We start from the raw sequence: 287562 nt of genomic DNA, 5'->3' as shown, positions 1-287562 counted from the left end.
TGTTGAGTTTTCATCCAACTTTTTCACTCTCCTCTTTCATTTTCATCAAGAGGCTCTTTAGTTCTTCTTTGCTTTCTGCCATAAGAGTGGCGTCATCTGCGTATCTGCTGCTGCTGCTGCTGCTAAGTCACTTCAGTCGTGTCCGACTCTGTGTGACCCCATAGATGGAAGTCCACCAGGCTCCCCTGTCCCTGGGATTCTCCAGGCAAGAACACTGGAGTGGGTTGCCATTTCCTTCTCCAATGTGTGAAAGTGAAGTGTCCGACCCCTAGCGACCCCATGGACTGCAGCCCACCAGGCTCCTCCATCCATGGAATTTTCCAGTCAAGAGTACTGGAGTGGCTTGCCATTGCCTTCTCCGTCTGTGTATCTGAGGTTATTGATATTTCTCCTGGCAATCTGATTCTAGATTGTGCTTCATCCAGCCTGGCATTTTGCATGATGTATTCTGCATATAAGTTAAATAAGCAGGGTGACAATACACAACCTTGACGTACTCCTTTCCTGATTTGGAATCAGTCTGTTTTTCCATGTCCAGTTCTAACTCTTGCTTCTTGACTTGCATACAGATCTCAGTAGGCAGGTCAGGTGGTCTGGTGTTCCCATCTCTTGAAGAATTTTCCACAGTTTGTTGTGATCCACAGAGTCAAAGGCTTTGGCGTAGTCAATAGAGCAGAAGTAGATGTTTTTCTGGAACTCTCTTGCTTTTTTGATGATCCAACGGATGTTGACAATTTGATCTCTGGTTCCTATGCCTTTTCTAAATCCAGCTTGAACATCTGGAAGCCCTTTTTATTTATTTAAAATAAACTCTCAAAAATACAATAAAAGCCAGCTTTTTATTATGGAAAATTTCAAACATATACTAAAGCAGAGAGAAAAGTATAATGAATTCCCTTCACCAGCTCAGCAGTTGTCGAAGACTCATGGCTTATCTTCTTTCATCTTTATTCCTCCCCACGCCTTCCTGGGCCTGCATGATTTTGAAGCAAGTCCCAGAGATCTTATCATTTCATCCAAAAGCTTTCAGAGTGTATCTCTAAAAGAAAAGGACTTTAAAAATAGCCCTCATACCTTTAACATGCCTTAAAAAATTTGTAATTTCTTAGCATCATCAAGGGGCTTTCCCAATGGCTCAGCAGGTAAAGAATCTGCCTATAATTCAGGAGACACAGGAGACTTGGGTTAAGTCCCTGCGTGGGGAAGATCCCCTGGAAGAGGAAATGGCAACCCACTCCAGTATTCTTGCCTGGAGAATCCCAGGGACAAAGGAGCCTGGAGGGCTACAATCCACGGGGTGGCAAAGAGTCAGACCTGCCTGAGTGACAGCGCACACAGCATCAAACATCCGATCTGAGTTCAAATTTCCCTGATTGTCTTTGAAACTTACCCTCAAGAAAAGGGAAAAAGTGTTTGTTTGAAACAGAATTCAAGTAAGGTTTACGCATTGCAATTGGTTGATGTTGCCTGAAAACCTTTAGATCGCTACCTCACTTTTGTTTTCTGCTTGTACTTGGTTGAGAAATTGGGTCATCCGTCCTGCCTGGATTCTGTTGATTGTGACTGCAGTGTGTTTCACTGGCTTCTCTGTCTCCTGCGTTTCGTATAAATTGGTAGCTCTGGAGGCTGATTAGAGTCAGGCTGCATTTCTTCAGATCTGTATTGTCACAAATGATTGACTAATGGCAAACCCTAAAACGGCTTCTTTGAATCAAAGAGGCAGCCCCCCAACCTGCAATGACTCGGCATTTGTTTCTCGTGTTTACAGATTGTAAAGACTGTGAGACTCTGCTAGTGACAACCTGAACTAGCATTTATGAACAGCTGCTCATTCCAGGGCTACAGTACATGGAACTTCTGTATTTCCATGGAAATGTGTACAGTTCCCTATGGAAACTGGTCCTTGTCTCATATCAGCATTCAAAGACTCATGAGTCTTTGCTTTTTCTTTCCCTACTGGTAAGAAATCTTATTTATTTTTTTAATTTATTTTTTAACTGGAGGGAAATTGCTTTACAATGTTGCTTTGGCTTCTGCCGTACAGTACAAATCAACCATAAATATGAATACAGCACCTCCCTCTTGAGCTCTCCTCCTCTTCCCCTAACCCGCCCCTCTAGGTCATCACAGAGCACCCGTCTGGGCTCCTCGTGTTACATAGTAACTTCCTGCCAGCTAGCTATTTTACACATGATGGTATATACATATCAAGGCTACTTTCTCCGTCTGTCCCACTCTCTCCTTCCCTCGTCCATTCTCTGCATCTGCGTCTCCATTCCTTCCCTGCAAATAGGTTCATCTGTACCATTTTTCTAGATTCCATATACATGTGTTAGTATACGATATTTGTATTTCTCTTTATGATTTACTTCACTCTGTATAGCAGGCTCTAGGTTCATTCACCTCACTACAACTGACCCAAATTCGTTCTTTTAGTGGCTGAATAATATTCCATTGTGTATATGTACCACACCTTCTTTATCGATTCATCTGTTGATGGACACCTGGGTTGCTTCCATGTCCTGGCTACTGTGAATAGTGCTGCAGTGAACGCTGGGGTACATGCGTCTTTTCATGCATGAGTCGTTAATGGCAGTGAGGGATTTCATGCAATGATCGTTCTGGAGCTGGATCCAGGGAAACTTGTCACAATATTAAATAATTAGGAAGGTTTGACTGGACCAACTAGAGCAGAGCTGTTAACACTTAGTGAGGATATACTTGGCTGCCCCCTGAGTGTAAGCCCTGGGGTGAATCTAATGCTTAAAGCAGGCTGAACATTCTTGGAACAATTAGAAACTTCTGCAGTTCCCTCAGGTCTTTGCCAGGAATAGACAAACATGTCTTCACTGGGAAAGTCAGTGGACAAATATTTTAGGAAGCATCAGCCTGCCGAGTTCATGCAGAAAAATTACCCTATGTGAAATTTTATAATGTAGTTTAGTTTCATATAGAAATGTCAATTCATAAAAAGCACATTTTTGCATTCTATCCTTTTCTCATTTGTGTGGATCTATATTTATCACCTTGGTGATTTTGTGATATGAAGTGATTTCTGGGACATTGCATCTATAGTAAAGACCCAACTTATAACATCTTGCCTTGAGAGGACTTCCAAGAGACCAATCTGGTGATGAACTGGGGATACCTTAGGGCTTTGCCCACTGTGGACATTTCAACAGTAACACCCTCCTTTGCACAGCCAAGTTCATCCTGCAATACCTCTATCGGGGCAGCCTGGGGTGGGTGGGAGAATGTAGGGTGTGGAGTCTAAGCCTTTGATTGATGGTCTGGCTGTCTTACTAGCTGTGCAACCTCAGGCTCGTTACTAACTTTGAGTCTTAGTTTTCTAATCTGTGAAATGGGAATAACTCAAGAGACTTTAAAGTGATAGTACACCCTCAACAGAGATTAGTTCCTTTCCGGTATTCCTGTTTCTAGCACGTCTGTCTATAGTAATTGTGTTCCCCTCCTGCTGCACTGCCCCCCAATACCCCTGCTTGTGGCCGTATGGAAGAGGACTGGCAGCACACCACTGGGTGAGCTGTGGACTATTCTAGAACCTCTGGGGACAGGCACTGACCACTAAGAAGAACATACTTCTAGCACATGGAGAACTGGTTCCTTGGCCATCTGAGTCTCAGAAGACATTAGTCCTCTCATCTAGCTGTCAGCCCCTACCACTCTAATTTCCATTCTTCTATTTCTCACCTTGGAGAAGGGACTCACCTTTAAGTCCCCTTTGGCATTCCCTTGTATGGGAGACCCAGACGATAACTACACGAGACATGTTTTGGGTGCCTGGCTCTCCTTCACGCACTTCTTAAAGATTCTTTCCAACATACATAGGTCCCTGTGAAGTGGAAATGACCTCATTAATCCTGCCTCTTCTTTTTCTTTGTTTAGGTGATTGGCCCAGAGCTAAACACCTGACCCAAGGATGGCTATTCAGATCCTTCTTTGAAATTCTTTCTTAGCGATCCGAAAGTCCTCATTGGCTGTGGAGAGCCTAGTTGAAGGGTCATGTCAGCTCTGGCTGCCATTTTGGGTCATATGCAAGGCGACAAGCAAGAGAAGATGGTCTGAGGAGAGAGCAGGAGAATACAGCAGTCCACGGAGCAGAGGGCAGCAGGACCCTGGACCCTGAGGAAAGGAGGAAGCGGTCTCCTGACGGCACCTCCCTTCATCACACTTGGATTTCACCTCTCTCACTTGGATTCTTTGACATTCCCGCATCCTGACCATGTGACCCTTTCACTTGAACAAATTTGTGTGGCTCTAATCTTTGTAGTCGAAGCAACTGTGACCAAAGAATGAGACAAAGATTCCTACTCTCACCACTTCTTTCAGTATCACAATGGAATTCCTCACAAGTGTAATAAGATGTGAAAAAACAAATAGAAAGCAAAATGATTGGAAAGAAATAATGAAAACTATCTTTACTCACAGAAGACAGGATTGAGTGCACAGAGAATCCAAAGGAATATACAACAGGAATATACAAAGGAATACACAACATGTGACCTTAATCAAGGTCACAGGATATTGAGTGAACATGCATAATTAATTGCATATATGTATTCAAGCAGGTTTTAGAAAAGGCAGAGGAACCAGAGATCAAATTGCCAACATCATGGAGAAAGCAAGAGAGTTCCAGAAAAACATCTATTTCTGCTTCATTGACTATGCCAAAGCCTAGACTGTGTGGATCACAATAAACTGTGGAAAATTCTGAAAGAGATGGGAATACCAGACCACCTGACCTGCCTCTTGAGAAACTTGTATGCAGGTCAGGAAGCAACAGTCAGAACTGTACATGGAACAACACACTGGTTCCAAATAGGAAAAGGAGTATGTCAAGGCTGTATATTGTCATCCTGTTTATTTAACTTATATGCAGAGTACATCATGAGGAACACTGGGCTGGAAGAAGCACAAGCTGGAATCAAGATTGCCGGGAGAAATATCAATAACCTCAGATATGCAGATGACACCATCACTTCATGGGAAATAGATGGGGAAACAGTGGAAACAAAGTCAGACTTTATTTTTTGGGGCTCCAAAATCACTGTGGATGCTGATTGCAGCCATGAAATTAAAAGACGCTTACTCCTTGGAAGGAAAGTTATGACCAACCTAGATAGCATATTAAAAAGCAGAGACATTACTTTGCCAACCAAGGTCCGTCTAGTCAAGGCTATGGTTTTTCCCGTGGTCATGTATGGATGTGAGAGTTGGACTGTGAAGAAAGCTGATCGCTGAAGAATTGATGCTTTTGAACTGTGGTGTTGGAGAAGACTCTTGAGAGTCCCTTGGTCTGCAGGGAAATCCAACCAGTCCATTCTAAAGGAGTTCAATCCTGGGTGTTCATTGGAAGGACTGATGCTAAAGCTGAAACTCCAATACTTTGGCCACCTCATGCGACGTGTTGACTCACTGGAAAAGAGTCTGATGCTCGAAGGGATTGGGGGTAGGAGGAGACTGGGACGACAGAGAATGAGATGGCTGGATGGCATCACCGACTCGATGGACATGAGTGTGAGTGAACTCCGGGAGTTGGTGATGGACGGGGAGGCCTGGCGTGCTGTGGTTCATGGGGTCGCAGAGAGTTGGACACGACTGAGCGACTGAACTGAACTGACTGAACTGAATACCACTAAAAGTGGAAGTGAAAGTCACTCAGTCATGTCTGACTCTTTGTGATCCCATGGACTGTCCATGGAATTCTCCAGGCCAGAATACTGGAGTGGGTAGCCTTTCCCTTCTCCAGGGGATCTTCCCAACTCAGGGATCAAACCCAGGTCCCCTGCATTATAGGTGGATTCTCTACCAGCTGAGCCACAAGGGAAGCCCCATACTACTAAAACAATTGAAAAATTAAATAGCAAAACACAAGCATTTAAAATAGGATCAAAATGAATAAATACATAGGAACAAATATAAATAAAATATGTACAAATCTTCTATAGTATAAAGTCATTGGTGGATTAACTTAAAGAGTACCTAAATAAATGGAAAATTAGGACATGATCATTGATTGGTACCTTAATTTGGTACCAATATTGTTGCCTTAAGGTAACAAATAAGGTACCAATATTGTTACCTTAAATTGTTTAATCTTCAGGTATCAATAATCTCCAAATTTATCTATAGAGATAATGTAATCTTAACCAAACTCCTAGCAGACTTTTTTCAGAAGATAAATTGACGAACTAATTCTAAAATTTATATGGAAATGTGAACAACTTAAAATAGCCAAGACAATCTTAAAAAAGAATAAAGTAGGAGGGTTTACTCTACCAGATTTTAAAACTTATCATAAAGCTACAGTATCTAAGACAGTGTAATATTGGCATAAGGAAAGACAATTAGATCAATGAAACAGAATAAAAGTCCAGAGAAGACCCATGTGTCTACAGTCAGTGGATTTTTGGAAAAGCAAAATCAAAACCAGAGAAAACACGAAAGCAATTCATTGGGAGAGCCAGGAGTTCTTTTTAATAAATGGTGCCAGAGCAACTGGATATCCATATGGACCATAGACCAGTGAAAGTCAAAAGTATAAAACATCCACAAGAAAAGCATAGGAGAATATCTTTTAAGTACTCAAATCTTTCTTAGAATTGAAAAGGACAGACAATAAAAGAAAAAAAATGATAAGTTAGTTGTCAAAATGTCCGCTCTTTAAAAAACAGGACAAATTAAGAGACAAGCCACAGACTAGTAGAATGTATTTGCAATTCATTTATCTGATCAAGGGCATATGGTCAAGATTTATAAAGTATCCAAAAAATTAAGAAGTAATAATAATAAATGGGCAAAAGACTTGAACAAGAACTTCACATAAGAAGATACATGAATGGCCGACAAACGTACAACATGCGTCATCAGGGGAAATGAAACTTAAAACCACAGTGAGAAACCACGCTGTATTAGAGTGGATGCAGTTACAAAGACCGAAAATTCCAAGCACTGGTGAGACTCTAGAGCAACCAGAACCTTGAAATCTTGCTGATAAGAGTATAGAATAGTCAATCAATCATTTTGAAAAATTGCTCGGCTGTTTCTAATAACATTTACTGTTAATGTTGTGTGCTTGCTTAGTTGCTCAGTCATGTCTGATTCTTTTTGACCCCATGGACTGTAGCCTGCCCAGCTCCTCTGTCCATGGGATTCTCCAGGCAATAATACTGGAGTGGATAGCCATTCTTGTTTCTAGGGGATCTTCCTGACACAAAATCAAACCAGGGTCTTCTGCAGACATTCCTGCAGGCAGTTTCTTTACTGAGTCACCAACATTAATGTTAACATATATTAACACCTATCCAAAGATCCAACACTTCCACTTCTGGGGACACACTCTGGAGAAATGAGTACATACACCCATAAAAAGACATTTCTAGGAACATTCATAGCAACTTTGTAATAGTCAAAAATTAGAAACACTCCAAATATTCATTAACAGAAGGATGGATAAACAAATTGTGGTAATAATTCTCAGCAATAAAAGAACAGTCTTATACACACACATGAATATGAATCCCAAATATATTGAGCCAAGTGAGAGAGACATCATGATGACACACTGTATGATCCTATTTTTATGAAGTTCAGGAGCCAGCAAAATTAATCTAACGGTGCTGGAAACTAGAAGATGTTTCTAAGAGGGATGGTCATCAACAGGAGAAGGGTCTTAGCTTCATGCCTAATGTTCTAGATCTTGGACTGGTTCATGGTCAAGTGGGTGTATATGGATGTAAACATTCATGGCTATGGACTGAATTGTAATCCACCACCTCTGCCCCACATTTTTATGTTGAAGCCCTCACTCCCTGTGTGATGGTATTTGGAGAGAGCATCTTTGGGAAGGTGGGCCCCCATGAAGAGGAAAAGACCAGAACTCACTTTCTCCCTCCTACCATGTGAGGACACAGCAAGAAGGTGGCTGTCTGCAAGCCAGGAAGAGAGTCCTCCATGAACCTAACCATACTGGTGCCCTGACCTAGGACTTCTGCCTCCAGAACTGTGAGAAACCAATGTCTGTGGTCTAAGTACCCAATACATGGTATTTTGTTATGGCAGCCCAATCTGATGCATTCATCAAGCTATATACCCAAGCTTTGTATATTTTGTTGTAATGTAAAATTTATTTTAATAAGTACTATTAAAAAAGCCTTTATGAAAACATTTACTATAATGGGAATTATAAAAAAGAGAGCTAAAATATTTGGGGCCCAGCATGAGAGAACATTCTAGTCCTTCTTCAATTGTTTCCAGCCTTTGTACATTGTAGAGTTCTCTTTTTAAAAAAAAATTTTTGAAGGGGTTCAAATTTAGATCAGAAGCTTGCATTTACATGCACAAATTACCAAAGAGTCAGAGGTTATTTTTCTTTCTTAGAGCAAAAGGGACTTTGGAATTTAACAGGAATGGATAGTTAACAGCATTAGGAAAGTGACCATGGAAACTGAACAAGAGATGCTCAGCGTCAACCATGGCACTTTATATGAAGGACACCATATACAAAGATAGGGACACAGAGATATGGGGGAGGGCAGAGATCAAATTTCTTTACAAAAATAAGGATCTGAGCCTCTGAATGCCAAGGTGCTAGTGAAATGAAGAGCGAGCAGAAGAGGGTGAGCAGCACACAGAACGGTACCCCAGACATCGCATGTCAGGCAAATATTGAGGTGGTGGCTCATTGGCTGTTTAATGGTAGCGTTTGCCGGGAGAAATTCGTATCTAGAACTTTACATAAAAGTGGCAACTCAGAGCTGTGGAAGCCTGACGGCCCATCAGGAAGTTTTTGTCTAGAAAACTTTTCCATTCCAGGTCCATGATGACCTACCTGGCCATAGAAATCCAACTCAGAAAACATAATAGGAACGAGGGTCACAGTGGGGCTTCTGAGACTGACCTAGATACGCTCTCCAAAACCTCTATCTTCATGAAGCCCAAGACAGAAGGAACACAGGTGACCTCTGTGGGCCAAGCTGGACTCACTGGGAAGCAGACAGGAAGGGTTCTCATCTCCCCCTTGACTCCCCACTTCAGCCTGCTCTGTGGTTTGGAATCTGCCCAGCCTTGGGTGAAATTTCAGGCAGACCACATGCAAAGCTTTTCTGGTCCCTCTTGGCTTATAAACAAATGGCTTCTTTTGCTGGGTATAAAAAGTGCATCTGAAAGCTCTTTCAGAACTCCAACTCCTTCAGCCCATCCAGGCCTCCTGTGAAACCTCTGATTCATGCTGTCTTCTCTCCATCCCCCTAATGGCATTTTGGGTCTCCAAAGCTTTTGGGGGCTCCCCAGACATGCCATGTTGGGGGGAAGTGGTGGTCTCTGATTGCAGTTCTTGGGCACGTACAAAGCTCTCAAGCTGGTCTCTCATGACTCTCCAAGTTTCTATAACCACTTCCTGCCGAGATCCACCTGGACCCGAGCAGGCCGCCTTTTGGGTGAAGTCCTTTTCAAAGTGGTTCAGAGATGGTTCCTTTCTTTGCGGTCCACACTTGATTCTAAGAAAACATACACCTCTGCCTTGCCTTTGGTGTAGATAACCCTCACCCCCTACCCAGCCCGCTCCCCTCACTGCCCATGCAGGCTGCCAGCCAACTCACCTCTAGATGTTTCACGCCTTGTATATCCCACATTTGAGATTTCTAAGACCCCTCCCCCAACCTCTTTTTTTTTTAAATTTGTGGAAACTTTATTTATTTATTTATTTTAATTTACTTTATTGGAGGCAAATTACCTTACATTAATATATTGGTTGGTTTTGCCCTACATTGACATGAAGCCACCCCGGGTGTACATGTGTTCCCTTTCTTGAACCCCCCTCCCACCTCCCTCCTCCCCATATCCTCCCTCCATGTCATCCCCGTGCACCAGCCCCAAGCATCCTGTATCATGCGTCGAATCTGGACTGGTCGCTTATGATAATATACATGCTACAATGCCGTTCTCCTCAATCATCCCACCTTCACTCTCTCCCACAGAGTCCCAAAGACTGTTCTGTATGCCTATGTCTCTTTTGCAGTCTCGTATACAGGGTTCAGGTTACCATCTTTCAAATTCCATATATATGCGTTAGTATACTGTATTGATGCTTTTCTTTCTGGCTTACTTCACTCTGTATAATTGGCTCCAATTTCATCAACCTCATTAAAACTGATTCAAATGCATTCTTTCTGATGGCTGAAAAATACTCCATTGTGTATATGTTCCACAGTTTATTGTGATCGACACAGTCAAAGGCTTTGGCATAGTCAATGAAGCAGAAATAGATGTTTTTCTGAAACTCTCTTGCTTTCTCCATGATCCAGCGGATGTTGGCAATTTGATCTCTGGTGCCTCTGCCTTTTCTAAAACCTGCTTGAACATCTGGGAGTTCTCGGTTTACATACTGCTGAAGCCTGGCTTGGAGAATTTTGAGCATGACTTTACTAGCATGTGAGATGAGTGCAATTGTTCGGTAGTTAGAGCATTCTTTGGCATTGCCTTTCTTTGGGATTGGAATGAAGACTGACCTCTTCCAGTCCTGTGGCCACTGCTGAGTTTTCCAAATCTGCTGGCATATTGAGTGCAGCACTTTCACAGCATCATCTTTCAAGACTTGAAATAGCTCCACTGGAATTCCATCACCTCCACTAGCTTTGTTCGTAGTGATGCTTTCTAAGGCCCACTTGACTTCACATTCCAAGATGTCTGGCTCTAGGTCAGTGATCACGTTATCGTGACTATCTTGGTCGTTAAGATCTTTTTTGTACAGTTCTTCTGTGTATTCCTGCCACCTCTTCTTAATATCTTCTGCTTCTGTTCGGTCCATACCATTTCTGTCCTTTATCGAGCCCATCTTTGCATGAAATGTTCCCTTGGAATCTCTAATTTTCTTGAAGAGGTCTCTTGTCTTTCCCATTTTGTTGTTTTTCTCTATTTCTTTGCATTGATCACTGAGGAAGTCTTTCTTATCTCTCCTTGCTATTCTTTGGAACTCTGCATTCAGATGCTTATATCTTTCCTTTTCTGCTTTGCTTTTCGCCTCTCTTCTTTTCACAGGTATTTGTAAGGCCTCCTCAGACAGCCATTTCGCTCTTTTGCATTTCTTTTCCATGGGGATGGTCTTGGTCCCTGTCTCCTGTACAATGTCACGAACCTCCGTCCAGAGTTCATCAGGCACTCTATCTATCAGATCTAGTCCCTTAAATCTATTTCTCACTTCCACTATATAATCATAAGGGATTTGACTGAGGTCATATCTGAATGGTCTAGTGGTTTTCCCTACTTTCTTCAATTTAAGTCTGAATTTCGCAATAAGGAGTTCATGATCTGAGCCTCAGTGCCTCTTGAGGAACCTGTATGCAGGTCAGGAAGCAACAGTTGGAACTGGACATGGAACAACAGACTGGTTCCAAATAGGAAAAGGTGTACGTCAAGATTGTATATTGTCACCTTGCTTATTTAACTTATATGCAGAGTACATCATGAGGAACGCTGGGCTGGAAGAAGCACAAGCTGGAATCAAGATTGCTGGGAGAAATATCAATAACCTCAGATATGCAGATGACACTACCCTTATGGCAGAAAGTGAAGAGGAACTCAAAAGCCTCTTGATGAAAGTGAAAGAGGAGAGTGAAAAGGTTGGCTTGAAGCCCAACATTCAGAAAACAAAGATCATGCATCTGGTCCCATCACTTCATGGGAAATAGATGGAAAAACAGTGGAAACAGTGTCAGACTTTATTTTCTGGGGCTCCAAAATCACTGCAGATGCTGATTGCAGCCATGAAATTAAAAGATGCTTGCTCCTTGGAAGGAAAGTTATGACCAACCTTGATAGTATATTAAGAAGCAGAGACATTACTTTGCCAACCAAGGTCCGTCTAGTCAAGGCAATGGTTTTTCCCGTGGTCATGTATGGATGTGAGAGTTGGACTGTGAAGAAAGCTGATCGCCGAAGAATCGATGCTTTTGAACTGTGGTGTTGGAGAAGACTCTTGAGAGTCCCTTATACTGCAAGGAGATCCAACCAGTCCATTTTAGAGGAGATCAATCCTGGATGTTCATTGGAGGGACTGATGCTAAAGCTGAAGCTGCAATACTTTGGCCACCTCATGAGACGAGTTGACTCACTGGAAAAGACTCTGATGCTGGGAAAGGTTGGGGGTGGGAGGAGAAGGGGATGACCGAGAATGAGATGGCTGGATGGCATCACCGACTCTGTGGACATGAGTTTGAGTGAACTCCGGGAGTTGGTGGTGGATAGGGAGGCCTGGCGTGCTGTGATTCATAGGGTCGTGGAGAGTCGGACACGACTGAGCGACTGATCTGATCTGTGTATATGTACCAAAGGTTTCTTATCCATTCATCTGCTGATGGACATCTAGGTTGCTTCCTTGTCCTGGCTATTATAAACAGTGCTGCAATGAACATTGGAGTACATGTGTCTCTTTCAATTCTGGTTTCCTCGGTGTGTATGCCCAGGAGTGCGATTGCTGGATCATATGGCAGTTCTATTTCCAGTTTTTTGAGGAATCTCCACACTGTTCTCCATAGTGGTTGTACTAGTTTGCATTCCCACCAACAGTGTAAGAGGGTTCCCTTTTCTCCACACCCTCTCCAGCATTTATTGCATGTAGACTTTTGGATAGCAGCCATTCTGACTGGTGTGAAATGGTATCTCATTGTGGTTTTGATTTGCATTTCTCTGATTATTTGAGGGATGTTGAGCATTTTTTCATGTGTTTGTTAGCCATCTTTATGTCTTCTTTGGAGAAATGTCTCTTTAGTTCTTTGGCCCATTTTTTGATTGGGTCATTTAGTTTTCTGGAATTGAGCTGCAGGAGCTGCTTGTATATTTTGGAGATTAATCCTTTATCAGTTGCTTCGTTTGCTATTATTTTCTCCCATTCTGCAGGCTATCTTTTCACCTTGCTTAGAGTTTCCTTTGCCGTGCAGAAGCTTTTGATTTTAATTAGGTCCCATTTGTTTCTTTTTGCTTTTATTTCCAATATTCTGGGAGGTGGGTCTTGGAGGATCCTGCTGTGATTTATGTCAGAGAGTGTTTTGCCTACGTTCTCCTCTAGGAGTTTTATAGTATCTGGTCTTACATTTAGCTCTCTAATCCATTTTGAGTTTGTTTTGGTGTATGGTGTTAGGAAGTGTTCTAGTTTCATTCCTTTACAAGTGGCTGACCAGTTTTCCCAGCTCCTCTTGTTAAAGAGACTGTCTTTTGCCCATTTTATATTCTTGACTCCTTTGTCAAAGATAAGGTGTCCATAGGTGCGTGGGTTTATCTCTGGGCTTTCAATTTTGTTCCATTGATCTATATTTCTGTCTTTATGCCAGTACCATACTGTCTTGATGACTGTGGCTTTGTAGTACAGTCTGAAGTCTGGCAGGTTAATTCCTCCAGTTCCATTTTTCTTCTTCAAGATTGCTTTGGCTATTCGAGGTTTTTTGTATTTCCATACAAATTGTGAGATTATTTGTTCTAATTCTGTGAAAAATATTGTTGGTAGCTTAATAGGGATTGCATTGAATGTATAAATTACTTTGGGTAGTATACTCATTTTCACAATATTTATTCTTCCAATCCACGAACACGGTATATTTCTCCATCTATTAGTGTCCTCTTTGATTACTTTCACTAGTGTTTTATAGTTTTCTATGTACAAGTCTTTTGTTTCCTTAGGTAGATATATTCCTAAGTATTTAATTCTTTTCGTTGCAACAGTGAATGGAATAGTTTCCTTAATTTCTCTCTTTTCTCGTTATTAGGGTATAGGAATGCAAGGGATTTCTGTGTGTTGATTTTATATCCTGCAACTTTACTGTATTCATTGATTAGCTCTAGTAGTTTTCTGGTAGAGTCTTTAGGGTTTTCTGTGTAGAGGATCATGTCATCAGCGAACAGTGAAAGTTTTACTTCTTCTTTTCCAGTTTGTATTCCTTTTATGTCTTTTTCTGCCCTGATTGCTGTAGCCAAAACTTCCAGAACTATGTTGAATAGTAGTGGTGAGAGTGGACACCCTTGTCTTGTTCCTGACTTTAGGGGAAATGCTTTCAGTTTTTCACCATTGAAGATAATGTTTGCTGTGGGTTTGTCGTATATAGCTTTTATTATGTTGAGATATGTCCCTTCTATTCCCACTTTCTGGAGAGTTATTATCATAAATGGATGTTGTATTTTGTCAAAGGCTTTCTCTGCATCTATTGAGATAATCATATGATTTTTATTTTTCAGTTTGTTAATGTGGTGTATTACGTTGATTGATTTGCGGATATTGAAGAATCCTTGCATTCCTGGGATAAAGCCCACTTGGTCATGATATATGATCTTCTGAATGTGTTGTTGGATTCTGATTGCTAGAATTTTGTGAAGGATTTTTGCATCTATGTTCATCAGCGATATTGGCCTGTAGTTTTCTTTTTTTGTGGGATCTTTACCAGGTTTTGGGATTAGGGTGATAGTGGCCTCATAGAATGAGTTTGGAAGTTTCCCTTCCTCAGCAATTTTCTGGAAGAGTTTGAGTAGAATAGGTGTTAGCTCTTCACTAAATTTTTGGTAGAATTCAGCTGTGAAGCCGTCTGGACCTGGGCTTTTGTTTGCTGGAAGCTTTCCGATTACTTCCTCTATTTCCGTGCTTGTGATGGGTCTGTTCAGGTTTTCTATTTGTTCCTGGTTCAGTTTTGGCAAGGTGTACTTTTCTAGGAATTTGTCCATTTCTTCCAAGTTCTTCATTTGATTGCCATATAATTGCTGATAGTATTCTCTAATAATCCTTTGTATTTCTGTGTTGTCAGTTGTGATCTCTCCATTTTCATTTCTAATTTTATTGATTTGGTTCTTCTCCCTTTGTTTCTTGATGAGTCTGGATAGTGGTTTGTCAATTTTATTTACCTTCTCAAAGAACCAGCTTTTGGCTTTGTTGATTTTTGCTATGGTCTCTTTTGTTTCTTTTGCATTTATCTCTGCCCTAATTTTTACGATTTCTTTCCTTCTACTAACCCTGGGGTTCTTCATTTCTTCCTTTTCTAGTTTCTTTAGATGTAGAGTTAGGTTATTTAGTTGACTTTTTTCTTGTTTCTTGAGGTGTGCCTGTATTGCTATGAACTTCCCCCTTAGCACTGCTTTTACAGTGTCCCAGAGGTTTTGGGTTGTTGTGTTTTCATTTTCATTCATTTCTATGCATATTTTAATTTCTCTTTTGATTTCTTCTATGATTGGTTCATTATTCAGCAGTGTGTTGTTCAGCCTCCATATCTTGGCATTTTTAATAGTTTTTCTCCTGTAATTGAGATCTCATCTTACTGCATTGTGGTCAGAAAAGATGCTTGGAATGATTTCAATTTTTTTGAATTTACCAAGGCTAGATTTATGGCCCAGGATGTGATCTATCCTGGAAAAGGTTCCATGTGCGCTTGAGAAAAAGGTGAAATTCATTGTTTTGGGGTGAAATGTCCTAAAGATATCTATTAGGTCTAACTGGTCTATTGTATCATTTAAAGTTTGTGTTTCCTTTTTAATTTTCTGTTTAGTTGATCTATCCATAGATGTAAGTGGGGTATTAAAGTCTCCCACTATTATTGTGTTATTGTTAATTTCCCCTTCCATACTTGTTAGTAATTGTCTTACATATTGCGGTGATCCTATGTTGGGTGCATAAATATTTATAATTGTTATATCTTCTTCTTGGATTGATCCTTTGATCATTATGTAGTTTCCTTCTTTGTCTCTTTTCACAGCCTTTGTTTTAAAATCTTTTTTATCTGATATGAGTAATGCTACTCCTGCTTTCTTTTGGTCTCTATTTGCGTGGAATATCTTTTTCCAGCCCTTCACTTTCAGTCTGTATGTGTCCCTCGATTTGAGGTGGGTCTCTTGCAGACAACATATATGGGGGTCTTGTTTTTGTATCCATTCAGCCAGCCTTTGTCTTTTGGTTGGGGCATTCAACCCATTTACATTTAAGGTGATTATTGATAAGTGTGATCCCGTTGCCATTTTCTTTATTGTTTTGGGTTCGAGTTTATATACCCTTTCTGTGTTTCCAGTCTAGAGAAGATCCTTTAGTATTTGTTGGAGAGCTGGTTTGGTGATGCTGAATTCTCTCAGCTTTTGCTTGTCTGTAAAGCTTTTGATTTCTCCTTCATATTTGAATGAGATCCTTGCTGGGTACAGTAATCTGGGCTGTAGGTTATTTTCTTTCATCACTTTAAGTATGTCTTGCCATTCCCTCCTGGCCTGTAGAGTTTCTGCTGAAAGATCAGCTGTTATCCTTATGGGGATCCCCTTGTGTGTTATTTGTTGTTTTTCCCTTGCTGCTTTTCATATTTTTTTCTTCGTGTTTGAGCTTTGTTAATTTGATTAATATGTGCCTTGGGGTATTTCGCCTTGGATTTATCCTGTTAGGGACTCTCTGTGTTTCTTGGTCTTGGGTGATTATTTCCTTCCCCATTTTAGGGAAATTTTCAACTATTATCTCCTCAAGTATTCTCTCATGGTCTTTCTTTTTGTCTTCTTCTTCTGGGACTCCTATGATTCGAATGTTGGGGCGTTTAATATTGTCCCATATGTCTCTAATATTGCCCTCATTTTTTTAATCCTTTTTTCTTTTTCCGACTCTGTTTCATTTATTTCTACAATTCTATCTTCTAGCTCGCTTATCCTGTCTTCTGCCTCCGTTATTCTACTGTTTGAGCCCTCGAGAGTGTTTCTGATCTCATCTATTGTATTATTCATTGTATATTGACCTTTTTTATTTCCTCTAAGTCCTTATTAAACCTTTCTTCCATCTTCTCAATCCTTTTCTCCAGGTTATTTATCTGTAACTCCATTTTGCTTTCCAGATTTTGAATCATTTTCACAATTAAAATTCGAAATTCTTTATCAGGTAGGTTCCTTATATCTTCCTCTTTTGTTTGTGTTGGTGGGCATTTATCCTGTTCCTTTACTTGTTGGGTATTTCTCTGCCTCTTCATCTTGCTTATATTGCTGTGTTCGGGGTGGCCTTTCCATCTTCTGACAGTTTGTGGAGTTCTCTTTATTATGTAGTTACCTTGTTGTGTATGGGGTTGGATGGGTGACTTGTCAAGGTTCCCTGGTTAGGGAAGCTTGAGTCGATGTTCTGGTGGGTGGAGCTGGGTTTCTTCTCTCTGGAGTGCAATGAAGTGTCCAGTAATGAGTTTGAGATGTCAGTGGGTTTGGGGTGGCTTTGGGCAGCCTGTATATTGAAGCTCAGTGCTATTCTCCTGTGTTGCTGGATAGCTTGCATAGTATGTCTTTCACTGAAACTTGTTGACCCTTGGGTGGTGCCTGGTTTCAGTGTATGTATGGAGGCCTTTGATGAGTACCTATCAATTAATGTTCTCTGGAACAGGAGATCTGTGGTGTTCTCAGGATTTGGCCTTAAGCCTCTGCCTCTGGTTTTCAGACTTATTCTTGCGGGAGGCTCAAGGCTTCTCCCTCTGTTACTTCCAAGGCAGTTCCTTCTGTTGAAAAAGCTCTTCTGTTTTCTCGTCTCCTCAGTGTCTAATTCCCGTCCTGACACCAGGATGCGGTGGTGGACACTTTTTCTTTTCCCCCCGGCTCTCCTATTCAGTCCTGCTATGGGGAGGGAGGAACAGCTAACAAATATCCCTGGCGTCTGTGGGGAGTGCTCGCGGTGTCTCAGCTACACTGGGAATGGTCCCGCTCGAGGCGTGTGTGCTTTCCCTGTTTATGCTGCTTAGGCTTTAGTTTGCTCTGCCGCGAGCTGTCCGCGGCTGGCACTGGGTTGCCTGCACTTCCCAGGTCTGAGCGGCTCAAGTTCAGGTCCTCGGGTACTCGACCAAGGCGCAGACTTGGCTGGGCCTGCGTTTTGTGCCTTCCCCGGTCCTAGCAGCTCAGGTGACCAGGCGTTTGGTGAGCGCGGTCACTGCGACTTATCGCCTTCCTGGTCCCTGCCGCTCGGTTTTCTGAGAGGACAACCAATGCACTTTCTCAGGCGGATATCGACTGGCCCGAACCCAAGAGGTCCTGGCCAGCAAGGAAGCCTGCCTGCAGCTTGGCACGGGAAGCCTCTCTGGGGCCACAGCTGCCCCCTCTCCGGCGCTGGCCGCCCTCCCCGCGGTCGTCGGTGGGGGCTGGGGCTGGGCCGCCCACTGCCGCTCGCTCCCTCACCGCCCGGTTCTGTGGGCGGGGCTGGCCTGGGGCTTTTCGCAGGCTTTTTCCAGCCCTCTCGCCCTTCAGCTGCAACCTCTGCTCTGGGATCTTAAATTTGAGCCCTCAGTTTGCCCTGGGGCGTTCAATTCGGTTCTCCCTCTAAGCGCACAGCGGTTCTCCCTCTAAGCGCACAGCCATTCTCCCTCTAACGCCGCCGCCGGTTCTCCCTCTGAGCTCCGCTGCCGGCGCCTCCCTGCCCAGCCCCCGCCTGCTAGTGAGGGGCGCGGGTGTCTGCGCCGCTTCTCTGCTGAGAGTTTCCTCTGGGCACTTAGTCTGTGAGTTTTAAATATTTCTGTCTTTCGTCTCCTAGTTATGCGGCCCTCTGAGGTTCCACTCGCCAGTGTTTCCAGGTGTTTGGAAACTTCTCTCTCTCTCTTTTTTTTAAGCCTCTCTTCCCAGGACGGAGCTCCGTCCCTCCCTCTTTTGTCTCTCTTTTTATCTTTTTGTCTATTTCCTACCTCCTTTCCTCGACTATGGGCTGCTTTTCTGAGTGCCTGATGTCCTCTGCCGGTATTCAGAAGTTTTTTTGTGGGATTTACTCAGCGTTCAAATGTTCTTTTGTTGATTTTGTGGGGGAGAAAGTGGCCGCCCCGTCCTATTCCTCCGCCATCTTCCCGTGCTCCTCCCCCCCAACCTCTTGAAGCCCCCCTCACCAGGGTTAAAGTGAGAAATGTGTTGGTTAATTTGATGTATCAACTTTTCTGGGACACAATGCCCAGATATTTGGTCGAACATTATTCTGGATGTTTCTGTGAAGGTGTTCAGTTCAGTTCAGTCACTCAGTCATGTCCAACTCTGCAACACTATAGACTGCAGCATGCCAGGTTTCCCTGTCCATCACCAACTCCTGGAGCTTGCTGATTCTCATTTCCATTGAGTCACTGATGCCATCCAACCATCTCATCCTCTGTCGTCCCCTTCCCCTCCTGCCTTCAGTCTTTCCCAGCATCAGGGTCTTTTCCAATATGTTAGTTCTTCGCGTAAGGTGGCCAAAATATTGGAGCTTCAGCTACAGCATTAGTCCTTCCAGTGAATATTCAGGACTGATTTCCTTCAGGATTGACTGGTTGGATCTCCTTGCAGTCCAAGGGACTCTCAAGAGTCTTCTCCAACACCCCAGTTCAAAAGCATCAATTCTTTGGCACTCAGCTTTTCTTTATGCTTAAACTCTCACATCCATACATGACTACTGAATAAACCATAGCTTTGACCAGATGGACCTTTGTTGACAAAGTAATGTCTCTTCTTTTTAACATGCTGTCTATGTTGGTCATGGCTTTTCTTCCAAGGAGCAAGTGTCTTTTAATTTCATGGCTGCACTCACCATCTGCAGTGATTTTGGAGCCCAAGAAAATAAAGTCTGTCGCTGTTTCCATTGTTTCCCCATCTATTTGCCATGAAGTGATGGGACCAGATGCTATGATCTTTATTTTTTGAATGCTGAGTTTTAAACCAGATTTTTCACTCTCCTTTTTCACTTTCATCAAGAGGCTCTTTAATTCTTCTTCTCTTTCTGCCATAGGTGTGGTGTCATCTGCATATCTGAGGTTAATGATATTTCTCTTGGCAATCTTGATTCCAGCTTGTGCTTCATCCAGCCTGGCATTTTGCATGACATATTCTGCATATAAGTTAAATAAGCAGGGTGACAATATACAGCCTTGACATACTCCTTTCTCGACTTGGAACCAGTCTGTTGTTCCATGTCCAGTTCTAACTGTTGCTTCCTGACCTGTATACAGAATTCTCAGGAAGCAGGTCAGGTGGTCTGGTATTCTTATATCTTTAAGAATTTCCCACAGTTTGTTGTGATCCATAGAGTCAAAGGCTTTGGCATAGTCAGTAAAGCAGAAGTAGATGTTTTTCTGGAACTCTCTTGCTTTTTCTGTGATCTAGTGGATGTTGACAATTTGATCTCTGGTTCCCCTGTCTTTTCTAAATCCAGCTTGAACATCTGCAAGTTTTCGGTTCATGTACTGTTGAAGTCTGGCTTGGAGAATTTTGAGGATGACGTTGCTAGTGTGTGGGGTTGCAAAGAGTCAAACACAACTGAGAGACTGAACTGAACGGAACTGAGATGAGTGCAGTTGTGCGGTAGTTTGAGCATTCTTTGGCATTGCCTTTCTTTGGGATTGGAATGAAGACTGACCTTTTCCAGTCCTGTGGCCACTGCTGAGTTTTCCAAATTTGCTGGCATACTGAGTGCAGCACTTTCACTGCATCATCTTTTAGGATTTGAAATAGCTCAACTGGAATTCCATCACCTCCATTAGCTTTGTTCATAGTGATGCTTCCTAAGGCCCGCTTGACTTTGCACTCCAGGATGTCTGGCTCTAGGTGAGTGATTATACCATCGTGGTTATCTGGGTCATGCATATCATTTTTATATAGTTCTGTGTATTCTTGCCACCTCTTCTTAAAATCTTCTGGTCCTGTTAGGTCCATACCATTTCTGTCCTTTATTGTGGCCATCTTTGCATGAAATGTTCCCTTGGTATCTCTAATTTTCTTGAAGAGATCTCTAGACTTTCCATTCTAATGTTTTCCTCTATTTCTTTGCACTGATCACTGAGGAAGGCTTTTTTACCTCTCTTTGCTGTTCTTTGGAACTCTGCATTCAGATGGGTATATCTTGCCTTTTCTCCTTTGCCTTTCGCTTCTCTTCTCAGCTATTTGTAAGGCCTCCTCAGAGAACCATTTTACTTTTTTGCATTTCTTTCTGTTAGGGATTATATGTAATATATACTTACATGTAAGTAAATTAGGTCCTTATTGCTATATCTCTATATAAATCGAGGCCCTGTGGGGAAAGCAACATCAGGAAGTGAAGGGAGCCTCACCACCTCCTGGTGGGACAGGTAGCCCGGTCCATGCTTCCCAAGGGCAGATATGGAAACACGATTTCTCATAACCATCCAGGAATTTGTAGAGTGTGAAGTTTCCTGGAATTAACTTAATGAAATAATGAGGAATTGGCTTCAGGATTTTGTCACAATCATATTTATTATAGGGTAGCTTGCAAAATAGCAAAAATGAAGTCAACCAGGACCTCCCTGGTGGTCCAGTGGCTAGGACCTGTGCTCCCAATGCAAGGGGCCAGATTTGATCCCGGATCAGGGAACTAGATCCCACTTACTACAACTAAGAGTTCTCATGCCACAGCTAAAAGATCCACATGCCTCTGTGAAGATCACAGATCCTGTGTGCCTCAGCTGAGACCTGGCACAGTCAAATAAAGAAATAAGTAAATACACACACACACACACACACATATATTTACATAGCAAAAATATAAACCTCCAGGTCAGAAATTGCTATTGCTTCCCTTGTATCCATTCTCCTTTCTTCTTTCCTGTGGAACCAGTTTACTGGGGATAGAAATAGATCTAATTTAAAAACAACATACAGTTTTCAGCTTCCTTGCAGGTGGAGGTGGCCATGTGACTGACTTTTTGACCCAATTTGGCCACCAGTTGTTAAGCAAGCTTCAGGGAATCTCCTTAAAGGAGGGCAGACTCGGCTGGCATGTCCCCGCCTATCCTCTGCTTTTCTCCTTCCCTCCATCTAAACTGTGGCTGTGATGGCTGGAGCTCTGGTAGTCATTTTGACAGATGGTGGAGGAAAAGCTAGAAGGAACCCAGGTCCTTAATGGCATGAGACGCTGCAGTCACAACTCTCCAGACTTCTTTCACACAAGAGTGAAATAAACCTCTGCCTTGTTCAGTTCAGTTCAGTTCAGTCGCTCAGTCATGTCCGACTCTCTGCGACCCCATGAATCACAGCACACCAGGCCTCCCTGTCCATCACCAACTCCCGGAGTACACTCAAACTCATGTCCACAGAGTCAGTGATGCCATCCAGCCATCTCATTCTCCGTTGTCCCCGTCTCCTCCCGCCCCCAACCTTTCCCAGCATCAGAGTCTTTTCCAGTGAGTCAACTCGTTGCATGAGGTGGCCAAAGTATTGCAGTTTCAGCTTTAGCATCAGTCCCTCCAATGAACATCCAGGATTGATCTCCTTTAGAATGGACTGGTTGGATCTCCTTGCAGTATAAGGGACTCTCAAGAGTCTTCTCCAACACCACAGTTCAAAAGCATCGATTCTTCGGCGATCAGCCTTCTTCACAGTCCAACTCTCACATCCATACATGACCACGGGAAAAACCATTGCCTTGACTAGACGGACCTTGGTTGGCAAAGTAATGTCTCTGCTTTTTAATATACTATCAAGGTTGGTCATAACTTTCCTTCCAAGGAGCAAGCATCTTTTAATTTCACGGCTGCAATCAGCATCCGCAGTGATTTTGGAGCTCCCCAAAATAAAGTCTGATACTGTTTCCACTGTTTTTCCATCTATTTCCCATGAAGTGATGGGACCAGATGCCATGATCTTTGTTTTCTGAATGTTGGGCTTCAAGCCAACCTTTTCACTCTCCTCTTTCACTTTCATCAAGAGGCTTTTGAGTTCCTCTTCACTTTCTGCCATAAGGGTAGTGTCATCTGCATATCTGAGGTTATTGATATTTCTCCCAGCAATCTTGATTCCAGCTTGTGCTTCTTCCAGCCCAGCGTTCCTCATGATGTACTCTGCATATAAGTTAAATAAGCAAGGTGATAATATACAGCCTTGACGTACACCTTTTCCTATTTGGAACCAGTCTGTTGTTCCATGTCCAGTTCTAACTGTTGCTTCCTGACAAGCATACAGGTTTCTCAAGAGGCAGGTCAGGTGGTCTGGTATTCCCATCTCTTTCAGAATGTTCCACAGTTTATTGTGATTGACACCGTCAAAGGCTTTGGCATAGTCAATGAAGCAGAAATAGATGTTTTTCTGAAACACTCTTGCTTTCTCCATGATCCAGCGGATGTTGGCATTTTGATCTCTGGTGCCTCTACCTTTTCTAAAACCTGCTTGAACATCTGCCTTGTTAGGCTGTGTTATTTCGGTTTTTTGGTTACAAGAAGCTAAATTCAGTCCCAACTGATATAATATCCAAACATCCAAACAATATGACCATGATTAATTAATCACAATCCAATCATCCTATAGATTATTTTATAGCCTTTAAATCATGGTGTAGAAAAATATTTAGTAATATGATATATATGCATACTTTGTTTTATTTCACTCCACTTTATTGTGCTTCATAGATATTGGATAGTTTTTTTTTTTTAATTACAAATTGAAGGTTTGTGGCAACCTTGTAACTAAGATCATGGCATCCGGTCCCATCACTTCATGGCAAATAGATGGGGAAACAGTGGCTGACTTTATTTTTCTGGACTCCAAAATCACTACAGATGGTGATTGTGGCCATGATATTAAAAGACGCTTACTCCTTGGAAGGAAAGTTATGACCAACTTAAGACAGCATATTGAAAAGCAGAGACATAACTTTGTCAACCAAGGTCCATCTAGTCAAGGCTATGGTTTTTCCAGTGGTCATGTATGGATGCGAGAGTTGGACTATAAAGAAAGTGAGTGCAGAAGAATTGATGCTTTTGAACTGTGGTGTTGGAGAAGACTCTTGAGAGTCCCTTGCACTGCAAGGAGATCCAACCAATCCATCCTAATGAGATCAGTCCTGGGTGTTCATTGGAAGGACTGATGTTGAAGCTGAAACTCCAATACTTTGGCCACCTGATGCGAAGAGCTGACTCATTGGAAAAGACCCTGATGCTGGGAAAGACTAAGAGCAGGAGGAGAAGGGGACGACAGAGGATGAGATGGTTGGATGGCATCACTGACTCAATGGACATGGGTTTTGGTGGACTCCGGGAGTTGGTGATTTACAGGGAGGCCTGCCGTTCTGCGGTACATGGGGTCGCAAAGAGTTGGACATGACTGAGCGACTGAACTGAACTGTGTTGTGAGATGATGCTTAGGATTTTTTAGCAATAAAGTATTTTTAAATTGAAGTATGTACAGTTTTCTAGACACACTACTATTGCACACCCAATAGACCACAGTATAGTGTAAACATAACTTTTTAAAGTTACGTAAACATAACTTTTTAAAGTTACGTAAACATAACTTTTACATGCATTGGGAAACCAAAAATTTCATGCAGCAGCTTGCTCTTCTACAACATTCACTTCGTTATGATGATCAAGAACCAAACCCTCAATATCACCAAGGTGTGCCTATATTGTTAAGTAGGTTTCAAGATGCCATGTATGTAAGATCCCACTTTATGAATAGAAAACATGCACAAGACATAAAAAAAGACTTGAAACAGTTGCAACACACAGAAACCTTGGGTGGTGGTGATGCAGGGCGTTTTCTTGTATTTAGTATTGAGTTTCCTAATTTTGATAGGAGAGTAACAGTGGAGCTTTTTTTTTTTTAAGGAAATTGTAGAGTTTTAAAAATCTGAACAACTAAAACATGTGTGTTATTTCTTAGACACGAGGTGCTCTTGTAGCTCTGCCAAGACTTTGCAGACTGATCCTTGTTACACTGCTTCATGGACCACCCCTCGGGATTTGCTGTCCCTCACCTCGTTCTCTTGGCTCCTGGGTCTGTCTGGCTTGGTATCCTCCAGAGGTGCTTTCTGCTCTGCGGCAAATTCAAGGTCAGGGGTTGATTTTCCAGTGGATCTGTAATGTGTGAGAAACGTAGGGAGTTAGAAACATGTATCTCCCATTTTCAGGCAATTCTATGAGACAGTAGCCGCTGTCACCCTGAGAGGGGAAGGAGGTGGAGTGAAGAGGATGCTCTTCCCCTCAAGCCCCCGAAGGGGAAATTGCCACTCTTTGTGCTCTATTAAATGACCTGGAATGCCATCGCTATGGAAATCATACTTACAGTACAAGAAATTTCATAGCCACGCATATATCCATCCATCCATCCATGCATGCACAGCCGAAAAAAGAAAATCATGAATGAACCTGAAAACTTGGATACAAACCTGGTTAATGTCTCAGAGGACAATAGAACCATAACCACTGGTGTTATTGTTTCTACTGGACAAAATCCTTTGCAATTTACCGGTTGTTTAACATCTAACTTTACAATCTGAGTCCTAATAGACGTTAAGTAATAAATCACCTCCCCTGGAGTGTCAGATCGGCTTAGGTGGGGTTGTTAGTTACTGTTCTACTGTGACTTTGAATGGATACCCTTCAGCATTTGAGATGGAGACTATCCTCACCTTCCAGACCCAGATCACAAACCCCTGACTCAGAGCACCGGCTCCTTTCCTTGTCAGGGGGTTGAATGGAGAAACCTGGTGCTGGGTGGCCTGTTCTGTCTGCTTCTTAGCAGAAGAGTGTTTTCTCCTTGGACCCTGGATCAGGGGATGCTGGGCTGTCTTGAGAGTTAGCTTCAAGGAGGCGAAATGAGGGAGTCACTTTACAAATAAAACTGTGAGTATAATAAGAGTATTACAGTCTGAACATAAATGGTGTCTTTGGTTGTGGGAGGGCTGTGGTCCTGGGTCTACACTGGTGTCAGCAGCCTCCGTTCGGCTTGAAGGCCACAAACTTGAGGCTCAGGAGTGCTAAGTCTCTTCATTCGTGTCCGAGTCTTTGTGACCCTATGGACTGGAGCCCGTCAGCCTCCTCTGTCTATGGGATTCTCCAGGCAAGAGTACTGGAGTGGGTTGCCATGCCCTCCTCCAGGGGATCTTTCCAACCCAGGGATTGAACCCACATCTCTCATGTTTCCTGCATTGGCAGGTGGATTCCCCCATTGTCAATCCCATTTCCCTCTCCAGCCTCATCTCAGACACAGTCCCACACCCACCTTTTCTCCTCGGAAAGACCCCCATCCTGACCAGCTGTATGTGTATCTGCTGTATCTGTTTTCTCCTGCTTGCCGCGCTCTAACCCTGTAAGTCCCCAGTGGGGTAGCTGATAACTCCATGGGGCCATTACACACTTGAAATGTGGCTTGTGTGACTAAAGAAGTAAATTCTTCATTAAAAAAAAATTTAAGCTAATTTAAATTTAAATGTAAAAACAGAGTCAATTTCATTATTGGAAAACTTTTCAGGATATTTGGAGTAATTTGAGGATTGTCTCTACTTTAACTTCTGGCTGTACATTTAATAACTTTTCTGGCTGTAAATGGCTCTTTAACTGTGCATTTGATGAAATCTAAATCCAGATCGAGAATTTCTAGTGAAAATTTAGTATGCAAATTGAGAGAGACTGTAAGTATAAAATACTCAACAGATTTTCTAAACAGTGAAAAAAAAGGAATATAAAATATCTCATTATTAATTTTTATATTGATTATTGACTACATGATAAAGTGATAGTATTTTGGATGTATTGGGTTAAATAAAATGCATTGTTAAAATCAGTTTTACTCATTTCTTTACTTTTTAGTATTGAGTGAGTGAAGTCGCTCAGTCGTGTCCGACTCTTTGCGACCCCATGGACTGTAGCTTACCAGGCTTCTCCGTCCATGGGATTCTCCAGGCAAGAATACTGGAGTGGGTTACCATTTTCCTTCTCCAGGGGATCTTCCCGACCCAGGGATCGAACCCGGGTCTCCTGCATTGGAGGCAGACGCTTTAACCACTAAGCCACCAGGGAAGCCCACTTTTTAGTATTACAAAAATTTAAATGACTTATGTGACTTTCACTGTGTTTCTGTTGGACAGATCTTCTCTAACCCTCTTCTGTGCCCAGGCTCTGGAACGAGAAGAATGTGAACTCTGATTCAAGCCATATCGTCCACTAGCTGCATGATCTGGGATAAGTGACTCAATCTCTCTGGGTCTCAGTCATTTTTTTCCTTCTGTAAAATGGGTATTGTAGGAACTACGTTGAAACGCCTGTCTACCTCAGCCACTGAGTACCACAAGTGCTCATCCAAGTTAGCTGCTCTTCTTTCTGGCCATGTCCTAATGCAACCCTCAAGGCTCACCTAAAATATCATCTTTGTGGGAATCATTCCTAACCCTGCGGGAAGGGTCTACTTCTTTGCCTTTACCTCTCTTGTAAAGTTTGACGCATTGCTTGCAATAAAATGACATCATTACAGTACTGTGATTTTTCTCAAAAGGCAGAGACTCCCATTTCTTTGTGTGTGAGTATGTGCTTTTGATTCTTTTTAAATTTTTTAAAAATTTATTTATGTGGCTGCATTGGATCTTAGTTGCAGCACATAGGGTCCTTGTTACAGAGCGTGGATTCTCTGGGTGTGGCACGTGGGCTCAGTAGGTCCGTGGCATGTGCGATCTTTGTTCCCAACTATGTTCCCACACCCCCTTCACTGCAAAGCAAATTCTTTACCACGGGACCACCAGGGAAGCCCCTGCTTTAACTCTTACAGAAATTTTCAAACATATACAAAAGTTGAGAGAACAATGTAGTGTATCAACCACCCTGCTCCCTCCCATGACTACAGTCTTCCCATCACTGTATTTCTCTTGCTTCGCGGGGAACTCAACACACGATTCTGTTTGTGGTCAATGGCAGACCACCACACTTCCTTTGCTGCTCCTTCCATCAAGCAGTGGAGTCAGTTTCTCGATCTGCTTTCTTCTGGACCGGCCTTGTGAACTGCATGGGCCGATAACTGTGGTAGAAGTGAAGGTGTGGGCTCTGGGCCTGGGTCTCAAGACCTGGTGGCTTCTGCTCATGCTCTCTGGGAACCCTGCTGCTTTGTGGACAAGCCCGAGCTAGCCTGCTGGAGGGCGAGTGACCATGGGGAGCAGAGACAGACAGTCCCAACTGAGGCCCTCCGGGACCAACCAGCTCACTAGTGGCCCAAGAGGCTGTGCTTGACCTCCCAACCCCACCTGAGCCACCAGTCCACTGCAGAGGTCAGACAAAGTGGCCCAGAGCCAGGAGTCATCCAATCAACCCCCAGAATCAAGAGAAATAATAAACATCGTTAATTCTGTCTCTATGTTTTAAGGGTGACTTGACATGTGGCAAAAGGCTACTCGACAGATTTTAGTGAAAGTTTTGGAACCAGTTAAGGTCTCCCCAGCACACGCAGGGCAGCTGCTGTCTGTCTCCCAGAGGCTAAGAAAATGTCACCCTCTCTACAAACCCCAGCACGCTGTCCACTCAGCCCCTAGGCCAGCCACCAGCAGAGGAGGGCTCAGCTGTAACAAAGCCCATTTGTAAGCGTTTCTGGACTTATTCTGCTCAACAAATATGCTTTGGAGAAATATGCTTTCAAATATGCTTTGAATATGCTAGATAAAATGTGCCAAGAACTGGTTTAAAAGATTAAGGGAAAGGGACTTCCCTGGGGGTCCAGTGGTTAAGACCCCATGCTTCCAAAGTGGGGGTCTCAGGTTGGATCCGTGCTCTGGGAACTCATGGAACTAGGATCCCATTTGCCATGCAGCGAGGCCAAAAAATGAAAAAAAAAAAACTAAGTGATCCTGCTGTAAAGCTGTTCCCAAGGTATTGTTGTTGTTCAGCCACTGTCATGTCCAACTCTTTGTGGCCCCAGGGATGGCAGCACACCAGGCTTCCCTGTCCTTCACTATCTCCTGGAGTTTGCTCAAACTCTTATCCATTGAGTCGGTGCTGCCATCCAACCATCTCGCCCTCTGTTGCCACCTTCTTCTCCTGCCCTCAATCTTTCCCAGCATTAACTGCAAGGTTTAGAAACTATGGCTATCATGGTGACGGAGAGAGAACAGGACAGACTCTCACCATCCAGGAAACTCACGCTCCCGGACATCCTTACACACAGGCAGCACCCAGCCTCCCTCCTAGAAGGCATGGGATCGGGCGTGTACTGAGCCCTGGAACAAGACATCTCTTTTAAATAGAAGCCAGTCCTATTGAATCATTTGGGTCAACACTTCCTCCTGTAGCATCTGCATCATCTTATGGGGGAATTTGAACTCTTTGGATAATGGCTTCAGAAAGTTCCACCTTATTGGACCTGTCCTTGATCATTCTCGATGCCTTTTATTCTTTCATTTAATAGGGGCCTTTCAGCCCCTTTGACTCCAGCAGCTGTGACCGCCGTGCCTGGTACTGACCTGTTGGGTGGCAGGCGTTCCCCTCAGAAGTGCCTCTGGCTTTGCCTCTGCTTCGGAGTCTCATGGCGCGATTGAAGATGGAGTTTCTCTGGATCGGCTTGGTATGGGATGCTTTGTCTTGCGCCTCCTGGTCAGCATGGGGCATTCTCGCTTCTGAGAGGACCTCAGGTCTCACACTGGCTGGCTCATCAACCGCCCATGAACCACTCACTGATTTCTTCTGCGGCTTCTCCAAGTCTTCAGAGTCTCTGGTCTCCATTGAAATAAGTCTGATTGTTTCTCGGCAGGATGACTAGAGATCAGTAACCTCTCTCCAACATCCCCAGTTTTGAGTGCTCTAGAAGATAAAGAGACCAGTTTTCTGTCAGGGTCATCAGGCTAAAGTTGCCATGCAGAACATGGAATTCCGCTTCCATTCAGATTTGATGAAATTTGCAATAATCTGTGCATCCTGGTGAACCACATCTTTGTCGACGAAAATTAACAGTTTAACAACCGCAATTTAGATGCATTCATGTCTCATTTTATAATTGAGGTTTGTTAATTCTACTCAGAAGCTGCACTTATGGGGAAAATGCTGAAAGTCGCTTGTGGAGCTAACTTGCAAGTAAACATTTGCTGAATAATTCAAGACAGGGTAGCAAAACCGGTGTGGGGAGGAAAGGAAGATGTATGGACCCAAAAAAGAAAGAGCTGTGGGAAGAATAGGAAGGGCTGTCGGCGAGTGACAGGTCCCAAGACACTAAATTCAGAGATGGGAAGTCTGAGCCCTGAGAGCAAACCTCTTACCGTCCACTGGGAGCCAAGTCTGGTTGGTGGCTTAGTGGCCTCTCGGATAAGAGGAGGTTGTCCGGCAGCTGCGGGAAGCACAAGCCCTCCCCAATCCCACGGTTACCCCCTCGGAGGAAATGGTAACCCACTCTAGTATTCTTGCCTGGAGAATCCCACGGACAGAGAAGCCTGGTGGGCTACAGTCCATGGGGTCACAAAGAATCGGACACGACTGAGCGTGAGCACACGCACACACACACACACACACGAATCAGCCCAGAGACCCCAGCACTGTGGTATTAGAGACTGACAAGCATTAAGATGGGATCCTGCCCTAAGAAAGCTCAGTTTGGGGCAGCAGGAGCTCCTTCACTGTCAAGGTCAGCGGTGAAGCCCCAGCAAGACCCCCGTGGTCCCAGCATCCAGGTCTCTGATCCATAAATGCCGGGTGTGTGCCATGGGAGTGATTGGACAGGCACCGTCCTGCTGGCTAAGCCTGGCATCCCTTGGAGAATCCAGCTGCATTTAAAAAAAAAATTGTTTCTTTATTCTTGGCAGTGCTGGGTCTTGGTTGGTTGCCACGTGTGGGCTTTCTCTAGTTGTGGTGAGTGGGGGGTACTCTTCATGACGGTGCCAGGATTCTCACTGCAGCGGCTTCTCTTGCTGTTGAGCATAGGCTCTAGAGCCAGGCTCAGCAGCTGCGGCTTCCAGGCTTAGTTGCTCTGTGGCGTGTGGGATCTTCCCAGACCAGGGATTGAAGCTGTGTCCCCTGCATTGGCCAGCAGGTTATTTATCACTGAGCCACCAGGGAAGTCCCTGGCTGCAATTTCAGGTAGGCAGAGAGGAGAGAGCAGTGGCTAAGAGGTCACATTTAGGTGCTGGCACCTGGGAGGGCATTGTTTATTACAGATGCAGCAAGGAACCCACAGCTGGTGGGCAGGTTGGGCAATTTTCACTGAAAGCAGGTTTAACCTGAGTCAGCAAGGGTGGTTTAGTTGCTAAGTCGTGTCTGACTCTCACGACCCCATGGACCGTATAGCCTACCAGGCTCCTCTGTCTATAGGATTCTCCAGGCAAGAATACTAGAGTAGGTTGCCATTTCCTTCTCCAGGGGATCTTCCCAACCCAGGAATCAAACCCAAGTCTCCTGTATTGCAGGCAGGGCTACGTGAGAGGCCCTGGAGTCAGCAAGATGTAACTACAAAGAAAGTTCAACTGTTCTCGGACGACGACATGGAAGGGGAGAGGATGGCATGGTTCTGTCCCGGCCAGGTGAGCAGGGACCCCTGCTCTACGCTCTGGTGAGGACCTGCCTGTCCACAAAGGGGCTGAGTGGGCGAGCGGAGGAGCCCCAGAGGGACAGGTCATTACAGCTATGCCCTCTGGGGCCTGGGACAGGAGTTGGGATGAGGGCCACAGGCAAGGACAGACTCCAGCGGTGGATTTCAGAGCTGTCTGAAGGCGGCTGTGAGCTCCTGGGTCACTGGAGGAGTCTAGACAGAGACTGTTGGGACTTTAGGACTCTGTTACTCTGACCTTTGCCCCTGACCTGGGCCTCCCAGCCCCAGGGCCTAGACACTGCTATCCTGAGGCTGTTCTCAGCTTAGAATTGCTCAGGGGGCAGTCAGTGGGCAGGCATCCTGTGGGCAGGTAATGCAGGAGTGAAGAATGTGCTGGGGCCAGTCTGAGGAGGTCTCTGAACTGGGTTGCGGAGTTTCTACCGCATTCTTGAGGACTGTGAGGGAGGAAGTAGTGGGATCCCAGAAGCTCCAGGCAGGCTGGGCTGGGAGGCACCACACAGGTATATCACCCAGGTATGGCAAGGGTGGGGCAGGTGTGTGAGAGGAATGACAGGATCCGTGACTCAAGATGGTCCTGGGAGGAGCAGGGAGGGGACCGTCCCAATGGCCGTGGTGGGTTGGGGTGACTGGGCGGGCTGGTGTGGAGTGGGAGAGAAGCCAGCTTGGGCTTGCAGCATGCTGGTTTCAGAGCATCTCCTGACCGTGGGGCACCTTGAAGGCCCCTACAGCGTGGCAGCCCTTTGGCCTTCAAGGTTATTATTATTATTGTTATCACCACCATTATTATTTTGAAAGTGAAAAAGTCATTTAATCGTGTCTTACTCTGTATGATCCCATGATTCCCACCAGACTCCTCTGTCCATAGAATTCTCCAAGTAAGAATACCGGAGTGGATTGCCATTCCCTTCTCCAGGGGATCCTTCCAACCCAGGGATCGAAGTCAGTTCTCCTGCACTGCAAGCAGATTCTTTACCACCTGAGCCACCAGTGAAGCCCCATTATTTTAGGCTGTTCAAAAAAAATTAAGGTATACTTTCTATGCAGTAGAATGTGTCTTTGTTAACCGTATGGCTCTGAGTTTTGACAAACACAGTTTATGTAACCACAGTGGAGACACAGGACACTCAATCACCCTGAAATTCCCTCAGGTGCCACTGTAGTCAGCCCCTCCCCTGCCCCTGGCCCCCCAGGAACCACTGACTTGTATCTCTTCCCCTAGTTGGCCTTTTCATGACTATTGCGTTGATGGAACCGCATTCTTTGGTGTCTGGCTTCCTTTGGCTGGTGCGGTGCAATCGCCACGCTGCCCAGTTCTATCAGTAACGATCGCCAGTGTTATGAATTCGTGGAAGCCAACACAATATATCGTGAAGGGCTCTCTGCTGGGAGTCAGGAAACTTAGGTTTGAATCTCCATTTCCTGCTGCTTATAATCACCTACTGACACAGGGCAAGTCAGGGACTCAGTTTCCTGTCCGGGAAGCACGGGATTGGGTGGGTGTTCTTGGGGGCTCTTTAGCCAAGCCTCAGGGTTTCCTTGGTGGCTCAGATAGTGAAGAATCTGCCTGCAACGCAGGAGAACCAGGTTTGATCCCTGGATCCGGAAGATCCCCTGGAGACAGGAATGGCAACCCGCTCTAGTATTCTGGCCTGAAGAATCCCATAGACAGAGGAGCCTGGTGGACTACAGTTCCCGGGGAGTTCCCAGGGAGTCAGCACAACTGAGTGACCAACACTTTCACTTTCGCCGGATTTCAGATCCTGTGATCTGGGGAGACTCAGAAAGTCCTCAGAGAGAACCTCACGGTGACTGGAGCCCGGGAGAAGGTTCCCAAATGTCCCTATCATTATCTATAAATGAGGGCGCTCTGAAGGCCTGAGAAAACGTATTGCATCCTTAAGACACCACACATACACATGTACGCCTGCAAAGACGTAATTTGTGAAACCTAGAAAAAACAACTCTGATTCCACCTCAATTGTTGCCTGTCTCAGGCAGAAGTGTTCTAGCTTGACAATGTTTTTATAATTGCTACACTTCTTCCATATCCACTAAATGCTGGAAAGTCTGCCAGCCCTCCCCTGTCTTTGATTATTTCTCTTAAACTCCCATAGCTGTAAGCCCCGTATCTTCCTGTTACCGGTGGCTTCGGGGTGGAAGTGGGGCGGGGGTGGCTTTGCGACTGCAAGGGGCCCTTATGACAGAACTGCATGGCACCCATTCATTCGCTCACTCGCTCACTCGTAAGCATTGGTGCCGTGCTGCCTACGTCTGGCACCTGCTGGCACAGCACACACGTATCTGTTCCGTGGCAGCCCACGCTCCCTCCTTAAGAAGCTGCAGATGGGCAGGACTCAGTCTGTTTTGTTCACTGCGGTTCCTGGTGCCCGGCACACAATAGCACGCTGTAAACACGTGCTGCTTACGACGAACGCAGGGTTGAGTTCCTTCTGTGCGGTGGAGGTGAGCATTAGCATCATGTTGTAGATAAGGAAGCTGCAGCTTTGGCCACTTGCCCAGGATTGCACAGCTGGTAAATGGTACGGCAAGGATCACGCCCCATCTGTCTGACTTTGTTGGGGGGAACCTGTGATGGGGTCAGAAGATGCTGTTGGAAGGACTGGCTGAAGGCTGGCCTGGGTAAGTGAAGGCAGGTCCTCTCTTCTTGCTAGCTGTGTGGCTGCTGGTACATGAGCCAAGAGCGACCAATAGACCTCCAGGCACTGGGCTGAGGGCCAGGGGGCCTCCTTGCATGAGTCAGTTGCCTGGGAGGTCAGGGCTCATGGGAGTAGGTGATGAAGAGGGGAGTGGGTGAGCTGCCCACAAGCCCAGCTGTGATAATGCAAGACAGCTGCTGGAGGGGGACCGGATGATGCCATGGTGGGCTCTAGGATATGTGTCCCCTAGACCAGGGCTTCTCAGGCATTCATGTGCAGTGGCTCTAAAGATGCAGATTCTGACTCAGTAGGTCCAGGGCGGGGCTCAGGATGCCGATGCTGTGAGTCTGAGGACCAGCCTTGGGCAAAACCACAGCACCCTCGACAGATGTGGGAGTGAGCGGGCCCCAAGCTGCCCTTCACTTTGGGCAGGTCTGGGAAGCATTGCCTCTGGTAAGAAGTCCTGCTGGACAGCAGGGCTGGGGAGGGCAGAGGGGGAGAGGTCAGGAGGGGGAGAGGACTGAAGCAGATGCTGTCCCTTCGATGTCCCCTTCTGCCTCTTACAAAGGGAAGAGGTGTTGGGGTGGAGGGGTGGTAGAAAACAAGAGGATATGGAGGAAGAAGGGGCCAGGAGATGAAGCTCGTGTGGGCTCTAGACGAGAGCCCTGGGCACCTGCTCTGAACAGGCCTTCTAGGTGCTGGGGTGGCCCAGGAAGACCTGGCCATGCCTTCCTGTAGCTAATGGGGGCTACAGGAGGGAGTAAAGACTACAGGGCAGGAAGGCAGTGATGAACAGGAACAGTGCGAGGTGATTTGCCAGGAAGGGTTGCGGCGAACAGGTCACAGGCAGGCCTGAGTCAGGGAGCTTCATTTTCATGCCAATCAGAACATCCTGGAGGGCAGCTCAATGTCAGTGTCTGGGGCCGGGGCCTTGGGCTCAGGCTCAGCCAAGCAGGGGTTAAGCAGGGGGAGACCCTGGTAGCTTCAGGCAGGAACACTTGAGGAAAGGGCTCAAAGGACTACACTGAAGACTGCATTCATCTCCAGGGAGGCTCCAGGGCACTGTGGCCCTAGGATGTGTTAGTTATCCAGGTAGGGGCCGCGGGGCGGGGGGACTGTGAACTGAAAAGGGGTGGGAGAATGAAGTCACCTTAGTTGTGACTTGACGTGACAGCAGACAGGGCCTGAATGCACGGACTCATGGGCAGGCAAGTTGGGGCCCTAAGAGGGAGGCAGGCTGGTTCAATCCAGGTCACCTGCATCATTTCATTCCTGTCCTAGAATTGAATTGGTACCTAAGACTCCCCCAGGTAAGCATCAGTGTTTGCCTTGAGCTATAAACGACAAAGACTTTTTCTTTTCTTTCTTTCTTTCTTTCATCCTCCCTTGTTTCTTTCTTCCTCTCTTTTCCCTTTCTTTCCTCTTCTCTCTCTCTTTATTTACCTCCCCTGGGGCAAAGGAGGAAAGATTCTGGGCACACCAGAAGAAAACGCATGAAGTCTCTGGTTTGGGGGGAAAGACTCAGCGTGGAGGAAAGCCGCTCTGGGAGCTGCTCTGCCGTCAGGATGGCCTTCACTGAGAGAATCACGCGAGTAACACATGCCGGCTGCAGAAATGGTGGGAAAGCAGCTGACCGCAAGGAAGACTGCTGCTGCCCCTGCGCCTGGAGGAGATGCCGCTGGGAATGTCTTGGTGTTCTCAGTGGGAACAGAGGAGAGGAAGGGAATGGGAGACCCAAAGAGAACAGGAACCTCGGAGAATCTGAAGTGGAAATCCAGAAAGTGGGGAACAGGTAGTGGGGGAGGGGCCAGATCAGAAAGGTAGCGGGAGAAGGGGAGCTGGGGGCAAAATCCAGGCACCCATGGGCTCTGCAAATGGGGTGAAGCTCCGGCTGTGCTGTGGCCCTGTTGGGGGGCTGGCTTGGCTTCAGGAGGTGGCGGGGTCCTTGTAAGACCCAGACCAGGGTGAATCGGAAGTTGGGTGCATAGAACATAAGGGAGTGGAGAGGGAGGGGGAAGGGAACAGGCACAGTGGGGCAGGAGGGCTCAGGTTCAGTTCGGGGGCCTCTCTAGAGCAAGTTTGTGCAGAGGCCTGGAGGAAGCTAGGGAGGAGCCTGGGGATGATGGGAGGCAGAGCTTTCAAACTGGATTTGTTGACTTGCTTTTGGCTCAAGAGGGAGAAAAGCAGAGATGAACCTTTGTTCTCCTTTTAGGTTGTTGAAGTGATATACTGGGAAAGAAGGGAGAAGCTTGAAGGAGACATTAGGCCTGACATCAAAGAGAAGGCACGTTTGGCACGAAGCTGGACTTGAAAATGGTCCTTTGTGACCGGCTTCGCTGAGCCTACCAGAGTACCCTGGAAGGCTGAATATGAATTATAGTGACAATTCCTTGAACAACGACTTAACAATAACAGTTTCTAATCCCAACAACTATCTCTTTAGAGGTGAGAACAATAGAACACAGGGAGATAAGGAATGTTCTCAAGGACTTGAGCCTGCTGCATTCCTCTGGGACACACGCTTCCCACTGAGCCTCCTTCAGCACTGCATCCTAGCAACCCAGGACACACACACAAGACAGAAGTGGGTTAGACACAGGGACAAAATTCATGTGCAGGATAAAATGGACGGTGATAGATCAAGTGTGAGCAGCACTCCTTTCCGCAATAATGCAACAAAAATCAGTGGAATGAATTTTAAACCAGGGACCTAGACAGTGGTATAGAGAGGGTAAAGGCATTTCTTTTTCATAGGACAGTACTTAAATGTCAAAGAATGGTGGGGCATCTATATGAATGCAACTCTCTATGCATCCATCCATTACCTATCTATCTGTCATCTTTCCATCCATCCGTCTCTCTGTCTATCCATCTATCCATCTGTCCTTCCACCCAACTATCTGTCCATCATCCTTCCATCCATCCACCTAGCTATCCATCCATTTATCCATCTGCCTATCTATCCATCCATCCATCTGTCTACCTATATAGATGGGTTGGCTAAAAAATTCATTTCGGTTTTTCCATAAGATCTATCTATCCATCCACCCACATTACACATAACCTGCAACACGAAGGAAGAGAAAGTCAGAGGCTAAAAAACCAAACCAAATATTCTTGCTGGAAAAAAATGGTTCAGTTCAGTTCAGTCGCTCAGTCGTGTCCGACTCTTTGCGACCCCATGAATCACAGCACGCCATGCCTCCCTGTCCATCACCAACTCCCGGAGTTCACTCAAACTCATGTCCATCGAGTCGGTGATGCCATCCAGCCATCTCATTCTCGGTCCTCCCCGTCTCCTCCCACCCCCAGTCCCTCCCAGCATCAGAGTCTTTTCCAGTGAGTCAACTCGTCACATGAGGTGGCCAAAGTATTGGAGTTTCAGCTTTAGCATCAGTCCTTCCAATGAACACCCAGGATTGAACTCCTTTAGAATGGACTGGTTGGATCTCCTTGCAGTCCAAGGGACTCTCAAGAGTCTTCTCCAGCACCATAGTACAAAAGCATCAATTCTTCAGTGATCAGCTTTCTTCACAATCCAACTCTCACATCCATACATGACCGCAGGAAAAACCATAGCCTTGACTAGACAGACCTTGGTTGGCAAGGTAATGTCTCTGCTTTTTAATATGCTATCTAGGTTGGTCATAACTTTCCTTCCAAGGAGTTCAGTTCAGTTCAGTCGCTCAGTCATGTCCGACTCTCCACGACCCCATGAATCACAGCACGCCAGGCCTCCCTGTCCATCACCAACTCCTGGAGTTCACTCAAACTCAAGTCCACAGAGTCAGTGATGCCATCCAGCCATCTCATTCTCGGTCATCCCCTTCTCCTCCCGCCCCCAACCTTTCCCAGCATCAGAGTCTTTTCCAGTGAGTCAACTCGTCGCATGAGGTGGCCAAAGTATTGCAGTTTCAGCTTTAGCATCAGTCCTTCCAATGAACACGCAGGATTGATCTCCTTTAGAATGGACTGGTTGTATCTCCTTGCAGTCTAAGGGACTCTCAAGAGTCTTCTCCAGCACCACAGTTCAAAAGCATCAATTCTTCGGTGATCAGCTGGAGTAAGCGTCTTTTAATTTCCTGGCTGCAATCAGCATCTGCAGTGATTCTGGAGCCCAAAAAAATAAAGTCAGACACTGTTTCCACTGTTTCCCCATCTATTTCCCATGAAGTTTAGTGACAGCATAATGGAGAAGAGGTCAAAGCACCATGGAGATGTGTCACTGTGGGCGAAGGAGGAAGGAAAAGGTCAGATGAAAGGACTCCAGGTGTCTCCTGCAGGTTTTGGTAGCACATCAGTTCAGTTCAGTTCAGTCGCTCAGTCATGTCCGACTCTCCGCGACCCCATGAATCACAGCACGCCAGGCCTCCCTGTCCATCACCAACTCCCGGAGCTCACTCAAACTCATGTCCACAGAGTTGGTGATGCCATCCAGCCATCTCATTCTCTGTCGTCCCCTTCTCCTCCCGCCCCCAACCTTTCCCAGCATCAGAGTCTTTTCCAGTGAGTCAACTCGTCGCATGAGGTGGCCAAAGTATTGCAGCTTCAGCTTTAGCATCAGTCCCTCCAATGAACATCCAGGATTGATCTCCTCTAGAATGGACTGGTTGGATCTCCTTGCAGTATAAGGGACTCTCAAGAGTCTTCTCCAACACCACAGTTCAAAAGCATCGATTCTTCGGCGATCAGCTTTCTTCACAGTCCAACTCTCACATCCATAGCACATAGGAGGGCATAAAAACTTCAGGTAATGGAAGTTAAAAAAATTAAACCTTTTCCATTAGATTTACAGAAAAGTTGCAGACATTGGAATTTCTAAAGCAGCTCCTCAAGGAACTAAAGAGCTTCAAGTACTATAGTTAGGAGTTCAATATTTGGAGGTCCTCACACCTCAGTGGGGCTTTCCAGGTGGCGGTAGTGGTAAAGAACCCACCTCCCAATGGAGGAGACATAAGAGATGCAGGTTTGATCCTTGGGTTGGGAAGATCCCCTGGAGGAGGGTATGGCAACCTGCTCCAGTATTCTTGCCTGGAGAATCCCATGGACAGAGGAGTCTGGTGGGCTATGGTCCATAGGGTTGCAAAGAGCTGGACACGACTGAAGCAACTGAGCATGCACGGGTGCATGCATATAGAGGAGGCGCATAAAACAAGGTGGAGGAAGCACTGCAGGGTGTAGAGCAGGATTTTCCCTCTCATCCTGGGATTGCTGCTAAGGCCAAACAGGGTTTAGTCCTACTGAAATTTCTGCTGCAGCTTGCATCAGCCAGCCAGCCACCATGAGGATTACTGAAGGAAGTATGCCTCCCCCCGGCATCCTACATTTATAGAACAAGAGGAAGGACTTCCCTGGTGGTACAGAGAGTTAGAATCTACCTGCCAACGCAGGGAACATTGGTTTGATCCCTGGTCCAGGAAGATCACTCATGCTGAGGGGCAACTAAACCCATGTGCCACAACTAATGAGTCAGAGCTCTAGAGCATGTGAGCTGCGACTATTGAACCAGCATGCTACAACTACTGAAGCCCATGCTCTAGAGCCCTTGCTCTGCAACAAGAGAAGCTACCACAGTGAGAGGGAGTGCCCCTGCGCCCTCCTCCACCCCTATGAAGGGAGGAGGGTGTTGAGGTGGCTCCAGGCCAGGTCTCCCATCCCCCATCTCCCGTCTCCCATCCCAACAGTCTAGCCTGTGCAGGAAGAAAGGAAAAGAAGCTTTGAACGGTATGAGTTTAAACTTTGAAAAACATGAACATGGTTGAAATGGGCAAAGGATATGAAGAGATAGCTCACAGAAAATAGAAATCCTTAACAATCCATGAGAAATTTTCAACCCCACGTCTCATAAGAGGAGAGGAAATCCAAACCACACTGAGAAATTTTTTTTGCACTTATTACCTTAGCAAAGAAATCAAAACTTTGAAAAGTGATTGGTGAAGCTGAAGAACCAGAGGCATCTCCCTCCCGAATCATCACTGGTGGGATTTTACCTTGATTCCATCCTAATGAAGGCAGTTTGGAAATCTCTATCAAGGTAAAAAGCGTACATGCTTTAACCCAGCAATTCCATCTGCAGGAATTTGCTCTATGGATCTGCTTGCAGATTTGGGAAGTGGCCTGTGTACTTGTGACTCAGTGTAGCTTTGTCTGGGAGAAACAGATTGAATTTGCTATAATTTTAATCAGGAACTGATCACACTGTTAGAAAAGCCTAAACATTTTCATCAATGGAATCAGATGCAGTTGTATTTATCAAGAAAGAATCCTAGGGTATCTCAAGAAAACAAAAGGGCAGAAGAGTATCATGTTTTCCCCAGTGTAAAAGGGGAAAATAAATTTAAGTGTATTTGGATGTGCCTGAAAACATCGGGAAGGAGTTACAAAAACTTAGTATCAATGGCTACATATACACATGTATTTTTATTAGAGGAGGGAGCCTGGGCAGATGGAAAATAGGATTGGGAGGGAGGCAGACTTTACATACCATTTAATATTTTTTTGATTTTTAAAGTTTATCTCAATGTATTAACCTATTCAAAACTTAAGTAGATAAATCTTTTGAGAAAAAAAGAGAAGGACAGAATCTTAGATGCAGAAATGAATCGATTCTAAAAACCAAAGATGGAGAAGTTATGGCATCTGACAGGAATCTGCTGAGAGCCCTGCTTGGCAGCAGGCTAGTGGGTGTGGACAGAAGACAACTGGTGGCCGTAACAGGGAAAAATAAAGCTGTCTTCTGTTTATACCTTCAAGAAATCAGTACAGAATAAGAATGAACTGTTAAATGGGCTGTTTTAACCCCCTAATTAAAAGAGTCTCAGAGTAATTTAATAGAACAGAGGCAGTTTCATAATCATTAGGCGGTCGTAATACAATATAGCTTACCAGTGGGTTAGCAACACAATTAAACACAAGTCTCCAGGAAAAACCTTCAGAAATAAGACTAGAAGGAAGAGCCATCATGAAAAAGGGCACCGAGCATGTCTTGAATGCAGCGATGCTGAAAAGTCACGTCAGGATGCCGCTCTCATCTTTATTAACTTGTTTCTTGGGGGCTTAGCCAAAATAATGAGACATAAAACAGATGTTGTCAGAAAGGAAGATGAAATAAACTGTAATTTGCAGATGATTTGAATGCTTTGAAAGCCCCAAGAACCAATGGAAACTATTGGAATTATAAAGAATTCAGCCCAGGGCCGGAATAGGATAGATTGATTTCATGTCAATAGTAAGAAAATAGCAAACTCCCAGTCACAGTAGAAACAAAATCAGAAAATGTAGGATAATTGCATAAATAAAGATAACCTATGTAAAGGAAAAACGTGGGAAATGGGAGAAACTGACATCTTTAGATAAGTATGAGTTTTTTTTTTTTTAAAGAAAAGCATTCATTTTTCTTAGATGGGAAAATGGAAAATTAAAAACATGTCAATTCTCACCATGTTAATATAGAGTTTTAGTGCCATTCCACTTAAAAAATTCCAATTTAAAAACTTTCGTTGGAGTATTTTCATAAAATGAATATGAAGTTCATAGGCAAGATTGGCAGATAGGCAAGATTAGCTCAAATTTTGAGAAATGTAGGTAATAGAATCGCTTTTCCTAAATATCATAAAATGCTGCAATAATAAAAGGTGTGTGGTAATGGAAAAGGGAGTCGTCAATGAAACAGAATGCCAGCTCAGGAATGAGTACTTATCTACTAAAGTGTTGTTTTATAGAAGAGGTATCACAGATACAAAAAATGAAGGGATTATAAAACCAGACAAAAATGTCACAAGAAAGGAAAAATATTCACCAATGTCTCTTATTAATATAAATGAAAGAGACCTCAATGCAAGACTAGCAAGCTGATACATAAAAAAGATTATACACCATAACCAAGTAGAATTTATCTCAGAAATGCACAGTTGTTTTAACACACAAAAATTGATTAATATAACTCACTATACCAATGAAACAAAGGACAAAATTGCATGATATCTCCATTATTTGGTATCAGGTAGCACTTGACAAAATCCAGTAATCCTTCATGATAAAAATAGCCAACAAAACAGACAAAAGAAAAAAATTTCCTCTACTTGATAAAGGGCATCTATGAAAACTCCACATCTAATATCACACTTGTTAAAGACTGGAGAGACGCCGGCCCCGGCGGCGCCGACGCGAGAGACGCCGCCCCGGCGCAACCGACCAGGCAAAGAGGCGCAGCCGAGAGGAGCTTCTCCATGCCTGAGGCCAGGGCCGGCGGCCGAGAGGAGCTACCCCACGTCCAACAGGCGGTGGCTGCGCGGGCGCAAGAGGGCCGAGAGGAGCTACTCCGCGTTCAAGGTCAGGAGGGGCGGCCTTGAGGAGATACCCCTCATCCAAGGTAAGGTGCAGCGGCTGCGCTTTGCTGGAGCGGCTGTGAAGAGATTTTCCACGACCAAGGTAAGAGAAACCCAAATAAGACGGTAGGTATTGCGAGGGGGCATCAGAGGGCAGACACACTGAAATCATAATCACAGGAAACTAGGCGATCTGATCACGTGGACCACAGCCGAATGTGGTCCACTAGAGAAGGGAATGGCAAACCACTTCAGTATACTTGCCTTGAGAACCCCATGAACAGTAACAAAGGGCAAAATGATAGGATACTGAATGAGGAATTCCCCAGGTCGGTAGGTGCCCAGTATGCTACTGGAGCTCAGTGGAGAAATAACTATAGAAGGAATAAAGGGATGGAGCAAAAGCAAAACCAATACCCAGTTGTGGATGTGACTGGTGATAGAAGCAAGGTCTGGTGCTGTAAAGAGCAATATTGCATAGGAACCTGGAATGTTAGGTCCATGAATCAAGGCAAATTGGAAGTGGTCAAACAGGAGATGGCAAGAGTGAACATAGACATTCTAGGAATCAGTGAATTAAAATGGACTGGAATGGGTGAATTTAACTCAGATGACCATTGTATTTACTACTGTGGGCAGGAATCCCTTAGAACAAATGGAGTAGCCATCATGGTCAACAAAAGAGTCCGAAATGCAGTACTTGGATGCAATCTTAAAAACGACAGAATGATTTCTGTTCGTTTCCAAGGCAAACCATTCAATATTACAGTAATCCAAGCCTATGCCCCAACCAGTAATGCTGAAAAAGCCGAATTGAACGGTTCTATGAAGACCTCCAAGACCTTTTAGAACTAACAGCCAAAAAATATGTCCTTTTCATTATAGGGGACTGGAATGCAAAAGTAGGAAGTCAAGAAATACCTGGAATAACAGGCAAATTTGGCCTTGGAGCACAGAATGAAGCAGGGCAAAGGCTAATAGAGTTTTTCAAGAGAACGCACTGGTCATAGCAAACACCCTCTTCCAACAACACAAGAGAAGACTCTACACATGGACATCACCAGATGGTAAACACCGAAATCAGATTGATTATATTCTTTGCAGCCAAAGATGGAGAAGCTGTATACAGTTAGCAAAAACAAGACCAGGAGCTGACTGTGGCTCAGATCAGGAACTCCTTATTGCCAAAGTCAGACTTAAATTGAAGAAAGTAGGGAAAACCACTAGACCATTCAGATATGACCTAAATCAAATCCCTTATGATTATACAGTGGAAGTGAGGAATAGATTTAAGGGACTAGATCTGGTAGATTGAGTGCCTGATGAACTCTGGACGGAGGTTCGTGACATTGTACAGGAGACAGGGACCAAGACCATCCCCATGAAAAAGAAATGCAAAAAAGCAAAATGGCTGTCTGAGGAGGCCTTACAAATAGCTGTGAAAAGAAGAGAAGTGAAAAGCAAAGAAGAAAAGGTAAGATATAAGCATCTGAATGCAGAGTTCCAAAGAATAGCAAGGAGAGATAAGAAAGCCTTCCTCAGTGATCAATGCAAAGAAATAGAGGAAAACAACAGAAGAGGAAAAACAAGAGATCGCTTCAAGAAAATCAGAGATTCCAAGGGAACATTTCATGCAAAGATGGGCCCGATAAAGGACAGAAATGGTATGGACCGAACAGAAGCAGAAGATATTAAGAAGAGGTGGCAAGAATACACAGAAGAGCTGTACAAAAAAGATCTTCACGACCAAGATAGTCACGATAACGTGATCACTGACCTAGAGCCAGACATCTTGGAATGTGAAGTCAAGTGGGCCTTAGAAAGCATCACTACGAACAAAGCTAGTGGAGGTGATGGAATTCCAGTTGAGCTATTTCAAATCTTGAAAGATGATGCTGTGAAAGTGCTGCACTCAATATGCCAGCAAATTTGGAAAAATCAGCAGTGGCCACAGGACTGGAAAAGGTCAGTCTTCATTCCAATCCCAAAGAAAGAGAATGCCAAATAATGCTCAAACTACCGCACAATTGCACTCATCTCACACGCTAGTAAAGTCATGCTCAAAATTCTCCAAGCCAGACTTCAGCAATATGTGAACCGTGAACTCCCAGATGTTCAAGCACGTTTTAGAAAAGGCAGAGGCACCAGAGATCAAATTGCCAACATCCGCTGGATCATGGAGAAAGCAAGAGAGTTCCAGAAAAACATCTACTTCTGCTTCATTGACTATGCCAAAGCCTTTGACTGTGTGGATCACAATAAACTGTGGAAAATTCTGAAAGAGATAGGAATACCAGACCACCTGACCTGCCTCTTGAGAAACCTGTATGCAGGTCAGGAAGCAACAGTCAGAACCGTACATGGAACAACAGACTGGTTCCAAATAGGAAAAGGAGTGCGTCAAGGCTGTATATTGTCACCTTGCTTATTTAACTTATATGCAGAGTACATCATGAGGAACGCTGGGCTGGAAGAAGCACAAGCTGGAATCAAAATTGCTGGGAGAAATATCAATAACCTCAGATATGCTGATAACACCACCCTTATGGCAGAAAGTGAAGAGGAACTCAAAAGCCTCTTGATGAAAGTGAAAGAGGAGAGTGAAAAGGTTGGCTTGCAGCTCAACATTCAAAAAACAAAGATCATGGCATCTGGTCCCATCACTTCATGGGAAATAGATGGGAAAAACAGTGGAGACAGTCTCAGAGTTTATTCTTTTGGGCTCCAAAATCACTGCAGATGCTGATTGCAGCCATGAAATTAAAAGATGCTTACTCCTTGGAAGGAAAGTTATGACCAACCTTGATAATATACTAAAAAGCAGAGACATTACTTTGCCAACCAAGGTCCGTCTAGTCAAGGCTATGGTTTTTCCCGTGGTCATGTATGGATGTGAGAGTTGGACTGTGAAGAAAGCTGATCGCCAAAGAATTGATGCTTTTGAACTGTGGTGTTGGAGAAGACTCTTGAGAGTCCCTTGTACCTCAAGGAGATCCAACCAGTCCATTCTAAGGGAGATCGATCCTGGTTGTTCATTGGAAGGACTTATGCTAAAGCTGAAATTGCAGTACGTTGGCCACCTCATGCGACGAGTTGACTCACTGGAAAAGACTCTGATGCTGGGAAAGGTTGAGGGCGGGAGGAGAAGGGGACGACAGAGAATGAGATGCCTGGATGGCATCACCGACTCTGTGGACATGAGTGTGAGTGAGCTCCGGGAGTTGGTGATGGACAGGGAGACCTGGCGTGCTGTGATTCATGCGGTCGTGGAGAGTCGGACACGAGTGAGTGACTGAACTGAACTGAACTGAACTAAAGACTGGATGTTTTCTTATAAATCAGAAGGAAGATAAGAATGCCCACTCCCACCACTACAGTTCAACATTGCACTGGAAGTTTGAACCAGAGAAATTGGCCAATAAAAATAAATGAAAAACACTCAAACTGGAAAGGAAGGCGCAAAACTCTATTTGCAGGTGACATGATCATGTGTTTAGAAAATCCTAAGAAATTCCCTAAGAAAACTTTTGGGAATAAATTCAGCAAGATCTCACGATATAAATCAACATACAAAAATCCACTATATTTTTACACAGTAGGAATGAACATACCAGAAAGGAAATTTTAAAAAAAGAATGTCACTTATAATATCAAAAATATTAAAAAATACAAATTTAACAAAGCAGTGAAAAATTTACATTCTGAAAACTATAAAATATTGTTGAAAGAAATTAAGGAAGACCTAAATAAATGGACGACAGAGAATGAGATGGCTGGATGGCCTCACCGACTTGATGGACATGAGTTTGAGTGAACTCCGGGAGTTGGTGATGGACAGGGAGGCCTGGCGTGCTGTGATTCATGGGGTCGCAAAGAGTTGGACACGACTGAGCGACTGAACTGACCTGAGCTGAAATAAATGGAAAGACATTCTATTTTCATGGACGAGAAGATTTAATATTAAGGTGGTGTGTGTGAGTGTGCTAAATCGCTTCTGTCGTGACTGACACTTTATGATGCTAGGGGCTGTTGTCCGCCAGGCTCTTCTGTCCATGGGATTTTCTAGGCAAGAATTCTGGAGTGAGTTGCCATTTTCTCCTCCAGGGCTTCCCTGGTGGCTCAGACAGTGAAGAATCTGTCTGCAATGTAGGAGATCCGGGTTCAGTTCCTGGGTTGTGAAGATCCCCTAGAGAGGCAACCCACTCCAGTATTCTTGCCTGGAGAATTCCAAGGACAGAGGAGCCTGGTGGGTCACACTCAACTGGGTTGCAAAGAGATGGACACAAATAAGCATCTAACACACACACACACACAAACACACACACACACAGACGTACACCCCTCCCTCCAGAAGATCTTCCCAACCCAGGGATTGAACTTGTGTCTGTCATGTCTCCTGCCTTGGCAGGTGGGTTCTTTACCACAGGCTCCACCTGGGAAACCCCTATTAAGGTAGTTCAGTTCAGTCGCTCAGTCATGTCCGACTCTCTGAGACCCCATGAATCACAGCACGCCAGGCCTCCCTGTCCATCACCAACTGCCAGAGTTCACTCAAACTCATGTCCACAGAGTCGGTGATGCCATCCAGGCATCTCATTCTCTGTCGTCCCCTTCTCCTCCCGCCCCCAACCTTTCCCAGCATCAGAGTCTTTTCCAGTGAGTCAACTCGTTGCATGAGGTGGCCAAAGTATTGCAGTTTCAGCTTTAGCATAAGTCCTTCCAATGAACAACCAGGATCGATCTCCCTTAGAATGGACTGGTTGGATCTCCTTGAGGTACAAGGGACTCTCAAGAGTCTTCTCCAACACCACAGTTCAAAAGCATCAATTCTTTGGCGATCAGCTTTCTTCACAGTCCAACTCTCACATCCATACATGACCACGGGAAAAACCATAGCCTTGACTAGACGGACCTTGGTTGGCAAAGTAATGTCTCTGCTTTTTAGTATATTATCAAGGTTGGTCATAACTTTCCTTCCAAGGAGTAAGCATCTTTTAATTTCATGGCTGCAATCAGCATCTGCAGTGATTTTGGAGCCCAAAAGAATAAACTCTGAGACTGTCTCCACTGTTTTTCCCATCTATTTCCCATGAAGTGATGGGACCAGATGCCATGATCTTTGTTTTTTGAATGTTGAGCTGCAAGCCAACCTTTTCACTCTCCTCTTTCACTTTCATCAAGAGGCTTTTGAGTTCCTCTTCACTTTCTGCCATAAGGGTGGTGTTATCAGCATATCTGAGGTTATTGATATTTCTCCCAGCAATCTTGATTCCAGCTTGTGCTTCTTCCAGCCCAGCGTTCCTCATGATGTACTCTGCATATAAGTTAAATAAGCAAGGTGACAATATACAGCCTTGACACACTCCTTTTCCTATTTGGAACCAGTCTGTTGTTCCATGTACGGTTCTGACTGTTGCTTCCTGACCTGCATACAGGTTTCTCAAGAGGCAGGTCAGGTGGTCTGGTATTCCCATCTCTTTCAGAATTTTCCACAGTTTATTGTGATCCACACAGTCAAAGGCTTTGGCATAGTCAATGAAGCAGAAGTAGATGTTTTTCTGGAACTCTCTTGCTTTCTCCATGATCCAGCGGATGTTGGCAATTTGATCTCTGGTGCCTCTGACTTTTCTAAAACGTGCTTGAACATCTGGGAGTTCACGGTTCACATATTGCTGAAGTCTGGCTTGGAGAATTTTGAGCATGACTTTACTAGCGTGTGAGATGAGTGCAATTGTGCAGTAGTTTGAGCATTATTTGGCATTCTCTTTCTTTGGGATTGGAATGAAGACTGACCTTTTCCAGTCCTGTGGCCACTGCTGATTTTTCCAAATTGGCTGGCATATTGAGTGCAGCACTTTCACAGCATCATCTTTCAAGATTTGAAATAGCTCAACTGGAATTCCATCAGCTCCACTAGCTTTGTTCGTAGTGATGCTTTCTAAGGCCCACTTGACTTCACATTCCAAGATGTCTGGCTCTAGGTCAGTGATCACGTTATCGTGACTATCTTGGTCGTGAAGATCTTTTTTGTACAGCTCTTCTGTGTATTCTTGCCACCTCTTCTTAATATCTTCTGCTTCTGTTCGGTCCATACCATTTCTGTCCTTTATCGGGCCCATCTTTGCATGAAATGTTCCCTTGGAATCTCTGATTTTCTTGAAGCGATCTCTTGTTTTTCCTCTTCTGTTGTTTTCCTCTATTTCTTTGCATTGTTCACTGAGGAAGGCTTTCTTATCTCTCCTTGTTATTCTTTGGATTGAGGTCATATCTGAATGGTCTAGTGTTTTTCCCTGCTTTCTTCAATTTAAGTCTGAATTTGTCAATAAGGAGTTCATGATCTGAGCCACAGTCAGCTCCTGGTCTTGTTTTTGCTAACTGTATACAGCTTCTCCATCTTTGGCTGCAAGGAATATAATCAATCTGATTTCGGTGTTGACCATCTGGTGATGTCCATGTGTAGAGTCTTCTCTTGTGTTGTTAGAAGAGGGTGTTTTCTATGACCAGTGCGTTCTCTTGACAAAACTCTATTAGCCTTTGCTCTGCTTCATTCTGTGCTCCAAGGCCAAATTTGCCTGTTTCTCCAGGTGTTTTTTGACTTCCTACTTTTACATTCCAGTCCCCTATAATGAAAAGGACATCTTTTTTGGGTGTTAGTTCTAAAAGGTCTTGTAGTTCTTCATAGAACCGTTCAACTTCGGCTTCTTCAGCGTTACTCGTTGGGGCATAGGCTTGGATTACTGTAATATTGAATAGCTTGCCTTGGAAACAAACAGAAATCATTCTGTCCTTTTTAAGATTGCATCCAAGTACTGCATTTCGGACTCTTTTGTTGACCATGATGGCTACTCCATTTCTTCTAAGGGATTCCTGCCCACAGTAGTAGATATAATGGTCATCCGAGTTAAATTCACCCATTGTTCCCCAAATTGATCTAGATATTCAACACAATCCAAATCGACATCCCAGCTGGCTTCTTCGCAGAAATTAATAAACTGATTTTAAAGTTTATGTGGAAATTCAAGGACCCATGCTGAAACAGTCCTGAAGAAGAGTACAGTTGGACTTACGCGTTCTGACATCCAAACTGACTACAAAGCGACAGTGCTCGAGCTAGTGTGCGGCGCTGAAACGGGAAAGGGCCAGTGCCTCATTCGCCGTCACTCAGGGGTGGGAATCGACCAGCTGCCCAGGAGAGATCATGAATACCGAGGGGTTTCCCTCGAGGGATTTTACGGCGCCCTTTTTTACTTTTCAGATTTGCTTCTGTGTGTTTTTGGCTGCACTGGGTCTTCGTTGCTGCACTCAGGCTTTCTCTAGCTGCAGCGAGTGGGGGCTGCTCTCCAGCTGCGGTGCAGGGGCTTCTCTTGTTGGGGAGCAGGGGCTGTAGGGGCTTGGGCTTCTGTAGTTGGCTCTTGGGCTTAGTTGCTCTGCGGCATGTGGAATCTTCCTGGGCCAGGGATCGAACCTGTGTCCTCTGCATTGGCAGGTAGATTCTTAACCTTGGACCAGCAGGGAAGCCCTGGGGGAGACTTTAGAGGCCTTTCGGAAGGAGACATGGACTGGCCCTCCTCCCTATGGTGGAATGTTCGGTAAACATTTGGAGGCCTTATCTCGAGCTGGAGTAGTACCCAGAGGTGGTGCGGCCAGTTGTCTGTCAGCTTCCCACGCAGAACAGGGGAGGGGGCTGCGGAAAGCTGACACCCTTAAGGAAACGGCGGGGGATAGCGTCCCTCCAGAAGGACCCAGTTTATCCTCATGAAGAACACTGTTCTGAGTCTCCTCCAGCCCACAGGCAGACAGGCCACGGAGCCACACAGCTGCATTCTCTGGTTGTCCCACTGTCCTGAAGCGTCTCGCCTGGAAACTTCCTTGGCAGGTAAGGCCAGATTCTTCAGCTGGCTTCCAAGCCGCCCCCCACCCCAACCCAGAGTCAAACCTCCACAGAATGCCTCTCCTTGGAACCTGCTTTCCTGGTGTCTCCTCCAAGATCAGCTGTCTGTGAGGGAACTGAATGAGGGAGCTTGTTCTCGGGAAATATCACCTGTAAACCAGGGCCGAGATGGGAGCAGCGGCGTTGGCCAAAGTGTCAGTTTCAGACGTGTGGGCCTACGGCTCCTCTCTGGTTTTAATTAGTCAGCATATCCTGTCTTCGTTGAGGCCACTTTTAGGTTGAAGTCACGAAACCTTATTGGCCGAGGATCAAAGAATGCTCAACGTTTTACTCTCTGTAACCCGGAGCGGACCCCTAGGTCATCCCAAAGTGAGTTCAACCAATTACTAGACTGTACAGCGGAATGGGAGGCAATGCTTCTATTTTACCTTGTCATCTATTTAAATTCTTTTTTTAATCTAGGTATAGTAGAATACAGAAAGTGCCCATATTCTAAGTATAGAGGCTGAATGTTTACCTGTGTAACCACACCCAGGCCCAGAATCAGAACATCCGTCACCCAGGCCTCTGAAACTCTCTGCCGTTTCCTCCCTAGCCCCCGAGGGGAGTCTCTGACTTCTAACAGCAAAGACTAGCTTTGACTGATTCGGTCTTTTGTGTGAATGGACTCGTACACAACGTTCTCTTTTGTCTGACTTCTTCCTGTGACATTGGGCCCTGGAGACCCATCCACACTGTTCCACATCACGGGGACACGTTGCTCTCAGGGCTCTGTGGTTCTCACGATGCAGGGGCCTGAGTCACCTAGGCGGTTAAATACAGATTCTGGGGGCTCCACCCCGGAGCTTCCGGGTGCAGGAGGTTGGGGGTGGGGCCGGAGAATGTGTTTCCAACAAGTTCTCAGCGTTTGCTGCAGCTGGTGTGGGGACCACACCTGGAGAACCACCCCTCCACTCTGGCAAGGCCCCTTTTGCCCTGGAAAAGGACATCACTGTTGCATCTGGAAGCCTAACCAGAGAGCCTGGGGAGGGACGGGAGAGCATGGAGGCCAGAGCTGGCGTCCTCAGGGGTCGCTGGTTGTTAGCCAGGGTGACAGAGAGGATTAAGACGCTCTCCTGTCTGCTCCTGATGGGGACTGTTACGGTTCATGACTCTCGATTTATGAGCTGGGCACACCCGAGCCAGGGCTTTCTGGCTCCTCAAGGCGTGGGTGGATACAGTGGAGATTTCCAGACCTTAAGCTGGCCAGACACTGGCCAGAGGCCCAGGCCTCCGGCCTCACACAGCACTGGTCAGCTCAATCCCTCGCCCACCCCTGCCACTGCCAACTGGATCTTGGCCGCCTCAGTCTCAGAGGGGCCTTAGGTGAGGGCTGTCTTCTCCTTCTTCCCTCTAATGTCTGTCATTCTCCTCATTTGAGACATGAATGGATAAGGGCCCAAGAGCCCAGCCTCCCTCCCTGCTTACAGGTCGAGTCCACTCCCGTTTCAATGTCCTCCTTGTCCGTCTCTTCTCCTGCTGCCCGTCTCTCAGGATCTCATCTGCTTCCAGGGCCTTCACTGCTGCTCCACCCAGAGGCACTGGATCTGATAGCCCGAGGCTCCTCCTGTGCTGCCCCCCACAAGTGGACCCCCGGCCACAAGTCCTGCCCAGGGCTGGGAAGGGCCACGCCTGCAGGATAGGAGGAGACTCCTGGTCACCCAGACTGCCCCATCCTGGTCTCTGAGGAGCTCAGGACTCAGGCTTGAAGTCTGAGGAGGACAGCGGTGACCTGGGTCAGGAAATACTGACCGCACTGAGACGTCGACTCAATGGACATGAGTTTGCGCGACCGGGAGGTGGTGATGAACAGGAAGGCCTGGCGTGCTGCAGTTCATGGGGTCGCAAAGAGCTGGACACGGCTGAGCGACTGAACAACTGAGACGCTTCCGGAGGGAAATGCCCAGAAACGCAGACACCATGTCCTTGCTCTCAGAGGAGCTCAGCCATCGCTTTGTTTCCAGCACTTTCGCTTTGACTCATTTGCTCCTCCTACACAACCCTGGGGAGGGAGGGTACCATTGTTAGTCACACCCTGGAGCTCGGAGAAACTCAGTGACTTCTCCAAGGTCACACAGCTGGGAAGTGACTGAGATGGGATTTGAATGCTGGTCTTGCTGGTCCCAGAACCCTGCTGCCACTGGGAGGAGCAGGGGTGAGCCCAGGAGAGGGTGGAGAAGTGCCCTGGGAGGTGGAGCACGTCGGAAGTCAGAGAGGACCAGGGAGAGAGCACAGAGCCGGGCATGAGGCATGGGGATGTCTGGGGGCGCCGGGCCAGCAGGTTCCTTTAGGCACGCACGTCTTTTCAGCACCCCTCTCCTTCCATGTGGGGAGGCTTTGGGGGGAGCCCTGGGCAGTTTGGGTGCAAAGATTCAAGCCAGGTATGGGGGTGTCTGTGGCCCACAGTCGCTTATTTGCTGACTTCTCATGGTGGCCCCTACCAGCTCACTTCTTGCACACCCCAGCTAGTGTTGGGTGGTCTCCTTCCTTCTTCTAGTGTCTAAGGCTGAAGCTTCAGGGCCTCCAGAGTCCTGGCATGGCTCCGGGGATGGACCCCTGACACACCCTTGACCCTCAGCTCGCCATCTGGAGGGCAGTAGTGCTCTCCAGGCTCCCATGGAGTGAAGCTGGCCAGCGGCGTCCTGGGTGGGCTCCGTCTGCTCACACCTGTGTCCTCCCCATGCTGGGCTCCGGGCTATGAGATAGCAGAGGCCCCTCATGCAGGGCCCCAGAGAGCTGGCAGGAGGGAGCTGCCTAACATCCTCTGTCATCCCAAACACGAGCTCGCCTTTCCTCTGGCTTTGCTTTCCTTCTGGAAGCGTCTCTCATTTGTGCACTGAAAGTGCAAGAATTAAATGGGATTATGGCTCCTGGCATGGCATCAACACCCAGAACGATACTCCCAGGCTGTGCTTTTTACTTTGCAAGCTAAATGAATGAGCCACTTGTTTAACTCGATTTTACATTTGGGTGTTAAAAAGACTCCAAGATTATAAATGTATATAATGGTCGACATAAAAACAACAGGTATGGACTTTGAAAACAGAACAGCTCTAGGGCCCGTGAGAGTCCTGTCTCTGTTCCAGTGAGGGGAATCTATGCCTCCTCTCTGGGGACTGGCTGGTGGCAGCTCCCGAGAGTTCCGTCCCCTCTGGGCACCACGGGGACAGCAGCCCTTCTCAGCTGGTGGGGGAAGGACAGGGCACAACCTACTTTCTCAAAGTGAACGGAGAGCCAGCTGCTGCAGAGTTCCCCCATTGCTAAGAGAATTTTACCTACTCCGTGGACACTTACCCTCTGTCCCGCGCCCCCACCCCCAGACAGGCTGGAGCAATAGGAGAGAGGGAGCTGGGGACAAGGCCACTCCTTCTAGGGTGAGTGGCCTCCGTCGGCCACCGCCCTTGGCAAGCTCCCGCCGGCCTGCGGTCCAAGGTCTGGGGACCAGCCAGAGGGAGGCAGGCCAGGGTGGCAGAGCTCCCAGGCACAGTGCAAAACAGACTGTGTGAAAGTGGGCGATGTTGTCTCAGTAGCCAGACAGGGATCTTCATGTTCAGGAAGCTGCCCTCTCTACACTGGGACTCTGTTGGATTCTAGCAGTGGGGCCATTAGCACGGTGGAGCTGCCGTGAACTCATGTATCCACCCAAATCCTAGAGGAGTTATAAAAAGGCCTGCCTGCTAAAAATGACAAGACCTGGTGATGTCTTAGTCAGCCAGGGCTGCCTTAACAAAATACCACAGACTTGAGGCTTAAACAACAGAAATTTGTTTGCTACCAGTTCTGGAGTCTGAAGTCCTATATCAAGATGGTGGGTTTCTGGGGTTTTGGTGAGGGCCCTCTACCTGGCCAGCAGACGGCCACCTTCCTAATGTGCCCTCACATGGCCTTTCCTGGGCTGTGCATGAAGAAGGAGAGAGACAGAGGAAGAGGTGTGGGAGAAACGGTGGTGAGGGGGGAGGAGGAGAGAGAAAACTATATTCTTCCTCTTCTTATAAAGCTACTAACCTCATCAGACTGAGGCTGAAGCTGAAGCGCCAATGCTTTGGCCACCTGATGCAAAGAGCAGACTCATTAGAAAAGACCCTGATGTTGGGAAAGATTGAAGGCGGGAGGAGAAGGGGACGACAGAGGATGGGATGGTTGGATGGCATCACCGACTTGATGGACATGGGTTTGAGCAAGCTCTGGGAGATAGTGGAGGACAGAGGAGCCTGGCGTGCTGCAGTCCATGGGGTCGCAAAGAGCCAGACATGACTTAGCCACTGAACAACAACAACCCCATCAGAAGGGCCCCACCCTCATGACCTATTAACCCTAACACTTACCTAATACTAGAATTAATTATTAACCATAAATATTAACCCTAATATTTCCCAAAAGCCTCGTCTCCAAATGCCATTACATTGTAGGTTTGGGCTTTGACATATGAACCTTGGAAGAACATGAACACTCAGTTTATAGTACGTGGCAAGGGAACGAAGATGGTACTTGCATCTCTGGTTGGGAAACTCTCGATCTCAACCTGATTTCTCAGAATGGTTCTGGGGAGCAGGGATTTGTACAGAAGGCAGCCATCCTTCCTTCTTCCTGTTCTGGAGTTCTTTCTACAGTGTTTGCTCCATCCTCAGCCCTGGACGGGGAGGACCCTGAGTACCACCACCCTTAGCCCCCTGGCCATAGCTGACCAGAACAGGGTGGGCCTTTGACCCCAGAGAGTGGACCTCTGACCCAGAGGAATCAAACCAGAGGCTGGGCTGAGCCAATCAGACTCCCTTTCCCAGAGATAAGGACTGAGATGGAGACCAGGCCAGTAGGCAGGGGCTCTGGGCTAGATGGCCATGGGGGTGGCAGAGGTATTTTGAATTAGCCATGGTTGGCCATGTATGTGTGTAGCAGGGGCAGCTGGTGTGGAGGGACAGACAGACACACACACACACACTGAGGGAGGGAGAAATACCTTTCCCATTTCTCATTTCTGGTTAACCATCAGCAAGCTGGGGTGTTTGTTTTATTCATGTGTTTTCCCCATAAAATCTCTTAAAATCTTTTCTTATCCCACCCTGAAGGGGTTCTTGTGCATTACTTCCCTGAAGGGGTTCTTGTGCGTTACTTCCCAGTTGTCCAAATCTGGCCTTTCCTATTTGTGTAGATCTAGGTTTTTTGTGTAGACCACGACTGTGGTCCCCCTGTGTTCAGCCCTGGCTCTTGAGACAGACGGGGTCTCCTCCCAGATGTGGGCCCCAGGGGGCAGGCAGGAGGGAATTTCCTGACATCCCTCATCAGCCCAAACTCTGCTCCTCCTCTGGCTTCTCTTTCTCTCTGGTACCTTCTGTCATCTCTGCAGTGCTGGTAGCATCCCAGGGTCTTCGTCCACCTCCCAGCATGGTCCCGGGATCTCCCCACAGCCCTGTGGGTAGCAGGGAGGTGAGGCAGGCCCTGAGGAAGGTTTACCCGGGAGGTTAGGTCGACTGAGGCACATGGAGGCATGGGCTGCTGGAATCAGGACCGGCAGAGCGTGCCTGAGCCTGGAAGGCGGGCTGAGAGGGATGTGGGGACAGCCAGAGAGAGCAGGGCGCTGGAGGAGCTGGGAGGTCACGAGCCGTGGGGGAAGCTGGGCAGAGGGGCTGGGGCTTCTGTTTCCGCTGGGGTGATTAATTCAAGAAGGAGGTATTTTTAAAAGCAAACAACCTAGCAGAGTCATTGAGGGACTATGATTTCTTTGAATTGTCTCTCATTCAAAGTATTCATGAGATTTGGATGAATCTAGACAGTCTCTCCCTGCTGTTTACAGCTGCAGAAGATTTCAACCAGTGGCTGATTTTAAGAGGTACAGCAGTCAAACATGCAAAAAAAGCAATAGTTTTGTGTTCTATGTATCTTTAGGAGAAATCCAATTAGTACATCAAAGCTGCGATTTCATTGCTTTAATGCTGAGGATGAAAATAGAGAATTCAATGTAAAGCCAGTCTGCAGACAGTATTAATGGCACAGATGGTACATGGATATGTGAAGAATTTTACATGTGGAAAGCAAGTGATTGACATTCCAGAAACACTGAAGTGACTTGGATGAACCGGACATCACCTGGTTCATTGCTCTTTGAACTGAGGCTTTCTTCCCTCGCTCTAAGCCAGCAGTTCCAAAAACGTGGTCCACTCTGAGCAGCAGCTGCAGCATCTGGGAGTTTTTAAGACATGCAGATTCCTGGCCCCACCCCAGACCTTCCAGAAGCCTGGGCAGGGAAGAAGGTGTCTTGGGGGAGGGGACAGCTGGGCTGTCACAAGCTCTGCCAGGGGGTCAGGTGAAGCCCTGCTCCACCTCAGCAAGTCTGGAAGTCGAGAATCATGTGCAGCAGTGCATGTCTGTGGAGTCCACCCAAGTGGATGGTCTCCTCCAGGCAGACCAGGGCCCATAGGGCTGAGGACACAGGCTCAGACCCGCACCAGGTGGAAGAATTCCCAGGCCCTCTCGCTATGACTGGAGTCACAGGCCCAGGCCACTCAGAACTCTGACCCCAAATGAAGGCCTGGGCAGTTGGTTACGGGTAACGTTCTTCCCATTCACAGTCCATCACCCTCTCAGGGAGCTGGAAAGCGCTTCACCAGTCTTTCTCATTCTAAAGATGAAGAAGCCAAGACTCTGCCAGCAGAGCTGCTCAGGAGCACACAGATAAGGCCCAGCGTCTCCCCTGGCTTCCCAAGCATCAACCTGCATGCAAAGCCTCCTTTCCTACAGCGAATGGTAGGTCAGGTGCACACGGACCACATTTTCCTGTCCCTTTGACATGACAGACATTACTAATCAATCACAGCACTTTCCCCCTCTAAGCCAAGATTGGCCTTGCCTTCAGTAGATTCACTGCAGATGGTGTCTGCAGCCATGAATTCAAAGATGCTTGCTCCTTGGAAGAAAAGTCATGACCAACATAGCATATTAACAAGCAGAGACATTACTTTGCCAACAAAGGTCTGTCTAGTCAAGGCTATGTTTTTTCCAGTAGTCACACATGGATATGAGAGTTGGACTATAAAGAAAGCTGAGCGCCAAAGAACTGATGCTTTTGAACTGTGGTGTTGGAGAAGACTCTTGAGAGTCCCTTGGACAGCAAGGAGATCCAACCAGTCCATCCTAAAGGAGATCAGTCCTGAGTGTTCATTGGAAGGACTGGTGTTAAAGCTGAAACTCCAATACTTTGGCCACCTGATGCAAACAGCAGACTCGTTTGAAAAGACCCTGATGCAGGGAAAGCTTGAAGGCAGAAGGAGAAGGGGACGACAGAGGATGAGATGGTTGGATGGCATCACCGACTTGATGGACATGAGTTTAAGCAAGCTCTGGGAGTTGATAATGGACAGGAAAGCCTGGAGTGCTGCAGTCCATGGGGGAAGCAGAGTCAGACATGACTGAGAGACTGAACTGAACTCAGTAGCTTCTCTGGGCAGCTATCAGCACGGATCAGAGCCAACACGTGATGGATCCTACCTGCCATTTCTGGAATACTGCCTGGAATGCTGGTCAGCCCCTGGACTTCCAGAGCCTCATGCTCAACTTCCTCATCCTCTCCTGAGGTTGATGGGCACACTGAAGTTCAGTCTGAATCTTCAGGCTCCCACTCCCTCATCTGCATGCTGCTCCCTGAAGCACTCAGACCTGGGGCTCAGAGTGTCCTGTGGTTACAAAAGGGATAACTGAGCTTGCAGGACAGCTTCTCAGATGTGTCCCCACGTGGAGGATGGAGCAAGGGAGAGTGCCGTGAGGCTGTCTCTACACACAGTGGGTATACTCCCAAGCACCAGCAGGAAGCAGACAGACTGCCACGCACTTCCGTCCAAGTTCTCAGTGAGAAGGAAGTCTTTGCTGACCCCTGGGATGGCTCCTCTGCGGTTAGAATAACCATGTGCTTGCACCACACCTCCTTCTCTGCGAGAACTAAACCCCAGAGGTGTCACAGAAAAACCTCTTTGGGCCTTGGACTGCTTAGGATTGGGCCAAAACCTTCTCTGGGCATGTTCATACGGACCGGGGACAACAGTGTCTCAGACACAAACACTGGAATTGCCAGAGGGTTTCACCAAGACAGCAGACACCACTGACCCAGTATTTGTCAGCCGAAGTTAAGAAATGCAGAGCTGTGTAGGGACTTCAGGTGAGCTAGAGGTTAAGACTCCACCTTCCAATGCAGGAGACAGAAGAGACACAGGTTTGATTCCTGGGTGGGGAAGATCCCCTGGAGAAGGGAATGGCAACCCACTCCAGTATTCTTGCCTGGAGAATCCCACGGACAAAGGAGTCTGGCAGGCTACCATTAATGAGGTCACACAGAGTCAGACTTGACTGAGTGACTTGGCACACATAGGGACTTCCCTGGCAGTTCTGTGGTTAAGACTCTGTGCTCTTAATGCAGGCAGTGTGGGTTCAATCCCTGGTCAGGAAGCTAAGATCCCACATGCCATGTGGTACAGCCAAAGGAAAAAAATAGATCTGTGTAAAAATAAACATTATGTGGCCTTCATTACAAATAGTCTATATTACATGTTATATTTTACTTTTGATTACATGGCTTTAGAAATCTTAAAAAATGTCAAAGTTCATTGTTTCCAAACATGTCAAAGATATTTAAGAAAACTCTATATCTCTCAGTGGTTCAATGAATAATGCCCCCTCGCCCACCCCACATCTAAATGTTCATGTCCAATAGCTAGGACCTGTGAATCTGTTACCTTATATACCAAAAGGGTCTTTACAGATGTGATTAAGAATCTTGAGATAGGGAGATTATCCTGTATTATCTAAGTGTGTTAATTGCTCCGTTGTGTCAGACTCTTTGCAACCCCATGGACTATAGCCCACCAGGCTCCTCTGTCCATGGGATTCTCCAGGCATGAATACTGGAGTGGGTTGCTATACCCTTTTCCAACCCAGGGATCCAACCGCATCTCTTATGTCTCCTGCGTTGGCAGGCAGCTTCTTTACCATTAGTGCCAGTGGGGCAAAGAGCCCTCGCTTGATAGCAGTGTTGGAGGTCCTAGCCACAGGACTTAGATGACAAAAAGAAAGAAAAGGAATCTAAATCTAAATAAAAGGAATCCAAAGAAGTGAAACTATGACATGCAGATGACATGATGCTATACATAGAAAATCCTAAATACACCAGAAAAAACTACTAGAGGTCAGTGAACTTAGTTGAGTTGCAGGTTTCAAAATTAATACTCAGAAATCTGTTTCATTTCTATAAATAGCAAACTATCAGAGAAATTAGGAAAATAATCCCATTTATAATTGCCTCAAAAAGAATAAAGTATCTAGGGATAAACTCAGATGGCAAAGAAGCCACTTGCAATGCAGGAGACCTGGGTTTAATCCCTGGGTCAGGAAGATCTCCTGGAGAAAGCAATGGTTACCCACTCCAGTATTCTTGCCTGGAGAATTTCATGGACAGAGGAACCTGGCAAGCTACAGTCCAGGGGTCACAAAGAGCTGGACATGACCGAGCAACTATCACCTTCGCTTTTAAGGAGATAAAAGACCTGTCCTTGGAAAACTATAGGATGCTGGTAAAATAAATTGAAGATGACACAAACAGATGGAAAAATATACTGGGTTCATGGGTTAGAAGCATGAATATTGTTAAAATGACTATACTAACCAAGGTAAGCTACAGAGTCAATACAAAATGCCAATGACATTTTTTTCGTAGAACTAGAACAAATAATTCTAAAATTTGTATGGAAACATGAAGACCCCAAGTAGCCAAAACAATCTTGAGAGGGAAGAAAGAAGCAGGAGGTATCATGCTCCCTGATTTCAAACTCGACTACAAAGCTGTGGTAATTAAAACAGTATAGTACTGGCACAAAACCAGACACAGATGAGTGGAAGAGAATAGCGAGCTCAGAAATGAACCCACGTTCGTACGCGCAGTTAATCTACAATAAAAGAGACAAGAGTATACAATGGGGAAAGAGAGCCTCTTCAGTAACTGGTTTTGGGAAACCAGACAGCTCCACGCAAAAGAATCAGACTGGTCTACTCTCTCATACCACACACACAAGTAAATTCCAAATGGATTAAAGACTTAACCGTAAGACCTGAAACTAGAAAACTTCCAGAAGAAATCATGGGCAGCCAGCCCTTTGGCTCAGGCTTAGTAATATTTCTTTGGATATGTCTCCTCAGGCAAGGGAAACAAAAGCAAAAATAAATAAATGGGACTACATCTTTTACACACAGAAGGAAACTACTGACAAAATGAAAATGACATATACTGAATGGGAAAAGATATTTCCAAATGATATATCCTACAAGGGGTTAATATACAAACTGTGCGAAGAATTCACACAACTCAACACCAAAAAAAACCCTGAATCAAAAATGGGCAGATTATCTGAATAGACATCTGTCCAAAAAAGATAGATGACCAACAGACTTTTGCCAAGATGCTCAATATCACTAACCACCTGGGGAAAGGCAAATAAAAACCACAATGTGATCCCACCTGTCAAAACGTCTGCTATCAAAAAGACAACAAATAACAGTGAAGGTGAGGATATGGAGAAGGAGAATCCGTGTGCGCTGTTGGTGGAACTGTAAATTGGTGTGGCCACTGTGGAACACATTAGGATAGCGCCTCAAAAAACAAAAAATGGAACTACTATACGATCCAACAGTCCACTCCTGGGCGTTCATATGAAGGAAATAGAAACACTAATTCTAATATGCACCCCTATGTTCATTGCAGCCAAGATATGGAAGCAACCTAAGAACCTATCAATAGATAAATGGATACAGAATATTTGGTACACACACACACACACACACACACACACACACACTGGAATATTACTCAGCCACAAAAAAGAATGAAATCTTGCCATTTGCAACAACATAGATTGACTGAGGGTATTATTATGCTAAGAGAAATAAGTCAAAAGAGAAAATACAATAATGAATGATTTCATTACTTGTGGAAGCTCTGAAACAAAACTAATGAACAAATGCAACAAAACAGAAACAGGGTAAATACAAAGGACAAAGGGGTGGTTGTCAGAGAGGAGGAGAATAGGGAAGGAAAGAAATAGCTGAAGGGGATTAAGAGATACAAGTCTCCAGTTGCAAGATAAAAGAGTCACAGATATGAAATGTACAGTGTGGGGATTATAGTGATAACTGTATAATACCTTTGTATGATGACATATTTTAACTAGACTTCACGTGATGATCATGTTGATATGTATAGAAATATCCAACTATGTTGTGTAACAGGAATTAGCACAGCATTGTAGGTCACTTACAGTTCAAAAGCAAATGAACAAGCAAACTCATAGAAAAGGAGATCAGGTGTGTGGTTGCCAGAGGAGAGAGGAGGAATTGGATGAAGGCATTGGAAAGGGACAGATGTCCAGTTATAAGATGCAAGGTACAATATGATAAATAAAACACTGCTGTGTGTTATGTCTGAAAGATGTTGAAGCGCACATCCTGAGTTCTCATCACAAGGGAAACTATTTTTTATTCTATTTCTTTAATGCTGTATCTATGTGAGATGAGAGATGATTTCCAGACCTACTGTGGTCATCATTTCATGATGTATCACTATGCTGTACCCCTTGAACTTACATGGTGCTGCCTGTAAATTATATCTCAATAAAATTGGAAGGAAAAAATTTTTTGGAGCATTAGGTTTTTACCAGAAACAAGGCCTTCACTCACCAAGAAATGTTTACTGGAGGAAAACAATTGTTGGATCCAACATGCTGACACGTTGGGGGAGACTTTGCTGGTGTGTGGTCTTCCCAGCTGACCACTGGCAGGCGGAATGGTGATGTCAAGGAAAGGAGGTCCTTAAAGCTGGACAAGCTCAGAGCTTGTGAGGAAGATTGGGTCAAGTCTTCTGAGCAAGCCTGTTCTCTTTATGTTTGAGCATTCTTGTGTACAGCCTCCTGTTTTGTTCTCAGTTCTGTAACTATTGTGAGCTGACAAATTCTCTTCCTGCTAATTTTTTTTTTTTCTGGCTGCGCCGCATGGTTTGCAGGAACTTGGCTCCCCAACCAGGGATTGAACCCAGGCCCTCAGCAGTGAAAGCACTAAGTCCTAACAACCGGACTGCCAGGGAACTCCCCGTCCCTGCTACTTAACATCAACTTATATTTTGGAAAAAAGCATTCATTTTCTTGCTCAAGGCTTACAGGGATAATAGCAGTGAGAACCACACTTAATACTCATTGAGTAGCTCATCATCTCATCGAACACTCAGAGTGACCCTGTATGATCATTACTGTCCTTGTCCCACATCCTCCATTTTCACAGTTGAGAACTTGGAGGTTCAGAGAGGTTAACTTCCTCAGCCAAGGTCACACAGCCCGTGAGTGGTGGAGGTAGCCTGACTCTGGCAAGGTGGTTGGGAGTACCGTTTCTAAACTATTTCTCACTGCTTTTAATTTAGGACGTTCTTATTTAAAGCAAACAGCCTTTCCCGAGAAAACAGACATATGAGATTACAGAAAATTCAGAAAGAGATAAAAAAGTAGACATTGATCCAGCCTGGGCCCCAGTGGTTACACAAGTGTCACCTTGGCTTCCACAGCCTGTTAAAAGATGCTGCATATCTACCCATACTTCTTTTTTTTTTTTCAATTTTATTTATTTATTTTTTTCAAGTTGAACAGACTAAATTTCTTTAAACAAACTTACTTATACTCCAGAGTCCTTTAAAAACTTAATAGCATTTATACATTGAAGGTATTTGATGTTCTTGTATCTAGCACTTCAAATGCAACAAGCATTTGAAGCAACAAGCATTTGACCCAACAAGTAAAACTTTCTACAGTTCATAACTTTTATAAATAAAATAAATTAAATGTACAGTGAATAAGTTCTCTGAAATATTTCAATATTTCTGCAGGTTTAGTAACATCGTAAAATACATTTCAACTAAAATTCACAAATCTAAAAACCTGTTAGGCATTTTTAGGCGTTTTAAGTTGGAAATGAAGACCAATGTTACATCGTAATATGCCAACTACAAATAGTACTTCAAATAGCAAATACTACAGTTTGTCCCAAACTTTAAAAACTATTCATGAACTCAACACTGAACTATTGATGGCTATGAGAATTGTTTCCTAGCCTTTTTGAAAATTTCAACCCATTTACGTTTAAGGTAATTATTGATAAGTACGATCCCGTAGCCATTTTCTTTATTGCTTTGGGTTCAAGTTTATACACTCTTTCTGTGTTTCCTGTCTATGGAAGATCCTTTAGCATTTGTTGGAGAGCTGGTTTGGTCATGCTGAATTCCCTCAACTTCTGCTTGTCTGTAAAGCTTTTGATTTCTCCTTCATAATTGAATGAGATCCTTGCTGGGTATAGTAATCTGGGCTGTAGGGTATTTTCTTTCATCACTTTAAGTATGTCTTGCCACTCCCTTCTGGCCTGAAGAGTTTCTGTTGAAAGATCAGCTGTTATCCTTATGGGAATCCCCTTATGTGTTATTTGCTGCTTTTCCCTTGCTGCTTTTAATATTTGTTCTTTGTGTTTGATCTTTGTTAATTTGATTAATATGTGTCTTGGAGTATTTCGCCTTGGGTTTATCCTGTTGGGGACTCTCTGGGTTTCTTGGACTTGGGTGATTATTTCTTTCCCCATTTTAGGGAAGTTTTCAACTATTATCTCCTCAAGTATTCTCTCATGGTCTTTCTTTTTGTCTTCTTCTTCTGGGACTCCTATGATTCGAATGTTGGAGCGTTTAACATTGTCCCAGAGGTCTCTAATATTGTCCTCATTTCTTTTAATTCGTTTTTCTTTTTTCCTCTCTGTTTCACTTATTTCTACAATTCTATCTTCTAGTTCGCTTATCCTGTCTTCTGCCTCTGTTATTCTACTGTTTGTTCCCTCCAGAGTGTTTCTGATCTCATCTATTGCATTATTCATTGTATATTAACTCTTTTTTATTTCTTCTAAGTCCTTATTAAATCTTTCTTCCATCTTCTCAATTCTTTTCTCCAGGTTATTTATCTGTAACTCCATTTTGCTTTCAAGATTTTGAATCATTTTGACCATCAAAATTTGAAATTCTTTATCAGGTAAATTCCCTATATCTTCTTCTTTTGTTTGTGTTGGTGGGCAATTATCTTGTTCCTTTACTTGCTGGGTATTTCTCTGCCTCTTCATCTTGCTTATATTGCTTTGCTTGGGGTGGCCTTTCCCTCTTCTTGCAGTTTGTGGAGTTCTCTTTATTACGTAGTTTCTTCGCTGTGTGTGGGGTTGGACGGGTGACTTGTCCGGGTTCCCTGGTTAGGGAAGCATGTGTCGGTCTTCTGGTGGGTGGAGCTGGATTTCTTTTCTCTCCTTTAGAAGACAATGGGCTGCTTTTCTGGGAGCCTGATGTCCTCTGCCAGTATTCAGAAGTTGTTTTGTGGACTTTCCTCCGCGTTCAAATGTTCTTTTGATGAATTTATGGGGGAGAAAGTGGTCTTGCCATCTTATCCCTCCACCATCTTGTTCCTTCCTCCCCAGAACACTGGATTCTTATATTCCACTTGGTCGTGGAGTATCTCTTCCCAGCTGCTCCAGCAAGGTGCAGCGGCTGTACCTTACCTTGGACGAGGGGTATCTCCTCAAGGCTGCGCCTCCTGCTTTGAATGTGGAGCAGCTCCTCTCGGCCCTCCGGTGCCCAAGCAGCCACCGCCTCCTGAACATGGTACAGCTCCTCTCGGCCACCGCCCTAACCCTGGGCACGGGGTAGCTCTTCTCAGCCACCATTCTGCACGTGGTCGGTTGCGCCGGAGCCGGGCGTCTCCCGCGCCTGCGCCGCCGGAGCTGGGCGTCTCCCGCGTCTGCGCCTGCGCCGCCATACTTCTTTATTTTGGCAGTTTCTGTGATATTTCGCCAGTGGATACACAGATCAGCTTTGATAATGTTTTGCAAGCATAGCTTAGGTGGGTCTGTTTATCTTTGATTGAGCATCAAGATGCCTTCATTCTGACCCCGAGCTGACATCCGTCCCTGTTTTACCCTTGACTTGTAACCTGTATTAGCCAACTCCAAGTGACTTTGATCTCGGCTCTGAACCAATTCCAGAGAAACCAGAAAACTGTAGCAAGTTAGTGCCAGAGGACGGCTCTGATATTTCAGGCACCAGGAAAAATTGTCAACGTGCCAGATGCCTTTTAAATCCACAAATAAAGAACCTCAAAATCATTTTAAAGTTCAAAGCTAACTTCCTAAAAAGGACCTCAGCAGAAAAGAGGGCTTTTCTCCAGCATTCAAGAATCCACACAGGAATGTTGTTGTCACTCAGACGAGAGCAAAAATATCTTTATAGATGTCCTCACTTTTATAAGCAGGTTTACATCTAGAGAGCATCATGAAAAACAAAGCCCATTATGCCAAGGCGTTATAAGTTTAAAATACTTGGAAGCTTTTGGTCCCATTAGTGGAATTTAATGGGAATCTGCTTTGGCTCAAGAATGACAAATGAATCAGCTGTGAACAGGAAATTGGGTTTTCTTCATCTACTTATTTGGACAGCAGTAAAAAGGTGCAGGCAGCTGACAGGCCTGGAATGAAGGTAGGGAGCTTGGGAGAGGGGCAGGGGCTCTGATCATCTTATCACATCTTATCACTGCTGGCCCAGGGCAAGCGTGCAGCGAACGCTGACCAGCTGAATGAGGGGTTCTCTGAGGAGTCAGTCTGCAAGGAGCACACTGCTGCGGTGGTTTGAAACATGGAGATAAGCAAGTCATACCGAGGGCTTCCCCAGCAGCTCACATGGTAAAGAATCTACCTTCAAGGCAGGAGACCCAGGTTTGATCGCTGGGTCGGGAAGATTCCCTGGAGAAGGGAATGGCAACCCACTCCCGTGTTCTTGCCTGGAGAATTCCAAGGACAGAGGAGCCTGGCAGGCTACGGTCCATAGGGTCACAAAGAGTTGGATATGACTGAGAGACTAACACAAGCAGGTGACACAGGCTAGCACGTGGGATTGAACAATGCTCCCCAAGTCAGCCACCCAGGATCGACCCTTGTCACTTCTGGACAGAGATGAGGGGTCAAGGTCCTCAGGTCCAACTTCCCAGCTGGTCCCTAACCCAGTGGCTCCCAAGTGTCTCTGATCTTTTTAAGGCATAGTCCAAACTGCTTGTCCACTGGAGGGCCTGGGTTTTGAAGGGTTTATTTCTGACAGGAAGTGAGTGAGTGAGTGAAGTCGCTCAGTCGTGTCCGACTCTTTGCGACCCCGTGGACCATAACCCACCAGGCTCCTCCATCCATGGGATTCTTCAGGCAAGAATACTGGAGTGGGTTGCCACTTCTTTCTTCAGAGGATCTTCCTGACCCAGGGATTGAACCCGGGTCTCCCCCATTGCAGGCAGACGCCTTACCCTCTGAGCCCCCAGGGAATTTCTGATAGGAAACATAGTCATTAAATAATAATGAATCAATGTCCCATTGTAAATTCCTCAAAACCCTGGATAACTAATGGTCAGAACTCCTGGCTGTGGGAGACACCAGTGCTGATGCACAAACCTCCAGCCAAAAGTGAAGGCGACGGGGGCAGAAGCCAGCTAGTGTTGGAGTCCAGGAGTGAGGGGTGGTGCCCCTGAGGCGTGCTGGCCACGCAGACCCCTTCTGTGGTCTCTGGGAGACCGTCTGGGTCTGGGCCGCATGGGCTGGGGCCACCCCCTTCCACTTTCCTTTTGCGCTAGCAAACTTGTTCCATGAGCATCCTTTAAGCAAAACTCCTGCTTCCCCAGGTCAATGCCTCTGCCTCCGCCATTCCCAGCCCCTGCAGGGTTCCCATTTCACCTTCAAAACCCTGCTGTTCCTTCCTTGGAAATGTGTTCTAGGTAACAGAATGCTATTTAAAGAACTTGCAACATTCAATAAGGGTTAAGTGTGAAAAAATGACTGTTTTCCAAGAGAGATTTACTTCATCATATACGAAACTATTCTCATCAGCTCTTCTTCTCTTGTGGAATAACTCAGAAGGGATGTAAGGTTGTTTAGTGATGCTCAGATCAAAGGCCACCTCCTCCATGCAGGCCTCCCTGATAGCCCTCTGACGATCCCCATTATTTTCCCTTCTGAAGGTAAGGCCTATTAATGTAGAAAGATTGAGAGATGGCCTGACCCAGGTTCCCAGACCGCCAGGTCATTAATCAGCCACCTGAGACATTCTCCCAAAGGAAACCCACTAAGGGATGCTCTAGACACATGCCCCCTCTTCAGTGCTCAAGGCTTTTGCCCAGACCCAGTCTGGTCTCCTCGGGAGCTGGGCTTCAAGAACCTCTGTTGGCCAAAGAAAGGAGTCAGGCTGACAGCCTTCCCTGGGCACGCCCTGTAGATCCAGAGGCAGAGCCCCACCCACTGAGCTGGACAGCTCCAAAGTTGTGGAAAGGGAGCCCAAGGTGAAAATTCCTCCTGCAGCCTGGCTGCTCTGCCCCAGCAGTGCCCCGAAGATGCCAAGTGGGGGGTCTGGAAAGAAACCGCCCACAGGCTCAGAAATGTAACTTCCTGCTTGGTTGGCCAAAACACCTCTCAGCCCCACGACCCCCTAACCATCCGTGTATTTGGGGGTAGGGCGCTGTGTGTCCCCTTCATGTAGGAGGAGCTTCTGTTCTGGCTCTCCTCTGCCAGCCTGAGGGCAGCCCTGGTACCGTGTGTGCCCCCAGGCCCTCTCCAAAACCTCACCTGCTCCAGGTGCTTGGTGATGATTTGATGAAAGAACAAAGGAAGGACTTCCACCTTCCTAGGATGATGCTGGGGGGTAACTTTAGAGGGTCAGTGCTGACCCCTGCTTAGGGAGGCGATGGGCTCTCAGACGTGGGGAGGACTCATCCTGGGAGTTGTGCTGTCTGATAGGGGCTGGTGGGTCGCCAGCCGCTGATGCAAACAGTGGCTACAGTGTAAATGGTGGAGCCAGCAGGCACAGCGACTAGACCTGGCTTCCTTCCCCCGAGCCTCTGGGCTGGTTTGTCCTCCGGTGTAAGTTTCCTGGGCTGCCTTTACAGGGGCCAGAGAAGACTCCCATGGGCAAGTTCTTAAAGCAATGATCTTCCTCCTTCAGTGATCTCTGATCACATGACCTCCTGCTTTTCCTGTGGGGAGCCCCTTCCAGGGAGGGTTTTCAAGACAATGTGGACCCAAGGAAGGGGTAGAGTTGAGGATGGGGTCAAGGAAGATGGTCTATTTTTTGTTTTCACAGACCAGAAAGCCTAAGACACCTCCCGGACACCCTGGTTTACATTGCTGCAAGGCTAAGCAGAGCCAAGGCAGCCAGGACAGGAGCGGAAAGGGAAGAGAAAATCTGAGGGCAAGAGCCAAGAGGGAGAAGGTGTGGGAGGACAGAGGTGCAACGGGGGGCAGGCACATTGGGACATTCCCACCATGGGCATTTTCCAGTTACCATGGGCAGAATGTGGCAGAACTGTCACACGTCCCAGTCTGGTTTAGCCAGGGACTGTGAACACCCCAAATTTTATTTAATTGGCCTGTGTGCTAAGTCACTTCAGTCATGTTTGATTCTGTGCAACCCTACGGACTGTAGCCCACCAGGCTCCTCTGTCCATGGAATTCTCCAGACAAGAACACTGGAGTGGGTTGCCATTCTTTTCTCCAGGGGATCTTCCTGACCCAGGAATCGAACCCAGGTCAAGGGGCTCCCTTAATCATTTCTCATGGGGCCCCGCAACTTCTGTGGCCAGTCATGTTCATGATCTCACTTGTTCCTGAAGCCTTCACAGGAGAGGAGCCTGGAAGGAATTATTACCCCAATCCCCAGGTGGTGAAACTGAGTCCCAGAGGGGAGAATGGTGAAGCCAAGGCGAGTGGCAGACCCAGGGCTGTTTTCTCCCTTGAAGCTCCTTCTCGATGGAGGGTAAGTGGGCTTGCCTCTCCCTTCACTCACCTGCCTGGGGTCTTGCCTATGCTGCCCTGGCTGTAGCCCACTTTCCATCCCATTTCATCTCATTTCATTACCAAAAACAAAACAAAACACTCAAACCATTTGCTCACCTGCCAGAAAGAAGCTCCTGGGGGTTAGAGCCCCCTGGACGGTTCTAGTTCTCCCGTCCTGTGTCCTGTCGGGGTCTCAGAGCAGGGGGGTGTTCTTGGACCCCTCCGCTCCCCGAGAACTGCAGCCGGAGACTCTGACCTCTGCTGGAAAGGGCTCCCTGGGAAGCATTCCTGACCTTCAGACTCGCCTGGCCGCGCGCTGGCCCCGTGCCCGTGACAGTCACTTCCTGCCTGGGTGTTTACCTTCCTGCGCCCGTGGGCCCAGCCAGGGTGGCAGCCCCTCACCTGAACCAGAGGCTATGGAGGAGGGAAGGTGCTGCCCACGGTGAAGGCCAGGAGCAGCTGGTGCTGCAACCTGGTGCAAGGTAAGCCTGGTGGTCCCGTGACACCTGGTCCCCCAGTCCACAGTCTTGGCCAGGCAGCCCCACAGGCAACTCCACCTAAGACTTGGAAAAGGTTGCCTGTGACGTCATGATTCAGCTCAATCCCTTCCAGGCAGGGACACTCGCTGTCTTGTGCTGGACCTTCCTTTGTTACTGTTACTATTGCTGTTGTTGTCGATAATAGCTACTTTCGATTCGTTGAGAGTCCCTTGGACTGCGAGGCGATCAAACCAGTCAATCCTAAAGGAAATCAATCCTGAATATTCCTTGGAAGGACTGATGCTGAAGCTTAAGCTCCAATACTTTGGCCACCTGATGGGAAGAGCCAACTTGGGAAAGACCCTGATGTTGGGAAAGATTGAAGGCAAAAGGAGAAGGGGCTGACAGAGGATAAGATGGTTGGATGTCATCACCGACTTGATGGACACGAGTTGGAGCAAGCTTTGGGAGTTGGTGACGAACAGGGAAGCCTGGCGTGCTGAAAGTCCATGGGGTAGCAAAGAGTCAGACACGACTGAGTGACTGAACAACAACCTTCTATTCAGTGACAGGTCCTGGGCTAAGTACTTTTCTTTTTTGCTGCCCTGGGTCTTAACTTCGGCCCATGGGATCTTCATTGCCACGTGTGGGATTTTAACTGTGGCGTGTGGGATCTAGTTCCCAGACCAGGGGTTGAACCTGGGCTCCCTGCTTTGGGAGTGCAGAGCCTTAACCACCTGGGAAGTCCCTGGACTAAGTACGTTACACAACTGTTTTATGTAATCCTTGTGCTAGCTCTGTGAGCAGAGGATTATGCCCGTTTTAAAGACACAAGAAACAAAGGCCCAGAGAAGCTGATCATCTGGCCCACAGCCACACAGCTAGTAAGGTGGGAATCCAGGATTCAAACCCCATCTAATCAGTATACCTGGGCTCTGAACCACTGCCACCATCTGTCAAGTTTAATTGCCATCATGTCCATTTTTAAGTTAAACTCAAATCAGCCATTGTATTAGCTCTCTGTTTGCTGGCAACAATCTAACCTAAGATGCAGTGGCTTGAAGCAACACGCATTTGCTGTCTCACGGTTTCTGTGAACCAGGAATCAGAGCATAGCTTGGATGGGTTCTCTGCTCAGAGTCCCTCACAGGCTGCAGTCCAGGATGCCAGTGGGGTGGGGACCGCATCTCAAAGCTCCCCTGGGTGGGCTCTCCCTTCACGTTCACGAGCTTGCTGGCAGCATTCAGTTCCTGCCGGCTCTTGCACTTGACGGTTCAGCTCCTCACTGACTGTGGACCCGAGGCCCCCACAAAGGCCCCTCCTCTGCGGCAGCTTGTCTCCGGGGTGGGTGACAGAGTACAAGAAGACAGAAGTCATAGGCTTTGTAGGCTACTCACACACAAGCAACATCCCTGCACTCTCACAGTGTTCTGCTCACTGGGAGGAAGTCATCAGCTACAGCCCACGTTCAGAGGTAGGGGGTCACAGAGGCATGAATCCCAAGATAAAGGAATCGCTGAGGGCCGGCTTTGAAAGCTGTCTATGACAGCCCTCTGATTACTGTGAAATAATGGTTTCAGTTTTTCCTCTGAAAACTAAATAAACTTGGCCTTTTATCCATCCATCCATCCATCCATCCACCCACCCACCCATCCATCCAATCACTCATCCATCCATCCATCCATCAACCCACCTATAGACCCACCTATCAGTCCACCCACCCACCTACCCACCCATCCATCCATCCACACACCCTTTCATTCATTCAACAAACTTTTGAGCAGGACACTGTAAACCAAATCTCATATTAGGCTCAGCAGAAACCAGAATGAATGAAATTATTCCTTCTGCCCCTCACTGTCCTCAATGACCCAAGGTTCCCAGTGGCGCTTTCACATGTGTGGGGTCTGGGGGAATGTCTGTTGTTCAGGAGGATCTGTTTTCTTTCCTTCATCCGCCACCCTCCTGAGAGTCCTCACCCTCCTGCTCTCTCTCCATCACTGTCCCATGCATTCAGAAAACCTATTTTCAGCTCCTCCTAAGCACACAGTGTTATGACGGCAAGTGCACACATGTGCATGGGTGAGCGTGTGCCTGAGTGTAGGGTTAGATCTGATTTTCTTGGCTGTCTTCTTCCCCTCTTTCTCATTGTTCTGTTTTCCTGTCTCCCCTCAGGTCCGAAGGGAGGCCAGGCCCTCAGTGTTTTGGAGACACTTCTTCCTTGCCATGCAAACACATAGCCCAGCTCAGAGGTGCCTGCAGTCCTGCTGGTGGGGGCCTGGTAGAGCAAGGGCGGTGGGGCAGGAATTGGCGCCACACTCCCAGAAGGGCAGGGCAAGAGGCCACAAGAGAAATGTGGGCCCTAGCTTCACCGGCCTGTGGACCCTGTCTCCTGCCCCTGCCTCCCAGGGTCCAGAGTTGGGTGAGCAAACTCCGAGAAGAGGGCCTATGGGATGCTGTCTGGAGTTGCCAAGCAGATGCCTAGAGAGGCTGGAGTTCTGTGTTCTATACAGGAGACCATTCGTTTCATACATTGATGAGCGCCTAGGGGGTGAAAGTACTTGTCCTAGGCACTGGGGCTACTGCTGGAAGCCCCTCAAAAATGGATCCAGTTTCTTTTTTCCTCCTCCACCGCATCTCCCTGCTTCAGAATAGACCCCGTCAGCTCTCACCTGTACCACTGCCATGTCCTTTAAACAGATCTCCTGGCTTCAGGCGCTCCCAGTTCTTCCCCGTCCTCTCCGCTGCATCTATTCCGCGTGCCATGCGAGTCTGCGGATACAGTCCTGAAACTGTCACTTCCCTGCTCCAAACATTTTATGTACCGTAGCTCACAGTTTCCTGCAAAATCCTTCTAGGAATGTTCTCTTTATAAACCATTTCCCTCTCTCTCTCTCACACACACACACACCCCTATATCCTTCGCTTTCTTAGGCAGGACCACAGTATGTACATATTGCTCTGTGTCTGTTTCTTGGTAGTTTTCCAATTCAACACACTTTAAATCCTTCATTCTTTTTTTTTTTTAACAATTGTCCACTGCTCTACTGTGGAAGTATTTGGGATAAAACTGAGTGTCACAGATTGAATGTGTCCCCACCCCAGCTCCAATTCATATGTTGAATATAATTCCTCGATGTGATGACATAGAAGATGGGGTCTGTGTGAGGTGATGAGGTTGTCAGGGTTCTACCTATGAGGAACCCAAGTGTCCTTAAAAAGGGATCCCAGATAGCGCACTTGCCACTTCCACTCTGAGATACAGAGAGAAGATGTTCATCTATGAACCAGGAGGAGGGCTCTTGTGCATGTAAGTCACTTTGATAGTGTCTGACTCTGTGCAACCTTATGGACTGTAGCCCACCAGGCTCCTCTGTCCATGGGGATTCTCCAGGCAAGAATACTGGAGTGGGCTGCCATGACCTCCTCCAGGGGATCTTCCTGACCAAGGGAAAAAACCTGTATCTCTTTATGTCTCCTGCAATAGCAGGGGGCCCTTTACCACTAGCACCACCTGGGAAGCCCGAGAGGGTTCTCACCAGACATCAAAACTACCAGTACCTTGATCTTGAACTTCCCAGCCTCCAGAACAGCGAGAAATACATTTCTGTTCCTTATAAGCACCTCAGTCTATGGTGTACAGAAAGCCTGAATGGACTAAGACACTGAGAAATCCCTTTCAAAAACTGGAATGCCCTTGACCAGAGCTTTTGTGGTATTTTCTGGACAATCAGTTGAGTTCAGTCATTCAGTCGTGACCGACTCTTTTCGACCCCATGGACGGCAGTACACCAGGCCTCCCTGTCCATCACAACTCCTGGAGATTGTTCAAACTCATGTCCATCGCGTCAGTGATGCCATCCAACCATCTCATCCTGCCTTCAGTCTTTCCCAGCATCAGGATCTTTTTCCAATGAGTCAGTTCTTCGAATCAGGTGACCAAAGTTTTAGAGTTTCAGCTTCAGCATCAGTCCTTCCAATGAATATTCAGGACTGATTTCCTTTAGAATGGACTGGCTGGATCGCCTCGCAGTCCAAGGGACTCTCAAGAGTCTCCTCCAACACCACAGTTGAAAAGCATCAATTCTTCGGCGATCAACTTTCTTTATAGTCCAACTCTCACATCCATACATGACTACTGGAAACACCGTAGCTTTGACTAGATGGACCTTTGTTGGTAAAGGAATGTCTCTGCTTTTTAATATGCTATCTAGGTTGGTCAGAGCTTTTCTTCCAAGGAGTAAGCATCTTTTAATTTCATGGCTGCAGTCATCATCTGCACTGATTTTGAAACCCCCCAAAATAAAGTCCCCATTGTTTCCCCATCTATTTGCCATGAAGTGATGGGACCAGATGTCATGATTTTGGTTTTCTGAATGCTGAGTTTTAAGTCAACATTTCCACTCTCCTCTTTCATTTTCATCAAGTGGCTATTTATTTCTTCTTCACTTTCTGCCATAAGGGTGGTATCTTCTGCAAATTTGAGGTTATTGATATTTCTCCTGGCAATCTTGATTCCAGCTTGTGCTTCAGCCAGCCTGGCATTTCACATGATGTACTCGGTATATAAGTTAAATTAGCAGGGTAACAATATACAGCCTTGAAGTACTCCTTTTCCCGATTTGGAACCAGTCTGTTGTTCCATGTCCAGTTCTAACTGTTGCTTCTTGACCTGCATACAGATTTCTCAGGAGTCAGGTCAGGTGGTCTGGTATTCCCATCTCTTGAAGAATTTCCCACAGATTGTTGTGATCCACACAGTCAAAGGCTTTGGCATAGTCAATAAAGCAGAAGTAGATGTTTTTCTGGGACTCTCTTGCTTTTTTGATGATCCAGTGGATGTTGGTAATTTGATTTCTGGTTCCTCTGCCTTTTCTAAATCCAGCTTCAACATCTGGAAGTTCTTGGTTCATGTACCTTTGAAGCCTGGCTTGGACAAGTTTGAGCATTACTTTGCTAGCATGTGAGATGAGTGCAGTTGTTCAGTAGCATGGACATTCTTTGACATTGCCTTTCTTTGGCCAGTCCTGTGGCCACTGCTGAGTTTTCCAAATTTGCTGGCATATTGAGTGCAGCACTTTCATAGCATCATCTTTTAGGATTTGAAACAGCTCACCTGGAATTCCATCAGCTCCATGAGCTTAGTTCACAGTGATGCTTCCTAAGGCCCATTTGACTTCACACTCCAGGATGTCTGGCTCCAGGTGGGCGATCACACCATCGTGGTTATCTGGGTCATGAAGATCTTTTCTGTATAGTTCTTCTGTGTATTCTTGCCACCTCTTCTTAATATCTTCTGCTTCTGTTAGGTCCACACAATTTCTGTCCTTTATTATGCCCATCTTTGCATGATTTCTGGGCAATAATTTTTGGTAAATCATTCATGGATTTAATAATCATAAACAAATTATTTTAAAGTAATTATTATAATTGTGCATCAGCAGAAGTTGAATATTCAAGTTTAGTTAGTTTAATTCATTGTAAGAGGATTTCTTTTAAGGTTAATAACTTCCCGTATTGAGTTTGCTGTTGGGGGCGGGGAAGGGAGAGGAATTTAAAAGCTTGAGGTTAAAAAAAATGTTGTGGTTATTTAAAAAAATATTTGAAGTATATAGAGGTGAGCGGCCAGGTCTGGTCAAGAAAAAGAAATGAGCTGAAGCAGGAATTATTATTATAATATTTATTGATCGCCCTCACACCAGGTTTTGTTCTAAGCACTTTACATGAATTATCCTGTTTAGTCATCATTACAGTCCTATGATGAGAAGGCCAGACATGTGGACGTTAAATATTAACAGCTTGTCCAAGATCACATGAAATTTCCTAGACATGCAGAAATGCTGGAAAAAATATAAAATCATATATATGTGACATAAATATATATTTGGTCCCAAGAGCAAGAAAGATAAATAATCTTTCATCTCCAGTGCCTTAAATAAATGTTATTCTTAAGTCATTCTATATCTACCTCAGAGATATCATTTTTTAGGGACTGTTACTTCCATGGCCAGGAGATATGTTTGTCTTTTCATTTAACAGCTATGAGGGGATGAGAATCAAAGCCTTTGGACCTGAATACAGCAAGAAGTTTAGAGAGAAATTATGGTTAGAAATTTTTAAAAAATGCACAGGCCATGAATAGAAATAAAACCCTCTAGAAACCGAGGATAATTTTGTTTTGCACATATAGCCCAAATTTTCACCACTCAGAGAACAGAACGTCTAAGATAGAAACTGAGGAAGAAAGTTGAGAAACAGTGAACCCTTGAGGCATTCACACCCTGGGGCATTGTGGGAACAACGCCGCCTCCACACCCAGAAGACCATTCCCGTTGAGGGCGAGCTCACACACAAAAATGATGAAATACTTAGGGACGTCCAATACGAAGGAAAGTATCCCGCAACAACAAGAGAGTTGACCCGTGAGGAAATGGAAGTACTAGAATATGAAAGAGTTGAAAAATAAGTATGTTTAGGAGCTTAAAGAGATAAAGGAATAAAATCTATAAAATAAGAATAAGAAATCACGTTTTTAAAGTTAAGAGCAGTTTTACTTTTTAGAGCAGTTTTAGGTTCACAGCAAGATCCAGGGGAGGTACAGAAAGTTCCCATATGCCTTTTGGCCCCAGTACATGTATAGCCTCCTCCATTATCAACACCCCCCTCCAGAGCAGGACCTTTGTTATAATTGATGAACATGCATTGGTGTGTCATAATCACCCCCAAGTGCGTAGTTTGCATTACAGTTCATCCTTGGTTTTGTGTAGGCTTGGACAAATTAATAATGGTGTATGTCCTTCATATGCTATCACACAGAGTATTTTCAGCGCCCTAAAATCATCCATGCCTCTCCCATTCATTACCTACTGCCATTTCTGTAAGATCTGGAAACCACTGGACTTTTTACTGTCTCCTTAATGTGCCTTTTCCCGAATGTCACAGAATTGGAATTACACAGTATGTAACCTTTTCAGACTGGATGCTTTCTCTTAGTAATATATATCGAAGGTCCCTCCATGTCTTTTCAAAGACCTGTTAGTTCATTTCTTTTTAGTGCTGAGGAAGTTAATTTTTTAAAACAGTGAATTCAAAGAACTAAGTAGAAATCACAGAAATAACATTGCATTTAAAAAAAATCTTAGCTAGACACGATTTTAGATTTAGTAATTTGGAAGGTATATCTGAGAAAATCACAGAGAATACAGCACCAGGAGGCAAAGAGATGAAAAATGTGAAAAATAAGTCAAAGACATTTGGTGACTAAATCAAGAAAGCTCAATTTGCATTTAATAGGCTGTTCTGAAGGAGAGAAGAGAGGGTGGGAAAAAGGCAGCGTTCAAAGCATGAATGACAGAGTTTCAGAACTGAAGAAAGACACACGTGCTGAGTTTGAAAAAGTGTGCTGAGTCCTAGACGAGGTAAATAAATTCACACCTGGACAAGCCATACCGGGACCGCAGAATGTTAAAGATAGAGGAGAATCATGAAAGCCAGCAGAGAGAAAACAGACTACATTCCAAGCCCTGATGGCCCTGCCAAGCCAGGTGCCCCCCAACCCACCCACCGTCTCCATACAAGCTCGTCTCTGGGCGTCCTCTCCCACCTTCTCCCGTGGAGGAGCCCCCTGGGTGCTCGGCGCTGTCCTGCTGAGATGTTGCAGCTCTACCTTGTCCATTTTGCTCCTCCTCCTGGCTCAGCCCAGGCCTGGGAAGTCTCCAAGCCTCCTGCTGGCCTCGCCTCTCCCCTCGCTCTTCATCACTGCCACCATCACAGTTTGCCTGACACCACCATGCCCCTGTCTTCACTGGCCTCTGTTCCCCGTGGGCTCGGCTTGCTTCCCCACATAAAGAATAAGCCCTCGGAGCTCTGGGAACATCTCTGTGATCTTCCCCTCCATCTCCTGCCCAAGTGAGCGTGGTGTTGGCTACACAAGGTGTGTGGAACAAATACTTTTGAACCCTTCATCAGTCGGTCCTTGGGAGCCAAATGTAAGCTGAATTTGCACGCTGAGTCAAGTCCATTTTTACAGGTTCTTTAGTCCCTTTTGAAAGCCTATTTCCCTACTTGATGATCTGGCCAGAATGAAGTTAATAGGCATTATCCAGCCACAATTAAAGCCTTTCACTTTATTATTTACCATTATTTTTAACCTAATAATAAAATTCCACCATCATTTCAGGTGCCTGAAAGAGTACAAAGAAGTAAATAAACATCATTTGTCATCCTGCTGGTCAACATTAATTACTGAAAATATTTATTTATTCATTCTACATTCAACAGACATTTACTAAATATCTATTTTATTCCAAGTACCATGCTAAGTTTTGGCAGTGTAGCAATACAAATTTTTCATAGGATTTTTCTTTATTTTTAATACTAATTTTGAGTAGAAAATATACACATTTACAAAAGTGGGATCTTACCTTATATACTGTCGTGTATCCTATTTTTTATACTTTACACCATCCCAGCATTTTCTCACACATTGTCTAGTCTTCAAAGCATGATTTTAATTAATTTGTGCCTTGGGCTTCCCTGGTGGCTCAGTGGTAAAGAATCTACCTGCCTGTGCAAGAGACAAAGGTTTAATCCCTGGGTCAGCATGATTTCCTGGAGAAGGAAATGGCAACCCACTCCAGAATTCTTGCCTGGAGAATCCCATGGACAGAAGAGCCTGGCAGGCTACAGTCCATGAGGTAGCAAGAGTCAGACATGACTGAGTGACTAAGCAACAATATCCCATTTTATTGATATGTCACAGTTTCTGCAATGAGTCATTACTCCTGCACTTAATCCACTTTAAAAGTACCCCTTCTGCAGCCCAGTGAATTAGCAGGATGAAAAACAGGAACGTAAAGGCATCCACTTCAAAGGGATTCATGGAGTCTGGTGGAGAGTGAGTCAGAGCTGGAGGTGGGAGTTCACTGGGCCTTCATGCGGGCTGGATTTGGGGTGGGCTTTCAATGATAAACTTTGAAGCCAGGTGACTGTGTCTTTGAGAACTAATGAGAGGCTAGACCAGAGCAGGAATAAGAGGGCCCAGAACCATCATCCGGGGGAGAGGTGACAAAGGATGTCTGCACTTGTCTCTGAGCTAAAGATGCTGAGAAAGGACTGTGTCCAGAGGAGGGAGAGGGAACACGTTACGGAGACTGCCCTCACCCCGAGTCGAGACTGAGGCAAGAAATGCACTTTGAACTGAAGGGGGCTGCCTTTCAACATTCCTAATTCCTGCAGCCTCCCCCACATGGTTGTGAACTCTGGTGGTAAGGGCTATATCTTCTGGCTGTGGGCTAGCAAATGACTCATCTTCACCGCCCATGGAGTCCTAGGCTTGGTTGCGGTGGGTACAGAAGGAAAGGGCTCCTGGCCTGTCACTAGCATCTAGCGGGTCCCTGCCATATGCCAGATGCTGGGCTAAGAGATGTGGATAACTTTTCACATGTAATCCTCACATTGTCGGCTCTGCCTGGGAAGGTGGCACCAGCCATTCACTCAACTGATGAAAAGCACTGATGGCTCATCAGTGATGCATCAGAAATGCTCTTTGTCTAAAAATTTTTTTTCACTGGAGTCTGGTTTATTTACAGTGTTGTGTCAGTTTCAGGTGTGAAGCAAAGTGACTCAGTTACATACTTACACATATCAATCAGTTTTAGGTTCTTTTCCCATATAGGTCATTACAGAGTATTCGGTAGAGTTCCCTGTGCTATAAAGTAGGTCCTTGTCACTTATCTCTTTTATATATTATATGCAGAGGTGATGCTGTGAAAGTGCTGCACTCAATATGCCAGCAAATTTGGAAGACTCAGCAGAGGCCACAGGACTGGAAAAGGTCAGTTTTCATTCCATCCCAAGGAAAGACAATGCCAAAGAATGTTCAGACTACCGCACAATTGCACTCATCACACACACTAGCAAAGTAATTCTCAAAATTCTCCAAGCCAGGCTTCAAAGGTATATGAACCAAGAACTTCCAGATGTTGAAGCTGGATTTAAAGAAGGCAGAGGAACCAGAGATCAAATTGCCAACATCCGTTGGATCATCAAAAAAGCAATAGAGTTCCAGAAAAATATCTATTTCTGCTTTATTGACTATGCCAAAGCCTTTCACTGTGTGGATCACAACAATCTGTGGGAAATTCTTCAAGAGATGGTAAAACCAGACCGCCTGACCTGCCTCCTGAGAAATCTGTATGCAGGTCAAGAAGAAACAGTTAGAACCGGACATGGACCAGCAGAGTGGTTCCAAATTTTGAAAGGAGTACTTCAAGGCTGAATATTGTTACCCTGCTTATTTAACTTATATGCAGAGTACATCATGAGAAATGCCAGGCTGGCTAAAGCACAAGCTGGAATCAAGATTGCTGGGAGAAATATCAATAACCTCAGATATGCAGATGACACCACCCTTATGGCAGAAAATGAAGAAGAACTAAAAAGCTTCTTGATGAAAGTGAAAGAGGAGAGTGAAAAAGTTGGCTTAAAACTCAACATTCAGAAAACTAAGATCATGGCATCCCATCCCATCACTTCATGGTAAACTCATGGGGAAACAATGGAAAAAGTGACAGACCCTATTTTCTGGGGCTCCAAAAATCACTGCAGATGGTGACTATAGCCATGAAATTAAAGGACACTTGCTCCTTGGAAGAAAAGTTATGACCAACCTAGATAGCATATTAAAAAGCAGAGACATTACTTTGTCAACAAAGGTGCGTCTAGTCAAAGCTATGGCTTTTCCAGTAGTCGTGTACAGATGTGAGAGTTGGACTATAAAGAAGGCTGAGCCCCGGAGAATTGACGCTTTTGAACTGTGGTGTTGGAGAAGACTCTTGAGAGTTCCTTGGACTGCGAGGAGATCCAACCAGTCCAATCTAAAGGAAATCAGTCCTGAATATTTATTGGAAGGACTGATGCTGAAGCTGAAATTCTAATACTTTGGTCACCTGATGCGAAGAACTGACTCATTTGAAAAGACCCTGATGCTGGGAAAGATTGAAGGTAGGAGGAGAAGGGGACGACAATGGATGAGATAGTTGGATGGCTTCACCGACTCGATGGACATGAGTTTGAGTAAGTTCTGGGAGTTGGTGATGGACAAGGGAAGCCTGCTGGGCTGCAGTCTATGGGGTCAAAAAGAGTTGGACATGACTGAACGACTGAACTAAACTGATTAATATATATTTGTATTTTTACGTATTTTTTGTGAAGTTTATATATTATATCTATATATACATATGTTTTTAAATGGCTTCCTAGGTGGCGCTAATGGTAAAGAACCCACCTGCCAATTCAGGAGACATGAGCTGTGAAAGTTGCTCAGTTGTGTCCGACTTTGCAACCCCATGGGCTATTCAGTCCATGGAATTCTCCAGGCTGGAATACTGGAGTGGGTATTCCTTCTCCAGGGAATCTTCCCAATCCAGGGATCGAACCCAGGTCTCCCACATTGTAGGTGGATTCTTTACTGTCTGAGCCAGCCGGGAAGCCCAAGAATACGAGGGTGGGTAGCCTATCCCTTCTCCAGCAGACCTTCCTGACCCAGGAATCCAACTGGCATCTCCTGCATTCTTTACCAGCTGAGCTACCAAGGGACAACAGACGAGGGTTTGATTGCTGGGCCTGAAGGATCCCCAGGGACAGAGGAGCCTGGCGGGCTACAGTCCATGGGGTCGGACACAAGTGAAGCGGCCTAATACTTACATACTTTATATTTTATATATAGCAGCGTGTGTATGTCAGTCCCAATCTCCCAATGTATCCCTCTCCACTCGCTTACACCCTGGAAACCGTAAATTTGTGCACTACGTTTGTAACTCTATTTTGTATTTGTTTTGTGGATGAGTTCATCTGTACCCTCTTTAAAAATACTTCGCTTAGAAGCGATACCACAGGATACTTGTCTTTCTCTGTCTGACCTCACGTGGTCTGACGATCTCTAGGTCCATCCGGAAACACTCTGGACTCTGGGTGGCAGTAGCCCATGAGGTGTCTGGTCTGTACTCATGCGGCTCGGAGCCCACTGTGCTATTTTTGCTTTACTTTTTCAGAGGAGGAAACGGAGGTCCCAAGAGGTCAGGAAGTCCCACTCACCCAGAGCCTGAAGGGGAGCTGTGTCCTCTCAAGCTCCAGCCCCTCCGCTTCCCTGTTGCTGCCCTTCCAGACCCTCCCGGGCCCTGGTTTCATTCAAGGGGTGAGCTTGGCTCAGGCTTCCTGTGGCTCATTCTGATTCAGCAAGACTGCGCGAACCTGACAGGTTGCTTCCTGACTAATGAGAGGCAGCGTCCTAACTAGGTCAAGGCTGGGCCTGCACACCGGGAGCAGGTGAGTAGGAGGAGAGGTCCCGGCCTCCCATAGGTGTTTATAGGCACGAGCTCGACGGAGGAGGCCTTGAGGCTCCAGGTGAGGCTGGAGGATACGAGAGCTGCCCTGTTCTAGAAGCTGGGTCCCCACGGCCCCTGCTCACACCCCCGACTTCCCACTTGGGGCCTTGGGATCCAAACTGGAACACACTCCTCGAGGCACAACTTTCTCAACGAGTCGACCCACCTGTTTCTTCAGAGCTCTTCTGTACCAGGTAATCGTGGAGTGAGGGTGGGATTCTTGGGGATGCTGAAGGCCGTGGCAATTTAAAAGATTCGGCCAGCTCACGGCCCCTCAACCCCTAGAAAGCGGCATCCACTCTGTCTTCTGGGTGTCCTGAGGACATGTCAGATGGGGACCATGGGGAGAAGGCTCATCTCAGGAGAGTCCCTAATTCTGCCCATGATTTATCGATGGTCTGAACTTGCAGATCGATGCTCAGTGGCGGGGGTGTGGAGAGATGTCCTCTCATTTTGGGATGGGGGATAAATTGAATCACTGCTATGCCTCTATTTTTGACCTCTGAAACGGCAGCTTCTTGCAGTTCAACCGCCGAGCACTGTCCTCTCTCTGATTGCCTGATGCCACGGGTCAGACTGGGTTGTGCTGAGGACCTTCCCCTCCCCCAGGGGTCAGGTCCTTGTCCGGCCCCCTCCCTGGAGATGGCAGGACCATGAGACACCCCTACAGGTCCCTTCTTGCCAGGTGGGGAGACAACCCAGGGAGGTGGATTTTTACCCAAAGATGCACATAGCTCAGTTGGTCAAGAATCTGCCTGCAATACAAGAGGCACTGGTTCGATTCCTGGGTTGGGAAGATCCGCTGGAGAAGGGATAGGCTGCCCACCCCAGTATTCTTGGACTTCCCTTGTGGCTCAGCTGGTAAAGAATCCGCCTGCAGCGTGGGAGACCTGGGTTCAAACCCTGGTTTGGGAAGATCCCCTGGAGAAGGGAAAGGCTACCCACTTCAGTACTCTGGCCTGGAACATTCCATGGACAGTATAGTCCATGGGGTCTCAAAGAGTCGGACACGATGGAGCGACTTTCACTTTCACTTGTTTCCACACACCTCTTAGGAGTGGGCCTACTGCCAGATTCTGAGTTTTTGACTGCTGATTCAGTTCTCTTCCCACTAGGCCAGTTGGAGGTCGCTGCTAGTATGGAGCCAGAAGGGGGTCCAGTGGGCCAGTTAACATGAGGCATCACTGGAAATGTCATCAGATGCGGGGAGATGGCATTTTCCAGAACTCCTCTTGGAGGCAGTACTGCATGCGGTCAGAAGTGTTTTTAGTTCCAGCTCAGACACCGGAGAGTTGAGTGAACTCGGTTTCCCCATCTGTACAACGGGATGATAATAGTGTCTATGTCATGGGGATGTCGTGGGGATTAAAGGAATGAATAGTTGTAATTTGTACTGTAAGCAATAGAGTCTGTAGATACAATTTACAAAACATTTAAAAATCATTGTAGGGTACTTAAAGAGTGTCTAGCACTTTGGAAGAGCCACTGAAGTATTTGCTGTTATTCTTATGAAGACATTTGGGAACTGGTGTTGCTGGTGTGTGTGTGTGTGTTTGGGCCCGCACTGAGTGGCTGAGGATAGAGAAAAATTCTTAAGCAGACACTGGGGTCCCCCTTTCCCTCCCCACTCCCCTGTCCTGTGCCAGGGCGCATACATGCTCAGTCTGACTCTTTGCAACCCCACAGACTGTAGCCCTCCAGGTTCCTCTGTCCGTGGAATTTTCCAGACAAGAATACTGGAGTGAGTTTCCACTGCCTACTCCAGGGTATCTTCCTAGCCCAGGGATCAAACCCATCTCTTGCACTGACAGGTGGATTCTTTACCACTAGTGCCACCTGGGAAGCCCCGTCCTGTGCCAGCTTCGGTTCTAAATACACACACGACAAACACTTAGACCAGCAGCCCATAGGGGCTGGAGTTAGCGTGAATCCACAGCCTTCCCACTCCACGTCAACATCTCTCACACAGGGGCGTCATCGTCAGCCTCAGAGGTTTTACAGTACAAGGCATGTGTGGGCATTTGTGAGGTCACATAAGGCCATCCTTGTCAGGTCCTTCGACAGGTCTCAGCCTTAGTGATGACTATTTGGTTTGGGGCAATAATAATAACCCACTCATCTCTGCTAGAACACAAACTTTACAAGGCCGGGATCTCTGTTTCATCCATGAAGCATCCCAAGTTTTTGGAGCAATGCAGGCACAAGGTAGGAACACAATACAGTTTTGCAATATGAATGAATCAATTTGTCCCCGCCCTACAGGAGATTAGGGTCTGAAAGAGGAATCCAGAAAACAGTCACAGAGGCTATGGAAATCAATTCAGACTACTTTAAACTGGGACACACTCAACTCCTCCCCAGTTTGCTATCCCAATCCTATTTATTCTACTGCTTGCCCTCTCTCACCTGGAAAATAATAGACTCACTTTCTGTCCCTTTTCCCCTGAAGCCAAAAGAGGGATTTCCTAAAATGTAAATCAGGTAAGATCACTCCCTTGTCTAAAGCAGTTTGAAATCTTACCATTGCCTCCAGGCTAAAGTTCAGTTCCAATGGCCAATAAGCACATGCAGAGGTGCCCAACATCATTAGCCATCATTGTATCAATGCCAATCCAAACCATAGTCAGGTACCACTTCACACCCTCTGGCATGGCTGTTATTAAAAAAGACACAATAGCCAGTGTTGATAAGGATGTGGAGGCATTAGAATCTTAACCCATTGCTCATAGGAATGTAAAATGGTGCAGCTGATGTGGGAACAGTCTGGCAGCTCCTCAAAAAGTTAAACACGGAATTACCATCTGACCCAGCCATTCCTCTCCTAGGTAAATACCTAAGAGCTTAAACAAACCCTTGATCAATTTTCTAGAGGACACTGTTGAACTGCATCTTCCTACCCTATTTTCATTTCTATCCCATTTCTCTCCCATCTAGGTTTCTTAATAAAGTTTCAATTTAGCAACACCATTATGTATTACAAGCCCCATTCTCTTGGACTGCCCTTTGCAGGTCTAGATTTTAAGATGAAGACGGTTCTTCCACCCGTGTTTAGGCTATCACATATTCTTAGGCAATCACGTATCCAAGCAATAATATTCATAATGGATTGAGTAAAATAATGATAGTTTATATTTCTTTCCCAACAACGTTGAATTAAGTTTTAAACGATACATGTACATGGTAGAGAAAACGTAAACAGTTGTAAAGGGCAGACAGAATGAAAACTGCAATCACAGAAAACTAAACAAACTGATCACATGGGCCACAGCCTTGTGTAACTCAATGGAACTAGGAGCCACGTGTTGTAGGTCCACCGAAGACAGACAGGTCATGGTGGGGAGTTCTGACAAAACATGGCCCACCGGAGAAGGGAATGGCAAACCACTTCAGTCTTTTTGCCTTGAGAACCCCAGGAACATTATGAAAAGGCAAAAGGATATGACACTGAAAGATGATCTCCCCAGGGTGGTAGGTGCCCAATATGCTACTGGAGAAGAGTGGAGAAAAAACTCCAGAAAGAATGAAGGGATGCAGCCAAAGCAAAAATAACACCCAGTTGTGGATGTGACTGGTGATGGAAGTGAAGTCCAATGCTGTAATGAACGATATTGCATAAAAACCTGGAATGTTAGCTCCATGAATCAAGGTAAAGTGGAAGTGGTCAAACAGGAGATGGCAAGAGTGATGTTGACATTCTAGGAATCAGTGAACTAAAATGGACTGGAATGGGTGAATTTAACTCCGATGACCATCATATCTACTACTGTGGGCAGGAATCCCTTAGAAGAAAGGGAGTAGCCATCATAGTCGGCAAAAGAGTCCGAAATGCAATACGTGGGTGCAATCTCAAAAACAACAGAATGATCTCTGTTCATTTTCAAGGCAAACCATTTAATATCACGGTAATCCAAGTCTATCCCCCCCAACCACTAACGTCAAAGAAGCTGAATGGTTCTATGATGACCGACAAGACCTTCTAGAACTAACACCAAAAAAACAGATGTCCTTTTCATCATAGGGGACTGGAATGCAAAAGTAGGAAGTCAGGAAATACCTGGAGTAACAGGCAAATTTGGCCTTGGAGAACAAAATGAAGCAGGGTTTTCCCTGCTAACAGAGTCTTGCCAAGAGAACACACTGGTCATAGCAAACACACTCTTCCAACAACACAAAAGATGACTCTACACATGGACATCACCAGGTGGTCAACACCAAAATCAGATTCATTATATTCTTTGCAACAGAAGCTCTATACAGTCAGCAAAAACAAGACTGGGAGCTGACTGTGGCTCAGATCATGAACTCCTTATTGCAAAATTCAGACTAAAATTGAAGAAAGTAGGGAAAACCACTAAACCATTCAGATATGACCTAAACCAACTCCCTCACAATTTGTACAGTGGACGTGACAGATTCAAGGGATTAGATCTGATAGAGTGCCTGAAGAACTATGGATGGAGCTTTGTAACATTGTACAGGAGGCTGTGATCAAAACCATTCCCAAGAAAAAAAATGCAAAAAGGCAAAATGGTTGTCTGAGGAGGCCTTACAAAGAGCTGAGAAAAAAAGTGAAGCAAAAGGCAAAGGAGAAAAGGAAAGATATATTCATCTGAATGCAGAGTTCCAAAGAATAGCAAGGATAGATAAGAAAGCCTTCCTCAGTGATCAGTGCGAAGAAACAGAGGAAAACAGTAGAATGGGAAAGTCTAGAGATCTATTCAAGAAAATTAGAGATACCAAGGGAACATTTCATGCAAAGATGTGTTCAATAAAGGAGAGGAATGATAGGGACCTAACAGAAGCAGAAGATGTTAAGAAATGGTGACAAGAATACACAGAAGAGCTGTACAAAAAAGATCTGAATGACCCAGATAACCACGATGGTGTGTTCACCCACCTAGAGCCAGACCTCCTGGAATGCAAAGTCAAGCAGGCCTTAGGAAGCATCACTATGAACAAAGCTAGGGAGGTGATGGAATTCCAGTTGAGCTATTTCAAATCCTGAAAGATGATGCTGTGAAAGTGCTGCACACAATATGCCAGCACATTTGGAAAACTCAGCAGTGGTCACAAGGCTGGAAAAGGTCAGCTTTCCTTCCAATCCCAAAGAAAGGCAATGCCAAAGAATGCTCAAATTACCGCACAATTGCACTCATCTCACATGCCAGTAAAATAATGCTCAAAATTTTCCAAGCCAGGCTTCAACAGTACATGCACTGAGAACTTCCAGATGTTCAAGCTGGACTTAGAGAAGGCAGCGTAACCAAAGATCAAATTGCCAACATCCATAGGATCTTAGAAAAAGCAAGCAAGAGAATTCCATAAAAACAAGATTGCTGGGAGATATCAATAACCTCAGATATACAGATGATATTACCCTTATGGCAGAAAGCAAAGAGGAACTAAAGAGCTTCTTGATGAAAGTGAAAGAAGAGATTGAAAATTTTTGGCTTAAAACTCAGCATTCAAAAAACAAAGACGATGGCATCTGGTTCCATCACTTCATGGCAAATAGATGGGGAAACAATGGAAATAGTGATGGACTTTATTTTGTGGGGATGAAAAATCACTGCAGATGGTGACAGCAGCCATGATATCAAAAGATGCTTGCTCCTTGGAAGAAAAGCTATGGCCAACCTAGACAGCATATTCACAAGCAGAGACATTACTTTGCCAACAAAGGTCCATCTAGTCAAAGCTATGGTTTTTCCAGTAGTTGTACATGGATATGAGAGTTGGACCATAAAAAAAGCTGAGTGCTGAAAAATTGATGCTTTTGAACTGTGGTGTTGGAGAAGACTCTTGAGAGTCCCTTGGGCAGCAAGGAGATGAAAACAATCAATCCTAAAGGAAATCAATCCTGAATATTCACTGGAAGGACTGACGCTGAAGCTAAAGCTCCAATACTTTGGCCACCTGGTGTGAAGAACTAAAAACCTGACTCAATCGTAAAGACTCTGATGCTGGGAAAGATTGAAGGCAGGAGGAGAAGGGGACGACAGAGGATGAGATGGTTGGATGGCATCACCAACTCAATGGACATGCATTTGAGCAAGCTCCAGGAGTTGGTGGTAGACAGAGAAGCCTGGCATGCTGCAGTCCATGGGGTTGCAAAGAGTCAGACACAACTGAGCAACTGAATTGAACTGTAAAGGGTGTACAGAGGAGGCCATGTGACTCTTAGACCTCACCTTGCTTCCTACTTCCCTCCCCAGACTCACATCACAGGTGGGACTCCCCAGAAAGTAGGCTCCAATGCAGAATGTTTATAGGGGAGGGGCCCTGGAACATCCTTCCTTGAAGGGAGGATGGTGGGGGTTGTGCAGAGGTAGAAGCTGGGCTGAGAATCTGAAGGAGGTTCTGGCTCAGCCCATGGGGAGGCCTGGAGCTGGGATGCTTTAGAGTATCAGTCAGGACAAGGGGATCAGGACTGTATATTCTGGGCAGAACAGTCATCAAATACAGTCCTTTCTGGAGTGTGACCAAGAGGAAGTTCTTTTCAGCTCCCTGAAGGGCACCCAGGTGGCCCAGCACCAATGGAGTTCATGTCATTCATGGTCACCAAGTTTCCTTTGGCCCTTGCCACCCTTTTTGTGTGTGTTAGTCACTCAGGCATGTCTGTAGCATATGGACTGTAGCCATGGACTGTAGCCTATGGCCCATCCATGGACTTCTCCAGGCAAGAACACTGGAGTGCGTTGCCATTTCCTCCTCTGGGGATCTTCCTGAGTCAGGGATTGAACGTAGGTCTTCTGCATTGCAGGCAGATTCTTTACCATCTGAGCCACCAGGGAAGCCACCTTTTTTAGCCAAATGCTTATTTTTTTAAGATTTTTTTAATGCAGTCTATTTTTAAAATCTTTATTGAATTTGTGACAATATTGGAAGTGGTTGTTTAGTCCCTAAGTTGTGTCTGACTTTTGTGAGCCCATGAACTGTAGCACACCAGGCTCCTCTGTCCAGGGGGATTCTCCAGGCAAGAATACTGGAGTGGGTTGCCAGTATTCCTTTTTTTTTTAAATTTATTTTATTGGAGGCAAATTACCTTACATTAATATATTGGTTGGTTTTGCCATACATTGACATGAATCCGCCCTGGGTGTACATGTGTTCTCTTTCTTGAACCCCCCTCCCACCTCCCTCTTCCCCATATCCTCCCTCCATGTCATCCCCGTGCACCAGCCCCAAGCATCCTGTATCATGCGTCGAATCTGGACTGGTCACTTATGATAATATACATGCTACAATGCAGTTCTCCCCAATCATCCCACCTTCACCCTCTCCCACAGAGTCCCAAAGACTGTTCTATATGCCTATGTCTCTTTTGCAGTCTCGTATACAGGGTTCAGGTTACCATCTTTCTAAATTCCATATATATGCGTTAGTATACTGTATTGATGTTTTTCTTTCTGGCTTACTTCACTCTGTATAATTGTCTCCAATTTCATCCACCTCATTAAAACGGATTCAAATGCATTCTTTTTGATGGCTGAAAAATACTCCATTGTGTATATGTACCAAAGCTTTCTTATCCATTCATCTGCAGATGGACATCTAGGTTGCTTCCATGTCCTGGCTATTATAAACAGTGCTGCAATGAACATTGGAGTACATGTGTCTCTTTCAGTTCTGGTTTCCTCGGTGTGTCTGCCCAGGAGTGCGATTGCTGGATCACATGGCAGTTCTATTTCCAGTTTTTTGAGGAATCTCCACACTGTTCTCCATAGTGACTGTACTAGTTTGCATTCCCACCAACAGTGTAAGAGGGTTCCCTTTTCTCCACACCCTCTCCAGCATTTATTGCATGTAGACTTTTGGATAGCAGCCATTCTGACTGGTGTGAAATGGTATCTCATTGTGGTTTTGATTTGCATTTCTCTGATTATGAGGGATGTTGAGCACTTTTTCATGTGTTTGTTAGCCATTTTTATGTCTTCTTTGGAGAAATGTCTGTTTAGTTCTTTGGCCCATTTTTTGATTGGGTCACTTAGTTTTCTGGAATTGAGCTGCAGGAGCTGCTTGTATATTTTGGAGATTAATCCTTTATCAGTTGCTTCATTTGCTATTATTTTCTCCCATTCTGCAGGCTGTCTTTTCACCTTGCTTAGAGTTTCCTTTAGGTGCAGAAGCTTTTGATTTTAATTAGGTCCCATTTGTTTCTTTTTGCTTTTATTTCCAATATTCTGGGAGGTGGGTCTTGGAGGATCCTGCTGTGATTTATGACAGAGAGTGTTTTGCCTACGTTCTCCTCTAGGAGTTTTATAGTATCTGGTCTTACATTTAGCTCTCTAATCCATTTTGAGTTTATTTTGGTGTACGGTGTCAGGAAGTGTTCTAGTTTCATTCCATTACAAGTGGCTGACCAGTTTTCCCAGCACCACTTGTTAAAGAGACTGTCTTTTGTCCATTTTATATTCTTGCCTCCTTTGTCGAAGATAAGGTGTCCATAGGTGCGTGGGTTTATCTCTGGGCTTTCAATTTTGTTCCATTGATCTATATTTCTGTCTTTATGCCAGTACCATACTGTCTTGACGACTGTGGCTTTGTAGTAGAGCCTGAGGTCTGGCAGGTTAATTCCTCCAGTTCCATTTTTCTTCTTCAAGATTGCTTTGGCTATTCGAGGTTTTTTGTATTTCCATACAAATTGTGAGATTATTTGTTCTAATTCTGTGAAAAATATTGTTGGTAGCTTGATTGGGATTGCATTGAATGTATAAATTACTTTGGGTAGTATACTCATTTTCACAATATTTATTCTTCCAATCCACGAACACAGTATATTTCTGCATCTATTAGTGTCCTCTTGATTACTTTCACTAGTGTTTTATAGTTTTCTATGTAGAAGTCTTTTGTTTCCTTAGGTAGATATATTCCTAAGTATTTAATTCTTTTCGTTGCAACAGTGAATGGAATAGTTTCCTTAATTTCTCTTTCTATTTTCTCGTTATTAGGGTATAGGAATGCAAGGGATTTCTGTGTGTTGATTTTACATCCTGCAACTTTACTGTATTCATTGATTAGCTCTAGTAGTTTTCTGGTAGAGTGTTTAGGGTTTTCTGTGTAGAGGATCATGTCATCAGCGAACAGTGAAAATTTTACTTCTTCTTTTCCAATTTGTATTCCTTTTATGTCTTTTCCTGCCCTGATTGCTGTAGTCAAAACTTCCAGAACTATGTTGAATAGTAGTGGTGAGAGTGGACACCCTTGTCTTGTTCCTGACTTTAGGGGAAATGCTTTCAGTTTTTCACCATTGAAGATAATGTTTGCTGTGTGTTTGTCGTATATAGCTTTTATTATGTTGAGATATATCCCTTCTATTCCCACTTTCTGGAGAGTTTTTATCATAAATGGATGTTGTATTTTGTCAAAGGCTTTCTCTGCATCTATTGAGATAATCATATGATTTTTATTTTTCAGTTTGTTAATGTGGTGTATTACATTGATTGATTTACGGATATTGAAGAATCCTTGCATTCCTGGGATAAAGCCCACTTGGTCATGATGTATGATCTTCTGAATGTGTTGTTGGATTCTGATTGCTAGAATTTTGTTAAGGATTTTTGCATCTATATTCATCAGTGATATTGGCCTGTAGTTTTCTTTTTTTGTGGGATCTTTACCAGGTTTTGGGATTAGGGTGATAGTGGCCTCATAGAATGAGTTTGGAAGTTTCCCTTCCTCAGCAATTTTCTGGAAGAGTTTGAGTAGAAGAGGTGTAAGCTCTTCACTAAATTTTTGGTAGAATTCAGCTGTGAAGCCGTCTGGACCTGGGCTTTTGTTTGCTGGAAGCTTTCCGATTACTTCCTCTATTTCCGTGCTTGTGATGGGTCTGTTCAGGTTTTCTATTTCTTCCTGGTTCAGTTTTGGCAATGTGTACTTTTCTAGGAATTTGTCCATTTCTTCCAAGTTCTTCATTTGATTGCTATATAATTGCTGATAGTATTCTCTAATAATCCTTTGTATTTCTGTGTTTTCTGTTGTGATCTCTCCATTTTCATTTCTAATTTTATTGATTTGGTTCTTCTCCCTTTGTTTCTTGATGAGTCTGGATAGTGGTTTGTCAATTTTATTTACCTTCTCAAAAAACCAGCTTTTGGCTTTGTTGATTTTTGCTATGGTCTCTTTTGTTTCTTTTGCATTTATCTCTGCCCTAATTTTTACGATTTCTTTCCTTCTGCTAACCCTGGGGTTCTTCATTTCTTCCTTTTCTAGTTTCTTTAGATGTAGAGTTAGGTTATTTAGTTGACTTTTTTCTTGTTTCTTGAGGTGTGCCTGTATTGCTATGAACTTCCCCCTTAGCACTGCTTTTACAGTGTCCCAGAGGTTTTGGGTTGTTGTGTTTTCATTTTCGTTCATTACTATGCATATTTTAATTTCTCTTTTGATTTCTTCTATGATTTGTTCATTATTCAGCAGTGTGTTGTTCAGCCTCCATTGGCATTTTTAATAGTTTTTCTCCTATTATTGAGATCTAATCTTATTGCATTGTGGTCAGAAAAGATGCTTGGAATGATTTCAACTTTTTTGAATTTATCAAGGCTAGATTTATGGCCAGGATGTGATCTATCCTGGAAAAGGTTCTGTGTGCGCTTGAGAAAAAGGTGAAATTCATTGTTTTGGGGTGAAATGTCCTATAGATATCTATTAGGTCTAACTGGTCTATTGTATCATTTAAAGTTTGTGTTTCCTTGTTAATTTTCTGTTTAGTTGATCTATCCATAGATGTAAGTGGGGTATTAAAGTCTCCCACTATTATTGTGTTATTGTTAATTTCCCCTTCCATACTTGTTAGTAATTGTCTTACATATTGCGGTGCTCCTATGTTGGGTGCATAAATATTTATAATTGTTATATCTTCTTCTTGGATTGATCCTTTGATCATTATGTAGTTTCCTTCTTTGTCTCTTTTCACAGCCTTTGTTTTAAAATCTTTTTTATCTGATATGAGTAATGCTACTCCTGCTTTCTTTTGGTCTCTATTTGCGTGGAATATCTTTTTCCAGCCCTTCACTTTCAGTCTGTATGTGTCCCTCGATTTGAGGTGGGTCTCTTGTAGCCAACATATATGGGGGTCTTGTTTTTGTATCCATTCAGCCAGCCTTTGTCTTTTGGTTGGGGCATTCAACCCATTTACGTTTAAGGTGATTATTGATAAGTATGATCCCGTTGCCATTTTCTTTATTGTTTTGGGTTCGAGTTTATATACCCTTTCTGTGTTTCCAGTCTAGAGAAGATCCTTTAGTATTTGTTGGAGAGCTGGTTTGGTGATGCTGAATTCTCTCAGCTTTTGCTTGTCTGTAAAGCTTTTGATTTCTCCTTCATATTTGAATGAGATCCTTGCTGGGTACAGTAATCTGGGCTGTAGGTTATTTTCTTTCATCACTTTAAGTATGTCTTGCCATTCCCTACTGGCCTGTAGAGTTTCTGCTGAAAGATCAGCTGTTATCCTTATGGGGATCCCCTTGTGTGTTATTTGTTGTTTTTCCCTTGCTGCTTTTCATATTTTTTCTTTGTGTTTGATCTTTGTTAATTTGATTAATATGTGCCTTGGGGTATTTCGCCTTGGGTTTATCCTGTTATGGACTCTCTGTGTTTCTTGGACTTGGGTGATTATTTCCTTCCCCATTTTAGGGAAATTTTCAACTATTATCTCCTCAAGTATTCTCTCATGGTCTTTCTTTTTGTCTTCTTCTTCTGGGACTCCTATGATTCGAATGTTGGGACGTTTAATATTGTCCCATATGTCTCTAATATTGTCCTCATTTTTTAAATTCTTTTTTCTTTTTCCGACTCTGTTTCATTTATTTCTACAATTCTATCTTCTAGCTCGCTTATCCTGTCTTCTGCCTCCGTTATTCTACTGTTTGTGCCCTCGAGAGTGTTTCTGATCTCATCTATTGTATTATTCATTGTATATTGACTCTTTTTTATTTCCTCTAATTCCTTATTGAACATTTCTTCCATCTTCTCAATCATTTTCTCCAGTTTATTTATCTGTAACTCCATTTTGCTTTCCAGATTTTGAATCATTTTCACAATTAAAATTCGAAATTCTTTATCGGGTAGGTTCCCTATATCTTCCTCTTTTGTTTGTGTTGGTGGGCATTTATCCTGTTCCTTTACTTGTTGGGTATTTCTCTGCCTCTTCATCTTGCTTATATTGCTGTGTTCGGGGTGGCCTTTCCGTCTTCTGACAGTTTGTGGAGTTCTCTTTATTATGTAGTTACCTCGTTGTGTGTGGGGTTGGATGGGTGACTTGTCAAGGTTCCCTGGTTAGGGAAGCTTGAGTCGATGTTCTGGTGGGTGGAGCTGGGTTTCTTCTCTCTGGAGTGCAATGAAGTGTCCAGTAATGAGTTTGAGATGTCAGTGGGTTTGGGGTGGCTTTGGGCAGCCTGTATATTGAAGCTCAGTGCTATTCTCCTGTGTTGCTGGATAGCTTGCGTAGTATGACTTTCACTGAAACTTGTTGACCTTTGTGTGGTGCCTGGTTTCAGTGTATGCATGGAGGCCTTTGATGAGTACCTATCAGTTAATGTTCTCTGGAACCGGAGATTTCTGGTGTTCTCAGGATTTGGCCTTAAGCCTCTGCCTCTGGTTGTCAGTCTTAATCTTGCAGGAGGCTCAAGGCTTCTCCCTCTTCTGTTTTCTGGTCTCCCTAGTGTCTAATTCCCGTCCTGACACCAGGATGCGGTGGTGGATACTTTTTTTTTCCCCCCGGCTCTCCTATTCAGTCCTGCTATGGGGAGGGAGGAACAGCTAACAAATATCCCTGGCGTCTGTGGGGAGTGCTCGCAGTGTCTCGGCTACACTGGGAATGGTCCCGCTCGAGGCGTGTGTGCTTTCCCTGTTTATGCTGCTTAGGCTTTAGTTTGCTCTGCTGCGAGCTGTCCGCAGCTGGCACTGGGTTGCCTGCACTTCCCAGGTCTGAGCGGCTCAAGTTCAGGTCCTCGGGTACTCGACCAAGGTGCAGACTTGGCTGGGCCTGCGTTTTGTGCCTTCCCCGGTCCTAGCAGCTCAGGTGACCAGGCGTTTGGCGAGCACGGTCGCTGCGACTTATCGCCTTCCCGGTCCCTGCCGCTCGGTTTTCTGGGAGTACAACCGGTGCAGTTTCTCAGGCAGATATCGACCAGCCCGAACCCAAGAAGTCCTGTCCAGCAAGAAAGCCTGCCTGCAGCTTGGTGCGGGAAGCCTCTCTGGGGCCGCGGCTGCCCCCGCCCCGGCGCTGGCCGCCCTCCCCGCCCGCATCGGTGGGGGCTGGGGGCTGGGCCGCCCGCTGCCGCTCGCTCCCTCAGCGCCCGGTTCTGCAGGCGGGCCCGGCTTGGGGCTTTTCGCAGGCTTTTTCCAGCCCTCTCACCCTTCAGCTGCAACCTCTGCTCTGGTATCTTAGGTTCGAGTCCTCAGTTTGCCCTGGGGCGTTCATGCCCGGTTCTCCCTCAGCCCGGTTCTCCCTCTGAGTGCCGCCGCTGGTTCTCCCTCTAAGAGCACAGCCGTTCTCCCTCTAAGCGCCGCCGCTGGTTCTCCCTTTAAGTGCCGCCGCCAGTTCTCCCTCTAACGCCGCCGGCAGTTCTCCCTCTGAGCGCCGCCGCCGCCGGTTCTCCCTATAAGCGCACAGCCGTTCTCCCTCTGAGCGCCGCCGCCGGTTCTCCCTCTGAGTGCCGCCGCTGGTTCTCCCTCTAACGCCACCAGCGGTTCTCCCTCTAACGCTGCCGCCGGTTCTCCCTCTGTGCGCCGCCGCCGGTCTCCCTATAAGCGCTGCTGCCGGCGCCTCCCTCCCAGTCCACGTCTGCTGGTGAGGGGCGTGGGTGTCTGCGCCGCTTCTCTGCTGAGAGTTTCCTCTGGGCACTTAGTCTGTGAGTTTTAATTATTTCTGTCTTTTGTCTCCCAGTTATGCGGCCCTCTGAGGTTCCACTCGCCAGTGTTTCCAGGTGTTTGGAAACTTCTGTCTCTCTCTTTTTTTTAAGCCTCCCTTCCCGGGACCGAGCTCCGTCCCTCCCTCTTTTGTCTCTCTTTTTATCTTTTTGTCTATTTCCTACCTCCTTTCATGACTATGGGCTGCTTTTCTGAGTGCCTGATGTCCTCTGCCAGTATTCAGAAGTTTTTTTGTGGGATTTACTCAGTGTTCAAAAGTTCTTTTGTTGATTTTGTGGGGGAGAAAGTGGCTGCCCCGTCCTATTCCTCCGCCATCTTCCCGTCACCCCTCTGCCATTTCCTTCTCCAGGGATCTTCCCGAACCCAGGGATCAAACCCATGACTCCTGCACTGCAGGCGGATTCTTTACCAACTGAGCCACAGGGAAGCCCATATTACAATATTGCTTCTGTATTTTTTTTTTATGTTTTTGGTTTTTGGACATGAAGCATGTGACCTGACCAGCAATTGAAACTGCACTGTCTGTATTGGAAGGTAAAGTTGCGACCACGGGACCACCAGGAAACTTCCTAATATGTTTATTTATTGACTTTATTTGTGCCTTCATGGCATGTGGGATCTTAGTTCCCTGACCAGGGATCGAACATGTGCTCTGCACAGTGGAATCATGGAATCAGCCACTAGACCACCAGGGAAGACCCCTGAAATGCTTGTTTTTAAGTTTCATTTTCTTGTCTGTCTGGAGGATCCCTTGAGCCTGAATGAGTCGTCAGAGTCCTCTCTGTCCCATTCCCAACGCCCTGCCCCTTCCCCAGGGTCGGAGTCCACGTGGAGGGGCAACTGGGCCTCAGCCTTAGAAACCTGGAGAGGAGAACCTCAAGAATCAAGGCTTCCCCCCACCCCTCGGGCTTCCCTGGTGGCTTGGATGGTCAAGAATCTGCCTGCAATGCAGGAGAACTGGGTTCGATCCCTAGGTCGGGGAGATCCCCTGGAGAAGGGAATGGCAACCCACTCCAGCATTCTTGCCTGGAGAATCCCATGGACAGAGGAGCCTGCTGGGCTACTGTCCACAGTGTTGCAAAGAGTCGGACACGACTAAGCCACTAACACTTTCACTTTCCCCACCCTCCCACCCCTCCTTTTTTTCAAAGACAACTTTCTGGGGCTCTAGATTTATATAAAGCTCACACGTGTCAGTTTCTGGCGGTTGGACAGTTGCGGAATGCCACTCAGCCCTCCTCCCGTCCCACCAGGGGCTCAGCGTTTGATTAAGAATATGCTGGGTCTGGCTAAAGTAGTTGCAGGTTATCACAAATCTGTCGTAAGGAGGTTTGTCAACCGGTAATAAAAATACAACACAAAATACACTTTTCCAAATCTCCGTTCCTAACATCTCATGGACAGAGGTGCTGTCAGACTGCATGGCAGGGAGAGGAGAGTGAGGGAACAGGGGCTTGGCAAGTAATAACGGGGTGTGAGCTCTGTGTGGGAGGGGGACAGGCCCCCAGCGTGGTCGGCTGGCCCGAGGGGTGAGCTGCACCTGCCTGGGAGGGCGGCTCTGGTGCATCGCAGGACGGGACTGCCAGGGACTCAGCTTCGCTTCCTGTGCCCCTTCCAGCACCATGACGTCCTGCCCCGTCCTGCAGAGGGAGAGGGTGTTCCAGTCAGGAGCCCACATCTACAGGATCCCGGCTCTGCTCTACTTGCCTCAGCAGAAGACCCTGCTGGCCTTTGCGGAAGAGCGGACGAGCAAGAAGGACGAGCAGGCCAAGCTCATTGTCCTGCGCAGGGGAAGCTACGATGCATCCACCCGCCAGGTCCAGGTAAGGCCGGACAGGGGTACCGCCACTCTGCTGGGCATACGGGAACCAGCCCACCCTTAGATGGCTGAGGTCTGGGGGCCAGAGGGCTCGAGGGCCCATCAGGGGTGGACAGAGAAGGTATCCCCCAGTGATCGCCCAGATCTCACACAGGTTCACCCAGAACAAGTTCGGCTGGCCTGGCGGCATCTGCTTTGGTACAAGTCAGTCGGGGAAACTGGTTTTGGAAAGATCCCCCTACATCCTTGAGATGCTGAGGGAGGACCAGCTCAGCATCACCTACCTGGGGGGCAGGGTGTTTGGGGCGATTGCCTGGGTCCTGAGTTCCAGCATATAGATAAGTAATTCTGATGAAGATCCCCAGGCTGGCTTATCACATGTGAAGGATTTAATATTGTCATTCTTTTTACTGTGTGCTCATTGTTTCCGTGTAGTTGCTTAGAGCGTGGGTTTGAAGCAGAGGGACCTGGGTTCATGTCCCAGTTCCACGGCTAAGCAGAAGGACAGCCTTGGGAGGCTCATCTGCCCTGTCTAAGCCTCTCAGTCTGCAGATGTAGGATGGAGGTAGTACTACCTGTGCCCAGGAGTTAGAGGTTAGTGTTAGATAAGACCATGGGTGTTAGATCCTTGGCACGTGTCTGCCCTTAGACTCACTCACTGGGGGATGGTTTTTTAATGAATAGGAGCTTCCCTGCTAGTGGTAAAGGACCCAGCTGCCAATGCAGGAGACGTCAGCGATGCAGGTTCGATCCCTGGGTTGGGAAGATCCCCGGGAGGAGGGCATGGCAACCCACTCCAGTACTCTCACATCAATGAACAGGGATAGAGAGCAGAGCGGCAGCATCTACGACGTGGACTCAGGGACTCCGGAAGCTCACTGAGTCCTAGGGTCACGGTGCCGCCCCCTGGCAGACCGCATTAATAGAGTATGATGTGTGAAAGACGGGAGGTGATGTCACGCTCAGTCCCACCCTGGCAGACCATTGGTTAGTCCTAAGGCTTTGCCTTTCAAGAAGGGGAAGCTGGATGGAGCTGTTAAGTTGAAGGATCCAGGCTGGAGCTGGGCAGAGCTGGTGCCCGAAGCATCTTTGTACTTGAGGTCTAGCACGTCATGGGTGCCCTGGATGGGTGCTGGAGGGTTTGGGTGGGGTTGGGCCATCTTGGAGGGAGTGAGGCAGAGCCCTGGCTCCCGCTCTGGGAAGTGTTGTAAGGATGAAAGAACGCTAGTCCAAGAGTGCTCCTCCACGGCCCTTCCTGCTAACTTGCCTGCCCCCAGAGCGCCCCCTCGTCACGGTCACTGGCCCTCTCGGGCTCTGCTTCTCCTCTCCTCTCCCGCAGTGGCACTCGCAGGAGGCGGTTTCCCAAGCCCAGCTGGAGGGCTACCGGTCCATGAACCCAAGCCCCCTGTATGACGAGGCCACGGGCACCGTTTTCCTCTTCTTCATCGCCATCCCCGGGCAGGTGTCGGAGTATCACCAGCTTCAGACCAGGGTCAACGTGACGCGGCTGTGCCAGGTCACCAGCCTGGACCATGGCAGGTCCTGGAGCCCCCCCACCGACCTCACGGACTCTGTCATTGGTTCGGCCCACAAGGACTGGGCCACGTTCGCGGTGGGCCCTGGGCACTGCCTGCAGCTGCAAAACCCGACACGGAGCCTGGTGGTGCCAGCCTACGCTTACCGCAACCACTGCTCCCTGCAGGCGCCTTCCCCCTCCGCCTTCTGCTTAGTCAGCCATGACCACGGGCAGACGTGGGCGAGAGGGAGCTTCGTGGCCCAGGACACCGTGGAGTGCCAGGTGGCCGAAGTTGGGGATGGGCAACAGAGGGTGCTGTATCTGAACGCGAGGACCCCTCTCCGAGCCAGGGTCCAGGCCCAGAGCACCAACAACGGCCTGGATTTCGAGGAGTCTCAGCGGGTGCAGAAGCTGGTGGAGCCCCCCTACGGCTGCCAAGGGAGCATCGTCGGCTTCCCCAGCCCCCACGCAGGCTCCGAACCCCCGGACTGGTGGCTGCTCTACACCCACCCGACTGACCCACAGCAGAGATGCAACCTGGGCGTGTACCTCAACCGGTGGCCCCCCATGCCCTCAACCTGGTCGGAGCCCACCCTGCTGGCCCCCGGCAGCTGCGCTTACTCAGACCTGCAGAGCATGGGCACCGGCCCTGACGGGTCACCTCAGTTTGGGTGTCTGTACGAATCGGATGATTATGAGGAGATAGTCTTTGTAATGTTCACCCTGCAACAAGCCTTCCCAGCTGAGTTTTTGCCGCAGTGAGCGACGAGCCCACTGGGTGCTGCCCACGAGGGCTTTGCCCACCAAGAGGCTGGTGGTTCTCTTCCGCCCAGGTCCCTCTGGACTGGGGAGGCCGCCTCTTGCTTCCCTCTGTTGAACATGTGATCGAAAGTGTGCCTCGTGTGTGTCTCCAGCTGGGCACCTTCCCTCCTCTGTTGTCTCAGCCTCCCCAGAGGATTCTATTTTCAGCCCAGAAACTGAAGGAACCTGGCTTCTTGGAGCCCCTGGGCTCAGCTTGCCTGCTCCCGCACAGCCCGGGTTTTCTGCAGGTCTTCATGAATTATCTGCTGCTGCTGCTGCTGCTGCTAAGTCGCTTCAGTCATGTCTGACTCTATGCGACCCCATAGATGGCAGCCCACCAGGCTCCCCCGTCCCTGGGATTCTCCAGGCAAGAACACTGGAGTGGGTTGCCATTTCCTTCTCCAATGTGTGAAAGTGAAAAGTGAAGTCACTCAGTCGTGCCTGACTCTTAGTGACCCCATGGACTGCAGCCTACCAGGCTCCTCCGTCCATGGGATTTTCTAGGCAAGAGTACTGGAGTGGCTGGCCATTGCCTTCTCCGCATGAATTATCTAGTCCAGCCCATTTCTCCTTAGCTCATCACGTTCCTGGGCACAGGCTGGGACCGGGATGCAGATTAGCAGAGACGTGCATGTACGTTTGTGTGTCTCTCTGTATGTCCTCAATGCTTTAGAGCAGGGCCCATGAGCACAGCTTTGCAGGGAGATAAGGCAGAGTCTAGGAAAAGTCAGCTGGCTTCTATTGTTGTGTAAGTTTCCCAGGGCTGCTGTAAAACAGTACCACCAAATTAGTGGCTTAAAACAACAGAAATTCACTCTCTCACAGTTCTGGAGGCTAAAAGCCACAAATCAAGGTGTCCAAAGGGCTGTGCTCCCCACAAGGGAGCACGGGCACGTCCTCCCCTGCCTCGTCCAGAAGCCCAGGCCTCCCTTGGCTCTTGGCTGAATGACTTTCAGGTCTGCCTCCGTCTTCCCATGGCCGTCTCCTCCTTCCTCTCTGCTCTCTCTTCTGTATCTTTTAAGGACACTTAGGGCCCACCTGGACAATCCAGGATGACCCTTCACTTAACTACCTCTGCAAAGACTCTTTTCCAAATAATGTCACATTCACAGCTATGGTTTTTCCGGTAGTCATGTACGGATGTGAGAGCTGGACCATAAAGAAGGCTGAGCCCTGAAGAACTGATGCTTTCAAGTTGTGGTGCTGGAGAAGACTCTTGAGAGTCCCTTGCACTGCAAGGAGATCAAACCAGTCAGTCCTAAAGGAAATCAACTCTGAATATTCATTGGAAGGACTGATGCTGAAGCTTTAATACTTTGTCCACCTGATGTGAAGAGCCGACTCATTGGAAAAGACCCTGATGCTGGGAAAGATTTAGGGCAAGAGGAGAAGGGGGTGGCAGAGGATGAGATGGTTGGATGGCATCATCGACTCAATGGACTTGAGTTTGAGCAATGGGGAGATAGTGGAGGACAGAGAAGCCTGGCGTGCTGCAGTCCCTGGGGTCACAAAGAGTTGGATACAACTCAGCGACTGAACAACCACAAAAATCCCAATACAAAACGTTTAAGAAAAAATCACTCTCTTGAACGCTTGCCTTTCACAGAGGTTGTGCGGTTGCATGCTAAGTGCTTTACTCATGTCTGACATGAATTTGAGCAAACTCCAGGAGATGGTGAAGGACAGGGAGGCCTGGCGTGCTGCAGTTTGTGGGGTTGCAAAGAGTCAGACGTGACTTTGCAGCTGATCAACAACACAGCGGTAAAGAATGAACTGCTACACACGATAGCATGGGTGATTTGCAGACACTGTGTTGAGTGAAAGAAGACTTGACTCAAAAGAGTACACACTTAATGATTTTATTCATCTGAAGTTCAAAATCAGACTAAACCAATCTTCCAAATAAATGAGGAGTGGCCAGCTCTGTGGAGGAGAGCTGTTCACCAAAAACGGGCTGGCAGGAGACTTCTGGGTGGTGGAGATCTTTTCTTGCTTGATCTAGTGCTGGGGAGGTGAGTGATTCCGGGTGTTAGGAAGAATGATCTGTGAGCACAGGGTTTGTGCACCTCACTCTATACACGTTATACCTCAATAATAAAAATAAACATCGAACTGAATCGTAGATTTTCTAGTTAAAGCTCCTCATCAATATATTGTGTTGGGTTGTAAAACTTTGGAACTGAGTATTTTTAATTAAAAAATTTGGCGGGACTGAATATTATTAATGAACTTTTTTGGGGGAATAATTTTAGATTTATAGAAAAGTTACAAACATAGTACAGAGTGTTCCCGAACACCCCACACCCAGTCTCCCCAAATATTATCATCTTACATAACTGTGGTACATTTGTCAAAATGAAGAGGCTTCGCTGGTACATTACTATTAACTCAACTCTGGACTTCATTCAGATTTCTCTAGTTTTTCCACCAATGTCCTTTTTCTGTTCTGGGATCCAATCCAGGATACATTCAGTGAAACTGAATTTTTACTGTGATTTGTGTCCTTAGACACACACACACACACACACACACACACGTGAATGTGTGCCTGCTAAGTCACTTCAGTCATGTCCAACTCTTTGCGACGCTCTGGACCGTAGCCAGCCAGGCTCATTTGTCCATGGGATTCTCCAGGCAAGAATACTGGAGTGGCTTGCCATGCCCTCCTCCAGGGGATCTTACTGACCCAGGGATCAAACCCACATCTCTTATGTCTCCTGCATTGGCAGGCAAGTTCTTTTCCACTAGCACTACTGCCAGGGAAGCCCCCCCGCTCCCCCCACACACAGATACTCCTTCCAGCAGGCCCCTCCCCTCCCCCTAACTTCCCCCAAAAATGAAAGTCGCTCATTCATGTCCGACTCTTTGCGACCCCATGGACGGCATAGTCCATGGAGTTCTCCAGGCCAGAATACTGGAGTGGGTAGCCTTTCCCTTCTCCAGTAGATCTTCAGGAATTGAACTCGGGTCTCCTGCATCACAGGCAGATTCTTTACCAAGTGAGCTATCAGGGAAGCCCACTTGACAAACAAATGAACAAACAAACCAACGCAAAGAAGTGAGATTCAGAGCTGGACGACTGGGGTGGAAATGTTAGAAGCAGTTCAGACTCTGAAGCCTGGGGAAGGGGGCCCTTAATTCAATTACACAGCACCCTACCCCAGGCTGTGCCACATGAGGGGTGGGGACCTTGGCCAGTTGTGAGCCGACTGACACTGCCTGGGACACCTGGAGGCTGGTGCAGCGTGTGTGTGTGCTTGTACTCTTGTGCATGTCCATTGTACACCCGCTGCCTGGCCTGAAATGGTGGGGCAGCCCTGTTCAGTGTTCTGCTGGGTGACCCCACAAGCAGGGCCCAGACACAGCAGGGAACAAGGGAGCCTGGCCTCTCCCATACCCCACTCAGCACAGGCAGGGAGACTTGGGACTCCAGGCTTGGGAGGCCCCTTGGCCCTGGGATCAACTCAGAGCTGCTACGTTGCACCTCAGCTCCATCTGTCAGCATGCCCCTTTTAACTGTCTGGTCTGGCAAACTTCCTTGGTGGCTCAGCTGGTAAAGAATCCGCCTGCAATGAGGGAGACCTGGGTTTGATCCCTGGTTTGGGAAGATCCCCTGGAGAAGGAAAAGGCTACCCACTCCAGTATTGTGGCCTAGAGAATTGCATGGACTGTAGAGTCCATGGGGTCGTAAAGAGTCGGACACGACTGAGCAACTTACACGTTCACTGTCACCTTCTGGTGTGGCCTTTCCCCCTGTGATGGTCACGGGAGCCTTTCCACACCTATGTCCTGGCTCCAGCAACAGCGACAGAGGCCTGGACTCCTGGGGCCTGGGGACCAGCTCTGTGAAGCCACCGAGAAAGGGATTCTGGGGCTGAGGAGTGGACGTGGCTGCTGGCATTCCTGCCCCTGGGGAGGGGGCACCAAGGCCCTGTGACAAGGCTGGTATGGTAGGCTGAATAATGACCCCTAAAAGTGTCTGCCTCCTGGTCACTAGAACCTGTGACTGTGGCTTTATGTGGCTACAGGGACTTTGCAGATATGGTTAAGTTGGGGATCTTGAGACAGGAAGGTCATCCTGGGTGAGCCGGGGGTTGGAGAGCATAGATGTGATGACACAGGTCTGTAGCACAGGGAGGCAGGGGAGGGCTGACTACAGACAGAGAGGATGTGATGCTGAAAGTCAACGCTGCACTGCTAGCTTCGAAGATGGGAGAAGCCACAAGCCGCGGAGGGCAAGCAGTGTAGCTTTGGGGGCTGGAGAAGCAAGAAAGGACCCTGGAGGGGGCGTGGCCATGCCCCTACCTTGACGTTAGCCTGAAAAACTGGTTCCAGGCTTGTGCCCTTCAGAATTAGAGAACAGTTTGCGTTAACTCAGTCGTATCTGACTCTTGGCGAGTCGGACACGCAGTCCCCATGGATTATAGCCCATCAGGCTCCTCTGTCCATGGGATTCTCCAGACAAGAATACTGGAGTGGGTTGCCATTTCCTCCTCTGGGGAATCTTCCTGACCCAGGGATCAAACCCACATCTCCTGAGTCTCTTGCACTGGCAGGCAGATTATTTACCACTGAACCACCTGGGAATCCCAGAGGGGAAGAAGCGTGTATAGTTTTAAGCCAACAAGTGGGTGGGGGTTTCTTACGGTGACAATAAGAAACCAACATGACCCTGCTCTTCTTGCTCAGCAGCTGAGAAGGGGGACTGGTGGTGGTGAGAGGAGCGGTTGCTTCTGCACTCAGCTCTGAGCGTGACAAGCGTATCCTGGGACACCTCAAAGTCACAGTGCCCCCCAAACATACAGAAAGTGAGACGCTAGGAAAGGGATCATTTCTGTCGTGTTTGCTGTTGCTGTTCAGTCCCTAAATCACGTCCTACACCTTGCGACCCCATGAACCGCAGCACGCCAGGCTTCCCTGGCCTTCACTGTCTTCCGCAGTTTGCTCAAACTCCTGTCCATTAAGTCGGTGATGCCTTCCAACCATCTCGTCCTCTGCCACATTTCTGTCATGTCCTCATGTAATTCCTCTCTTTGGCCCATCCTGACATCTGATGACTCAAGGGAGGAGAAAGGGGAGTGTTGGCGTCTAACTTCCTTGTTGTCACAACCTTTCCTGTGACGGCACAATCCCCCCATCCATCCCGGGGAACCCAGGCCTTCCTGATCTGAAAGGACTCCATCTTCCAAACCCTCAGGAGAGGGTAGATAGGCTCTGCTACCATGGCAACCTTCTACTTCCACCAGTCAGCCCTCAGGGACCTGGGCCATGTCCTAAGAGTTACTGTCTGTGGGCAAGGGGTTAGTGCCCAGGAACCTTCCTGACCTATTAAATGTGGAATTGGCTGTAGCCTTCCAGGCTCCTTTGTCCCTGGGATTCTCCAAGGAAGAACACTGGAGTGGGTTGCCATTTCTTTCTCCAGGGGAATCTTCCCGACCCGAGGATCGAACCCACATCTCTTATGTCTCCTGCATTGGCAGGTAGGTTCTTTACCACTGGCACCATGTGGGAAGCCTATATTGAATATACCGGTATCCTGAGAATCCTTAGCCCCACCCAGGTCCTTCTCAGTTCAGTTCAGTCACTCAGTCGTGTCCGACTCTGCGACCCCATGAATCACAGCACTCCAGGCCTCCCTGCCCATCACCAACTCCCGGAGTTCACTCAAACTCACGTCCATCGAGTCAGTGATGCCATCCAGCCATCTCATTCTCTGTCGTCCCCGTCTCCTCCTGCCCCCAATCCCTCCCAGCATCAGAGTCTTTTCCAGTGAGTCAACTCTTCTCATGAGATGGCTAAAGTATTGGAGTTTCAGCTTCAACATCAGTCCTTCCAATGAACACCCAGGACTGATTTCCTTTAGAATAGACTGGTTGGATCTCCTTGCAATCCAAGGAACTCTCAAGAGTCTTCTCCAATACCACAGTTAAAAAGCATCAATTCTCTGGTGCTCAGCTTTCTTCACAGTCCAACTCTCACATCCATACATGACCACTGGAAAAACCATAGCCTTGACTAGATGGACCTTTGTTGGCAAAGTAATGTCTCTGCTTTTTAATATGCTATCTAGGTTGGTCACAACTTTCCTTCCAAAGAGTAAGCGTCTTTTCATTTCATGGCTGCAATCAGCATCTGCAGTGATTTTGGAGCCCCCCAAAATAAAGTCTGATGCTGTTTCCACTGTTTTTCCATCTATTTCCCATGAAGTGATGGGACCAGATGCCATGATCTTAGTTTTCTGAATGTTGAACTTTAAGCCAACTTTTTCACTCTCCTCTTTCACTTTCTTCTATTCTTGGTCAAATAGGATTGATGGAGCCCCACTACACCCTGCACCATCTCTACAGCCCCTGCCTCTTTGATGGGGGCAGGCTTCCTGAGGACCGGGGACCTCCCTGAGGGGGTGGAGCCCACCAGATACCTATTGTCCAGAGACCAGAGCTCAGAAACACAACAGAGCCTAGGAGTCAGCGCTCTTGTCACTATTAGAACCCCTGGGACAGGGTCATCATTTCCAAAATGTCCCTGTTTATTTCCCCTCTTTGTTCTGGAAGTTCTGGAGTTTCTTTGGTGGCTTAGTCAGTAAAGAATCTGCCTGCAACACAGGAGACCTGGGTTTGATTCCTGGGTTGGGAAAATCTCCTGGAGAAGAGAATGGCTACCCACTCCAGTATTCTTACCTGGAGAATTCCATGGACAGAGGAACCTGGTGGGCTACAGTCCATGAGGTCTGCAAGAGTCGGACACGACTGAGTGATTGAACTGTCTTTGTTCTGCCCAAACAGCTGATAGCTCTCAGGAACTGATTGAAGAGCTGAGAACTACAGGCCGTGGTCTCTCCTGTGACCACACGCACTGCTGACACTTTGCAGAATGGGTCCCCTAAGGACCCAGGAATGGATCATGGTCAGAGACATGGCCAAGCCCCCCTTCCCACACCACCCACTCCAGGTGCCAAGAGTTTGGTTTGCTTCCCTGGGATGGTTAAGGCCGCTGTTACACAGCGGAGTGTTTTTTAGTGTCAACCATGGAGTAGATGATGTTCTGGGAGCTGGGGATTCAACAGTGACAAGACAGAGCCCTTGTCCTCAAGAAACTTGAACCTCGTGGGAGGAAGTGGATGATAAACACGTAAGCAACTTCGAGTGAATTGCAACTCTGTCCAGGTTAGCGATAAAGAGAATGTAAATGTGGTCAGAGCTTCCCTGATGGCTCAGTGGCAAAGAGCTTGCAAGCCAATGCAGGAGACAGGGGTTCAATCCCTGGGTCAGGAGTAGCACCTGGAGATGGAATGCAACCCACTCCAGTATTCTTGCCTGAGACATCCCGTGAACAGAGAAGCTTGGTGGGCTACTCTCCATGGGGTCATAAAATGTCAGACACAACTTAGAGACTAAGTAACAAGAATATAAGAGGAGGTGACACTTGAGCGGAGGCCCCGGAGAAACAACAACACACCTTGTTCCCCTCGAGGAGGTGTAGCCGTAGACCCAGCACCTCACCAGCGTCCAGCTACCAGCTGGCCCCCAGCACCTCAGTCTCTGGCCTTCCCCTGGTGTTGCCTTTGGGGTCCACATCACGGGTTTCCATCACTGTGTGTATAGAGCAGAGGTTCCCATGATGTGGTCCCCAGAGAAAGAGCATCACCTATAGAACCGTGAGAAATGCAAACCCTTAGGTCCTGCTGAATCCGATAGACTTTCTGGATCTGAAACTCTGGGGGCATCTGGGAGTACCCAGCAAACTGGCTTTTAACAAGCCCTCCAGATGATTCAGAAGTGTGTGGAAGTTTGACTTGAAGAAACCCTGGAATAGAACCCAACCTGCTCAGTACTTTGTTCAAGATGCCGGAAGATCCTCTCAGTTCTGCAACCTCCCTTGCCACCCTGGTGGTCTTCCTGATACAAACAGCCCTGGTGGGATTTAAGGCCTGGCCCCCAGATGAGGGTGGTTGATGATGGGGAAGAAAGGTTGGCAAAGCTCCTCCTTACCCTGGCTTCCGCTCTGCCTTCAGAGGAGAAAGTATGGCCGGGCATACCTGTCTAACTTGGTCAGAATGATCAGAAAAGGATGTTCTTTGGGCCTGGAATAAACGTCCATGGGTTCTCAATGAACCTTCCTTAGGGCCCAGCAGGTTTGCAGCCCACTCATGTTCTGCTGATCTCTTAAACTGTGCCCTCCTCTATCAGCTGTGGTCTACCCCTACCCTGGCTCAACTAACGCCCTTCCTCTGTCGCAAATCCTGAACTACACCTCTGGGCACTTGACAGGTAAGTCTGGTCCCTCCTTGGCTGTTCTATAGCTTAAGTATACATTTCTAGTTAGCATAACCTAACAGAAAGTTTGACAGTGAATTTTTGCTAGATTCTAAAGCCATGAAGCTACTTAGAGAGCTTCTGCAGCCTTTGTGTGCATAGGCTCTCCGTCTGGGTGGTCCTCCTGCTCTTGACAGGTCTACCACCAGCCTTTGTTCCTTTAACAAACGCACGTGCCAGGTGCACAAGATCATGGGACACAAGTTTAACGAAATCGGTCACTGGACAGCCTGTCTCATGACAGTGGACACTGTCTGAAATTTGTCAAGACCAAAAATGAAAAACCTGTGAGAGTCATCTTTTAGTGCGGTCCACCATGGGGAAGGCAGAATCTGCCTCCTCCCTAAGAGTTTTAATCATGCCAAAGCCACACTCATGCACACACACCTGTGCACACACACATATACCCGTGCACGCACAATGCACCCATACACACATACCCACGTACGCACATGTACCCATGCATGCACACCCATGCGTGAATGCACCCATGCACACATACCCATGCACACACACGTACCCATGCATGCACACCCATGCGTGCACACCCATGTGTGCACACACAATGTACCCATCCACACATACCCATGCACACACATGCACCCGTGCACACACACAAGTACCTGTGCACAGACACACCCATGTGTGCACACATGCACGCACACCTGTGTGCACACACATGCACCCATGCATGGTCACACACATGCACCCATGCACACACACCTGTACACACACATGTACACACACACACACATACTTATGCACCCATATGCAGACACTCACGCCGTTTCCTCTCCTCTCCTCTCCTCCCCCATTGACCATGGTGACTTCCTCAAGACTGCACAGCCAGCCACTTGGAGATGGCCAGCGGAGCAATTGGGTTTTCTGAGCTCAAACCAACGTTCGCACATCTGTTCCGAGTTGTCTCCTTCATCTCTTCCTGAACATCCAAGAAGTTCAAAGAGATTCATGCATGTGGGTTCTGGGACGTGGAGTTCTGCTTGGCCCATCTCCAGAGCCTGTGTCCTTAACTCCGGGCACCGGGCTGCCTTCCCGGGCATTCCCTCCTAACCTCACCAGAGTGGGTGGAGAGGGAGCCAGGATGTCAGCCCCAGTGTTCGGACTTGCCAGCCTGGTGTGCCCAAGAAAGTGGCGATTCATGCAGAGCTAGGAGGAGCCAGGGAGCTCAGGGCTCAAGGCTCCTGGGCTGCGTCGTGAGAGTTCAGGCCACACTGCCACCTGCATCTCATCCCCACCACGTGCAGACGAAAGGAAAGAATCCAACACTGAAATGTGATGCTTAAATCATGCTGCTCCAAGCAGAAGTGAGAAAGCTGACTGTACTTTTGGCAAGGTGTTGCTTTTTCAATTTCCATTTCTGTACTCTTTTTAGGGGAGAGTTAAGCAAAAAAAAAAAAGCCACCCATAATCCCACTAACCAGAGGCACATTTTCATCTGTGAACTTTTCTTTCCCCAAAATTGAGAATATACTGCACAATGAATCATGCTTTTTACCCCCACTTGAGGTTATATCACAAGCATTTCCTCCACACCATTTTCTTGCAAAAGATAATACATCAAGAGATGCACCTCAAATTATTTAACTGTCCCTTGAATATAAGAAACTGAAGTTACTTACATTTTTTTTTCTGTTATAAATACACTGAGATGAAAACCTTTGTGAGTACCTTTTAGTCCTTATCTGTGATTATTTCTGTAAATTGAATCCCCTGAAAAGAATTACTGAGTCAAAGATGAGCAGTTGAATTTTCTTGAAATGTGTTGTTTGTAAATGGAAGGCCCAGTTCCCCACTATGAGTTTAAAATGCCCTGAAATAGCTTTCTCCTTTTATAGTTTAACACAGCTGAGCTCCAAGAAAAGATGATTGTCATACATTTGTCCTTTAATTCATAAATATGGTACCTGCTTTCTCTCTGATGTGGTTTATAACCTGGTTAAAGACCAGAGGTAGACACCGGTGGCACAGTGTTTAAAAAAAAGGGCTGCGTGCAATACAGAAAACACAGGAGACTGGATTTGATCCCTGGGTGGGGAAGATCCCCTGGAGCAGGGAAAGGCTACCCACTCCAGTATTCTGGCCTGGAAAATTCCATGGACTATATGGGGTCACAAAGACTTGTACACGACTGAGTGACTTTCACTTTTCTAGAATCAAAAAGGTCAAACGGGCCCTGAATATTACCCGTTTGAACTTGGCTCACAATCTGACAATATTAGAACAGAGATATGGAGAGATGAGTGACTGCTCAGAGTCACGCAGTCCAGGCCTGGACTGTATCAGGCCCCTGCAGGCACCCGCACCCTCACTCCTGCCCTGGACCAGAAGTTCAAGGGTCCCAGCAAAAAAAGTGGCCTCCTGACCACGGTCATCTCCTGTCCTTTTCCTTCATTCCATTAGACCCTCTCTTCCACCCAAGGAGGCTTTGGGCCAGAGGGTGCTCAGCTAACCCTTGTCATCTGACTCACATCCCACCCACGTGTGGAGCATTCTCCTTCTTTCTAGACCTTTCAGGGTGACATTCTGAGTGTGGTTTTAAAGCCTCAGGGCCACCAATTTTCAGAGAGAACCTAACTTTAAGTGTGCTAAATGCTTTGCTTTTTTCTTTAGTCCACCGAGATACTCATCGTGCATATTCATTGTGTGTTGGGCACGAGTTGAGGGTATAAAGCAAAAGTGAACGCCTCTTGGGGATTTCCCTGGTGGCCCGGTCATTAAGACTTTGCCTTCCAGTGCAGGGGTTGCGGCTCCAAATCCTGGTCAGGGAGCTGAGAGCCCACATGACTTGAGGCCAAAAAACCAAAACATAAAACAGAAGTGATACTGTAACAAATTCAATAAAGGCTTTAAAATGGGACACATCAAAAAAATTAAAAAGCGAATGCCTATTGAGGCCTGACTGTGCAGCAGGCATCACCCCAGGCCCTTTGCAGGCATTCACTCATTCAGTCCTTCCAGCCACACTGTGGGGCAGGTCACTATCATCACTCCCATTTTACAGAGGAAGAAACTGAGGAAGAGCAGATCTAAGCCTCTTAACCTGATTTTATTACAAGCTGGGAGGCAGCCAAGCCAGGAGGTCAGATCTCTTAGTCTGTCCTTTTCCTGCCTGACAGGAGGAGTGAGGTGGTGGGCGTATCACAGCACAGCATAGGGTGGGAACTTCAGGGTGGCAGAGGCCTTGTGCCCTAGGGTCTGGGGCAGCGTCTGGGGACAGGGCAGGCTCTCAGTCGATATCTGTTAAGTGAAGGATGAGGGGATGAATGGACACATGTGAGGATCTGATGTGGTTACAGCAGAGCTGAAATGAGTGTGGGAGAGGAATAAAAAGACCAGGAAAGGTGGGTGAGGTGTGGACCTTGAAGGGCTTGGTATAAGCTGCCAGGGAGCTTGAGTTCCATCCAGCGTTAGAGGGTCAGTGTAGGTCATGCTAGTAGTAAAGAACCCGCCTGCCAATGCAGGAGACATACGAGATGCGGGTTTGACCCCCGGGTCTGGAAGATCCTCTGGAGGAGGGCATGGCAGCCCACTCCAGTACTCTTGCCTGGAGAATCCCATGGACAGAGGAGCCTGGTGGACTGCAGTCCCTACGGTCGCACAGAGTCGGACACGACTGAAGTGACGTGGCCCACACGATCAGGGAATTTCCCCTGGAGGAAGGGCAGGCTCAGATTTGCGTTTTAGAGAGCCCCGGCAGAAATGTGAGGACAGAGTGAGAGGTGTGGGTGGGCTGGCAAGGAGCCTGAAGGAAGATGGGCTGGAGAAGGTCCTCCTGAAAATGCAGGGGACAAACCACACGTGAGTGGAGCGAAACCAGCTGCATTGAGGGAGTGGATCCCAGAGGGCTCCACCAGAGATCTAGCAGATGTGGGTGGGGGTGAAGATGCCCTTCAGACTCTGGCTTGGGAGACTGGGCGATCTAGACAGGCGACGCGTGTGGAGGAGCGGGTTTATGACGTACAGATGGAAAACTCAGACGAGGTGGGGCTCACGTGTCCGTTGGATATGCAGGAAGGCAGCCGGAAGTGGGGGTGGGAGCCCAGGAAGGAGGTCAGGGTGGGAAGTGCAGTTTGGGAAGCTGTTAAGTGGGATAACACCCTGAGAGCATGGGACAGCCAGAGAGAAGTTCAAGAACCCAAGCTGGAGAAACGCTGGGGTATTAGAGGGTGGAGATGAGATGGAATGGTCAGAGAGGAAGACGGGAAGCTGGAGAAGAAACCCAAAGCACTGCAAGGATGCAGGAGAGGCCTCCAGGGCCACGTGCTGTGACGAGGACTCGGGAGCAGGAAGTCCCTGGAGATCCGGATGAGAAGCTTTCAACGGGAGGTGATGAAATGTGACAGTGAGTGAGGACAAATCATTCCCCAAGGTCATCAGTCAGTCAGTCAGTTCAGTCGTTGCGACCCCATGGACTGCAGCACGCCAGGCTTCCCTCTCCATCACCCACTCCTGGAGCCTACTCAAACATGTCCATCACATCGGTGATGCCATCCAACCATCTCATCCTCTGTTGTCCCCTTCTTCTCCTGCCCTCAATCTTTGCCAGCATCAGGGTCTTTTCAAATGAGTCGGTTCTTTGCATCAGGCAGGTGACGAAAGTCATAAGGTAACGGGAAAAAGAGAGCAGGCAAGTGGGTGCCTGGTTCTCGGTTGTGGCTGCCCATGGGCCAAGTCAGAGGATGTGTGCACCCCAGCAGAGACATGTCTGTTTAATTGGCCTGGGGTGGAGCCTTTCAAATACACAGTCAAGGCTGAGAACCATTAGCAAGGAAGATTGCTGTGGTTTTTCAAAGATGGAAAAACACTGAACTAGCTTATGGGGGTGGAGAAGGCAATGGCACCCCACTCCAGTGTTCTTGCCTGGAAAATCCCATGGACGGAGGAGCCTGGTGGGCTGCTGTCAGTGGGGTCACACAGAGTCGGACACGACTGAAGCTACTTAGCAGCAGCAGCTTATGGGGGAGGGGGAGGAGTAAGATTGGGGGAGAGGAGAATATCCAGGAGGGTCAGGGTGATTTGGGAGCTGTCCCAGCAGGTGACAAGGGAACTCTGGAGAGACACGAGAGGGCCATGGGGCTAGAGGCTGACGTGGATGCATTCGTGAGTGGTCTGGGAGATCCAGACAGAAAAATGAGGGGTTTTGTTTTTTTAATGAGCTGCTCTGAAGAGTGTGGCGAGGTGAAATAGGAAAGCAAGATGAACCAGAAAAATACAGGTTTTCGTAGGTCAGCCAATAAGGAAGGCAAAACTGATGTCTGGAAAACCCTGGCCACCATGCTGGTTGGAGCTGTGGGTTTGTTTGGTGCCTTTAGGGGGTCTTCCGGAGAAGGAAATGTCAACCCACTCCAGTATTTTTGCCTAGAGAATTCCATGGATAGAGGAGCCTGGTGGGCTGCTGTCCATGGGGTCTCACAGAGTCAGAGATGACTGAAGCGACTTAGCATGCATGCATGCATTGGAGAAGGAAATGGCACCCCACTCCAGTACTCTTGCCTGGAAAATCCCATAGATGGAGGAGCCTGGTAAGCTGCGGTCCATGAGGTCGCTGAGGGTCGGACACAATTAAGCGACTTCACTTTCACTTTTCACTTTCATGCATTGGAGAAGGAAATGGCAGCCCACTCCAGTGTTCTTGCCTGGAGAATCCCAGGGACGGGGGAGCCTGGTGGGCTGCCGTCTGTGGGGTTGCACAGAGTCGGACACGACTGAAGTGACTTAGCAGCAGCGGGGGGACTTCTCTGATGAGGGTCAGTAACCCTGACAGGAGGCAGCCTGGCTGGAGGTCTTCAGGGAGGTATGGCAGGAGCAGGGGGGTGATGAGGTGCCTGAGAGCCCCAAGGAGCGGAGTCTGGGGTGAGGACGCTGCATGTGACAGCGGCTGAGTGTGCGGATGTGGGGAGGGGAGAGGCAGGCTCGGGGCACAGACCGGGGCGTGTGTGAGACGGAAGGGAGGGGAGCTGGGGCTGAGGGGCGGAGGGAGGCCTTGAGGCCAAGGTGTGGGTTACAAACATTGCAAGGGTGGCAGCTACAATGGGCAGTTCACTCAGTTCAGTCTCTCAGTCGTGTCCGACTCTTTGAGACCCCATGAACCGCAGCATGCCAGGCCCTGTCCATCACCAACTCCCGGAGTTCACCCAAACCCATGTCCATTGAGTCAGTGATGCCATCCAACCAACTCATCCTCTGTCTTTCCCTTCTCCTCCTACCCTCAATCTTTCCCAGCAACAGGGTCTTTTCCAATGAGTCAGCTCTTTGCATCAGGTGGCCCAAGGATTGGAGTTTCAGCTTCAACATCAGTCCCTCCAATGAACACCCAGGACTGATCTCCTTTAGGATGGACTGATTAGATCTCCTTGCAGTCCAAGGGACTCTCAAGAGTCTTCTCCAGCACCACAGTTCAAAAGCATCAATTTTTCGGTTCTCAGCTTTCTTTATAGTCCAACTCTCACATCTATACGTGACTACTGGAAAAACCACAGCCTTGACTAGACGGACCTTTGTGGACAAAGCAGTGTCTCTGATGTTTAATATGCTATCTAGGTTGGTCATAACTTTCCTTCCAAGGAGCAAGCGTCTTTTAATTTCATGGCTGCAATCACCATCTGCAGTGATCTTGGAGCCAAAAAATATAACGTCAGCCACTGTTTCCACTGTTTCCCCATCTATTTGCCATGAAGTGATGGGACCAGATGCCATGATCTTAGTTTTCTGAATGTTGAGCTTTAAGCCAACTTTTTACTCTCCTCTTTCACTTTCATCAAGAGGTTCTTTAGTTCTTCTTCACTTTCTGCCATAAAGGTGGTGTCATCTGCATATCTGAGGTTATTGATATTTCTCCCAGCAATCTTGATTCCAGCTTGTGCTTCATCCAGCCCAGCGTTTCTCATTATGTACTCTGCATAGAAGTTAAATAAGCAGGGTGACAAGAAACAGCTTTGAAGTACTCTTTTCCCTATTTGGAACCAGTCTGTTGTACATCCAGTTCTAACTGTCGCTTCCTGACCTGCATACAGGTCAGGTGGTCCTGCCTCTCAAGAGGCAGGTCAGGTGGTCTGGTATTCCCATCTCTTTCAGAATTTTCCAGAGTTTATTGTGACCCACATAGTCAAAGGCCTTGGCATTGTCAATAAAGCAGAAATAGATGTTTTTCTGGAACTCTCTTGCTTTTTCGATGATTCAGTGGATGTTGGCAATTTGATCTCTGGTGCCTCTGCCTTTTCTAAAACCAGATTGAACATCTGGAAGTTCACGGTTCACATATTGCTGAAGCCTGGCTTGGAGAATTTTGAGCATGACTTTACTAGCGTGTGAGATGAATGCAATTGTGCAGTAGTTTGAGCATTCTTTGGCATTGCCTTTCTAAAGGATTGGAATGAAAACTGACCTTTTCCAGTCCTGTGGCCACTGCTGAGTTTTCCAAATTTGCTGACATGTTGAGTGCAGCACTTTCACAGCATCATCTTTCAGGATTTGAAAGAGCTCAACTGGAATTCCATCACCTCCACTAGCTTTGTTTGTAGTGATGCTTCCTAAGGCCCACTTGACTTCACATTCCAGGATGTCTGGTTATACATTAGCTATACCTCAATTTAAAATTTTTTTAAAAATTAAAAAAAAAAAAGACTAAATGAGTCCATAAGGATGGGATCCTAATCCTATTGGGTTGGTGACCTTATAAGAGGAAGAAAGATACCTCTATGTGTGTTTCTGTCTGTCTGTCTGTCTCTCTATATATATATACAGGTACTGAAGGAAAGCCAAGTGAAGACACAGTGAGAAGCAGCCATCTGTATCATGACCTCAGGCTTCCAGCCTCCAGAATTGTGAGAAAAGATTGCCAAATGTCCAGTGTGGAAGACCTCTGGTCTGTGATGTTTTGTTATGGCAGCTTGTGCTTCGATATCTGCTACCTGGCCCTCTGGGCCAGATGCTACAGCCCTGAGGGATGAATAAAACAAACGTGGATTCTTGAGGAGGTGATAATTAAGGAGGGGATTCCCTGGGTTGGGGAGATTCCCCTGGAGAAGGAAATGGAAGCCCACTCTAGTATCCTCGCCTGTAGAACTCCATGGACAGAGGGGCCTGGCGGGCTCTGTCCGTAGGATCGCAGCGTTGGACACGGCTGAAGCGACTCAGCAAGCATGCAGGAGAGGTGCACACGGAACTGCAAGAGCGAGTCGCGATAGGAAACGCTCTGGGGCGGAGCAAGCCAAGTCATGAAGGCTCAGGTCTCGGGCTTCAAGAGAAGCAACGCTATTTAGCACAAGTGTCAGAAAAAAGCCCTGCTTTCAGCAGCCTGGGAGTCTGGAGCATCAGGGAAAAAAAGGTGCCGTGGGGGGATGGTGGCAATCCAGAGAGGACTTCCAGGCAGTTCTGGGAGCCGACTGATCGGCAAGGATGTAGTCAGGACACTAAGGGTTTCCTGAGACCCTGGGCAACCACACAGGAGGAAGAAGTGCATCTGAGGACACTGGGCAGAAGATTCTGATGGGAATAACGCCGGAACCCACCGGGTGTTTGGGTTTTGGCGCATCAGCTGGCTGCCAGGGCCGAGAGGCAGAAGAACAGAACAGGAAGCTAGAAAGGGGCTGGCACGTAATCCCCACAGCCGTGGGCAGAACACGCATTTAGGGGACACGGCAACAGGCTCTGCCAAGGGAGGGTGATCACGACTCAGGCTTGGGAAGTGCCCAGTGCCAGGACAGAGGGTATGATGGCAAAGGGGCCCGGGATGGCACGGCTGCCCCAGGACAGGTCAGTGGCAGTCGGGTGGCCAGGTGGGCCAGGCAGGTGTGCCCAAGTCTGAGGGTCAGAGTTACTGTCTCCAGAGATTGGCAAATCTGACCCCAGAGGTCAGGGAGCCTGCAGAGTGTGGCAGTTGTTCTGGCAGTTCAGTTACCTTGGGCACTGACTGCCTGGCTTTGCACACTCAGTGTGGGCTTCATACAAGGAAGGTGTAGAGCTGCCTGTAAAGGAAGGTAAAGATGGAGTCAGTATTGCTAAGGGAGCTGTCTAAAACAGAGCCAGGACAATCCCCTGGTGGCCTAGTGGTGAGGCTTCCAGACTTTGACTTCTGTGGCCGGGGAACTCTGTAACCATCTTGAGCTTGTTCCTCTCTTACCTTTTTCTTCACTTGACTCATGTAATTCTGGGCTACTGAAACAGAAACTTGATTGGTCTCTTCTTCCGGTATTTCCCCTGTCAACTATTCTATACATATTATACCCTGGACATCTAGAAAACTGATAGGAGAAAGGGTTTTTTAAAAATAAGAGGGTAAAATTCACATAAAAATCCTACTGCAGGGAACTCCCTGGCAGTCCAGTGGTTAGGGCTCAGTGCTGTCACAGCTGTGGTCCAGGTTCAGCCCCTGGTCAGGGAACTGAGATCCTGCAAGCTGCACAGCACAGTTAGTAAAATAAAATGGAATGAAAGTGGTGCCAGGGGGCCAACAGTTCAGTCGCTCAGTTGTGTCTGACTCTTTGTGACCCCATGGACTATAGCATGTCAGGCCTCCCTGTCCATCACCAACTCCCAGAGCTTGCTCAGACTCATGTCTATCACATCGGTGATGCCATCCACCCATCTCATCCTGTGTCATCCCCCTCTCCTCCCACCTTCAATTTTTCCCAGCATCAGGGTCTTTTCAGATGAGTCAGCTCTTCACGTCAGGTGGCCAAAGTATTGGCGCTTCAGCTTCAGCATCCATCCTTCCAATGAATATTCAGGGCTAATTTCCTTTAGGATGACTGGTTGGATCTTCTTGTGGTCCAAGGGAGTCGCAAGAGTCTTCTCTAATACCATACCACCGTTCAAAAGCATCAATTCTTTGGTGCTCAGCCTTCTTTATAGTCCAACTCTCAAATCCATACATGACTACTGGAAAAACCATAGCTTTAACTAGATGGACCTTTGTTGGCAAAGTAATGTCTCTGCTTTTTAATATGCTGTCTAGGTTGGACATAGCTTTTCTTCCGAGGAGCAAGCGTCTTTTAATTTCATGGCTATAGTCACCATCTGCAGTGATTTTGAAACCCCCCCCTCCAAAAAAAAAAGTCTCTCACTGTTTCCATTGTTTTCCCATCTATTTGTCATGAAATATTGGGACTGGATGCCATGATCTTAGTTTTCTGAATGTTGAGTTTTAAGCCAACTTTTTCACTCTCCTCTTTCACTTTTATCAAGAGGCTCTTTAGTTATTTGCTTTCTGCCATAGGGTGGTGTCATCTGCATATCTGAGGTTATTGATATTTCTCCCTGCAATTTGATTCCAGCTTGTGCTTCATCCAGCCAAGCATTTCACATAATGTACTCTGCATATAAGTTAACTAAGCAGGGTAACAATATACAGTCTTGATGTAGTCCTTTCCCTATTTGGAACCAGTCCGTTGTTCCATGTCCGGTTCTAACTGTTGCTTCTTGACCTGCATACAGATTTCTCAGGAGTCAGATCAGGTGGTCTGGTATTCCCATCTCTTTAAGAATTTTCCACACTTTGTTGTGATCCACACAGTCAAAGACTTTGGCATAGCCAATAAAGCAGAAGTAGATGTTTTTCTGGAGCTCTCTTGCTTTTTCGATGATCCAGTGGATGTTGGCAATTTGATCTCTGGTTCCTCTGCCTTTTCTAAATCTAGCTTCAACATCTGGCACTTTACAGTTCACGTACTATTGGAGCCTGGCTTGGAGAATTTTGAGCATTACTTTGCTAGCATGTGAGGTGAGTGCAATTACATCTCAGCCTGGATGGAATCTGATCTTTTGACCTGATGAAATCATTCAGAACACCTGCAGAAACTCAAGCTACTTACTGGTGGGTGTGTGTGTGTGTGTGTGTGTGTGTGCGCGCGCGCACATGCGCGCACGTGTGCACGCGACTCCATGGACTGTAGCCCACCAGGCCCTCTGTCCATGGGATTCTCCAGGAAAGAATACTGGAGTGGGTTGCCAATTCCTCCTCCAAGGGATCTTCCCAACCCAGGAATCAGACCCGCAATTCCTACATCAACAGGCAGCTTCTTTACCACTGAGCCACTGGGTAATACTTACTGGCCCCTTACCCTAAAGTTGCTCTTAATATTAGGGTATGTATCTTGTGGATACCTGACTGCACAGAGCCCAAAGATGAACAGCCAGTGTGCAGGCTGTCGTGTCGTTTGTGACAGCAAATATCGTTAACAGTCTAAGTACCTGTCAACAGGCGACTGGTCCAATGCACTGTGCTAGGCTAGACGAATAGTATGCTAGCTTTAAAAAGAACAGAGTGTGGTAGATACAAAGAAAAACTCCATGAAATGTTCAGAAAAATCGTTCCGTGAAAGAAGCAAGGTGTACAACAGGGGAAAAAGAAAAACCAGTGGGGGGACTTCCCTGGTGTCTTAGATAGTAAAGAATCCACCTGCAATGCAGGAGACCACCTTCAGTGCAGGTAGACACAGGTTCGATCCCTGGGTCAGCAAGATCCCCTGGAGAAGGGAATGGCAACCAACTCCAGTATTCTTGCCTAGAGAATCCCATGGACAGAGGAGACTAGTGGGCTATAGTTCATGGGGTCACAAAGAGTTGGATAGGACTGAGTGACTTATACTATACACACTGTGACAGTGGGTGGGGTATGTGGGCGGGTCTGCATGGCAGGAAAACTTATTTTGCATTGTGCTGGCTGACTTTTTACTCTGTGAATGTATTACTTTTCAGTTAAAGAAAAAAAATCCGTCTCTTCCTCACGAATCCTGCGGGAGGAGAGCTGGGGGAGGTGTCACCTGGAATGCCACCAGCCATCCACATAAAGCCAAGCTGCCCCATGGGATTTCACACACACCTTCCAGAACCAGCGTTGTCTTTTTAATTTACTTAATCTTTATTCTCATAAAAGTAGTTGTGGTCATATAGGATAAAGTAGAAGGAAGATTTGCCGCCCAACTCTGTGGTCTTCATATTTGATGATTTCTCAAGATAAAGCTTTTTCCATAGCTGGAATCAGCATCTCCAGTTTCCTGAGTTTTTTTTTTTTTTTCTTCTCTCTCTCTCTCTCTCTTTTTACTTAACATTGTATTATGAATATCTTCCAGTGTCCTTAACAGTCTTGGCGAAGGACCCTCATTGTTTTCATGGCTGTGAGTGTCTGTCACCCAGTTCTCCCCAAAGTCGAGCTTCATTCTTCCCGGTGGCACTTCAAGTCCATTTATTTTCTGGTCCGTTTCATCTCTGATGGAAAGGGATAGTGGCTTACTGCCAGGCCTGTGGTACTCCCGGGACGTCCTGGAGCAGAGTTCACGGATTCTGTGAGCCCTTAGATCCCTGGGGAAATTGCGTCCCTTCCTGCTGACCTTGTTAGTACAGGAATCTGTGAACGGAGACTCTTGGAAAGCAACAAGCCCAGCAGCAGGTCAGACTCCTGGGCGGAGGGCGGAGTTAGAGGCTCCCCCTGGTGGCGAGGACTGACAAGGCTCGGAATCTGACCCCTTCAGGTTATTTCCAGAAATGACCAGAGTCCTGCCCTCTTTCAAACCAAGGTTGATAAACCAACAGCGCGCGTCACCGACGCCATCTGCCAAGTGGAGCTCCCCCACTGCTCTGGCCTCCCAGACAGCAGTCAAGAGGGTCCCCTCTGAGACCCTGGCCAGGTTGACGGCACCCACCTCGCCAGGCACCTTACCTAACTCCACAGACCCCAGACATTTATGACCGAGTGAGATTTGCAGCCAGGCGTCCTCTGTGTGCCACTCCTCCTGGTTTGTGAGGGCTGGGGGTGGGGTGAAGGTGGGGGCTGGGCCGTGCTGTGAACCAGGCATCACCTCCTGCTCTTCAGGAGGCCTGAGGCTTAGGGGCCTGGGAGAGGCCCAGCCAAGCGTTCTGAGGACCATTGGACCTAAAGCGAAGCCATTCGGTGTCTTCAGGGGCCTGGGGAGAGGATGTGGAAAGGTCCCCTCAAAGATGCCAGCCGCAGAAGTGGAGGTGTCAGCAGGTGGGGGAGCCGGGGGTCCCACAGACCCCCAGAGCAAGTGGGGCGTGGGGCTGGGAGAGAGAGGGCTGAGCGGGGAGGAAGGCTTCCTTCCCAGCAGAGGGTCGATGTTATGATCCCTCCGTAACCGTCGTCTCTGGCCTTTGATTTGAGAGGGATCCACGGCGGGAGGTTGGAGAAGGAAATGGAAACCCACTCCGGTATCTTTGTCTGAAAAAAACCACCCGAACAGAAGAGCCTGGAATGCCACAGTCCCCGGGTCACCAAGCGATGGACACTGAGTGACAAAAACGACAAACCAGCCTGAGGGGAGGTCAGTTAATCAGGACAGAGGAGGCTGTCACTCCTTCCCGAGGGACGTCTGACCCCCTGTCCTGGACCCTAGCACCGAGAGGGCTGGTGCTTGACCCCGACGGCTCGGGCCTCCTGGCCCTGCCTGGCTCTCTGGGAGTGGCCACTCCACCCACTTCTGCAACCCAAGATGCCTTTGTATTATGGCTGGCTGCTGCTGCTGCCGCTGCTAAGTCGCTTCAGTCATGTCCAACTCTGTGTGACCCCATAGACGGCAGGTCTGGGGTGAGGGCAATTCATTCCTGATTACACCGGCCGAGTGAGCAGCTTTCAGACTTCATGGTCACGTATTTTCTTCTGTATTAGCTTCTCCAGAGAAACAACGCCAGTGGAATGCGGGTACACAGAGAGGTTTATTTTCAGGAATTGGCTCACACGGTTGCAGAGGCTAGCAAGCCCCAGATCTGCAGAGTGGGGCTGCAGTCTGGGGACTCAGGGAGGAACTGAAGCTGTGCTTTGAATCTGAAGGCGATTTGCTCACTGAATTCCCTCTTCTTTGGGGAACCTCCGTCTTTTTCTATTAGGGCCTTCCACTGATTAAATGAGGCCCACCCATGCTATGGAGAGCAATCGACTCAGTCTACTGATTCAAAGGCTAACCACCTCTATGAATACCTTCACAGGGACGTCTAGAATAACGTTTGACCAAATATCTGGGTACTCTGGCCCAGACACATTGACACATAAAACCCTCTCAGCTCCCTTTGTTCTTGGTGACTCAGTAACCACTTTCACTCCCCCACTTCCTTCCCATAAGACTGTATGGTTGACACCAATTCTGCCAAGGTTGGTGGGGACTGAGGAGCCTTGTTGTACAGTGAAGAGCTACAGAGAACAGAGGAGGGAAAGGGAAACACAGTGATTGATACTTAGAAATATTGTCCCCTGTGTGTGAAGGGACCTACATCTCTACCTCCTCCTCCCCACCCCTCATCCTGACACCTGGGACTCCATAATCCCCCTCCTCGTCTGACTCCTTCTCAGACCTTGAAACCCGCTCTGCTTCCTGTCCACGGTGGAAAGACCCCTGGACAAGTAGCTTCATGGTCCCATGGGATCATCGCACCTCTCCCTTGGCTGCTGTCTCTGTCACTTGCCACCTCTAGAAATTTCAGAAGCAGAGTCCCTCCTATGCCTTGACACCTGCCATGGAAGCTCATTTCTTCAACACTGAAGTTTTTTCTGTTTTCTCCAGAATTTCTAGAGATGCTCTATTCAGACGCTCTGTCCACCTTTAATTGAGTCGTTTGGCTTTTGGGCATTGAGCTGTGCGAGTGCTTTGTGTATTTTGGACATTAGCTCCTTGTGGGATATGTCATTTGCAAATATCTTCTCTCATTCAGTAGGTGGCCTTTTCATTTTGTTGGTAGCTTCCTTCATTGTGCAAATGCTTCTAAGTTTGATGTAGTCTCATTTGTTTATTTTTGGTTTTGTTTCCCTTGCCTGAGGATATAGTGCCAAAAAACATTACTGGTACTGATGTTAGATGGCATCGTGCCTACCATTGCTCCCAGAAGTTTCATGGTTTCCAGTCTTACATTTAAGTCTTTAACCCAGCAAACGATTTTGTTGTTGTTGTCGTCGTGCATGATGTGAGAGAATAGTCCAGTTTGATTCTTTTGCATGTAGCTATCCAGCTTTCCCCAAACCATTTACTGAAGAGGCTGTCTTTCATCACTTCAAATACTTTGTGCCACTTGCTTCTGGCCTACACAATTTCTGCTGAAAAGTCTGCTGATTGTCTGACGGGAGTTCCCTTGTATCTAACTAGCTGCTTTTCTCTTGCTGCTTTTAAGAGAGTCTCTTTATCTTTCATTTGTCCCTTTAATTATGATGTGTCTTGGCATGGATTTCTCCAGGTCCATCTTATTAGGGACTCTGTGTGCTTCCTGAACCGGTTTCCTTCCCCAGGTTAGGGCTGTTTTCAGTTGTTATTTTTTTTCGAATACGTCCTCTGACCCTTTCTCCTTCTTCTGAGGCCCTTATAGTGCAGCTGTTAGTATGCTTGATGTTGTCCGAGAGGTTTCTTGTACTACCCTCTTTTTTAAAAATTCTTTTTACAAATTTACCTGATGAATGTATTTGGCTGTACTGGGCTTCGTTGTGGCATATGGGATCTTAGTTCTGTGACCAGGGATCAAAGCCAATGCCTCCTGCATTGGGAGTGTGGAGCCTTAGCCACTGGACCGCCGGGGAAGTCCCAAACTATATCCATTTTTAAGAATTCTTTTTCTGCCTTCTGTTCAGCTTGGGTGATTTCCACTGCTTTGTCTTTCGGATCCCTGATCTTTTCCTCTGTACCATTTAACATGCTGTTGTGTTTTTGTTTCAGTTATTGTGTTCTTCAGTTCTTTCTGATTCTTTTTTATGTCTTCCAACTCTATTGAAATTCTGCGTTCATCCACTCCTCTCCTGAGTTTGGTAAACATCTTTATGATTGTTACCTTGAACCCGTTATGGAGTAGACTGTTTATCTCCCCTTCATTTAGCTCTTTTTCTAAGGTTATATCTTGTTCCTTCATTTGGCATTTATTCCTCTGTCTCCTTATTTTCCCAATTTTCTGTGTTTATTTCTGTGTGTTGGGTAGGTTGGTTACCTTTCCCAAACCTGGAGAAGTGGCCTTACATAGGAGATGTCCTGTGGGGCCCAACAGAGAACTCCCTTTTGGTCACCAGAGCTTTATGCTCTAGGAGTGGCCCCGTATGGCTGCGTGTACCCTTCTGTTGTGGTAAGGCCAGGTACTGAGGCCACGCTGATAGATGAGGCTGGACCCCAGCCCAGGTGACTGCAAGGCCATGCCTTATGCAGTGATGTGGGCCCACTGGAGGACAGGCTAGGCTTATTACATGATTGGCTGTGCAGCCCAGAGGGGTCTGGGGCCTCTTCTGGCCCTGTCATGAGTGAGGCTGGGTCCCTGCAGGGTTGTCTGTGTGGCCCAGGTAGGGTTAGCTGGGGCCTGGTACCACCTCACTGGTGGGTGGCGTGAGTCCCCAACACTGATGCGCTAGAGGGGAGACTCCAAAATGGCACCTGCCAGTGCCACGGTTATTGGGGTAGAACAAGCTCCCCCGAATGGACACTGCCTGTGTCCCTGTCCCCAACGGGAGCCCCAGTTGCCTGCACCCTCTCTGGGAGCCTCTCCAAGTTCAGCAAATACGTCTGATCTAGCAGGGTCCTTTCAAACTACCACCTCTGCACTGGGTCTCAGAATATGTAAGATGTTGTTACATCATCTTGTGTGTGTCTTTTAGGAGCAGAGTCTCTGGTTCCTAGAGCCCTCTGGCTGTCCTGAACATAAGCCCTGCTTGGCTTTCAAAACCGGACATGCTGGGAGCTTGTCGTCCCAGTGCAGGACCCTTGGGCTGGGGAGACTGATGTAAGGTTCAGACCCCTCTTTCCCCGGGGAGGATCCCTGTGGTTGTGGGAGTCATCCCATTTGGGGGTTGCCGACCCGGGGGGTGTGGATCTCGACTCTGCTGCATCTCTACCCTTCCTGCTCATCTCATCATGGTCCCTTCTTTACATCTTCAGCTGTGGGAAGTCTGTCCTGCTGCTCTTTAGATAGTTGCTCTGTAAGAAGGGGCAATTTTGGTGTGACCACGTGTGGAGGTGGGCTCGGGGTTCATGGGTGGAGAGAGGGAGGGGGGAGGGAAGGAGGGGGGAGGGATGATGAGGAGGGGAAGGAGAAAGAGAGAGACAGGGACACACGCAGAGCGTGAGAGAGAGACGGAGGCAGAGGCTGCCTACTCTGCCATCTTGCCCCCTTTCCTGCTAGTGTTTTCTGGCATGCTCTAGGTAAGATCTGTGGGTACCAAGCAAGCAAAGGAACCTCAGAGAGGATCCCTGGAAGCCACTATTCACAGGCGGCACATGAGTAATGACATAAAGAACGGGGTTAGAAAATGCAGAGGCAAGAGAGTGGTGTCGTCTCAAAATGAACAGGTTCTGAGTGCCACCGGACTGTGAATAATAGCAGCCCTGATCCCCTCCTCTTGCTGGATGGGATAGAAAATCAGCCAGATGCATTTGACGATAAAAAACAGCACCTGAGCAGGAAGAGAAAGACATCACAAGGACTCTTCTAGGGTGCCGATTAGACACGGAACAAACATAATTATCTCCTCTCTGTCCATTATTCTAAACTGTCATTGAGAAATCCCTACCTTACATGGGTCCCTGAATTTTAAAAGACAAGTTCCAATGAAATTGTTTATATGTAGACAGGGGCCCTGCAGAAGAAAACATTTACTGAGGCCCCATTCACCATAAGGGCATTTCTGATCTAGAAGCTGGGGTTTTCTGAACGTCAGGGGCAGAAGGACCGGGGGACAAGGAGGCTGACAGTGTCAGACTGTTTAGGTAATTGGGTTGGGAAGGAAGTGAAGATGGGATGTGTGGAGTCCTACCCCAAGTCCACAGGAGCGGAGCCCAGAACCAAGATCCCCTCCAAAAATTGACTGAGTCGCTTTGTAAACGTTCCCAAAAGCCCCCCACCACCCCCGATCATCACCAGCAGGTTTCCTGACTCCAAACTAGGCAAAAATGCCCACCTCAGTGATCACCATATAGAGCCCTAACCAATCACCTAATGCCAACCTTCCAGCAGGAGTTTTCTTTGTCTCAAGGCTATAAAAATTGGCTACTAATCCACAAAAATTGTCAGCTCTCCCTGGTCTGTCAGGAGGTCGGGCTGCTGTGCTTGCAGCGCCCACATTGTCTCTGCTCTCTGTTCATAATAAACTCACTCCCTTCTAAAATGCTCTATGTCTGGAAATTCTTTTCCACCCTTCCTCAGACTGCCATGACAGGACCAGTTCAGTTCAGTTCAGTGCTCAGTCGTGTCCGACTCTTTGTGACCCCATGGACTGCAGCACACTCAGGCCTCCCTGTCCTGCACCATCTCCCGGAGTTTACTCAAACTCATGCCCATCAAGTCGGTGATGCCATCCAACCATCTCATCCTCTGTCATCACCTCTTCCTGCCTTCAATCTTTCCCAGCATCAGAGTCTTTTCCAATGAGTCGGTTCTTTGCACTGGATGGCCAAAGTATTGGAGTTTCAGCTTCAGCATCAGTCCTTCCAATGAATATTCAGGACTGATCTCCTTTAGGATGGACTGGTGGGATCTCCTTGCTGTCCAAGGGACTCTCAAGCGTCTTCTCCAACACCACAATTCAAAAGCATCAATTCTTTGGCTCTCAGCTTTCTTTAGGGTCTAACTCTCACATCCATACACGACTACTGGAAAAAGCATAGCTTTGAGTCGGACATGACTGAGCAACTGAACTGAACTGAACTGAACTGACTAGACACACCTTTGTTGGCAAAGTAATGTCTCTGCTTTTTAATATGCTGTCTAAGTTAGTCAGAGCTTTTCTTCCAAGGAGCAAGCATCTTTTAATCTCATGGCTGCAATCACCATCTGCAGTGATTTTGGAGCTCAAAAAAATAAAGTCTCTCACTGTTTCCATTGTTTCCCCATCTATTTGCCATGAAGTGATGGGACCAGATGTCATGATCTTAGTTTTCTGAATGTTGAGCTTTAAGCCAACTTTTTCACTCTCCTCTTTCACTTTCATCAAGAGGCTCTTTAGTTCCTCTTCACTTTCTGCTATAAGGGTGGTGTCATCTGCATATCTGAGATTACTGATATTTCTCTCAGCAGTCTTGATTCCAGCTTGTGCTTCATCCAGCCCGGCATTTCTCATAATGTACTCTACACGTAAGTTAAATAAGCAGGGTGACAATATACAGCCGTGACACAGTCCTTTCCTGATTGGAACCAGTCTGTTGTTCCATGTCCAGTTCTAACTGTTGTTTCTTGACCTGCATACAGGTTTCTCAGGAGGACATGACAGGATGGACCTTAAAAATTAGGGGAACATGGATGACATGCATGTGTCTTGTATGTTCTGTGTGTATCTTGTATGTGTTCTGTGTGTCAAAGGGAAACCACACTGGACCAAATGGCAGGGACAGTCCCACTGACCATCCTGACCCTGCTGAACTATGGAACTCAGTGGGAACAGGGGTGAGGAAGTGCGGGTGGGAAGGAGTGTTGGGGGAGATCGATGTAAGTGGAGGGTCTTGGATGTGCTAGAGGGTCTCTGTGGATAAGCTGGTCAAGGTCCTATGGGGCCAGCACTGTGGGCGGGTCCTCCTGAAAGGAGCCTGGAGGGACCTGGGGGCTTCGAGGGAAGAAGCTGGTGGAGCTTGGCAGGGGAACGGGGAAAAGGCTGGGAAATGTATGGTGGGAGTATCCCAGGAGCAGGTCTCTTAGCCCCACCTTGGTGGCCCCATACCTAGCTCAGCCTTGATACGGGCTTTCTGAAGGCTTGGGAGTTTTTTCCTTGGGTTCAGACAGAGGAGCAAGGGAGGGGGCAATGATGGGGAGAGGGAGCGGGCAGTGGTAGGGAAGGGGAAGCTCAGAGCAGCTGGGGGAGGAACTGGCTTTGAGGAGGAACTGGCTTTGAGGAGGTGAATGTAGGGACCAGGGAGTTCGCTGGCTTAGGTTTCCAAAAGGAACTGCCCTTAGAAACCAAGAAGGACTGCCGGAGGACGGCCACACCTTGACCACGCCCATGCCGGGAGAGGACCCCAGAGATGACCCCACAGAGGTAGCAGCCCACATTCTGGGGCCCCTTTACTGGGCCCCATTTCCCCCACCTCAGGCCTGAGTTGACCATCTCCTCCCCACCCCCACCCGCCTCTGCTCTTCCCTCAGGTGGGAGGCGAGCCGGGTCCAGGATTCAGGAATCAGAGCGCTTAGCTTTGCTTTTCAGAATCAACTGTTGCGGGTGGCAGGCACTGGGAACTGCCGGCACACGTGAGCTCCTCTGGGGCTGTTCTCCTTCGGGGGAGAAGAGGAAGCAGAGACCGGGAGGGAGAAGGAACCAACCAGCTCCTGCAGCTTGGATGCAGAGGACCAAGAGGAGGCTTGCCTGGCCCTGGTGCCTGTGCACGGCTTCTTCTGTCATGTCCGTGGGGGGGCAGGGGCTGGCTGAGGGCTGAGATAGGACCGGGGGTCTTGTGCAATAGATCAGCACCTGCCCCTTGACCCTGCGGCACTGACCCTAGCACTGAGGGCTCCCTGTCTGGGGTCCAAGCAGAGGGTCCACTTCAGAGCCCTCAGAGCCTACTGATCCTGGATGGTGGTCTCCACCTCCCCAAAGGCAGCCCCCACTTTGTGCTGTGGACCAAGGCAACCATCCCTGGCCACCTCCCCTCCAACTCCAACTCTACCTGAGATGTGGGATTCAGGAAGGAATGCCATCCTTGCCAGGTGGCCAACTTGCCCCAGGGATAGGGGGACATGCGTGAGTGTCCCAAGTGTCCCAGAAAGATCCAAAGGTGTCACCCTGCAAAAGGTCCATGTCCTGAGAGCCCTCCCAGCTCCCTCTGCATGTTCCTAAGCTGGGCCACAGGGGTCAGGATGTGCCACCCTGGAGAAGGATTGCCACGGGCTCCTGTATACCTGCCAGCCCCCGTGGTGGGTATAAAGTGTCGCAGAGCCATCCGCGGGGAGCCCACGGGTGGTGTTGCCCAAGGTCTTCCCAGCTCCCGGGGCTGAAAGGTGCCCAGGTGGCCATGTGTGTCTTGGTATGAGTAGGCGGGCTCGGCTGGTACCCCCCTTGGCGGGAGGTGGGGGGGCAGGCCTCAGCCCCAGTTGAGAAGCCCAGCCCAGTGAGCCTTTGACCTGTGGGCATGTCAGAGGGAGTGGACAGGGAGGTGGAAAGCTCGGGGGTAGGGCAGAGGGCTGGGGTGGACGTCCAGAGCGTGGCCTCCCCACATGGGGCATCGGGTCATGGGCCCCGGAATGGCCAACGCTTGGGCCTCGCTCCTTCAGAGGCTGGCCCTGAGCCTCCTGACGCCAGAGGAGCTGAGAGATTCCCCCAGGAGGACTCGAGCTGATATTCGCCATGCCAGGGACCGAGACCCATTAAAGGGGGGAGCCGGGGGTGGGGGGCGCGGGCGGGGTTGGGGGGGTGGTGAGAGGGAGGGGCAGCAGGCCGTGAGGGGGAGGTGGAGGACTGTCTTGCTTGGGCTCTGCAATGAGGAAGTTCTCTGCAGCTCAGCTTCCTTTCCCTCACCGAGTGCCTGAAACAGGAAGTCGGTCAGCGAGCGGGTGGCAGCAGCAGCAGCAGCTGGGACGACTGAGAGGGAGCCCACGGCGGGTCGCGGCGCAGGCGGGCCCAGCTCCCCCGTCAGCACTGTGTCCGGTCCAGTGGTGAGGCCGCCGGGCCCGGCCCCGGGGAGACCCGCGCCCACCATGGTCCCCTGCTGGAACCATGGCAACATCACCCGCTCCAAGGCAGAGGAGCTGCTCTCCAGGACAGGCAAGGACGGGAGCTTCCTCGTGCGCGCCAGCGAGTCCATCTCCCGGGCCTATGCGCTCTGTGTGCTGTGAGTACCGACCTGCCCGTCCCGGCCCGGCCTGGCCTCTCCCGCCCAGGCGACGGAGGTGATGGAGGTGCCGCTTGCGCACAGGGCAAGCTGGCTCAGGGCACGTCAGGGCCCTTGCCCTGGGATGGGGTTGTTTCTGTGTCCAGCGACCTTGCGTGCTCCCCAGGTTTGTTGGTGGGTCCAGCTGAGGCCCGTCGGGGAAACTACTCGACCTTGGAGTTGGGGTTTTGAGAGCAGGAGCCCTCCAGGGCTAGCCTGGGGCCTGGGCCGCACACCCCAGCAACCAGCAAGCAGCAGGGCCAGGGGCTTCCTTGAGGTTCCAGGGACCAAGAGGAAGAGGGGTTTGTCCAGGCCCTGTGAGCTGGGCGGAAACTCAGGGCTCCGTGGTGGTGGGAGTGTTAGAAAGCAGCTGGGTCAGTTCAGGTGTTGGTCAAAGATGCCCAGTTGGGAAACCCTTCTGGAAGAACGGAAGTGGCAAGAGGGAACTCTTCCTGTGCCAGGGTATGGGCCTTTGGAGGAAGCTGTTGTCTGGGGAGCCGTGAACATGGGGAGTCGCTCAGGAAAGGATCAGAGGCTGTATCTGGGGCCCTGGGAGCAGAGGAAGTCACGTTACCAACAGCAGGAGCCACTTCTCACCCATCCGAGGCCCTCAGCTGTGTCCCCACCTTTCGAGGCCTCTTGGCCACCATCGACTGCCCACCCCCGGCCCCCAGCTCTGGGATGTTGCTGAATGCGCCAGTTGTCCTAAAACTGGGGAACCGGCCACTTGCTGAAGGTTCCTTTTTGTAACACCCTTCTCCACCAATGTCTGAGGGAGGCCCTTGGCCCTGCTGCCCTGCGGTCTAACCATGCCCGCTGGGGCCTCGGGCGTGCTGGGGGAAGGGCGCGTTCACCTGCACCTCTCAGGTAGCAGCCCTGGGCTTGCAGAAGGGTCCCTCTGAGCAGGCAGACCCTACCGCTATCCATGCAGGAGGGGAAATGGGTCATGGACTACGGGCCTTACTTGGAGCTTGTTGAGTTTGAGCACTTGTCTGTGTGTCAACCTGTTTCAACCTTGTGACAACCTGAAGTGCAGGTCCTTTTGTTGGCCGCTTTTGCAGATGAGGAAATTGAGGCTCAGACGGGTTAACCAAGTGATGACACAGTCAACACTGTCCGTCCCCAGAGGCTGTACCAAGACAGACAAATGACTGTTGCCGGTGTGAGCCTGGGTTCCAGTGGCAGCGAGAGAAGCCAGGGTGTTTACCACGGTGAACTGGGAGTGTTTAGAAATTAACCCAGGCTTTTAGCTGGCCACCCGGCCCGAGGTCTGACTGCATCAGAGCCTCACCCTCCCAAAGCCGGCTTCCTGAGCCCCCAGTTCTCACACCCGGTGTGGGGGAAAGGGAAGCAGACTCAGTCTTCCCCACAGGCACAGCCCCTGTGGGGACCCACCGACCGTGGCGTAGAGACAGTGGGAACATCCTGATCTGTCTCCCCTCAGCCCACATGGAGCTCTCCCCCTCCCCCCAGAGACCTCGGGAGCTTCCAGTCTCCAGCTCATTAACCTTCACGGCAGCCCCTTGACCAGGGAGCTGTGGTCAGGCTCAGGCTACAGATTGGAACGTGGGTCTCTGACTCCAAACTGGGAGCTTTGTGACAGCCAGAGCCAGAGCTGGGAGAAGCCATGAAACCTCTAGTCCCACCGCCCCTGACTTTGCAGGTGGGCAGACCTCAGAGAGCTTGAGGCCCTTGTCCACACCGCCCTGCTGTGTGTGTGTATGTGTTAGTTGCTCCGTGGTGTCCAACTCTTTGCGACCCCATGGACTGTACAGCCGGTGAGACTCCTCTGGGATTTCCCAGGCAAGAATACTGGAGTGGGTTGCCATTCCCTTCTCCAAGGGATCTTTCTGACCCAGGGATCGAACCCGGGTCTCCTGCTTTGCAGACGGATTCTTAACTGTTGGAGCCACCAGGGGACCCCCCACGCTGCCGGGCTGGCTGGTGGCAAACTGGGATCCCAGAGGGTGTGCGGCATTCGTTCCTCTCTCATGTCTCTTTCCCTCCCCTCCCTGGTGCTGAGTTACTCTCGGAGTCTTGGCAACTGTGCAGGGTCTGCCTCTTTGGGAGGGTACCCATGGCCCACAGCCCACCCCATATCCACCATCCTCTGAGTCCAGGGCTGGGCTTCTTGTCAGTCTTCCAGCCCCAAGGCCCCTTTAGCTTCAGACAGCAGGGCTTGGAGCCCTCCCCAGGGAGCCCAGCCGTGAGGCCAGGCGCTAACTCCAGGCGCGGGGCTCCCCTCTCCCCTGACTCTGTGGGGGGAAATCACGCTTCCCGCAGGGGCAGGAACCCCTGTAGGCCGTGGGATACCATGAACCACTAAACTTTCCAAAACCCTGGGAGCCCTCCTTTCGCCACCACCTTTAATGTTGCCAATTAAGGAGATTTAAAAACGAAAACCTAGTTCAGTGACATCTAACTGCCGCCTCTCAGCCACTCATTTCATGGAAGTATCCTTTAACGCCACTGAAAAGGCAGGAAGAACGTGCTCTAGAAAACAAACAAAAAATAATCAAAAAGCCAGTCCTTTAAATCACAGAGGTTTGACTTCCTGAAAAACAACCCCCATCCCTCCCAACCCATCCTTAGCTTTCTGTGTTCCTGGGACTCATGAAAACCTTGTCCTCCTGGTCCTCGGCCAGCGAGGGGCACCCCAGTGGGGTTCCACAAGCATGAGTCTCCCAGGCGTCAGGCTCTACCCTCTGCTACTCTCTGGGAGATGCTAAGAGAGCAGGACCCCAGGTAAGCCAGCTATGGTGTCAAGGCCTTTTAATGACCCTGCTCCAAAGTGAGCAAGGAAGCCTCTAAGACTGGCCCTCCTATGCTGGAAAAATCTATATGGGAAAAGACCTCAGGCACCCTGCTTGGGCCCCAGTGGCTCGAGCAGATTCCTGGCCCCTCCAGTTGAGAAAGGGGAGCAGCAGGGGGCTTCCCACGCCTGGTTTAGGCTGAGATGCTTGGAGCTCCAGGAACTGAGGGCAGCTTCCTCGGGAGTGGCCTGCTTGCTGGAGAAAGAGGACAGGATTTGCCTATTTAAATGGAACTCAGGAGGGGGTGAGGGAAACGCCAGAAGACAAGGCTGCAATTGAGAGCAGCCCATGTGACCCATGCGTGCACATCCACCCCGGGGCCTAGCAAACCTGCACTCCCTCTCGGGAGGTCAGCCCTGACACCTGCCATGGAGCAAGAAGACACAGGTCCCTCCTCCACAACTCAGAAAACCTTGCTTTATGGGGACCCCGAGGCCCATTTCAGGGTGCAGAGAGCCAGAGGGGAGGACCCCAGGCATCTGACCCCACGGACGGAGTCCCGCTCTGCCTTCTCACAGCAAGGGCTTGAGACTGTGAGGGGCAGTGGGTCTTCTGGGTGGGGCCTCCCACCCAGGACTTCCCACCCACCTTCTGGGTGTCACACTCCCCTGGCTCCACTCGAACCCGCCAGCAGACTAGGGAGGTCAGGGGGGCTCCTTGAGGGGGCCATCTGGCCCCTTTTGTACTGAGGATGCTAAGAGACTGTCAAGCTTGTGTGTTCCTCTCCTGCCAGGACTGCACTTCCACATGAGGCCAGCACACCTGCCATGTGCTTTCTGCTGCAGAGAAGAGGTACACCTTTGGGGATTCGGGTCTATCAACGTGCGGGGTCACGGGTCAGTTGGGGCTAGGCTCTCATTGCCCTGGCTGGGCGGGTTGAACCAGAACCTGTCTCTGTAAGAGCAGCCCAGCCCCCAGGAGTGAGCCTATATATTCTGGGTCCATCAGCCACCAGGCAGGATGGAGTTGCCTGGTCCAGTGGTGTTCCCACTAAACCACATGGGAGAGAGTTGGCTTCCCTCCCAGGGGTAGGGGCAGGGGCAGGCATGTGCTACCCATGACTCAGAAACCGATGCCTGGCCCAGCCAGCTGTGGCGAGGACATGATCTTGGATTCCCTCAGCACCTGGCTGACCACAAGCTGCCCAGGCAAAGCTACAGCCGCCTTCCCAGAGACAGTACAAGGCAGCCTGGACTTGGCAGCCTTCTGAGCACAGCCAGAAAGACAAAGAGGCCCCAGAAGGACATTTTGTCACCAAAAGTGCCCTTCGAGAAGGCATTCTACTTGTTAGTAAGAAGGTTATGGCCCCTTGAGATAGGGCAGGCCATACCATTGCAGCCTTGCTCTGCAAACTGAAGGTAGATACTGATGCATTCTGCCTAAAAATAACAGCAGAAGACAACCTGCATGCCAGATTCTGTTCTAAGCTCTTTGCACACACTAACTCACTCACTGTCCACACTAGCCTTTGGAGGAAGTGTGGTTATTATCCCCACTTTACAGATGCGGAAACTGAGACCCAGAGAGGTTAGGTAACATGCTGTATGTTCACAGTACTAATGATGGCAGGAACAGGACTTGAACTTACAGTTCCTGGGAGAGAGAAAGAGAGAGACTCCAGCAAGTCTGGGTGTGTGTAGAGTCAGAGGAGGCCTGGACGGGAGACCCCTTGTGATGGAGCACAGAGAAGGGACTTGGCAGGGGCGTGGGGCAGAACTGTCCTGGAGAGGTGTAAAGCCATGCACTGACGTGTGAATGGGTCTGATGTAATCCTCCTTCCTCCAACCCCCTTTTTAAGTTAAGGAAAGTTTATACTGATCCCAGATGCTGGGAAAGACTGAGGGCAGGAGGAGAAGGGGGCGACAGCAGATGAGATGTTTGGATGGCATCACCGACTCCATGAACATGAGTCTGAGCAGACTCCAGGAGATAGTGAAGGACAGGGAAGTCCGGCGTGCTACAGTTCATGAGGTCACAAAGAGTCAGACACAACTTAGCAACTAAACAGCAACAATGACAAATACTGCTCATGAATTACTTTTGGGCACATGCAAAGGAAAAGACTGGTTTTCCTATCTGGTATTGACAAAGGGTGATAGACGCTGGTACAAACAGTAGTCAGAGCCGGAGGACCACGGCTCCCAAAAGCTGGTTTGTGTAGGAGACTGTTCAGCTCGCTCTCTAGTTTTCCAGGAACCACTATTCTGAGCAGTCCTTCTGCGAGCAGGACCAAGAGGGAGTGATGTGCCCGGGGAGGCCTCTCCATCTAATGGGTTCCTGGTGCCTTCTTTGTGCAGCGACTCGTAAAACCCATAGTCAAGTCAAGTGTCTCCAGGTTCTCTGTGCCCTAGCCTAGCATCCTGGAGCAATTTTTCCAGAACCAGGGGAGGCTTGGCTTTGGTCTTTTTTTCCCTAGGGGCTCAGTAGTAAAGAATCAGACTGCAGTGCAGGTGACCCAAGTTCAATCCCTGGGTCTGGAAGATGCCCTGGAGGAGGGCATGGCAGCCCACTCCAGTATGCTTGCCTGGAGAAGTCCATGGACAGAGCCTGGTGAGCTACAGTCTGTAGGGTCTCAAAGAGTCGGACATAAGCAAAGAGACTGAGCACCTGTCTGCCTGACAGGTGCGCGTCACCTGTGCACAGACTTCGGAGCTTCTCCGCTGGGTGGTCCCATCTCCTGGACTGTGAATCCCAGCATGGCCATGAGAGATGGTGCTCTAGGGCTTCCTCCCTACCCCAGCGATGGAGGCTCTTCCCTCGCTAATCCAGGTCATGTGATGAAGTCCTCCAGGGCAAGCCCTCTGCAGTTGGCTGGGCCTCACGTGAGTTCTGGCCTTTGCGAGAGGCGAACCTCCCTGTGTCCACCCAGTGTCCTCAGTGGGGAAATGCCCCTCATTGGGTCACCCAGCATCCTCAGTGGGGAAATGCCCCTCATTAGGTCACCCAGCGTCCTCAGTGGGGAAATGCCCCTCATTGGGTCAATTTTTTATTGCAGTAAACTCACGTCCTGTCAGATCAGTGTGCCGTTCAGTGGTGTGTAGTGCATTCATAACGTAAAACCATCAGTTCAGTTCAGTTCATTCGCACAGCCCTGTCCAACTCTTTGCGACCGCATGGACTGCAGCACGCCAGGCTTCCCTGTCCATCACCAACTTCCGGAGCTTTCTCAAACTCACGTCCATCGAGTCGGTGATGCCATCCAACCATCTAACACCAGAACATTTTCATCACCCCTCCCCTTCCTAAAAACCTGAACCTCTTAGGAGTCACTTCCCATTTCCGTCCCTCCCAAGCTGTGGCAAGTACTGATTGACTTACTTGCTATCTCTGACCATTTGACTGTTCTGGGTAATTTCATCGGAATAGAATCATACAATACGTGGCCTTTCATATCTGACTTTTCTCACCTGGCATAATGCTTCCAAGGTTTATCCATGTTGTAGTATGAGTCATTCCTTTTCATGGATAAATAATAGCCCATTTTATCAAGAGGTCGCATTTTATTTGGCTGTTCTTCAGCTGACAGGCATTTGGGTTGCTCTTCCTTCTGTGCTGTTATGAATGGTGCTGCTGTGGTGATTTAGTTCAAGTTTTTTATGCACATGTGTTTTCACCTGTCTTGGGTGGAGCTGCTGGGTCATGTGGTAACTCTGTGTTTTACTTTTTGTGGAACTGTCCGTCTTTTCTACAGTAGTGGTGCTGTTTCATTCCCGCCAGCAGGGTCTGAGGGTGTCAGTTTCTCCACACCCTCACCCACACTTGTTATTATTGTTTTGGTAATGGCCGTCCCCGTGGGTGTGAAGTAGCCTCTTATTGTGACTTGGGTTGGCATCTCTCTAACGAATGTTGTTGAGCCCCTTCTCCTCTGCTCCTTGGCCATTTGCATACCTTCTTTGAAGAAACGTCTGTTCGTATCTTTTGCCCGTGTGAAAAATGGGGTGATTTGCCTTTCCGTTGCTGTCGCTGGATTATTGAGAGGGTAAAACGGGAGAATGTGGAGGACACGCGTGCATAGTCAGCACCCGCTGAACACTGGCCGTTCCTCTTTTTTGAATTGGAGGGTAATTGCTGTGCCACGCTGTTGTGGTCTCTGCCGCACATCAAGGCGAGCGAGTCATAACTGTACACACGTCTCCCCTTCCTCTGGAGCCTCCCCGCCCCAGGTCGTCACAGAGTGCCCGGCGGGCCTCCTGCGCTGAGCAGCAGCTTCCTGCTGTTATCTGTTTTACACACGATGGTGTCTGTGTGTCGGTGCCCCTCTCTCCGTTTGCCCTGCCCTCTCCTCCCCCACGCCCTGGCCTCCAGCCCGCTCTCCCACCTGCCTCTCCGTTTCTTCTCTGTCAGCAGGCTCATCCGTCCTGGTTTTCTGGATGCCGGAGATACGCCATTAACGTCCTATGTCTTCCTCTGACCTAACTCCGCTCTGTACGACCCGCTCTCGGCCGTGAGTTTTCGCGAGCCACCAAGCGAGGAGCGACACCTCAGAGCAGAGGAGGGCAGGCCCGCGTGTGAGGAGCTCCTCAGCGCGCGTGAGGAGAGGCGGGCGGTGGCTGAGCGTCACTCCGGGGCCTCGGGAGACACCGAGCTGTCAGGCGGCGCCTCCTCAGAGGAAGTGCCCGGAGAGACAGGCAGGAAGAGGCCGCGGCTGACGCGCGGGGGGCCGGCGGCCGTGGGGCGGCCCGCTGAGCGCCTGGAGGTGAGAGAGAGAGCGGCCTGGGGCCCAGCGCTGAGTGAAGCTGGGAGAAGGCAGAGAAAGGCGAGGCGCGGGGCCGTCTTAGGAGTGATTAACTCCCAACACAGGAGGCAGAGACTGAGGGATCTAGAGTCCGAAGGCTCCAAGGAGGCCCAGCGGCAGATGAGGAGGCCTGAGTGTCCACAGCCCTGCAGGCCAGGCCCCCGGGCAGCTCTGTGGACCGGCTCCCTCCTCCGTCTCCTGCTGATTTCACAGTCCCTTTGTCCCATTATTGAGAAAAACGTTGTGTTTCCAAGCACCGGGACCCAGACTATTTGGGTTCCATTACTTACTGTAAATGACACCAAAGGGTCAGCTGGTCCAGCCCCTCACTTGCCAACCAGAAATCTGCCCTCCAGAGAGGAGAGTCTTGCTGGGCATCCCGTGTGTCAGGGGCAGTGCAGAAATAGACCCTCTGATAAACGGGGCAGCGTTTTTTCAGTTCAGTTCAGCCCAGTCACTCAGTCGTGTCCGACTCTTTGCGACCCCATGGACCGCAGCACGCCAGGCCTGCCTGTCCATCACCAACTCCCGGAGCTTGCTCAAACTCATGTCCATTGAGTCGGTGATGCCATCCAGCCATCTTATCCTCTGTCGTCCCCTTCTCGCACATTGTTTTCAAGTAACCTCAAAAAATACAGTATTAAGTAAAACACATAGAGTAAGATGTTAAGGAGGAAAATAATTACCCAATCACTGAGATGAGAGACTAACACAAGTACTGTTAATTTATTGCTGTATTTTCTCATTTATATTCTCTGTGTATTTATATAGATAGATAGATACATATGTCTATACATAGGTAGATACATACATCCCTCTTTAAGTTTCACAAGCTCCATATTAATATATGCCTTCAGTTCAGTTCAGTTCAGTTCAGTCGCTCAGTCGTGTCCGACTCTCCGCGACCCCATGAATCACAGCACGCCAGGCCTCCCTGTCCATCACCAACTCCCGGAGTACACTCAAACTCATGTCCACAGAGTCGGTGATGCCATCCAGCCATCTCATTCTCCGTCGTCCCCTTCTCCTCCCACCCCCAACCTTTCCCAGCATCAGAGTCTTTTCCAGTGAGTCAACTCGTCGCGTGAGGTGGCCAAAGTATTGCAGTTTCAGCTTTAGCATCAGTCCCTCCAATGAACATCCAGGATTGATCTCCTTTAGAATGGACTGGTTGGATCTCCTTGCAGTATAAGGGACTCTCAAGAGTCTTCTCCAACACCACAGTTCAAAAGCATCGATTCTTCGGCGATCAGCCTTCTTCACAGTCCAACTCTCACATCCATACATGACCACGGGAAAAACCATTGCCTTGACTAGATGGACCTTGGTTGGCAAAGTAATGTCTCTGCTTTTTAATATATTATCAAGGTTGGTCATAACTTTCCTTCCAAGGAGTAAGCGTCTTTTAATTTCATGGCTGCAATCAGCATCTGCAGTGATTTTGGAGCCCAAAAAAATAAAGTCTGACACTGTTTCCACTGTTTTTCCATCTATTTCCCATGAAGTGATGGGACCAGATGCCATGATCTTTGTTTTCTGAATGTTGAGCTTCAAGCCAACCTTTTCACTCTCCTCTTTCACTTTCATCAAGAGGCTTTTGAGTTCCTCTTCACTTTCTGCCATAAGGGTAGTGTCATCTGCATATCTGAGGTTATTGATATTTCTCCCAGCAATCTTGATTCCAGCTTGTGCTTCTTCCAGCCCAGCGTTCCTCATGATGTACTCTGCATAGAAGTTAAATAAGCAAGGTGACAATATACAGCCTTGACGTACACCTTTTCCTATTTGGAACCAGTCTGTTGTTCCATGTCCAGTTCTAACTGTCGCTTCCTGACCTGCATACAGGTTTCTCAAGAGGCAGGTCAGGTGGTCTGGGATTCCCATCTCTTTCAGAATGTTCCAGAGTTTATTGTGATCCACACAGTCAAAGGCTTTGGCATAGTCAATGAAGCATACCATGTAATTTTAGTCTGCATTTTCTAGCAACATCAGCATTTTCTCATTTAGTTAACATTTCTTCCTAAATATCACATTTAATAGATGCACAGATTCTATTACATGAGGCACCATAGTTTATGGAATACTCTTCTATTGTCAGACATTCAAGTTACTAACAGTGTTTTGTTATTTTAAATATGACAGTGATGAAGGTCTTTGTGCAAATATGTGACATTTCTGATTGATAGATATCCAGGGGAGGAACTACTGGATCAAAGGACAATGATCCAGTAATTTTTCAGGCTCTTGATAGAAAATGACAAACTGCTTTCCAGAAATCTTGTTATAATTTATGTTCTGGTAAGCAGTGCCAAAGAGCACCCATCTTATTCCAGCCTTCATTTACTGAATGTTTTCATTTTTAAAATATATTGAGTTACAAGGTGAAAGGTAGCTAAGTTCCCTTCATTTTGATTTGCATCTCTTGCTTGCAGTCGTGGTAAACTTGTCTGGACTGTTGACTTTCGTCATTTCTCTATTGTGGGTGGTCTGCTTCGTTCTCTCTTTGCCTTTTTTCTTTGGAAACTGTAGTTTTTTTGTTATCACCTCTTTGCATGAATTCCTTATATCACATTTGTTGCAAATATTTTCCCTGTGGTTGCCTTTAAACTTTATGACTTCCCCCCCACACCATTCAGAGATTGTAAATTTTGGTAAAGTCTATCAATCTTGCTCTTTTGTGACTTTTTTCTGTTTGCTTTCCAATGTAGAGTCCTTCTGCACCCAGGAATTTTGTTTCTTTTGCTTCCTTTGAGGGGCAGGGCCTTTAGCGCTAATAGGCTCTGGCTAAGAGGACTCGATGGCCATGAGTTTGAGTGAACTCCGGGAGTTGGTGATGGACAGGGAGGCCTGACGTGCTGTGATTCTTGGGGTCGCAAAGAGTCGGGCACGACTGAGCAACTGAACTGAAGAGGTCACTCTGCCTTTCCAAGCTCTGGTAGATTGTCTAACGCTATGGGGCCTCGGTTTCCTCATCTGAAAACCAGGGATAAGAATACCCCTGTAGTGTTGTTGGATAGACTGAATTAAAATTGTGTATCACATGCTTAGCACAGTATTTGGCAAACGCAGATGGAGAAAATGTAGGTTTTTCTGTTTTGCTGTTACTGTTTTACACTGAACACTTTAATCTCTCTGGAATTAATGAATGGTGTAAGACAAAGATTTATGGGTATTTTTCTCAAGTAACCATCTTTCTTGAAACCTCTCACTGAATAACTTATTCCTTGCTCTTCGTGGCTTCTCTCTTACCATGTATTAAGTCTTCCATATCTCTTTTTTGCCTGTTTAGCCTGGTCCATGTCTGTCTGCTTTTCTCACAGCGAGTTCACACTGAATGCCTTACCACCGTTTTATAAACTATTTTACTTTAGGATTTGCATATCTATTCTTTCTAAGTATTCTTCCAAATAAACCAGATAATAATTTTGAAAAGTTGGAAAAAATATGAGTGGGACTTTAAAATAATTTATTTATTTTTGGCTGCACGGAGGGCTCTCTCTAGTTGCAGCGAGTGGGGGTACTCTCTAGTTGCGCTGTGCGGACTTCTCCCTGCCTTCGCTTGTTGAGGAGCGCAAGTTCCAGGGCATGTGAGCTCAGTAGTTGCGGCTTAGTTGCCCCAAGGCGTGCTGAATCTTCCCAACCCAGGGATCGAACTCACGTGCCCTGCATTGGCAGACGGATTCTTAACCACTTCCCCGGTCCACCGTGGAAGTCCACTATTGGCACTTTGATTGTAATTGCTTGAAATCCATAATACAACTTGTACAAATGGACATTTTAGTATTTTTCAGTCTTAATAATAAAACAACTATCGCTATTATTTTTAACTTGGTTATTTTCTTCACAGGTCCTACATATTTGTTAGTATGATTAATTCTGATGATTTTTATTACTTTGCTACTGTTGTGAATACCTTTTCTTCTGCAGTTACCCTTTTGGAGTAACTGATAACATACAGAGAAGTTGATTTTATAAATTCACATTTATTCTATCACTTTACTCCTCATTGCTGAAAATTATTTTCATTTGCTACTCTTGGGTTTTCTTGGTAAATAATCAAATCATACATGAATTATAATCATTTTGTGGCCTACTTTCCAAATACTTGTAACCCTTATTTGGAGTTCATATTTTATTGCATTGGCTGATATTTCTAAGATATTACAGTGGAGGATATGGAGAAAAGAGAGAATCAAACTTGGTACTACCTGGGAAGGACTTCATACAGGATCTGGCACGTAGTTAGCAGTTGATAATAGCTAGTTGTGGGGGGTTTTGTTGTTGTTGTTTTGGCATGTCAAAGAAAAAGCTGTCTTTTCCTAGTTTTATGAAGAGTTTTGAAGAATATTAACTTTTATAAATGGCTTTTTAATATCTATTGAGACAATTATGCTGTGTCTCATATTTCATTAACTGGTAAAGAGTTTGATTTTATAGATTTCCTAATAGGAACCATTTTTTTTTTTGCATGATTAGAATGAACTGTTCTTGATTATGATGACTTTATTATACTCAGAATTTCATTTAGAATTTTTGCATCTTTATTCATAAGTGAAATTGATTATATATGATTTTGATCCAGGAAACATTTATGAAGCATCATCATTACCTGATTTTTTTCAAATGCAAAAAAAAAAAAAAATTGGCAAAGGTGCTTTTCCTCAGAGCCATTTATAGAGATAAATCAATTTCTTGTTTTTTTGGTAGTGAATCTTTCTTGATTTCTATTTCTTCTCATGCTGCTTAAAAAAGAAATGTACCTTATTGAAGTGTAGTTGATTTAAACATTGTGTTAATTTCTGTGGTCCAGCAAAGCAATTCAGCTATACTTACATGCATATTCTTCTTCATATTCTTTTCCATTACAATTTATCACAGGATATTGACTACGGCTCCCCATTCTATACAATTGGACCTTGTTGTTTTTGTGTTACTTCTGATAAGTTATATGTTTTTTAGTAAAAAAAAAACAATATGTTGAGATTTTCAAATTTTCTGGCATACAATTATGCATGGTTTTCTGTAATTTTAAGGTTCCCATTTTATTGCTGTTGCTATCCTGTTACTCACTACTGGTTTTGCTTACTAGTTGTGTTGGCCAGGATCCCAACAGGAAATAGATGGCATAATCAAAGGGGTGCCAGGCGTAGGGATGGTGGAGTAGCCTGGGCAGGCAACCCTGGGAAGACATTCCCACTGCTGGTCCTGAGGATCGGGGCCTCCTGTGGAGGAATTCAGCCACTGCTGGTCTGCTGCAGGTCGGGGTGGGGGGGTGGTCAGGGGGACAGATGCCCTATCTCACCGTCCTCTCACCCTGCCAGTGCCTCCCATTCGCTTAACGTTGGTGATGTTGCCCACAGCAGTCAACCTGCTGGACACAGGGCGGGTGAAGGAGAGAGTAGGTCTATTGGGGGATGGAGGAGAGGGTGCAAGGACAAGGTCCAGGTCATCTGCATTGTTTTCTCTTTGCTATTCTGTTTGTCAGAGGGCTGTCCCAGGACTTCCCTGGCAGTGCAGTGGTTAAGACTTCTCCTCCCAAAGCAGGGGGTGCAGGTTCAATCCCTGTTCGGGTAGCTAAGATCCCACATATCTTGCGGCCAAAATACCAAAGCATAAAACAGAAACAACATTGTCACAAATTCAATAAAAACGTAAACAATGGTTCACATAAAAAAATACTTTTAAAAAAGAGGGTCGTCCATTGAATTTTCTGAATTTCAAATCATATGTGCTTAGACTTAGTTACCTGTTCTGCTTTTTCTATTAGAAAGCTAAAAAAATAATTTAAAAAAGAAAGCTATCTGTGAGTTCAGGAACCCCTGTATTTATGTTGGAGGTCAGAGCTGTGTCCTCTGTATTTCTCATCTTCCCTCTCCTCTTATACTGACTGACTTTCTCAGATTTATCTTCTTCCTTGTTAGAGTTCTCCAGAACACAAAGCTGCTATTCACTGCCTCTCTCGTGGTGTTTAATGCTGACTGTAGAACTCTAGGTTTTTCACTTCTGACCAGTTTTTTCTTTTATCTCCTGTTGCTCAGTTTTCACAATGGATTTCTCCAGCTTCAGAGAAGCAATTGTCTCTTAAATCTTACTGAGCTCACAAGTCAGACTTCTCCAGAGTGTATTTTCTTTTTCATTTTTTCTTTTTGCAGTGATTCTATGTAACATGGAGACATCATCTTTGAGTTCTTAGAAAAATGGTACCCTCTTCTTTTGAGTGGCGCTGTTTTTGATAGATCCGGTGATTTTTCTTTTCCAGCAAAGAACTGTCAGGAAAAAACTGGATCCGATTACTTTTTAGACACTGGGGTGGGTTCTGCCCAGCTCTTCTTCCCAAAGATAAAGCATCAGCAGGGATGGGAGAGGGAGCCCCCTGATCTGAGATCCACCTGATTGGGTTGAGTGATGCAGGGGAGGTGTGGTGCATGGATAGGTGGGTTCCTCCTGGGGGTCTCAGGCAAGGCGCGCCCCTCCAGGATCCTGGGGCAGGCTCGTTGAAGGCCCCCAACTACACTCACCCCACCTCTCACGTGGCCACCTGTGCTGCCTCCTCCTGCTTCTGCTCTTCTGAACCAATGGCCTCTTTTCCTCACTCTCTTTGACTGGGATTCTTTGAGGTTTGGGTGGTGGACAGTGAGCACCCTTGGTTTGCAGGGTGTACACACATTTTCTCTAATTTCTACATTGGACTCAAGTGGCTGTTTTGAATGTAGAGCTTCCAATCCTTGTTCTCTCATCCTCTCTCGTCCAGATGTCTACACACTCAAACACGGAAAAAAAGAGAAAACACATACAATTAGAAATTAGAACTGAAGGATAATGTGTTACAAAGGAGTTTTTTAAACAACTTGGAAACATGCTAAGCTGATCGGCCGAGTGAGACAGACACTAATGAGGTTTTCCAATTTCAGAATTTGATTTCTCTCTCTCAGCACAGTAAAATATGCTTCTGGGCATGTTCTCAGTGGTTATTTGGCTAGGAATAGTCAAACAGAAATAGTAACATTAATCTGAAAGAATAAATAAAATGCCACGAAGTAGTTTCTTCCTATTTCCATTTGCTTATCCTCTTACATTTGAGTTAAACTTCCCAAACCCGTGATCTGAAAGTGCCTTCCCGGGGGAAGCATCTCCTGCTGAGAACAGTGTAGGCCCCTGTAGTCACCCAAGGGCTGTCGGGAGTCGCATGGAAAATTCGCTGTGAGCACCACCGCCTCCCAGAATAGAGTGATCCCATACGTGGGAAGCTGGGCCAGCCCAGCGTCATCCCAGCCTGGGTCTCCGATGGGAATATTCCTAACACACTTGCTCTGAAATGTGGCCCAGCCCCTGGAAGGAGTAGCAACTGAAGACCAGGTTTAGCGCCCTAAATTGTAACTACATCAATCCCAGCACCCCTCATGGGCAAAGTGAGTGCTCTACTGTTTGAGCTAACTCCCCCTTTCCCCAAATTGTTACTAGATCACTATAAGGAGGTGCAAAAGGGCTAAATAGGACCCACGGTCCCCAGTGAGCACGTTGTCTGGGTTATGTTCCAGGGCAGTGGTTGTCAAAGGTGATTTGCTTGTGGACTCTTCACTGTAAACACTCTATATGTGAGATTCTGTGGATGTATATGTGTTTGTGTGGGCTTCCCTGGTGGCTCAGCAGTAAAGAATCTGCCTGCAGTGTAGGAGCTGCAGGAGATGTGGGTTCAATCCCTGGGTCGGGAAGATCCCCTGGAGAAGGGCGTGGCAACCCACTCCGGTATTCTTGCCTGGAGAATCCCGTGGACAAGGAGCTCGACAGGATCAGTCCATAGGGTCGCAAAGAGTCAGAAACGACTGAAGCGACTTAGCACGCACTCCTGCACGTGTGTGTGTACCCACCTGATGAGAGGAGCCGACTCGGAAAAGACCCTGATGCTGGAAAAGATTGAAGGCAAAGGAGAAAGGGGCAGCAGAGGATAAGATGGTTAGAATAGCATCAGTGGACATAAATCTGAGCAAACTCCAGGAGATAGTGAAGGACAGGGAAGCCTGGAGTGCTGCAGTCCATGGGGTCGTAAAGAGTCAGAGACAACTTAGCCACTGAACAACAACGTATGTATATTACTATGTTATGTATCTGTCTATGCTTGTGCACATATTTGTATATGTACATGCCAAGTGCATGGGACCTGGGTGAAGTGCAGCTGCTGGTGAGTGTGGGAGGCTGACGAGTGGCCCCCTCCACCTCTCTGCAGAGCCCCCAGTGGCAGCCAGTTTGAACCAACCGCTCTCCAGGGGGTGTGCATGGCAGGGGGTGGTGGTGGTGGTGGTGATGCTCACGCTTTTCCTTGAAGACCACTGATTTGGCCCCAGGAATGACATGTGCTCCCCCCGTACCCCCATGCATAGGAGATGCTGAATGTTAACTGTCTAAGGGGAAAGTATCTTCTACTGTACTAGCTTTTGATTCTGATCCATTTGAGTAACACAGAACCGTTTCAGTGTTTCTAGAACACCTTTGAAAAAGCCATAGAGGCTTGTCTGCCACACTTGATTCACTGAGGGGCCTTCCTGTTCTGTGTGCTTTGTATGTGCCCCTCCTGGTGACTCTGTGTTCTTTATTTCTGTTTACAAGCTGATGTTTGGGGCCTGTTCCACCTCTTCCATAAATTAGCTGCCCTCAGCCAAATAAGAGTCGGTTCTCCACCCTGGCCTTATTTGCATATCTACAGGAGGAAGTGTCATGAGAACACGCTGAGAAAGATAAGAGCAGAACAGGCTTCCAGCTGTCTGGGGCATGTGCCTGGCTGGCTCTATGAATGGGGTTGAGGCTGCAGCGGGTGGGCATGGGGGGAGTGAGGTGGGGGTCCGGGACGGCTCCCCGTTTCCCCGGGGACATCTCTGGGAGGTGAGGTGATGCTGAATTAGCGCTTCATCCTGGCCATCTCTGAAATAAGCCAATTGTGGTGTCGGTTCAGGAACTGGAGACAGGGTGGGAATGGGAAAGATGGGAATTAAAGGGATCAGAGGAAGAGAGGAAATTTTCCTATGCGAAATGAAGAGACACGTGGAAGTGAAATCACCCAAAACATTCTCCACAACTTTCTTTTAACATTCATTGTTTCAAAAGACATTAAAAATTGTAAGATGGACCACATAAAAGTATAAAACCTCTACACAGCTAAGAAGAAAAACATCAATATACAGTGTTAAAAATAACTCCAAAATATATTGTAGCATATATCAAAATCTTATGAATAAATAAGCAAAAGATGATTAAAAAAAAAAAAGTGAGCCAAAGATGTGAAAAGGAATTCACAGAAAAAGAAGCACAAATAGCAAGACTTATGAGAACACGTTCAACTTTGCTCATAAAGAAAGGCAAATTAAGGCCAGCCATCATCTCTCAAATTTGCAAAAGATTAAAGTGTCTAATAACAGCCAGTTGGCAGGGTGTGGGGAAATATACACTTTCATATCCAGTCAATAAGAGACAGGTTAGTAGGAGACACAATGTGACAACTTCATTGGAAGGCAATTGTTAGTCTCCATCAAAATACAAAGTGCCCACAACCTTCAGCCCAGCCTTTCTCCTTCTAGAGACACATCCACAGCCACTCACAAACGGCAGCACTTGTAGTGTTTAGTGTGTTTGAGCACTATTCTAAATTTACACAAAAAGTCGATGCTGTGTTATTATTCTCACAAACGGCAGCACTTGTAGTGTTTAGTGTGTTTGAGCACTATTCTAAATTTACACAAAAAGTCGATGCTGTGTTATTATTCTCCCCTTTTTACTGAGGGGGAAACTAAAGGATTTTACTGAAGATTCACCAGTGTACACAAGAGGTCAGAACAGAGGTGTTCACTGCAGCACTATTTATAGTAGAGAAAAGCCCTGAATAACTACCTGTCCAGGCTTCCTTGGTGGCTTAGATGGTGAAGAATCTGCCTGCAATGCGGGAGCCCCAGGTTTGGTCCCTGGGTAGGGGAAGATCCCCTGGAGAAGGAAATGGCTCCCTGTTCTAATATTATTACCTGGAGAAGCCTGGTGGGCTACAGTCCATAGGATAACAAGAGTTGGACACAACTGAGTGACTCACACACTGCCCCCCCGCCCTGCCCCGACACACACACAAATACCTGTACATCATCACGGTCTAGTCAAATAAATGATGAGCTGGTCATGGGCTGGAACCTGACTTGGACAGATGGCTAATAATTTTTTTTTTTTTTTGGTGAAAAGCAGAAACTTCCAGAACAACGTATATAATATGATGCTATTTGCGTTTAAAAGATATGCATCAATTTATGTGTATGTTGAAACGTTCTGGAATGATTTACAAAAAGGAGTAGGAGCTCCAAAGAATTCACAGGACTGGGGAAGGATACATTTTTTTTTTCCATTTTGTATCTTTCTGAGTGGTCTTAAATTTTGTTAACTAGTGTATAACTTCAAAATCTAGTTAAACAATAACACGTAAGTGTTCAGTGCTGGGCACGTAGGAGGGGTTAAATGAATGACCGCTTTGTACTGAAGCATCACTTTGATCATAGAAACAACGTGTGCCTCTGTGAGCTGGATGTAGTGCTGCCTGTCTAGAGGCAAGTTTTCAGGGTCCGTGAGAATCCTATGGGGGGGAGGTGGGGATGGGACATTATGGGTGAGTGGACAGAACAGCCATTTCAACTGAGAGTGTAAGACCCAGGTGGGGTCCCCCAAATTCCTTATGCCTGTGGCCTTAGCAACCAAGCCAGGGGAACTCCATAGCCACCTACTGCCACCAGGCTGTCTACGGGCTGGCTGCCCCTGCTAGACCACCCACCCATGGGCCCATATACTCAGACCTGACAGCCCCCCTTCCTCTCAAGGCTTTTAGGAAAGGAAAAAGTGGCTCTCCTTCTTTCCCATGTCAGAGTCCTCTGGACCAGAGGAAGGCTGAGCCTCTAGAAAGTGAATCCGGGATTCCTTGCCCTTCTGTGTTAGAAGCTACCCTGAGGCTCACCCTAAAGCTTCTGGGAAAATCCAGGTTTCTGAAGGAATCATGGCCAGCCTTCGGGAGAATGAACCCATGGGGCAAAGTCTCCTGGGGAACCAGCCACAGAGGGTGGGGGACTTCCACCCAAAACTGCGTGAGCCTCACCCTGGCCAGTGCATCCCCCTGTGGCTGTGCCCACCTCCCACTTGGCATGCTCCCACTGTGCTCAACTCCACTGGGGTCTTGTTCCTTCTTCAAATCCCCACTCTGGCTCCATTTTGTTTGGCCAACAAGACAGCCCAGAGGTTGAGGAAGCCCTTCCAGGTGGAGGACCCCTTTAGATCAACCCACACAGCTGTCAAGCACCAAAGTAAACCACGTCCCAGGGACTCCACCACCTTCCCCTGAGGCCCCTTGAGTGCTGGGGGGTGAGGTGGGAGGGGCAAGCGGTGCCTCTGTCCCAGGCCCCTCGACCTCCAGAAAAAGAAACGTACAGGTTCTAACTCAGCACCTGGTCTGTTTCAGGTACCGGAATTGTGTTTACACTTACAGGATTCTGCCCAATGAAGACGATAAATTCACTGTTCAGGTGAGTCTTTTAGAAACCTCGAAATGTGACCTTGACTGGTGCCTATACTGGCAGCAAAAGAGGGAGGAAGGAGGGAAGAAGCCAGGTGTCCCAGGCAGCCTCGACGTGGGGCTGTCTGAGTCTGTCTTTCTCCTCAAGGACCCTGGCTGGGGTTGCTCAGTGGGCAGACCGTGACTCTGCAAAGGGACCTGCTCCGGGGCGTGATGGAGCAGGCGCCACAGAGCTGTCTGTGTTCGTGGGTCTGAAGGGGAAATAACGGGAAGAAGGATGCTCAGATGCAAAGGAAAAGTGGCTGTGGTTGTTGATTCTTTTCTTCGGTGTGTTCAGATGGGTGAGAAGTGTGCCGTGAAGGAGAGAGAGAGGGAGCTTGCAGGTTTTGAGGGGCTAGAAGATCACCCTAAGGATGAGCAGGAAATAATACCTTTGAATTCATAGAGACCTGTTCTGTCAAAGGCATCACAACATCTGATTTCCCCATGGAAAGTCCAAACACGTAAAACCCTGATTATAAAGGTTAAAGAGGGAGTTTCCTGGCGGTCCAGTGGTTGGGACTTGGCCCTTTCATTGCTGCTGACCCGGGTTCCATACTTGGTCAGGGAACTAAAGATCCTGAAAGCACAAGCTGTGCAACTTGGCCAAAAAAGAGAGAGAAGGAAAAACAAGGTTAAAGAAGGGCATACCAGGTGCACCAAATCCAGGAAAAGCACCCTCCATGCGGTTTGTGTGAGAAGCCGCGCGGGTGTTGTGTGATCGCAATGCACAACAACAGAGGTGCAGAGGCCGGGGAGCTCTTTTTGTCTGGCTGCCCGAGGCAGCAGGGGGTGGGCCGAATAAAGGGGGCCATGCTCTCCCGGTGAGGGCAGAGGAGTGACACTCAGGTCTCTGGCCCCTGGTGAGGGCCACCACCAGGCAGGGTGCCCCACCCGCATGCCAAGCAGAGTGGCCAGGATAGGTGAGGGTCGGGACACCACATCGTGCAGGAGCTGTGACGGGATCTGCGGGGTTTAGTTGAAAAGAAAGTAGAAGTGGAAGGGGCGAGGTGGTGTGCAATCATTGATTCCGGAGATAAATGGAATGATGCATTTTGTGCAGAACTAGGATGCAATGGGCTTCCCTGGCAGCTCAGATAGTAAAGAATCTGCCTGCAATGCAGGAAATCTGGGTTCAATCCCTGGGTCGGAAAGATCCCCTGGAGAAGGGCATGGCAACCCGCTCCAGTGTTCTTGCCTGGAGAATCCCCACGGACAGAGGAGCCTGGAGGGCTACAGTTCATGGGATTGCACAGAGTCAGATACAGCTGAAGTGACTCAGCACACACTCAGGAGGCAGCGGGACAGGCAGAACTGGACGATAGGCAGGTCCCTGGGGTACATGGGGCTGCAAAGAGTCGGACACAACTGAGTGTACTCTCATGCACACACACACAGTCAGGCTGAGCGCAGCTTCTGGCTTCCTGGTCCTTTCCCACATGTGCATCTGCAGTGGTATCTAAAGAACGCCTGTTTGGATGTTTTTGGATAGTCTGGGACGCCCCCATGTCTCAGCCTTGTCAGTAGGAACACATGTTGGTACCCTAATACTGGACGGTCTTTTCAAGACTTGGCAGCCACCCATCACTGGGATGGTGGTCTTCTTGTGGGCTCCTCACCTGTCAGGGACAAGACTGCCCAAGGAGAGGCCTGCCTGGGGGGCCGGTGGGGCTCAATGGCCTTGAATTTTCCCCAAGTCTAGGACTGTGTGAACTTTCCCACAGAGGTTGGTGTCCTTGATTGGTGGTTTGCTGAAAGGAGTTTAAACTCTCGAGTTAAAAGTTAGTCTGGGCTTTTGATCTTTTTTTCCCCTTGTGGTTTCTTTTATTCCTTCAAAGGGAAGAAGACTTTAAGTATGACTAGGTCGTAAGCTGGAAAAGGCCCGACTGTGGCTTCTTGTACAGAGTTTGCACTCATGGCTTGTAACCGTCTTAAGTTGCACCCAGGTCTGGACCCTCATGCCATCACTCCTTGCTGTCGTGACATCACATTTTTCAGGGAACAGCTGCCAGTCCTGCAGCAGCTTCCGAACCTGGGGCCTCACCGGGCTTTGGGGGTTGAAAAGAACAGAGACAGTTTGGCTAACGCGTGCAAGGAGTGTGGGCAGCCCTGGGGGAGATGCACAGAGCAAGGAGGGAGAAGTCTGAGGCCTGGACTGGAAAGGCTTGAAGCCCTGCAGTCCAGGCGCTACCTGCCATGACTCAGCCCCTCTTGGGGGGTCTGCCCTGCTCCCACCAATAGGCTCAATACTGAGTTGCCAGTCCCGAGAGGGAACCTGGTTGGTTCGGCCATCAACAGCTTTCTCTGCAATCCTCTGTCTTGGAGCAGGGGCCCACCCACGGCTCGGACAATGGGGAGAGTTGTGGGGATGAGGCATCGTTACCTGAGGCCTACACTCAGCCAGGCAGATCTCATAGAAAAACTGGGCCCTGCTGGACACATCTGTCCCCAGCCCGGGCACTGGGCCTGGGACCTCCCTGATGGCCAAGACCAGGTAACCAGGGCATGGGGAGCGGGGTGCCCAGGCAGCCTGGGCCCTTTCCCTTCCTATAGATACACCTTTCTGCAAAAACACAACAGCGCACAAGATGATCAGAGCAGCTGTGCACAAGGAGCTGGTTAAACCACGCGCACAGTCAGGCCAAGTCCTGGGGTGTCGGAGCTTCAGTACTTACCAATCAGGGCTTAATTTAACTTTAGTTCCTCTTTTCATGTTGAGGCAGAAACCTCATATTCTTTTCTGAGCTTAGCCACAGTTTCTAAATAACTCATTCCTTACACCTGAGTCTGTTGGGTGCCCCCAGAATAGAAGGCTCCCCAAATAAGATCTGGCCTGAAACATTGCCAAGTGAAGCAGCAAAGACTTTCATCTTATTCTAATTGCCTTAGCTCTTCTTACCCGGGGCCTCCCGCTCTTTGTCAAAACCAAAGGAGCCACTCCGTCTGCATACTTGCCAACCTCGTGAAGTCGGCTGAATGATGGTCCCCAGATAGCTCAGGAAGAGGAGTGAGCCTGACCCTTAGGGACTCTATTCTCACTCCACTGTCCCCAGACTAACGAGAAATCAGAGATGGGAGGGAAGCGTGTAAGTCGTAACTTCATTCAACCCCCGCGCTTTAAAGCATGGAGGTCTCTGAGCCCCGCAGAAGTGGGGTAGATGCCGAGGCTCCAGACCTGCCTGGCTAAGCCTTCTATTTTTCAACCCCAGAAAGTGTGCCCAAACCCGGCTGGGCATTGAATGCCTTAGAGAAGGATGGATTCTATCCCAGGAGGACAGGGAGGCAGGGAGATGGAACCTCTCAGAGGGAGAAGTTACTTTTCCTTCCACAGCTGTAGATAATAATTGATCAGAAATGACATTTGGCCTTTGCAGTAAATCAGCTGAGGCACCTGGAAGGCAAGCCAACCACTCAGTTCCCAGCTGGGTCAAGTCAAGCTTGTGCCAGCTGTGTGGTCTCGGGCATGGGTGTGACTCTGCTGTAAAGTGGGGCTCAAAATCAGGCCTCCCAGACTGCAGGTAAAATACACAGCCGGGGGAGTGGTCAGTGGCAGGGTTGGGGGGTAGGTGTGGAGGAGAGGGAGCTGCCGGCATGGCTTTATTTATCTCCTTTTTTTTTTTTTTTTTGTTATTGATTCTATTGTATTTTTGTTTTTTGGTGGATTCATGTCAATGTATGGCAAAACCAATACAATATTGTAAAGTAAGAAAAAAAATGCCGGCATGGCTTTAAAGTCTTGATTTGCTTTGAAAGAAACAGACCTCGACCAAGACAAGGACACCTGTGAACTGGCGTAAGTCAGTTCTGCCTCGAGCTCAGATGAGGGAGGAGGGAAGAAGGGCAGGAAATGGGATGGAGCGAGAAGGAGAAACGAGGAGAGAGGAGAGAAGGAACAAGTGAGAGAGGAAAGAGGGGGACAGGGAAAGAGAGGGAGAAGAGGGAGGAAGGGATGTCCCTGGTGGTCCAGTCGTTAGGACTCTGCTTCCAATGGAGGGGTCGTGGGTTCGATCCCTGGCCAGGGACAAGGGTCCCAGATGCTTGCCAAAAAAGGAAAAGAAAACAAAAAGTAAATAAGAGGAGGAAGAAAAAGTGAAAGAAGAAAGGGGGGGTAGAGATGAGTGGCGGGGGGCAGTTCTGATAGGAGAGAAAAAGAGGGAAACAGGTGTGAGGCACGGAGGCAGCGTAGATGGGGAGGGGAGGGGACTGGCTGTGTTCTAGAAGGTTCTAGGCAGTGCCCGGGGCGGTGGGAAGGGGGGCCAGTTTGTGGCGATCAGGCGCCCTCAGCTCGGCTCCTCGGGCTGCGGGTTTACACAGCGTCCCCAGCAGCCCCGGGATTTAAGCCATCATTCAACAGCTGCCCTTGAGCCTGGGAACCTTCCAGACTGGAGGCGGAGCTGCTGGTGCTGGGGGTGGGCAGGGTTCTGAGGGCCGGCCCCTCAGCCCTGTTTCCCACACCAAGAAAGTGGGTTTCTCCTAAGGCCCCGACTCCCGCCCCAGCATGGAAAGGGAAGTGGCCCTTGGAGGAGGAGCGCTGACTCCAGAGTGAGCTCTGGGGTTCCCAAGGTCTTTTGCAATGACCCTCCTCCTTGGGGACATCAAGTCAGGGCAAGCTGTCCTGATGGGTCAGCTGGAATGGCACTGAGGGGAGGCCCGAAGGCTGGTACCTAAACAGCCTGATGCCACGGTTCAAGTGCATGGGGCCCCACAGCTCCATCCTTCAACTCTCCCACCCTTGCTGCTTTTCTGACATCCTTCCTACCCAGAAGAAGAAAGGAGAAAATAAAAGCCTCCCTTGGTCCACCGTCAAGGTGACGTTTGCAGCAAACTTCCTGTCTTTTCTTGTGGTTAAGATTCTTCCCTGGCTGATGAGTGTCGAAGTCAAGACAGGAACACAGACTCGGGTTTTAAGGCAACTTTGGGTGAAGAGGGAATTTGAAACCATCTGCTTCATAGTCTCCAGGTCTTCTTTCCCCATTTAGAAGAAAACCCCGGTGGCTTGAGCCATTCGGGCGACAGACTCATGACTCAGTTCCTGGTCCCTGACAGTGGCCGTCACATTGCTCTGGTCAGTGTGGCTTTTGCAGAAAGAGAAAAAACAAAACAACTTTCTAAAAGCCGTTCCGTCACAAGTGTCTGGGAGGATTGACGGTTGAGCCATTGTTGTTTAGTTCAGGAAGAGGGTGGCAGCTGTTATTGTTCTGAGTGGTCACCAAGTGAAGTAAAAGATTCCGTCTGAGCCGCTGGGCGAAGGATGTGGCTCGAACACAGACTTCCTGACATTGCACAAGAGGAGCAGAAGGTGCATGGGCGACAGAAGCCACGCGTGGCGGGGCCGCCTTGCAGGACCCGGCGGCCATGGGTCCACGGCGGGACCCACGGCGGGACCCACGGCGGGGCCCACAGCAACCAAGCAGTCCCTTTAGGCTGTGACAGCCACATTCTAGAAGCCTGCATTTTAATGTAATTTTATTTCATTTCATTTTAGTGTAATCTGCTGTAGAAAAAGGACAGGTCTGTTTCCCAAGCTTCTGAGTATCTCAAAACATTTTCCAGTTGCCATCAGATTCAAAAGGAGATCTGATGAAGATGAAATTCTTGGGGACCAAATTTTCCCTCAAAATTCTACAGAGCCGGTGTTCTACTATCTTTAGAAACTTAGTATACCTGACTTCCCTGGTAGTGGTTAAGACTCCATACTTCCAAGGCAGGGTGCGCAGTTTTGATCCCTAGTCAGGGAACTAAGATCCCACATGCAGCATGGCATGGCCAAAAATTCAAAGAAAAAAGTTTTTTTAAAGACACTTTATATACAAAGTGTACTAAAATACAATAATACAAGGCCAAGCTGGTACCAGTCCCATTACAGGGAACCAGTATTTTTCCTTTTCTGCTTTGAAGCTGATGGGAATTCTTTACCACCCTTGTCATTTTCCTTGCATCAATAGTTCCTGGAATATGTTCAACCTGTTCACTTTGCAAAACCTGGGTCTTTCTTTGTCTCAGAAGACTTTTCTTCTGTTTGATCTTTAGTAAGTGTTGACTCCAGCTCTTCTGGTTTCTGTCTGCCCTCTCTACCTCCAAATGACTGTCTCTACCCTTTCCCCCTCCCCGCTCTGGCCATCTTGTCACTGCTTCTCGTGCTTTAAGCCTTCCGGTCCACCTTGCCCCAGGTAGACCATTTCTTATTTTTTGCCCAAAGCAGAGCCCACACAGGGGCCAACACTAGCTGTGGTTGGTGGGTTTAAGCACAGGAATATTGTTGTTGTTCAATCGCTCATCATGTCCAATTCTTTGTGACCCCATAGACTGCAGCACGCCAGGCTTCCCTGTCCTTCACCATCTCCTGGAGCTTGCTCAAACTCATGTCCATTGAGTAATTGATGTCATCCAACCATCTCGTCCTCTGTCATCTGCTTCTCCTTCTGCCTTCAATCTTTCTTTTCCTAGGGTCTTTTCTAATGAGTCAGTTCTTTGCATCAGGTGGCCAAAGTATTGGAGCTTCAGCTTCGGCATCAGTCCTTCCAATGAATATTCAGGAATATTGTAATGTAATGTAATTGATAGGAATGTGATGCAATAGTAATCAATGAGATGTGATGGGAAATGTTCCACAAGGCTTCTAGTAAAGGTTTATTTGTCTTAGAAGGAGACACAGGATGAAAAGTTCCATTTTCTAAGTTTGGAAGCTGTTGTAGCATGTGATTGCTGGAGTTGCTGCTGCCATCTTGAAACCAAGAGGGGCAATAACTGGAAAGTGAGGCTAGGATGCAGAGGACAGAACAGAAAGATGAAATGAACCTGAGTCCTCAATGATGCCATTGAATTAACTGAGCAGGATTAAGCAGCCTGGTTATTGCCTGGCCTCTAGACTTCCTGTGTGTGAGATAATTAATTCCTTTTTGTTCAAGTACAGTAGTTAAATTGGGTTTTCTGTTATGTGCAGCTAAAAGTACCGTAATATGCAAATGTTTGGACTATTCTGGGGGAATTTCAAAGGAAAACAGAGACATTTCAATTAAGCATCAGGTTTCACTGCACCAGAAGCTCACAAACCAAACCATGGTCTGACATGTGTATCCCAGCTGACATGTGTATCTCCTGTTTCAGCCGTGGCCTGTGCCATGTTGCTAGGACCATTCCTGCCCACCCAGACACTCATGTCATTTGTCTCCATGCCCCGCATCCTAGGGGGGTTGACATCCCTTTCTCCACCTCTAACCAGAAAAAGCATAAAAACCAATCAGTACTTTAGCAATACTTGTTTCTTGCAGAATGGTTTAGTGTCTTCTCTAACTTCATCATCAAGATCAGATTTTGTATCTAACCTTAGTACATGTAAGAGGCTACTTAGAGCTATCCAACAGAAAAGAGTCTTTCCTCTAAGAAAATAATTGCTGATTACTCCATTGAAAGATCTACCTGCCTCCTGCCCCCCCCCCACCTATGGCTCTCAAACCCCTTACCCTGCTTTATCTTCTTCATGGCACTTGTAAGTATCTAACTTTTATATACTTATTGCTTGATTTATTCATTCTTTCTCTTAGAGCTGTTCCTGGCTTATAGTGGGCATTCAATAGATATTTGTTGTTGTTATTTAGTTGCTAAGTCATGTCTGACTCTTTTGCAACCCCGTGGACCAGGCTCGTCTGTCCATCAGATTTTCCAGGCAAGAATACCATTTGCCATTTTCTCCAGGGAATCTTCCTGACCCAGGGATTGAAACCACATCTTCTGCATTGCTGGCAGATTCTTCATCGCTGAGGCACTGGGGGAGACCCCAGTACATATTTACTGAATGAATTAATTCTGCTGCCACCCTTAAACATGTAGAAAGCCTATGTGTTTCATTTAAAATTAGGACTTGTTTTGCCCTCGCTGCTGTTGTCATTCTTAATTGGGTCCACACTATCCACTGTATCTACTGACTTGGCACTGATTTTTCTTGCCTTGGTCAATTGCCTCTGCATTTTGGGCAGGTTTTCTGTTCCAGTGGGGCCCCCTGGCTGGAAGGTGAGAGCCAGATTAAATCTCAAGCTGCCGCCATGTCTACTGGCTTTTGCTTTCCCAACCACAGAAAGTTGGCCCCAGCTATGGAACCAGTTGTGAATTGTATAGTGTTTGAGCCATTAACCTTCTTGAATGATGTTCAAGATGACCCTGTTCTTAAGCTGAGTGGTCATGTTCCAGAATGACTTAGCTGAGACTCTGCACAGCCATCCACTCATTCATCCAACAAATATTAGTTGGGCACAAGAAGTCCAACAGTCAGCCTCACAGACCCAGTATCTGCCTGCCCAGAACATTCAGTCTAGAGACCCAGGACTTAGCAAGATGACATCCTGAACCCCAGGTTTGTAGAGCTTGAAGTAGAGGTGTTTGGGGAACCTTCTACAGCAAAAGGAGCTCCCCTTAAATTGGAGGAAGCAAATGGCCCAGCCAATCCTTCCCCCAAATCACCTCTGTCTGTTCTAGGCTCCCCCAGCACTTGCCCTCTTCCCACTACCACACCCTTGCCAAGTGGGGTGGTACTCAGCCCTGTGGCAGTTTCCCTCAGGGGACAATGGGTGCCTTGGGAACACAGTGAGGATCTCATTCATCTCTGTGTCTGCCCTGGAGCCCGGCCCAGGACAGTCTTCATGACCGCTGGCCAAATGAAAGGCCCAACTGCACCTGGCTTGAAAGATGATGCCCCAATTTCCCTCTCAATGCTCAAGAAAACTTTCGATGCTAACCTTAACTCCCTCGCCTAGTTCTTAGCAAAGATGTGCCCCATTTTGAGCAACCCCAAGATAGAAAAATCCAAATTTCTCACCCCCCCTCAATATTAAATTAATTAGTAGGTCATCGCTTAGTCGTTTTTTACAAAGGGATTTGCAGAAGAGGTTAAGTAGGAAGTTCCCAAAGCCCCTTCATTTCATCTGCTGCTGACTGTCCAAGTCAAAGAATTCCCGGAGGCTGATGGTGATCAGAGTGTCCCCCTGTCTTTCCATAATATTTGTGCTGCCTCATGATTTGGGGGGAAAGTTCTAAAGTCTTGGAGACATGTGTTTCCCCAAATCCAATGACTCTTGCAAAAGAGGCCTTAGCACCTCATATTAGAACAAAAAAAAGACACAGTGCCAGTCCTTAAAGAGAGAGACCAGGCATTTAAATGAACAGATCTAAAGGTTACTCAGAAGTCTGCAAGAAAGACCAGTGGCTGCTCCAGAAACCAAACAGTAAAATGACTCTTTCTCCTGGAAAGGTGTTGAGCAGATAGTCAATGCTGCCAACACCAAGTTCTTCCCTGCCCCAGGATCTTTGCACTTGCCCTGGCCTTTACCTCAGACTCTGTCCCCTGACCTCACCACATAGCTGACTGCCCCAATGTTACTACCAGGTCTCCTCATCTAAAGGCATGCCCTCATTATACTCCTGTTTTGTTTTTCTTTATAACCCTTATCATTGTCTGCAAAGGGATTAGTTCCTATTGCTGCTATAACAAATTACCATAAATGTAGTGGTTTAAAAACCATACAGATGTGTAATCTTACAGTTCTGAGGGTTGGAAGTCTGAAATGGGTCTCACTGGGCTGCAGTCAAGGAGTTCGCAGGGCTGTGATCCTTGGCACATGGCCCATTTCTCCATTGTCAAAACCAGGGATGGCCAGTCACACCTTGTCAGCATGCTACCTCTCTGGGTCTGACTCTCCAACCTCCCTCTTTACCTTATGAAGCCCCTTGGGATTGGATTGGGCCACCTAAATAATTCAAGATAACCTCAATTCCCTCTGCATCTTAATCCCCACACCATGTAATAAAACAGCGCCATAGGTTCCAGGCATCGAGACATGGGCATCTTTGAGGGGCTGTGGTTCTAGCTCCCTCAGTGACAGCCCTTGTGATTTATTGACCCACTTGCCTCTCGTCTGTCTCCACCGTAAGGATGGAAGACCCAGGGAGTTCAGACCTTGTCTGTCTGTCTCACACCTGTATCTGTAACCTCTAGGAGAGCGCTGGCACAAAGTAGGGCTCAGTAGTGTTAGCCATCAGTCGTGTCTGACTCTTTGTGATCTCATGGGCTGCAGCCGCCAGGCTCCTCTGCCCATGGGATTCTCCAGGCAAGAGTACTGGAGTGGGTAGCCATTCCCTTCTCCAGGGGATCTGCCCAGCCCAGGGATGGAACCTGGGTCTCCTGCATTGCAGGCAGATTCTTTACCATCTGAGCCTCCTAAGTACTTGCTAAAATCTTGAACTAGGCGTAAATAGATGAGAGAGAGAGGAATGTCTTCCATTTCTTCACCTGTAAAAGGAAGGGCATGGACTGGAGACCTCCAAGTGCCTGCGAGCTCTAGAATTCTACAATTCCTCCTATAACAAGAACATCCACAAAGAGGAGTAGGGAGTGATGGGGGCCGCTGTTTCATAATCTGCTCTGCCTACATGCAGGGGTGCAGTGGGTGCACCAGGATGGGTCTGGGAAGACATAAAGGCAGCGGGGGAGTTTGGGGGCGGGCTGCAGAGTTAATCAGGAGCTGCCCCAGGCTTCATCTGCCCCGAGGCAGCTCCTCTGCAAGCTGACTCCCAGGCTAAGGACGCAGAGCTTGTCTGCCAGCTGTCATTTCTGTCTCCCTCAGAGTACCTCGAGAGTTTCACACAAAGAAAAGCAAGCTGGAAAGGAGAGCATCTCGGGGATATGTAATTAAGGCTAAAAATATCCCTCCGAAGCTCCTGGCAATGGGGAAATGGAGGATGCGCCTGTACCCAGGACCACCAATAATGATTAGTCCAGGTTCTTCATGTATCTATGAGCTTGTACAGCTATAATTACAGCTGTATCGAAGCAGTGCCAAGAGATGAACGGCTCAGTTCTTGGAGTAGGGGAGTTTAAACCGGGCAGTCTCTTAAATATAGGACCTTTGCTGAGGGTGAGAGAAAAGGGGAAATGGAAACAGTGAAGAAGATGAGCTTCCTGCACTGTGCGTGTCAGAGGGAAATGCCTATTTTGAAGGTGAACTTTGCATAATGGAGGAGGGCTCAGACACCCATGGTGCCCCTTCTTTCCCCATCGCCCACCCCCTCCTCCATCTTGAGATGGACTGAGCCAATCACAGAGCCCCAGGCCTGGGACAGTCCCCCAGATGGCCCAGGACACATCCCCACTGCACACCCAGGCCTCTGCACCCTTGAGCCCCACCCCATGCTTTGCACCTCAAAGTGTTTATTCCTGCTGGTATGGGTAAACAGATTTGGACCCCATGATGAAATGGTTACACATCAAGAAGCAGAAAAATAAAGCAGCATGTTCTGAAAGAAATTGAGATATAAGTAGATTTCCAATGTGAGTGCAGCTTGAAGTCTGGGTGGTTTTCACCCAGCCAGGCAGGAACCACAAAATTACTCTCTGGACTAAGTCTTCTTTTTTCTGTATTAAGGATTCCTGCAGATCAACATTTGTTGCCTCTGCTTTTTCTCTTAGGAAAGTCACAAGAAGGGTAAGGAAGTTCAAACTGAAATATGAAACAGAAATAAAATCCCCTGACGTTGAAACGTGGCCTTGCTTCTTCTGAGAAACTGTCACTGTAAATGCGCTTCTCTGAAATTTAACTTTAGAAACTGTAATATATTTGGTATCTCAAAAATAGTCTTAAGGACCTTATGTGAAGCGCTTTAAGCACTCACTGAGGCAATGTTTAAATGTCAACGGTCCTGTGATATTTGGGGGAGAAAAAATTTGCAAAAATTTGGCAATAACAGTAACAAGCCTGGTCAGCTAGAGTGAATGGCACACAATTTTAAGCATGCTGTGAGTCTTAAAATGAAGGGTAATCAAAATATACAAACCTCCAGTTATAAGATAAATAAGGGGACTTCCCTGGTGGTCCAGTGGTTAAGAATCTGCCTTCCAGTGCAGGGGACAAAGGTTCAATCCCTGGTTGGGGGACTAAGATCCCACATGCCGTGGGGCAGCTAAGACCCGGGCCACCCCAAAGGGCCAGTGCAGTAAAAAAAAAGATATGTAAGTCCTGCGGATGCATGGACAACATGGCGACTATGTTAATAACTGTATATTTGAAAGTTGCAGAGAGAGTGTATCTTAAAAGTTCCTATGGTAAGAAAAGAATATGTAACTTATGTGCAGCAATACATATTACGGCAATCTTTTTTCAATATATACAATTGTGTACACCTGAAGCTAATATAATATTATGTGGCAATCATGTCTCAATTTTTTTAGGTAAAGAAAGTTATTGGGAATGTTGCCTAGGAACAGATAGTAATCATAATAGTAATAATAGCCACATTGCTTAGAGTCCTCATGCCATCCAGAGTTCCCTCCTACTGCCCCTCCTCTCGGCGATTTCGGGCCACACATCCTGAATCTGTTCTCACTCGTGCCTCCTGGTGCCCTTCTTTTGCCTCCCACCCTGTTAGCCCTGAGCCGCTCCCTGGGGTCTGAGAAACAGACATTGTTCCTCAGCCCCGTAGAGCCCAGGAGATTCTCTAGAACTGGGGAATGTGGCCCTTGAGCCCATGAAATGTGGCTGGTCCAAATTCAGATGAACAAAATGTAAAGTATACACCAGATTTCAAAGACTTAAAAGAAAAAGAAAATATGTAATATATCTCATAGTAATTTTGCCCATCGAAATCCTAATGTTTGGGATGTAGTGGGTTAAATAAAATCTAATCATCAAATTAGTGTCACCTGATTTTTTAAAATTCTTTTTAACAAGGCCATAAGAAAATTTGAAATCACATATAAGGCTCGCTTTTTTTTTTTTTTTTTTAATTAGCTAGCATTGCTCTAGAACCTTGCTACTGAAAGTGTGGTCCTCGGACCATCAACAACTGTTTATCATCCTAGAGCATGTTAGTAACGCAGAGAATCAGGCCCAGATGTACTGGTTCACAATCAGCATTTAAGCAAGATCCTCAACTGATTCATGAAGATCAGTGTTAAAGTCTGAACACCATGTGGAGGTGGGGGAGATGGCTGTAAGTGTCATGTGGGATGAGAAAGAACGCACACCAGGGCTAACACCCTGGAAGGCAAGTTGTCAACACCCTGGAGGGCAAGTTGTCAACATCCACGAACATCTGTGGCGCCTGATCCACATAAGGAATGACCCTCTCCCCATAGGAATGTGTCCAACAGGTCACGGGGGCAAAGATACACATACAAGGACGTTCACTGCAGCATCACTTCAAAATGGGGACCAAGAAGAACCAGCAAACCGCGTAACTGTGATGAGCAGGGAACCGCTGCCTGAAGTGAAATCTGACCAGTTGCTTAAAAAGTTAAGGTAGACCTGCATGTAATAGGTTGGAAATATCGCCAAAATTAAAAAGAAGAAGGTGCAAGATGATATTATCATTTGAGAGTTTGGGGTTTTGTTTGCTAAGGGGTAGAATATATACACTGGAGAAGGCAGTGGCACCCCACTCCAGTCCTCTTGCCTGGAAAATCCCATGGACGGAGGAGCCTGGTAGGCTGCAGTCCATGGGGTCACTGAGAGTCGGACGGGACTGAGCAACTTCACTTTCACTTTTCACTTTCACGCATTGGAGAAGGAAATGGCAACCCACTCCAGTGTTCTTGCCTGGAGAATCCCAGGGACGGGAAAGCCTGGTGTGCTGCCGTCTATGGGGTTGCACAGAGTCGGACACAACTGAAGCGACGGAGCAGCAGCAGCAGAATATATACACAGTACTGCACAAACATCAGAGTTGGCAGAAGAGGTATCTGAAAAATGTTAACAAGAATAGGGGTTACCATTTGGGGTTACCAACGGGAGGAGGGCTTCTACTTTCCAGTTCATAACTTTCGTACTATTTTAATTCTTTTTAACCATGGCCAAGATATAACTTTTATAGTTTAGTTCAGTTCGGTCGCTCAGTCGTGTCCGACTCTTCGTGACCCCATGAATTGCAGTATGCCGGGCCTCCCTGTCCATCATCAACTCCCGGAGTTCACTCAAACCCATAATACTTTTTAAAACTTTTCACTTCTTGTCTTTCTTTTTTTTTTTAATTTATTACAGGAAACAGGATTGTCCCAGAAATCTTGGGGGTAGGGTTGCTGTTATGTGGGATCCCAAATAGGACTCCCAGTAGAGAAAACTGGGGGTGAAAAGGTTGAGGTCAGGTTGATATGAAGGGTTTGAGCCACTGGGCTGGGAGTTTAGAGTCAGTTCTGTAGATAACAGGGTGCCATGGGGGTGGGGAGGTGGTGGTTGCTTGTTTTTGTGGTTTTCTGTACAGATTGAGATGAAATTCACGTAACACAAAGTTAATCATTTTAACATGAACAATTCCACGGCACTTAGTACATTCACAATGTTTTGAAAGAAAAAACAAAAACTTTTAAGAAATTACCTTTTATTCCTTCAACCCCTCTAGGGAAAAACATGTGTTGAACTTAAACCATTCAATGCATAAACTGGGTGGTGGGGTAATTTCTTGAAAAATGTGTCACTGTTGTTGTATAAAACTCTTCTAGAGAGGGCCAGGTTGTGTGAATGGGGACTGAGCCCCCAAGGCAGGGCCCCCAAAGCCCCCTGCTTGTTCTCAGGTAGAGCTCTTCCAGGTCACCAGGTCAGGGGCAGGTGGAGAGACCCCGGCATCAAGACCCTTGTCTGAGGGTGGCAGGTCTACTTACAACAGTTGCTGCTGTTTTCTTTCTATATATATACTTTTTTTGCTTTCTTTTTCAACTCAAGAGAAACATGAATATATTTTTTTACAAGCGTTCAAACAAAACAGAAGCACAGAGTAGAAAGTGAAGGTCTGCCCTCCCCCGCCCCTCCCCCGCCTTCCCCTCCCCTCCCCCGCCTCCCCCCTCCTCTGCAAAGGGAACCACTGCCAGCCACTTTGGGTGCATTTACATAGAAACTTGAGCCTGTACAAATGTATAGGGTTTTTGAGTTTTTTTTAATAAATGGGATCATGCTGTTCATATTGTACTGCAATTTGCTTTCTTCCCATAGCAATCTGTCTTTGAGATCCAGCCTAGTTTGTTCATATACCTTTGTGCTTTTCAACTGTCATACAATATACTTTGTCCTCCTCCTCTTAGACAATTTCCTTTCTTTTTTTGGTTATTACTACCAAAAAAAAAAAAAACCCAGTACTGCAATAAGCAGTAGGTTTGTCTGTGCTGTGCACGTGTGGAGGTTCCCTTTGGGATGAACTATTCCAAGGTTGAAGGAATGCAATCTACAATCTGTGTATTGTAGATGCAGCCAAACAACCTGCCCAAACCTCTTCCGATGAATCATCTCACACCTGATACCACTCTGCACCTACCATGTCCCCTGTCTTCTCAGTACTGGACATTATCAGCGTCTCTTACATCAAACAGTGGGGAAAAAATGCAATCTCAATATTTTATTTTGCATTTTCCTCATTAGAAACGGGAATCAGCAGGGACTTCCCTGATGGTCCAGTGGCTAAGACTCTGCACTCCCAATGCCGGGAGCCTGGGGTTCAATCCCTTGTCAGGGAACTAGATTCCACAGGCTGCAGCTAAGACTTCGAATCTGCAGAGATCCTGCATGCTACAATGTAGACCCAGTGCAGCCAAATAAATAAGTATAAATATAAAGAAGTGAGGATAACTGTATTTTCATATATGCATTGGCTATGTGTATTTCTTTTCCTGTGAATTGGCTATTTATATTCTTTGTCAGTTTTTTCCTTTTAAAAAATCTGACTATAAAAAGCTCGTCATATGTTTTGCATATTAATTTTTTGTTCGTTCCAATGTAAATATTTTCTCCCAGCCTGTCATTTTTAAAAAAACTTTGTGTATGGTTCATTTGTCATGTGGAAGTTTATAACTTTTTTGTAATCAAATGTTTTCATTTATGGATTCTGGGTTTGTGAATCACTCTTCTCAATATTATTTATCCAGGGAAAATATTATTTTCCCCTACACTTTTATAATAATCTTTTATGTTCAGCTCTTTATTTTTGCATTTGGTAAAAAAGTAGAGTCTATGGCCATCTTCTCGGAGAAGGCAATGGCAAGCCACTCCAGTACTGTTGCCTAGAAATCCCATGGATGGAGGAGCCTGGTAGGCTGCAGTCCGTGAGGTCGCTAAGGGTCGGACACGACTGAGCGACTTCACTTTCACTTTTCACTTTCCACTTTCACACATTGGAGAAGGAAATGGCAACCCACTCCAGTGTTCTTGCCTGGAGAATCCCAGGGACGGGGGAGCCTGGTGGGCTTCCGTCTATGGGGTCACACGAGTCGGACACGACTGGAGTGACGCAGCAGCAGTAGCATGGCCATCTTCTAGGGAAAGCCACACCACAGATTAAATAACCCATCCTTTTCCCATTGATTCACTGTGCCACTTACCACGTGCTAAATTCACACAGTCCTAATCTAGGGAACCTTCCTTCTGTTTCGCTGACTGATGAATCTAGTCTTGCTGCAGCTCCGTAATGTTTTTGTTGCTGTGACGTTATTGTGTGTATCCCAGAGACCGAGCTCTATTTATTGTTTTCTTTATTCTTTGGTGGTTTCCATGCATTTTCTTCTCCAGATGAATTTTACAATCAGCTTTAAAGGGCCCTAAAAAAAAAAAAAATCCAGTTTGAATTTTTATTTAATTGCATTGAATTTATAGATTAATTAGAAGATAGCTCATATCCTTAAACTGTCAAGTCCTGTCAGAGAGTGGAGCATCTCTTCCGTTTATTCAGATTTTCTTTTCTATCTCTCTTCTACTGTTTTATTTTCTCCATACATTTCTTCCATCTTCACTGCTACTGGATGTGATGTTGTTTTATCTGCCTTGGCAAACAGAATCTGTCTTTTCCATGGCATTTTCTGATTAGGTTTTGTTGGTGTCTGTGTTATGACTTTTGTAGGATGGGCTTACATATCTTTCTGAGTTACTGAATTCAGTAATTCAGCAATTCTGAATTAATGATTATGAGTTCTAATCATTTTTTGAACGCTTTCTTTTGACATCTCTGGGTACATGACCTTGTTGTCTCCATATACTGATAGATTTGTCTCTTCTTCTCAATACAAGTCACTTGCAGGGAGGGAAGTTGTTTTGGCTTGTTTCATGCTGCTTCGGACCTGAGGTGAAGTGATGTACATTAGTGGCAATGACATTCCCTGTTTGTCTTGCTCCTGATTTTGGAGGATGCTTCTGCTCTGGAAGGAGGATGAATAATAAAAACAAATTAAAAATTTCATTAAAGGGAAAAAAAGGTGAAAAACGGTAGTGCCAAGAAGGGACCTACCAAACAATGCCCAAACTGGAATGGCAGAGTGGATGGGATGCTGACACGGCATCACCATGGGGTCAGTGCCCAGGAGGGTCTTCTCTGTAATCCAGCCCCTCGCTCTAGATCACTGAGCTCTGCTTCGACCTGGTTCTGCCTGTCATCCAGCATACCTGAGATGCCTCCTAGCTTGGTGGTAGCCTCACAGTTTTAAGTCCACTTCCTGGATCCTAATTGGAATTGCTGATGTAAATGAGAGGGAGACCCCAATAGCAGCAGAAACCTCCGTCCAGACTGACGCTGGTGTCTTCTCCACCTGGCCAATATTCCTCCACTTGGTCCTCAACAAAAGACCACCCATGAAGATCACAAAATGCTTTATTGAAATCTATATAGATTATACCAGATTATACTGGCAGCCCCTGCATTGGATTTGGTGCTCTATTTGCCTGACAATTTTTTTAAAATTATGAATCAATTAAAGGTATTTTTTAAAAATTCAGAGATTTTGTAAATTCCCTGGTGGTCCAGTGGTTAGGATTTAGCACTTTCACTGCCAGGGCCTGGGTTCAATCCCTGGTTGGGGAACGAAGATCCTGAGAGTCACACAGCATGGGCAAAAAAAATAATTAAAAACAATAAAAATAATTTTAAAATATGGAAATTCAGAGATTTTACATAGTATTGAATTTTCAGCTTCCCTAGAAAATTTGGAAGCTGACAACCTGAGACCCACGTGACCCCGTGTGATGTACCTGGAGCCAAGTAGAAGCTCCCACCTTTCATGGAGACATTTAACTCTGATGTGTCACAGTCCCCACCTCTCCCTACTGTCTCACTCCCAGCCAACTCCTCTCGTTTCTATCACCTGCCCTGCCTCTGTAGGCAATTGAGCCATGATCTCTGTCAGATGCAACAAATGATCTAGTTCATCAGGCTGATGCTGCTGCTAAGTCGCTACAGTCATGTCCAACTCTGTGTGATCCCATAGACGACAGCCCACCAGGCTTCCCCGTCCCTGGGATTCTCCAGGCAAGACCACTGGAGTGGGTTGCCATTTCCTTCTCCAACACAGGAAAGTGAAAAGTGAAAGTGAAGTTGCTCAGTCGTGTCCGACTCTTAGCGACCCCGTGGACTGCAGCCCACCAGGCTTCTCCATCCCTGGGATTTTCCAGGCAAGAGTACTGGAGTGGGGTGCTATTGACTTCTCCAGTTCATCAGGCTAGCAAACATAAATTGACCTTCTACTATGTTAACAGTAGGCAGCTTGGTCTCTTCCCAGTGACCTCCTGCTGGCTCCAAGGGTCGCCACTTGCTTTAGCATGTCTTACAAACCATGCTGTCAGTAAGCTGATCAAGCATCTCGCCTGGGGTGTACGCAAAGCTCATTCAACTGCAAACCACAAAGTAATCCATCCTGCCCATTGTGCGCATCACAGCTTCTGGTCCCTGCCTCTTTGTCCTTCCCCACCACCGAGCTCTCTCCGTGGACTTCTCTTCCTTCCCCCGGATGAGGCTTGGATTCTGTAGAAGCAGGTATCGTTGCATTCCCCCTTTCTGTCCGCAGCTTCTGTCTCACGGTGGAAGGGTGCCTTTGTCACTTCCTCAGAGCAGCAGGAGCCTGCAAACGGTGACTTTCGGTTCCTCTGCAGAGCAGATGTTTACCCCAAGCTGCCCATCCACTCCTGTCTGCCTGCCCTGATCCGCTGTCCCCCAGAGGTCGAGGGTGAGCCCCGCTGGGGGCCTGGATGGCCCACACGTGTCACCGTGCCCTGCCAACCACGACGCTTTGCTCTTCTTCCTTTTCAGCATCTTGTAGCTTCAGGCGACCCCACCTCCCCAGCAAGGCAGGCTGAAAGCTTCCTGTTTTGATCTGTGCCTTTGCCATCTTCATTACAAAGTGTTTTTTTCCTCACTGAACAGTAATCCCCTCTGCTTTCCCACCATGAAACGTTAACCATCTGGTGTCGATGGTATTTCTTCCTGATCCGGCATCGCTTCCAGAGATTGGGGCCACGCAGAGGGTGAGGCATGCACGTGTGCACAGGAAGCCAGGCCTCTAAGAACTGAGAGAATGATTTTGCTAGTGATAAATGGCGCGAGGGCCCCCTGCATTGGCAGACGTTTGACAGCCGGCTCTCCAGGGAAGAAAGCAAAGCCCTGGGCTGCAGTGTTGGCCAGTTTCTGTGGCATGATGCTCTCACCAGCGCCTCCACCATAGCAGAATCATTTAACAACAAGCTCTTGGGATTCTGGAAAAATTGGCTTTTGAGCAAGAACAAATAGGCACAGGTGGGCCTCAGCACATCCCTGGTCCATGGTAAACTCATGCTGGCTATTGCCCAGTGAGGTCTGCTGCCTCTGGGACCACAGATGTCTTTTTTTTTCTTCCTTTTTTTTTTTTTTTTCCTACACCAGGTCTTGGTTGCAACATGCAGGATCTTTAGTTGGGGCATGCAGGATTTTCAGTTGGGGCATGCGGGATCTAGTTCCCTGACCAAGGATAGAACTCGGGCCCGCTGGATTGGGAGCACAGAGTCTTAACCACTGGACCACAAGAGAAGTGCCTGCAACCAAGCGGCATGGTCAATCTTTTAATCATGTCTGATTCTTTGTGACCGTCTGGACTGTAGCCCATCAGGCTCCTCTGTCCATGGGATTCTCCAGGCAAGAATATTGAAGTGGGTTGCCATTTACTCCTCCAGGGGATCTTCCTGACCCAGGGATCAAACCCACGTTTCCTGTGTCTTCTGCCTTGCAGGTGATCTTTACCCACAGAGTCATTGGGGAAGTTCCCTTGGAACCATAGATGTCTTAATTAGAGACTCCTGTAACTTGTTAGGGCTTAGACAGATTAATAGTCACTTCCACTTTACGTAGAGCCCATTTAATCCCCAACCCTCATTTATACATTATTTCAGTTCAGTTTTACCCATTCCTTTTCATCACATTTGGAGAAGATATTTTTTTCTACCTGACTCTTGTTAATTTTTCATTCCTCTGAGCTTCAGCTTACTCATCTGAAAAGCAGGAAATTGGTACTGTATTAATTAGCATATTCAACACAGAGCAGATACTCCCTTGATGATAGTGGAGCCATGTTCCGGACTTATTACACCAGTCCATTTTAATACCTGGCTGAGTAGATCTGAGAATCCTCATTCATGAACCAGAAAACTGGCTCAACCTTAGATAGCTGAATGCCATTCTCCAGGCTGTACAGCTACTGAATGTTGGAGCTAAGGTCTGAATTTGTGACTGCTATGGTCTGTTTTTAAAAGATTAAGCTGCAAGAATTAAAAGTGCGGGATTTTTATCTAAGAATCCATATTTCCACCTCTCCTTGAAAGTTTTGGCATTTCGGCAGCTCTTGGCTTGAGTTACCCTGTGGGAATACAGCTGGAGCTCAGCAGAAGTCGGCCCCTTTCAGTGGGCATTACTCCAGTGTGCCATAGACCCGCCTCACCCCAGTGTCTCACACCCTGCCTGCTTCACTCACACATCGGCTTCAGATTTTGTGCCTTTTCTTTCGGGCCACACTGCTTCCTGACTGAATATTACTTCCCCTTGCCCACTTTTCCCTTCCCATTTGACCAAGGAGGAAACTGAGACCCGAAAGATTTTGGTAATTAGTTCAGGTCAAATCAGAAAGGCCACAACAAAGTACCCAACTTTTGCAATCAGATTACGTGATCAAAGCCGCAGCGCCTTCTCACTATAAAGCCGAGTCCTCACAAACTGTTTTAATCCCTCCTAACCCTACAGTGTGCTTGCATAACCCTCCCTCTAACAGGCAACCACTGAGTGGGTGTCTTTGTATTTGAATAGGTTCTTACAAAATACATACTGCTGTTTGGCATGCATGCATTTTCAACGTGCCGAGTGATACCCGAGTCCTCATTCTCTTTTCTACTTTCCCCACCAAAGGACCCTTGCATGTTGCTACATACACATCCAGTCTGCTTCTAGCTGCTGCGTAAGACCCCTGTACACCTTGGCCACACTCTACCCATCCACTCTCCCCATGATGGGCACTCAGTTCCCCCAAGGCCTCTGCACCACAAAGAAACCTGTAGTGGCCATCCGCATAGGTGGCCCGAGGTAAGCCCTGGAGAACAGACCCAAGGGTGAAATTGCTGGGTCATGGGATATTCATGTATTTAATTTGTCGAAATTGTATCTGATTGCTCTCCAGAATGGCTGCATTGGTCTTCACTCCTGGAATTCTTTATACAACGCAAGATGTTGAGGGAGGAAGGAAGGGAGAGAGGCTTTTAATTATGTAATATCCATTAGTAAATACGGTCCTTTGGGTGGAGTTCAAAGTAGGCTTCCTCATACCAAAGGTTTCAGAACACTGCAGGCTGAGACATTGGAGGACAACAGCCTTTCAGAGTCCAGGAGCACAGAGCTGAGAATAAGGGCCCTGAGATCTGAGCTGGGGTCCTGGTGCTGCTACTTACAAGTCATCTGGCCTTTCTGAGCCTCAGTTTCTTCATCTGTAAAATGGTAAGACTGACAGAAACTTAAGTAAGTTCGACTTGCTTCTCAAAACACTATTCATCTCTTCATTCATTCTCAATGTGGAAGTAAATACATGATTCGCTTTGTCACCTCAGTGCCGAGTTTCCGAGCATATCCAGTCTCACTGAACAGCCTTTATTCCCTCTTGGCAACTTAGGGACTCACAGGATCAGAGGCCCCATCACAGAGTTAGGTTTTCAACTGGCCTATGTGGTAGGGTATGAGCTGAGTCTGCTGAGCCCAGCAGGGAGAGAAGTAGGGAGCAGGGCGTGGTGGTCCTCATGGGCAGTCACATTTGGGGGAGGAAGAGGAAGCTAAGGACTTTAAGTCCGAACAAGTCTTCCATCAAGTGAGGGTCCACATTCTTTGCTGTTGATGAGGGGCTTGGGTTGAGGGTAAATCCTTGGATCAAGCTGTGGATGGAGGTTTTAAGACAGACAAGTCAGAGGCCTGATTTGGGGAGCTGACCATCAAAAGTCAAGTTCTTTCAGAAGCAGACCCCTAGCTTGGGTATCAATGATTGGTTAAAGAGAAGGTCCCCGGAGGATCCAGTGAGACAGTGGGGGACACAGGATGGGTGAAGAAGAGAAGCCAAGCAAATTACAATTTCAGGTGAAGTCTCAGAGCCAGCCTGACCCTACAGGGAGCTCTGGGGTAAGAATTACACCTCTGGGTTTGTTCTGCACCAAGGTGAAGAGCTGGGCTGCATCCAGGCATGTTAGCTGGTTCGGGCACAGAGAATCAGACTGCCTGGCTTCTCCTGGATCTCGCATGAATGAGGTGGCTCCAGCTTGCAAGCAGAATCATTTAAGGTTGCAGGTTCAAGCCTTGAGCAGCAAAGCACAGAGCCCCCAGGAGAGAGGGGGCTGGGGACATAGATGGTAAAGGGACCTGGGGATTGGGTAAGACACCTACCACATTCCATATAAGGACCTGAGTGTGACGAGAAGCCACACATTTATATCAACCCCAGTACTGTGCACGTGCTGCTCAGTAACTCTACCTGCCGTGATGCCTCCTTCCTCCTTCCCTTCAGACTTGCGTTTGTCAGCATTTCCTCTTCTGGTCTCGTGACCTGGGCAATCACTATCCAGCCTTTGCATTTCAGCATAAGTGTTGTCTCTTTAAAGACACCAGGCTTAGGCCACTTGCAGTACCCTCCCAAGGCACTGACTTCTTTCAGCCTCTGCAGCTTGTCGTCGTTCACTAGTTTATTGTCTCACATCTTGCTTCTCCGCTAGGCTGTGGGCAGGGCCTGGGTCCGTGTTGATCCCTGTCGAACGCCCCTGGCCTAGCCCCAGGTGGGGTACATGGTAAAAGGTTAGCACAGGTGGGTGGTCTGCCTGCTGGCTTGACGAGCCAGCATCTCTGGTCTACTCCAGCCCTGCCCAGGCGCAGAAGATGGGCTGACAGCCGATCCCAGATAGTAGCTTTGAGAGGCAGGGCCTACAGATGTGTAGGGAGTGGAGGGAGACGTGGGGACAGGGTCTCTGGTGCCACAGTGGGGTTCAGACTCATCAGAGAGATGGCAGGGCCCCGAGAGGCCTGGAGGTGTACAGGAAGGATGAAGCAGCAGGACAGTGGCCTCTCGAGAGCAGGTATGCAGAAAATGTGGTGTGTCCCTCGTGGAAGGTCCTGGTGATGATACAAGTTGTGTGACATTGAACACGTTACCTAACCTCTTAGAGCTTCAGCTTTCTCATCAATAAATGGAGAAATTATGTCATGAACGTTCAATAAGAGGAGGTAGAAATTCAGCAAAAATTCATTCTTCTCTTCAAACTTGTATTTGTCAGCATCTGCTGTGTAACAGATACTCAAAAAGTAGTTTACAACAACAAATATTTATGTTCCTCTCCTGGGGCTGTTGGTTGCACTAGGCTGGGCTCTCCTGAACTCAGCTGTACTCCAGGTTTCCAGTTAGATCTGGGCCTGCTCCTGCTCCTCACATCTTTATTCTTGGCCCATGCTGGGGGGCTGGAGGCTTGCTGGGGTACCTTATCTCATCAGGTCACAGAGGCCCAGGAGTGGCAAGCAGAAACCCACAATGTCCATGAAGCTCTGAGCTGAAAACTGAGACTTTGGCCTACAGTGCATTGATCAAAGCAAGCAGCATGGCTAAGCCCAACATCAATGGGAAAAGGATGTAAGTTCTTCGTGCTCTAATGCAGTGACAGCACCCTAGGTACTGTGATGGAGGCTGTGGCTGCAAATTTCTACAGAAGAGCACCCCTTCTTCATTCTCCCAGCGTCTGTTCATGTGAGTGCATAGAGAAAGCAGAGAGACCTTTTCCATAGTTAGCTGACAGCCTCTCTGTGATGCTGGGTGTGATTCGATTTCTAAGCTGTCAGCTGTGCCTCTACTGACAAAGGATCCATCCTCTCCCAGGGTCTTCACTGCGGGCCCCCAGATGAGGGTTCCACTGTTGAAACACAGACTGCGCGCTAGCAGGTAGAGCTGTCGTCCTCTGCCCTCTTACTCCGACTGCGATGACACCAACCTCAGACGATGCATCTGAGAGCTGTCATTTCAGTACCTGCCAGAGGTGTGAGCATCCCAGTCCCCCTGCCTGTAGCTCCTTTGATGTGAGCGGTTCAAAGCACTTTATCAGCTGCTCAGTCTGCAAGGAGAGTGCAGGACTTGCTCCCAGGGCTCAAATATCGGAAAGTGAAAGACAGAGATTTGGGGCTTTATTATGATCTCAGCATCCTAGTGGGGATCTCACTCACAGACAAAAAAACTGTACGAGCCTACAGGACACCCACGCCTAGGAGTTGACCTGGCACCCGGGGCTCCGCCGGTGGGAGGCTGCAGGGGGCAGGCCTGCCAGTCACTGGCTCTGTTGGGTATGTGGCTGGTCAGGGGCAACCTGGGGAGGAATGGCTACAGGAAGCAAGTGGTGGGGGCCTGCGGGCCCAAGGAGGGGGCGTGGGTGGAGAGATGGGGGTGTCAGCTCTGAAACTCAGGGAAGCATGTAGACGTGGAAGTCAGCGTGGAGACTGGTGAGCGGAGCCCATGCTGAGCGGTTCTGGGAAGTCTGCCCAAAGCGAGGCAAGAGCAAAGCTGAAGAGCCCAGCCTCAGGCAGCGGGGGCTGGCTGGAACAAGGCAGATGGGAGACCCCAGCCTGCTAGCTGGCACGAGACACAGCCCACCCCCACCAGTGCCGGGACCTCTGGATCTGGGCGGAAAGGGGCCCGGGCCTCCCCGGTGTGAACTTGGAGCAGTGATGTCCCTCTGGCTGCTGGTGGTGGGTGGGGTTGGGCTGACCTGACAGCCAGTTTCTCCGTTTCTTCCTTTAAGCTTCACGCCTCCTCCCAGAGTTGCCACATCCCTCCTTTCTTCCCAGAGAAGGCTCAGAATAAGCCTGGTATTGGTTCTTACCCGCTTCAAACCCCCAGACAAGTGGCTTTAGGACCCTGCCCACAGGGCAGGTAGTGGAGACAGAACTGTGCCCACAGATAGCAAGTGTCATCCACTCCCCTCCTGATACCACCTGCCACCATGTGGAAGGGGCCCGCTGCCACCCTGGATAAGAGCTTCGCCCACATGCCAGCTTTCTCACCGCCAGCCGCCCGCTGAGCCGCTGGAGGCTGGAGTCTGCGGGAGGATCTCCAGCTACCTGGTTGCACACCGAGTCGGCGGGACCCTGTGTCTGGTCCCCGCCCTCGTGTCTAGCTAGAAGCCCCCTGTCTGGGGCACACACACCCAGTGTGTGTGACTGACACACACTGACACACACCCACCACCTCCCATCCCTTTCCTCATCTCGAAATGTCCCCTCAGCACTGACTGCTCTTCTGACCATGTCTCTGACCACCAGGCAAGCGGTTACATCTCTCCGAGACTCAGTTTTCTCATCTGTAGGATGGGGCAGTGGCTCCCACATGTGATACTAGAGAGACTGGGAATTAGATAACACAGCTAATGCGCCTCGGCCCGTTCCAGCTTCTTCCTTTGGGAAGTGGTACCCTCACCTGCGAAGGGCCAGAGAGGCTCCAGGAGACCTCTGAGAGGGCTCCCTCCCCTGCCCCTGACCCAGGACACACAGCAGGGAACTGTGTCCTTGTCACCGTGACCATCTTTTTCCTGAGGGACTGATACGCAGGATTGTCCAGTTTCAAAACAAGACCCACGGAAAGGAGGACGCCCCTCCCCGGGACCCGAACCCAGACCTGGAGAACTCACCTTCTCCACTCACCTCCTCCATCCTCCAGGCACCACTCACAGCCTTCCGGCACAAGAACCCACACCACCAGCCCTTTTCTGAGACAAGGCAGCTCCAGCTCCCTGCAGCCTGACTGCCAGAAGGTGGCCTCTTCAAATTGCCCCGTGACTAGTGCTGCCACGTTCTGACCGTCCAGTGGCGGCTCCACACAGGGCATCCTTCCTGTCTCCTGCTCGTGCGGGGCTGTGGCAGGCTAGACACACGAAGAGGTTTCATGCTGCCAGGTGCACCTCAAGAACACCAGCATGTTGTCCCTCCCTGCCTGGGGCTCTGTGCGAAGTGTCAAGGCCCATCCACCAGCCTATCAGGTTCTGCTCCCCTAAAACCTGGCTTTAGTCTCCACCTTGCTCTTATTTTTCCTAGAAGCTAAACCAAGCCCGTGGGGCCTAGGAGAGAAAGAAGCTATGTCAGTACCTACCCCAGCCCTCTGCCCTTCCTGTCCCACCAGGCTCCCCCCACCCCACCCCCATCCCCAGCTCCTGGTCACAAATCAAAACCTGCCCCATCAATGGATTTCAGCCCCAGCCCGAAAAGTGCGTGTGACCAAGTGCTGACCCTCCCCTGGGTCGGCTGAGAGCGTGCACACCTAGTGCGCATGCGCGCGTGCTGAGTCCCTTCAGTCGTGTCCGACTCTGCAACCCCATGGACCGCAGCCCGCCAGGCTCCTCTGTCCATGGGATTCTTCAGCAAGAATATCGGAGTGGGTTGCCATTTCCTACTCCAGGGGGTCTTCCCGACCCAGGGATCAAACCCCCACATCTCTTCGTCTACCTGCATTAGCAGGCGGGTTACCATTACCACTAGGGCCACCTCCATTCTCTTACGCTAAGCGGTTCAGTGATTGTCTTTATTCTTATACCAGGATTATTACAATTATCTGAGCATCCAAAACGCTTCCAGGATGCAGTTTTTGTACAGAGACTTCCAGAATTATATAGACGGGAAAAACTTTCTGGCAATTAAAATAAATAGACATTTTTAGACAAGATACATTTTTAGCAAAATGAAGTATAGTTGATTTACTATCCTGTGCTAATTTCAGGAGTAGAGCAGAGTGATTCAGCGTTTTTGCACATTGTATGTCATTATAGGGTATAATTCCCTGTGCTGTATGGTACATCCTCGTTGCTTATCTATTTTGTATGTAGTAGTTTGTATCTCTTAATCTCATGCTACGAATTTGCCCTTCACCTCTTGCTTCTCCCATTTGATGACAAGTATGGTAACTACATCTGTGAGTCTGTTTCTGTTTTGTATATTCATTCATTTGTATTATTTTTTAGGTTTCACTTAAAAGTGATGTCATGTAGTATCTATCTTTCTCTGACTTATTTCACTAAGCATAATATACTCGAGGTCCATCCATGTTGCTTCAGATGGCATCATTTCATTCTTTTTTATGGCTAATACTCCATTCTATGGGTATAGATCTTTTTAATCCAGTCGTTTGTTGATGGACATTTGGGTGGCTTCCATGTCTTGGCTATTGTAAATCATGCAGCTATGAACATAATGGGTGCAGGCGTCATTTTGAATTAGTGTTTTCATTTTTTCTAGGTATAAACCCAGGAGTGAAATTGCTGGGTCATAGTCTGGTTCTATTTTTAGTTTTTAAACGAACCTCCATATTGCTTTCCATAAGTGGCTACACCAATTTATATTCCCACCAACAATGTACAAGGATTCTTTGCTCTTCACAACCTCATCAACACTTGTTATTTGTAGACTTTTTGAGGATAGGCATTCTGAGAGGTGTGAGGTGATTCCTCACTGTGATTTTCATTTATATTTCTCTAATAGCGATGTTGAGCATCTTTTCATGTGCTTGTTAGCCATCTGTATGTCTTCTTTGGAAAAATGTCTATTCAAATCTTCTGCCCCTTTTTTATTGAACTGTATGGGCTATTTATACATTAAATATTAACCTGTTTTTGGTCACATAATTTGCAAATATTTTCTTCCATTCTATAGGTTTTATTGATCCATTTTGCTGATGGATTCATTTTTTTGTGCAAAGATTTTAAGTTTAGGCAGGTCCCATTTGTTTATTTTTGTTTATATTTCTTTTGCCTTAGGAGACTGATCCAAGAACATATTGCTACAATTTATGTCAAAGAGTGTTCCACCTATGCTCTGTTTAGTTTTATGGTTTTATGTCTTATATTTAGGTCTTGAAACCATTTTGAGTTTATTTTTGTATAAAGTATGAGGGAGTGTTCTAGTCCAAGAGTGTCTGTCCAAGTTTTCCACTGAAACTTGTTGAAGGGGTTTCCCAGGTGGTGCTAGTGGTAAAGAAACCACCTGCCAAAGGAGGTAATATAAGACACCATGGGTTTGATCCTTCAATCGGGAAAATTCCCTGGAGAAGCGAATGGCAACCCACTCCAGTATTCTTGCCTGGAGAGTCCTGTGGATGGAGGAGCCTGAGTTGCAAAGAGTTGGACATGACTGAAGGACTTATTGAAGAGACTCTTTTCTCTATGTATATCCTTGCCCTTTTGTAACAGATTAATTGATGATAAACATGTGGGTTTACTTCTGGGTTACTCTATGTGGGTTACTGTTCCGTTCCATTGATCTGTCTGGTTTTGTGCCAACATCACACTGTTTTGATTACTGTAGCTTTGCAGTACAGTCTGAAGTCTGGGATGGTTATAACTCTAGTTTTGTTCTTTTTCCTCAGGATTGCTTTGGCAATTTGGGCTCTTTTGCAGTTCTGTATACATTTTGGAGTTATTTGTTCTAGTTTTGTGAAAAATCTCCTGGTTATTCTGACAGGAGTTGGACAAAATCTTTTAAACCCCTCCCCCTTGGATGTGTGTCTGTTCTTGTGTGAACGTTAATTAAATGAGTTAGGTTACACACTCTAATTTTTTAAAAACTTTTTATTACCATGTACAAAAGAGTGTTTACATAGAACCAGTATCCTGATGAGGATATAGATCTTTTCCACCCTGATTATCTTCTTCACTTTTTATTTTGAAAATAACCTCAGATTTATAGAAATTTCAAGAAGAGCACAAAAATTTCTTGTATGCCCTTCATTCACTTTGCCCCGTCAGCATTTTAGCAAGTCTCTCATTCTCTCGCTCTCATGCTACTATTATTCTTTTTAATTATTGGAGAGTCAGTTGCTGACAATGACCCATCACTCCTAAATATTTCAATGTGTTTTTCCTAAATGATATGTACTCTCTCTTACATAACCATTGTTCAACCATCAAAATCAGGAAATTAACATAGACTCTTCAGACCCCATTCAAATTTCTCCAGTTGCCTTAATAATGTCCTTTATAGCTATATATAGATATTATTTAATATTTATATTAAAAATAAATATTTGTTTATATGTTTTACATATACATATTTAAGGGCTTCCCTAGTAGCTCAGCTGGTAAATAATTCACCTGCAATGGAGGAGACCCTGGTTTGATTCCTGGATCGGAAATATCCACGGGAGAAGGGATAGGCTATCCACTTCAGTATTCTTGGCTTCCCTAGTGGCTCAGCTGGTAAAGAATCTGCCTGCAATACAGGAGACCCCAGTTCAATCCCAGAGTTGGGAAGATTCCCTGGAGAAGGGAACAGCTACCCACTCCAGTATTCTGGCCTAAAGAATTCCATGGACTGTACATGGAATCACAAAGAGTCTGACACAACAAAGTGACTTTCACTTTCACTATACATATTTATAAAATATAATATATATATACTCATATATAAACAAGTATTTATATATGTAAACAAATATGTATTTATTTATTTATACCTGCCCCTCTGGCCCAAAGTTTAAATAAACCAGGATCCCTTGTTGCTTGTAAATATCACATCCCTTATCATTAGGGGCTTCCCTGGTGATTCAGACGGTCAAGAATCTGCCTGCAATGCAGGAGACCCTGATTCCATCCCTGGGTTGGGAAGATCCCCTGGAGAAGGGAATGACAACCCACTCCAGTACTCTTGCCTGGAGAATTCCATGGACAGAGGAGCCTGGCAGGCAAGCTACAGTCCATGGAGTCACCAAAAGTCAGACATGACTGAGTGACTAACACTTTCACTTTCTTATCAGTTGCTTAGTCATGTCCAACTCTTTGCGACCCCATGAACTGCAGCACGCCAGGCTTCCCTGTCCTTCACCATCTCCCAGAGTTTGCTCAAACTCATGTCCATTGAGTCAATGATGCCATCCAACCATCTTGTCCTCTGCTGCCCTGTTCTTCTTTCGCCCTCAATCTTTCCCAGCATCAGGGTCTTTCCCAGTGAGTTGGCTCTTTGCATCAGGTGCCAAACTATTGGAGCTTCAGCTTCAGCATCGATTCAGGGTTGATTTCCTTTAGGATTGACCAGTTTGATGAAACTTGGCATTTTTGCAGAGAATGGGCTGGTAATTTTGTAGACTCTCCCTCAGTGTGGGGTTTTCAGGTGTCTCCATGCAGCTGGGGCCAGGGGCTGCATTTTGGCGGGGACCACAGAAGCACTGCTGTGTCTTCCATGTACCGGCCCCAGGAGAGCACCGTGTAACTTTGTCCCATTACTGGGGAAGTTAACTTTCCCACTTGGTTAAGGTGGGGTTAGCCAAGTTTCCTCTTTGAAAAGGTACTATCTTCTCCTTTTAAAGGATGCACTCTTTTGTGAGAAGACACGTTGGGACAATCTAGAGAGCCCACTCCTCCTCAAAGTCTCACCCACTAGTCTTGGCATCTTTGGTGTCTGTTGATTCTTTCCCGAATCCATTATTACTGTGATGGTTGCCAAACGGTGACTGTTCCCATCATCCTTGTGACAGTTACTAGTTGGCATTCTACTGTGAAAAGAGCTTTCCTGGCTCATTTGTTTACATCTGTATAGACTCATGAACTCCTATTTTATTCAATAAATGATAACTCTTTTTAGTATTTATTTTGATGCTCACATTGTGCCAGATGGTCCTTTCAACCATCCTTTCCATCGTCTCCTGACTCTTGTATCCTTTTGACAAATGTGCATCATTTTCTTGAATATTTACTTTCTGGGACAAGAGATATTCCAGGCTCACATACCTTTCCTGTTCCGACCCTAAGTTCAGCCATCCCAGGAGCTTGTTCCTCTTAGTGGAGGGTAGTATGTTAAGTCCCCTACATACAGACCTTCAGGTTGTGAACTTTCAAAGAAGCAAACATGCATTCCATCAGCATCAGGCACGCGCGACCTTGCAGCTTGCCCTCCGTCTCCTATCGCTGGTGACCCTTCAGCTGCACCTCCTCTCCCTCCTCCAGTGAGTAACTCTTCTTGCCTGTTCGCTTGATGCCAGCCCCGGTATACCAGCTGCTCTACTGCACTACTGTGCTTTTCAGGGTAAGGTACTGTAAGATTAAAAACGTTTTCTTGTTTGTTTGTTATATATTATTTGTGTGGAAAGTATTATAAACTTATTAAAGTATAATCAGTTCAGTTCAGTCGCTCAGTCGTGTCCAACTCTCCACGACCCCATGAATCACAGCACGCCAGGCCTCCCTGTCCATCACCAACTCCCGGAGTACACTCAAACTCATGTCCACAGAGTCGGTGATGCCATCCAGCCATCTCATTCTCCGTCGTCCCCTTCTCCTCCCGCCCCCAACCTTTCCCAGCATCAGAGTCTTTTCCAGTGAATACTATATGGCCAATTGTGTCAGTTGGGTACCTAGGCTAACTTTATTGGACTTACAGACAAATTGGATTTGTCTCAGAATGGAACTCATTCATATGCAGGGGACTTACGGTGTTTGCACCTGGGCTTCCCAGGTGGCACTAGTGATAAAGAACCTGCCTGCCAATGTAGAAGATGCAGGTTCGAGCCCTGGGTTGGGAACATCCCCTGGAGAAGAAAATGGCAACCCACTCCAGCATCTTGCCCTGAAAATCCCATGGATGAGGAGCCTGGTGGGCTACAGTCCATGGGGTCCCAAAGAGTCAGACACGACTGAAGCAACTTAGCACTAGACTTAGCACTATAGTATTTAGGTAGGTTCGTTGCAACTGGGGAGTTATTCTTCTGGATCGTCCTGGAAGACAGAACTAGGAAATGTGTGTGGACAAACATACACACTCACACACCTGCATCAGTATTTACTTGCATTCGTAAAAAATATTAACTTGCACTCACACTGATGCTTCCCCTTCCAGCCCGATACTGTAGACAGAGTTCGGTCTATCCCACTCCCTCCTCCGGCAGCAAGGAGCCCAGCTCCCATCTCTCCTTATCTTTCATCGTTTGCCAGTCCCCTGCTTGGCTGCCCCAGGCCCCAGCCAGGCTTCCCTGCCCCACCTACATCCTCTGCCGGCTGACCACCTCCTCGGCCCCAAAGCCCCAGGGGCTCCAGCCACGTCAAAGGAAGAGCAGGGAAAGGAAGCAGACAGATCACACGTGTCTTCAAGAAATGAGGGGACGCGCAGGGAAAGAGGAAGGACTGATCAGATTTTAAGGAGCCACCTCTGGGGTCCATCCTGGGCCATAGACCATCCCCTCCCGGATGTGTTAACAAGGCTGTTCCAGGTCCATCTCCACCCTGGCGCCCTCCCCCTCCGTGGCACCTCCCCAGTTCAGAGTGGGGATGTTGGGGGAGGGGGCAGGAGCGGGGCAGTGCCTACTTATTCCGCCCAGACTCTGCAGGGCCCACCAGAACCACGAGACCCATGACCTGGTCCCTCTGCCTCTCCCTCCTTTCCCCAAGTTGGAGGTTTGTGGGGAGAGGAGGCGATTAAAGATCCAGACCAGTCCTGAGGGCGATTAAAGATCCAGGACCAGTCCAGACCAGTCCTGAGGAAAGCCTCTGAGGGGCTGGCAGAGATGGGGGGGGTGGAGCAGAGACAGGGCTGGGGGACATGGCTTCCAGACCATGGCGGGGGGGCAGGACAGGGCGGGGTGGGAGTCCAGCCCCCGGCAGGGCTGATCGCTGAGTGGAGGGAGCAATGCTGGGGGTGGAGATAGGATGGGGATGCTGGGCCCAGACAGCCAGATTCCACACTCCCCCTCGCTCTGCTCCATCAGGGCCGTTGTCTCTCTGGATGGGTGGGAGCCCCATGTCTGGCGGCCCCGAAGTCTGGGCTGAATCCAGCTGTCCCCCACTACACCTCTGAGGCCTCCATCACCCTTCCATGCTCCTCGGGCCGGGGGTCTATGCACCAGGAAAACAGAAATGGTCATGACATCGACCACCCACACCCCTCCCTTCCATTCTTCTCACAGCAGACAAGTGGGGCTGTTTCCCCACTTAAGATCTTTCTAGAGACTCTCCTGGGCTTCCCAGGTGGCGCTAGTGTTAAAGATCCTGCCTGCCTAATGCCAGAGACTTAAGAGACGCAGGTTCGATCCCTGGCTCGGGAAGATCCCCTGGAGGAGGGTACGGCAACCCACTCCAGGATTCTTGCCCGGAGAATCCCATGGATGGGGGGAGCCTGGCAGGATGCAGTCCATAGAGTCGCAAAGGGTCAGACACGACTGAGTACAGCAGAGCACAGGGATATTCCTACGGACTTAAAAGAAGCACTTCGCTGCAGTGAGGCAATGAGCAAATCCCCTCCCCCTCCCCACTGCTTAACACTTTCCCATTACTTGTAAAATTTCCACAATGCTTGCATAGACTTTTCATGTTAAAGTGAAGGCAGCAGCCTCTTCCTGACCCCCTGGTCGGCTTCCTCCTGGGGTGGGGGTGTTGGTGGGGCTCTCCTCCTTTCAATTCCCCACTTAAGAGGCAGCAGACAGTGTGAAGTTAAAATTATCTTCTGGGAAAGTTCAGCCTGCCCAGAGCTCCGGCCTCCCTGCCCTGCTCCCCCTCCATCTGGACCACGCCTGAAAGTCAGAGCGTAAGAATTGGTTCTGGGAGCAAAGCCTTTCTCAGAGGCCACAGCCACGAGCCACCGACAGTCTGGACATCCGCTGTCCTTTGTTTTAAAGACCCTGGTGGCCCGGGTGGTGGAGGGGTTCTCCTATGCTCTGCACCTTCCCAGGTGTATTGTACGTGGGTACGCACAGGTGCCAAGCTGTAGGGTGAAGGGACCTTTCCCGGCCAGGCCCAGCTCAGTAAGCCACACTTCTGTGTCTCCAGCTAGAGCTTTTCAACCATGAGGTTGGTTTTAGGCAAGACACCCTTCTCCCGGAACAGGGCTTGGGCCTGTCATTACCCTTGCGACCTGTCATTACACTTAGGCGACCATGTGGGGTGAACCAAGCAGAGTCCTTCTCTTTCAAAAACTTATCAGCTTGTAGAGGGAGCAGGCCCAGCTGGGCTTGGTGAGTCACTGTCTGCTGATCCTGAAACGATCTTGCTGGAAATCACCTGGAAATTTCCATAGACCTGGAAAGGGGAGGCGAGAAATTGGTCAGATGCTTTGTCTCAGGATCTGAACTAACTGTGTGTTTCTTTTTTCCGTTCTGTATCACTTTTGGTGATGAACATAAAGTCGTGTCCGTTCAGTTGATCCCTGAGGGCTGCCTGCTCTTTGCCCCGCACATCGTGAATGAAACGCCAACTTACCGTAGGAATTGCTGCTCTGGGCTTTTTCAGATCATGCTGTCTGTTCTGTGTGCTAGGCGTCTGCTCCAGAGAGAAGGCATTTGTATTTGTTCGTGGAACGAGGGCTGTCACAAAGCAGAAATCCCCCATCTGTAACTGCACAGGGCAGCGTCCGCAGTGCTCAGCTAGCGTGGGCCTTCAGGGTTTCCTTCTCTGTTTCAAAATGACTTGGGGGATCTCTTCAGGAAGGCAGCGGCTGCGGGATGAGGAAGGCAGTCTGGCGGCTGTTAGGGACCCAGGGCGGACCCTGCCCCAGGAGCCTGGCCAGTCCCCCTCCCGCTGCAGGGGCTGCCCTTGCCCGCAGGACTCGGGGGCCCTGCCTTCCCGCCACTTCCTGAGTGTCTTGTCACCCGGGCTCTGTGTCTGGCTGCTGGCCGTGTTCAAGCCCAGACATCCTCCGAGTCTCCTGGTTTCCTGCTGGGTTGGGCAAATGCCAAGCACAGCTGTGTGATGGAGGGTGGGGGACCTACCACCCCCATTCCCTGCCTGTAGGGTCTGGAGGTTAGCTTCACAGAGGCTTCAGCTCCTGCGCCAGCAGCCTCTTTGGGTCCTGAGTCCACCCTCCCCGTGGTTGGTCCAGGTTGAACACTGATGCCCCACTTCACTGGCGGTGGAGGGCCACACCCTGTCTTATTGGTATTCTACACCCCGTCCACTAAATTCTTCCCAAGCCCCCCAGCTGAACATGGCATCTGTTTCCTGCCTGGCTCTGAGGATACATGCGACAACCTCGCAGGCAGATGTTTTGCATTAAATTGTTGAAAAGGCATCATTTTGAGGGATCAGTTTGGGGGAGCAGTGTAAAGGAAGGGAGTGTTTCCTGCTGCCTCCACTCCCCCAGCCATTTCTCTGTACCCCTTCCCAGGCCCACTGAGGGCCGTCTCTGCCCCTCTCTCCCCGAGTGTCCACCCTGACCCCGGTACTGCAAGTCCGTCCAAGCAGTAATCGCCGAGCACCCCTGCCCCGACAGCCCGGCCCTGCAGCTCCATCGGGGGACATGACAGCAAGCAGACCCTGCCCCTGACAACGGGCTTCACCATGGGCAGGCATGTATGGACTTGACCAGGCACTGGTTCCCCACGGTCAAGGCACTGTCCACTTGGAAGCCCCGACTCCCAATGTTGGCTTTGATTTGGCCGTCATCGTGCCTTGACGGAGGGCCTTTCTCAGCCCAGAGCAGCCGTGAGAAGGCCGTGGCTAGGCTGCTCCTTCCTGGGCACATGGAGCCTCTAACCCCCATGTCCGGATCCCACTGAACGAGTCTGGTCAGCTCAGGAGTCGCCACAACCCTGGGCACCCTGACCTTTCTCTCCTCCTGCCCCTCTTGAATGTGCTTCGAACCTCAGCTCTCAAGGACTCTCTGCGAAGCCCTTCAAGTCTCACTGCCAATGACAGAAACTTATGAGGACATTTTCTCAGTGACGTCTCCCCCAGGGAGCGCTGTGGCCCCTCTGGCGTCCTGCCTTCACCATTTCTTCTGTGTCCGTGTGTCTGTGTCCACCTGCTCAGACAGCCCGCTCCCTCCACACTGACTGATGTGTGCACAGCAAGTCTGTGCTTTGGGGTCGTCTGCTGCCTGTAGACCCGTCCCTTAGGTGTCCGAGGCTTGCCCTCGCTGCTCCCCTCCTGGGAGCTGCGATACAACATGTGCAGGAAGGAGACCCTCCACACACAGGGCCACCAAGCGCCCACTCCTCGGTTAGCTCCACCTTCCTGGACATGGGACTCATTCTCTACCTTTCTGGGAACCTGGGTCACCTTGGCAGCCAGCAGCCCACGCTCGTCAGGCCCTGGCTCCCTGGCCTCTGTGTTCAGTCCCAGCACAAGCAGGGCCCCATTGTCTCTCTCTCACCAACAGCACTCCCCACTCACTGGATCCAAGAGGAACTCAAAAGCCTCTTGATGAAAGTAAAAGAGGAGAGTGAAAAGGTTGGCTTGAAGCTCAACATTCAGAAAACAAAGATCATGGCATCTGGTCCCATCACTTCATGGGAAATAGATGGAGAAACAGTGGAAACAGTGTCAGACTTTATTTTTTGGGGCTCCAAAATCACTGCAGATGCTGATTGCAGCCATGAAATTAGAAGACGCTTACTCCTTGGAAGGAAAGTTATGATCAACCTTGATAATATATTAAAAAGCAGAGACATTACTTTGCCAACTAAGGTCCATCTAGTCAAGGCTATGGTTTTTCCCGTGGTCATGTATGGATGTGAGAGTTGGACTGTGAAGAAAGTTGATCGCCGAAGAATTGATGCTTTTGAACTGTGGTGCTGGAGAAGACTCTTGAGAGTCCCTTGTACTGCAAGGAGATCCAACCAGTCCATTCTAAGGGAGATCGATCCTGGGTGTTCATTGGAAGGACTGATACTAAAGCTGAAACTGCAATACTTTGGCCACCTCATGCAACGAGTTGACTCACTGGAAAAGACTCTGATGTTGGGAAGAGTTGGGGGCAAGTGGAGAAGGGGACGACCGAGAATGAGATGGCTGGATGGCATCACCGACTCTGTGGACATGAGTTTGAGTGAACTCCGGGAGTTGGTGATGGACAGGGGGGCCTGGCGTGCTGTGATTCATGGGGTCGCGGAGAGTCGGACACGACTGAACGACTGAACTGAACTGAACTGTTCTTCAGGCTGCCCTGGTGGCCGAAACAGTAAAGAATCTGTTTGCAATGTGGGAGACTGGGGTTTGATTTCTGGTAGTGAAGATACCCTGGAGAAGGAAATGGCCACCCACTACAGTATACTTGCCTGGAAAACGCATGGACAGAGGAGCCTAGCAGGTTATAGTCCATGGGGTCACAAAGAATCAGACACGACTGAGCGACTAACACACACACACACACAACTGTTCTTCTGCTCACTTAGTATCCAGCATATTTCATCATTTCTAAGGTGCTTGTCACATAAACATCTTTGAAGTCAGCTGTACCCACAGAATGATGCTGTATCTTGTTTAATGCTTTAGCTGTTGCTGCTGCTGCTGCTAAGTCACTTCAGTCATGTCCAACTCTGTGTGACCCCATAGACGGAAGCCCACCAGGCTCCCCCATCCCTGGGATTCTCCAGGCAAGAACACTGGAGTGGGTTGTCATTTCCTTCTCCAATGTGTGAAAGTGAAAAGTGAAAGTGAAGTCGCTCAGTCGTGTCCGACCCTTAGCGACCCCATGGACTGCAGCCCACCAGGCTCCTCCGGCTTTAGCTGTTCAGTTCAGTTCAGTCGCTCAGTCGTGTCCAACTCTCTGCGACCCCATGAATCACAGCACCCAGGCCTCCCTGTCCATCACCAACTTCCGGAGTTCACTCAAACTCATGTCCACAGAGTCGGTGATGCCATCCAGCCATCTCATTCTCGGTCGTCCCCTTCTCCTCCCGCCCCCAACCTTTCCCAGCATCAGAGTCTTTACCAGTGAGTCAACTCGTCGAATGAGGTGGCCAAAGTATTGCAGCTTCAGCTTTAGCATCAGTCCTTCCAATGAACACCCAGGATTGATCTCCTTTAGAATGGACTAGTTGGATCTCCTTGCAGTACAAGGGACTCTCAAGAGTCTTCTCCAACACCACAGTTCAAAAGCATCAATTCTTCGGCGATCAGCTTTCTTCACAGTCCAACTCTCACATCCATACATGACCATGGGAAAAACCATAGCCTTGACTAGACGGACCTTTGTTGGCAAAGTAATGTCTCTGCTTTTTAATATACTATCAAGGTTGGTCATAACTTTCCTTCCAAGGAGTAAGCGTCTTTTAATTTCATGGCTGCAATCAGCAAAAGTAGGAAGTCAAGAAACACCTGGAGTAACAGGCAAATTTGGCCTTGGAGCATGGAATGAAGCAGGGCAAAGGCTAATAGAGTTTTGCCAAGAGAACGCACTGGTCATAACAAACACCCTCTTCCAATAACACAAGAGAAGACTCTACACTTGGACATCACCAGATGGTCAATACTGAAATCAGGTTGATTATATTCTTTGCAGCCAAAGATGGAGAAACTCTATGCAGTCAGCAAAAACATGACCAGGAGCTGACTCTGGCTCAGATCATGAACTCCTTATTGCCAAATTCATACTTAAATTGAAGAAAGTAGGGAAAACCACTACACCATTCAGATATGACCTAAATCACATCCCTTATGATTATACAGTGGAAGTAAGAAATAGATTTAAGGGACTAGATCTGATCGATAGAGTGCCTGATAACTCTGGACGGAGGTTCATGACATTGTACAGGAGACAGGGACCAAGACCATCCCCATGGAAAAGAAATGCAAAAACGCAAAATGGCTGTCTGAGGAGGCCTTACAAATAGCTGTGAAAAGAAGAGAAGTGAAAAGCAAAGAAGAAAAGGAAAGATATAAGCATCTGAATGCAGAGTTCCAAAGAATAGCAAGAAGAGATAAGAAAGCCTTCCTCAGTGAATAATGCAAAGAAATAGAGGAAAACAACAGAATAGGAAAAACAAGAGATCTCTTCAAGAAAATTAGAGATTCCAAGGGAACATTTCATGCAAAGATGGGCTCGATAAAGGACAGAAATGGTATGGACCTAACAGAAGCAGAAGATATTAAGAAGAGGTGGCAAAAATACACAGAAGAACTGTACAAAAAAGATCTTCACGACCAAGATAGTCACGATAACGTGATCACTAACCTAGAGCCAGACATCTTGGAATGTGAAGTCAAGTGGGCCTTAGAAAGCATCACTATGAACAAAGCTAGTGGAGGTGATGGAATTCCAGTTGAGCTATTTCAAGTCTTGAAAGATGATGCTGTGAAAGTGCTGCACTCAATATGCCAGCAAATTTGGAAAACTCAGCAGTGGCCACGGGACTGGAAAAGGTCAGTCTTCACTCCAATCTCAAAGAAAGGCAATGCCAAAGAATGCTCAAACTACACAATTGCACTCATCTCACACGCTAGTAAAGTCATGCTCAAAATTCTCCAAGCCAGGCTTCAGCAATATGTGAACCGTGAACTCCCAGATGTTCAAGCAGGTTTTAGAAAAGGCAGAGGAACCAGAGATCAAATTGCCAACATCCGCTGGATCATGGAGAAAACAAGAGAGTTCTAGAAAAACATCTATTTCTGCTTCATTGACTATGCCAAAGCCTTTGACTGTGTGGATCACAATAAACTGTGGAAAATTCTGAAAGAGATGGGAATACCAGACCACCTGACCTGCCTCTTGAGAAACCTGTATGCAGGTCAGGAAGCAAGAGTCAGAACTGTACATGGAACAACAGAGTGCTTCCAAATAGGAAAAGGAGTACGTCAAGGCTGTATATTGTCACCTTGCTTGTTTAACTTATATGTAGAGTGCATCATGAGGAACGCTGGGTTGGAAGAAGCACAAGCTGGAATCAAGATTGCTGGGAGAAATATCAATAACCTCAGATATGCAGATGACACCACCCTTATGGCAGAAAGTGAAGAGGAACTCAAAGGCCTCTTGATGAAAGTGAAAAAGGAGAGTGAAAAGGTTGGCTTGAAGCTCAACATTCAGAAAACAAAGATCATGGCACCTGGTCCCATCACTTCATGGGAAATAGATGGAAAAATAGTGGAAACAATGTCAGATTTTATTTTTTTGGGCTCCAAAATCACTGCAGATGCTGATTGCAGCCATGAAATTAAAAGACGCTTTAGCTGTTAGCAGTACATTAAATAATATGTGTCTTAGCATCAGAGCATCTAATTCCCACAGTTCATGTGCTGTCTCAGACACACATTCCCCAGACATCCTCCAGCTAAGAACCCTTTTCCAGACTCACACATGAGTCATTTCACCTTGACATTCTTTGATATTTCACATCCTTTTTCCGTATGCCTAATGGCTTGTCATCCATTAGCTGTAAATTCTTTAACAGGATTACACCTATCAGGATTGCTTTAACTGAATCGAGTTCATTGACCCTGTGTCATGTCAAATTATTTTTGTTATGCCTTTCATTTTGGGTTTTGAACCTATTTAGGTTACTTTTTAGGCAGCCTGGCTGCCGCTGCTGAGATCTCTCTGGTTCGATGATGCTCAAAATAAATTGCTTTAATGTGGGGCTTATGGCAACCCACTCCACTACTCTTGCCTGGAGAATCCCATGGATGGAGGAGCCTGGTAGGCTACAGTCCACAGGGTTGCAAAGAGTCAGACACGACTGAGTGACTTCACTTTCACTTTCTTTCTTTCTTTGTGAAAGCAAGGAAATTTATTGAAAATAATCAAAACACCCTTTTGTTAAACTCTTTACTAATTGACTCAGTAGCTTAAGCCACATACTCAAACACACAGATGTGCCCTCACATATAGATTTATACATGTGTGCATTGTACTACATACACAAATACATGTGGAGAGAGACGGAGAGGCCAGTGTGGAGCCTGAGTAAAGGGGAGAGACGGAAGCGGACTCTCTGAAGGCGAACACATCCTCATCACGACTTGGGGTTACCACCAGGAGCAGGGCTCAAGGACAGGTTCCGGGTCCTGGTCCATTCCCGGATGTCTTCCCTCCCTTACACGGTCCACTTTGCCCTCTGTGTGTTGGTGGGAGGCAGTCTTCCGGGTTTTTGGCTGGGCCAGTGGGGAGACAGTGGTGCACATTCCTTGGGATGGAACACCAAGGGGAAGTGGATCAGGGAACTGGACAGGGAGGATGGGCAGGACGCTGGGGCATGCTGGGTTAGGAGCCATAGGGTACAGCATCCAGGAGACCCTAAATATCCTGCTTGCAGTTCTTCATCCTGCCCTGCTGCCTGATGACCCGGGGAGGGTGATCACAGAGGTGGCACCTTCCTGTGGGCGGGGCCTCTGCAAGGGGCGGGGCCTCCGCAGGGTGGGGCCTCTGCAGGGGCGGGGCCTCGGTGGGTGATACCGGCTGCAGCCGAACTTGAGTTTCCAGCTGGAGCCATTGAGCTAGAGTTAAGGAGACCTGGCCCCAGGGCATTTGAACAACCCAGAATTACCCTCCCTTGGCCCTGTCATTAGCAACAGAGATACAAATCAGGGAAGATTTTTGTGCTGCCTTGACCATTTTCTGAGTTTTGGTAAAACAGAATCATGTCGAATGAAAAACATAAAAATAAAACAATCACTAGAATAGATTTTTCCCGTATTTAAAAATTAATGCTCTTGGGGGAGGAGGGTTAGTAACTCCCCCTACCAAACACACACACGCACACACACACACAAATACACAACAGTCTAGAAAAAATATTCTAAACTATTGAAAATGTCTCTTGGGGTTATAGGACTACAGATGATTTTTTTTAATTATGTATTTAAGATTTTTTTCCATAACGAAGATGCATTGTTTCTGCAACATAATACTTTTTAAAAGAAAAGTGTTTTTTTAAACCGAAAGAAAAAAAAATTTTTTTAACTGTTCTATTTGTGCCTTTTGCAGACTGGCTGTTAGGGGCTGCTGGTTACAGGCTGTGAGGGTGTGGTCATGGTGGCCAGGCCCTGTGTGGGAGACCAGGACTTTTTCCGGATTGTGGTCACTTCCTCGGTCTCGTCAGTCTCCTCTGCAGGTGGCCTTTGTGGTTGGGTGGCGTTCCAGTCAGTTCAACGTGCTTCTGTTTGGGATTTGTCCTCAGGCGTCCGAAGGCGTCCCCATGAGATTCTTCACCAAGCTGGACCAGCTCATCGAGTTTTACAAGAAGGAAAACATGGGTCTGGTGACCCACCTGCAGTATCCTGTGCCCCTGGAGGAGGAGGACACGGGAGATGAGCCAGAAGAGGAGACAGGTAGGAAAGGACGGAGGGAAAGTGCCTTGGGTCCCTGCCATCTGCGTCCCGTGGTTAAGTTCGGGGGTATTTCTCCCACTTCAAGTGCTTGTAGATGAGGTGGGTCCGGTGATCAGAGGGGGGTGACACGGCGGTTAAAGACCTGTTAGGAACACAGGCTCTGGGGTCAGACAGACCTAGGTCAAACTTCCTGCTCCCCATCTTCTTAGCTGTGTGACCTCGGATGAATTACTTAACCTCTCCGAACCATAGACCGCTCTTAAAGAGACACTAAAAATCATGTCCACCTCTCGGTGTCATCAAATGAGTCAATGTAGGTCCCAGAGCCTAGTACACAGTAAACACTCAGTGCTGTTAAAATCACTGCCAAAATAATTAGCTGAATTTTGCTGTAAAGAGGAGGGAGGAAGAGATCATTGTACCAAACTGGAAGGATGAGAAAGGTGTTTGGTGAGAGTATCATTAAAACAAAACAAAACAAAAGTACAGCCCCTGAAAGGTATCTGAGAGTCAGTCCTGCTGCTTTAGCAGTGGAGGGACAGACACAAGGGCAAGAGTCAGACAGAGAGAGGCAGTGCAGCCAGGGAGCCACCCTCTCTTCCCCTCAAATGTTCAGGTCCTAAAAGAAACCCCTGAGATATGTAACTGAGACTCTCAACCGATCAGGGCTCACCCTAAGTCCCAGGTCCCAGGGCCTGGAACCAACAAGACCGCTGGGAGTCTCCCCACAAGGACAGACTAGACCAGAGGTGCCAAGGTCCCCGGCCTGGCTCCCCATGTCCCCGGCTGCTCCCAGCCATCCACGGCGCGTCCTTTCCCCCACCTCTGTGGGCCCCTTTTCTATTACCTCCCTGGAGACCCACCTCGAGCAATTGCACAACATGTCGGCGGCCTCACCAGAGGGTCAACTCTGAATAGCCACCTGATCCTGGAGATGAGGCCCAGCCAAAGTGTGTTCAAAGGTGCTCAGGTCTGCAGAGGCTGAGGGGGACAGCTCACAGGCTGAGGCAGCTGTATCCCTTCTCACCTACCCCGGCCCAGAAAGAGGTGGCCTCGGCTGTGGCCTAGCCAGAACTGACACATCCACGGTGAGTCTGGGGCACTGGCCAGGGCTGTGCCCGGGGCCGCGTGGTGTCACCCAGAGGTGCCCAGGAGTCCAGGCTGGGGCTTGGCCCTGAGATGCCATCCTGCCGAAATGCCCTCTGCATCCCCTTTCACACACCGCCCCATTTCTTCCCCTCCGGGCATGGTGGTCTAGAAAAGGACCCCAACACTAGAAAAAGGCCTCCCTGAAAGAACTGGAAAGAGAAACACAATCTCTCGATGGCTGGCTTCCCTTCCCCAAGCAAGACCCTGTTGTTGGCTCGAAGCGGAGCCTACCCACCCCCACCCCCACCCCACCCTACCCCTCCCCCACCCACCCCGCCCCCACTCCCACCCCGCCCCCGCCCTCTCCCCCACCGGTCCAATCCAAGGTGTCAGATTTGGCTCAGGTCTCCTCAAGGTGCTGCACGCCCCCATGGGGCTCTAAACAGACTCATGACCGTTGAAAGAACCCAGGCCAGGTGAGGAAGTCAAGGGCTCATCTTTCAAAGAGGACGTCCCCGGGGGAGGTCTGTGGCCAGGCCCGTGGGGGTGGCCATTCCGTGTGGGGAGAGGCTGGGACAAGATGTCACAGGCCCCAGGGGCTCAAGATGCTCCCCGCCAGTCTCTGCTACGTGCAGGATGGAGACTTTCCCTGGTGAGTGGGCAGGAGCCCCATCTCCCAAGCCAAGTCTGCTCACTTGGCTGGAGGGAGCCCCTCACTCTCTTCCATTGTCTCCGAGCATTGGAGGGAAAGAGAAGGAAGGAGGGAGACTGGAAAGTCCAGAGAAAAGGGGGCCTGGGTGGGAGCGTGGCCGGGCCTGCCTGCTCCCCGCCCGCTCCTCCTGTGATGGGGACCCAGTGTCGGCTGGTCCAGGGCCCCCGCTCTGCCCCACAGCCGGCTGTCCTGCTGAGCTGCTGAGGCGGCTGACTCCACCCCTCCAAGGCCAGCAGCCCTGCCCGGCATGGCCATCTTATCCCAGCAGGTGTTTGCAGAGCGCCTCAATAGGACAAACTCTGTGCTGGGCCCAGGTCCCTGCCCTTGGTCAGCTCCCCCAGAGTCAGCTGGCAAGGGAGCGAGGACGGGAAGGGACAGAGTGGGCACAGGCGGGTCTGTGGCTGGGTGCCCAGCCTGGACCCCACGTGACGGGAGAGTGGGGAGATTACCAACAGAGGGCATGGGGGAGTGGAGATGCTGAGGGAGGGTGCACTCGGCCCAGACGGCTCTCCTGCTCTTGTCTTGGGTAGAAGGGGCCCTGTCTCCGCCCGAGTTGCCACCCAGAAACATCGTCCCTTTATCTGCGGTGCCATGCGAAGCTAAGGAGGCCCCTGCTTCCATGGAGAACCCTCGAGCTGCCGAGGTTGGCCGGCCAAGCCTCTCAGAGACGTTGTTCCAGCGACTGCAGACCATGGACACCAGTGGGTGAGTCTCCACCTGGCAGGCCCCTTGACACCCAGGCAGCTCACCCTGTGCTTCCCTCCTGGGGGTGCCTCTTCCACCCCAGGACAGGGTGTCATGGAGCCCACTGGCCTCCCAATGGTGGGTCTCTAGTTCTCAGGGTGGCTCTGACTGAATGGGCACTGAATGGCCCTGCCCAGATGCTCCATGTCCACCAGGCCCCAGGGCAGGAGCTGATTCTGGAATGATGGATGATTCTCTGCTGCAAATGGCATGGGCCTGCTCCAGACTCAGCGGCCTAGGCAGTGATTCCCTGGCCGGGGCCTCCCATGAACTCACATGACATCTATTCCCATCCCAAACCTCTCCCTGATTCAGATGGTCCCAGCAGAGGCAATGCCTGCACTGCAGCCTGGACCTGCTCTGGGCCTCGTGCTAAGGTGGCCACCATCCTTGTCACTAGGAGGTGGGCCAGAGCAACAGTCCATGGGTGGTGTGAACTGTGAAGTCTGCACAGCGTACTGCTCCTTTCTTTGTGGTGGAAAGTATTAGTTGTTCAGTTGTGTCTGACTCTTTGCAACCCCATGGACTGTAGCCCACCAGGCTCCTCTGTCCATGGGATTCTCCAGGCAAGAGTACTAGAGTGGGTTGCCATGCCCTCTTCTAGGGGATCTTCCTGACCCAGGGATCAAATCCAGGTCTTCTGCATTGCAGGCAGATTCTTTACCATCTGAGCCACCAGGGAAGCCAGTGTGGTGGAAGGTGTGAGATGCAATCCTTTTACCAGTTTGTTTCACTTGCCCTGATCCAGGATTCTCAGGAACTGGTCCCATGGGTGGCACCAGACTGGTCCATGTCAGTGAGGTCCTGCAGCTTCTTTGCCCCCTTAGCAGGCTCGAGCTGGATGATGTGAGGTGGCAATGTTTCCTGGGAGGGGTGTTGGTTATTTTGCCAATCAGAGACCCTGACTTTAGCACAGGCCAAGGGATGGCTTCCACAGCGAAGATGCTCCATGAGGGGAACTGTGTCCCCAGTACCCAGCACGTCACCTGCTTCGAGTCAGAGCTCCTAGATCTGTGTTCAGTGAATAAATTAGCACACAGTCACTTCCACGCGTTAATAATTTCAAAACATTTTTTTGTTTCCTTATAAGGAAAAAGTCCCCCCAAAGAACAGCCTATTGGCAGGGCTCATGCAACACCTCCAACTTGAAAGCTTCATTTATGACACCCAGGGCTGCTCCCTGCCATCTGATTTGGCAAAATACAAAGGGAAGGCCTGAAGGAACACACAAACTGCCGGTTGCTAAGATACCTAGTGTCTTCCCATTTCCACCTTGACGTATCCTCTAGTTCTTCTCCAGGCCTACCAGGCTGTATTCTCTGCCCCCTCCTGGAATTCCCCATTCTGTTTACCAAGAAGCTAAATATGCTTTAAATATGTTGATTCATTATCGTGATCATCCTGATGTACGTGTCTGCATAGCAAATACTTAGTAAAAGAGTTCATGCGGAGCCCATTGTTGTAGTTCCCTTGAGGCTCTATTTCTTGGAGGGTTTAGGTGCCAAATGCAGTGCAGTCCCTGAGGAAATAGGCAAAGATCCTCAATGGTACCCCCACTGCCCATCTCCTCCTGACTCTTCCACGTGTTCTCTTAGCTGGATTTCCTTATCAGTCCCTCCTTTCTAGGGACATGTCTTCTTAAGGGACTCAGGGCCCTGTGGGGCAGGACAAAGTGTTCAGCCAAGCCTCCACGCAGCTCCTGAGATGGGGCGGTGGGGCCAGCTGAGGGCTAGTGAGCCCAGGAGGTGGCCCTCTCTGATGTTGTTGTTTAGTTGTTAAGTCATGTTCGACTTTTTGTGACTCTTCTGTGACTTTTTGTGACTCTTTTGTGACAGTCTATGTGGACTGTAGACCATCAGGCTCCTTTGTCCTTGGGATTTCCCAGGCAAAAATACTGGAGTGGATTGCTATTTCCTTCTCCAGGGGATCTTCCTGGACCAGGGATTGATCCCACGTCTCCTGCATTGCAGGCAGATTCTTTACCACTGAACCAGCTAGGAAGCCCTCTTTGGTGTGGCTTCTCAGCTAACAGACAGCCCTGGAACTTGCCTAAAACTTCTCCTTAGAGATGGGCGTGTGCGGGTAGAACACACAGGAGGGACCATGGTGAATGCCTTCAGTTCTCTTCTGGGCACGAAAAACTAAGATTCTGCCTTGTGGTTGCACGTTAATCTATGTTGTTGAGAAATACCTTTGTACACAGAAAACTGCCTTTAGATTATTCTTAATTATAAGACAAACTGCAAAGTCTTTTGTGCAAGCTAATTAGACCTAATCAGTTAGACCATAGTTAATGCAAGACTACTGAGTAAAATCAACTTTCTCTGATAAACAGAGTCTACATCTTTAGGTCAACACTTTTTGACAACATTTTTAACAGACATAACTTCCTAAAGCAAATACTGATGATCTCAAAGTTACAAGTCAACAGGTATGAAAACTGTTAAAGTCTTAATGCTATAGGATGGATGAGTCCTTTTTAGTAAACCATACTGAGGCAGAAACTGGATCAAGACTCAGAATGAGTATAGATTAAACTCGAATATTATGAAGACTGGTATGTGAATAGTTACTAACTTAAACTAAATAAGTCAAAATGGCTAATCCACATCTTTTCAATCTTAAGAGCAACAACCTTTCATTCTTTCCAGGATCCTACAGAAAAAAAAAAAAACAAAAAACTATAACCTCTAGTTTCACCTTGATTGCATGTCAAGGCTGGAGCACAGCTATTTAAGGCTTGTATGAATTTTTTCACACATGTAAATCAACGTCCTTAAGCCCCTCCCCCACCCTACCCCATTTCCTTGTTTGTGGAATAGGAATAATGGTAATATCTGCCTCGTAACATTGATTTGAGGATTAAAAGAGAAAATGAGGGACTTCCCTGGTGCTCAGTGACTATGTGCTACCATTGCAGAGGGCCCGGGTTCGATCTCCGGTCAGGGAACTAGATCCCACATACTGCACCTGAGAGCCCACGTGCCAAAAGTAAAGGTCCCGAGCACTGCAACTAAGACCTGGCTTAGCCAGATAAATATATAAATATTTTTTTAAAAAAGCATGAACATAAAATGGTAAGTAGAGTGACTAGTATGGTATGTTCAGGGCATACTTGCTCTGATTACAATGTTCATTATTATAGGAACAAAAATTCAATTAAAAAAAAATTATCCATAAAAAAACCAGTGCTGGGAGATGGAAATAGAGGTGTGATCAGCCTCGGGGACGGCCCTGTTGCGATGAGGCCTGGGCTATGCCTCTGCTGGGCTGTCCTGTGCAAGGATAGGTCCTGATTCAGGCCCATGTGCTTCAGACTGGACCAGGCTGGGAGCAGGGGTTGGAGCTGTGAAGGCCCAGCACCTAGGCTATCACTACCATACCCCCAGTCCCATCACTCATCACAGAGACTTCCCCTCAGAGTCTCAGATGACCGGGAACCTCCTTGACACGGAACTCCAGGTGGCCTTTGGCCATGAACTCGGGAGTTGGTCTGTGAGCTGAAGCTATTTGCCTTCTCTAGACTAGAGCATCCCTCAGCCCTTAGATTCTGTCTTCAGGAATAGATGAAGCAGGAAAGCAAGTCCTCTGTACATTTTCAGAGCTCTTCTGTCTCCTTGTCAAAGGATAAAGATTCCTATCCCCAGCCAGTAAGTATGGCTCCCTTCCACGTACCAGAAAAGCTTTTATGGGTGGGTCAAGAGGGAGCCTGCCTTTTGGGCCCTTTATGCTTGTCTGACCTGTTCTCCATCCCTTCACTGAGACCCAGGGAGCCTGTCCAGGTACAGGAAACATCCTCCTGGAGGCTGGTGTCTCAGCTGCAGGCTCTGAGAATACAGATTTCCTCTTCTACCTGTTACTGTTGGTGTCTATGGCTAAAGGAACCAAATAAACATGTTGTCATTTCTACTTTTTTCCCCTCAGGATTCCAGAAGAGCATCTGAAAGCCATCCAAGATTATTTAAGCACTCAGCTCTCCCTGGACTCTGATTTTGTCAAGTCAGGCTCCAGCAGTCTCCCTCATCTTAAGAAACTGACCGCGCTCCTCTGCAAAGAGCTCTATGGGTAATGGCTGCCCAGTGGGGGTGGGAGGGGGGCAGACCGTGGAGGGTGGGAGGTGGGTGGACAGCGGACCAGAAACCAGCTCATTAGGGTGATCCCTGCACTTAGCCTAGCTGTCACTTGGGATAATTGAGCAGTCAGTAGAACTTAGAAATCTGTGGTTGCTGGAGGTTTTGTTTTCATGGTATTTGAACTTGGTGGTGGCTGCGTTTTAAAAGAAAAAAACAAAGAAAGTTAATTTGAGGCCAGTTGCCATGGGAAGGGGTGGGCGGAAGTACACTGCCAGCCCTTCCACACTTGCTCAGGATGCGGTGGTTAAGGCTTTCGCTGCTTCTTGTCCTTCTTGCTGCAGCCAGCACATTGGAATAAGCACATAAGGTCACCAAGGGGAGATAAATTAAAGTCAGCCCTTTACTGTGTGGATGGTGATGGCCCAAGATTGCAGTGGTGGCAGGTTTTTAAAGTGAGCCAGTTCACCAAAATGTCAGTGTTCTGCGAGTGAATTCACTGAAGGACAGATTGGTAAAAATTCCAATTCCTTTCCGTGTTTTAATTTCATTACTATTAAAATTAACAGTGAAGGACAGGGAAGCCTGGCATGCTGCCATCCATGGGGGTCACAAAGAGTCAGACACAAATTAGCAACTGAACAACAAAAACAAAAATATTTTAATTATTGGAAACAAAATTAAGACTGATATGCTATCTGAAAAATTGACCAAAAAATTACTTTAAATGCTTGAAAAAAATTGACAATAACATTTTAAAGCATCTGAAAGAAATTACAAAGACCCAAAACAATCCCTTGGCAAATGAAAGGTCAGCATTTTGGTTGGAAAAATAGCATTTCATGGGGGCGAGTTTTTATCAGCCTCTACTTTGTGTTTTATTACATAAACATCAGTTTCAGAATTCTTTTGTCAATTTCTCTGGTGCCCTATCTATCTTCACTTAGTTAATATGCAAAAAAGAATCTTTCATCATCAGTAATCAAATTGAACCTTCCTCTTTAAGGCTCTTAAAAGCACAATCAGTACACTTGGTAAATTCAGCAAATAATTTCTTTGACAAATTGAGCATTCATCACATCGCCCAGTCAGGTTTCATTTCAGTGAATTGGCTTTCAACTAATGCAGTTTCAGCCTTTGGAGCCAGAGCCATCATTTTTGTAGATTTCCATGGAAAGCTATTTCTCCATATGATGCTGTTGTTATAAATCACTTATTACTAGGAAACACACACACACGGCCCTTCCTTTTTAAGAAGCACGATTTCATGATGGCTGGTAGCAAGCTTGTATTTCTGCCTCAGTGGAGATCCTGTCCTTTGCTGCTTCATTGTCCAGGAGGAGCTGTCCCTTTTAGCGTCTCCATAAGCCTCATGTAGCCACTCAGCACCTTTGCCCAACACTGCTGTGCTCGCTGGGCTTTCCTAGAATCTAGATCACCTCACCCTTGTGGTGCCAGCAGCTTCCTCAACTCGGCTAGCTCTCTAGGTTTCACGCCTTTATTTACTGGAGAGTTAACCTCGAGTTAGAAGCAGAGACACTGTGATGTTCTAAACCCTGTACCTCCACTTGTTTGTCTTTGCTTCATAGGCAAAGTGATAGTCAGGCTTGGAGATGCAATTAGGGATGGAATTTTAGAAAATCTGAGGAACCAGGTGGCACTGTGGTAAGAACCCATCTGCCAATGCAGGAGGCACAAGAGATGCGGGTTCAATCCCTGGTTGAAGAATATCCCCTGGAGGAAGAAATAGAAACCTATTCCAGTATTCTTGCCTGGGAAATCCCATGGACAGAGGAGCCTGGAGGGCTACAGTCCACGGGGTCACGAAAGAGTCAGACACAACTGAGCGACTAAACTACAACAACCCGTGTTCTATCTGGCAACACTGGCCGGAGCCACATCACGCAGGTCTCCCAAAGCCAGGTGGAGATTTTCAGCATGGCGTGTCAGGGCTCTGGAAACTGGATCTTAGGAGGCAGACTGAAAGCAGCAGACAGCTGGGAGCTGCCGTGATGTGAGGCTGGCCCACGAGAAAGGAAGTCAGAGGAGGCAGGGATGTGCTTTGCATTCTGCTGAGTCCTGGGTTTCGACAGTGCCCGGCATACAGGAACAGCTGATAGATATTGGTTAAATGACCTGATGGTTGGGAGAATGTGGGCGCTGAGAGCTGGTGTGCCCTGGGTGGGAGTGGATTGGTGGAACTGGCCGATGGATGGAGGGTCAGGGGAAGGCCAATCAAGGGTGATCTCTAGATTTTCGGTGCAAGAAGCTGAGTGGTGGGCAATGCCAGTTATTCAGATGGGGAAAGTCAAGGAGGAAGGGGTTGAAGAGGATCATCCTTGTCTGAACTGCCTTTGGCTTGAGGTGCTGTTAGACATCCTGTGGGCGGAGCCACCAATCAAGGATTTAGTTCTAGAAGTTGGATCCCAGGAGACCTCAGGTGTAAGGGTATATACATCTGGGAGTCATCGGCATGCAGTGGGCACTTGAAGCTGGGAGACGTGTGGGGTAGGTCCTCGCAGCGGGGAGTGCGCACGGAGTGGGAGGGGGCAGGGGCAGATGCTGAGAGGTGGGTGAGGAGAGGACCTGGAACCGGGGGCTGAGGATGAAGCCGAAGGAAGCAGGTTTGTCAGCTCAGACAGCCCGGTCCAACACAGACCCCGGGGTGAGGGTGGGAAAGCCACAGAGAACTGAGGCCCGAGAAGCAGTGCAAGAGCCTCCCCCGCAAAAATGTCATCGCAGTGTCATTGCCTGCAACTGAAAGAGCCTCAGCAACACAAAGGCTCTAGGAAGATTTGTAACCCTCAGTTAGATCATCTAGAACCAGATAGAAACTTTTGCAGAGACAGAGAACAAAAAGTTAAGTCTCCAGAGTCTGGAAATACTTGATAACTCTTGAAATGGAGAAACAAGAATTATAAGTAGGATTTTAAAATAATAGGTCAAATTTTGGGAGAGGGTATTTTATCAATTAAGTAAGGATTTTAATAAAGAATCCAACCAACCAGACAAAAATACTTCATCATCATTATAACTGCTTCTTTGGAGGCCATAAAATAAACCCACAGTTTTCAAAGCAAATTTATAAAACAAATCACAAAACAGAGCAGTGTCAGGGAAGCATATATATATGTATATATATACACACACATATATGTATATAACAAGGGAGAACTAGATAAGCACCTGCAAAGAATGTGTGGTTAAAAAAACAATAGTCTTTGGAAAGAGGGCATGGAGATTCAACTTATAGCTGGTAAGGCAGACTCTCCAATAAGCAGGGAAAAAATTATGCTTATTTGATATAACTAAATAGATTTTTTAAAAAGAGTTTTCAGGCTTATAAAGGAAATAAATCCAGGTATTGAGAAGCCTTATAATGATCCAGTCACAGAACAACCAAACAGGGGTACTGTAACCTCTTTTTACAATCTTCAAAGCCACAATCAAAGATGAATTCAGAAAGTAATTAATTACGAATAGCACCATTGCTTTTCAAAATTACTTAATATTATTCATACTCTTTGATGACATGATAAAAATGCTGAAGCAGCACCTCCAAGCAGACTACTGAACTCTCCTTGGGATTAAATCAACATAGATATCCTTCAAAAGCCTAAGGAGTCTTCGCCGATTTAAAAAAATTGGTAAAAATGTACTAATCACATGCCTTCCCTTCAAAAAATTTCCAAGAATTTTTTTCCAGAAATGTTAGTGTGCTGGTGATCCTAAAAATAAGAACCCAGCAGCCTACTGAGCAGCTGGATATGAATATACCCAGAACAGAAGTGTCCGGGAACACAGAATGATGATGAAAATAGAGATAACAAAACTAGCCACAACCATCTGGGTGCTTTTAGACCATCTCCTAAATCACAGTTGAATTAAGGAAGGCACTTGATGCAATGATAGCCTGCCTGGGATAGGTTTGGGAACCCAGAGGAATCAAGCCTCTGTATATCAGAACTCTAGGTTATGCAGCCAAAACACTATGCGGAGGAAAAGCCAAATATTTAAATGCTCTGTTACAGAAACGGGGTGGGGGTAGAAAAATAAGTGAAACATACAAACTTAATCCAGGCTGTCAGTCCCCTGAAGGCATCATGGGCCATACCCTGATTGCGTAGATATTGCCACAGTCAAAGTACTGAAAACAGTAATCTGTTCAACATTTGTGAATAAAGATTGAATGTGTGCCAACTATGAGCCAGGGCTTCCCAGGTGGTGCTGGTGGTAAAGAACTCACCTGCCAATGCAGGAGACATAGAGACGTGGATTCGATTCCTGGGTTGGTAAGATCCCCTGGAGGAGAGCATGGCAACCTACTCCAGTGTTCATGCTTGGAGAATCCCATGGACAGAGGAGCCTGGTGGGCTACAGTCAGTGGGCTCACAGAGAGTCAGATACGACCGAATGGACCCCCGCTACCAAGAGCCATATACTGTTCCAGGGGCTAGAGATACAGTAGTGACCCAAACAGTCTTTAAGAAATCTCTGTTAAGTGAATGAATAAAGCAACAACTGGAAAGCAAAAGAGCAAGGGGAAATAATTTAAAAAATAAATTAGGAAAAAAATCAAGGACATTTTTACAATTAGAAATGTAGGAGATTTAATAGTTTGCATTAAAGATTTACAAGTCATAAAGAATACAATTCAGTTCAGTTCAGTTCAATTCAGTCGCTCAGTCGTGTCCAACTTTCCACGACCCCATGAATCACAGCACGCCAGGCCTCCCTGTCCATCACCAACTCCCGGAGTTCACTCAAACTCGTGTCCATCGAGTCGGTGATGCCATCCAGCCATCTCATTCTCTGTCGTCCCCTTCTTCTCCCGCCCCCAACAATTACATAGCTGCAAATCTTCAAATTATAATTAAATGTAATAAATATTTAATGTGAAATATGAAACGTAAAAATTACTGTGCATGCCCTACTTTGAACTTTGAACAAGGAATAATAGCCATAATTTATAAATTATTCAGGAATGACAAAAATCACCTAATTCAATATTCAAGAAAAGTACAATTCCAATCCAGAAACCTAATCAATAGCCTAAAATAATAAACTATATCCAGTTTCACTTATTAATGTAAGTATATAACATTTCAGTAATATTCTAGCAAATATAATTTAGTGGTATGAAAAATGTAGGTTTTATCTAAGAAATCATTCCAAAAGTGAGTCAACATAAAACACTGTAATTTATCAGTAGGTTAAAAATAAAGAAATCATTTGCATAGATGTCCTAATAGAACTGATAAAAGTAATTTCTAATTTTTAAAAACCACTTTTTAAAAAGGAATAGAGGGATACCTCTTTAATAATGCAATATGTGTCAAATGTAAAACCAATTACAATTGACAGGCAAACATTAAAATCGTTCCATTAAACATTTTAACAAAAGAAAAAGAAACTGCATGAGAAATTTTTGCTAAAGCAAAAAGAAGCAAAAAATTGGAAAAGAAAAAATTAAGAAAACAACGAAGGATAAGAACATTCTTTCTGAGTTTGCAGATCTGGACTGAGAGAATGTTGGATGTTCTAGCTGGAAACTGAATGGGAATCTTGGGGAAACGGACCATCTCTCTGAGACCAAGGAGGCTTCCCTGGTAGCTCAGCTCGTAAAGAATCCACCTGCAATGCAGGAGACCCTGGTTCTATTCCTGGGTTGGGAAGATCCGTTGGAGAAGGGATAGGCTACCCACTCCAGTATTCTTGGGCTTCCCTGTGGCTCAGCTGGTAAAGAATCTGCCTGCAGTGTGGGAGACCTGGGTTCGATCCCTGGGTTGGGAAGATCCCCTGGAGAAGGGAAAGGCTGCCCGCTCCAGTATTCTGGCCTGGAGGATTCCATGGACTGTATAGAATCAGGCACAACTGAGTGACTTTCACTTTCAGAGACCAAGGTGGGCCCAATATTTACTCCTCGTCTTTCCTTGAGCTGGTGACCTGAAACTGAGACAAGTTCTCAGAGACCCTGCTGATGATAACTTCCTTGGACAAATCCTTTCTGTATCGTAAGACCAGTGCTCAAGTCTTTCAACTCAAGTCCCTCTGTGTCATTGGTCATTCTGACCCTAACCAACATCTCCAGACACGTCTGAAAGCTAGATTTCTCAAAATTTTACCCAAGTTGGAAATATAGAGAATAACAGCATTATTCTTAGAAAATTCTAAAGATTCAGTTTGTGTATATGTACTTGTCTTTTTAAAACATCATTTTTTAAAAGGAGAACAGTGAGGGAGACTTGTTTGATGTTAAAATATGCTCCAAATTAGTGCTTTGGAATTTTTTTTGGCCTAGAATTCTTTAATGAAGTGATAGTTTAAATGGAATACCACCATGTGAACTGAGCAGCTCTGGTGGAGGTGGGGTAGAAACCAAGAACCCTGTCTGCCCAGCACTTCCCCCCTTTCCTCTGGGCCAGTTACCGCCCCCACCCCATCCTTGGCTCCCAGAGGAGTCCCCAGGATGCCCGATCAAAGTCAGTAGGCTGCAGCACCCTCCTTGCAACAGTGTCAGTATGTGAACATGGCATTGCCTAGTACATGAAGAGCTCCGGAGTTTTTGTTGAATGAGCGATACAGATTCTGGCAAGAAATTCTACCCTATTTAAGATGGGCTTGTGCAAGGAACTAATTCAAAAGAACTGTGGGGAAAAAGAGCAAGTGCAGTTGAGTGAGAATGAATACCAATATGGAAAAAGGTGAATTTATTTCCACCACATATTTTTTTTTTATTTCAGATGAAGTAAGGAATTAAAAAGGTATAACAACAATCCTCCAAAACCTTGTTTATAACAACTTTTAAAAGAGTGAGAAACTGATTTAAATGAGAAACAAACTGCTCAAAAGTGAATACTGATGATAAATTTCTAACTAAGATAAGCCAAAAAATGTCCAAAGAAAAGATGCAAAATAGAGCAATAAAAAACTGTAAAGCATTTTATAGTAAAATCTAGCCTGCCTAGGATGAAAACAACAGAGTGGAGCAGGGGAGCCACAGCACCTAGATTAAATAAAAAGCAAGGCAGTAAGTGAAGAGTTTATGCCAGTGTATAAAAATAGCAACAGAATTCCCACCAGAAGACCAACAAAGGACATGAAATTTCTAGGAAGAGAAATACAGTAAAAACCAACCACACGGAAAAATACTTAGACATTAGGAATTAAAGACGTGCAAATCAGCCCGTCGGTGTTGAAATGCGCCGCTATGTCCACTGAAAGAGAGCACTACAGAATTCAGATAGCACAGATGATGGGCAGGCTGGACTAGTGCCCAGGGCCACTGTCCCTCAAGGGCTTAGCAATACCGATCAACAGCCATCATCTCTGGTTGCCGTGAGACTCTGATTGAAAGTAAGTAAAGAAGAAACAGCTAGGACATGGAAGCACCCTAGACGTTCATCGACAGATGAATGGATAAAGAAGTTTTGGTGCATATACACAGTGGAATATTACTCAGCCACAAAAAAGGAACCCCTTTGACTCAGATCCAATGAAGTAGATAAACCCAGAGCCTATTGTACAGAGTGAAGTATGTCAGAAAGAGAAAGACAAATATTAACACATGTATATGGAGTCTAGAAAGATGGTCCTGACGAGCCTATCTGCAGGGTGGCAGTGGAGTTGCGGACATGGAGGGCAGACTTGTGGACACAGAGGGGAAGGAAACGGTGGGGCGAATGGAGAGGGCAGCATTGGAGCATATATGTTACCTTATGTAAAATTAGATGGCCCGTGGAAGTTAGCTGTGCAACACATGGAGCTCAAATCCAGGGCTCTGCAACAACTTAGAGGGGTGGGATGGGGTGGGAGGGGGGAGGGAGGTTCAAGAAGGAGGGGACATACATATACTGATGCCTGATCCATGTTGATATGTGGCAGAAACCAACAATATTGTAAAGCAATTATCCTCCAAGTAAAAATAATTTTTTAAGTTGAAAAATAAAAGAAAAGCTGTATGAACAAAGCTGTTCACAGCAGCCTTTACTTATAGTTACCAAAATCTCAAAATAACCCAAATATCTAGCAATTGATTTTGGCACATTTACTTGATAGAATATTTGGAAGCCACTAAGAATGTTAAATGTGTAAAAACCATGAACAGTTTCTGATGAAATAATTGATGAAAAATAGAACTCAAAATTGTCTGCCCACCCTGTCCAAAGCAATGGGAAAATAGAAGATGAGATGGGAACAAAGAATCAATCAGGTCCTGGTACTGTCAGTGAATCACACAATGACAGACCTCCCCAGGCATCCACCTCAGCTGCCAGGAGGGATTTGAACCAGAAAAGCACAGATGGCCCTCACCACAAGCCCCTGGGGCACAAAAATGCAGATTCCAGACTAAATCAGGTTGGAGCCCAGACATTTGCATTTTTAACACTCAGTGAGGGTGCGATTCTTATAAACACTAAAGTTGGGGACAATGGATTACTAAATTATTTCCAAGCAGTTTTGGGTTGCTGGATTCAGAGTTTCTACAGGCTTACGCAATCGAGTGTGGCTAAACAGAGGTGAATCCGATTTCTGCATCACGGCTCCAGTGTGGTCCTGGTAGGGGACAGGCAGGAGTGGGGGGGCTCTGGCAGGCCTGGATCTTTGCCTGGGCTTGTCCTTCTGTGAAGAATCCCTGCCTTTGCCAGAGTGGGTGTGACCACACCGCGTCTCCAGATGGAGCCTGTGTGCGCGATGCCACGCTGGTCTTCACTAATGCTTGGCCTTCACCCTGTCTCCTGCCCCCAGCGAAGTCATCCGGACCCTCCCTACCCTAGAATCTCTGCAGAGGCTGTTTGACCAGCAGCTTTCCCCCGGCCTGCGTCCACGGCCTCAGGTAAAGATGTTGGGAGCTGATGAAACAGGTGTGGGAGGGGCCTGGGAGGGGGGTGGATGGGGGGAGGTGGGGAGAAAAGGTAACCAGTGTCCCAGGGACTTTGTTGGATCCCCACCTCTAGGGCGAAGGAACTTCAGGATCCTGACCCCCAGTAAGGTTTATGCCTCCCGCCCCCTCTGAATTTTGATTTGAGGAACTGCCAGCAAAACTCCTTATTAGTGCTGAATAACGGGGACAAGGCAGAGCCTTTTCTCATCAGAAACTGACGAAAACTGGAGGTGCCTAATGGTTTGGTCCCGCCTCTTACCCCAGGAAGAGCAAGCAGGTGAAGGTGGGCCCCCTGAGAAACACACGCACACGCACACACAGACACACACACACGCACAGACACACAGACACACACACAGACACATGCACACACAGACACACGCACACACAGACACACGCACAGATAGACAGACACACATGCACACACAGACACATACACACACAGACACATGTACAAAAACACATGCACACACAGACACACACACGCATGCACACACAGACACATACACACACAGACAGACACACAGACACACACACGCACACACAGACACACACACACAGACACATGCACACAGACACACACAGACACACGCACACACAAGACATACACACAGACACGTACACACAGACACACGCACACACACAGACACATACAGACACACATGCATGCACACACAGACACACGCACACACAGACCCACACACACACGCACACACAGACACACGCACACACACAGACAAATGCACACACACACAGACACATACACACACACAGAGACATGCACACACAGACACATACACACAGACACACAGAGACACACACAGACACATGCACACAGACACACAGACACATACACACAGACACACAGACACATACACACAGACACACACACAGACACATGCACACAGAGACAGACACACAGACACATACACACGCACACACAGACACATACACACAGATACACGCACACACACATGCACACACAGACACATACAGATACACACACACACGCACGCACACACAGACACACGGACACACATGCACACACACACAGACACATGCACACACAGACACACACAGGCACACGCACACACACAGAGAGACATGCGCACACACACATGCACACAGAGACACATACACACGCACACACACACAGACACACGGACACACATGCACGCACACACAGACACATGCACACACAGACACATGCACACACAGACACATGCACACACAGACACACACAGGCACACGCACACACACAGAGAGACATGCACACACACATGCACACAGAGACACATACACACGCACACACACACATGCACACATAGACACATACAGACACACGCGCGCACACATGCACATACAGACACATACACAGAGACACACGGATACACACTCATGCGCACACACACAGACACATGCACGCACACAGACACATGCACACACAGACACACACACACACTGGGAGCCAAGGCCTGCCAAGTTGTCTGTGTCACAGAAAGTGTCCCCAGCAAAGCTAAAAACAGAATTAATATGTTTAAAAGGCAAACCCTGCTACACGTGACTAAGTAAAAGCAACTAAATCTTTTAAATGGGGAGAGGATTTTAAAAGGCTGTTTTACTGAAGAGGGACTGGGAATCGTCAGGATACCCTTAAAGAGATGTTAGTAACACCTCATTAGTAGCCAAAAATGAGCTGGAAAGCAGGGAGACCTCTGCTTGCCTTTCCAATGGGCAAATTTGATTGGTGAAGTCAGGACTTGGCTTCAACACGGGGGTTAGGGTTTTTGAAATGCAGTTTATCCATTTGCATGAAAATGTTAAATGCAGCTACCTAGCATCCTGCAAGCAAGCCAGTTACCTGTAGGCAGCTGCCTTAGGGTCTACACGTTTGCACAAATGTTGGCAAAGGTGTTTATTATAGCTTTGTCTCTAAAAGCAACAAGTAGGATGCAGAATTCTGAACTAAGGTGGATGCATTGATGTAGAAAGATCTTCAAGGTGTACTGTTGTGTGGAAAAAGCAAACGGCTGAACGATGTATAAACTAGGGTGTAAGTCTACACATGGAAACTGCACCAGGCGTGTTTATACCCAAAATGCTACTCTGGTCACCACAAAAAGGGGATGGAATGGAGTCGAAGCGACCTAGGCTACATTTGCCCAGATAGTTTTATGGAGATTTTTTTTAGTGAGAAAATGTTTTTGTATTCTGTTTGTACAACTTAAAAATTCATCAGGGGAAAAAAAAAAAAAAACAAGCAAATGTAATTTTGCTTTCCTCAAGTGAATGATGTGTTCGTTTCTGGGAAAGTAAAAGCGAATCTAGACAAAACAGGAGCCCTACCAGACACTAAAATTTAAATAGTTTGACTATAAGAACACACATCCAAACCTTTGAAGTCAATTAGAAGAGGAAGAAGCTTCCAGATAACCTAAGAGCAGTCACGCCCCAGCGTGCCACCCTGCCTGCCACCGCCACCGTGTTTGCATTCAGTAGCAGGTCAGAGTAGCGACAGGATGGGGTGACATCAGGGTGGAGAGAAAGGGTTCTGGTCACCACCCTCCTGTCTGAGACCCTGACTTGAAAAAGCAGAGACTGTGCTGACGCCTTCAGAAATTTCACAAATGGAAAAGGGAGTTCCGAGGCCGCCTGGGGTAGAGGAAAGAACCCTGACCTATGCCTCAGAAACATCCAAGTTCAATAGATGACTATGCCCCCACCCTTACTTTCGTCATCTGTGAAATGGGCATAGTTATATCTGCCACTGCAGGGTTCTGTGAGGGAGTAAGTGAAATGACACTGCTTGGGTGGCACATCTGGCCGTGGCAGCCTCTTGCCAGCAAGAGGCCTTTTCCCTTAGGTAGGCGAGACAAGATGGGGACCCCTGCGTGGAGTGTATCTGAGAAACTGCTGAGAGGTGCAAAGTGCAGCATTAGCAAAATGTGAGGTTTGGGGAGAGCCCTGGGTCTGCCCTACGTGAGAATGGAGACTTGTTACTCTTGGAGCCCACATCCTCTGAAGTTCAGCTGAAAAGCTCAGTGAAATAACTGGGTCAGCTTCCATAAAGCCTCGGGTGGCACTCAGACCAGTTCGCCCACATTGAGGCTGAGTTGTGAATTTTGACCTCAACCTCAATGCTCGTGACGTTTGGGGCCGGGTCATTTTCTGTCGTGGGGGACTGTTCGGTGCAGTGTAGGATGTTAACACATCCTGGCCTCTACCCACTAGATGTCTTTAGCATCCCCCAATTTTGACAACCCTAAAATGTTCCAGACTTTGTCAGATGTCCCCAGAGGTCAAGAGCCCCAGCAGCTGAGACCCAGTGACCCAAATCTCAGGTCAACACCAGCAGTGTGACCTTGGAAAACTGACTCACCACTCTGACTCAATGTCCCCATCTGAAAACCACGGACTGGGAAGAGTCGATAGATGAGAAGTGTAGATGAGCACATAAATCTTAAACACACCAGGCAGAGCTTACAAACCGCCTCATGGTCATGTGCATCCAGTCAGTTCAGTTCAGTCACTCAGTCGTGTCCGACTCTCTGTGACCCCATGGCCTGCAGCACGCCAGGCCTCCCTGTCCATCACCAACTCCCGGAGCCTACTCAGACTCATGTCCATTGAGTCGGTGATGCCATCCAACCATCTCATCCTCTGTCGTCCCCTTCTCCTCCTGCCTTCAATCTTTCCCAGCATCAGGGTCTTTTCCAATGAGTCAGTTCTTCACATCTGGTGGCCAAAGTATTGGAATTTCAGCCTCAGCATCAGTCCTTTCAATGAATATTCAGGACTGATTTCCTTTAGGATTGACTGGTTGGATCTCCTTGCAGTCCAAGGAACTCTCAAAAGTCTTCTCCAACACCACAGTTCAAAAGCATCAATTCTTCGGCGATCAGCTTTCTTTATGGTCCAACTCTCACATCCATACATGACCACTGGAAAAACCATAGCTCTGACTAGACACACCTTTGTTGGCAAAGTAATGTCTCTGCTTTTTAATATGCTGTCTAGGTTGGGCATAAGTTTTCTTCCAAGGAGGTTTATATCTTTCGATTTCATGGCTGCAGTCAGCATCTGCAATGATTTTGGAGCCCCCAAAGTAAAGTCTGTCACTCTTTCCATTATTTCCCCATCTTTTTGCCATGAAGTGATGGGACCAGATGCCATGATCTTAGTTTTCTGAATATTGAGTTTTTAGCCAACTTTTTCAGTCTCCTCTTTCACTTTCATCAAGAGGCTCTTTAGTTCTTCGCTTTCTGCCATAAGGGTGGTGTCATCTGCATATCTGAGGTTATTGATATTTCTCCTGGCAGTCTCGATTCCAGCTTGTGCTTCCTCTAGCCCAGCACTTCTTGTGATGTACTCTGTATATAAGTTAAAGAAGCAGGGTGACAATATACAGCCTTGACATACTCCTTTTCCTATTTGGAACCAGTCTGTTGTTCCATGTCCAGTTCTAACTGTTGCTTCCTGACCTGCATACAGATTTCTCAGGAGGTAGGTCAGGTGGTCTAGTATTCCCATCTCTTGAAAAATTTTCCAGTTTGTTGTGATCCACACAGTCAAAGGCTTTGGCGTAGTCAATAAAGCAGAAGTAGATGTTTTTCTGGAACTCTCTTGATTTTTTAGTGATCCAGTGGGTGTTGACAATTTGGTCTCTGGTGCCTCTGCCTTTTCTAAAACCAGCTTGAACATCTGGAAGTTCACAGTTCACATACTGTTGTGCATTCTTCTACCTAACGAGGTAGTGCAGGCAAAACTCCAGCTTTCTTTCACACCTTCTGTTCCAAGAACTGACTCCACTTTGTCGGTAGCTTCATTTATACTTTGTGCATCTTTGCCCCAAAACACACAGATTCCAAGAGAGAGTGGGGAAGACACCATCCTACCACCAGGTGATGATGACCAGGGTAAAGACACAGAGTGTCTGGGGGAGGAGGAGGGGGCTTGAATCTGCTTATCTTCTTGACTCTTTTTGAGAAAAACACCCCTAAAACAAGGGATCCTCTACTGTCCCACCTGCTCTCCTGCTCCATCCTTACCTGCATCTCCGCTCCACTCCAGCAAGCCCTTCCCTTGATCAGTAGCAACTATAGACTGATTGGGAGCTATATCAAGGAGCAAGGGCCAAACCAAAAGGATTACAGAAAGTTCTGACAAATATTAACTGTCGTGATGACGGTGGTGATGGCTGTGGTGGGGGTGGTTGTAGTGGCCGTGTTGCTGATGGTTAGAAATGATGGCGGTCAGTGATGGCAGAAGGAATGTACCGAAGTGGCTGGCGGGGGACTGCCCTGGTAATCCAGTGGCTAAGACTCCGCACTCCTATTCCCAGTGTCCATCCCTGGTCAGGGAACTAGGTCCCGCCTGCCGCAACTAAGCGTTCTCATGCTGCAACTAAAATATCCCGCAGGCCGCAACTTAAGATCCCACATACTGCAACTAATACCCAGTGCAGCCAAATAAATAAATAAAAATAGTTTTAAAAGATAAAGTGGTTAATGGAAGAAAGTGTTAGTTGCTCAGTCGTGTCTGAGTCTTTGTGACCCTAGGGACTGTAACCCGCCAGGCTCCTCTGTCCAAGGGATTCTCCAGGCAAGAATACTGGAGTGGGGAGCCATTCCCTTCTCCAGGGGAAATTGAGGTCAGACGTCTGTGTGACCTGGCTGACTTATTGAGGGGCGGGGGGTGGTAAAGGGGCAGCACCTGGTTGGTGACCACCCTCATTCTACTCTTGGTGTTTGGAATAGTCCGGTCTGGTTTTCTCATACTTCTGGAGGGCGGGGATGGTGTCCTTTCAGCTCTATACCTCCAGCACCTCGGCACCATGTCTGGCACAGAATCGAGGCTTTGTAAATATTTCTTCAGTGAGTAAATGCTCGAGACTGTGGACTTGGTGCCAAGAAGACATGGTTTCATGTCCTGCTGTGCCTTTACTAGCTGTGTGACTTCCGACATGTAACGCCAGTTCTCTGAGCCTCACGCACACATTGAACAACTTTACTGAGCATCTTCGCTGGCCAAGGCCCCAGGTCACAGCACTGGACACAGTTCTCCTGGCCCCAGTCCTCACGGAGGCTACGTGCTAGCAGGGGAAACAGACAACAAACAAATAGACAATCTGTATGATGGTGATCTTGCAGAGATGTCTTTGGCTCGGGTGGTCAGGGAAGACCTCTTTGTGACTCTGAGACCTGAATGGCAAGGAAGTGGCCTTCCTGGTGATATTTATGTTTCTAGGATTCCTCAGGAAGTGTGGTTCCAGGCCATGGGCAGATCAGAAGGGTGAAGGGGCGTGGCTGGGGCTCAGGAGGGGGTCACACAGAGTCCTTAAGGGTTTGGATTATTTTTTTCTCCTTGTGGTGGGTGAGGAGCTTTGGAGCAGGGCCTGTCTGTGTTTTGGAAGTCCAGCAGGGGCGCCGATCGATGCAGTATGCATAGGAGGGTGGAAATGTGGTGATCCAGGACGGGCCTTGAGTTTTGTTTCAGCAACCGAGCAGAGGCGGTGAGAAGCCCTGGGAGAGCAGCAGATTTTGAGGGAAGAGGGAAGGAAGGCGTGCTTTTTGGTCATGATAATTTTGAGATGACTGTACATATCACATCCCTAATTTCCTTACCTGCAAAGAGGGATGGTAATCCTACTTGTGGGGTTGTTGGTGGGGAAACCAGGATGAAGCCTAAAATCGGAACCTAAAAATAATTTCAGGCTAATCTCTTGTCTAGTAACATGCCTGTTTTTGTTTCCTGGTTCAACTCATTTTGGTGAAAGGTACCAAACGGTTGCCTCTTTAACAAAAACATTCAGGCTTATCTGACAGTACCCACTTGAGCAAGGATGTACAGTCCAGCCATTTGGGAACACAGTTGGCATCACCTCATAACCTCTGACCCCAGCAGTTCCTCCCATAGCCTGTCCCTCGGCCCAGAGATGCTCTGGAAGTGTATTTTTAGGCTCAGCCTGACACCTCTCACAGCTGGCCCTCAGCATCCCGTCCTTATCTGCTCTTTTTCTCACATCCCAGGTACCTGGTGAGGCCAGTCCCATCAACATGGTGGCCAAGCTCAGCCAACTGACAAGTCTCCTGTCCTCTATTGAAGATAAGGTGTGTGGGGGGAGTCCTGCCGCTTCCCTGGGCTTCTCTGTGGTCCCCTCTTCCCTCGGAGAATGCCCAGGTGTCCCCGTGACCCTGTCCCAGCCCGGGCTGACTTCTCATCGTCTCCCAACCTGAGGCCCCATGCACTTCTGCCCACAGGTCAAGGCCTTGCTGCACGAGGGTCCGGAGTCTCCCCACCGGCGCTCACTCATCCCGCCGGTTACCTTTGAGGTTCGTGACTGTTGACTCGTGTTCCACATGCGGGGGCTGGCAGGCCTTCTGGTCGCAATGGGAGGGCTTTGGGCTCAGCAGGGAGCCCGATGGCTGGCTGAGGTTCTAAGTCAGCAGAACCAACTCCTTGGAAAGATGATGAAACGTTAGAATGGGTGCCCGGGTGAATCTGTGGAGCCTTCTTCATGGGGAGGATCCCACAGGAGGAGCATCTCCTTGACCCAAGACACCAAAACTTTATCCTTCTCCAAGCAGGGGCAGTGAGTGTCATCAAACAGGTGGCCCCCTAAACAGCCTGCAATATAGCACCTTGAGGTGAGGGTTAGGGGATTCCTATGATTTCCCTGAAAGTGACTGAGTTAGACTCTCTGGGCCCAGAAATTTGCTTTTCTTATATTCCCCTGACATTGTGGAGTGTCTCGTCCTGCACTGGTTCCACATTCAGAAACAGGATGGGATGCCCACCCCACTTCCTTCTGAGCCCTGATGAAAATTCTGTATTAAGATGTATCTCCAGGACTTCCCTGGTGGTCCAGTGGTTAAGACTCTGCATTTATACTGCAGGGGGTGAGGCTTCCACCTCTGGTTAGGGAGCTAAGATTCCACAGGTGTGTGTACACACGTCTGCTTAGTGCTGTCTGACTCTTTGGGACCCCGTGGAGTGTAAGCCCTCCAGCTCCTCTGTCCATGGGATTCTCCAGGCAAGAATACTGGAGTGGGTTGCCATTCCCTTCTCCAGGGAATCTTCCCGACCCAGGGATAGAACCCAGGTCTCCTGCGTTGCAGGCAGATTCTTTACCGACTGAGCTACCAGGGAAGCCCAGATCCACATACCTCATGGTAAAAATAATAATAATAAAACAGAAACAAAATGTACAGAGCTAAGAGATACTGCTTATAGTTGAAAGGGAAAAAAAAGATACATGTCCATATTCTGAGTGCCTAGACAATTGTCTTCTTCCTAATTGTCATCAGTAAAAGTTCATATATTGGTTGTAACAAGGCCTGGGGGCTTCAATCTATTACTAAAATCCTCTATGGAAGGAGGTGACTCATCAGATTTCTGAGTGCTGTCAGATTAAACAGCGAATAAAGCATCTTCTAGTAGCTCATCTGTCTCCCCCACCAAACCTGTTGGGCAGAACAGCTGATGTGCACACAGCAGACAGGCTGGGCTCCTTCCACATTTTAGCAATTCTCAGGAGCTGCCAGCGGAAACTCCCTGTGGGGCAAAGGAGGCTCAGAAATGGAAGCCAGAGGCCCCACACGGGAGGGACACACAGCCAAGGGCCGCCCGGCCACACGGCGCGGGGCTCATGTGTTGACGGCGCTGAGAAAGCACCGAGAAGGGATGACCAGCGTCTCCTCTTCCCCTTCCCTCCTCTTCCTTCTTTCCACAGGTGAAGGCAGAATCCCTGGGGATTCCACAGAAACTGCAGCTCAAAGTCGATGTCGAGTCTGGGAAACTGATCATTAAGAAGTCCAAGGACAGCTCTGAGGACAAGTTCTACACCCACAAGAAAAGTAAGGCCGCTCTCGTCCGCAGAATTCTCGCTCTGCTGATATCCTTACCGTGGCCGGCTGTGAGGAGCAGGCTGTCGGGAAAGCCAGTCTCTCCAGGAGCCTTCCGCCCTCTGCTGGGGTACCTCCCAGCCCCCGCCCTGCCTGTGGCGCCCCTCCAGCTCTCAGGCTCCCCTCTCGGGCCCCCTGCACCTTGAGGCCTGCCCCAGATGCTCCGCCTGCTTCCTCCCACTCTGGGGAAAGGAGCTTACGCTTGGCCCTGGGTGGGTTCTGCATACGTACGTGCTCTTCCTGCTAGGAGGTGGGCTGATGTGTGTGGTCATCCTTGTGCTCGGGTCAGGCCTTACTGATCAAATCAAGGTAGCACATCCCTAGGGTATCACAGACACAGTTCAGCCTGGCATTAATGTCATGGGCTCTAAATTCAGACTGGACATTCCCAGCTCCGCCACTTAGCACCTGTGTGACCTTGCACACGACCCTTAACCTTCCTGAGCCTGAGTTTTCTCATCTGTAAAATGGGGATGATAAGGTCCCTGTGAACTAATCTACATGTAAGGCTCCTTAGGAAAGTCTAGCACATAGGAGTCAACTCTGGGCAACCGAGGCTTTGCATTTCAAATAGTGTCATAGTAAAATGGAAAATTTTCCCACACCAAAGGCTTATGGAGAAGCTACTGTGGGCCAAGCACTGGCCATCCTGGGCAAGCAGGATAGTCAAAGACTCTGCCCACGGGATTTACATCCCATTACACTGAGTGGCCAATAAGTATGTCAGTAGGATGATTTCAGCTATTACTGAGTGCTGGAAGCCACAGGTGATGGATGGAGAATAACTGGGGGTAGGAGGCAATTTGAGGGGCAGAGTCAGGAGTTGGCAGCCTTGTCAGTGAGGATGGAAAGTGAGAGCCAGCAGTGTGGCCAAGGTCAGGGAAAGAGAAATGCTAAAGAGAGGCTCTTGGGGGCAGGACTCCTGAAGGGCAACTGGGCTTTTTGGGGCAACAGAGCAGTGTGGTGGAAAATGCTCTGATGTGGCCCTGACATCATTGCTTGGACTCAGAGCCCTGGCTACCAGAGAGGGGGCAGCTCCAAGCCTCAGTTTCTCCATCTGTATAATGCAGGGGAGCCCATGTATCATCATAGGATGATATTTTCTGAGCCCCATTTCCTTACTTGATATTGGTTTATCCTCACAAGGCTGACAGATTCCCAGAGACAGTAATAAGTGCCACAGACTCATCCCTTAAATAAATTTCCACCCTAACACAACAGTTTGTGTTCCAGTTCAGGTTTTCAAACCCCTGAAGACAAAGTCCCTCTGGTCCATAAACTGTATTTTTTTTATCCTTCAGGGATTCAAAATCTGTTTAGTAGCATATAACTAGGGATGTCAGATTTAGCAAATAAAAATATAGGATACCCAGTTAAACTTGAATTTCAGATAAACAATGAAAAATTTTAGTATAAGTGTGTCCCATGAAATACTTGGAGCATACTTACAAAGGTATGCCTTTTTCTGAAAAGGAATCCCAGGCATCCTGTAACTTATCTGGCAAACCCAGGCATGATCAGCATCTTTTGTTGTTAATAAACTATGAGAAGAGAAAGAACAGAGAAGAAAGCAGAAAACACCACAGGAGTTTTGTAAAGAGTAATTGTGCTTAGTTGCTCAGTCATGTCTGACTCTTTGAGACCACATGGACTGTACCCCACCAGGCTCCTCTGCCCATGGGGTTTCTCCAGGCAAAAATACTGGAGTTGGTAGCCATGTCCTTCTCCAGGGGATCTTCCCACTCCAGGGATTGAACCCAGGTCTCCCACATTGCAGGCGGATTCTTTACCGTCTGAGCCACCAGGGAAGCCCTTGCAAAGAGTAAAGGTAAATATTTTTTCATTAAATTTGTGTTGTAGTTATACACACATGCATGCACACATAGACACTGTATATATGTGGTTACATGAAAACCCTTTTCTTGCTGTGTGGACGCAGGGAGTTCTCACCTGGTTCTGCTAGAGGCCTGGCTTGTGGGATAGATAGAATGTTCTGGAGATAGGATCTAGTTGGAGACCGTGACTGATGGCCAGAGTTGAGAAGTTGGGGAAATCCTACCTCACTAGCGTTGCGAAGCAGGTGCCTGTTGGGAGCATGGGCTCCACGCTGTCTGACCTCTGCTATTTAGTCCTGAGCTGAAGTGACCTTGAGAGATTGTCCTGGGTCAGCACCACCTGCCCTGAAGCTCTCGCCAGCAGAGATGGCAGACGGGAGCAGGTTACAGCATGTCCCACACGGGTCTCTAGGGGACACAAGTCACAGCCTTGCCCCGTTGAGAACACTGGCCTGAGCTGAGTATTCAGAGGGCAGATATTTGGCCTGACAGCCAAGCCCTGCAGATTCCTCCCATTGCCCCCAAGAAACCCTAGAGCTGGACCTCCGTGGGAGATTGTATGTTCAGCAAAAACTTGATGCCAGACGCTCTGCTGGGAACAGTAGGACAGAGGATAAGAATTTGCATAGGCTCCGAGGCTAGACTGCCCAGGTTCAAATCTAGGCTCTGCCACTTCCTTGCTGTATCATGTTGGCTTAGTGGCTTAACCGCTCTGTGCCTCCATTTTCTCATCTGTGAAATAGGAATAATAGTAATGTCTCATAGGCTTGTCATGAGTAGACTAGCTAATGCGTGTGAGAGTACCTCCCTGTGCTGAGCAGTAGCACTGACCCCAGAGCAAAGTGTCCAGGCAGAGGCCAGGGGAGGGGGGTTGCCCCATATGCTTCTGCCCTGTCCTGCAACCTGCTCTCGAGTCCCACTTGGGCTGAAGCACCAAAGTTCAAGGGATGCTCTCAGGGCGGCAAGGGGACGGAAGTCTGGGGACCAGCCTGGTGTAGCAGGTGGGATACAGCCTGGAGAAGCAGGTAGATAGAGTAGGGAGGTGTCAGAAGCCCAGCCTCAAGTCTCAGGTCAGCTGCTTGTGAGCTTGATCTAGAGCCCTCTCTAGCAAGGAATGTGCAGGTTATCTAGGACCAACCAGATTGGAACTATGAATAATGGGCTACTGCACAAACAGAGTGTGGAGGGCCCACCCCAAATTCTGGTGGAGAGATAGCTGATTGAAATTGCCAAGAACTATAGTGTGCCCTATGAGCCTGACTCTGTGGGCATGGTAGAAGCTCCTCCTGGAGTAGAGACAGAGCAGTGTCCTCAGTTTACTATGCTGTCAAATGGGTATAGTAGCATCATGTAGGGCGGCCATGAATCTTTACATCAAAGCACACAGTGCCTAGTGTCTAGCTGATGCTCAATAAAATTGACTGTTACCACCATCCCCTGGAGGAGAACATGGCAATCCACTCCGGTATTCTTGCCTGGAGAATCCCATGGACAGAGGAGCCTGGCAGGTTACAGTCCATAGGGTTGAAAAGAGTCGGACATGACTGAAGCAACTGAGCATGAGCACCATCATCATGGTATAATTATCCCTCCAAGGCAGCTTTGAGGAAGGCAGAGTTGAGCAGTGAGGAGGATGGAGCAGGAAATGAAAAACACTGGAGTGTGACAGGCTGTCATACTCACAGAGTTGGGGTCACAGAGCAGGGGCAGGGCTGCTCTGTCCACTGCCAACTTGGGTAGGAGAACCGGGGACTTATTGAAGGTGTGAGCAGGGAGGACTCTTGAGAGATCAGCTTAGAACAGTAAGTTCCTCTTCACTGTCATGGAGACTGACTTACAACTGAAAGGGGTGGACCCAACTTTGATAAGAGGAAACGGAAGCCTCAGATGAGTAAGGAGATTGTCAGAGAGTGCCCGCTTGCTTGAGGTTTCTGAATTGAAAGAAATGCTTGTCAGGGTTCTGAGAAGCACTGGGAATTCTTGTCAGTTAATTCAATGGACATTTTTCTTTTGAACATCTCATATGGGCCAGCCCTGAGTTTAGCCCTCCCTCCAGGAATCTGTGGTTTAGGGGGGAAAGCTGTCGTGAGCATGTATTACAATGTGAGCATGTATTATGACATGTCAGATGTGAGCTTAGTCCTGGAGGAGGACTGATGAGCTCTGTTGTGAGGTGGTGCAGGGACGCCTCCCACCACAGAGGTGGCTCTGTCTGGGGCTTTGAAGGCTGAATAGGAGTTCAAGTATGTTGTAGAGGAGGGCACTTGGACTCAGAGAATGGCATGTGCAAGGAATGCAGCAGGATGTTAGGGAAATCACATCCTGTGTGGCCCTGGAGGGAAGAGTAGTGGGCCATGGGGTCCCAGATGTGGGCAGGGCCTTGAATGCAGAGTAAGAGTTGGAGTTGTTCTCCTGGGGGCTGGGGAGCATGGACGGGTTTACCATCTGGGGGGTGAGTGTACACTTTTGTGGGTTATGGACAGTGGGGAGGTGCCGTGAGATCCTGGAGCGGGGGTAGAGCCGAGCTGGAGATGAGTGGCTGTAAGAAAACCCAGCTGGAGTCCAGAATGAACTACTGTAGTGTGGGTTGGTGAGTCCTTAAAAGAGAAGCACAAATGCCCAGGGCTTGCCAGTCGGTTCTCTGGGGCCTCACCAGCCTGGCTCCCTGTCTTCCCTCAGAGTTGATGGAGCTCGGTTCCTCCTCTGTCATGGCACCTGTCATGTCAGAACACAACTACCTGTTCACAAGTCCCCTCCCCCAAAGAGTGGGGTCTTCCCCTCACTCACCCTGGAATCTACAAGTTCTCTCGCAGGACCTGGTTCTCAGTAGGTGCATGCTCAGTGATTGCCAATGGAGCACTTGTAATGTCACTTATAAATTCCTGACCCCCTCCACCATCAATGTGGGCTCCACAGGGCCCAGGAGGGCGAGGTGAGTGATCTTTGTCCACTGCTAAATTCCCAAAGTCTAGAACAGTGCTTGGCACAGAATACGTGGTCAATAAATACATACCGAGTGCACGAATGGATGAGCGACTGTGAGGTCAGTGAGAGCGCACAGTTCACGTGGCTGTGTTTAGGTGGCTTCTTTGCAGCGGGTACTGGCGAGGCAGTGTGCCTCAGGGACAAGGGGCTCTGGGTAAACCACATTCACGTCCGCAGCCAATAATGGTGTGACCCTGAGCGAGTGACTGAACTACTCCAAGCCTCCATGTTCACATCTGTAAAATGGATTCCTATAGGGCTACTGTGAAGGCCGGTGGGATGAAGCATGTCCTTAGCAGTCCTGACACACAGTCAGATTCCAATTGTGGTTATTATTGTAAAGTGCTGCCCTCTTGGAGGAAATCTCTGGCTGCAGGTGTTGGAGCTTCCTTGCCTTGTTCTGGTCACCATGTTCATTAGTAGCTTTGGCATCAAGGTCTCCCACACGTAGGAAAAGCCAGCTGCCATGTAAGGAAATCATAATGTTCTCACTCACCGAGCAGCTACAGCCTGCTGAGTGCTGGGGATGTGTAGCTCAGCTAGCCAGGTGTGCTCTTAGTCCCAAGAGAGGTTACATCCAAGGAAGGGCCAGGGAGAGAGAGAAATGAGTGCGCAAACCAGGAAGGCATCAGGGAGTGGTTAACTCTCATCTGGGAACTTAAATAGGAGGACAAGACAGTCGTGGAGGAAATGACAAAATGCCGTTGGAGTTGACAGCTGAGCGTCAAGAAGATGCTGGCTATGCAAAAACCAGGGGCAGAGGCCCTTGGGCAGAGGTTTCAAGGAGTGATCAAGTTCAAGGTGTGAGGAGGCGGGGAAGCTGGAGCACTGGTGCTGCAGAGATTGGGCACCGGTCATGGGGCCTTGATGACCCAGGATGTTCTCTCAGTACAATGAGCAACCAGTGCTTAGTCACTCAGTCCTGTCCGACTCTTTGCAACCCCATGGAATATAGCCCACCAGGCTCCTCTGTCCATGGAGATTCTCTAGGCAAGAATACTGGAGGGGGTTGCCGTGTCCTACTGCAGGGGATCTTTCTGACCCATGGATCAAACACAACTCTCCCGCATTGCAGGCATTAAAGAAGTTTTAAGCAGGAGCATGGTGTGATCTGCCTTTAAAATGAACTCTAGCTGCTGTGCTGAGAATAAGTGATGGCAGGAGGCAGGCAGACGTGCAGAGACCAATTAAAGGGCTGTGACAGTAGCCAGGTAAGAAGAGGTGGTGGCTTGAGATGGGGAAAAATGGACAGACTAGGAATGTTCTGGAGGTGTGCTCAGTCACTCAGTCGTGTCCACCCCGTGGACTGTGGCCTGCATCTGTCCATGGAATTCTCCAGGCAAGAATACTGGAGTGGGTAGTCATTCCTTCTCCAGAGGATCTTCCCAATCCAGGAATAGAACCTGGGCCTTCTGCATTGCAGGCAGATTCTTTACCATCCGAGCCAACCAGGGAAATCCAAAAGTGAAAATGTTAGTCGCTTAGTCCTATCCAACTCTTTGTGACCCCATAGACTATAGCCCACCAGGCTCTTCTGTCCATGGAATTCTCCAGGCAAGAATACTGGAGTGGGTAACCATTCCTTCTCCAGGGGATCTTCCCAACCCAGGGACTGAACCTGGGTCTCCTACATTGCAGGCCAATTCTTCACTGTCTGAGCTACCAGGGAAGCCTGTGATCTACAGGTTCTGGAGGTAGACCTGCCCATACCTACTAATAGATGAGACGGAGAGGGACAAGGGGAAGAAGAACCAACAAGATTCTCTTTAACTAGGTGTGGGAACAAGTGGGTCACTTACTGAACCTGCTAACACTCATATTAGTATTAGTAATACTAATCAGGACTTCCCTGATAGCTCAGTTGGTAAAGAATCTGCCTGCAATGCAGGAGACCCTGGTTCAATTCCTAGGTCAGGAAGATCCACTGGAGAAGGGATGGGCTACCACTCCAGTATTCTTGGGTTTCCCTTGTGGTTTAGCTGGTAAAGAATCCACCTGCAATGCGGGAGACCTGGGTTCAATCCCTGGGTTGGGAAGATTCCCTGGAGAAGGGAAAGGCTACCCACTCCAGTATTCTGGCCTGGAGAATACCATAGACCCCATAGTCCATGGGGTCACAAAGAGTCAGACACAACTGAGCGGCTTTCACTTTAATACTAATTCTGAACCAGCAAGACCTCACATCCCAGGGAAGCCCAACAGTCCTGCAAGTAGATGTGAAGGAAACCCATATGTTCAGAGGGAAGGAGACACAGCCTAATAGCTGCAGATTTGGAAGAGTTGGGGCATTCCAGTTGTGGGTAAGACTCATGCCGTGGCACACTTACCGCTGCTGACAAGGCTGATGGGTTTTCTGAGAGCAGGGAACCCCCACGATTTCCCTTGAGTGAGAATTCAGCTCAAGAGGGTAGCTGAACACACACAGGATTGTCTTTGCCCTTCCTGAAGACAAAACTCAGAGGGACAAAGAAAACAGGAAAGAAAATGATGGCAACACAATTCTGAAAAGCGATGGATCATGATAACCATGCTATAGGAACCAAAATAGCTAAATTTTAAATGTATCATAGGAAAAGCTGAGACGCCTGACTCACACCACAGAACCACAAAGGGCAGAGGAATTGATAGTATCGGGGTGCCTGGAGTGAGGGTGAAGCTGGGGTTATAAACAGCAGGATTGGATAAAAATCTTTTTAAAGACTTAGACCCACCAGATCCCCGTCCATTCCACACAGCCAGTGGCTTCCCCTCACATGTTAGGCAGAAGACCTAAAGTTTATTTTTGAGGGGGTAAGGGACTGGTAAGGGCCACCTCATGTGACGAGTTGACTCACTGGAAAAGACTCTGATGCTGGGAGGGATTGGGGGCGGGAGGAGACGGGGACGACAGAGAATGAGATGGATGGATGGCATCACCAATTCGATGGACATGAGTTTGAGTGAACTCCGGGAGTTGGTGATGGACAGGGAGGCCTGGCGTGCTGTGATTCATGGGGTCGCAAAGAGTCGGACACGACTGAGCGACTGAACTGAACTGAACTGAAGGGACTGGGAGACCCCAGGCATGGTGAGGGCAGAGGAATCTACCAAACACAGAGGACTCGATAACAGGTATTTCTGAATGCTGAGATGCCTGCCTTTATCCTTGCCCAGCTTGGGATGCTGCCAGTCAGGCCCACTACCTGCAGGCAGGAAAATGACCAACCCAGAAACAAAAATCTAAAGACACTGTGCCATGAAGAGGTTCCCCATGAATCAGCCCATGAGACCACCCCGTGGAGAAGCCTTGCTGGACAGTCCCCCACTATCACTGTTGGGACCCAAGGACCCCCCAGTCATTGGAGGGAAGCCTGTAATAGAAGACTCAAGGCAAAAATAAGCAAAAAGACAAACTTGGAGGAAATAAATTATGATGGTTTAAAAGAAACTGGGCCGTGAAACCAGAACAGAATGCTATTCAAGGAACATTCAGAGAACAAAATAAAAGTGAAGAAACAGGAGGAGGAGGAAGGGAGTGGAAGGAGATTGGTAAGAAGAAATAAACCATTACAGCAGAATATTTTTCAGAAATTTTTAAAATAAAAACTCAAAGGATGGGTGGAAAGGTAAAATTGAGGAAAACTCCCAGAAGGTAGAACAAAAGGATAAAAGGAAGACAAATAGGAGAGAAGAGGTTTTTAAAAATTAGAAGACCAGTCCAGGAGATCCAGTACCAACATAATCAGACTCAGTAAGAGAAAACAAGGAAACGGTAAGAAATTTCATTAAAGAAATAATTCAAGAAAAGTTCTCAAGACTGAACAACACCAGTTTCCAGACTAAAAAATGGCCCACCATATTCCAACATAGCCTGAGGCACCTGCAATGTTGAAAAGTCTCACAATACTGGATTCTAAGAAAAGATCCCCAAAACTTCAAAGCAAAAGATAGATTACAGATTGTGTCATGGGTCTCCAGTGCTTCCCAGGTGGCTCAGTGCTAAAGAATCCACCTGCCAATGCAGGAGACATTAAAGGACTTGGGTTTGATCCCTGGGTCAGGAAGATCTCCTGGAGAAGGAAATGGCAACCCACTCCAGTATTCTTGCCTGGGAAATCCCATGGGCAGAGGAACCTGGTGGGCTACAGTCCATGGGGTCACAAAGGAATTGGACATGGCTTAGTGACTAAACACGACAACATGGGTCCCAAGGTCATATCTAGGTTAATTGAGTCTCGGGAAAATTCCCAGAGCTCAGCATGGAATCATATCGCTGTGATTCACTGCAGCAGAAAGGACACAGAATACAGTCATCCAAAGGCAAAGGTGCCTGGGGTGAAGTCCAGGAGAGACCAGGCACAAGCGTCCAAGAGCCCCTCTCCTCGGAGTCACACAGGATGAGCTGAATTCGTCCCTCGCTGAGTTGTGATGACACGTGTGAAATGCCATCTACCAGGGGTGCTTGTTAGAGACTCAGCATCCCAGGATTTCACTGGGGGCTGGTCACATAGGGGAATAAATAGATGGGGAAACAGTGGAAACAATGGCAGACTTTATTTTGGGGGGCTCCAAAATGCAGATGGTGACTGCAGTGAAATGAAAAGACGTGTACTCCTTGGAAGGAAAGTTATGACCAACCTAGACAGCATATTAAAAAGCAGAGACATTATTACTTTGTCAACAAAGGCCCGTCCAGTCGAGTATATGGTTTTTCTAGTAGTCATTTAAGGATGTGAGAGTTTGACTATGAATAGAGTTGAGCACCGAAGAATTGATGCTTTTGAACTGTGGTGCTGGAGAAGACTCTTGAGAGTCCGTTGGACTGCAAGGAGATCCAACCAGTCCATCCTAAAGGAAATAAGTCCTGAATATTTGTTGGAAGGACTGATGTTGAAGCTGAAACTCCAATACTGTGGCCACTTGATGTGAAGAGCTGACTCACTTGAAAAGACCCTGATGTTGGGAAAGATTGGGGGCAGGAGGAGAAGGGGACGACAGAGAATGAGACGGTTGGATGGCATCACCGACTCGGTGGACATGAGTTTGAGTGAACTCTGGAAGTTGGTGATGGACAGGGAGGCCTGGTGTGCTGTAGTCCATGGGGTCGCAGAGAGTCGGACACGACTGAGCAACTGAGCTGGACTGGACTGGTCGCATGGGCACCTTCAGCCTGGTACACACCAGAGTCCAGACCCTCAGGGGAAACCCAGTTAGTATTAGCTGCTCAGTCATGTCCGATTCTTTGTGACCCCATGGACTGTAGCCCAGGAGGAAAACTAGTATTCCGCAGAAACCACCCTGTTCATACAGGTAGCAGAGGCACGGTGAGTTGCTCTTAGTTCCTGGCATGCTGGGGACCCTTCCCAAATCCAAGGTCCTGGATGCCAACCAAGGGCCACCTTCAAGCAGACTCTCCCAGGACAGCAGTCAGGCCTGCCTGTGAACTCTTCTGCTTGTAGGTGGATCGGAATGACATTTTATGTCTCAGTAGTAATCCTGTGAACCAGAAATGATGGAGCAGGGTCTCGAGAGCCCTGAGGAAAATTATTTCCAACTTAGCGCTGTGTCAGGGAGGTGTGAGTATAACATTTTCAGGCATTCGAATCCTCCAAAAGTGTCTCACCCCATCCCTTCTTTCTTGGAAAGCTGCTAGAGATGTTGCTGCACCAAAATGAAGGCGTAAACTGAGGAAGAGGAAGACATGGGGTCCAATATGAGTGAGACAGAGGTGAATGGATTTCCTGGATGATGGAGAGGGCAGGCCCTAAGTCATGGCTCTGCATCAGACCTTGAGGTCACCGGTCTGGAGAGGAGAAGACCCAGAGGCCCCGGGAGAGAAACCCTCAGGGCAGTGAAACTGATGAAAGCGCTTGGCCTCATGGAAAAGAGAATTACAGAGGGAGAGAGTTTGGACCAATGGAAAAATATGGCAGTTAACTCCAGGAAAAAAACAGAAAGTTGCGTAGGAAAAAGAAAGCAATCGAGGCCTGTCTGTCAAGAGCATTCCCATAATAACAAACATGGAATGCTTATCCGGCCAAAATGATGATGTAATTATTAGAGGGATGGTGGAGGCACTGAAATTATACACGGGCAGGGGGAGGGAATGGTGAGGAGGGGAAAGAGGCTGTAAATGTGAAAGAACTAAATCTTCATCCTCTGTGGTGGGAAGTCCATATGTAATAGGAAGTACGTAAGACTGAAACACCAGGAAGTAGCAATATAAGTATCTTATTGAAAGACACGAAGTATTAATAAAATTCACAACAAAAAAATCCATTCAGGGAATTGAAAGCGAGTGCCTCTAGGGAGCAGGACACTGGAGGGAGGTGGAGTTGGGAAGTACTACTGTTCAAAATGATTTGAGCTTCTTTTAATCATTGACAGAAATACAAATATTTAATTTTTCATTTAGATATAAATTGCAAACAAGCACAAGAAGGAAGGGAGGAAGAGAGAGGAAGGAAAGGAGATAGGAGTATGAGAGAGAGAGAGAGAAGGAAGGGAGAGAGGGAGGGAGCTGAAAAGATGGACAGGCACGCTGTCTCTGCCCTGGTCAGGCCACCTCTTCCCATTCCAGGCTCCACCCTTCCAACCCTGAACTCCTCCCTGGAAGAGCAGCAAGGAGCAAGAATCTGGGAGACCAGGCACAAATTTGGTGCTCAGCCTGGGCCCAGAAAAGTCAGGACTGCTGAGGTCAGGTGCCAGAGTGCCAGAGTGCCCTGGAGACTGCACATGTTGGAGGATGATGAGAAAAGTAAATTCCCATCCCTGTTAAGTCCTGCAGCTCATCAAGTCTCAGAAGTTTCTGAACAAGTTGGTGATCTTGGTGGAAACGGAAAAGGAGAAGACCCTGCGGAAGGAGTACGTTTTTGCTGACTCCAAAGTAAGTGACCACAAAGCCCTAGGACGAGCCAGGAGGGGTGTGAGGGAGGCACAGCTTCTGAGGCTTGCTGTGTGCCTGGGAGTGGGTACCAGGTACCGTCAGCTCGCTCAGCTCTCACACCCACTTCCCACCTGAAGCCAAGCTCAGGAAGGTGGGGGGATGCATTCCAGGCTAGCTAGTAGCCCCACCTGCAACCTCTGCCACCACGCCGGCCTGTGGAAGAGTGCTTCCTCTATCATCCACGTCTTACCAGCTCTGAGACCCCTTGGGAGGCTTTGAGCTTCCCTGGGATGCGCCTGGAGGCCCTCGGAGACACCACAGATTTAAATCTGAGTCTCAACCAGCACCCCCTCCATTTCTATACTTGCACCGCCCCCAGGCAGAAGTGAGATTCCCTACCAGGTCTGGGTGCTGGAATAAGAGGGGGGTGGGCCGATGGAGAAACGGGATCTGGGCGTTGTGGGGGCATCTGTACAGACAGTTTCTGACCCGAGCCCTCACTTCACATGTGCCAACCAGGTGCAGAAACCCAGCCTTGCAGCCCTGCTGTTTATCCTGCAGCGTGCGGCTCCGCTGAGCCAGGCATGGGGCTTCCAGCACGTCAAGGGTGGCTGACTGTGTCGGCCCCGCGGCAGAGGGACAGGGCTCCTGGCACGGGCTCACGGGGACTGCCCCATCGAGTGCTGGAACCCGGCTCTGTCTACCTGTGTGGCAGGGGAGAGCTGATAGGAGGCCAGTGGGGACTCTGGGGGTCCCAGAATTGGCTGAGAGGAATGATAGAGAAGGAAGTGGGGTCCGGACAGGTGGGGGAGGCATCGTGCTGGGCACATGGGCAGAGGTCTGAAACCCGCTTCTGCTTATGGTCACATGCTCATAAGATGAGGCACAAGGGTAAACTGAGGGGTAAACCGAGGCACGTAGTTCTGAGCTGCCCTAAACGCAGATTTCCCATAAAGACAGCCATCACAATGCTCAGTGAGCTGCTTTCTTCAGCGGCAACTTAGATTCGTGATTAAATTAGACTGGATGATAGGAAATTGCCATCTACAGAGGTCTGAGACAGTCCAAGATGGCTAATTTCACATGGTGCAGCCTAAAACTCGGGCGCACTTGGTTCGTCCGCCTCTGCTACTGAATGGTAAGCTATGAGAGGGCCGCATCCACTGTGCGCCCTGCTGCGTACCAGGACAGCAAAGTGAAGACTACAGGCAAGGACAGCCTTCGTGGGGTCTTTCCTTTCTCATTAGTTTCTTTAGTTTACATTTTCTTTCATTACATAAGTAATCTAATTCTCATTGGTAAAAAATAACTGATACAAATAAAAAGTTTAAAATAGAAACACTCATATACACTAGTAATCCTTGGATTCTGTCTTTCAGGATGGTTTTTGTGTGTTTTTTTAAAAATACAAATGCAATGGTGCTGTTCATAGCTTTCTGTCAATTGGCTTTTCAGGCCAAACATCTTGGGCATCTACCCTTGTTGATGAAGTGTTTTTGCACCCAAACTTTTAAAATCTATGGTCTTCTAGCCTATCTGATACTGCTGCTGCTGCTAAGTCACTTCAGTTGTGTCCAACTCTGTGTGACCCCATAGACGGAAGCCCACCAGGCTCCCCCGTCCCTGGGATTCTCCAGGGAAGAACACTGGAGTGGGTTGCCATTTCCTTCTCCAATGTGTGAAAGTGCAAAGTGAAAGTGAAGTCGCTCAGTCGTGTCTGACTGTTAGCGGCCCCACGGACTGCAGCCTACCAGGCTCCTCCATCCATGGGATTTTCTAGGCAATAGTACTGGAGTGGCTTGCCATTGCCTTCTCTGCTTCTAGCCTATAGTTGACCCATAAAACAGTAATTCACCTCCTAAGGCTGGACATGAAGGCCTCTAGGATTTTCTGTGTTGAAACACGTGCTGCTCTCCCCATGATGTGGTCGGGTCTTCGCAGGGTCCCTGGTTCTTTCCTTAGTCGGGTCCTTGCAGAGGAAGGGCGGGGCTGGAGAGAAGCCTCTCTCTTAAGACCTCGGGCAGGTATTTCCAGATGACTCTGCTGGTAGTCGGCATTGATCCGCGCTCCCCCAAGTTTTCTCGAAGCTGACCAGTCCTTTGAAAGTGTCATGTGCAGGGAGGCAGAGGCCTTTCTGAGTCTGTCTGCCCTTCAATCCCTAGAAGAGAGAAGGCTTCTGCCAGCTCCTCCAGCAGATGAAGAACAAGCACTCGGAGCAGCCGGAGCCCGACATGATCACCATCTTTATCGGCACCTGGAACATGGGTGGGTCCGCCTGCCGCCCCGCCTCCCGGTCCCGCCCGCGGGCTCTGCTTTGCTGCCTCGGGCGTCCTCGTCTGTCTGCCCCACCTCCAGCCCCTAGATGCGGGTACCCATCCTGAGACCAGAAGCAAAAGAAAGGAGCGCAGGGATTCTCAGCCGCCAAGTGCAGCTGAAAGGGGTTACCTACGTAGTTGCCAGAAATGGAAAGTTTTAGGTAAAGAGTTTGAATATATAGGTGAAGGGGCTCTTGGGCGCCTTCCAGCCTTGGGCAACTCGCCAAGGGGCTTCAGGCCTGGAAGGAGGAACCTCCTCTTTGATTTGGGCTGCCAGATTTATTGAGCGAGAAAGAAAAAAAGATGATGCCCAGCTGAACTTGAATTTCATGTAAACAACAAATTATTTTTTAGTATAAGAATTTAACTAGAAATACATACCTGTGTGTGCTCAATTGCTCAGTCGTGTTCGACTCTTTTGCTGTCCCATGGACTGTAGCCGACCAGGCTCCTCTGGCCGTGGGATTTTCCAGGCAAGAAGAGTACTGGAGTGGGTTGCCATTTCCTTCTCCAGTGGATCCTCTCAACCTGGGGATCGAACCCATGTCTCCTGCATTGGCAGGTGGATTCTACCACTGAGCCACCTGGGAAGCAGAAATATATACTAAATATATATTAAGCTAAATATATATGCGATGTATATTTACATACTAATATATACCAAATATAATATCCTAAATACATTAACATACTATAGTATACCGAATATAATTATTTAGTATAACAGTTCAGTTAGAAGTGCAAATATACACCAAATATCCATTGTACTAAACATACACAGTGTACACTCAGGTGCTAATACACATTTTTATACTAATATGAATTATACTAATTAGTTTAAATACTCAGTTCAGTTCAGTTCAGTCGCAGAAGTTCCAGTCAATTTGAATTTTAGATAGTTACTGCATGGGACATACTTATTCCAAAAGCTACCCATTGTTTATCTGAAGTCTGAACTTAACTGGGCATGTCTCCCCTACTTTGGTCTGGAGCACAATCGGGGCCACCCCACTCCCTATGCAGTAGACCAGTCACCTGGGAGGAAGTGGCTGAGCAGAGGGAGTAGGAATCTGAATGAAAAAACTACATGGGACCCCTGGCCTGTCGCTGGGTGGAAGATGGGCTGGACTCAGGGAACTCAGGAGAGTTGCCCCCATCCTGGTTGCACTAGCCTCAGCCTCCCCAGGTCTTCATGCCCAGAAACCCAAAGAGTCACGGTTGCGCTTAAGTATTGGTCGAAAATCTCATTTGGGTTTTACCTGAACATACTTTTTGGTCAACAGAATAGAATGCTGGCCTAGTTCCTGTGTCCCTAACTCCCTGCCATTGTTTCTTATTGGCTGCCTGAGTCCCTCAGCTCTCACACCTGGGGTTTCATGCACACGGGCTCCCGACCCTTTCCCCTGTGTCCCTCTGCAAGCATGGAAGTCTTTGATTTGGCTATGCACCGTCCAGGTGAACAGCTGCAGACATGCCCTTCACACGCCATGGAAGGAGCTTACTAGGGCAGCATGGGAGGGTCTCCCCGAGCAGAGACCACCAGGCCCCAGGGCTTATGTTCCCACCCTGAGCCACAGTGGGAGCAGAGGTCAGGTCATTCCAGTTCTTGGCTTCTTGGCAGTCGTGAGCCAGGACGGTTATCTCTCTGGGGGAAAAAAGGTTGACTCAACCTCCAAGATTTTGAGGGAAATAAATCTTTATCATTGTTTCTTTATTGAGCTGTTTTGGCTCAGTTTTTGCAATGGTAATGGAGGTGGGCGGGGAGTAGGGGCCCCAGGCTCTTCGGTTTCTCTGGCTGACTCCTGTGTGGCCTCTCTCGGTCTTTGGCTGAGACCTCTCTTGTGCAATGAGGGTGTTGCTGTCTCCTAACTGTGGGTTAGAAGGCTCCATCCTAAACCTGTCAGCTGACAGCACTGTCTCAATGGAGACAATGGAGAGTAATCTCCTCAAGGCCTGTGTCCCAGTTACCACTATAGCCCCAAAGACTAGGACATCTGTGCTGTGAGTTCAAGTTGCTGTGTGGAATCTTCAGGTGTTTCTAGCCTTTGAAGCTTAATGCTGTCTTTACAAAGCAATGTAACATCCTGGGACATGATAGTACCTAGCTCTGTATCTAAGGTATTTCACTGGGTGGCCTGACTTGTTTTCAGTGACTATGTGACCCCCCTGCCCCCTCCCCATGTTTCCCCATGTCTGTTCTGACTTCTCCTGATGTACCTTTGACTCACTTGGTGTTGGGTTTTGCTGTTGAAGGTAACGCCCCCCCTCCCAAGAAGATCACGTCCTGGTTTCTCTCCAAGGGGCAGGGAAAGACGCGGGACGACTCAGCTGATTACATCCCCCATGACATCTATGTGATCGGGACCCAGGAGGACCCCCTGGGAGAGAAGGAGTGGCTGGAAATACTCAAACACTCCCTGCAAGAGATCACCAGCATGACCTTTAAAACAGTGAGCAGTGGCCGTGGCCCTGGGTGGGACGCCAGGGCAGTGGGCTTGGCAAGTCAGAAGCATCTCGGGGAGAAGAGTGTGCTCAGTGGTCCCCCTGCTGTTCAGGGCCAGAGAGGGTCACCTGTATCCAATAATTAATGGTGTCCCTGGGCGTAGCTGATCACTGGGGTTGTCCCTCTCCCTTGCCCAAGCTTGTAGGTAACCTTTACTTCCTTGAAATCTAGTCAGCTCCGGCCCTATCTTTAAGAAACTTTGCGTCATCTGTGATGCATCCTTCAGTTCAGTTCAGTTCAGTTCAGTTGCTCAGTCGTGTCTGACTCTCCATGACCCCTTGAATCACAGCACGCCAGGCCTCCCTGTCCATCACCAACTCCCAGAGTTCACTCAAACTCATGTCCACAGAGTCGGCGATGCCATCCAGCCATCTCATTTTCTGTCGTCCCCTTCTCCTCCCGCCCCCAAACTTTCCCAGTATCAGAGTGTTTTCCAGTGAGTCAACTCGTCTCATGAGGTGGCCAAAGTATTGCAGTTTCCTTAGGGGTCCCCTAAAGTATAGGGATGATCACAGGCCACCCCACACCTGGGGGCGAGGGCTGGGTGTGAAACTCTTGCTCTGGGGTCAAGCACTGTGTCCTGGCCCAGGGTCACAGCACTGTCCTCCCTGCCAGATCGCCATCCACACCCTTTGGAACATCCGCATCGTGGTGCTGGCCAAGCCGGAGCATGAGAACCGGATCAGCCACATCTGCACCGACAACGTGAAGACCGGCATCGCCAACACGCTGGGTGAGCCGGGGTGGGGGGCGGTGTGTGTTCTGCGTAAGCTCATTTCTGCCCACACTCGCGCATCTATCCCTCTGGGATGGGTGGTCCTCCCAGCCTCCGGGTGGTCCTCCCAGCCTCCACGTGCTCCGCATGGTCCTCCCAGACCACGTGCACTCGGGATCTACCCCAGTGCCTCTGAGGATCTGCCAGAATGCGGTTCTGACTCAGCACCTCTCAGGAGGAGCCCTACATTCTTGTGTTTCCAACGAACTCCCAGTGCTGTCAGGGCCGCTGGCCGACAGACCCCACCTTGAGTGTCAGGGATCAAGGACAGGGGTCAACAGCCGTGCTGTGAAGGGTCAGGTAGTAAATATGTTAGGCTTTTCCGTCCATGTGCAGCTTCTCAGCCCTGCTGCCATCACACGAGAGCAACTGTAGATAGCAGGAACTTGGAAGAGCATGGCCATGTTCCAGAGAACTGTGTCTACAAATGAGGTGGAGGCTGGATTCGGCCACGGGCTATAGGTTGCGACCCCTGATCTAGATCTCGACAGACTTAGGTGGAGGTGGAAACACTGCTATCAGCCGTGAGCCAGTGGGACCAGTCAGGCTGCTTCAGAGAACTGACACAGATGCGGAGGGCTGCATATGTGTGTGTGTGAGTGTGTGTGTGTCTGAGTCTGTGTGTATGTGTGAGTCTGTGTGTGTGTAAGAGAGTATGTGAGTCTGAATGTGAATGTGTGTGTGAGTTTTCCGTGTCTTTTCAGTCTGTCTGTGTGTATTTGTGAATTTGTCAGTCAGTGAGTGTGAGTCTATCTGTCTGTGTGTCTGTCAGTCTGTGTGCATGTGAGTCTGTCAGTCTGTGAGTGTGAGTCTGTCAGTCTGTGTATGTGTGACTGTCAGTCTGTGTGAATGTGAATCTGTCACTGTGTATGAATGTGAGTCTGTCAGTCTGTATGTGTGAGTGTGAGTCTGTCATTATGTGAGTCTGTTTGTGAGTGTGTTAGTCAGCCTGTATATGTGTGTCTGTCAGTCTGTGTGAATATGACTCTCAGTCTGTGTATATAAATGTGAACCTGTCAGTCTGTGTGTATGAGTCAGTGTGAATCTGTCTATGAACGTCAGTCTGTCAGTCTGTGTGTCTGTGAGTGTGAGTCTGTCAGTCTCTGTGTGTCTGAGAGTGAGTCTGTCAGTCTATGTGTGTGAGTGTGAGTCTGTCAGTCTGTGTGTGTCTTGAGTGAGTCTGTCAGTCTGTGTGTGTCTGTGAGTGAGTCTGTCAGTCTGTGTCTGTGAATGTGAGTCAGTCTGTGTCTGTGAGTGAGTCTGTCAGTCGGTGTGTGTGAGTGTGAGTCTGTCAGTCTATGTGCGTGAGTGTGAGTCTGTCAGTCTGTGTGTGTCTTGAGTGAGTCTGTCAGTCTGTGTCTGTGAATGTGAGTCAGTCTGTGTCTGTGAGTGAGTCTGTCAGTCGGTGTGTGTGAGTGTGAGTCTGTCAGTCTATGTGCGTGAGTGTGAGTCTGTCAGTCTGTGTGTGTCTGTGAGTGAGTCTGTCAGTCTATGTGTGTGAGTATGAGTCTGTCAGTCTGTGTGTGTCTTGAGTGAGTCTGTCAGTCTGTGTCTGTGAGTGTGAGTCAGTCTGTGTCTGTGAGTGAGTCTGTCAGTCTATGTGTGTGAGTGTGAGTCTGTCAGTCTATGTGTATGTGAGTCTGTCAGTCTGTGTGTGTCTGTGAGTGAGTCTGTCAGTCTGTGTGTGTCTGTGAGTGAGTCTGTGTGTGTCTTGAGTGAGTCTGTCAGTCTGTGTGTGTGTGAGTCTGTCAGTCTATGTGTGTGAGTGTGAGTCTGTCAGTCTATGTGTGTGAGTGTGAGTCTGTCAGTCTGTGTGTGTCTGTGAGGGAGTCTGTCAGTCTGTGTCTCTTGAGTGAGTCTGTCAGTCTGTGTCTGTGAGTGTGAGTCAGTCTGTGTGTGTGAGTGTGAGTCTGTCAGTCTGTGTGTGTCTGTGAGTGAGTCTGTCAGTCTGTGTGTGTGAGTGTGAGTCTGTCAATGTGTGTGAGTGTGAGTCTGTCAGTCTGTGTGTGTCTGTGAGTGAGTCTGTCAGTCTGTGTGTGTGAGTGTGAGTCTGTCAATGTGTGTGAGTGTGAGTCTGTCAGTCTGTGTGTGTCTGTGAATGAGTCTGTCAGTCTGTGTGTCTGTGAGTGAGTCTGTCAGTCTGTGTGTGTGAGTGTGAGTCTGTCAGTCTGTGTGTGTCTGTGAGTGAGTCTGTCAGTCTATGTGTGTGAGTGTGAGTCTGTCAGTCTGTGTGTGTCTGTGAGTGAGTCTGTCAGTCTGTGTGAGTGTGAGTCTGTCAGTCTGTGTGTGTCTGTGAGTGAGTCTGTCAGTCTGTATCTGTGAGTGTGAGTCTGTCTGTGTCTGTGAGTGAGTCTGTCAGTCTGTGTGTCTCTTGAGTGAGTCTGTCAGTCTGTGTCTGTGAGTGTGAGTCCGTCTGTGTCTGTGAGTGAGTCTGTCAGTCTGTGTGTGTGTGAGTCTGTCAGTCTGTGTGTGTGAGTGTGAGTCTGTCAGTCTGTGTGTGTCTTGAGTGAGTCTGTCAGTCTGTGTCTGTGAGTGTGAGTCCGTCTGTGTCTGTGAGTGAGTCTGTCAGTCTATGTGTGTGTGAGTCTGTCAGTCTGTGTGTGTCTGTGAGTGAGTCTGTCAGTCTGTGTGTGTCTGTGAGTGAGTCTGTCAGTCTGTGTGTGTCTGTGAGTGAGTCTGTCAGTCTGTGTGTGTGAGTGTGAGCCTGTCAGTCTGTATGTGTGTGAGTCTGTCAGTCTATGTGTGTAAGTGTGAGTCTGTCAGTCTATGTGTGTGAGTATGAGTCTGTCAGTCTGTGTGTGTCTTGAGTGAGTTGTCAGTCTATGTGTGTGAGTGTGAGTCTGTCAGTCTATGTGTGTGAGTATGAGTCTGTCAGTCTGTGTGTGTCTTGAGTGAGTCTGTCAGTCTATGTGTGTGAGTGTGAGTCTGTCAGTCTATGTGTGTGAGTGTGAGTCTGTCAGTCTATGTGTGTGAGTATGAGTCTGTCAGTCTGTGTCTGTGAGTGTGAGTCAGTCTGTGTCTGTGAGTGAGTCTGTCACTCTATGTGTGTGAGTGTGAGTCTGTCAGTCTATGTGTGTGAGTATGAGTCTGTCAGTCTGTGTGTGTCTTGAGTGAGTCTGTCAGTCTGTGTCTGTGAGTGTGAGTCAGTCTGTGTCTGTGAGTGAGTCTGTCAGTCTATGTGTGTGAGTGTGAGTCTGTCAGTCTGTGTGTGTGTGAGTCTGTCAGTCTGTGTGTCTGTGAGTGAATATGTCAGTCTGTGTGTGTCTGTGAGTGAGTCTGTCAGTCTGTGTGTCTGTGAGTGAGTCTGTCAGTCTTTGTGTGTGAGTGTGAGCCTGTCAGTCTGTGTGTGAGTGGCGGGGAGTGCATGGGGGCAGGTGCACCCACATGAGGGCCGTGGGTGGCGCTGAGGGTGAGGCCAACGCTTTCTGGTGCTTGGCATCAGGGACAGGACAGAGCCCCAGAGGTGACAGGAAATAGAAGAACTGCTGCCACTGAACGTGAAAAGCTCCCTCAGTCTTTCTGCTGACAGACCGCAAGCTGCCCGCATCCACACCCACTTGTCCGCCTTCCTTCCTGTGGCAGCAGCTGCCCTGCTCTTACGCCCACGCCCTCTGCTGCCCAGGAACCCGCTTCTAGCCCTCGAGCCCCTCTGCGGGGCTGCCCACTCCCTCCACCAGCCGCCGGCCACAGTCTGCTCAGACCTCCCATTACAAGACAGGACCTCCCTCAGCGGGACGGAGCTGAATGTGCCCCCCCGCCCCACCCAGCTCGGTGCTGGGCCCCCAAGGCGCCTGTCCACCGCACCAGGGCTGCTCCCACAGCTGGACAGACAGACTGACAGCAGGATGGTGGGGAGTGAGCATGCTGGCAAAGAGTGTGTGGCGGGGGGTGGGTGACTCCAGGGGCTTCTTGAGGTGGGTGGGGGTCTAGGGGCCTCTCCAAGAAGTCAGAGGGCTGAGGAAGTGGGAGGAGCGTTCCACGTGGCAGTAGCAGCGAAGCAAAGGCCCTGTGGTCGCTGGGCTCAGCCTTACAGGGTGATGGGACAAGGCCAGAGAGGGAGGCAGCAGGCCCAGGCAGTCTGAGTTTCATGGTTCTTGGAGGGCAGCTTGGATTGGGGCCAATCTCCCCCCATTTCTCTCCCCTGAAATGGCTCCAGCCATGGTTAGCACAGGGCAGGAGTTCAGTGGGTGCTGGCTGACTGATGGAAGAGCTGAGACCTCCTAGAGGGTGGACCCAGTGCCAGGCTGTGTGTGCTAAATGCTTGCTGTGTATCATTTAATACAAACACCCTGCTGGGACAGGGACTATCATGAGCCCAACTCACAGACACAGCTCTGGAGGCTACAGTGATGTTCCCAAACCTGCCCAAGGCCCTGTGACAAGGATGTGGTGGGCAGGGACTTAAACCTAGGCCCCAGGCTGGGGAGAAAGCTGACAGGAGGGGCCTCCTAGGGACAGGGGAGTCATCACCAGGGCAGAGGAGAGAGAGCCTTGGGTCAGGAGGCCTGGCCTGGCTCATCCCCAGGGCCCTCTCGTTGTCCATCCCAGACAGAATGTTAGCCAGCAGGGTGGTTTTACATTTTGAGTACCCAATTAAAGGAAAAGGAAACAAGGAAAGTCAATCTTCACAATATATCTTATCAAACCTCCTGAAAGTGTTAGTCACTCAGTCGTGTCCGACTCTTTGCGACCCCATGGACTGTAACCTGACAGGCTCCTCTGGCCATGGAATTCTCCAGGCAAGGATACTGGAGTGGGTTGCCATGCCCTTCTGCAGGGGATCTTCCCGACCGAGGAACTGAAGCTGGGTCTCCTGCATTGCAGGCAGATTCTTACCGTCTGAGCCACCAGGTCTCCTACATTCAAAATATTACCATTTCAATGGGTATTCAATCGAAAGGGTGATTAGCTGTCTTACAGCCCATGCTTCTCCCGAGGCTTACAATTCTGTCTTGTCTCTTACGCTCACAGCCCATCTCATTCAAGACCAGCACATCTCACAGCTGCCACGATAGGCAGAAAAGGCTCCCAGGCTTTGGTGTGTGTCAGAACTGCCTAGAGCAGGGCTGGCGGACTTGTCCCCTGAAAGGCTAGAGAGTCAATATTCCAGACTCTGCAGGTCATGCCATCTGTGGTAACTACTGGACTCTACGCAAGGGCATAGCTGTGTTCCAATAAAATGTTGTTTATAGACTCTGAATTTCATATCATTTTAATCAAAATATTCTTGTTTTGATTTCCCCCCGACTATTTAAAAACGTAAAAACCGTTCTTAGCTGGTGGAGGGACAGTGTTGGCCTAACTCCCGACCCAGAGGACTTGTTAGACAGGGATTACTGGCTCCCACTCCCAAAGTGAATGAACATGAGTCTGAGCAAACTCTGGGAGATGGTGATGGACAGGGAAGCCTGCAGTGCTGTAGTCCATGGGGTCGCCAAGAGTCGGATATAACTTGGTGACTTAAACAACAACAAACATGAAATATATTTAGGGCTTCCCTTGTGGCTCAGTGGTAAAGAATCCACCTGCCAATGCAAGACATGCGAGTTTGATCTCTGAGTCGGGAAGATCCCCTGGAGAAGGAAATGGCAATCCATTCTGATATTCTTGCTTAGGAAATCCCGTGGACAGAGGAGCCTGAAGGGCTGCAGCCCAGCCCCTGGGGTCTCAAAAGAGTGAGACACGACATTGAGACTGAACAACAACTCCCAAAGCTCTGATTCAGCAGATCCAGGGCGGGGCCTGCGATGTGCACTTGCAACAGGTTCCAGGAGGCGCTGGTGCTGCTGGTCCGGGGAACACACTCTGAGAACCACGGGCCTCAGTGCGGGTTTTGGCCTCTCCAGGAAGCCAGGGTTTGCTGGTGCAAGGTCAGCCCCACCCCAGCCACCGGCTCCCCCTTCTACCTTTTCTTCTCAAGGTTTCTGAGTATTTCTGATGGCCCTGCTTGGACCAGTGGGGAAACTGACACACACACTCTTAGAGGGCAATGCCAGGAGACTTAACGCCAGCAGCTTCTTCCCTCGGACCTGCCGAGGACCCCAAGGCTGCTGGCTGTTCACCCCGTTTTCTTGTCCGGGAGGAGTCTCACCCGCCGCCCCAGTCCCTATCCCCTGCCGTGTCTTACCCCGGATGAAGGTGCTCTGTTTCTCCCTTAGCCTCCACTTTTCCCACACCTGCTCTCTCCTGATGAGTGGCATGGCTTCACCCTGATTTCCCACCACTTGGCAACTTTGCCTGTCGGGTGTTCTGACTTCTCCCTTCTCCCCCTCCCTTTAGGGAACAAGGGAGCTGTGGGGGTGTCGTTCATGTTCAATGGAACCTCCTTGGGATTTGTTAACAGCCACCTAACTTCAGGAAGTGAAAAGAAACTCAGGTAATGGAGCTCACTCTCCAAGAGCAACTTTTGGGGTTATTTGCCCAGACAGACCTCAACGCCTAAACCCCATAAGCCCTTGACCGAGACCCTGCCCTGTTGGCCTCTAAGGACTTTTCCTGTGGCCTCATCAAAGGCAACTGTGGCACAGGGGTGTGGGTGAATCTTGCCTAGGGGACAGAACAGACACTTCCTTGTGTCACTAACCCCAGAGGCACCTAAACACCACTCCGCTTCTCAAGGGGAAAGCCTCCTTGGGGCACCGTCACATGTGAAAGCCCGATTTGCCTATGGTGGCCCAGTCAAGCAGAGTCATTGAGAGGGTTAATGACTCTGAGTCCCTGCAGAGCGGATGCTGCCGGGGCCCCGCCCTGCATTCCCAGTTCAGCCCAGGGACCACATCAGATGGGTGGTTGCAGGGGACTGAAGTCTCACTTCCCCACATGTCCCCCTCTGACTTCCTGGCCCAAGAAGTAGGGAACTCACGATCCCGTGCTAAGCTGACTGTTTTTTCGTTTCATTAGGCGAAACCAAAACTATATGAATATCCTCCGGTTTCTGGCCCTGGGAGACAAGAAGCTGAGTTCCTTTAACATCACTCACCGTTTCACCCACCTCTTCTGGCTCGGGGATCTCAACTACCGCGTGGAGCTGCCCACCTGGGTGAGGGGCTCTCTGCCTGGGGCCGTGGGCTGCATGGGACAGAGGCTCCCTTGGGCTGGCTCAGGGCAGAGGGTCATGGAGACACACCGGTCAAGCTGGGCCAGAGCGGCCACTCCTTTGGGACTCAACACTGTTCCAATTATGCAGCCACTGCCTTTCTTTACTGTTGGCCTCTGCTCAACCTGGGCTTCCCTGATAGCTCAGCTGGTAAAGAATCTGCCTGCAATGCAGGAGACCCCAGTTCAATTCCTGGGCCAGGAAGAGCCCCTGGAGAAGGGATAGCCTACCCACCCCAGTATTCTTGGTCTCCCCTGGTAGCTCAGCTGGTAAAGAATCCCCCTGCAATGTGGGAGACCTGGGCTCAGTCCCTGGGTTGGGAAGATCCCCTGGAGAAGGGAAAGGCTACGCACTCCAGTATTCTGGCCTGGAGAATTCCATGGACTATATAGTCCATGGAGTTGCAAAGAGTCGGACAGGACTGAGTGACTTTCAGTTTCACTTTCTGCTCACACCTACTTCCCACACACCTGTTCTGGCCACCCCTCCCTACCACCTCTCTGCTGCTCCGGTGCCCTAGTTGACCAGCAGCAGCCTCTCAACTCACCAGTCCCAGATCCCGAAGAAAGGCTGAAGTCTGTGGGGACCAGGTCAGTTTTCTCCCCAAACCATGGTTCACCAGGCAGCCTAAGGAAGACATTCCTGAAGCTGGACGCCCATCCAATGAGCAGCAGTCAGAGGGGGCCCTCTGGCACAGACGGCCTTGCTTCCTTGGGGAAGGCAAAGGATTCCCTGGGAAGGGGGTGGACTGGCGTGGCCCCTGGACGTGATAAGAACGAGATGCGGTCACTTTTGTGCTCCTGAAAGAGGGGGCGGGGCCAGGCCTGGGAGCAGAACCTCGCCTGTCTGCTCCCCATGTAACAGGAGTCCTTTGCACTGGTGTCTGTGCGGGAGGAGAGAATGGTGAAGAGAGACCTGATTTTACAGATGAGAGCACAAGTGGCCTGAGAGGATGGCCTTGGGTCGGCCACAGATCTCTGACAGTTGGGACTGGACCTGGTCCTTGGGGCTCTCCTCCCAGATGCTTTCCCAGGCATCCCACATCCCACACCTCCTTGGCCTCCCGCTACCACAGCGGCTCTGAGCCCATCTGCACCCTCCTCACCCTCCCCAAACCCTCCCTCCCTCACAAGATGCTTCTCGAGAATTCCTCCTGTCCCTCCTGACTAAGCAGGCGGAGGGGATGGGGTGGACAGGGGCCCCACAGATCCTGACCCTTCCCAACTAGGGGCCATTCCAGCCATTTGCTCCCCAGAGGGTTAGCCCAGTGCATCTGCTAGAGTTTTGATGTAACATACATCCTGGGAGAGAGGGCAGCTGGATCCTGAGGCTGGCACAGCCCACCAACTGCATGGTGACTTTCAGAGTCTGAGCCCAGATCATAGAGGCCTGGTGCCCACAGATTCAGGGGCTAGGGTCTCAGATCCTTTCATAGCCTTATGAACAAGCTGTCTCAGAGAGACAATGAGAGAGCAAGGGAGACATACCTACCAAGGAAGGTATAAAAAGGATGCTAGAAGACCGTGTGCAAAAATAGTGTCCCTCTGCAAATTTAGAAGTCAGAAACTTCTGACTTGATACTTCACTTGCAGGGTTTTCCTTATTAAATCATGGAATGTAAATAAGCACCAACTTGACATCCCAAGGTCTGGGAAAGCTTCGGGGGCTCAGAGTCCCGGTATGGCAGGCAGGCAGGCAGTTGGGCGATGTGCCTCTTGTTGTGTGGTGAAGGGGTCATCTCACCAGTGGCCCGGCCATGTCTTTGCTCCAGGAGGCAGAAACCATCATTCAGAAGATCAAGCAGCAGCAGTACGCAGACCTCCTGTCCCACGACCAGCTGCTCATGGAGAGGAAGGAGCAGAAGGTTTTCCTGCACTTTGGTGAGAATCACCATCCTTTTCTCGTGGCCCCCTCCCTCCGTTGTTCTGTCTCCCTTTTTCCCAAACATCCTCACTGGGCGGGGAACAGTGATGCCTGGAAAAGAGAGAAACTTGCCCAGAGGTGAAACACGGGGAGTCAAAACTGAAACCACCGTTTTGTTTGATTTCAGAGGAAGAAGAAATCACATTTGCACCCACCTATCGTTTTGAAAGAATGACTCGGGACAAATACGCCTACACTAAGCAGAAAGCCACGGGGGTGAGTCCTTTCCCATCCTCCGTCTCCACCCGCCTTGCACATCTCACCCCTCCTTTGTCCGTTCCCATAGAGGCGAACAGGAAGTGAAGAGCACCCTCATCCACCAGGTAACAAAAAAGAAATGGCACTAGAAATGCTCTGTTGATCGTGTCACAGAGAAAACCCTCCCCTAAGGAGAGGCTGGGCAAGCAGACATGGCCACTGCAAGGAGCTGGCTCATGATGCTGCTGTTCACACGTGTGTGTGTGTGTGTGTGTGTGTGTGTGCGTGACTGTATACCACATCTTCTTTATCCGTCCATCTGTTGATGGACATTTAGGTCGTTCCCACATCTTGGCTCTTGTAAGTCGTGCTACAGTGAACATTGAAAGGCTTGTAACTTTCAAATTAGAGTTTTCTCCAGATATACGCCCAGGAGTGGGATTGTAGGATGATATGGCAGCTCTATTTTTAGTTTTTTAAGGAAACTCCCTACTGTTCTCCGTGGTTGCACCGATTTACATTCCCACCAAGAATGTAGGAGGATTCCTTTTTCGCCACAGTCTCTCCAGCATTTATTTGTAGACTTTTAAAAATAAAGATGCCCATTCTGACCAGTTTGAGGTGATACCTCATTGTAGTTTTAATTTGTGTTTCTCTAATAATTAGCAATATTGAGTATCTTTTCATGTATCTGTTGGACATCTATATGTCTTCTTTGTGTCTATTTAGGTCTTCTTTTTGATTGGGTTATTTGGGTTTTTTATATTAAGCTGTATGAGCTGTTTGCATATTTTCTGTCTCTTTTTAAGTCTTATAAATATATTTGCTAATCTGCCAAGTGAATCATCATTATACTAGCTTCTTTGTTTCAGGACTTATCAGTGCCTTTATAGGTTTATGAGCACTTGGTTCTCTATGGGAAAATTCATGTGCCAAATTCAATTGGTCGTGAAATATCAGTTAATATCTTATGAGACCACTTGTGTTCCATGGAACAGTGAGGAAACTGTTATAAAGCATTCATGCATTCTTGTTCAACAGGTATTTACCGATGACCTGTGATGGGTTATGCACTGTCCTAGGCGGTGGGAGATCAAAGATGAGTTAGGTGTCTGCCCTCAAAGAGTTGATAGTAGGAAAGACAAGATGAAGACACAACTAATCAGAAAGTGAAAGTGTTAGTCACTCGGTCTTGTCTGACTCTTTGTGACCCCATGGACTGTAGCCCGCCAGACTCTGTCCATGGGGTTTTCCAGTCAAGAATACTGGAGTGGGTAGCCATTCCCTTTTCCAGGGTATCTTCCTGCACTGCAGGCAGGTTCTTTACTGTCTGAGCCACCAGAGACAGAATATAATGTGATGCCCAATTGTATGAGAAGTACTCAGAACACAAGGAAGTAACACCAGGGCAGGGAAGAATCCGGGAGGCTTCTTGAAGAGGAGCTTTGTGGTGCCTGAAGGGCACTTGGATTTCAACAAGGAGGCAAGACAAGGGCTGAGGGGGGCTGAGCCTCTTCAGCTTGAAAGGATTGCCGGAGCAGATGCCAAGGCAGGAAATTCTGGCACCCATTACCTTCTGGGAGCCGGTCCAGGGGGACCAGCCCTATGCTCAGTCCTGGGGGATAGGAGTGCTACAATGGGGAGCTTCCCGGGCCACTAGAGGCCTGGGAAAATGGAGAGAGTTCTGGGCAACAGCTGGGCTCCAGGGCAGGTAGAAGACTCGATGGCAGTGGAAGAGAAAGGCCAAGATTTGGGGAGATGCCTGAACAAAGCAGGAGTTAGAGAAGGGGAAAAAAGCAGAGAGAAAGAGAGCAGACCCAGGACTGCTTCCACGAGGAGGCTGGGACCTGGGGCAGGCAGGACACCTCGTGAGGTGCTCACTGGCTGCTGGGTGGCTGGACTCGTCTGGCTTAAGGGCACCATCGGGGCAGGCCCACGGGGGTTACATTTGGAGGTGGTGAGGGGATGGTCTAGTTGGACTTGAGTATGAAGAGAAAGAGACGGGGCCTGAGATGGCAGAGAGGAAGGTCCTTGATGCCAGAAGAAGTGTTCTCACCTGTTAGATGAGGACCTGCTTCAGGAAGCCACTACAAGATCCTCTGAAGGGCTGGCAGCGTCACGGTGATACACAGAGAAGACCCGTCTGCATCAGTGTAAAGGGTGAGGGTGGCGCAGGGGACCGACGAGGAGGCTCCCGCTGAGAAATAACTGGGCCTGAAGGGAGGGGAAGCGGTGAAATGAAAGAAGAAAAGCAGGATGTATCGATCCTCCTGACTGACGTTAATACAAACTGTGAGCTGGCTCCGAGGGGGAAAATAGAGCTTGTTTTCTGACTCACTATGTAACGTGAGTGGAAAATCCCAAAGAAAATATCCAGAGGGCAGTTAAGAATACTAGACTGATGCCAGGGCTGGGTCGTAGATCTGGGAGCTGTCTGCACAGAGAAGATGGTCAGATCCATGGGAATAGGTGAGGTCGCCAAAGAGTGCATGGACGATGACCGGAGAAGAGCTGTGGACAGATTTGCGGCCATCTCCATGCAGAGAGGGGAGGGAGAAGCAGAGACGACAAAGGAGTCGGAAACAGAGTGGGTGGAGCTGGTTAGAGGACCACCAGCAGACAGCGCGAAGCCTCACAGGAGCCGGGCGGAGCGACTCGCCGGCGTCGGTGGTCGGCAGCGTGCAGTGCGTGAGCCACGGAGAACAGGTCCATTCACAGGAGCCCTGAGCAAGCAGCCGCACCCGGGCTCAGGGTTTGGGTGCACACTGAAGGAGCAGGTGCCGTAGAGGTTGTTCTGCTTTTTGGCTGCGCTGGGACTTTGCTGCCGCTGGTGGACGTTCTCTGGTTGCTGCGTGCGGGGGCTGCTCTCTACTTGTGGCGTGCGGGCTTCTCATTGTGGTGGCTTCTCTCGCTGTGGCTCACAGGCTCTGGAGTACAGGCCCAGTAGTTGTGGTGTCCTGGCCTAGCTGCTGCAAGGCATGTGGAATCTTCCCAGACCAGGGAGCAAACGCATATCCCCTGCATTAGCAGGTGGATTCTTAACCACGGGACCCCCAGGGAAGTCCCTTGACTTAGAGTCTTAGAGGTGAGATCCAGACTGCAAGGGGATCAGAGTGGCTCCTCACCCAGAACGTGAAGGGGAATCACTGCTGAGTCTTTTCAGAAATACAGGTGTCTCCACCTCCTCGCCAGAGGTTCTGATGCCACAGATCGCGGGTGGGGCCCTGCTCTCTGGGTCTTGCAAAGCTCCACCGATAATTCTGCAGAGCAGCCAGTGCTGAGAACTGCAGTGTTAAGAAGTAACAGTTTGGCAGCATCTCTGAAATCTGAACATACACCTACCCTATTCAGCAGTTCTGCTTTGGTGTACACCCAACAGAAAGTAGTGCATTTGTTCACCCAATGACAGATACAAGGATGTTCACAGCACCTTGGTTTATAATGTCCAAAAACTGGGAACAACTCTATTTCCAGCAAGAGTAGAATAGATGAATGTGATTTATACATACAATGGAATACGACTGCAGTAATAAAATGAAAACAAATTTATACAAGAAATAGGATGAAGAAGGTTGAAAGCAGCCAAACACAAAAGAAGATGTACTGAATGAGCCCACTGATAGGTTCAAGAGTGGGCAAGATCAATCAGCAGAGAAACCCTAGTCACAGTAGTGTTTTCCTCTCAAAGGCGGTAGTACTGACAAGGGAGGGACACAAACGGACCCTTTGGGATGATAGACATTTTCTACAGCTTGATCTGGTTAGTGGTTAAATGGGCGTATACAAATGTAAAAAAATCCTCAAGTTGTACAGCGTAGATTACCGCACTTTACTGTAAAAAAACAACAAAAAACTGAAGTCGCTCAGTCATGTCCAACTCTTTGGGACCCCATGGACTGTAGCCTACCAGGTTCCTCCTTCCATGGGGTTTTCCAGGCAAGAGTACTGGAGTGGGTTGCCACTTCCTCCTCTAGGGGAATCTTCCCGACTCAGGGATCAAACAAGTCCCTTGCCTCTACTGCATTCGCAGGGAGATTCTTTATGGACTGAGCCACCTGGGAAGATTAGGTTGTATATACCTCAAGTTAGGAAAGAGTAACGGGGAATCCAGAAATAGAGGCAGTGAAAAGAGAACACTCTTGAAAGAAAAATGGCAAAAAAGAAAAAAGTAATTGAAGGAAGTGTCAGGGATAGGCTCTTTTAGGATGAGAAATATTATGTTTGCAGGCATGGCGCTAGTAGTAAAGAACGACCTGCCAATGCAGGAGATGTAAGAGATGTGGGTTTGATCCCTCAGTCAAGAAAATCCCCTGGAGAAGGAAATGACAGCCCACTCCAGTATTCTTGCCTGGAGAATCTCATGGACAGAGAAGCCTGGCGGGCTATGGTACACAGGGTCACAAAATGTCGGACACAACTGAAGTGACTTAGCAGGCAGAGGAGAAAAAGCTAGAACTTGAAAGGGGATATTCATTAAGGAGGGTGGTTATTGCCAGTTTGCATTATCTGTCAGACCCAACAGACATCCTGCTCATGGTGTATCTTGGGGAGTGCTTGTCATAGTACATATTGTTTGAGTGATTAGATATGTAGGTGGATGGCTGGCTGGCTGGCTGGATGGATGGATGGCTGGCTGGATAAGGAGGTGAGGGATGGATGTGTAAGTGGATGGGTAGGTAAGTGGATGGTTGGATGCATGTGTGAACGAGTGCCTGGATAGATGGTGAATGAATGAGTGCAGGCGGAAGGATAGCTAGAGTGTGTTATTAAAGTAAATTGTTGGAGGAAATAAGCAGAGATTGGATTGAAAATCAGGTAGAGGGGTTCATTTGAGTCCAAAAATGTAAGAGAATGTAAAGCAGCAAGACATTCTGAAATAGTGAGGAGGATAGGTACGGGAGCATGGCCAGGTGAACCTCATTAAAGGAGGGGTGTAGGTGTCTGAAACTGTGGGTCATGACCGTGAAGCCAGGACTTAAGGCAGATGGAAAGAGTTGAAAACCACTTCTGGGGAAATTCTATAAAGAACCAGTGGCAGATGAACCCAAGGATTACAGATGCCGTGAGTTAATCTCTTCTTTCATGATTTCTTTTAAAAGTAGCATGCATTTTTTTTTTTTTTTACGATAGTAACTTGGACAAGGAGCTGTAGGGGACATTACTATTTAATTAAATATTCAAATATTAATAGTCCATGGGTCACATTCTGGATTATAGCAGAGTCAACAAGATTCCTATTTTTCAAAAAGTTTCTAAATCACTTAATGGAAGCCAACTTGCAAGTAAATATAAATATAATTAAATGTTTGAGGTGCTGTGATAGCAGCGGGTGTGGAATAATGTTGGGGGCAGAAAATAGAGATGGAAAATGGTTATGTCACTCATGATTCTAGAGGTGTTGCTATCTGCTCTTTCTTCTGAACCTTTTGCTTTTGGCCTGGTAATGCTCACTAAAAATAGGAACAGCAGACATTCATAATTCACTCTTAATCTCAGAGTAAAAACTTTAAATGTTGTAAGGGGTAGTCTAGTTTTTGCTTTGTTTTGCAAATACTATATCATATTGAAGCAATTCCCTTCTATTCTTTAATATATATACTTAATCGTGAATGGATATGAAATTTTGTCAGATTGTTTTTCTTTATTTATGGATGCAATATGATTTTCTTCCTTTACTCCGTTAATATAGTGAATCACATTGAATGATTTTTCATATTAAAATACCTTTGCAATTCTGGAATAAATCCAATTTGGTAATGGTACATTATCTTTTAAAATGTAACAGCACATATACTAAAATTGGAATGATACAGAGATTAGCATGGCCCCTGCGCAAGGATGACACGCAAATTCGTGAAGCGGTCCATATTTTTACACCAATACCGTATACTAACGCATATATATGGAATTTAGAAAGATGGAAATGATAACCCTGTATGCGAGACAGCAAAAGAGACACAGGTGTATAGAACAGTCTTTGGGACTCTGTGGGAAAGGGTGAGGGTGGGATGATTTGGGAGAATGGCATTGAAACATGTATATTATCATATGTGAAATGAATCGCCAGTTCAGGGTCGATGCATGTTACAGGATGCTCGGGGCTGGTGTGTGGGGATGACCCAGAGGGAGGATAAGGGGAGGAGGGAGGTGGGAGGGGGTTTCAGGAAGGGGAACTCCTGTACACCCAGGGCGGATTCATGTCAATGTATGGCAAAACCAACCAATATAATATTGTAAAATAATTAGCCTCCAATAAAAATTAAAAAATAAAAAAAATAAAATGTATTGCTAGATTTGATTTGCCAGTACTGTAAGTATTTTGTATTTATGTTCATGAAAGAGATTGGCCTGAATTTTCATATCTTACAGTATAGTGGTCTTATCAATTGTTTTACCTCCAGGCTATGCTAGCATTAAATCTATCTATCTATCTATATCTGCATCTAGCTAGCTAGCTAGCTATTAGATAGCATTTTACAAAACCTTGACTTTGACTTGCAGATGAAGTACAATTTGCCTTCCTGGTGTGACCGAGTCCTCTGGAAGTCTTACCCCCTGGTACACGTGGTGTGTCAGTCCTACGGTGAGTAGCAAGTTAAGAGGTTTCACTTTCCTAAGTTAAAGGGCTGCAGTGCATCCATCTGCCTAAACTTGGCATTCAAAGCAAGCCTGTCATGGGGGTCTTTAGAAAGAAGGAGGGAGACTGGTCTGGAAGTGGCATAGATGAGCTGGGAAGACACAACTGCCTCCCCCGTCCTGTCCAAGGTCTGGGCTGTGTCGGGAAGGGGAGGAAAGCGAGACCTCACCTAGGAGCTTCACGGTCTTCCAGGAAGGGCCAGATTTGCACATGAAGGTTAAGGTGAAGAGGTCAGGCATTTTGCTGACGATATTCCATGGCATGCTGAAGAGGGTTTAGTGAGTAGTAAGTGGGTAGGAAATTGGGAAAACAAAGGGGGTGAACGTCCCGACTCAGGAAGTGGGGGTAAACTTTGAGCTTGGGTCTCCTGGTGGTGACATCAATAGTATGTATCAGTTATCTCTGGCTGTGTAACATCTATCTGAATATCCACTCCCAGCCTGCAGGCTGGTTCAGGCTGCTGCTGCCTGGGTCCGGGAATTCCTGGGCGCCAGTCCCAGCTGTGGAAGCGCTTGCCTGGTCTCTGCTTGCTTCACATTCACTGATGTCCTCTTGGCTCAAGGGAGTCACATGGCCCAGCCCAGACTGACCATGGGAGGCGGGACCCATAGGGCACACAGTCACAGGGAGGCCACCTCCCAGGTTTCAGGCAGTTATTCTAGTGCTATTGCTGTCATGCTCAGTACACATCTAAAATATGTTTTAATATTCATTTATTTGTGCTGGGTCTTAGTTGCCACACACAGGCTCTCTGATGTGGCTGCTGTATGCCAGACTTTTAGTTTCAGCCTGTGGGATCTAGTTCCCTGGCCCAGGATCTAACCTGGGCCCTCAGCATTGGGAGCTCAGAGTCTTAGGCACTGAATCACCAGGGAAGTTCCCCATATCTAAAATATTTTAAAGAACAATTAAAAATAATCTGCTTGTCCGCCCTTTAACTGCCCTTCTGTTTCCACTACAAATCTGTGGCCCCACGCTTGGCCTGACTGCCCCTTTCCCTCATCTCCTGCTTCACACAACACGGGACCCTCACTGACTTCTTCCTGCCAACGGCCAAGCGTGTTTGAGATGGGGTCCCTCCTCCCCCTTCTGTTCTGTCTCAGTGTCACAGGGTGCCCTCCTCCTGGCCTAGCTAAGCGTCTCACCTGAGCCCTTTGTTGCATGCCCTCCTTCTCCCCTAGTCCCAGCCTCCCCACCATCTTGCTTCTCTTTCTCCATCCATCTCCTTGTTGTTTCAAGTTGTCTTTTGGGGGGAAAAATGGCTTCGATATTTATTTATTTTTAAATTTCTATCTGGCTGTCCTGGGTCTTCGATGCCACGCGTGGGCTTTCACTATTTGCTGTGAGCAGAAGCTACTCTTCGTTGCCGTCCTTGGGTGTCTCGTTACAGGGGCTCCCTTGCCGTGGAGCGCTGGCTCTCGCTGCACGGGCTTCAGTAGCTGTGGCACGGGGGCCGAGTACTTGTGGCTCTTGGGCCTTAGTTGCCTGAGGCATGTGGCATCTTCCCAGACCAGGGATCAAACCTGTGTACCCTGCATTGGCAGGTAGATGCCTATCCACTGTACCTCCAGGGAAGTTCCCAAAAGTTGTCTTTCCGATGGTTGTTTGCAAGTCAGCTTTTTTTTTCTTGTTTATTGGACATCTATTATATTTCTCTTGTGAATTTTCTGACCATTCCTTTGGTTGTTGGAGGGGTGGTATGTTAATCTCTCTCTCTTTTTTTTTTTTTTTGGCTGATTTGTAAATGCTTTATTGAGAAGGGTGTATCTCGTTCATTGTCTTCTCAGTCTCCTGTGCGATGTGCCCTCTTGCCCAGGAATGCTGGGCATGTCCCGTCATTGTCCTGTCATCCTCATCTCTTCTCGGCCTTCGTGTCTTCCCTCTGAAGCTCAGGCATCCTTGTGGCTTCTGCTACTGCCTAACATCCAGACTCCAGAGCAGAAGATAAAATCTCCAGGCCTGAGTACTCAGCCAAACATCTCCACGTAACTCTGTCACAAGCACTTAGAACTCTAGACTTCTAGACCCTCTGCTCTTTCTGCTATCCCCTCCAAACATGCTCCGCTGCCTTCCCTTCTCATCTGAGTGCCAGGCTCCTTGAGAGAATCATCTGTACACAATGTCTACACTTCCATCACCTCCACGCTCTCCAGAGGCATTGTGGGTCGGGGGACATAATGGGACCCCCGTCCTACTCTGGGCCGAGAGCGCCTCATCAAGACAGCAAAGTGCTTAGGCCAGAAAAAAACCCACAGTTCACTCACACAACGATCTATATATTTAAAAACTCACAAGTCTCTAGGAAAAAGAAAAAAAAACTATTACAGGCATATTTAGCCATGGAGGAGAGGGTCACAGACTTTCACGGAGACTTTCAAGCATGGTTGTGGAAGGTAATGGAACAACCATATGAACCATGAAACTTGTGGAGGCTTTCATAAGCGTCAGTTGATTTCTGCCGTGCGTTCACCATCCTTGGCTCGACCAGAAGGATTTCTCCTCCCCTGCTCAGAAATTCTTTCTCTTCCCTGCAGGCAGCACCAGTGACATCATGACCAGTGACCATAGCCCTGTCTTTGCCACATTTGAGGCAGGAGTCACCTCCCAGTTTGTCTCCAAGAACGGTAAGTGGTGGTGGCGGGGGTGTCTGTCCCTCTCTTCTCCATGCAGACAGGAGGGCTGGGCACTCAGCTTCTGGTTGCAGCAGTCAATTGTCTTCATTAGATAAAGGCTCATCCTTCTGGGCAAGCCCAAGGTCTGCACGTCAGGTCTCTTCATATCCAAACGACACCATGATTTCAGTCCAGAGCATGTTCTTTTTCTTTTTGGCAAACATGCCAGCTTTTTAAAGCCTCAGTTCTAATACGGTCTTGAAAATTGGGAAAAATAAGTGATTCCCAAGGTGTGGCACAGATCTCACCAAAGACGATTCTGGGTGGGACATGGATGAACACTTATTAGTAATGCATTTATTTTAATATGCTTTAAATGTGACGCTTCTGTGTAAGGCAAGCAACACTGGTTTTCCATTTAGTCTTGTGATGCACTCATATTTAAATACATTTATTTAAGGTTTTAAAGTGAGCCTATTTAAAGGAAATGTTAAGACAATATTAGGACAGGTGTGTGGTAGGCAGTAAAAATTGTGAAGATAGGATGCAGATGATTGCACTTGAGGAAATACTGGAGTAAATAATACTCTATAGATCTGCAGGTAATTTTGCAAATAATCCAGCTCAGTCATGGTTGCCAGGCCAGCCTCATCCGAGCAGAGGCGTGGATGTTGTCTGCAGCGTGTCCAACCCTGGGCCTGAGTGACCAGAAAGCCATGTTGTCACCTCCTCTGCCCACTCCCCACTTCCACGGTCAGCAGACAGTGAGGGCTCATTTAGGAGGGCTGAGTGCAAGGCCTAACACAGGTTGGAAAAACCTGGTTTGCTCCTCATCCTTTGTGTCAATGAGGCTACAACCCTGTCTTCCTGAGACACTCCTGCCCATGGGCTATTGCTCTGACATCCATGGCCCCAGCAATGTGACCTCCGCTCTCCACACAAGCCTTGACCCACCATCCTGTCTCCTTCCTAGCTCTGGCCTCTGTGCCTTTCCAGAATCTTCCACCTCTTGCTGGCTCCCAGCCCTCTCTCTGTTCTCTGAGTTCCTGCAGCATTGATAAAGCAGCCCATACATCATACCCTCATTCCATCCCCAGAGTTAGCCTTATCCTCCGTCCGCTGCATCTCAGCACACAGTAGAGGTTCACAAACACCGATGAGCAGGATTAACATCTCCCTGGAAAAGAGTCTGATGCTAGGAAGGATTGGGGGTGGGAGGAGACGGGGACGACAGAGAATGAGATGGCTGGATGGCATCACCAACTCGATGGACATGAGTTTGAGTGAACTCCAAGAGTTGGTGATGGACAGGGAGGCCTGGCGTGCTGTGGTTCATGGGGTCGCAAAGAGTAGGGCATGACTGAGCGACTGAACTGAACTGAATTGAAGCGGAGCATCGGAGAAGGCAATGGCAGCCCACTCCAGTACTCTTGCCTGGAGAATCCCATGGACAAAGCAGCCTGGTGGGCTGCAGTCCATGGGGTCGCTAAGGTCAGACATGACAGTGACTTCACTTTCACTTTTCACTTTCCTGCATTGGAGAAGGAAATGGCAACCCACTCCAGTGTTCTTGCCTGGAGAATCCCAGGGACGGGGGAACCTGGTGGGCTGCCGTCTATGGGGTCGCACAGAGTCGGACACGACTGAAGCGACTTAGCAGCAGCAGCAAGCGGAGCATGGCCTTGGTGCTGGGTGTTTAAAAAAAAAAAGAGAGGAAAGCCAAGTGAAAGAAGACAGAGAAATGAGTAGAAGATATACATATGGTATCAATTGTATGTGGGGGTCTTTATTAAAAAATGCCAGTTTCATATACAGTACAGGGTGGTTGCCAGGAGCTGGTGAGGTTGAGGGGGAGGAGAGGTAAGTAAAGGTTATAGGTTTCCAGATATAAGATGAATGAAGTTCCAGAGCTCTAATATTCCACACGATGACTATAGATAATAATACAGCATTGTACACTTAAAATCTGCTGAGAGTAGGTCCTAAGTGTTCTTACCAAAACACGCGAACAAACAATTAATGTTGTGAGATGATGGATGTTATTATCTTGATCTTGGAAATCATTTCAGTGTTTGTATCAACTCAGCCTGCTGTTCACTTTAAATATACACGATTATATTTGTCAGTTGGTCTTCAATCAGGGAAAGAAAGAAAGGAAAGCAGGAAGGAGGGGAAGGGTAGAGGGATAGGTGGTGTGTGTCCTTGCTCTCAGGTGGCTCAGAGTTTTTGCAGAAGGACGGGACACTGTTCACAGTCAGTCTCAGGACACTCGCAAAAGCATCATCTAAAGGAAGGCCACACCTGCAAGTTACCTGGTACCAGTGAGCATAGGGAGCTCCGAGTAAGAAACAGGAGGGAACCATGCCTGGAAGGAAGAGCAGGCCTGCCTCACTATGTGAACTTAGAAACAAGATCGATTTGGGCATCTACCAGCCCTCTTTGCCAGAACCCCTGGGGAGGCCCCAGTGTTAAGGGTGTTACCCAGGGCCCGCACAGCTTTGGTGGCACAGCTGAGCTTAGAACTCTTCCCTCTCTGCCCTACACCAGCTTGGACTCAGCAGAGAGGCTGTTACCCACGTAGGTGGTGGGATTTCAGGGGACACCCTCCCTCCACTTAGACCCTGGATGTGAGGAGGGAGCTCGGTGTTGCAGGGGAGAAGCAGGGCTGGATCGAAGTGCTCCGTCTCCAGACACACTGTGGAACCGAACCTCTGCTCTCCCCCATTCCAGGCCCAGGGACCACTGACAGCCAAGGGCAGATCGAGTTTCTCGGGTGCTACGCCACACTGAAGACCAAGTCCCAGACCAAATTCTACCTGGAGTTCCACTCCAGCTGCTTGGAGAGTATGTGCTCACCTTCTGGGGGGGTGCGGGCAGGGCCCCTTCACCAAAGCCTGGTCCTTGGTGGCCCTTCTCTTCTGCCTCTGGGAAGGCCTTCCTGATGGGCCTCGGTGGGGACGGGGTCAGAGAGTGGGGACAGTATAAGAGGACACCCAGTTACTGTGGGGCCCCCAATGACCTGCGATGCTGCTGCTCCAGGGTCGGGGCGGTCCCTGGGGCACAGGCGCACCAAGTGGGCAGCGGGGCAACTGGATCCTCTGCCTGCCCCACCGGGCGGAGTTTGGCCCACTTTTGGGTCCCCTAAGCCAGGGCCCTGGCGTGACCAGAGAGTCCTGGGCAAAGGTCCAGAGCTTGTGGAGGCCAGCGCCGGGGTGGAGCAGCTGCTGGTCATCACCTGTTCTTCCCCAGGGTCCCCTCCTCTTTCCTGCATCACAGACATCTTTCTCAGTGGGTCTGAGCATCTGAAAGCGAGCTAGAGATGGGCAGCCTCCCATCAGACAAGGAGCGGTTCGCACACAACTGGGTTTAGGGAACAGTCTTTCTAGGTGACATTTCTAGGCAGGTTGTCTAAAGCCGCTCCATGGTGAGGCGGTCTGTGCGGTTTCTAGCTCTCCTTATGGAGATGGCCCAGAGTGGGAAGTGGGGAGTCAGCCCCACAATAGCAGGCCCTGTGTGACGGGATGACAGATGCTTCCAGAAACTGGGAACAAGACTTGGGCCACCTGCTGCAGTGCCGTCCCACCTCCCTTCCTCCGCAGACTCGGCCTGGGCTCCCCTGCTGGTGACAGATCCGCCTTCTCTCCGAAGTCTCCCCAGGTCCCAGTTCACTGAGCAAGGGCATAGCACTTCCAAAAATGACGAGGATTTTTGTGCGGGTGTTTTTAATAAACTATCGAGACATTTGCATACATTTCTATGGAAACAGCATGTTAGGAAGCTTAAATTAGCGTTTCAAAAGGCTGTTATCTTGAGTGGCGTGGGACGAGCCGGAGCCGTCATGTTTCCTAATCTCCTCCTCGCCTATGAGGTGATGATTCCTCCGTTGCCTGGTTTGTGGCAAAGAGGAGCCGAGAGGGAGTGGAATCTCTGAGTGTCCTAAAAATAATTAGACCGTGTTGGCAAATGACCATCCCCTGAACCAAAACAGAATCTCCAGCAAGCTCGGCTCCTCAACAGTGCTGTGGCCCCAACAGATAAAAGAGGAGGGTGGGTGTCCTCCCTGGTTCTGGTAGAGCGACCCCAGGAGTCTTCTCTGTCTGGTTCTTATGCTGTTCTTCTGAAAACCTGCCTTCTTGTCCCCTCGACAGGTTTTGTCAAGAGTCAGGAAGGAGAAAATGAAGAAGGAAGCGAAGGGGAGTTGGTGGTGAAGTTTGGCGAGACCCTCCCGAAGGTAACTCAAGAACAGAGATGATTTTGTGTTCATCAGCCAGAGGTGCTGGCCATGGCAGAGCTCCGGCGGGCAGAAGCAGCTGCCTCCCTTTCAAGGTGGTTTATGACTCTTCCCAGCAATGGTTAAACGTGGGCCTGCACCTTTTGTTGTTGGTCAGTCGCTCAGTCCTGTGTGACTCTTTGTGACCCCATGGACTGCAGCACGCCAGGCCTCCCTGTCCTTCACTATCTCCCGGAGTTTGCTCAAACCCATGTCCATTGAGTTGGTGACACCATCCAACCATCTCATCCTCTGTCGTCCCCTTCTCCTCCTACCTTCAATCTTTCCCAGCATCAGGGTCTTTTCCAATGAGTCATCTCTTCGTATCAGGTGGCCAAAGTATTGGAGCTTCAGCTTCAGCATCAGTCCTTCCAATGAATATTCAGGACTGATTTCCTTTAGAATTGACTGGTATGACCTCCTTGCAGTCCAAGGGACTGTCGAGGGTCTTCTCCAACACCACAGTTCAAAAGCATCAATTCTGTGGTGCTCAGCCTTCTTTATGTCCCAACTCTCACCCACACCTAGTGGCCCCAATATTCCTAGATGGATTTCAGTTCCCCTAATAGATCATAGAAGGGGTCTAGAGGATGTGTCTTCTGACCACGTGATTTTACAGAGAGACGAAAGGAGGCAGGTCTCAGAGAGGCTTGTTCATGGTCACACAGCTACAGTGACAGACCCAGGACCCACAACCCAAGGCCCCAGTTCCCCTGCAGTGTTCCTTCTGTTCAGCCCTGACTCAGAGGGTCACAGGAAGGAGTAGAGAAAACTGTGTTGGCTCTGGATGCACAGAGAACCTGACCTGTCCTTGGCCCCCAGCAAGCAGAGGGTAGAATTGCAGGCAACCGTAGTGGGACCCCGTTTGTCTTTATTACAGAAAACTGGGACCCAGCACTGCTTTCGTGATGTTACGGTAATGATGAACATGTCTGGTGTTCACCCTGGAGACACCTGGAATAGAACCCTGCTTCTTTATCACTTAACAAGGGAGGGGGACGTAGAGGGAGTGTCCAGGGCCGGGAAGGCTTTTCACACAGGGGAGGGGTCTCAGGCCCCCCTGGAAGATTCCCTGGAATGTGATGCCCCAAGTGCGTTTTAAAGGACCGCCTCAGGCAGGTGTGGGCAGGCAGGTCTCAGGGGCCTGGGCTCCCCACACTGGTCCTAACTGTTGATTGGAACCAACCTGTGGACCACACATGAAAAGACCTATGTCCGAGTCCCGAAGTCTTTAGTCTGGGTATACTTCAGATTGGGGTCCTCCAAGAGGCTGGGGCTTCCTGGGTGGTAAAGAATCCACCTGCCAATGCAGGGGATGCAGGAGACCCGGCTTTGACCCCTGGTTCTAGAAGATCCCCTGGAGGAGGAAATGGCAACCCACTGCAGTGTGCTTGCCTGGAGAATCCCATGGACAGAGGAGCCTGGCGGGTTACAGTCCATGGGGTCACAAAGAGTCAGACACACTGAGCACATGTGCACGCTGGATGCAAGAGGCTGGGGCGGAGCTGACAGTAGTCCCTGTCTGGTGCTGTTTTCAGGACCCGAGTCCCGGTGGTCCTGGGCTCCAAGGTGATGTCCCAGCTCAGTCCCCACCCCACCCCGCCTGACCCTCTCTCACTGCCCCCGGGAAGCACCCGGACAGCGCATTTCTTATTTCCGTGAAGTCGGGAATGATGCCAGCATCCCATCCCAGTGTCCCCGCAGCGGCCCGCTCCCGGCCCTCCTGCCTCTGGCCTGCCCTCCCCTCCCCACTGCCGCCTCCCAGGGGGCTCCATCCCTCCCTCCTGGCCGAGGGGTCTTTCTGGAGCACCCGTCTGCTCCTGGCCCCCTTCCTGCACCGATGGGGTCCCTGACGCCAGCTCCTCGGCCCGGCTCCCGGCCCTCTCCTCACTCTTGGTCTCTTCCGCTCCCCAGCATCTCAGGGCCCCCCTCTGTCACCCCCATCTCCTCACCCTCTGCAACCCCGCAGAGGCACCTGACGAGGCTCCCCGCCCCCCACGAGCTGCCGTGTCTCTCGCAGACCTGTGTTCAGGTTCCACCTCCCCCTCCCCCTGCTGCCCGGGGATGGGGAGTGGGGGCGCTCCTCTTCCTGCCTCAGCAGCACCCCGGCCCCGGGGCTGACTTCGAGCCAGCGGTCTCTGCACGTCGGTGAACTGAGTTCTGGGGGCAGCGCTGGAGCCTCAAGAATGGCCCAGAGCTCCCACCACCATATCCAGTCACCTGTTCTGGAGCTTTCTGAATAGAGTCCATCCCGTCAGTTGGCATGGACCCAGAGGCCCGCACTAGGGATCTCTTGGTGTCTGTGGAGGGGAGGGAAGGGGGCAGCCTGTGAGCGTTTTATTAGGCCTTCTGTGTTGGGGTCCGCACGAGGAACAGCCCTCAGCTGGGAAGAAGTCACAAGCGGGAGCCAGCATGCAGGAGCAGGCAGCCTTGCAAAGCCCCTTCCCGTGCCTGTGGACTGGCCCTGCCCTGTGCCCCCAGCCCTGCCCTGTGCCCCTGGACACACCAGCAGGGACTCAGGGACAGGCTGGAACCTGGGGTCTGTGCCTGCCACTTGCTGAGCCACCCTCCAGCAACCCACAGGACCCTGCAGGCCCACCCAGGAGGCTCTCCTGCGGGTGGACACAGGTTTCCTCCTTCCCAGACAGCGGGCAGGCCCTGCAGTGCCCCCTTCAATGCAGCCTCCATCCCAGGACGGGGGGCCAAGGGGAGGGCTGCACTCTTGTTGGGAGTGGGGTGTGTTCAGATGTCTGAATATCAGCCTGGCCCCGTCCCTCTCCTGATCGTGGGGTGTGCGGGTGTGGGAAGGGAAGGGAGGTGGTACGGGTGAAGGCATGTTTGGGGTCAGACTCTCTCCCCAGGGCCCCGGGTGCAGTGTGATGGGATTGAGGGCTCCGAAAGGAAGTTAACCCCACCATGCTGGGCAGGGCAGGCATACGGGTACCTTCCTACTCTCTTGGACAGGAAAAGCAGAGATTCAAATTTAAAAAGAACATCTGTGTCCCTTGCCCCACACATTCCCCTCTCCCTGGGCTGGCTCCCCCAAGCCTGTCCCCTACCTGTCCAAGCTAACCCATGCCATTCTCTCTGCAGCTAAAGCCCATCATCTCTGACCCCGAGTACCTGCTGGACCAGCATATCCTGATCAGCATCAAGTCCTCTGACAGCGATGAATCCTACGGTAAGGGTCCTGGGAGAGGTGCTATAGGTGCCATACCTGGGATCGAGGCCACCCATGTCGGGGAGGGGAGTTACCTCCTTCACAAAAAACCCACCTGCGGCCCATCCTGGTCCTGCCAGCGGGACAGTTACCAGGAAGTCATCCTGCTGACCCACTGGGCTCCCAGGAGGGGCGGGCAGCCTCTCCCATCCACGGAGCCTCTCCCGTGTCGGATTCCATGCCAGGTGCTTGAAATATTACGACTGATCTTGACACGACCCTGTGAAGCAGACACTGTCCTCCCCATTAGTCGGTGAGCAAACTGAGCTCAGAGAGAGAGTCACACGGGTGGCGACTGGCTGAGCCCTCAGCTGGGCCCAGGCCCACCTGGCACTGCTCAGTGCCCAGCCCAGACTGGTGTGAGAAGGCCTGTGGCCCCAGCAACTGTCCCCCTAGAGAGACACCATCTTCTGTTAAGATCTTCAGCCTGCCCCTGGCTCCAGTGCGGTGTTAGCTGTGCCCTTGAACTTGGTATGTTCAGTGCAGCTGGAGCATGGGGTGAGGGGGCAGGTAGTCAGACAGAGGCTGGAGGCAAGGAGCCAGATTGGCAGCTCCACACAGGCCAGGTCAGGGGTAAATACTACATCCTGGGGCCAGCAGGAAGCCACTAAAGAGTCAAGCAAGAGGATGACATGGTCAAGTTTACAACTTAGAAACAGAGTTTGCAATGATCAACGTGATGGATATCAATCCTAAAGGAAATGAACCCTGAATATTCACTGATGCTGAAGCTGAAACTGCAATACGTTGGCCACCTGATGTGAAGAGCCGACTCATTGGAAAAGACCCTGATGCTGGGAAAGATTGGGGGCAGGAGGAGAAGGGGGTGACACAGGATGAGATGATTGGATGGCATCACCGACTCAGTGGACATGAGTTTGAGTAAGATCCGGGAGATGGCAAAGGACAGGGAAGCCTAGTGAGCTGCAGTCCATGGGGTCGCAAAGAGTCGGACACGACTGAGCGACTCAACAACAACAACACATGGTGGATGAGGGAGCCAGAATGAAAGTTTAAAATTGAGAGGTACTGAGAAGGGACATCTGGGGAAGAGGGTGGAGGATGGCCCTGCACTCGTGCTTCAGTAGCTGAGTTAATGTTTCCATTTCCTGAACTGGGTCAGCTGTGGGGAGGAGCAGGCAAAGGAGACTCAGCCAGAGAAGTGGGAGGAAACTGGAAGACTGGGGTCACGGACGCCGTCAGAGCTGCTCGAGAGGAGGGGGTGGTTATGACAGCAAACGTGGCCGAGAGATCCGGCCAAGTGAAGACTTGCGTCCTGCAGACCAAGTGCCCCGGGATCATCTCTGGACTTGGGGGAACAGTGTGCAGTGAGGGAGTGTGTGGGGCGAGAAGGCGGAGGGCGCAAGACCCACCAGCCTGTGCAGTGGGGTCCAGGGTGGGCGCCTGCTTCCAGTGGAAGGAATCTGCAGGTGGTTAATGCTGATCAGGGGAAGCCGGGAAGCAGAAAGAGGCTGCAGACAGGAAGGGTGCCCATGTGTGTCTGTCGCCCACTCTGCAGGCTCTACCCAGAGCCCTGGGATCTAGGTGCCATCACCACTCTCGTTGCAGAGGGGAGGAAATGAAGTGACTTGTCCAAGGTCACCCAGCCACTGCTGCGTGACCCTGGACTTGAACCCAGATAGCGCAGCTCCAGAATCGTTCCCTCCACTCCCTCCCACCACGGCACTGGAAAAGAGGGTCCCTGAGCCAGGCAGGGGTGGGTAGAGCCCAAGGAGTCTGATGGAGCAAAGAAAAAGGATCCACATGGTACCGGAGTGTCAGGAGGTTGGCTGACAGGAAATGGGCACGTGGCTCTGAGGCTCCATCTTCCTTCCAGACACTGAGGTCCTCGTTTGTTTCTTTCTCTTGGTATCATGCTGACAAACAGCACATCATACTGATGTGCTCAGACGCTCAATCATGTCCGAGTCTTTGCGACCCCATGGACTATAGCCCACCAGGCTCCTCTGTCCATGGGATTCTTCAGGCAAGAATATTGGAGTGGGTTGCCATTTCCCCCTCCAGGGGATCTTCCCCACCCAGGGTTCGAACCCGTGTCTCTTACATCTCCTGCATTGGCAGGCGGATTCTTAACCACTAGCGCCGCCTGGAAGACCCATCATACTCATCCCTAGGAAAGAAATCATTCAGCAGTCTCCTATTTATTTGCTTTCACACTCCAGTGTTCATAGGCACGTAGATTTCTACGTGAATATTTACCACGGAGACACCTGCTGTAGTCTGCTTTCCTCACCTAGCATCAGATAAGACACATTTTCCACGATCCTCCAACCCAGCCTTCATGATGGTTGCTTCTGATGGTTTCATAATAGTCCATGAACTTACGATAGCTTCATTTTTTGGTCATCTTTCAATCTTTTTATATCCTCATTGTTAAAAGTATTCCTTACGACCACTGTTGAGGCTCAGCCAATTATTTTTGTTAGTGTTATCAATAATGCTCAAATGGACTTCTTTGTGGACATTTTTATTTGTTATTAAACCCCAGTTGATTTACAATGTGTTAGTATCTGGTGTTGGAGAAGGCAATGGCAAGCCACTCCAGTACTCTTGCCTAGAAAATCCCATGGACGGAGGAGCCTGGTAGGCTGCAGTCCGTGGGGTCGCTAAGGGTCGGACACAACTGAGCGACTTCACTTTCACTTTTCACTTTCACACATTGGAGAAGGAAATGGCAACCCACTCCAGTGTTCTTGCCTGGAGAATCCCAGGGACGGGGGACCCTGGTGGGCTTCTGTCTATGGGGTCACACAGAGTCGGACACGACTGAAGTGACACGGCAGCAGCAGCAGCAGTATCTGGTGTACAGCAAGTTGATGCAGATATATATTATATACTGCGTCATAGTGTTTTCCGTTATGATTCATTATAGGATATTGACTGTATCTCCCTGTGTTGTAAAGTAGGACTCTGCTATTTATTTTATATGTAGTGGTTTTACCTGCTAACCCCAAACTCCGAGTTTGTCCCCCGTGCCTGCTTTCCACTGGTTACCACGAGTTTGTTTTCTATGTCTGCGAGTCTATTTCTGTTCTGTAAATACGCTGAGCGATCCTTCAGAGTCCAGATGTGCGTGATACCGTCTGATATTTGTCTCTGTCTGACCCACTTCGCTCAGTGTGAGAAGCTCGAGGTCCATCCCTGTTGCCTCGAATGGCATTGTTTCTTTTTCTTACAGCTAATGTTCCGTTGTGTATGTCCGCCACGTTCATCTGTTAAGGACATTCTGGTTGCTTCTGTGTCGTGGTGATTGTCAATAGCGCTACTGTGAACATAGAACTGAATGTATCTTTTTGAATTAGACTTTTCTCCAGATATATGAGCAGGAATGAGACTGCTGGATCATACGGCAGTTCTATTTTTAGTTTTTTTTTTTTGGTAAGGAAATGCCATACTGTTTTCCACAGTGGCTGCACCTATTTACATTCCCACCAAGAGTGGACAAGGGTTGCCTTTCCTTCTTTGTGGACATTCTTCAATCTCCTTTGACTGCATTTGTTCTTTTGGACAGTCTCTTCAGGACAAGCGCCCACGTTTCCTGGCTAAAGCAAGGTGTCCATGTGTTTGTGGTTCTTGGCCCTCGTCATCAAACTGAGGGCTGTGAAGGCTCTATCTTGCCTTGTTGACCTGCTTATGTCCACGTGTGCGGGTCTCCCCAGATCCTTACTGGCACTGTTTTTTGCTTCCTTCTTATTTTGCTAGTTTCAGGTCTGTAAGAGAGTCCCTTAAGTGATGCCTTAATTTGCATTTTTGATGACTCAGAAGACTGAACTGGTTTCCATTTCAGTTCAGTTCAGTTCAGTTCAGTCGCTCAGTCGTGTCCGACTCTCCGCGACCCCATGAATCACAGCACGCCAGGCCTCCCTGTCCATCACCAACTCCCGGAGTTCACTCAGACTCAAGTCCACAGAGTCGGTGATGCCATCCAGCCATCTCATTCTCGGTCGTCCCCTTCTCCTCCCGCCCCCAACCCTTCCCAGCATCAGAGTCTTTTCCAGTGAGTCAGCTCGTCGCATGAGGTGGCCAAAGTATTGCAGTTTCAGCTTTAGCATCAGTCCTTCCAATGAACACCCAGGATCGATCTCCCTTAGAATGGACTGGTTGGATCTCCTTGTGGTACAGGAACTCTCAAGAGTCTTCTCCAACACCACAGTTCAAAAGCGTCAATTCTTCGGCGATCAGCTTTCTTCACAGTCCAACTCTCACATCCATACATGACCAAGGGAAAAACCATAGCCTTGACTAGATGGACCTTTGTTGGCAAAGTAATGTCTCTGCTTTTTAATATATTATCAAGGTTGGTCATAACTTTCCTTCCAAGGAGTAAGCATCTTTTAATTTCATGGCTGCAATCAGCATCCGCAGTGATTTTGGAGCCCAAAAAAATAAAGTCTGACACTGTTTCCACTGTTGCCCCATCTATTTCCCATGAAGTGATGGGACCAGATGCCATGATCTTTGTTTTCTGAATGTTGAGCTTCAAGCCAACCTTTTCACTCTCCTCTTTCACTTTCATCAAGAGGCTTTTGAGTTCCTCTTCACTTTCTGCCATAAGGGTAGTGTCATCAGCATATCTGAGATTATTGATATTTCTCCCAGCAATCTTGATTCCAGCTTGTGCTTCTTCCAGTCCAGCGTTCCTCATGATGTACTCTGCATATAAGTTAAGTAAGCAAGGTGACAATATACAGCCTTGACGCACTCCTTTTTCTATTTGGAACCAGTCTGTTGTTCCATGTACAGTTCTGACTGTTGCTTCCTGCCCTGCATACAGGTTTCTCAAGAGGCAGGTCAGGTGGTCTGGTATTCCCATCTGTTTCAGAATTCTCCACAGTTTACTGTGATCCACACAGTCAAAGGCTTTGGCATAGTCAATGAAGCAGAAATAGATGCTCTTCTGGAACTCTCTTGCTTTCTCCATGATCCAGCAGATGTTGGCAATTTGATCTCTGGTGCCTCTGCCTTTTCTAAAACCTGCTTGAACATCTGGGAGTTCACAGTTCACATATTGCTGAAGTCTGGCTTGGAGAATTTTGAGCATCACTTTGCTAGCGTGTGAGATGAGTGCAATTGTGCGGTAGTTTGAGCATTCTTTGGCATTGCCTTTCTTTGGGATTGGAATGAAGACTGACCTTTTCCAGTCCTGTGGCCACTGCTGAGTTTTCCAAATTTGCTGGCATATTGAGTGCAGTACTTTCACAGCATCATCTTTCAAGATTTGAAATAGCTCCACTGGAATTCCATCACCTCCACTAGCTTTATTCGTAGTGATGCTTTCTAAGGCCCACTTGACTTCACATTCCAAGATGTCTGGCTCTAGGTCAGTGATCACGTTATCGTGACTATCTTGGTCGTGAAGATCTTTTTTGTACAGTTCTTCTGTGTATTCTTGCCACCTCTTCTTCATATCTTCTGCTTCTGTTAGGTCCTTACCATTTCAGTCCTTTATCGAGCCCATCTTTGCACGAAATGTTCCCTTGGAATCTCAATTTTCTTGGAAAGATCACTTGTTTTTCCTTTTCTGTTGTTTTCCTCTATTTCTTTGCACTGATCACTGAGGAAGGCTTTCTTATCTCTCCTTGCTATTCTTTGGAACTCTGCATTCAGATGCTTATATCTTTCCTTTTCTCCTTTGCCTTTCGCCTCTCTTCTTTTCACAGCTATTTGTAAGGCCTCCTCAGACAGCCATTTTGCTTTTTTGCATTTCTTTTCCACGGGGATGGTCTTGGTCCCTGTCTCCTGTACAATGTCACGAACCTCCGTCCAGAGTTATCAGGCACTCTATCTATCAGATCTAGTCCCTTAAATCTATTCCTCACTTCCACTGTATAATCATAAGGGATTTGATTTAGGTCATATCTGAATGGTCTAGTGGTTTCCCCTACTTTCTTCAATTTAAGTCTGAATTTGGCAATAAGGAGTTCATGATCTGAGCCACAGTCAGCTCCTTGTCTTGTTTTTGCTAACTGTATAGAGCTTTTCCATCTTTGGCTGCAAAGAATATAATCAATCTGATTTCGGTGTTGACCATCTGGTGATGTCCAAGTGTAGAGTCTTCTCTTGTGTTGTTGGAAGAGGGTGTTTGCTATGACCAGTGCATTCTCTTGACAAAACTCTATTAGCCTTTGCCCTGCTTCATTCCGTGCGCCAAGGCCAAATTTGCCTGTTACTCCAGGTTTCTTGACTTCCTACTTTTGCATTCCAGTCCCCTATAATGAAAAGGACATCTTTTTTGGGTGTTAGTTCTAAAAGGTCTTGTAGGTCTTCATAGAACCATTCAACTTCGGCTTCTTCAGCGTTACTGGTTGGGGCATAGGCCTGGATTACTGTAATATTGAATGGTTTGCCTTGGAAACGAACAGAAATCATTCTGTCACTTTTAAGATTGCATCCAAGTACTGCATTTCGGACTCTTTTGTTGACCATGATGGCTACTCCATTTCTTCTAAGGGATTCCTGCCCACAGTAGTAGATATAATGGTCATCTGAGTTAAATTCACCCATTCCAGTCCATTTTAATTCACTGATTCCTAGAATGTCTATGTTCACTCTTGCCATCTCCTGTTTGACCACTTCCAATTTGCCTTGATTCATGGAATGAAATTAACTAGTTACATTCCTCTTTTTGTAGAAAATGTCTGTGGAGTAGTCTGCCCATTACTCTGCTGGAGATTTGATTTTTGAGGCGTTCAGATAAAATACCCTCTCTGAAGCTGGCTGCAGAGAATGGCCTCAGTCTGTCCTCTTTCCATTTTTAAAAAATTCCTCTATGCAGAAGTTTTAAACTCTTATATCCTCTTATCTGTCAGTCTTGTTTTGTCATTTCTCACACTGCTTCAAACCTTGGGAGGTTATCCTTCTCTCCAGCAATCAGATTAGTATTTAATTCTGGTTTTCTGCTGGATTTTCTATGATTTAATTTCTTGCATCCACTAATCTGCGTGGAGTTCACTGAAGGTTTGAGCTGTTTTCCCCAAATTGCTGAGGAGTTGTTTTGAAAGGTTAGTCCCATAATCCCTGCCTTGGCCACTGCAGTCTGGGAGGGGGGATAAATCTCCAGGACAAATGCATGGTGTTTCTCTGGGAAATGAGGGGGTCTTGACCTGACTACTGTCCTCCCAACTCCCCAGGCGAGGGCTGCATTGCTTTACGGCTAGAAGCCACGGAAACTCAGCTCCCCATCTACACGCCTCTCACCCACCACGGAGAGATGACCGGCCACTTCCGGGGGAACATTAAGCTGCAGACCTCCCAGGGCAAGATGAGGGAGAAGCTCTATGGTAAGTGGACACACCCCCTCCTCAGCGCCACTGGGCGGGGAACAGGCATGAAATATTCTGTCTGCTGAGGCCTCAAGACGAAAAGCCAGCCTTGGAGGGGGCCTCAGAGACAATTCTGGCCCAACCCTCCATAGGTTCAGGAATTTCCCTATAGAACCGCAACAGTCCACAGCCTCAGATCACCCTTCCGCGACCCCAGTCAACTCACGTCTGTCAGGAGGTGAAGCGTGTGGTTTTCCCGGGTCCTCTGCTCTCACGTGAGCCTTGCGGGCCTTGTCATGCCCTGTGAACACCTCCACCAGGGGGGCCAGGGTTGCACACAGACCTGCCAATTGCTCACAGGCTCTTTCCTGGCTCAGGGGCGAGGGAGACTGAAACCACGGCTGCAGCTGAGATTAGAATTTCCCACGTGTTCCTGTTCTTCCTCGTGGCCACATGGTGCGCACTCATATGTACACATATGCCCGCATATGTGTCTGCAGCCTGCCCTCCTGGTGCCCACCCTGCGCTTCCGCACCTTTGATATCCCCTTCACTCACCGTATGCACCTGGAAGCCCCACTCTCATCCTGAGCACATTTCTTGGGCCCTTCCTGACCCTAGTCCCAGCCATCCTCTGTGGCCTTCTCTTGCCAGACAGAGTCCCCTAGCACCTCTTTGAACTTGAACTCAATCTTCCTCTCCCCCTCTTTGCCACTTGCTTACTTCGGCTGGCCATCTGCTGCTGCTCCTGCTGCTAAGTCGCATCAGTCGTGTCCAACTCTGTGCGACCCTATAGACAGCAGCCCACCAGGCTCCGCCATCCCTGGGATTCTCCAGGCAAGAACACTGGAGCGGGTTGCCATTTCCTTCTCCAATGCATGAAAGTGAAAACTGAAAGTGAAGGCACTCAGTCGTGTCCGACTCTTCACGACCCCATGGACTGCAGCCTACCAGGCTCCTCCGTCTGTGGGATTTTCCAGGCAAGAGTACTGGAGTGGGGTGCCATTGCCTTCTCCCAGCTGGCCATCAGGAGGATGCATTTTTTGTAGCTCAGAAAGGACACCAATGTAGACAAGCTTGGGACCAAATGCTCATCATGGGTGTTTGCTCACCCCATGTGAAATGCCAGCATCAGAGAGTCATTCCCTACCGGTCCCCAAAGAATACTCTTGCTGTTTCCCATTAGGCCAGGGGTCCCCAACCTCTGGGACCTAATGCATGATGATCTGAGGTGGAGCTGAGGTATTAATATTAGAAATAAAGTGCACAATAAGTGTGTACCTGATTCATCTTGAAACCACCACCCACCCCCCTCCCCAGTCTGTAGAAAAACTATCTTCCACGAAAGTGGTCCCTAGTGCCAAAAAGGCTGGGGGCTGCTGCATTAGGCAAGTTCAGACGTCACATCTCTGAGATGCGAATTATTACAACTTCACTGTGAGACTATTGAAGTGTGGTCAGGAGACCTAGTAACAGAGAACACAAGGAAGATGCGGATTTGTAATTTTCTCTGAACCCTGCATACATTTTTTGAAACCTGGAAATTAACACGTGTCCTTCTCAGTAGTATCCGTCCCATTAAAACCTCCCTGCTTGAAATAATAAATGATTTGAGAGGCACAGAGCTGCTCAAAATATGTTAATCAAGTCTGTCTTCCTTCTCAGACAATAGATCATTTTTTTCCTTTTCCTCTTCGCCTTAATTCTTCCTCAAAAGTGCTCAAATAACAGTGTCTAAAATGAGTCAGGCTTTCATTTTATACTTAATGCATGAAACGATCATCTATGAAATGCCACCTCATTTCTCCGTCACAACAGCTCCGAGAGCTGGGTCTTGTCCTTGGTTGGTAGACAGGGAAACCGAGGCACAGAGAGGTTAAGTGATGGGGTGAAGGTCACACACTGAGCCAAACGGCTGGTCCAAGGTGAAAGTGCAGGTTCAGCCCCTGCTAAGCATCTTTTGGTTTGTAAACGTGATGGGGTCCTGCCGCTCACATGAACAGCGAGACAGCGGGACTCGTGCATGTGGACAGTCTGGCAGCCCCTGGTCGTGGAAGGCTCTGGGCATCGAGGGCGCCACCTCCTACGCGTGTGCCTCCTGGCTCTGCCTTTGGGAGCTGCTTTCTCTTGCAGGATCTAGACCTGAGGGGGACCTGGTACCCCTACAGCCACAGCCAGTTATGAAGATGGGGTCCCAGTTCCCCATTAAGCTTGTGAACAGGTTGGCTTTGGGCACTGAGTGCTCTTGCAGTGCTACCTGGCTGTATTTCTTTTATTCAGATCTGCCAAAAAATAGCTGCCTGCTTTGTCCCTCGCTGACACCACCGAGTTGGAGATGTCGCAGGAAATGACAACTCTGGGTCATACATGCGCACTCTCCTGGTCCTGGAGCTGTGCAGGCATAACTGATCGACCACGGAACACACCCGAGGTCTCAGAATCTGCCCTCAGACAGCCAGTATTCACTCTCCAGCTTCAGCACACCAGTGGAAACCTCTGAGCCATCCTGGCCCAAACCCTGGGAGCAGCACCCTCACACAATCTTTCCCGGCCCCTTTCTTGCAGACTTTGTGAAGACGGAGCGGGATGAATCCAGTGGACCCAAATCCCTGAAAAGCCTTACCAGCCATGACCCCATGAAGCAGTGGGAACCTGCCAACAGGTAGATTGGGGGTAGGGTGGGTAAGAGCCAGGGCTTCACTGCAAACTAGCCTGACTTTACAGACCCAGGACAGGGAGTGGAAGAGAGAGAAAGCAAGGACTCAGAGGGAAAGAAAGCACCAGCCACAAGAGGCCTGTCCTGCTTCCAGCTCCGAGGCTTCTGACCACAAACCCCAGGCTCAGGGGAGGTTGGTGTGAATGAGGCAAGGCCAGGGACACTCTTCTGCGTTGCAAAGTTCAGTTCAACCAACACTGAGTACCTCCATGTGTCAGGTTCTAGAGAAACCAAGGCACGTAAGGTGCAGTCCCTGCCTTGGGAAGGCACAGCCTACTAGAAAGATGCCCACTCCAGGAGGAAGCTACAGAGATGTTCACACGGGACGGGTGTCATATTTCCTGAGGACCAAGGACGTTAGCAGATGTGGCTCCAGAGCTAAAAGCCCCAGCCTGTTCTAAGGAGGAAACTCACTGGAGTTGGGGAGAGCCTGAGGAGCCCCAAGGGACATCAAAGGACTCTGTCCTCAGACCAGTGCTGCCCCGGAGGAGCCGTGAGGTGTGACTGTGTGTCCCCCCTTCCCCCCACAGGGTCCCTCCATGCAGCAGCTCCGGCATCACAGAGATCATCAACCCCAGCTACATGGGGGTGGGGGCCTTCGGGCACTTGAAGCAGACCCTGTCCCCCGACCAGCAGCCCACCGCCTGGAGCTATGACCAGCCGCTCAAGGACTCCGCCCTGGGGCCTGGAAGGGGAGAGAGCCCCCCGACGCCACCCTCCCAACCACCCATATCACCCAAGAAGTTTACATCGTCAACGGCAACCCGGGGCCCCTGCCTCAGGACGCAGGAGTCAAGGTGAGTGTCCTCTTCACCATGACCTCGCCCTTCCCTGGCTTTTCACCGCCAGGAGGCCTGGGCATCGAACAGAAGCCACCTGAGGGTGGGGTCGTGTGTCCCATTTTGGTCACTGACTCACCCTCAGGGCCTAGAACACAGGAGGTTCTTGAGAAATGCAGGTGGAATCTCCGGTTCCTACCCTATTGGTGTAAACTGCAAAGGTTAGGGCTTTTAATGTTCGTTTATTTGGCTGTGCCAGTCTTAGTTGCGGCCCACTGGATCTTTGCTTGTGGCCTGCAAACTTCGTGGGATCTAGTTCCCTGAGCTGGGATCGAACCTCGGCTCCCTATACTGGGAGTGTGGAGTCTCGGCCACTGGACTACCAGGGAAGTCCCTTGAAAGGTTTTTTTAAAACATGGAGAAAAAAAATTTAAACATACTGCCAAAGAAAAATGGTCCTGTAAAAACAACCTTCATAGAAAAATACGTTTCTATAAGCAGTAAACACCCGTCAACCTCCCACTCCCAGGAGGGCCCTGCAGAACAGAGATGGGAATCTCCATGTGAAAGTCCCTCCCCAGCTCCCAGTTCCTCGGTCTCCTCTCAACCACGGTGGTTCCTGCTCTCAGGGGCAACTTTCCCTTCTATCCTGTTGAGAGCAATTCGAACAAGCAGCAGCTGGACCTGGGCATTCCCAAGAGGAGGAGAGCAGTCGGCCCACAGAGGGAGGAGGGGGTTTGGCCGTGAAACTTCGGGAAAAACCCAGCGGTTAGAGAAGGTCTGCATCGAGAATTGGTCCAGGCAGCATGTGCCCAGAGGCTGGGAGCCTGGGAGGAGCCCACACAGCCGCTGCCTTAACCAAGCAAACCCACACATTTGCCAGGCTCCAGAGCCCTCCAGGTTTCCCGTAACCACAGGGTGTCAGAAATTAAAAGTGCAGGCCTTAATTAACAATGACTGAAGATGCGCAAAGTATCATCAGCACAGGCTTCCTTTGGGGGCTGCCGGTACCGTTGTTGATGGCTTCGGGGGGACCACTCTGGGTCTGTCTTCCCCTCTCTTGAGGTCCCACGTTCCTCTTGGCATTTTCTGTCGTGAATTCAGAGTCAGGGAAGAGCGTGCCATAGAACACGTTTCCCCTCATCTCCTGCCACTCCCAACACTCACCAGGCCTGGCTGGAGTTTTCTCTGGCTTGAAGGGCAGTTTATAACTCTCTTCTGTTCTCTTATTAAAAAAAAAACTGGGCAGATGAATGGAAGGATGGATGGGACAGAAGGATGGAGGATGGGACCGGACAGGGCAGGCTCAGCCTTGTCTCTATACCTCTAGTTTTCAGACTTTGTCGATAACATCATAGACTCTGGTCTTTCCGTAAGAAATCCAGAAGGAGAAGCAGTCTTGCTTCCTCTCCTGGAAAAATTAACAAAAGCCACCACATGGTGGGTCCTGAGGTGCCTCTTTGACAAAGGTCCTCTCTTTGGCAAACCCGGGAAACAGAAGCAACCACAGCGAACAGGGGGATTGTTCAAGTGAAATGTTAAGTTCCCAAAGTAAATGTCTCTTTGTGCTAACCTAAACCCAGCAACCAAGGTCCATCTAGTCAAGGCTATGGTTTTTCCCGTGGTCATGTATGGATGTGAGAGTTGGACTGTGAAGAAAGCTGATCGCAGAAGAATTGATGCTTTTGAACTGTGGTGTTGGAGAAGACTCTTGAGAGTCCCTTGGACTGCAAGGAGATCCAACCAGTGCATTCTAAAGGAGATCAATCCTGGGTGTTCATTGGAAGGACTGATGCTAAAGCTGAAACTGCAGTACTTTGGTCACCTCATGCGACGAGTTGACTCACTGGAAAAGACTCTGATGCTGGGAAAGGTTAGGGGCAGAAGGAGATGAGGACGACAGAGAATGAGATGGCTGGATGGCATCACCGACTCGATGGACATGAGTTTGAGTGAACTCCGGGAGTTGGTGATGGACAGGGAGGCCTGGCGTGCTGTGATTCATAGGGTCACGGAGAGTCGGACACGACTAAGCGACTGAACTGAACCCAGCACAAGTTCAAGTTCAAGCATGCAGCTGGGAACACAGCAGTTCCCTCCTGTTTTACAGGTGACAGCTTCAGAAAGGGGACATCGTAGATACAGGGTGGGGATGGTGCTCAGCTTACTTCTCAGCAAGGAGGTGACTAGAGGCAAGAAGCTGGGGGCTCTCCCTGCCTGAGGTCCTCTGCTGCTCCCAAGCCCCCACTCAGCCTGAGAGAGGTCATGGGAAAGGGGGCGTCCCAGTCCCCCTGACACTGCACAACGACGAAGCAGAGTGGCCAGCTGCCCCAGTTTGCCCAACGCTGTCCCCTTCTTTTGCACCAGGAATCCCACATCCCAGGAAACACCTTAAGTCCTGGGCAAACCAGGACGACTGGTCACCCTGGACAGAAGTCACTTGGTTCGAAAGGGGACTCTGCTTGAGACTCACAGACTTAGAAAATGAACTTATGGTTGCCAGAGGGAAGGGCCAGTAGGAGAATTTGGGATGGACACAAACACACTGCTACATTCAAAACGGATAACCAAGGACCTACAGTATAGCACAGGGAACTCTGCTCAATGTTATGTGGCTGCCTGGTTGGGAAAGGGGTTTCGGGGAGAATGGATACGTGTATGTACAGCTAAGTCCCTTTGCTGTCCACCTGAAACTATCACAACATTCAGTTTAGTTCAGTTCAGTTCAGTCGCTCAGTCGTGTCCGACTCTTTGCAACCCCATGAATCACAGCACGCCAGGCCTCCCTGTCCATCACCAATTCCCGGAGTTCACTCAAACTCACGTCCATCAAGTCGGTGATGCCATCCAGCCATCTCATTCTCTGTCGTCCCCTTCTCCTCCTGTCCTCAATCCCTCCCAGCATCAGAGTCTTTTCCAGTGAGTCAACTCGTCGCATAAGGTGGCCAAAGTATTGCAGTTTCAGCTTTAGCATCAGTCCTTCCAATGAACACCCAGGATTGATCTCCTTTAGAATGCACTGGTTGGATCTCCTTGCAGTCCAAGGGACTCTCAAGAGTCTTCTCCAACACCACAGTTCAAAAGCATCAATTCTTTGGCGATCAGCTTTCTTCACGGTCCAACTATCACATCCATACATGACCATGGGAAAAACCATAGCCTTGACTAGACGGACCTTGGTTGGCAAAGTAATGTCTCTGCTTTTTAATGTGCTATCTAGGTTGGTCATAACTTTCCTTCCAAGGAGTAAGCATCTTTTAATTTCATGGCTGCAATCAGCATCCGCAGTGATTTTGGAGCCCAAAAAAATAAAGTCTGACATTGTTTCCACTGTTTCCCCATCTATTTCCCATGAAGTGATGGGACCAGATGCCATGATCTTTGTTTTCTGAATGTTGAGCTTCAAGCCAACCTTTTCACTCTCCTCTTTCACTTTTATCAAGAGGCTTTTGAGTTCCTCTTCACTTTCTGCCATAAGGGTGGTGTCATCTGCATATCTGAGGTTATTGATATTTCGTTAATCAGCTATATCCCAATACAAAATAAAAAGTTTAAACAGAAAAAAAAGAGAGAAAGAGGGCTCTTCTCAGACCTTGCTTGGTGCTTTGCTCCTTTAGAAAAGAATAGACTCCGGATCTGAGGAATGAAATCATTTGGCCCCAGGAACCCACTCTGTATCCTGGGGATGGGCTGGCAGATTCCACAGCCATGGCTACTATGGGAGCTGGTTCCTTGTGACTTCCCATCAAGGAAATAAGACTTTTTAAAAGCGGTCTTCCCCAGTCTCCGCACCCCCACAAATCCTCCCCCTCTCTGACAGTGACAGAAGCCCCCTTCTTGAGGAAAGCTTGCCTTGCCTGCCCGTCTTTGCAGTCAGCAAAATGCTTGCATCCAGGGTTGGCTTTCTGGCCCCGCCCCTAATTCTCTGCAAGCAGGATCCTTCCTATCTCATCACTGAGCGCGAGCTTCAGGCGGCAGGCCATGCACCTTTCTTTTCTCCTTCTGGCCTCTTCATCCAAAACTTCGGGTGAAGTTTCACCCAATGCTGCTTTCCCCCTTCTGTCCCTTCCTCCCCGGGATAACTCAGAGCAGAGGTCTTTGGGGGTCCAGAGCAGGTCCCGAGGATGGCCCAGAGGGGAGAGGGAGGCCTTCTGCTTAGGCAACTGCTTCCAGGTCTTTCCAAAGAGTAATGAGCGACAGCCCAATTCTTCGTGTCCCGAAACCCCACATCTTGTCTCACTGGTCCCAGTGAGAGGATGGCCTCTGCTCACTCCTCCTCCCTAAAGAGTCCATTAGCCATGGCTGTTCAGTAACTTCTGAGCAGCATTGCAGCACACGCTCCATCAGTATGAGGTGTCACGGCCGGACCGGTTCAGTGCGTTTTCCAAGGGACCCACATTTTCTTCTCAACAGCTTCCTCATTTTTGCAGAACACAGAACACGCCCCTGGGAGACCATGCCGCTGGCCAGGAAGCAAAATATGTCCCCATTCCTGGTTCTCCTAGTTCGTTCAGCAGGAAACCACCTCCAGCAAGAGCAGAAGTAAATCAAGAAACACAAACAAAGGAAGCTCTCACCTACCCCGGGAGTGTGGCCCTCCTTCTCTGTCCATCAATCAGACAGGCCTCTTTTCTCGCTACTGGCTTGTTTCCTGACGCCTCTCTCTAGGTGGCTTCTAGTTTTCAGCAGGAACACCGCTGTTTGCTTCTCACTCTGAATGAGGGCACAAAGGAAACCATGCTCACCAGGAGTTCTCCAGGGAGAGGGCTCTGTGCAGAGGGAAGAACACCATGTTAATAGGGACCGTGGGTCCCGGGAGCACCGATTTCGTCTGGTTCACGTCCACCGCCTGCACCAGGGGCAGCGTCTCACACTTGGGGGACTTCCACGCTTCTGTTAAATGGAGCTTCTGAACTTGAGACCCTCCAGTAGCACAGGCTTCTGTTTCTCTGTGGCTCAGAGCAGAATTGGCTAGTCCCCCTTGCTTAGTGATGCTCTGGTGTGGACAGTTTCTATGGTGGAAAATGTCCAAGGAAAGAGTTGAGGTTACCTTTGAGACCATCGACGTAAGAGTTAGAGTAACAGTTCCTTCTCCTGTCTTAATCACAGTGGAATTCACATAACATAAAATGAAGCCTAACGTTTTCCCAGTGAACAACTGGGTGGCATTGAGTGCCTTCACCGTGTTCAGGCAACCACCACCTCTATCTAGTTTGAAAGGTCTTATCTCCCCCAAAGGAAACCCCGCAGGCATTCAGCAGGCACTCCCCATCTGTGTTTCTTCCCTGTGCGTCTTCTTTCTCACGCTCCAGGCCCGGCGATGCGGCGAAGAGTGTGGGGGAACCGTTGCCTCCCGAGGAGCCGCAGCTGACCAAGCCCGAGATGTTTGAGAACCCCCTGTACGGGTCTGTGAGCGCATTCCCGAAGCCGGCTCCCAGGAAAGAGCAGGAGTCCCCAAAGATGCTGAGGAAGGAGCCCCCGCCCTGCCCGGACCTAGGCATCGTGTCACCCAGCATCCTGCTCTCCAAAGCCCAGGAAGCCGAGGGCAGCAAGGGGACCGGCAAGCCGGCGCCCCCGCCTGCACCCTTCCTCAGCCCCACGCCCCGGGTCCGCTCCTTCACCTGCTCCACCCCCGAGGGCCGCCCGCCGGGCGGGGACAAGAGCCAAGGGAAGCCCAAGGCCCCGGCCGGCTCGCAGGTCCCGGTCCCGGTGCCGGTGCCGGTGCCGGTGCCGGTCAAGAGGCCCATCAAGCCTTCCAGGTCGGAACTCAGCCAGCAGCCCCTGCCCGCCCAGGGGCAGCGGCCGCCCCTCCCGGTCAAGAGCCCGGCCGTCCTGCACCTGCAGCACTCCAAGGGCCGAGACTACCGCGACAACGCCGAGCTGCCGCACCACGCCAAGCACCGGCCGGAGGACGCGCCGCTCAGCCGGACCGCCATGCAGGTGCGGGTGCGCGCTGCAGGTGCACGTGGGTGCGCGTGCGTGTGAGTGATACCCGGCCATGTCGGGGAGTATGCTCGGTGCACCTGCGCGGGCCGTGCCTGCGTGGTCGGAGGGTGCCTGTGTGTGGATGCGTCTGCTACAACCCACCAGGCTGGGAACGTGCTCTGGTGCATGTGGGCTCTCATCCGCAGCCATGTATGCCATAGACCAACCCTACCCAGGAGTCGGTTCCGAGAGACCCTGCCCTGGGAACTGCAAAGGAGAAAGGAAGTGAAGACGGTTCGAACCCAGCCTCTATCCCCAAATCCCTGCTCCTGCAGTTGAAGGGGCTGTGGGTAAACTGAGTCCTCTATGTCAGGCCCATAAGAATCAGTTCAGTCGCTCAGTCCTGTCTGACTCTTTGCGACCCCATGGACTGCAGCACACCAGGCTTCCCTGTGCATTACCAACTCATGGAGCTTGCTCAAATTCATGTCCATCGAGTTGATGATGCCATCCAACCATCTTATCCTCTGTCATCCCCTTCTCCTGCCTTCAATCTTTCCCAGCATCAAGGTCTTTTCCAATGAGTCAGTTCTTTGCATCAGGTGGCCAAAGTATTGGGGTTTCAGCTTCAGCATCACTCCTTCCAGTGAATATTCGGGACTGATTTCCATTAGGATGGACTGGTTGGATCTCCTTGCTGTCCAAGGGACTCTCAAGAGGCCCCAACGCCGTAGAAGAATAAGGCTTCATAAATATAAAAGAGCCCAGATCATTTCTATTTCATTATCATCATTAGTGTTAGTTCTTTAAAATTTCCCAGTGTTTTAGAGACTTCATACTCAATATCCCCTTCCTTCCTATAAAACAGATTTCTTTTTCAGCAAAACAAATAATGGTTAAGAGCAGATTCCGGAGCCAGACTGTCCTGGGTTTGAATCCCAGCTCTCTCCCCTACCCCAGTCTCTGACTCTGGGCCTTGGGCCTCAGTTTGCTCATCAGTCAGTGGATGAGCAATCAGTGGAACTTCCCTCATAGGTTTATAGGGAGGACTAAATTTTGTTATATATTATTACTGTATGTTACAATTTACATGTAAAGTGTGTATTATCTATTACATAATATTACTGTGTATGCATATAAAATATATACATACATAATAGATTATGTGTGCGTTCTGAGAATAGTGTGCTGGCCCCCTTCAACACTGTGTCAGGGGAAGCCTGCTCTAGCTTGGGGTGTGCAGAGACATGGGGACCTTGAGTTAGCTGTGGCCTGGCAATGACGCAGTGCTGAATCTCCTGTTCTTATCCTGCAGTGAAGCCCCTGGTGAGCCGCCAGTGAGACAGGAGCCCAGAGGAGCGACACGAAGCCACCGGGACCCTCTCCCAGGACCCCTGTTCACTCCTCCTACCCAGCTTCCTGCACAGGACTTCGTGTTTTTCCGGAGAGGGCCTAGCTTCTGTGTGGTCAGCGAGGGGCACTGGCTATGAAACCTGACCGTCAGAGCTGAAGTTGGAAGCAGCAGCACACCGGATGGGCGCCCAACAACCCGCACACCCAGGCCCCCGGCTTGACCTTGGTACTTGGGACCCGAGAGCCTTGTTCCGGCTAGCATTTTGAAGAAAGGAACTAGAGTGCCGATTCCTGGGTGGAGATGCAAGTAATAATAATATTAATAATAATAGTGGCTACATGTGTGGAGCACTCAGCACCTGCCAGGTACTGTGCTAAGTGCTTTATGAACATTACAAGTTGAGGCTTCAGTCAACTAAAACCACATTCCCAGACCACCCCGCCCCCTTCCAGTTCAAAACAGTAAGTCCTGAGTGGTTTGGACAAAGCATTAAAAATTAAGGCCAGTGCCCTCCTGGAGTGAGGAAGGGCTTGGCCTTTAGGGAGCTCTGAGTGTGTGGTTAATTTTGGGTACAGTGAACCTGGCCTTGTCTAGCTTCAGTGATGCAAACTGCTATAGCTAAAGCCACTGGGATCCAGCTGAGCCTGTGTGAATAGGGATCTCTCTGGGTCACCCGAGTTCTTCAGTCAGAAGTAGAAGGAAAATCAATTCCTGCTGTCCAGTAAAGAGATCCGGCTTCAGCCCAGACTGGCGATGCCAGGCTTGTACCAAGTCCCCCGTGCCCTCCTCTAGGCGGGCAGGCACCGCTAGGCCATGGAATGAGCCGCACCCTGAGCCGTATCTCATGGAGCTGATGCAAAAGTCTTTGCTGTTCCTTAGTTGCTGCAGAAAACCAGCTTTCCCACTTGGCTGCTGGGGAGGGCGGGCCTCTTGGTTCCTGACCCCCAAAGCAGTCTCTTCTTTCTGAACTCTGTGACTTTTGGCCCTGCTTCCTTGGTTACAAGGAGAATGGACTGGTGACGTTTTTGTGTGTCTGTTGCTTTTTGACATAACGAAATTAATGTAGGAAAGCAAATCCAGAAGTGTGTGTGAGTGCAGGAGGATGGGTACGCATCTCACATCCCCACGTCTGTCAGTCTGCGTGACCAATAAATTGTGCTTTTCTCAGCTCCCATCTGTGTGGCATTTTTTCCTGACGTTCAGCCACAGACGGGCTTCTAGGCTGTTGGAGCTGCTGAGCAGCTGCCCAGGGAGGGGTGGTTATGGAGGTTCGCAGTGGAGATGGGCCAGCATTGTCCTGACAGAGGGGACTCTGTAGGATGGGTTTGAAGTTGGTCAAGGACCAGGAGGCTTCCCTAGTGGCTCAGTGGTAAAAAAAAAAGATCCGCCTGCCAATGCAGGAGATGCAGGTTTGATCCCTGGGTCGGGAAGATGCCCTGGAAGAGGGCACAGCAACCCACTCCAGTATTCTTGCCTGGAGAATCCCATGGACGGAGGAGCCCGGCCGGCCACAGTCCACGGGGTCGCAGAGTCGGACACGACTGAGCAGCTGAACAACAAAAAGAACCAGGATTGCTGGAGGTGGCGCAGTCCCTGTGGGCTCCGGGGTGCCCTGCAGCCACCAGGTCCTCCTGGCTTTTGTAAGTTCATTGCTGAGCGCCAGAGGCAGTAAACACATGTAAACAATCTACCAGGTCACAGGCTCCACCTGCCGGAGCAGCTTGCAACCGTTCATGGGTCAGGGAGCAGCGCCCAGCTCAGAGGTCCAGCGTGGGTGCTGCCTGGACCCACCCCTCCCTGGAATGGACATCCACCTCACCATTTCTGAGGGCTCCCAGGAGAAGGGACTCTAGGAGTATTTGTGGTCTGAGCAGGTTCAGGGTTCCCCCCACCACTGCCCCAAGCTCCAACACCAGTTGCCTCCGCACCAAACAGGACTTTGACTGTAAGCTGCCAGACAGTGGGGCCCTCCCTGATGCCTGAAACTGCAAACCGAAATTAAAGGCTTTGCACTCTTGTCCTTTCAGCTGCTCAGCCCTGCACCTACCCCCACCCCCACCTCTCAAGGCCCCTGACCACCTTTCTCCCCGGGCTTGGGTCCACCACCGTCTCTTGGGGCCAGATTCTCCCCCACGTCTGCTTGCTTCCCACCCTGGGCTTCCCAAACACCAGAGTCCCTGTTCAGTAAATAGCAGGACGAGAAGGGAGCCCAGAGATTCCCACCTCTTCATCACCTAAAGTGATTTACCTAAGCTCCCTAACCAAGGTGGTGGACTAAACCAGCTTTCCTCACAAAGGCATCCCCTGCCCCTACGGTGAATTCTGTGTTCCCTGGGGTTACAGAAGCGGCTGCAGTCACTTTTTTTTTAAGAGCAATTTTTTTGCTTCATTGCGTGATAGGAAAGCTGGTCGGAAGCCGCGGATCTGATGGCCGCAGGAGGCGTCGCGATCCTGAAGGCCTCTTTCTGCGGCGTGCGCCCTGCGCCTCCACCGCAACATAGCGGCCGTGGCCCCCCGCGTCGGGGTCGCTGCGCCGCTCCTCATCCCTGGGCTGCAGTTCTCTTTCCATGCCATTTCCCCCGCACCCCACAGGAGGGAAATGAGTGAGTCATTCAGAAAAGCTCTCCCCCACAGCTAGCTTCTCTATCCCAGCCTACAGGCTCTCTCATCGCGTGTCCTTAAAATAGCTTCTTTCTCTGGCGGACTAATTTCCATGGAGATCCAGCGATCTGGAGGCCTAGACGCATTCTGCAAGGCAGCGAGCTGGGCTCGAAGCCTTCACTTCAGCAGAAGGAGACCCTCTGTGATGCAAATCTGTGGTCTCACCCCCCACCCCAGACACCACCCCTCCCCACCCCGACCCTGCCAGCTTCCTTTCTGGGAAACCTACACCGTGTGGGGGAACAGCGCCGGCAGGTAGAGTCCAGGCACAGCCTCCTTTCCCCTCAGCTCCCAGCGTTCCAGCATCACTGGGCTGGGCTGGGAATGGTTCCACACCAGGTGTGCAGGCTCGCGGCCTTCCCTCAACCACACGTTAAGGGCCTTAGGATCAGCACGACGCTGATCGAGGGGGACAGCCTCAAAGAGGGCTGGTATGTACGGTGGGCCATGGAGTCGGAAGGAATAAGGTTTAAATATCTTCATCTTTCGTTTCCTAAATATGTGATCTTGCACCAAACAGGGTTTCTGAGCCTCAGTCTCCTGATCTGTAGAATGGGCAGAAGGGAGCCTTGGGCGTGGTGTGGTTGTGCGGATTCAGTGAGTTTGGATCTGTGCCTGGCACCGTCATAGGTGTCTGGTGACCACATTAGTCCCTCATCCTAGGAGACAAGATGGTGTGGGAGGCCTCTCGAGGGTTCTCCATGCAGAGCAGGAGGAAAAGGTTCAGGCAGCGATGAGGGAGGCTGCTGAGCTGGGGACTGCAGGGGGGGTCCCCAAAAGAGGTGGGTAGAGGCCTCCCCCGTGTGGGCAAGGATGTCACTAACAAAGAAGGCAGGGAACCAAAGGGCAGGGTGAGCCTGGGCAAGCCTAGAAGATAAGCAGCCTTGAGGGCAGATGGGCGAGCTGAGGCAAGGGGTATGGATGAGGCGGATGGACAAGTTGAGGCCAAGGGGAGCGGCTGGGTCACTTTACCTACACAGACGGAGCAGACCTGGGGACACGTGGGGAGCCCCTGAGCTGGCGCCTGGCCGGACACCACAGCAGTGCCAGTCGGTGCTCCTGGCCATCATCTCGGTCATCCCACAGCAGCTCTGCGACCTGCGCAGTCCTGGGCTGCTCTGTCCCCTGTGAGACTTGGTTCTGACATGTCTGCTCCTCCCTCCAGCGGCTTCTTCCTGCTTCCCTCACTGCCAAGGAAATGACTCACAGCCAAAGCTTCACCCTGCAGGGGCTCGAGCAGTGACAGGCAGCTGCTCACGTGGGTAGGAAGGTCAAGGGTGAGGAGGCGCACGGCCTGAGAGGTCAGAAGAGGTCCCTCTCAGGGCTCCCCTGAGCCTGCTCCACCTGAATCGCAGCACCCCAGCAGCTCACATGCCTCACCTCCACCTGGTGTGCAGAGCAGGGGGGCGCCAGGAGGAGTGACGGGGGGACACGCTGGCGGGGCCCCTGAGAAGGAGGAGGCAGGGCCAGGGCCAAGGCCGTCCTCTGCACCGTGCGGAGTCAGGCTTTGCTGCACGGGATGCAAGCTGCATTCTCACCCTTCATGTTGAGCGCATCCCCAGAGGTGGCTCATCTCGCTTCAGTTATTTTAAAAGAGCCTTCAGTGTACGTAGTCGCTGAGAGCAGACTCTGGGGCTGGACTGCCTAAATGTGCTGAAGCGTGTCAGGCTCCATGCGGGCCTGGAGGACCTGAAAGGAATAAGACGATAGCCCCAGCTTCCAGAAGAGGCAGATGCACAAGCCAGAGCTTACATTGCCACGTGTGTGGACAAAAGGCCACGCGATGATTTCCTCCTGGGGTTGCTGGGAGAACGATTTAGAATTAAGTATTTAGAATGATCACCCCTGTGCTGTGATCTTGGATCTTGATCTTGGAGTCTGGGGCACCCCCAGCCCCACTGCCCACCGACCGTACAATCTTGTCTAAGTACTTAACCTGGCCTCCCATCTGTACAAACAAGAGAATAGTAACATCAATCTCATGGGGTCCTTGTGAAGATGAGAAGACCCACCTGAGATAAATCATTCTGGCTGTGGGGATTTCCCTGGTGGTCCAGTGGTTAAGACTCCGAGCTTCCACTGCCGAGGACATCGGCTCAATCCCTAGTCATGGGACTAAGATTCCAGATCTTACATGTTGAGTGCAGTGGAGCCAAAAAGATTTTTTACAAAAGGGGACTTCCCTGGAGGTTTTCCCAATGCAAGGGTGACCGGTTCAGTTCCTGGTCAGGAAACTAAGATCCCACATGTCCCATGGCATAGCCAAAATAATTAAAATAAAGAGGTGTCATCTTAAAAAAAAATTCACTCTGAAGATTAAATAAAATTTGTAACAAAGTCAATGACACTGAAGGTAAAGAAGAGAATCCTTAAATACATTCTTTTAAAAAATTCTTATTAAAAAGATAAATAAATAACCCTGGCTGCATGTCTACCCTGAGCAAATGTCAGTTGTGATCAATTTGATGATCTGGCAAAACCACGTAATTCTTCATGTTTCTGTCTTAGCCTCAGATGCTTCAAAGGTCACTGATCCAGAAGCTGCCGTAAGCATCTCAGAACCCCTCCTCGTGGGTGACTCCTTCACTCCGGGCTTCTAGAGCCAGGTCCTGGTCCCAGATCTGACAGACCACTTCCTTGGGTCACATTCATGACCCCTGGGATAGGAGAGCCAAGCCTTGGACCTGGCAGGTGTGGCTCAGCCTTGGCCCCAGTGTCTGGTGTCAGCAGGGCTCCATCAACAGCAGGGCTGGGTTTCCTCACGATTTCCCCCGGTCTCCTGTGTTTTTCCCAGTTTGTCACCAGGAATCCATCCTGTCCAGCTGAGACCATTGGGTGTCGTTGCTGGGGGCTCTGAAGAGTTCTGGTACAAACAGTTCTTCATGTCTTAGTGCAGAAGAGAATTTAGTGAGGGGCAAAGTTTTAGATAAGAAGTGATTTATTTATTAGTAAACAAGATGCATGTGAGGTTTACAAGCAGGCAGGCGAGAAGTTCTGTGCCCCAAGAACTTACTGGGCTCCAGTTTTATAAACGAAGGAAAGTGGGGAGGGGGAGAAGACCTTCTCTGTCTTTCTTGAGTAGATGGCATGCTTTCATCATCAGCTCCTCCTGATGCAAAGGAGTTTTCTTGTTTCTACATGGTAAAGCTGCTGCTGCTGCTAAGTCACTTCAGTCTTGTCCGACTCTGTGCGACCCCATTGATGGCAGCCCACCAGGCAAGAACACTGGAGTGGGTTGCCGTTTCCTTCTCTAGTGCAAGAAAGTGAAAAGTGAAAGTGAAGTCGCTCAGTCGTGTCCAACCCTCAGCGACCTCATGGACTGCAACCTACCAGGTTCCTTCGTCCATGGGATTCTCCAGGCAAGAGTACATGGGAAAGCTAGGCGCACACATTTTCATTCTTTCTGTGCGCAGAGAGCATGTCCTGGGGATCACTAACTTACTGAGCTCACTGGGCAAGATGTGGGTCTCACGCCACCACCGTTTCACTGTTGGGGGGCATACCTTGTGCTTCTGCTGCATGGTTTTATTGCTAAGCAAGCCTGCTTGGTTCTGTGGTGAAGCTAACCTACTTTCTGGAGTAATCATTAACTTACAGGGGTCTCCCATATTTTCTCTACCTACAGTCGCCTAGTGGGATTAACTACTTAATCACCTACTTTGTCCCTTTACTTTGTCCCTGTCACAGCTGTGGATGGACTGGAACAAAGCAACAGCAGGCCTGGCACATACAAGCCTTCATTTGCAGGACTTAACCCTTCTGGAACTAAAAATAGAGACAAGGGCTGCTCACCATGGGGTCAGGTTCTTGACCTTGGCACTGTTGACGTCAGGAGCCAAATCACTCTTCGTGGGGGGCTGTCTGTGCACTGTAGGGTATCCAACAGCACCCCTGGCCTCTGCCTACCAGATGCCAGCCAGCACTCCCCACCAGACATCGCCAAATGTCCACAAGGGAGGGGAGGGGCACGTAACCCTGGAAGTGAATAACTGCCACACCACACTTCCCCCGAGACTTATTTTTTGGAGATAAGTACACTCAACATTCAGAAAACTAAGATCATGGCATCTGGTCCCATCACTTCATGGCAAATAGATGGAGAAACAATGGAAACAGTGACTGACTTTATTTTTTGGGCTCCAAAATCACTGCAGATGGTTACTGCAGCCATGAAATTAAAAGACGCTTGCTCCTTGGAAGAAAAGCTATGATCATCCTAGACAGCATATTAAAAAGCAGAGACATTACTTTGCCAACAAATGTCCATCTAGTCAAAGCTATGGTTTTTCCAGTGGTCATGTATGGTTGTGAGAGTTGGACTATAAAGAAAGCTGAGCGCTGAAAAATTGATGCCTTTGAACTGGGGTGTTGGAGAAGACTCTTGAGAGTCCCTTGGACTGCAAGGAGATCCAACCAGTCCCTCCTAAAGGAGATCAGTCCTGAATATTCATTGGAAGGATTGAGGCTGAAGCTGAAACTCGAATACTTTGGCCACCTGATGCTAAGAACTGACTCATTAGAAAAGACTCTGATGCTGGGAAAGAGTGAAGGCTGGAGGAGAAGAGGATGACAGAGTCTTCTGTACCCTGCCCGCTCAGGGGCTGCTATGGTCCCCAATTCCCGGAGGCAAGACTGTGCAACTTCTTCCCCTCCCATGTGCCCTGGTGACAGACCCCAGCCCCTGAGGTGACCTCCACATGTCTGTCTCTTGAGATGGAAGGAGCCTAACTGCCTGGAAATGTATCTGTGAATTTATGGGAAGTGCCTCCTTTCTCCTAGTCTCCAGCTTTTAGTAGTTGTCAGAATGAGTGCCTTTCAGTTCAGTTCAGTTCAGTCGCCCAGTCGTGTCCGACTCTGTGACCCCATGGACTGCAGCACGCCAGGCTTCCCTGTCCATCACCAACTCCTGGAGCTTGCTCAAACTCTTGTCCATCAAGTCGATGAGGCCATCCAACCATCTCATCCTCTGTTGTCCCCCTCCTCTTGCCTTCGATCTTTCCCAGCATCGGGGTCTTTTCTAATGAGTCAGTAGTTCGCATCAGGTGACCAAAGTATTGGAGCTTCAGCTTCAGCATCAGTCCTTCCAATGAATATTCAGGACTGATTTCCTTTAGGATTGATTGATTTGATATCCTTGCTGTCTAAGGGACTCTCAAGAGCATTCTCCAACACCACAGTTCAAAAGCATCAATTCTTCAGCACTCAGCTTTTTTTATGGTCCAACTCTCACATCCATCCGTGACTACTGGAAAAACCATAGCTTTGACTAGACCTTTGTTGGTAAAGGAATGTCTCTGCTTTTTAATACCCTCTCTAGGTTTGTCATAGCTTTTCTTCCAAGGAGCATCTTTTCATTTCATGGCTGTAGTCACCATCTGCAGTGATTTTGGAGTCCAAGAAAAGAAAGTCTGTCACTGTTTCCATTCTTTCTCCATCTATTTGCCATGAAGTGATGGGACCGGATGCCCGCTCCCCATCAGTCCTCCCTTTTTCTACCAGAAAGCTTTCCTATGCCTCTGTCTGCCTGTGAGTTGCTCCTAAAACACAGGTGAAGATGGCTGACCCCTTTGCTGCTCTGAATAGATAGCCATGACTTTTCTCACTTGATTGGCCTTATTAATTTCTATAATAAGTATGTCTCAAATAATTTACACCAGAAAGGTATAGGGTTTTATCTGATATTAAAATTTAACTGAGTGTCCTGAGTTTTATCTGGCATCCCTAACACTGCTTCATTTATTGGCTATGAGGATCCAGGTCAAGGCTCTACTGCCTGAAGCCAAAGGACCACTGTGTTTCTGCAGCTGGAAGGAAGCACTTCGGATCTATAAGGCAGGGGTCCCCAACCCTGGGCCATGAACTGGTACCTATCAGTGGCCTGTTAGGAACTAGGTTACAGTTTCTAACAGGAGGTAAGCAGCAGGTGAGTCAGGAAGTTTTATCTGGATTTATGGCTGCTACTCATCACTCATGGGCTTCCCAGGTGGCGCAGTGGTAAAGAATCCATCTGCCAATGCAAGAGATGTGGACGGGTTCAATCCCTGGGTCAGGAAGATCCCCCAGAGTAGGAAATGGCAACCTGCCCCAGTATTTCTTGCCTGGAAAATTCCCTGAACAGCAGAGCCTGGCAGGCTACAGCCCATGGGTCGCAAAGAGTCAGAAATGACTCAGTGACTGACCACTACTCATGGCTCACATTACCTCCTGAGCAACCCTCCCGTTGATCAGGGGCTGCCTTAGATTTTCATAGGAGCTCAAACCCTACAGTCAGCTGTGCATGCAAGGGGTCTAGTTGCACGCTCCTTATGAGAATCTAATGTCTGATGATCCAGCGTGGAGCTGAGGCGGTGCTGCTGACGCTGCGGAGCGGCTGTGAATACAGATTATCATTAGCAGACTGGTCTGACCGCACAGAGACCATGATGGATCAGCTGCTTGCAGATGCATATGAAAACGCTCAGTGAGAGGCAAGCAATGGTGAGTTGTGTAATTATTTCACTCTCTATCACACTGCAATAATAATAAAGTGCACGATAAATGTAATTAACTTGAATCATCCCTAAACCATCCCCCACCCCTGGTCCGTGGAAAAATTGCCTTCTACAAAAACCTGTCCCTGGTGCCAAAAAGGGTTGGGGACTGCTGCCGTAAGGTACATGCCTGGAGCAAACCAAGAGCGAAGGGAGAAAATTCCATCAACTGCAGAGTTCCCATCAAAGAGAACCAAGTGGAAGCCAAGGGAGTGTGTGTTTCAGAGCTGCATTTTAAAACGCAAATGAAAACTCAGAGAAGTAAATATTCCTTGTCAAGTCAGTTCAGTTCAGTTGCTCAGTCACGTCTGACCCTTTGTGACCCCATGGACTGCAGCATGCCAGGCTTCCTTTATGTTCCTGGCTTCCTTGTCAAAGATGCATTTAACTCATAAGTTAGCTAATGTTTATTATGTATTAGCTGCCCAACTTCGGACAAGCTACTTAACATCTCAGGAGAGACAGGTTTTGCAATTTTGAGTGCAGCCACACGAACTATCTTTAAAAAACAAAATCAGTCAGCATTCTTCAGAGGAACATAACAGAATTCTGAGGATCTGTAATTTATCATTCACGGTATCCAGGATACAATATCATTTACCATATCCAGGATATAATCCAAAACTGTTTTATATAGAAAGAATCTGTAAAACATGACCCATCTTAGAGTTAAGATAAGAAACAGAGATCAACCCCATTCCAGACATTGAAATTAGCAGATAAAGATGTTATAGCAGTTATTATGATTACACCCAGGGACATAAAGGAAAATATTCCTGGAGCAAAAGATAGAAAATCTCAACAGAGAAAGACATTTTAAAAAATCTACCCAGAATTCTAGTCAGAGTAAAAATATCCTTCGAGAATAAACATGAAATCAAGACATTTTCAGATCAAAGAAAACAGAAAATTCACTGCTAACAGATCAACTACCAAAAAAAAAAAGCTAAAGGAATTTTTTTTAGGCTGATGGTATATGACAATAGATAAAAACACGGTTCTTCAGGAAAGAATGATAAGCATTAAAAATGGTAAAATATGTGGGTAAACAGAAAAGACTTTTTATCTTAATTTCTTAAAAATATGATTGTATAAAACAATAATTATAACACTTTAATTATAGATTTTGTAGAGTATATAAATGAAATACTTATGATAATTGTAACATAAAAGATAGAGGAGGGTGGGAAGTGAAGTTACATGATTGTCAGGCTTAAACATTTCACTTGAAATGGTGTGTGCGTGCTAAGTCACCTCAATTATGTCTGACTCTTTGCAACCCCATGGACTATAG

At 48.3% G+C, this 287562-nt stretch overlaps 2 protein-coding genes and 1 pseudogene across 4 annotated transcripts; all 3 read left to right on the top strand.

Annotated features, from left to right (window-relative positions):
- Positions 1 to 81959: 81959 nt before the first annotated feature.
- LOC129549184 (sialidase-2) lies at positions 81960 to 102140 on the top strand. Of its 2 annotated transcripts, none has more exons than XM_055416232.2 (3): positions 81960 to 82106; positions 97400 to 97604; positions 98940 to 102140. In XM_055416232.2, the coding sequence occupies exons 2-3, from the start codon at positions 97404 to 97406 to the stop codon at positions 99876 to 99878; spliced, it is 1140 nt and encodes a 379-aa protein (XP_055272207.2). In that variant the 5' UTR covers positions 81960 to 82106; positions 97400 to 97403; the 3' UTR covers positions 99879 to 102140. The 2 variants fall into 2 exon arrangements, with proteins under 2 accessions (XP_055272207.2, XP_088691243.1); XM_088835117.1 differs by lacking the exon at positions 81960 to 82106 and adding an exon at positions 96201 to 96315.
- A 27529-nt stretch (positions 102141 to 129669) lies between these two features.
- Positions 129670 to 278251, top strand: INPP5D (inositol polyphosphate-5-phosphatase D). Of its 2 annotated transcripts, none has more exons than XM_055402233.2 (27): positions 129670 to 129972; positions 149033 to 149096; positions 191235 to 191385; positions 193717 to 193891; positions 197855 to 197995; positions 206749 to 206836; positions 213913 to 213993; positions 214144 to 214215; positions 215616 to 215739; positions 227366 to 227472; positions 229635 to 229737; positions 232041 to 232237; positions 232906 to 233023; positions 239345 to 239441; positions 239966 to 240104; positions 241933 to 242041; positions 242212 to 242300; positions 248784 to 248865; positions 251454 to 251543; positions 254262 to 254375; positions 255680 to 255762; positions 258895 to 258982; positions 266173 to 266322; positions 268869 to 268965; positions 269550 to 269816; positions 275111 to 275738; positions 277039 to 278251. In XM_055402233.2, the coding sequence occupies exons 1-27, from the start codon at positions 129839 to 129841 to the stop codon at positions 277039 to 277041; spliced, it is 3591 nt and encodes a 1196-aa protein (XP_055258208.2). In that variant the 5' UTR covers positions 129670 to 129838; the 3' UTR covers positions 277042 to 278251. The 2 variants fall into 2 exon arrangements, with proteins under 2 accessions (XP_055258208.2, XP_088691242.1); XM_088835116.1 differs by having other exon boundaries at positions 129688 to 129905.
- On the top strand, positions 248061 to 248155 carry LOC129541851 (U6 spliceosomal RNA; annotated as a pseudogene).
- Positions 278252 to 287562: the final 9311 nt, after the last annotated feature.

This window comes from Moschus berezovskii, chromosome 4 (assembly GCF_049115385.1).
Source record: "Moschus berezovskii isolate FMDL1 chromosome 4, NW_MosBer_1.0, whole genome shotgun sequence".
NCBI classification, from domain to species: Eukaryota; Metazoa; Chordata; class Mammalia; order Artiodactyla; family Moschidae; genus Moschus; species Moschus berezovskii.
This window is presented reverse-complemented; position numbering and strand designations above follow the sequence as displayed.

Bases quoted from the DNA above. Each gene is read 5' to 3' on its own strand.
- LOC129549184 (XM_055416232.2), top strand. From the start codon at position 97,404: ATGACGTCCTGCCCCGTCCTGCAGAGGGAGAGGGTGTTCCAGTCAGGA. The intron at 97,605-98,939 runs GTAAGGCCGGAC...CCTCTCCCGCAG, and splicing joins CATCCACCCGCCAGGTCCAG to TGGCACTCGCAGGAGGCGGT.
- INPP5D (XM_055402233.2), top strand. From the start codon at position 129,839: ATGGTCCCCTGCTGGAACCATGGCAACATCACCCGCTCCAAGGCAGAG. The intron at 206,837-213,912 runs GTAAAGATGTTG...CTCACATCCCAG, and splicing joins GCCTGCGTCCACGGCCTCAG to GTACCTGGTGAGGCCAGTCC. The intron at 251,544-254,261 runs GTAAGTGGTGGT...CCCCCATTCCAG, and splicing joins CCAGTTTGTCTCCAAGAACG to GCCCAGGGACCACTGACAGC.